The 284,902-nt window shown below is 50.9% G+C and overlaps 1 protein-coding gene and 1 long non-coding RNA gene across 19 annotated transcripts; both read left to right on the top strand.

Annotated features, from left to right (window-relative positions):
- Positions 1-5,690: 5,690 nt before the first annotated feature.
- On the top strand, positions 5,691-123,528 carry BANP (BTG3 associated nuclear protein). Of its 18 annotated transcripts, none has more exons than XM_070612473.1 (14): positions 5,691-5,810; positions 12,967-13,087; positions 33,034-33,172; positions 37,513-37,604; positions 39,522-39,721; positions 51,374-51,490; positions 53,141-53,316; positions 68,862-69,101; positions 79,055-79,222; positions 84,058-84,188; positions 85,893-85,964; positions 89,101-89,139; positions 119,788-119,931; positions 122,895-123,528. In XM_070612473.1, exons 3-14 carry the CDS (start codon positions 33,103-33,105, stop codon positions 122,964-122,966), a joined length of 1,521 nt encoding a protein of 506 aa, XP_070468574.1. In that variant the 5' UTR covers positions 5,691-5,810; positions 12,967-13,087; positions 33,034-33,102; the 3' UTR covers positions 122,967-123,528. The 18 variants fall into 18 exon arrangements, with proteins under 18 accessions (XP_070468574.1, XP_070468578.1, XP_070468584.1 ...); XM_070612477.1 differs by having other exon boundaries at positions 85,902-85,964; XM_070612483.1 differs by lacking the exon at positions 51,374-51,490.
- LOC139082260 (uncharacterized) lies at positions 107,021-112,389 on the top strand. The gene is made up of 4 exons (XR_011538076.1): positions 107,021-108,428; positions 110,508-110,797; positions 111,369-111,519; positions 111,601-112,389. It is a non-coding gene; the product is annotated as an uncharacterized lncRNA (long non-coding RNA).
- Positions 123,529-284,902: the final 161,374 nt, after the last annotated feature.

Consider the following 284,902-nt stretch of genomic DNA (forward strand, 5'->3'; position numbering starts at 1 on the left):
AAAGCAGCACTGCCTCATGCATGACTCTCCTGAGGCCTCACCACCCACTCACAGGGGACAAGACTCCAGCGCAGGAGGCTCAGGCAGCCCTCCCGAGTTCACAGGACATCACAGCCATGCTGCAGCAGTTGGGTGGGTCCCAGTTCGCATAAAACATTAAAAAAATCCATTATCTATCTATCTGTTCTATCTATCTATCTATCTGTCTGTCTGTCTATCTATCATCTATCTATCAATTTTCCAGTGTTATTGAGGTGTAATTGACAAATAAAATAATGATTTAATATACATACACATTGTGAATGAATTACCAAATCAGGTTAATTAACACCTCCACCTCACATAGTTCCCATTTTTCTTTTTTGTGGTGAGAATTGTTGAGATCTTACTAAATTTTAAGCGTGAAGTACAGTATTATTAACTATAATCACCGTGCTGTACAACAGATCTCCAGAACTTACTCCTCTTATAACTGGAAGTTTGTACCTTTGACCAACATCTCCCATTTCCCCGCCCCCCAGCCTCCGGCAGCCACCATTCTACTCTCTGGTTTTGTAAGTTCGACTTTTTTAGATTCCACACATATAAGTGAGATCATACAGTATTTGTCTTTCTGCGTCTGGCTTATTTCATTTAGGATAATGTCCTCTAGATTCACTCATGTTATCACAAATGGCAGAATTTCCTTCTTTCTTGTGGTTGAATAATATTCCATTGTACATGTATATACATATGTACAATATATATATACACACCACGTCTTCCTGAGCCATTCATCTGTTGACAGACGGTCAGGTTGTTTCCATATCTTGGCTATTGTGAATAATACTGCTGTGAACACAGGGCTGCAGACATCTCTCTGAGATACTGATTTCTCTCCTTTGGATAAATACTCAGAAGTGGGATTGCTAGATCAAATGGTGGTCCTATTTTGAATTTTTTGAGAAACCTCCCTATTGTTGTCCATAGTGGCTGCAGCAACTTACGTTCCCACCAACGGTGCACAGGATTCCCTTCTCTGTGCATCCTCCCCAACACTTCTCACCTCTTGTCTTTCTGATAACAGCCATTCTGACAGGTGGGAGGTGATAGCTCATTGTGGTTTCAATTTGCATTTCCCTGATGATTAGTGATGTTGAGCATCTTTTCATGTACCTGTATGTCTTCTTTGGAAAAATGTCTATTCGGGTCCTCAGCTCATTTTAAAATCAGGGGCTTTTTTTCTGCTATTGAGTTCTATAAGTTCTTTATATATTTTAGATATTAACTGATTATCAGATAGATGTTTGCAAATATTTTCTCCCATTCTTTAGGCTGCCTTTTCATTTTGTTGTATGAAACTTTTCAGTATGATGTAGTCCCACTTTTTGTTGGTGCTGCCTCGCTTTTGGTGTCATATCCAAAAAATCATTGCCAAGATCAATATCAAGAAGCTTTTCCCCTCTGTTTTCTTCTGGGAGTTTTATAGTTTCAGGTCTTATATTTAAGCCTTTCATCCACTTCGAGTTAAAGTTATGTACGGTGTAAGATAGGGGTCAAATTTCCTTCTTTTGTATGTGAATATTCAGCTTTCCCAACCTCATTTACTGAAGAGACTGTCCTTTCCCCATTGCATATTCTTGGTGCCCTTGTCAAAGATTAGTTGACCGAATATGCGTGGATTTATGTGTGGGCTCTCTATTCTTCTCCATTGATCTATACACCTGTTTTTATGCCAACACCGTTTTGTTTTCATTACTATAGCTTTGTAGTACAGCTTGAAATCAGGGATTTTGATGCCTCCAGCTTTGTTCTTTCTCGGGATTGCTTTGGCTATTCAGGGTCTCTTGTGATTCCATACAAATTTTAGGATCGTTTTTTCTATTTCTGTGGAAAATGACATTGGAGTTTTGATAAGGATTGCGATGAATCCGTAGATGGCTTTGAATAGTGTGAACATTTTAAGAGCATTACTTCTTCCAGTCCATGAGGATGGACTGTCTTTCCGTTTATTTGTGTCTTCTTCAGTTTCTTTCATCAATGACACAGTTTTCAGTGTACAGGTCTTTTACTTTTTTGGTCAAATTTATTCTTCAGTATTTTCTTATTTTGATGCTGTTGTGAATGGGGCTATTTTTTCCCTTCTTTTTCAGACAGTTCGTCGTTAGTGTATGGAAACAACTGATTTTGGTATGCTTGTTTTGCATCCTGCAACTTTCCTGAATCCATTTATTAGTTCTAACAGTTTTCGGGTGGAGTTTTTAGGGTTTTCCATGTACAAGATCAGGTTGTCTGAAAACAGAGACAATTTAACTTCTTTCTTTCTGATTTAGGTGCCTTTTCTTTTTCTCGACTCACTGTTCTGGCTGGGACTTCCAGTACCATGCTGAACAGAAGTGGCAAGAGTGGGCATTTTGTCTTGTTCCTGGTCTTAGAGAAAAAGCTTTTCACCTTTCTGTTGCGTGTTAACTGTGGCCTTGCCATGTATGGCCTTCATTATGTTGAGCTTTGTTCCTCCTATACCCTATTTGTTGAAGGTTTTTATCATGGAGGATGCTGAATTTTGTCAAACGCTTTTTCTGCATCTATTGAGATGACCATGTGATTTCTATCCTTCATTTTGTTAATGTGGTGTAGCACATCATGGACGGGTGTCTCCCTCCGGGTCCCCGGGTGGGCAGGACTGCTCCTGGACCACGGCTAAGAGGGGTTAGAGCCAGGTCCCAGGGCTGTTTCGGAGCCCACAGCCAGAACCAAATCCAGCAGGCCTGTTACCTCAGGCATGGGCAGGCCAGATTCCTGCCAGGTCCCTTGGCAGATGGTGCTGGCGGTAGGACCAAGGCCAAAGGGAGCTGTAGGCGAGTCCACATGTGGATGGGCCTGATTCTGGGTCTGTAGCTGAGACCAAGGTCAGGGAGTCAGCCACCTGGGTACAGGCCAACTCAAATGACCCTGTTTGGTCTTGGGCTCTGCCAGGGTTTCACAGTCTGCTACCTGGATCCCAAAGTTCCCACAAAGGGACTTCTGTCTGTGGATGGCTACCTGATTATTGTTGCTGAGGCGGGATATGATAGGGGACCTCCTATTCTGCTTTGTTGCTGACATTACTTCCTGATCCTTAAACCTCTGGATGGCCCAGAACGTGTGGCTGTGGGCTGTCTCAGCTCTGGGCAGAAACCAAGCCAGGGGAGATGGGGCTCCAGTGAGTGCTGGGGGCTGCTGCTTCTCATTTTCCCTGAATTATCCTATGAGCTCCATCTCTAGGACCCCAGTTCACCCCCAAACCTGATCTCTTCCCAGCAGGTACCAGGAACCCATTAGTGCCCCCGTGTGAAGCAGAAAGAGGTGTCCCGGGGTCGGGGAGGAAGTACAGAAGAGTTACAGAAGAGGCCCCCTTGGGTGGACCAACTACAATGGGCACTGTTCAGGGCAGTCTACACAGCCGTGGGTGGCGGCCAGCAGCTGGTGGTGCGCATGGTTCCCCATCGCAGGGAATGGGGCTTCCATTCACGGGGTTTTACACAATTACAGGCCAGACTGCATCCCACACGCCCCCCTCCCTTACTCCTCAGTATCAGATTCAGGGGCAAATCCTGCTGATTTCACCCCTTGGAATCTCTTGATTCAGTCCACTTCTCTGCATCTCAGTCTCTGCTGTGACCGCCCTAGTCCAGGCTTCCATCCTCTCCTGCCTGGACCCCTGCCACAGCCTCAAGTGGGGGACCCAAATCCTCTCAGCCCCCCTCCTGCCACCCCCAATTTATTTGCCAGCACTCCAGCCAGAGTGACTTTTGAAAATGCAACTCTGATCATATACACCCTTGCCCCAAACCTTGTAAAGGCTTTCCATTATTTGAGGATCAAGACAAAATTTGTCGCTTGGCCAGTAAAGCCCTGCATAGCCCACATCCGGTCACATCTCACAACCTTCCTCCTCAAAGTTCTGGCACTACTATAGCTGTGCGACCCTGGGTGTTTGGTTAATTTCTCTGAATTTCATGTTCTGCAAAGAATAGAGAGCACAATAAGAGGTGCCTGGCTCAAAGTGTGGTAACTCAACACATAGTAACATGATCATTTCCTGAGTCAGACCCTCGCCAAACTCTGCTTCATGGAATCTTCCCAACATCCCATGAGCTGTGAGTTGGAGCCAGTTTCCCCGCTGGGCAGGAAGGAGCAGGCAAAGCCACAACAGAAAGGGGGCTCAGACGAGGCCTGTGTGACATTTGGAAATGATATGAATGTCACTCTACGTTTATCTGCTTTCTAGTTGGATATTCACGTACTTATGTTAAGACTTCTTGCATAGTTATGTGTAGATTTGGCCATGATTGAGGCAGAGGTGGGGCTTGAAGGCACGGCTCTCTAGAATTTTCCTGTCCCCAGGGTTTTCTCTCAGGATTGTGTGGTCAGCTTCTGCAATCCTTTTCCCCACTGTGAGTGGACACTAGGTCAAGGTGTTTTGGATTCCGTACCCCACTTCTGTCTCTTTCCAGCCATGTGACCTTGCTGAACAATTTTCCCAATATCTTTGGATTGCGCATCTCTAAACAGGACAGAGCTCATTGCACTATCAGCATCTTTTCCAGCGTTGATCTGCTTCTTTGGAATTTCTTTAAGGCACTTTTCCTGCAGAAGAATTCAGTCACCGGCCTCTGCAGAACCCCAGGTGTTAATCCTGGAAGAGACCCTAACTCAACAAGGTTGCCCAAGGTCGCACAGCTGGTACTGCCCTCAATCAGGTTTTCATTGCCAGGGAAGGGAAGTAGGCAGGAGACTCTCAGAAAAGCGGTTTCTTTTCCAAATGAAAACAGCTCTCTCGTTTTGTTTGGATGATCTTTGTAAACAACTCAGAAAATAGAGGAGAGAACGTATAAAAAAGAAAAATGAAAAACAATGGTAATCCCAGCAAAGAGATAGATAAGCAGGAATAACGTTTCTGGAAATTGACTACAGTTGCGGAATTTTTTCCTACCAGTACCCACAAACGCACGTTTATGCTATATAAATACAATGTAACCACATTCATATTATGTTTATATTCACGTATAATATAGCTAATACATTACATATATACATATTATATATAACGTATTCATTACATGTAAAATGCATAAACATATAATTTATGTATATTGTTTCCACTCGCGTGCACTCGAGACTGTATATACAGACGCTGGGGAATCCTGAGCACCAGCAACATTTGGGGGAACTGAGCCGGGGCACGGGACGGACCCAGCCGCCTGGAGGATCTGAACTACAAGTCCCAGCGGCCCACGGCTCGCGCGCGCGGGGTAGGTGACCGGAGTGCGGAGAGACTACAAGTACCGGCGGGCATGGCGCAAACGCAGGGACTACAAGTCACAAGATGCACTGCTCACGGTTCGCGCAGGGCCCTCCGGGATATGTAGTCGTCTGGAGAGGGGTAGCTAACTCCTATTCATTCAGCCTCAAAGAAAATGCAAATTCTTCCAACGGTCCACCTATGCGGCTTCTCACGGGGCTGTCGAGGAGACTGAGTGCACGATGGGGTAGTAAAAACTGCGCACCGCCCAAACTGTGGCGCAGGAGAACGACGCATGCGCATGATCGGCGGTCGTCGGCGCAGGCGAGGGGCGCGCAGGAGGCTTCGAGGGGCAGGCCCCGCCCCTCGCCCCGCCCTGCCCCGCGCCCGGCGCGTCCCACCCGGGGAGCCTGCGCAGACGGGGCGGGGCGGAGGGCCGCGGGGAGGGACTCGTGGCGCCTGCGCAGAGCGGCGGCTTCTCTCGCGAGGACGGACGCCATTATCGCATCTCCCCGACAAACACCACGAGAATTCCGCAGCCCACACGGTAATTGCAGCTCCCGCAGCCGGTCGCGTCTCCACCTCCCCCTTCCCGCGGGGCGAGAGCGAGAGCGAGATCTCCCCTCCTCCCTCCTCCCTGCGCCCTCCTCCGGCCGCCGCGCCCGCCGCCCCCGCCCGGGACGCCTTGCCCGGCCCGCCGGTCGCCCGCCGCCCCCTCGGCCCCCTCAACCCCCGGCCCCGCCGTCCTCTCGGCCCTCTCCGCGCCCTCGGGCCCGGCCTCGCCCCCTCAGCCCCTCCGGACCTGCCCGCGTTCCTGCGTCCCCGCCGGCCCTCGGACCTGTCAGCCCTCCGGGCCAGCCCGGTTCCTGCCGGCCGTCCTCAGCGCCCTCGTCCCCTCAGTCTCCCGCCTCCCGGCCCCGTCTGCCGCCCGGGCTCCGCGTCTTCAGAAGAGGGTGGCGTCCCGGCTGCGAGCCCACTCCCGCAGCCGCGCGGGCGGGGCCGGCCCCCGAGTCCCGCGCAGGACGCCCGCGGCGGGGCGTGGGCCGGGGGCGCCTGGCTGCGCAGCCGGGAGACCAGGAAGGCGCGTGGGCGTCCGCGGGGCCGTGGCCCGTCAGGCCGCCGGGAGCAGCCGGAGCCCCCGCTGGCGGGCGTCCCGACTCCGTGCGGTGTCCGCGGCTGCGTCCCTGCGGAAGGGGCTGTAGTATGTGGCCCTGAGGCGTCTTCCCCCCCGGGCCGCGGAGGAGGCCGCCCGTGCCCCCGTGGGCGCGCGCCGGGCCGGGCCGGGAGGCGGGTCAGCCCCGGGTCAGAGTCCGAGCGCGGGGCGGGTCGCCTGTCGCAGGCCCCGGCGCCGCGGCCGGCTCCGAGGCGGCCTGGTGACGAGGGGCGTGGGAACGGAAGTCCGGGAGACGGGGCGAAAACGGGGTGGGCGGCGGGCCCCGGAGAGCGAGGGCGCGTGACGTCAGAACGCGGGTGGTGTCGCTGACGTCCTGCCGTGGGGACAACCCTGGGGACAGTGTGTGGTGCGCCACCGGCAGCGCCCGTCGCTGTGTCTTCAGCTGCGTTTCCCGTCCGTCCTGCAGTTGAGTGAGGGTGTGTCCCGGGAGGAGGCTTCTGTCGCCGGGGGCTCTGACTTAAGGAGCGCTGCGCTTGGGGGGCGCGTGCTCTCACGGTCCGGGGCGGCGGGGAAGTGAGCTCCGCCTGCTGGGTCCGCCATCGGCGTTGCAAAGGAGCGTCCAGCGAGGTGTCCGTGCAGCGCGAGCCGCGGTCCCCGTGCGCCTACGGTCCCTCCCCGGGGACTTTGGTCTCTGTAGTTTGCTCAGGAGGTTCTCCGTAGCCCCAAGTGAGAAGCGGCTGTCTTAGGAATCTTAGGCGTCCCTGACTTTCCGTTGGGACGGGATGGTTTAGCTCTTCCTGTCGCATCGCGCTCCCTTATCCCGACGTCACTAAGTTCGGTTAACTCGGTTGTCATCGCTGTGCGAGTGCTGCTCGCTTCGCAGCCGGGGACGTCTTTCCCTTCTTCACAGCGCTGCTTCTCTGTTGTTGGTAACGGTCTTGCGTTTACTGCCCCCATCGGCTCCCTACGTTGTTTTGCATTCTCGAGGGTGGCGTCGGGTCCCGCCGCCCCGTCCTCTCTCTCCAGGCTAGATTGATTGTCCTGATACTTTCCCTTCTTAGACGTCTGCGTTGTTCAGGACTCCATGTCTCAATCTTGGCTTTCTTCATCGTTTCAATGAGACCCTTCTGCCAAGTAGCCTTCTTCTTTTTGGGTGACTCCTTAGGGTCCTCTTTGGTTTCAGGACATTCCCAGAGTGTCAGAGGATGGGGAGGGCATTGCAAATGCTCTTTGACTCGGGGCTCATCCTTCAGCCCTGGGGAATTCTCTCGTATCATTTATTTGAGAATTTCTCCCACTTTGCTTTTACTCTTCTCCCTTTGGAGTTCCTGTTAGTTTGGCAGTGGACATCGTGGGTTGACCCCGCAAATTCCTTGTCTTGATCTTCTTCCTGTTGACCCCCTGAGTCTCTTGTCTTTATCTTCTTCCTGTGTCATTTTATTCTCATTTCTGGGAGAGGGCGTCAATTTATCTTCCAATCCTATTTTAAGATTTTTATTTCTACAATCGAAATTTTAATTTCCAAGAGCTTATTGTTTTTTTTTTTTTAGAAACACTGTTTTGTGAATACACCCATTGTCTCCTTGACTCTGAGGATACTAATAAGGATTTTCTTCAGTTCTCGTTCTCTGATTTCTGGTTTCCTCTAGTGTCACTGTTGTTTTCTTTTTGAAAATAGTGGTTTCTTGCTTTGTATAGCAGGTACTCCTCAAATATTCCTTTTTTTTTTTTTTCTGAGGAAGATTAGCCTTGAGCTAACATCCATGCCCATCTTCCCCTACTTTATATGTGGGACGCCTACCACAGCATGGCGTGCCAACCGTTGCCGTGTCCACACCCAGCATCTGAATCGGCCAGCCCTGGGTTGCCGAAGTGGAACGTGCGCACTTAACCGCTGCACCACCGGGCCAGCCCCTACTCAAGTATTGTTCATTGTTGTCTGAGGCAAGAGGAAGTGGGCAGAGAGCTCTGAGTCTGGGGCTGCTTTTGAAAATGTGTGGGTTTCCCTTCGGGTGATTGGGAGCTTTACTGTGCTGGGGCCTCAAATGCCACATTGCAGAGAGATTTTCTCTGGGCCTTTCAACCTAAGGAAGACCCTTTTGGTTGGGGGCTTCTCCACTTGGTCTAGGAAGGGCCCTCGTACAGCTCTTCTGTCCTGATGACTTCCCTGTGCAGGCTCGGCCCTCGCCCTCTGCTGAGGGTTCCTGTCTGCTCAGGCTTAGAGCCCTCCTTTGGGTGCACCCACTCCTCTGTGCTCCAGGTTGCTGTTTCCTTTGCTCTCCTTAGAGCCTCTTAGTCTGCTAGAAATTTGTGAAAGCTCTCGCCTGCTGTCTTGTTTCCTTTCTTGTGGGTTTATTATATGCTATTAAAAATCATTTTAATGGGATGAGTGGCGATCACCTGTGTGGCCTGTCGCTCACTGTGAGCAAGAATTCCGGAGCCCGTTCTCATCATTCTGCTGTCCTGCCTCCCGGTGGCCTTGGTGATGGACGCCCACCATCAGTGGGACAGACGGCCAGATCATCATCCCCTGGCCATCTCCACATTGCAATGTGGGCTGATGGCGTGCGTTCCTGCTCGAGGTTCTTCTGGCTCCACAGCCTGGAGGGGCGCCAGGCTCAGCTGGGGAAGGCCAACCATGGACGCGTGTTGTAGTGAAGATTTTGATTGCAGTACGAAGATAGCAGCTCAGAGTGCCGAAGTTTAAGGAATGCCTCTAGTTAAGCAGTGATTACTGTATTTGAAGTGTAGTCATGATGCGTTTTAGTCGACTGTTCTTTGAAGATTGTGCACAGTGAAATGGGTGAGCTGCGTTTGCCAGGGCTTTGCTGGTAAAGTGGTCCATGGACATCGTCATTGCCATCACTGGGTGTTTGAGAGAAATGCAGACTCTCAGGCTCTCAGACGTATAGAATCAGAATCTGCAGCTTTGTAAACTTTTAATTTTGTAGTAATTTTGGACTTACAGAAAAGTTGCAAAAATAGTTCGGAGAGTTTCCCTATTTCCTTCATCCACTTCCTTTAATGCTGACATCTTACATAATCAAATGTCCTTATAAAAATCAAAAAGGTAACGTTGGCACAGATCTGTTAACTAAATTACAGACCTCTTTGAACTCATCAGTTTTCCACTAACGTCATTTTTCTGTTTCAGGATCTAATCCAGGATCCCACTCTGTATTTAGTTGTGTTTCCTTAAGTCTCCTCCAATCTGTGATATTTGCATAGCCCCAAACTATCTCCCCCAAGATATTTATAAATTACAAAGGGAAAAATAGTAGCTGCTCCCTGGAAAACCCGGCCGATAGCACCTTCACGTCACCGGTAATAAGACAGATCACGTCATGAACTCTGATATGATGCGCTGAGACAAAAATGTGTCCCTGTAGTCTAATCATGAGAAAACCCAAATTCAGGGACATTCACCAAAATCCTGACCACTGTTCCCCAAAAGTGTCCAGGTCTTGAAAGACAAGGAGAGACTCAGAATTTACATTTAAAAAGATTGCCGGGTGCAGCATATGCACTTTGATACTGAAGAAATACTTCCTGTGCTAGATGGGCGCCAAGGAAATAAGAGATAAAGAACCACCAGCTTGTTTTGTGGTTGGTAAGTGGGTGTTTCAGGCACAGGTTCTGGATGAGTTTGCGTTAGTGGTTTATTGATAACACCTGTTATAGCTTATTAGTTTTCCTTATGATCTGCGTCTACACTGTATAAATCCTGAAAGCTTTAGCCGTACAGTTAGGAATATTACATGACAGTGCAAGACTAACTTTAAACGTCTATGCAGCCGTACCACTTTAGCTTTTTAACTCTGGAAACAATAAACATTTTCTCATTTTAAGGAGAAGACTTCTTGGGGAAAACACACATTAAGGGTCTCAGTGAGAATGTGTCAGGTAAATGCAAAGTCTTCCCTGGACCAGAAGTAAAGAAAGGTCATTCTTGGATTCTCTGACTTCACATATATGATGGTCACAAGAAAATCACATACCGAATTGTTCACTGGAAGTGCTCTGATCCATTCTGGAATGTTCACCTTTGGGAGGTGAGGAGATTTCGGGAATTTGAGAGCAAGTATTGAGTGGGAGCACATGCTACGCTTGTTTTCTTGTTGGTGGACAGTACCTGGAGCTTATTTAGCTCATCACAGAAGAATCGAGTCATGGATAGCAGTCACCCCTGCCTTTCAGAGTAGCGTAAAAATACTTAACCCTTAGGTTTCCATGTTGTGTGGGTTCCGAAACCAGTTAAAAATGAGCGCTTTAGCTAATCATCTCATTTTGTGCCCTCTACCTTGCCTTTCGCTCTGTCCATTTGCTGGCCTGCCTCGTCGGAAGAGAGGGTGTCTGTCCTCAGTTCTAGAGGGCAGGGAGCAGGAGGGCTGCTCAGCCCCTCATCTCATCCGCCCAGTGCAGTGGCGAGCTGTGGCGTCCTCATCGTAGTGCTCCAGAGTAAGCCTCTAAGAGGAAGCGGGATTTGGAATCCGCACCCGGAGCCTCCCATTGAACTAAAATGTGATGGAAACATTCACTTCTTAAGCCACAATTAGCATGCCCCAAGCATTGTGAAGTCACAGGAAATTGATTCCCATTTTGAGTTAACGTCTCTCTATCTTTCAGGGCTTCTCAAAGTCAAAAACTGTCCAATTTGATTAAATGTTTTGGACCATCTACCTCCATGGTGGGGTGGATGGTAAGATTCGCTTTGTCCCTGTAAGGAGCCTCACATTGGGGAGGGGGAATGGTGGTGAGTGACGGGGTTCCCCAGACAGGTAACCCACAAGGTCCCATTGTTACAGCGCATAGGCAATGGAAGAATAAAATCCACCAGGAAAGGCCAGAGAAGATGAGATGAGAGCAGGTCAATTAAATCTCTGAAAAAGCAGATGGCACAGTTGAAAGCCTGTGGAAACTGACTTCCACTTTCTTACCCTAAGTTGTTTTCTATTAGCCCTTAAAATAGTTGAGCTTAAGTAAGGCCCTGAAAGTGAAAGTGAGTCGCAGAATGGCCTGGGCAGGGATGGAGGCCTGGCGGGGTGGCGAGAATGCCGGCAGGAAACCTGGGACGTCATTGAGCCAATGAGGCGGGGCCCTCAGTGACTGTGGGTGGACCTCTGTACTGACAAACCTCTTAGTAATAAAGATTTACATTCTGTGCTTCAAAGAATTCTGTTTGTGTCTCTAGTGATTTTTCCTTTTTCCTCAAGGTGGGGAATCTTCAAATGACTTGAAGCAAAACTTAACCTTTCTGAACTAGAAATGGGTTTGGATAAAACTGGCAGTGAAAACTTGCTATGTGTGCTGCTGGCATTTCCTTGGTGTGAACTACACGTCTCCTGAATGTGGCAGGGAGCACAGGCGTGTTACTCTTACTAGACGTGACAGGGAAGGACTCAGGCTTCGGTTCCTGCTGCCACCTTGAAGTGCAGCCCTACAGTCCCTTTGGTAGGTAGATAGCCAGGACTGACCGGTCTGCTGCCACGCCATCCTGCTGTGAAGTCTCCTCGGCGCGAGCCGGGGATCGGCCTCGGGAGCAAAGTGCTGCATTTTATGCCCAGAACTCTTCCCTGCAGATGCCAAGCACTTCGCACCCCACGTGTCTTTAGACTGAATATGATGGCGAACTCTAGGTGTCCTCTTTATCAGCTAAAAGTTGCTGCCGCTGTCAGTAGGCAAACAATTTGCAATTAATTGGCCCTCTGGTTTTCAAATTAAACATTTTATGGATTTTTAAGATTTGTGGGGTTCGACTAATTTCACATTTTCTGCCAAGTGAGAGTTTAATATTTATTATGTTATTTTAAATTTGTATAATTTAAATTTGTATAATTCAAGTTTGTATAAAAACAATCATGCTATGTTAGGGAGGAGAAATGAAGCTGAGGGATGCAATAAGATGAAAGCAAACATATACTGCATGGGGCTCCCTCCACGCATAGCTGGTAATAAAAATTCAGTCTGACTTGCTTCGTGGGTTCTCCTGGGGATCGTTCAAGAGCTCGGTACGCCTGCTTTGCCTCAGTGGGATTTCTGTGGATCCACTATAATCTGAAACAGCACTCGCTCCTTACAGCTAACAGTAGAGCAAGAAGAGCCACCCAGACCTGGTGGCAACTGAAGGGTGCTGCAATAGCGCAGGCGCCTCCCGGAGGTCAAGGTTACTGTTCTTCAGTGATGGTTCCCAATTGTTTTATCCCTCAATCTCAAGGCACTTTTCAAGATTCTAACGATGCCATGAATGTCATTAAACAGTAGGGCAGAAGTCAACAAACCTTTTCTGTAAAGGGCTAGACAAATGAATATTTTTGGCTTTGGGGTCTCTGTCACAACCGCTCAGCTCTGCCCTAGGAGAGAGGAAGCTGGCATGGGCATGGCTGCGTTCCAATAAAACTTACCTGCAAAAGATGACAGCTGGCCAGATTTGGCCCTCAGGCCATAGTTTGAATCCCCAGGCTCTGGACTAAGGTTCTAATGCAAGTTGGAGAAAGAAGTCAAGGTTGGGAGTTGAGCAGCAGTAAGATCTTGGTAAGGAGCACTTCAGCTGCTGCCAAGCACTGTTCAGAGTGCTGTCCTCGTTTTACAGATCGCTCTGACCGTCTCCTCCAGCGCCCGTGGTCTTCACTGCTGACTTCGAGAGTTTGGGGCCATCTGGAGGAATCCACTGAAACATCTCAGTTATCTGGTGAAGGCACTGAGAGTTATAGGTCAGAAACTTTTAGTTTATTTTGGGACAATCTACTTGTGAAGGGAATGTCAGTGGCAGCCTATCAGAAGTATAATTAGCGTTGACAAAATCCCCTCCCAATGAGAATGCTTCTCTCCATCCTCACTGCCTTTCTTTGGAGAAAAACCCTCAACGTCTCTTTATAGGAATTGGGTTTTTTCAGTTGCAAGAGTAGTACAAAGAAGTATGGTATGGTCTCCTAGATTTCAGATGTTAATATTTTATATTTGCTGTATCCTCTCTAAAACTGTGCATGAATTTGTGTGTATATATAAGGTTTTTTTTCCCTGAACCGTTTTAAGATATGATGTTCATTTACCCTTAAATACTTAAGTGGCTATTTCCTACAAACAAGGACATTTTACATATAACAAGGACATTGTATAACCACAGTACAATTATCAAAATTAGGAATTTATCATTGATGCAGCTCTATCATCTAAACAAAAGATCTAATTCAGATTTTACTAAATATGCCAATAATGTCTTTTATTGCAAGAGAAAAAGGGGACTCCTTTATGAACTTTGATGGATATATTTTTCTGCAAGAATATTTATCCTGACCTACATAATCATAAATTAGGCACCATATTCCTTACAAACTACAAATTTAGTGAAATCAAAAGTCTGCAAATTTATGGTTGACAGAAATCACTTTGAATAACCATTTCCTTCTGCCATTCTGTTTGCGAGAGGAGTGGGAAAGACTGTTTCAGTAAAGTTCAGAGGCAAATGCCCAGCTGTTTTTAAAGTCTACCTAGATCATTAGTTGCAAGTGTAAATGCAGTGGGATTAGAATGTGCTAGAATCGTGGGTCAGAAATGAGTATGACCTGACATGGTGTCATTTGCTAGATTTCTTATAAAAAAACAAAAAAGGTTAAATGATCTAAGTTTCCTGTCTAGTATACACAATCCTGTTGGGCTATGGTAAGGGTTATTTTCCAGGGGTTTCTGCTAGACCCATTTATTTATCAAAGTAGTCTAAATATTTTGGGTTACTGAATTAAAATTTGTCCACCCTGAAAGTCATGTTGTTATTGGACTAAGATGAAAAAAACGTTTCTGAGATGAAGGTAAATGTATGAAACATATTTCTTTAGTCAAAGTAAATTGTTTTAGTGTAGCAAATAGATTTTCTTAAAATTTACAAATAAGTTCAATTTGGATTAATTTAGAGTGTAGCCAACAGCTCCTTGCCCCTACATGGCTGTCATTGTCTAAGTGTGTGCCTGGGGCTCTGGTTTCCCTGGCACACCCTGTCTTGTTCCCCCGCTGGGGTCTTGATCAGAGCTCTGCACTACATCTAGCAGCTCTTCAGACGTTTCTGTGTCAGGCTTAAAATCCTTTCCAAACAAGGCGTCTCAGAGCTTGGCTGCTAGTAGAGTTGTCTACGTTGTGTGGGCTGGTGGTGAAAGGAGAGAGTTTGGGCCAGAGACCCCAGACCACTATGTCCTGCCTGCTTGGCTTTGGGCAGACTATTCAGTGTCCCCTCAGAGTGAAGGGCAACTGTCACCCTGCCTTCCGGGGCGGAGCGGGGCGCAGATCTGAGCATGTGTGTTCACCAGCTTCTGACTTTATGCTTTTTAACTCGCTGCAGACCTTGGCCGACGAGCAACTTGCAATTCAGGAGTTCTCATCAGAATTCAGACAGGCTTCCTGGTATTCTTCAGCATTTATTGGAGGGCGTTCTAGTTTGATTAAGACGCTTGACTATTAACGTGGCTTTTAAAAAGTTAAAATATCTTTTATAGATATGCTTTCCATGGACATTTTGATTGCATGACCTCTCTGTCAGTCTTAGATCTGATCCAGTAACTTTTGCATTCCAAGTGCAGTTTCTAATCTCTTGGTTATTGTTTTCCATGACTAAGTTTTGATTACACATCGAGAACTATGATCTTGAGTAAAATGGGCCAAGACATCCTATCTAGTACCAAGACCATAAGCTTGGATCCTTGGCCTGCACAATGATGGTGGCACAGGCTGTGTCTGCCACCAGCCAGCTCACGGGGGTCAGCCAGCATCTTCAGCAAGACCTTAGCAGGCCTGCTTAGACTTCTGTTTTCTGTTCTAGCTCATTTTAACTGGTTCCCCTTGTTTATCGGCCCTGTCTCTGAGAGGTGCGCTTGCCTGACATCTCTTGTGTGGGTCAGAAACCTCTGGGATGATCCCTGCATCTGCCATCTGTCATTGTTACTTGTCTTATGACTGCTCAATTGGGAGTTAATTTTCTTTTGTTTTTATGTTGCCTGGTTAGGATTGCAAATTCCCGTAACATTTTGGCACATGCTAGTTGTTTTGTTTGGTTTCTGTGACGTTGTGAGGTGGAAAAAGGAGATTAGGACCATCCTCCTGGACTGCTGTCTACCCTCCTCCGCAAGCTTTGCAGTCCTGGGAATAAACAGGAGGGGCAGAAGGGTGATTAAAGGATTTCAGTTTCTGGAGGGAGCTGGAAGACAGATGGGTATGCAGACCCAAACTCCGGGGGAGGAAAAGAGAACAGGAGAGAACACACGGGGGTGGAGAACACGGGGGCTAGTTAACACAAAACGAGTTACGGGGGAGCGCGCTCTGCTGCCTCCCCACCCCCACTCCCTTTTCTTCACTGCTCTCTGGTCTCATATTCTCTTGATAAATATTCGTGATGCCTGTTTCAGATGAGGGGAGTGTTAGGGATATAAAATGGGGACACACCTACATCACAGGTTTGAAGATTAAATGAGATGATGCTTAATATAGTGCTTAGGAGTCAGTAAATGGTAACTATGGTAATTGTTATCATCATCAACTTTGCCTGTTCTTTTAATCTTTGTCAACCTCACGTGATGCTGATTTAAATTTGCACACAGTCAGAATTTTGTCTGTAATAAACTTACATCATAGAATCTTAGAAATTTAGAACTGGACAGAAGCTTAGAGGTGTTTAAATTAGTTCAACCTGCTAATTAAAAGCTTGGCCATGGTTGTAAAGTAAACACTTGTTGTAAGGGCAAGGCCCCCCGACAGCTGTGTGCTCCTCCTATGAGGACTCTGCCAGCACAGCGTGCGAGCCCACGCTCTGTGTGGGACCCCGCAGACCCCTCCCCGCAGCTGTCCTGGATAGCCGCTAGGTTTCGGACACCCTCTTGTTCTCTCCAGGGAAGCACCTCTTCTCTCACGCTTTTTATTGTAAATTGTGATAGATTCTGTTACTATACAGTGTTGTAACTTTGTGTATTATTTGTTTTTCAGTGATACTTTATTGAGAATTTTAAATTCTATTAAATGGTTTTAGACAATTTGCACTATTGAGTATGAATTCTTAGAATCTTAGGGCCAAGATTTCTTATTCGCACATATGTCAGTGGGAAAATGACTTGAAAAAGTTTTAATTTTACCTTCAGTATCTGAGTGTAAAATGAGCTATAGTTAGATTTAGGTATATAATCATCAAAATCAAGATAATGTCTCTTTGAAACATAGCTTTCTTCTGTAGAGGTACAAAAATGACCTCTGTCATCTAATTCCTTTTCAAGTCTCAGAACGTTTTCCGTTTGAACTGTAAAAAATAGAAGCACAAGCGCAGGGAAGGGTAGCCGAGGGCCAGGGGTGGTTTCCAAGTTTTTAATGCTTTTTTGACTTTTTCTAACGAGAAGATGATTAGAACCAAAATCTCGGCTGCTCTTGCAGCTGGAGTGAAAGCGGGGTCAGGCCAGGGACTCAACGTGCTAGTTTCAGGATTATTTGTGCTTGCAGGAGCATTGGAACCTCGAGGGCATGCCTTTATTCACTCAGCAAGCGCTCATGGACGGTCCTGTGTCCACTGGGGACCAGTGCATAGAGCAGTGGTTTTTACATTAAGGTGCAGTCGACTTTCAGCCACTGGGGGAGCTGTCACAGCCCCAGAGCAGCCGTAGCCAGTATGCAGACAGCTGGGCGTGGCTGTGTTCCAATAAAACCTTCTTTGTGGACACTGAAAGTGGAGTTTCCTAGATTTTCACGTCACAGCATATTGTTGTTCTTCTGATTTGGCTCATAGGCTGTACAAAAACAGGTCGGGGGCTGGATTTGGCCCATGGGGCCATAGTGGCCTAGAATACATTTGTCGAGCGAATGAATAAAATGAGGTCATATATAACGTGGCAGGGCAGTGCCAGGTGGAGAAAGGCTTGACACCTGAATCGAGGAGTTTAGACGTGTTGTGAGCAGAGGGGGCTTTGGAAGGTTCTGGGCTGGGCTCTGGGAGGATGAGCCCTCTTCAGCAGTATATACTCTATACACTCTGGAATTTATCTACAGGATGGGTGAGGAGCATTGGCTTCCTGCCTCAACCATGTGTGGCTTTGGGAGAGACGAAGGGGCCACCCTGCCTGCCAGATCAGTGGACTCCACTTTAGGGTGTGTCACAGAGAGATGACGCCTACCACGTCCTTGGGGCTGGAGGCAGGGACTCGGTAAGAGGCCAGTTCATAGGTGACGAGGCACCTAGCAGACCAGGTGCAGTGGGAGACAGGAGGAAGAGCAAGTGTTTCTTGGAGGAGCTGGGAGATTGGTGGTATCTCCTTGAGCAGTGTTCTTAGGGAAAAGGAATTAATAGGGACATGAGATGAGTCCAGCTTTGGAAGTGCTGGAGTGGGCTTTCTTGTCATGTGGCCATAGGGTGGTTTGAAACACTGGCCTAGAGAAAGCGTTGGTGAGAGGTCAAGGCGGCGGACAGAGACTTGGGGGGATGCACGCTGCCCTCCCATTGTGCTCTGTGTCCCGGGAGCACAGAAGGGGCCCGCACGGTGTCCGTCAGTTCTCCCTGTGGCTGGAGCAGCCCGCCTGAGGCGGAGCCGGGTGGATGAACTCTGTCTGCAAGGGAGGAGCTTTCGAAGGAGGGCAGAGGTCCTGGGTCAGCCCTGGAGGAAGGCACAGCAGGGCGGGCTGAGTGAAGAAGGCCGGTGTCCAAAGGCCCTGAGAGGTTGTTTACCGGGCTCATGTCTGGTCCCTTGGAGAAGAGGTGCAGTCTGCTGGCAAGTTTGGAAACCAGAGTTTTGGTTTGAGATTCAGAAGGGAGTGGGAAGAGACAATGTTTGTGGACGGGCTGGGGTCAAGATTCCAGAACGTGCTCTAGGAGTTTGACACAGGAGGATTGTGATGGTAGCTGGTGGGTGGCACAGTGAAATGGAGGGTTTTATTATCTTTGTTTTTCCTAAAAATTGACTGATTTTAAACCCTTTTGTTTTAGACTGATTTGAGATTTACAGATACGTGGTGGAGATTGTACAGGTTGTTCTCGTGTCCCCGCACCCAGTTTCCTCCACTGTAGACAACGTACCTCACCAGGACCAGGGCTGGTGGCTGCCAGCCTGGAGCTCTCCACGCTCTGCTCCACTGTCCGCAGGAGCAGGGCTTACTAAATCAGTGGGTCTGTGCCCCCGCCTCCTAACTTCTCTCCTAGAGAAGTTGCTAGAAGAGTACAATGGATATTGTTGACCTTAAACACATAGCCAGTTATTTCTCCAGCGAAAATGGGTTTTTTCAAGATCAACAAAGAAGTGCGTTTCAGGGTCTTCAGCCATGGTGAGCTTCAGGCAAGTTCTGAGCAGGAGGGGAGGGGAAACCTTGCCAGAGGGAGGGGGAAGTTCGGGCTTGTAAACGCAGAGTCCGTTGGAGGGATTGAGAGTGATGTGGAGTAGCTCGTCATTGGCTGAGTTGCTGTGGTCTCTTGTTGGCGGAGCTCTTGGTCGAGAAGAGGAAGTGTTTCTTCTTCCTTTTGGGCTCAGCTATTGACATGGGGTGTGAGAGCGCCCTCTTTTGGCCTCTCGACTCTATTTTAATGATGTTTCTCTTGATTAATTTTCACAGTATATAGGTGTGTGTCCTTCCTCTAAATTCATGAAGGGTTAACATTTTGCCACATTGCTTTATCCATGTTTTTATTTTATTTTTTGGGGGGAGGAAGATTGGCCCTGAGCTAATGTCTCTTGCCATTCTTCCTCCTTTTGCTCGAGGAAGAGTGTTGCTGAGCTAATATCTGTGGCAATCCTCCTCTATTTTGTGTGTGGCCCACCTCCACAGCATGGCTTGATAAGCAGTGCATAGGTCTGTGCCCAGGATCTGAACCCATGAACCTTGGCCCACCGAAGTGGAGCACATGAACTTAACCACTATGCCACTGGACTGGCCCCTTTTCTTTCTGCTTTTGAAAGTAAGTTGCAGACCTTATTTCACCACTAAATGTTTATGCACTCATGTCCGGGGAGCAAGGACATTCTTTTACATAACCACACCTAAGAAAATGAGCAGTAATCCAGAGTCGCTAAAGAGACTGTCCGTATTTAAATTTCCCCTGAAATTGTTTTATGGCTGACCACCCCGCAGACCTCACTGTAGCTGGCAGGGCGCCTCAGTCTCTGTGCATCGGGAGCAGGCCTCTGCTCGTTTGTGTTGCGCCATGGGCTTTTCAAGAGCCCCGGCCAGTAGACCTGCGCCTCTGACCCCTTGCTCCTGCCTCTGTGCCCTGTGACGGCCTTAGATCTCTGCCGGTTCTGGGCAGCCTTCCTTGAGCCGGGGCTGGGAACTGCCGCAGTCTGCATTCCCCTAGCGCCTGGTCCTCGCCCTGGCTAAGCAGCAGATCTCAAGTGGATCCCAAGTGTCACTTCTTTGACGTACGCACTACATCAGTAAGCGTGTGAAGGGCAGGGTTGTGCTCTCCTCCCTTGCGGTGCACGTTCAGCTCAGTGCCCAGTGGCAGAGAGTGTATGAATGAAGGCGGTAAGGTCACTTAGTAGTAATTGTATAGAAGAGTTTGCAGAGACTCGTTTAAGTTTCGCGGAGAGCTGTGAGGTAAGCTTAAGGTATTTATGCCTACGGTCAGTTGTACATGACTGCTCCTGCAGCTTTGCAGGTGTAGTATTTTATGTTTTCAGAATAAGTACTTTACAATGTAAGCAATTTAGTAGCTACCAGGGAAGAATTAAAATGGGTGTTATATATGTAAAAACCAAAAAGTTTCATTGCAGGATATATGCAAGCTTCTGCAGTGTATTCACATTTATCTTTGGCAGTTGGTAAATCAAGTAAAGGTTGCTTTTAATTGCATTTGTGGTTGATGTTTCATAGCAGAAGTTATCTGAAATTCACTTTAACATGCATATGGGTCTCGTGCTTTCTTTCTAGAGACATAATACCTGAAAGCAGTGGTTGACAGTGTGGCCCACAGAACCCCAGGTGTGTCCTTGAGACCTTCCAGGGGATGTGTGCGGTCAAACAGTTTTCATGATGATGGTCAGGGGTCATTTGCCTCTTCTGCATGCCGACGTCTGCACTGACCGTCAGTGGTGGGAAAGCCGCTGTTCTCTGACATGGGGGGGGCGGTGGGGTGGGCGGAGTGCACAAGGCCCCGGCTGCAGCTGTCATTGTATTCTTCACTGCCAAGCAACGAAAAAGGAGCCATTTTCACCAAGAATGTCCTGAGGAAGCAGTAAAAATCACTCATTTTATTGAATCTCAACCCTTGAGTACACGTCTAATGTCCGTGTGACAAAACAACGTGTGTGGAGAGCACTTCTGGTGGTTTCGGAGCTGGAGCGTTGCCTCCAGGACACACCCTTCTGCAGTCATTTGAGTTGCTGGCTGGACTGGATGCTTTTTCATGGAATACCGTGAAAGAATAATTGACAAACTACAATATTTCTTACTAAATGAACAAGATTAGCCTGTCACTTGAAGGAAAGCAACTAGCACTATTGCCAGGAATAAAATTTGAGCTTGCAGGTGAAATTGGAATTTCGGAAAGCTCGTGTCTGCCACCATGAGCCTGACAGCTGCATAATACTTGAAGACTTTTCTGCTGAGATCAGTGTTGATGTTAACGAATGTGATGCTTTTGATCATATATAATAAACAGCATTTGGAAGATCTGCACAACTCAGTGAAGCAGTGTATTCCAAATGACCCATGTGCGAAGTTACAAAATCACACCTGGGTGGAAGATCCAGTTGAAGCACAGGACAGGGCAGTGGGTTTTAAAGTCATAAAGTACAGAAAGTTCACCGATATGGCTTCAGATCCTGCACTGCAGCAAGCCTTTGGGGAGAAATAAACGGCGTGTGGAGTTTGGCGTTGCGTTGGAGAGGAGAGTCCGCAGGCGCCTGAAAAGGCTCTGCAGGTGCCCTTCCCCTCCCAGCCGCGCTGCCATGTGTGCCGAGCTTTCACGCGCGCCAGCCAGAGCCCCAGTCGCAGCGGACTGGAAGCCGGTGCAGATGAAGACTCCGGTTGTTTTCCATTAAGTCTGACGTTAAAGAGATTTGTGAAAATGCCAAACTATGTCCCTCTTCTTGCAAAGATTTTGCTGCTGCTGCTGTTTGGGGAACTATAGTTATCTTTCATGAAAAATGTTTTGGATGTTAATATGTAATGTGTTAATTTTTATAATTTTTAAGTGAATAAAGAAATACTCAAACATTTCGTGTTCTAACTTCAAATGTGATAACTAGTGAGAGATAGATCTGTACAGGCACACGCTCTGGGGCCTCACTGACGTTAGGATGATAAAGGGGGTCCCGAGACGCTGATCTGTGAGCCCGGGCTCTGGGTGCTGTGGGATCGGCTTCTGCCAGCCTCTTCTCTTTCCTGCACTTGTGGTCTATATTTGAGGAGGTTCATGGGTTTGAAAAGCATGACGAACAGTGGCAAATTTAATCAAACATGTTAACCATGAGGGAAAGGACCTGCCGTCAGAGGCTAGTTTGACCTTCTTTTCCTAATTTTAAACGTAAATGTGGGGGGCTGTGTTGAAGAAGAAGCAGTGTGGCCTGGGTTGTCCTGGGAATGAGTCGAAAGCACAGGAGGAAGCCCCCTCGCTTCTCCCAGTTCCCAGTTTAGTGCCTGACCAGCCATGTGCAGTCAGATTTTCTCTCTTCCTCATTTCATTCTTTGCCTGTTCCCATTTACACCTCCCATCTCACGCTGATTCAGGGGGAAAGATAAGTAAGCCAGTCTTTTCCGCATATCTCAGTTTAGTGTACCTTGGTTCCTTTGTTTACTTCAACTGGCTGTTAACTACTTATTTTATTACTACACTTAGATCCAAAAGGATTGAGTGATCTCTGGTTTCTTGGTGGTTTCCCTGTTTCTGGAGGCAGCTTTTTAACTAGGCGCTACATGGCCCCTTCCTTAAATGGGAGTGGAAATTACTGTGATTTTCCTGGGTTGTGGACTCGACATTCCTCCTCAGGTAGACCCCGAGCCTCCACCTGGAGCGGGGGCGGATGAAGGGCTGGGATGAGGAGGCGGGGCCTGCTCTAGGACCTTGGTGACAGAGTCCTTCCCATCACCCTTGTTGGGGCCTGAGGGTCTTTTCTGCGTAATTACATTCCAAGACTTGCATTTAGGATGCCTCCCTCCCCCTCCCTCCCCCTCCCTCCCTCCCTCCCTCCCTCCCTCCCTCTCCTTCCCTCTCCTTCCTTCTCTCTCTCTCTCTCTTATTTTATGGGCATTTCAAAATCTTTAAAAATTAACAAAATTAAAGATAAATGTGCAGTTCTGTGTTTCAGCTGATGAACAGCTCCTGGTGTCCGCTGCTGACAGTCGATGAGCAGCCTGCTGTATTTTCAGTTACCAACCGAATGCGTCATTCATGTGAAGTTCACAGTCATAAACTAAATATATTTGTGACTTAATTAGGGCGCAGTCCTTATTGAACTCAGAACATAGGCACAGAGAAGTTTGAAGACCTTGGTCCATGGGGTTTTTTTGGTGTGTTTTTGAGGAAGATTAGCCTTGAGCTAACATCTGCTGCCAATCCTCCTCTTTTTGCTGAGGAAGACTGGCCCTGAGCTAACATCCGTGCCCATCTTCCTCTACTTTATATGTGGGATGCCTGCCACAGCATGGCTTGCCACATGGTACCACGTCCACACCTGGGATCTGAACAGGTGAACCCTGGGCTGCTGAAGCGGAACATGTGAACTTAACTGCTGCGCCACCGGGCCGGCCTCTGGTCCATGATTTTTAAGTAGAAATGCTCACCTTCGTAGTTGTGCAGTGGTGTGTAACTCTGTAGGGGTTCTCTCACTAGATTATCACACGAGCGTTCACTGAGTGTGCCAGGCCCTGTGCCAGGCCATGAACACAATGATGGAAATTCCTGCCCTGACGGAGCTTATCTTCTAGTGGGGTGACAGGTGCTGAGCAAAGCGAGTACTTAGCATATGTAGTAAGTTAGACCGTAAGTGCTTTGCGCTGAAGCAGGAAAGGAGAGCAGGGAGGTGCATGCTGGTGTGCGTTTTGTCGGGCTGTAACCCAGCATCGTTGGGGCAGAGGCAGTGGGTGGCAGAGGGGCCGGCAGATGTCGGGGTGTTAGGGCCCTGAGCTGGGCGCCTGCCTGCTGAGCTGAGGGGGCCTCCTTGGAGGGTCGAGTGAGCAGCAGCAAGGGCCTGAGGGGCACTGGGAGAAGTGCTGGCTGGTCCGCAGCCGGCTTCAGAGCGCCAGGTAAGCCATCTTGAGTAACAGGAAGCCTTTGGAGGGATTTGAACAGAGGGACATGGCCTGACATGTTTAACATGATCCCGGTAGCTTTTTAACTAGGTATTGGGCATAATTATGGGGCAGAGGCAGTGCAAGGAGACCCATGTGGAGGCCAGGGCACGAATCCAGACGTGAGATGACGAGGCCGGAGCTCATATAATGAGAGAATTTGCCTAGGGATTGGGTGTGAGAGAGACAAGAACCCAGAGGGACTGAAGGCTTGTGGCCTGAGCAACTGCCCTTCGCCATGAATTGAGACGGAAAGTCTGGGAGGAGCAGGTTGGTTGTGGGGTGGGTTCAGTTTGGGCATGTTGAAATTGAGACCAGGCACCCAGGGGAGATGTCCAGCAGGCCATTTGCGGCGTGGATCTGGAGTCCACATGAGACGTCTGAGTCGAAGGGTGAACCTGCGCCATCAGCACGTAGAGGGTGTTTCAGTGCAATCAGGAGGAGGTCCAGCGCCGAGCCCTGGGCTTCCATGGCTGGAGATGACGCAAACCTACAAGGACGGGGCAGCGCCAGCAGAGTGAAGTCAGACCAGGGAGGAGGACGGCTGTGGAGGAGGCGGAAGTGACGCCGGGGGGGGGCGCTGAGGTGGGCAGGGTGAGCGTGGAGAGCCCCTGGACGGGGCAGTTTTGTGGGTGGAAAGCAAGAGTCTGGTTGGGCTGGGTTTAGAGAGAATGTGAGGAGAGGAAATGGAGACGGCATGGATAGGCAACTTTCTGGGGAATTGTGCTCTGAAGGGGCACCAGAGGAATGGAGATGGAGGGAGGTGGGGAAATGGCTGCAAGATATGTATTGGGAATGACCCAGGAGGCTGATGCTGAGGGACCAAGAAGGAGAGTGCTCAAGTGTGGGCCCTGGGCATGACGAGGGGCGGACAGGAGCGAGGCTGCCACAGAGGGAAGGGGAAGCCAAGTTCATGGGAACTGATGGAGAGAGAGCAAGATGGGCAGCTGAACCCCAGGGAAGAAGGGACTGGAATTTGGAAGGGGAGAAGAAAGGATGATCCAGTGGTCAGGAGGATGGAAGCGTTCAGAGCAGGGACGGACGAGCAGCGGCCACAGCCTCGGGGGCATCTGCAGGAGTGGTCATGGCTGTGGATGCACGTGCATTGTGGGCTGAGAGATGGGTTTGAGGCAGGGGTGAAGAAGGTTCCTAACATTTATCAAGATTTGAGCAGTTGGCCTTGTCTGTATACTTATTACTTTGTTTTAGAAAAAACAATTTCACAGGTGATAAATAAATAATATGTGCTTATAGAAAATTCACCAATCCAGAAGGATGAAGGAGGAAGGTCAGCTCGTGTTATCTGTCCTCTCCTTCCCTCACGGGTCACCGTCAGTATGTGTCATTCCAGACCTCTGGTGTGCATTCACACACACACACACGGGATCATACCATACTGTTCTGCAGTTTTCTCTTTATGTTCCTTTCTCTGAGTCCTGTACTCTGGAGGCCTTTCCATTTGGTTCGTGTCATTAGGCCAGGCTCATGCACATTAGTGGCTGCAGCATTTCACAGCATGGGCGGCCATCACTCACTTTACTGTCCCCCTGAGACTGAGTGCTTGGCTTGTTGACTCTGGTTGGTGGCCCTTTTCTCATGGGCACCGTGGAAGCTGCTCTCTTCACAAGCCAGCTGGGGTCCTAACAAGTCACTGCTGTTAGAGACATTATTGAATATTAATCTCAGTCCAGCTGCTTTATGATGTTAAGACTGGACTATCTCCAGGACTTCTGAGAAACGGCAAATTTAACTTGCCAAAATGGCAACCGCATGTATTGCTGTGTTCCAGTTTTCTTGGGCTTGTTGCCCTAGTTTTTTCTATTCAAACCTTCACTGTTAGCAGAATTTTAAATGACTATCCTGGCAACAGAATCATTTTGAGTAAACAACTTGGATAACGTGTGGTGTCCTCATTTGGAAGAGGTTAGGATTCACGATTTTATGGTGAGCTTGGTTGGTGTCTTTTCTTAAGCCACTTGTAGAGCTTTTAGAAACCAGGAAAAAGCTTGACTTGGGCACTTGAAAACTTTCCACTAGCCCTTTATGAGAGGTATTAGCTGGAACCTGTGGACTCAGGGCCATCATGAATGGCCTATCCTGTCACTTAGGTTTAGCCTGGCTGCATGTGACAGATTCCAAATACCTCGTTTTAAAGTGTGTGGTTGGTTATTTTTCTTTCCTATAAGGAAGTGTGAGGCAGGCAGCCCAGGGACGTGTGGCAGTTCCATTGACGTGAGGGCCCCAGGCTACTTCCTTCTGGTTCCTTGTTTTGCCATTCTTGCTCCTTCTGTCCATCCACATCCCTGGAGTCCAGCAGCAGGAGGGCAAGTAGGAGGGCCAAGCCACATGCCAGCACTCTTAACGAGCTGTCCTGGGAGCTGCCATGCACCACTTCTGTGCTCATATCTCATTGGCCAGAATTAGTCATGTGGTCACAGCATGCTGCAGGAGAGGCTCAGGGGAGAGGCTCTGGTGGCCACATGTCCCTATAAATTAGGGCTCTTACACTGAGCACCAGGGAGAGCAGGTACTGGGCTAGGCAGCCAGCAGTCCCTGGTGTTTGTGAAGCCTCTGGAACTTGGCAGAATATTGTCCATCCGTGCTTTTTTCCTGGAAAAGGGTCCATAATTTTTTTGATTTGATTCTGAAAGCAGTCTGTGACTGTAAAATGTTTTAAATCCATCAATTCAAAGATTGGTTGGCTGGTATTATCTGAGGACTACCGCCTTGAATAAGAAATTTGGTGTATGCCTTTAGTAATCTTTGCTTTTGGTTCTTAAATTGGCAAAAGAAAGATCCAGTTTATGACATAAGTAGCTTTGATCGTCAAACTGCCCACCAGTTAGTCTGTACTTAGACTGCATCTTCAGAGGACACAGGGTCAGCATGACACCTTGTTTCCTTACACCTGGTAGGCCTGACAGGCTCTCCTCACTCACTTCAGGTAGGTTCTGCCTGTTTCTGAATCCTGGAGGTTGAAGGTTGAAGAAACTCCCAGTGTTGAGCCAGGCGTGAGGGTTCAGAGACTTTTACTGTATATAACTGAGGTTGGAATTGAGACTTTCCCCCACAGTTTATGCCTAGATATTTAGTTGTATGACCATTTTTAAAAAGTGTGTTTTTCATTTTGAAAAGGTGATGAATGCACATGATAAAAAATGCAAATATTATAAAAGGATGAACAGTGAAAAATAATTTCCTTGTCACCCTTTAGGTCCCAGGCATATTTTGTGTGTATCTAGCATATTACTTTAAAAAAAAAAAGCTTGTTATACACATTCTCCTCCATTTATATTCATATAATCCCCCATCTTGGGAAGTTTTCCCTTAGATCTGCCTCATTCTTTTAAACAGTTTGGTGTTCCATTGTTTAGCTGTGCAATACTTTTTTTTTTTTAGCAACTCCCTGTTGCTGTACATTTAGGTCAGATCCATTCTTTGGCTGTGAAAAGCAGTGCCTTAGTTGTTTTGTTTTCTTTGGTATGTGGATCTTTGCACAAATGTGTGAACCTGAGTGTTAGAAGGACTCCTGACGGGATTGACAAGGTCAGGGCTGTGACCAGTAACATTTGGATAGCTTTTGCCTGATGCTTGTCAGAGTTACACAGTTTACACCCCCAGCAGAAGTGCAAGAGAGCGCCTGTTTCATCTGATACTCTTCCTGCACGGTGTCACACTTAGTGATTGTTGCCAATCTGAGAGTTGGAAAATGTTGTGTTTAAATTCGCATTTTAAAAATGACGCAAGAGGTCGACTTCTTTTCATGTTTAAAAGCCTTGTGACTTTTTTTCTGTGAATTTACTCTATTTCCTATGCTCATTTTTGATTAGATTTATTAGTCTTTTTTTTCTATTGCTGTGAAAGAAGGAAATTAGCTCATTGGTGTATGTGTAGCAAATATTGTTTTCCAGTTTGTTTGAATTTTGCCTTTAAAAGCCCCTTTTATTAAATATAATGCAAATATAGAAAATGAGTGTTTTGTTGCTTCAAGTCACCTTTAATTTATGGGGACCTTTTGATCGCCCCTCACCTACATGCAGTTTATTTGCTGATTAAATGGTATAGTTTGCAGAGTTTCCCACAGTTTGAATTTTGGTTTTGCATCGTGCGTTTCTGTGGTGTTGTCAGGCATGTTCTTCTGACCCCTGTGTTTCCTGTATGTTGATAGTATTAACTTGGGCATTTTCATTTGTCAGTTTGTTTTGGTGGCAGCAAACTGACCTCATAGGTGGTGGTGTGTTCTTCATTAAATAAGGCGGATCCTGGGATCCGTGTTTGGTTTTCTTAGTGATGTTAACAGCCACTGAAGCTCCACCACTAGATTCTTAACTCCTCAGGGACTGCGTAGTGAGGATTGTTCTTCATTTCTTTGCTGTGATACTTCCATACAGAGAAACTTTTTATTTTTCAGTGGTACAATTTGTATAGAAAGTGTCAACTTAAAAGCCAATTTGGAACCAGCCCTGATGGCCTAGTGGGTAAAGTTCAGCATGCTCTGCTTCAGCAGCCCGGGTTTGGTTCCTGGGCGCAGAACCATGCCACTTATCTGTCAGTAGCCATGCTGTGGTGGGGGCTCACATAGAGGAACTGGAAGGACTTTAAACTAGAATATACAACTATGTACTGGGGCTTTGGGGAGGGGAAAAAAAAAGAGAGGAAGATTGGCAACAGATGTTAGCTCAGGGCAAATCTTTCTCAGCAAAAAAAAAAAAAAAAAAAAAAAGGAAATTTGCCAGTTATTTTACCCTCAAAATGAGTTTATTTGGGTATAGCCCAAAGAATTGCAACTTGGAATATGCATGCTACAGCAAACCATAGGCAGATCTAAAAAACAAAGGAGGGAGCTGCTTTTATAGAGAAAAGGAGGAGTGGGGAGGGGCTGTTCTAAATGAAAGACCATTGGAGGACAGTAACAGTTCAGGGCGGCAATGGCTTCTCATTGGCTGGGCCATGGCGTTTCTCATTGGCTGAGCTGTGGCATTTCTCATTGGCTGAGCTGCGGCATTTCTCATTGGCTGAGCTGCGGCGTTTCTCATTGGCTGGGCTGTGGCCTTTCTCATTGGCTGAGCTGTTGCTGGGTGGAGTGAAGTCTTCCCTCAGTAGTTAAAGTAGTTGTGCTTCCTGTGGAAGGTGCAGGGTCCACCTCTTCCTGTTTGGTGTCATTGAGGATGTGTGATGGGGCATGAGAGCTCCCCCTACAGGCTGCCCTGACTCCAGTTTAGTTCAGATTTCTTTTATTGCGTTCCACAAAAGGCAGGATAAATGCTTGATTCTTTCATCATTACCATTTTAAAAAGATTAATGACTTAGTTCCCTAGCACCCTCCAAAGGTGACCTTTTTTTGGTATCATTTTGAACTCATGAATTTAAAAATATTTCCCTTTCAAGCCATTGACATTGTTAACCTTCTTGATGGTCAATCTTTTTCATCTTTGGCCAGGAGGAGCTTCTTCAAGTTAGCCCCCGATTCCTTTTGATATAACCCTGATATCTTTGGCAGCTTCCTTACGTCTGGCTTAACAAGATGTTCTTGGCTCATCTTGCATATTCCTTGCTTCGGGTGGAATCAGCCACTTCTCTAAGAAGCTCTGATTTCTTTTGGTGGGAGATGGTATTTCAACACCTCAGTCTGTGCTCCAGGCATGTACATGGTTATCGGATTGACCACTGTTTCTACGCCTTTTTAGTGGACAGAGATAGAGTGTATGTCTAAACATATGTTCCCAAGTTCATATTTCCAGTTCAAATCCACAGCTCAAAGGTCTACTTGACCTCTTTTATCTGACCTTTCAAGAACATCGGGAACGGTAGAACTGGGATATTCTGTAAGTCCTTATTTGCACACAGAACATTCTCAGAAGGGAGTTCCAACACTACCACTCAGTGTGACTATTGAAAATTGTTAAAATTTGTTTCGTATATGTTCTCCCAAATTTTCTCCCCATTTTTAAACAGTTGAATTGTATCTACATCATCAGAGCATATAGCCATTGCATACTACACTTTCTCCTTTATATTCTTCATTTAGTCTTATTTCTACATGTAAATATAGAATGTTCACCACTAACCAGTTTGTGTTGTCTCTTCTAGTGATTTTGGTTTTCTGAAGCATGTTTTCTAGCAGTTTCCTCAGGAAGGGTTTGTGGGAATACTATTCTCTGAGTGCTGTATGTTAATAAAAGTTTGCTGCCTTTGTACTTGAAAGTCGTTTTGTCTGGTTATAAAAGCTCACATTTTTTCCCCTGAGTATCTCAAATATGTTAAATATATTTTCTTCTGTCGTAGTTTGATGACCTAATTTTTTTCCATTATAAGTCACCTGGTCTTTTTGCCTGGCTGTCTAAAGGAATTTTTCTTTCCTTTAAATACTGTTTTTATTAGAATATGTCTTGGTATTGGTGGCTCTGCTTTTTTTTCCTCACCAGGTTTGTTTGTGATGTGTCTTTTCCATAAGTAGTTTGAAACATCCCCTCCCCTCCCCACCTTCTGGAGAGTTTTCTTGAATTAGAGTTTCAGTGTTCCCTTTTGTTGCTTGCTTTGGTTTTCGTCTTTAGAGTCTTCTATTATACGTATGTTGGATCTGCTTTGCCTGTCACTATGCTACTTTTTCTTGAACTTTTTTCTTTCATTTTTTTTTAATTCTTAAAATTTTCATTCTTTTCTCATTTTGCTTAAGGCACAGTTTGTGCATTTGCTCTTGGATTTCTTCTAGATTGATCTTCATTTCTGAAATTATTATTTTTTAAAGTTCTGATTGTTTCTGAGTTCTGTTACCTCGTTTCTGAGTTTTTCTACTGCTGGTTTATGATTGATGATATCTTACATCATTTCCTTCATGTATTTCAACTTGTTTTGAATTTCCTTTTTTGAGGAAGATTAGCCCTGAGCTAACAACTGCTGCCAATCCTCCTTTTTTTGCTGAGGAAGACTAGCCCTGAGCTAACATGTGTGCCCATCTTCCTCTGCTTTATATGTGGGACACTTACCACAACAGCATGGCTTGCCAAGCGGTGCCATGTCTGCACCCAGGATCTGAACTGGTGAACCCCCGGCTGCTGAAGCGGAGCACGCAAACTTAACCACTGTGCCACCGGGCAGCCCCTTGTTTTGAAATATCAGTATAGATTTTTCATCTCTTTTGAGGACATGTCTTTCTAGTATGCTTTCATCATCTGTAGCAATGTTATTTTGCTCCACATTCTCTTTTAAAATGTTATCTGTATGTGAGATTTCACCTCAGTATTTTCTGTTCATTTTTGTGTGGCATTAATTTTCTTGAATTTGAAGGGAAGCTTGACTTAGAATAGTTTTTCTAATTTCAGTGTTCTGAAGCTCTGTCTTCTGTTGATTTTAGGAAGTTTAAAAAAAATGTGGCAGCTTATTTTCTGAGCTCACTGGGCTCTGTCTTTCTCTCTCGCCCTTAGACTTTCATTTTCCTCTTTCTGTTTCCCTGTCCTGTACATCTTGTATTCTATCCCCCGTCATCTCTTTTCAGTGTATTTGGCCTAGAAGGGAACTTCAGATGATTAGAGAGTTCATGGGGCCCAGAATGTTCTAGGCCTTCTGGACATGACTGCAGACCCCACTGCATTTGTCTGCTCTTGGATTGTGCTCACCTGCTGTTTTCGGCTGCTCTTCCCAGATTGACCCATTGCTTCTCTCTGCTCCTGCCTCACGCATGCTTCTGCCATGACCATCTCGTGGCTGTCAGTGGTGTGTCCCCACCCACTCGGAGTTTGGACTTCCTTAGGACACCTGACCACTCAGTGTATTGTAGATGTTGACCTGGATTTGGGTTTTGCCCTCCTAGTTGTTCCATGTATCTTTACAAGGGGATTTGGGGAGATTAAAAATCTCTGTCAATGCCATCTTTCATAGTTGGATGTTTAAAGTGGTCAGTCGTAGTGCCTCTGAGGTTCTTTGTTTCCCTCCTGTTTGTCATCAGTCTCTCTTCTTTGTTAAGGACAATTGATGTTTTCTCAATTCATTCAGTTTTATGTGAAGTGGGAATAAACTGGGAAGAAAAACACCGTTGCCATTTTATTGATCATATGTTCAATTATATGTTTAAGCAAAAATGTTGTATTTACTCTAGAAAGGAGGATTTAGGACAGGAGCTTGGTTCCTCCTTCTGCAAATTGTTGTCCCTAAGAAATTCTGGAGCTGCCACCGTTTAAGCTGTAGAATTTAAATCTGGACAAAAGAGAAGAGGAACCATGTTATTTATAGGATTTAAGAACATGTGTGAAACCTGTGAATTTAATTTTGTGCCTGTTGGAACTTATCCATTAAAAGCAGCTGCCAGTAGACTCCTAGTTGAAACTAGATGATCTGAAAATTTTAATTCAACTCCCCTCTGCCCCACGGGAGTTGTGACTTGGGACAGTGAGCACTTACTGATGAAAGGAACTGTGCCACAGAGAGCTGAGCGTGTGGTTTCTGCCGTCAAGGAACATGTGGTCGGGTTGGAGAAAGACAGTTTATCCTGTAAACTTATTTTATATTTATTTATAATAATTAAAATATAAAGTATAATATGATAAAAATATTGTGGTGACATTGATTCCTCAGTTCTCCAGGGCATCCTGTTTTCACATACTGTGTCCCTATCTTTGGAATGACATGGCTTCATTTTTGTTTTGGAAGATAAGCTCTCTTTGGGCCTAATCAAAGTGTTTCAGGAGCAGGAAGAACGTCACTGACTGTTGCAGACACAGTGTTCCCCCCGGGGACAACTCAAACCAGAGGCGGCCCCTGCCCTGGCAAGTGCAGTGGTGGGCGGGACGGCAGTGCCCCTGGGGCTGTGGCAGTGGGGTGGTATTGCATGCAGGTCTGCACTGGCAGCCAAAGGAAAGCAAAGCAGAGGCGCTTAGAGGGAGGGCGGTTTGAGTGGCAGAAATGGTGTGTGCGGACAGCCTATGTGGAAGGGTGCTTTGGGTCAAATTCGGGACGTGGGGAGGTGTGTTACTGGGGGAGACCAGCAGTGTGGTGGTTTTCTCGGGTGAGGTGTGTCTAGCAGGGGCTAGCACCACCACGGCCCTGCTCCGCGGGGAGCAGGCGAAGCATAGGCTGTGCTCTGTGGGCAGCAGGGGACTGCTGGAGATGTGGCTGGGGGATGACGTGTTCACGTGTTTTAGGAAGGGGACTTAGGAGGCGGTGTGAGGGGTGCATTGATAAAGAGAGAGGCTGTCAGGTAGGGGCTAGTGGGGTGGTTAAGACAGAGGCAATGAGCAGTGTTTTTGAGCTGTTTCTCAGTTCTCAGAGAAGACTAACCTTTTGGTGGTTTGGGGCAACAAGAACCCTACATTAAAATCCACAGACGTTTGACATCCTCTTGAATACACATGGTTAGCAGTTGCCATCATCTCCCAGGTCGCAGTTATTAATCTCCCTCTCTTCTGTCTTTGGTTTTGTTTTACAGGCGATAGAAACCCGATCCTGCCTGAGTTTGGTTCTTGCTCGTTGGCTGGCCTCTCCCCTCTCCTTCTGGATGATGTCGGAACAGGATCTGGCGGATGTGGTGCAGATTGCAGTGGGAGACCTGAGTCCTGATCACCCAGGTACAGAGCTGGGGGACAGCAGGGGAACCGTGCTTCTCTCTGTTCTTTAAAAATCCAGCAGAGCTCCCAGAAGTTTTCTTTCCATTAAATAAAGCAAGAGAACAAGAGATGCATGCTCTGTGTGAGAAATGCAAGTCTTAGAGCGTGTAAACAATCTTAGACCGTGCATCCATTCCCAGGTGGGTAGCCCTCCAGCACCTGCTCCGCTCTCCGTCTTCTGATGTGTGCACAAGCACGTCCAGCCTCTGCTGCCCCCCACCCCCACCTGCACAAGGTTCCACAGCCTTCTTCCTTACACCTCCTCCTTTTCAAAATTCCCTCTCGGCCTGTGTTGTGGCCGTCTTCCCGTGTTGGTGTGTACAAACTTCATTTTTTGACAACCACGTGGTATTTCCCTTGTAGGTGTATCCCAGTGTAGCCTCTTACACTGTTTGCACTGGTGTTCTTTTAAATACCCCCCTGCCGTAAAGATCCATGCGTGTATCTTGGCAGATGTTTTTGTAGGGTAAGTTCCTAGAAGTAGAGTTGCTTTGTATGTTCAGAATTTTGATAAGACACTGACAAATCTCCCGGAAATGTCTTATTTTGTTATTCTTCCATCGACTGAATGTGAGAACAACTTTTTTTTTTTTTTGCATTAAAGTTTTGTGTGTTTTATATTGTGTGAAGTTTGATGTGATGAGTACACAGAGTTAGGTCACTGGGTGTTTTGGTTGCCCGGCTATTCTTTCTGGAATAGCAGAACTGAAATGCTGACTTTTGTTTTCCCCACAGAAAAGAGAATTTTCAGAAATCCCATAAGAAAGTATAATGATGTCTATCTTGTGTGATCTATTTGAAAAATAGAAAAAGTTCATTTGGAATTAGTTATGGTATGGAAAGAGAGTAATATAATATATAAAATATAAATAATTTGGGGGTTAAATGAGCTTTCACAAAGAAATGAAGGCGCTCCTTCAGAAATGCTATTCTTTGGTCCGTTTCCCCCTTTATTTTGCTTCTGATTGGTTTCTGAGCAGCACTCTTAACTGGCAAGATCAGTGTCAGATCACTGAACAAAGCTGGGGCATAGCGGTGTTGCCGTTTAACCAGAGTTTCTCAGTCAAAGCTGAGCAGTGTGGCTGGAGCGAGACCGTGCGGCCTTGGCCTCACGAGCCCCACACCTCAGACACCGCTGAACTTAAAGAAGCAGCAGCACTGTTGTTGGACGTAACAATTCTGAAAATATCTGTGCAGACTTTGGGAGGTGAAGGACAATTTCTTTAGACAGTACGTATTGCAATGTTATAAAAGAAAAATGTTCCAGTTACATAAATTTTAAGCATTTTTAGGACTATTAAAATTCTGACAGCTTACATCCCAAGTAAATTCTCTCTCTCTATAGATTGCAGTGCAAGGAAGGCTTAGCGAAATCATTTACAGTCTTGGTTTTGTTCCATCTCTGTTCTTTAATTAACTGGCAGCTACAATTTACTGTTTAATGCAAACCTACTGTGTGCAGGGCTCTCTGAGGCCTTCAACAGAAAGCCTGCGATCTCTGACCTAGAGGAATTTGCAGGCAGCCAGCAAATACCATAGTGCATTACACACGTTTGCACCCGGAGTGTGTTTAAGAGTGAGATTATTTTTTCCTCATCTCTAAAATATGACCTTTGTAATATTTAAAAGCATAGTTAAGCAAGTAGAAGAAATGAAAATTTCCCATAGTCCTAGCGGTAGAACAGCTTTTAAATTGTTGGCATGTACGTCCTTCTAGTTTTTTCCAATTTCCATTTAAAGCAGAAATGTTTAGATTCTTCTGACTCTGCACGTGCTCCCCGTATGGTGGCACTTATTCTACCTGTCTGCACCTCCCTAAGATGGGAGCTCTCATCAGGCCTGGCTTCCAGCTGGTTGCCATGGCTTTAAAATGAATGCTGGGTTCTTTAGTCTAAATCTAAAAGTAATGCACGCAAAATTATACAAAGCAGTGCAGCAAAGGATGAAGAAAAAAACAAACTCACAGTCCAATAGCCCTGGAAAGTCACTGCTGGAACCCTGGTGTGTGCATCTCAGTCGTCTTCACGGGCACATTTCCTTTTACACGTCTGCTTGCTGCCCTTACTTACAACCTTGAGGGACTTCACGCTGCCAAGGGGCACTGAGTCTTCTTTTCTGTAGTTACAAGAAACTAGCTGTTTGGCCCTGGGCAAGTCACTTAACCTCTCTGGACTGGTTTCTATTCAGCAAATTAGAAGGATTAGAATGATTGCCAGGTCTCTCTCTGTCCTCCCAACCCTGGTCTAAATTACCAGTTCCTAATGGAAGTAAATAGGCTTTGACTAAGCTTCTGAGAATGTGTGTTTTGCTAACCACAAACACTTGTAGGTATAGATTTTTCCTTTTTCACTTAATGAGAACTCATTCGCACGCATTGCTCTGGAAAGGCCCCTGCAGCCAGGTCCATGGTGTGTGAGGCACAGCGCTTAGGTAAGCGGGTGCTTCTTGTTCTTGTTGGCCCTTGGCTGGTTCCTGCCGGGTAGAGCTTTGGCTAATTTACCTCTAGGAGATCGGTTTCTTGCTCTTGCCTAGGACCTGTGAAAGGTTCGTGTTCGAGCCCTAGGATGATTCACTGTCTTTAAATTTGAGACCTTTGAGATGAATCATCTGGTATGTATAGGCTGAAAGGCATTGACACTCTTTTTTAATCGAGATCTTCTTGGAAGCTCAGTATATACAGCCTGTTGAAGTGGAGGTGCTTTGACTGAGCTGGTGGCAGGGACCGCAGAGACCTGTGCTTCCTGTGCTTGCCCCCAACCTTCCCTTTGCAGATGAGGAATCCAATGCCAGCAGGATGTGCTTTGCCCATATCTGTGGATAGCCTTGTGTGTAAGGGGCTGGGGGGTGGTCTGCTCTGGGGGGAGGCTGCCACTGCTGGTGTCACAGTGTGAGTGGACATGAGTTCCGGTATCCAAGTGGGGCTGGATGGAAGGTGGATGGATTTCCCTGTGTGGAGGTGGCTGGGCAGATGGAGGTTTGGGCAGGGTTGAGGGGTGGAGCCGGGACGTGGCCAGACAGCACTGTCCAGGTGAGGCTGACATCGTCTGTCCACAGCGAGCTCATCCTGCTCGGCTGTACCGTGAATGTCTTGGACAGGTGGATGGATGATGTGCCAGTGTGTGCGTGCACCATAGTTTATGCTCCGTTGGTGGCCCCTCTCCCATTAGTGCTACAGCAACACGCTTCTGTGCATGTGTACACACACAGTATCATAATATGCGTGTTCTCTGTATATACCTATATAATCTGTATTCTCGTATACTGGCACTCATTTCTGTACAATAGATTCACACGCTGCTATTACTGTTAAAAAAGTGAGTTGAAGCCATCAGCTGGGAGGGCTGGCCACGTGACAAGGCTGAGTGGAGAGGAAGGATGCAGACAGGTCTATTGATAGAGGACCCTGGCCCTCCCATAGGCGTCTGATGTTTGTGTCCACGTGTGAGCAGGTGGAAGGAGGCGAGGAGGAGCACACCAGGCAGTTAACATTGTGGCTTCGGGCCGGGAGGTGAGCAGGAGAAATCCTGTGGTGAAATGGAGAAGTACCCATGGCCCCATGTTCAGCAGGAAGTGTTGAATATAGATTCTGTCCATAGTCGCCCACATGGACATGTTGAAAGACTGTTCGAGGCACAGGGTTGGGCTGTGCAGAGATGAGGTGATTGTGGATAGTTTTGGTCTTTGGTTTTGTGGTTATCTTTAATATTGTTTCTGTAGTTAATTTTAGACGAAAGGAAGGCATCTGGGACCATCTTGTGGCAGGCCTTGAATCTGTGCCGAGTTGCTCTTCCGTGGGGAAGCCTCGAGGATCAGCTGAAGGGTGCTGATGGGGACACGTTGAGTCCAGCGGCACTGTGCGGTGGCTTCTGTGGAGCAGCCTGTTAAGTTGGAGACTGTCTGGTGACCAGCACCTAAGACAACGTAATAACCAGAGAGTGGTTTTGGTTTTGAAATGAGATAGCCAACAGGCAAGGCTTCCGGTTGGGAAGAAATCATTATTATTGATTAGGTTTCATCATGCCGAAATTCAGACAGGGTGGCGTAACAGAGCATTGAATGAGAAGCACATTAGGGATGTAATTTACCTGGTATCTCAGTTTTTCTTGAGATTAAGGAGATATCCTGTTTTCTGCCTGAGAATTTTAAGTTAAAACTGTAGAAAGGTAAAATATGAAAGAGGTTGCGCCGTTTCTCATATAACCTTAAGGTGTCAGAACTGTTTACTGTCTTGATTTTAAAACAGTTCTATAAAGCTTGTCATATTGAAGTTTAAGTCTTTTGTTTTTGCTGTTGGTTTTCAGTTGTGCTGGAGAACCATGTCGTAACAGATGAAGATGAACCAGCTTTGAAACGCCAGCGACTAGAGATCAATTGCCAGGACCCCTCTATAAAGGTAAAAATACAGCATATTTCATTATTTAAATCTTAGTTTCCTAGGGCTGCCATGACAAATTCTCAAAAACTGGGGTGCTTAAAATAACAGAAATTTATTCTGTCACAGTTCTGGAGGCCAGAAGTCTGAAATCAAGGTTGGCAGGGCTGTGTTCCCTCCGGAGGCTGCAGGGGAGGGTCCTTCCTGCCTTTTCTGCCCCTGGGGTCTCCGGACGTCCCTGGCTGTGGCCGTGCCCCTCCGTCTCTGCCTCATCTGTACGCGGCCTTCTCCCCATGGGTCTGTGTCTCTCCCCTTCCTCGTCTCTTCTAAGGACATGGTTGTTAAAGTTAGGGCCCACCCTAATCCAGGAGGATCTCATTTCGAGATCCTTGGCTTATTACATCTATAAAGACTTTTTGCAGAATGTGACTGCATTTAGAGGTTCTGGGGATTAGGACGTGGATGTATTGTTTTTTCAAGTCACCGTTCAACCCCCTACAACATGCGTAAAGCTGCTTTCTCTCCTTGAAAAGTATGAAGAATAAACATCATTTAGATTAAGATTGCTGCCACAGGAGGCGTCTTGCCCTAGACCCGTAACCTACTGTGGATGGAAGGAAAGTGACCAATTCGTGTGGCTGATATTTCCCACCAGTGACGAAGTACTTCTGCGCCTGTCGTTTAAGTCCTTAAATTTTGGTTTGTTCCCTGTGGTCTTGGAAACCTCTGAGTCAGTCCATCAGTGATGTTGGATCTTTGGATCTCCTTGGCCGGTCTGGTGTTTACAGTCACATCAGCGCGTATGAGAAGTTTAAGAAAGCCAAGCAAGTGAAAACCGAAGTAACTTTTCCTGTAATTCCTCTGTTTGTCTGGGGCATCTGTCTAGAAATATTCAGTTCCTGTTGTTAACAAGGAGGAGCAGCATGAGTAAACGGTAGGGCCCTGTCAGTGCAACAGAGGCTGGCCATCGTCCCGCCCGTGTGCTGAGGGCCCGGCCTGCTCTGAAGCTCCTCCGGGCCTCCTGCTCCCCCTGGGCTGCCCCCTCACTTCCGATGTGTCCACCTCAGGCACTTCACTCTGGTCAGTCAAGGGCACTAAAGAAGAATGGCAAATTCTTCGTGACTTTCAGCTGCCGGCTCATAAGCCAGCCTGCTGCTAAATCGAGCTTTAAGAACTCGCTCCTAACCAGCACTCTGATCCCCGGATCACCTGGTAGGACCGGCCTTTGGTGTTCGTTGGTTGCACAGTACTAGTCTTACCTGAACAACACGCTTCCATCTGTATCCTGTTGACTCTCGGCAGCAGTGGCGGCTGTGGGGAGTGAGAGCTTCCCCGTCTGGTTTGTGTATTTGATCCTCTTCTTGGGTTTGGAGTCGTGCATGTCTCTGCTCACTGGGATTCATTGGACTTAGCAGTTGGGACTCAGCAGTGACACTGGAACCGGAGGCTGCTCTGCATGTCGGCCACTAGGTGGCGGGCTTGCTGTTCACAGCAGCACGGGAACCTCGGTCCCACACGGCAACTCCAGGCAGTTGGGAATAATGTGAATGTGCAGGGCCGCTGGTTTTCAGGCCATTTTGAGGATAGGTGTCATCTATTTTCATAGTTAGGAAGATTGGTCTAGTTTTAAGTGTAAATCTACTGGTAAACAGAACAGCATCCTGAAGACTACATAAAGTTTTTGTGTGGACGTAAGGTAACTAAGAGGCTCAGCTGCACGTAGGAGTAGAGCCGGGGCTGTGGTGTTCGTTTTCAGTACAGAAAGTTGAGCTTCTTACTCAGATGTTCCTGGCCTGTAACTAAAGAGCTGCAACGTGGGGATGGTTCTGTTGGAGTAGATACAGTTGAAATGAGGAAGGAGCTGTCTGGTGTTCCTTGGAATTGTCTCCTTCCAGTCCAAGATGTCCCTTCTGAAGTGTATCTTTGTTTCCCTTTCAGTCATTCCTGTATTCCATTAACCAGACCATATGCTTGCGATTGGATAGCATTGAGGCCAAGCTGCAAGCTCTCGAGGCGACGTGTAAATCGCTGGAAGAAAAGCTGGATCTGGTCACGAACAAGCAGCACAGCCCCATCCAGGTCCCCATGGTGGCAGGCTCCCCTCTCGGCGCGACGCAGACGTGCAACAAAGTGCGATGGTAAGAACAGATGGGGCGCGGGAACGCCCTCGCCGGGCTCGCAGCTGCTGACTCAGTTGTTCTGCACGCGAGGGGCTCTGCCCCAGCGGCATCCTCACCGATGTTAGTTGGGCCAGAACCACACACACGACATTTGCCGAATGACTCAAAGTCATTCTCACATTTTCTTCTTGACATAGACCAGACTGGTGCATCTTTTCTTTGGAACTAACCCACCAAATCTTTGAAGATGTCCATTTGTTTGTTCTTTCCTTTTCTATCTGGCTAGTCTTCAGGTATTTTTCTTCATAAGCAGTGTTTGTAAATTTCACTTGAGTATATCAAACTTTCCATTCACATCTGTAGTTCTTACTGTGCCTATTTTTTAAAATCTTTAGAACCTAATCGTAGTGAGGTGTGTTGTAGTTTATGTGCCGTTTGAATTGAAACTTGATGGAGAGTTTAGTTAGATTGGAAGGATGTCTCCTAGTCCTTGCCCTGTTTATAGATGCGTCAGTCCAAGGCGCCCCTCAGATGCTGTAGCTTCTGTGAACAGCTCCCACGGGGCTCTGGGCAGCACTTTCCATCAGTCCTGTTGGTGTTTTTATCCTTTTCCACAATTGGCAACACAAAAGTCACATTGGTGGTGGTGGCACAATCTGTCTTTGTACTTGCTGAGAGCTCGCAGCATTTTCATTGAGGGCTCTGCTCTCTCTGGACCGACTGCTGCCTCCCGCCTTGTGTGTCTCGGGAGCGAGGGCGGTGGCTCGGTCGGGTCGGGGCGCATGGCAGATTCAGAGGAGTGTGAGCCACAGTGAGCCGGATGGATGGCGGCCGGCCCTCCTGCCGGCGTCTGCTGGGTTCCGCCTGCCCATGTGCTCTGGGGACAGGAGCAGCACTAGGGGCTTTGTGGACTTTTCAGGGGAATGTGGGATCGAGGAGGGGTTCCTGGTTGGTTTTGGGATGCTCCTGAACATGCCCCAAGTTCAAGGTGACCAGCTGTCCTGGTTTGTCTGGGACGCCTGTGGGTGACGGCTGCCGTGTGGCATAATTACTCTAGCCTCCTCTAACTCTCCAAAGTGTCCTGCTGTGTGTGTTTGACACCCTGCACGGCCCCAACACCTGCTCTCCAGTTGGGGGGGCACTCCAGGGCTCTCTGTCCCCAGGGGAAGATGGGATAGGCCGTGGTGTTGCTCTGAGACAGGGCCTTTCACCTGTGTCCGTACTGTGTCCTAAAGGATCACCAGGTATTTTCTCAACATCTGTGAGCAGGTCCTCTGTGCAGGCAGTGAGGCTCAGACTGGTCAGACCCAATCCCTTTTTTTTTAGAATAATTTTTTCGTAATGCCTTTTTATCCTAAAATGCAATGTTTAGAAGATATAATTTTAAAAATTAATATAATGCCTTAACTGTAATGTAGGGAGAAATAAATTATAATGCAATGTTTAGAAAATATAATTTTAAAAATTAATATAATGCCTTAACTGTAATGTAGGGAGAAATAAAAGGATAACAGTGTATAGTAAAATAGCATGTATTTTAAGGTGTGAATGGTTGAATGAAATGCGCAAGGAGGCAGGGAATAGGCCAGATGCCCAGACATCGTGTGTCGGGTCCTGGACCAGGAGGGCTGTCCCCCTAGGGACTCTGATACTGCCTGGTGATGGAATATTACAGAGTGATGAGCAGTTCTTGATGAAGTTTCAAGTTTCAAGTAAAGCAAGGTATACTTTTCTCTAGACTTGAAGAATTCCTGGAAAATTCAAGTTACATTAAAATTATCCAAGAATATTTTGTGTCTAAATGTAGAAGGGAATAAGATTTTGGGCTCAGAGAATTAGAAGCCTGCTTTTCACTCATGTGAATGTGTGGGGCATTTGAAATTTGTGCAGGAAGAGTTTTTGTTAGACAAGACAGTCTCATGCATTAAAGGATGTTGTAACCTCCTTGAGCTATACCCACTGAATCCCATTGGTAACCAAATATGTCCCACTGGATTGCAGAATGCCCCCAGTTCTCCTCCACTGAGAACTATTGCTCTGAAGGGTAAGAGAAGAGCAGGTGACACACTTCCTGCCTGTAAGTAAGAGCCGGCATATTCTGAGGATGGTCCTCCTTGGTGGTCTGTCGCTTCTCATCTGTGTCTGGAAGAGGTGACCTTCCTGAGTCGGGGGAAGTGTTGGAAATCTGTCCATTCAGGCTCCACTGTCAGTGCTTGCGCTGCTTCCATCAGGGTCGGGTGGCCGAGGACGAGTGCGGACGCAGCTGTGTTTGGACCTTGAGGATGGCTTGTTTTGGGATTCCTTCTGTGTTGGGAGCAGGGCATGTTGGGAGGTGAATAGGCTTCTGCTGTCACGAATTATCCTGGTTTGAACCTGCCGGGTGACCTCGGCCAAGTGGTAGTCGTGTTGAGTCTCAGTTTCTAATTTCCTCATCTGTAAGAAGAAGCCTCTGGCCCGGTGACTGGGCTTGCTCCCGGGCTCGTCAGCTGCAGGTTTCTCTTCCAGTTCTGGTGATGGGACTGCCCCCACACACTCACGCCGGGGGTGGGGAGAGGTGGGCACTGCCTCTGGGAGCTCGTCCTTCCTGGCTGGTGTGCATGATCCTCTGGGGTTTGAGTTGTCAGATGACGGAGCTGCTCGCTTGAATGAAGCCATTTCCAGGCTGCACGGGGCCACTGTCTCTCCGGGGCCACTGTCTCTCCGGGGCCACTGTCTCTCCGGCTGCCTTCAGTGTTCAGTGATTACCGGACTACAGGAAGACACCGTTAGCAGCTTTCCTGGTCAGGAATTCCACCATGCTTCCCTCTTCCAGGGGTGGAGTTTATCAGTTAGAGACCTGCTGTGGTTTCCTCTGTGTGTGTGTTAACGAGTGGTAAAATAAAAGTGAAGTTTTCTAAAATTCACTCAGATGTATAATCTAGTTAATCCAAATCAGTTAGGTTTTCTGGTTTTAAAGAATTGTATTGGTGAGATAAAATCAACCCATTACAGAATGCACTTATTGTATATTGGCACAAGCTTTATTAATATTGTAATAAAACCATTACTTATTAAGTTAATGTCAGTTTATAGAAGGAAAAATCATTCCTCTGTTTTCCCATAGGCGTATTTTTTTTTTTTAAAGATTGGCACCTGAGCTAACAACTGTTGCCAATCTTCTTCTTTTTTTTTTCCTTCGTTTTTCTCCCCAAGTTCCACCAGTACCTATCTGTATATTTTAGTTGTGTGTCCTTTTAGTTGTGGCATGTGGGACGCTGCCTCAACATGGCCTTATGAACAGTGCCATGTCGGCGCCCAGGATCCGAACCCTGAGCCGCCGCTGAAGCGGAGCATGTGAACTTAACCATTCGGCCGTGGGGCCGGCCCCTCCCATAGGCATATTTTAAATAGGATGTGTATTAATGATTTTTAAAGAAGAATCTAAATCTGGCATTTCTCTCACGTAAATTCTGAAATGAGAAATAAAAATTGCCAACAGTTGAAAGCTGTTAACAAGAAATTTTTTGGCCAAGTAAAGGAAAATAATTTAATCTCAGTAGATTAAGGAAAAGAATGTGGGTTTTTTTTGTTTTTTTTGGTGAGGAATATTGGCCCTGAGCTAACATCCATTGCCAATCTTGCTCTTTTTGCTTGAGGAAGATCGTCCCTGAGCTGACGCAAGGGCCAATCTTGCTCTATTTTGTATATGCGACTCCGCCACAGCATGGCTTGATGAGTGGTGTGTGGGTTCATGCCTGGGATCTGAACCTATGAACCCCAGGCTGCTGAAGCACAGCGCATGAGCTTAATCACTATGCCACCAGCTGGCCCCAATATATTTAAATTAGGAAGCTGCTAATGTGTCAAGACATCTAAGTAAATGAGAATTGTATGTCTTAAATGTGGCTAATGGAGCATAGAAGAGGGAAAATCTCCAAAGACAATTAAAAATTGGTTAGCATTCTGAGTAATAAGGTGCTTCTATCAATTATTTTGGGTCTCAGATGTTTAAAATAAAATAAGTATATAAGTCCTAGGTTATTTTATATGCAAATCATATACCTTTAAAAATAACTTAAGATTCCTTAGGCCCACTTTGGTTTGTTATGAATAATGTCATGGGAAGTCTGAGTGTAACCTCACAGGACAAGTGCAGACGCCAGAAAGGTCTTTTCAGTCCTAGTGAGGCCCTTGGATAGTGGATAGTTGAGCAGCTTTCCACTGAAATACCACTCCCCTGTCCATTTGGGGAGGCTGCACATGGCCTGGAGCCAGCCCTGGAGCTGCAAGAGGCTCCAAAATCCACTCACCTGTTGGTTATTTCTAATTAAAACTGGCCTGAACTAGACCATGCTGTCAGCTCTGAGTGTTACTTATTTATTCTCTTTAATCCCTGGAGCACAGAAGGTAGTGGACCGCTGCCAACCTCAGCTGGCATTTTGGATCCCAATTTTCAGATTCTACACCTGAATGAGATTCTCTAAATAAATTCAAAAAAAAAGAAAAGAAAGTATCATGACCAGCCCTGTGACATACTGGTTAAATTAGGCTTGCTTCTCTTTGGTGGCCCTGAGTTCAAGGGTTTGGATCACAGGCGCAGACCTACACCACTCATTGGCCATGCTGTGGTGGCAACCTACATATAAAGTGGAGGAAGATTGGCACAGATGTTAGCTCAGGGCTAATCTTCCTCAGCAAAAAAGAAGAGAAAAGAATGAAAGCCTTTCTTTTTGATGCTAAAGCTTAATCATTGTCATAAAAATGTTTGTGAGATTACTTGGATGGGATTTCATCAACAATCATGTTCTACTTGGGGAAAAGAAAAATGGACTTGAATTCTTCTAGGTAGGTGCTTTTTTCTTCCTTGCAAGTGGTGTACCATAGATTCGGATTTTGCTTAATTTTAATTCTAGTTGTAGTGACTGGAGGTTTTAGCTCTAGAGGTGTTTTCACATTGGTATTGGAAGCGGCAGATGCTGAAGCATTCTGGGCTGAGCTGCAGTCTGTATGTAGTAGGCCTTTCTTCTTTCTTTTTCTCTAAACTTTTCCTCATTTATTGACCCACAGAGAATTGACATATTTGATCAAGAAATTACTTAAATTCTCTCTAATGTGCTGGTTGCTGATTCCATTTGATTTCCCAGAAGGTCTTTGTTTTAAATGTTGATGGCTGTTTGTGGAGAGGCTGCTCTGGTGTTTCAAGTGTCTATGGCTTCTGGGGAGAGAGTGGCTCCTCCTGAGCATTTCTGTCCAGCACTGGTGCACTGGCTGTCTTGGCCAGGTGATCAGTGTTCAGAGTGTTTCCAGTTTTGGTTCACTGACCTTCTCAAAGTGTAGCGTTTCACAGGCTTTAGAATGTGACACATTGAAGATCAGGTTGTTTGAATTGTGAAGAAATGGTTTGGTCTCAGCCAGGACGGACTTGTTTAATTCTTTCCTTATCAAATTTTGAATTTTTGATGTTTCCATTTAATTGTGTACATAGGATTTCTCTTCCTGACTGGTCTACACTACCTTGCACGGCTGCACACTTTCGGTGACCTAAGTGTGATACCGTGTACATGTCAGGGCTGAGTACTAACCAAAGAAAACAGAGTTTACACATATACAACTTAGGGAATTGTTAGCATAATCTGATAATTCAGAGATACGACCTAGTAACCAATGCAGATAATAAACATATGGTCAAATGTTTTAATAGATTGTGCACGTTCTCATGATTTGGAGTACTTCTCTAGTTTTAGAATAACTCTTAGCTCTTTGGGATTGTGTTGAATCTGTAGATCAATTTGGAGAGCATTGTCATCTTAACACCTGGAGTCTGGAGAGGTACACCTCTCCACTTATGTAAGTCTTTAATTTCTCTCAGCAGTTCTTATTATAATTTTCAGTGTATAGCTCTTATACATATTTTGTTAAATTTACCTCTATTTCCTATTTTTAGATGCTATCATAAGTGATATTGTGTTTTAAATTTCGGTTTCCATTTGTTCCTTGGTAGTGTATAGAAATACAATAGATTTTTCTATGCTGACCTTTATTCTGCATCACTTCTAAATTCACTTGTTTTAGTAGCTCTTCCATAGGACTTTATAAAAGTGAATGCAGTCATATTATTTTTAAATAGAGTTATACTTCCTATCAAATTTCTATATCTTTTCTTACATTCCTGCACTGGCTAGGATCTCCATTTCAATGTGTTCTTTTTTATATTTTTACCTTATTTCTAATCTTTGAGTGAGAGCATCCAGTTTTTCACAATCAGGTATGATATTAGCTGTCGGTTTTTCATAGATGCTTTTTATTGGGTTGAAGAAGTTCCCTTCTAGTCCTTATTTCATGGGAGTTTTTATCATGACAGGCATTGAATTTCACATGCTTTTTATGTATCTACTTGAGATGATTGCATGGTTTGTCTTCTTGGTTCTGTTATTACAGTGAATTACACTGATTGATTTCAAATGCTAAACTGACATTGCATTTCCATTATAATAAACCTGACTTGATCATAGTGTATCGCCCTTTTCATATATTATTGACTGATGTGCTAGGGGCTTTGCATCTGTGCTCATGGGGCATGTTGATCTGTAGTTCTCTCTCTTGATGTGTCTTCATCTGTTCTGTTATTAGGGTAATGGTGTCCTCAAAAAGCCGTCTGGGCACTTGTCCCTCACCGTCTGTTTTTTGAAGGTGTTTCTATAGGATTAGTTTTATTTCTTCCTTAAATATGTGACAGAATTTGCCAGTGAAGCCATCTATCTGGGCCTAGTTTTAATTATGAATTCAATTTCTTTAATAAATATAGAACTTTAGTAACGTGGAACTTCTTGAGTCAGTGTTGTTTACCTTGAGTCTCAAAGGGTTTTTCCTTTTCACCTAAGCTCTGGAATTTATTAGCATAATACTTTTCATAATGTTTCGTGTATCCTTTTAAATGTCTGTTGGTCCTCTGGTCTGTGATACTCCCTCAGACATTCCTTGTTTTGTGACTTTGTAGGAGTGCTGGTCAGGTGATTATAGGCTGTCCCTCAGTTGGGATCTGTCTGATGCTTCTCTCACGGTTAGGCTGGGGCTCTGGGTTGGGCAGGGGGACCCAGGAGTGAAGCGCCCTTCTCATCGCCTCTTCCCAGGGGTGTGCGCTGTCACCGTGGCCTCTCACTGCTGTGTTGATGTGGGTCACTGGGCCAAGGGGTGTCTGCCCGGCTCTTCCACTGTGCAATGCTGTCCTCTCCCACCCCTTCCGTCCGTGCTCTTGGGAAGGATGGCACTAGGCTACCCCCCACTCTTGGGGCGGGGAGTCACGCTGCACCTGGGAGGCAGAGCATCTGCTCACGTGACTTGTTATTCTTCTGCACGGGAGATTTGTCTCTTCTTCCCCGTGTATTAGTTAGTCAGTCATTTATATCAGTATGGACTCGTGCATGCTGATTGTATGCTTTGAGTTGGAATCCAATATTACTTTATTTTGTTGCTTGAATTATTCTGTCTTTGGCCACTAGGGCTCCCTCTGTTGACTCGTGTCCTTTGACCCCTCCCCCCAAATCATTGTGGGTTTTTTCTTTGTTTTGAGCACTCCCTTACTTTCTGGCACCACAACATGCTCCAGGCTCATCGTGTTGCTCCCTGCCCCAGTCCTAGAGTCGGGCGTTTCTCCTTTTATTGGAGACCAAGATCTGGGCCCTGGTGTCTCCTGAGTGTCCAGGGTCCCGCTGCAGGGCTCAGTGCCCGTGGGTGTCATCGCCTGTCCCCCCCCCCTCCCACCGCGAGTCAGCTCTCCCATTCTCATTTGTAGTCATTTCTGTCACTCCCTGGAAAGAAGAAGGACAAACATGCATTCCTAGCCCACGTGCTCATCTTCTGATTTGGGGCTGTTGGTTTTCAGTCACAGAATGTTGACAGTGTAGAAGCATGGCCTCAGTGGGGCGGGGTGGGGTGCAGGCTCACAACCTGAGCCTCCAGAGCCTGTCTGCTCCAGAACCTTCTTTCTTAAGCAGCTTGTTTTGAAGTTTGTTGCAGTAGGTTTTCCTGTTTCTTGTGCAGTTGGTTATTTTGAGGGGGTTGGTTTTATACTATGTTTTGCTCATCTCATTAGACATTGGAAAGAAATTTTTAATGCTAATTTATTCTGATCCCTAAGAGTATTATTTTGGATCCTGGTTTTTATGACTTTCTAATCTTTAACCTGTAAGCAATAGAAATAGAGCCTTTACGACAAGTTTTAGTAAACGTTTCCTTGGAGTGCTTGGTGTGCTGATTGCTGGCGTGCGCTGCTGCGGTGAAGAGTCCCTGAGCTTGTGCCGACACGGCTGAAGCTGGCCTCCTGCTGATGCTCGGGGTGTGCGGTGGGCGTTTCTGGGCTTCCCACAGCTCTCCTCATGTGGCTCTGATGCTGGTGCCTTCCATCTGTGCTCTGCCGTCCCCTAAGGCGTCTGGGTCAGTCTGGGAAGGAAGAGACTGGAGAAGGCACTTGTTATTCTTAAGAACGCTGACCTGGGAGTGGCACCCCTCTCCCTGGATCACATCGCGTCCGTGAGCACCTGTCCCAGGGCTGTGTGTGCACAGAAGGAGACCTGGAAATGTAACCTGGCTGCCTAGTGGCTCCTGGTGGACCCCAGCCCGTGTGCCTTTCTTGGGCTTGAGGATCTCGGGGTATCTGATTTATAAACTGAGGATTGCTCCCACCCCCTCTTATTGTCTGTAGAGCAGGTGGACTGGAAGGGTAGATGGCAGTCAGCTGGCAGGAGCTGTTTGGAGTCTCCAAGATGAGGGAAAGCCTAAAACTCCTTTTAAAGGGCTCACCTGATCAGGCCAGGCCCACCTAGGATAATCTCCCTTTTGATTAGCTTAATGCCAACCAGTTAGGACCGTTAATCATATCTGTAAAACCCCTTCACCGCGGCACCCAGATTAGTGTCTGATCGGGTAGCTGGGGGCTGTAATTCAGCCTAAGCAAGACACTTAATGTTATTGTGACAGTTTTTCCATATCAACCCTGCATTCTTCTTAATGTGATGTGGACATTCCATAATTTTTGAAAAATGAAATATTCTTTTGTACAATTTGATGTTTACATAAATTACATTCGTTGAAAGAGTATAATTTCTGGCATACTGTAATATTGATATTTAAAAATACAACTGATTTATTACACTCTTAAGTGTTTTCATTGTAATCTAAATACCATCATCCATTTAGAATATCTTGTGGATAAGCTTTTGACAGTCGTTTTACGTTGTTACTTTTGCTTTTTGAACTTTCATTCTTGATTCTTTTCCCCCTCAAAATTTTATCCTATCAACCAGGCTGTCATACTCCTTTGCAGCAGAAATATGGATAGAAATGGAAGTTGAAAAACTTATTTCCTCTAAGGCCCCAAGGGTTAAAAAAATAACCTTCCAAATTGGGTTCTCGTTACAGTTGTCAGTGCACAGTTGAACTGAACAATATAAAGGCGTTACTCGTTTATAACTAACTCTTAATGATCTGGTATCGGGAGTGTATTCTTGAGATGGATGGGATTGACTTTTAGTTAATTCCTGAATCCATGGATGATTATGACATTGCTTCAAATGGGGTAGGGTTCAGTATTGGCTCCATTTCTGTTTTTAGTTTTTACAGTTTTAACTCCTGAGAAACTTTATTCCCATAAATGAGTATGTGAGAGAGGAAGGGGTTCCTCAGTTCTTCAAGTTTTGTGCCAAAAATCTTCGTGGCCTATCATCAAAATTAATTTTGATGATCTGTGAGCTGAAAACTAGGTCCTCCGTCAGTTCTTTTGAAAGCTAAGAGTTGTAAACCAGTGATTCACCAAAGAGTTTCCCTCTTGGTCGGCAGAGGCGTTTGCTTTCTCGCACCTGGGCCGGCTGCAGACTGCACCTGGGTTTGCCTCTATAGTTTGCGCATCCTGGATGGACAGTGCACCTTGGTATAATTGGATTTAGAGGTAATTTTTTTTTTAAGTGGGAAAAGGCTTTGTGGAAGGGAATAAACACGTAGACAGAGGTGTTTTCTCAAGGAGAATCATTTTTAGGAAATAGTACATTCTGCAAGGTGAGGATCTGGACGTCGATCTGCCGAGAGCTGTCCACCCCTTGGAAGCCTGGGGGTGCCTCAAGGGCTGCAGTTATTCCAGCTTGAAGCTGCTTGCCTCAGAATGTCATTTCCTTCATCTTCGTTAGTAAGGATCTTTAGGGGGAAGACGTATATTTAGTCAAACAGCTTTGTGCGATGGTGGCATGAATACATTTTAGTCTGCTTCTGGTAGGACTTCTCGAACCTTTGGTGTGCTAGCGTCCGTTGGGATTTCCAGTAGGGAGTGGTTGTCTCCTCAGCAGGATCGTCCTTTAGCTGCTCATGGGTGAGAGGGAATGGGAAGGGATGTGTGCGGGGATCCTGGGAGACACTGGTGTTGCACAGAATACGCTTTGGGAAAATACCAAACTCCTACAAACCCTTTTTGTCGGTGTTTTGATCTACGAGAAGCATGAATCGTCGAAGACTGTGTGTGCCACAGTGTAAGTCCAAGATCACCTGGGTTACTTCTGATGCCTGACCTATGGATAGGTCATCAGGATTTGGTGGGTTACTTTGGTATCACCAACGAACAAATAGAATAATTGAAAAAAATACTAACACCTTTGGGCGAAATGCACTTTATTTTAGAGAAACACCTTGTGGTCCTATGATTTATTTGAGCATGAAATGGTGCCATTTGTGCCCCGATTTTGGGAGGGGGCGTTTGACAGCCCTGTGGCTGTGGTACCGGGCTAGACTTTCCTGTGTGCTTTTGTTACATGACGTCTTCTCACATAAAAGCGATATTTTCCCCCGAGTTGTTTTTTGGAGAATGAAATCCAGGGATAGCATTCTTTTCAGGTAATATTACTGTGCCTTTCAAGTGCGCCTTCTTTTCGCACTCTTCCCTCCACAAGAAAGCACACTCGGAGATTTCCTGTGGCCGTAAGTGCCCAGGGTCGAGAGGAAAGACTGCAGATCTCAGTGAGTGGGTGCCCGAGAGGAGCTGTGGCTGCTGTGTGGTAGACATGCAGTGCTCCCTGGGGAGGTCGGTCAGGGCTCTGTTCTTGCTGTAACCATCTCCCTTCAGAGCAAACTCCCAAGGCCCTATGGTTGCAGTTCACACACTTTCCCTGCGGAGCCTGGAGGTGGCAATGTCTGTGGTTCAGCCCACTGTCCCTATGTTAGAGTCACCGTTTCTTTCCAGAGCACTGACATTTTGGAATAATATCACTAAGTATCATGATTATGAAAGCCTAGAAGTGTCCTGTATGAATTTGTTGGGATGGAATGAGTGAAAATAATCAGCTCTTTTTCCTGTAAACGTGCTCCTTCAGAAGCCTTATTAACTGCCTAACAGCAACTTGTGACTTCTCGATCTATTCTAAAGAAAGATTTAAATATTCCTGACTCAGCTTTCCCATATTACCCAGTTGTGCAAACTGAGAATACCAACAATGTGGAAAGTTACCTCCTCCATTAAGGACGTCCTCATCTCTGGTTTATTTTTGCCCATTGTAAGTTGTAGATTCCTGTAAATGTGATTTCTGCGTGGGGCCACCTCCCTCCCTTAGTGCAGGCCACTGGGAGCAACTGTTGAATTACTCTTATGTGCTCTTACAATGAACGTTGTTGTTTTAAGGTCTTCTCTCTCTTTGTGATTCTTTTGTTCCCTAGCGTCGTCCCCCAGACTACAGTAATACTCAACAGTGATCGGCAGAACACCATTGTAGCCAAGATGGACGACCCCTTGAGCAACAGGGCGCCGGATTCCCTGGAAAATATCATTAGCAAGTCAGTAGCCACAACACCAACCCCACCTTTCACTGCCACCACCACCATGATGCGTCCCCTCAACAACAAGTCCGCATTGCGAGCTGGCCCCGTCGGTCGTTTCTGTCCTCACACCAGCCGAGGGGATGGGCAGAGCCACTGTGCTCAGTGTCGGGGAGAGTGTGGGCCAAGTGTGGATGGCCAGGCCAGTGGGGGCGCAAGGTTAGGGGGGACACAGCGTGCCGGGCACATGTGTCTGGTGCTCACGTGTCTCATTGGGAAGGTGCTTTGTTTTCACGACCGTCAGTGGAGTTCTTAGATCCTCTCACTGTTCACTGCTCACGCCCATCTGTCTGTCTGTCTGCACGGCAGCATGTCCAGTCAACACATACCCTCTACGTATGCTGAGTGATGGAGGCATTTCGAGGTGATGGCTTTTTTCTCACACCTTTCTCTTCTTACACACTTGGAATGGAACCGTGGTGAAATGGGAGTGCATGAAAGGTGTTTCACCCAGCGTGGTGGCAGCAAGGTCCGCCCTCCCCCTGGCCTGCCAGCTGCCGTGAGAGCTGCCCCACCCAGGGGCGCCAGTGGAACTTTGGCTCCTCTCATGTCTTCACACAGTTCCGTTTGCCTTTCTCTCAGGCTCCTGCAGGCTGCCCCTCCTGCAGGTGTGTCCTGTTTTCTTTGTTATCATAGCCCAGGTCTCCAGGAGCCCGGCCGGGAGCTGAGGGCTGTCGTGTGGGGCGTAGGGAGGACCCATGGTGACGCCTGGCGTCTGGATGCCCGGAGGCAGAGGCTGTGTCGGAGGGGAGGAAGCGGCCGGGGCAGGTCGGCCGTCGGGTCCTGAGCTTCAGGAGCATGGTCAGCTTGGACAAGGCCGCAGAGTGCAGCTCCCTCCTCCAGCATGCCAGGATTGGAGTCCCATCTTGATGCCATCCACGGGGAACTTGTGCCTCTGTCCCCGTTCTCAGTGTGTAGCTGTCTTCAGTGTTCAGGTCTCAGTGTGAAGGGAAGTTGAAAGGGTCCCTAGCAAGCCACGTGGTGGTCTCCAGATGATCTTTTTTGAGCACTTTTTGGAGCTGGCTTGTGTCCTGTTTTCTGGGTATCTTATTGTTCCGTATCAGGGTCCCTTGTGGTGGTGAGAATATCCCCTAGGAGGTTCTCGACTGTCTTTTTAAGCCCACTGCGGTGGTTTCTGTCAGTGGGAGTAGTTGGGAGCGATAAGTGCATTTTCCATGGCTGAGTCGTTTCTGGAAGGTCTGTTGGTGTGGAGCGCATGGGTTCAGTGTAAGGCACCCTTTGTCTCACGCGATCTTTCCTGTGACGTGGCCTGAGAGGGACTGTGACCCAGACATCAGTGCTGGCAGGGCGCCTCCGTGGTCGGAAAGCAGCCTTGAGTCACAGCCAGTTGGGATTTTGCTTTTGTGATGTAAACATTGTTTCAAACATTTTAAATTTCATACAGTTTCTTTCAACCCAAGACTATTTCCTGCTATTAAATTGCTATTCATCTTGGTAGCAAGAGCTGTGTGGAGGGCTGTGACCACTGCTCCGTGCAGAGTTAGGTTCTTGGACAGTGACAGAGGGAGGAGCATGGCAGCGGCTCAGGGCTGGTCTCGGTGGGTCGTGTTGCTCTCACTACATGGCGGGTGTTTTTGTTTTGCTCAGCGCGGTTCCCGGGCGTCGGCAGAATACCATTGTGGTGAAGGTGCCGGGTCAAGAAGACAGCCACAACGAGGACGGGGAGAGCGGGTCCGAGGCCAGCGACTCCGTCTCCAACTGCGGCCAGTCGGGAAGTCAGAGCATCGGCAACAACGTCACCCTCATCACCCTGAACTCCGAAGGTGCGCTCACAAAGCCTTGCCTTTCCTCTGCCTGAGCGGCAGGGCTGCAGGCTTTTTCCCGCTTTTTAGAAAAGTAATATATGTTTAATTTATGTTTTTAAAAAGTGGTAGAATGGAAAAATGATGAAGAAAGTGAAAATAACTGGAAAATTCCACTTCCAGAGGCTACTCTAAGTCTTCTGGGCCTTTTCTGTGTTAACTTGCACGCCATGTCTGTGATTTTATAACTCGCCCCTTTCCACGGCAGAGTAGAAATCTTTCCGCGTTAATATGGATGTACATAATCGTTTCCAGTCAGTTTCACTGACTTAGTCAAGTTCTGGAGGCTTTCCAGTGATGGACACTTGTCACTTTTATAACCAGCAGTATGACGAGTAGTCAGCTCTCTGTCTTTGAGGACAGGTCTGTCCTCGTCTCTGATGAGGGCCCGACGCAGACTCTCAGAGGTGACTGCACGTGTGGGTCGTTCACACCGTGAGTCACGCCACCGCCTCCTGCGACAGATTTGGAGGGCGCTGCGTGGCCGGCAGCCTCTGCGTGAACCCCTCTCACCTGCACTGGGGTTCGGCCCCTTCCTGTCTCCTGCCCTGGGTCCGGGCGCCGGCCTGGCGTGCCCTTCACAGGATTCCTGCCGCACGGCCCCTTCGTCGTGTGAGGGGTACCCTGTGCTTCCCAACGGGACCCCCTGCAGCAGGGAGAGAAAAGAGAGCACTCAGACAGACTCCGCCTTCTGTTACCCAGCTCTAAAGCCTGTCGTGCCTCTACTAGTAAGAACTTGTGAGGTTTTTCTGCTTCTATGTCCGAGTCATTGATTTTTCCTAAAAACACGATGTAGATTTTTCTACTGAACAGATTTTCCTTTTAGAAAGACTTGTTATCATACCTGAAACAGTGAAAGCAATGTTTCTCTCAAAATTTCCTTCACCTCTAACATACATTGCTAGGATTGGGATGGTAGAGTAAGGGGAGGGAGAAGAGAATTAGGGGCAACCTTTTTTTTTAATTGAGATCTAATTTACATAGCATAAAATTAACCATTTTAAAGCATACATTTCAGTTGTTTTGGTATATTCACAAGGTTATGCAACTGTCACCACTGTCTAATTCCAGAATGTTTTCAGCACCCAGAAAAGAAACCCCATGGCAGTCACTCCCAGGCAACTGGTCGTGTGCTTTCTGCCTCTGTGGAATACCTGTTGTGGACATTTCCTATACGTGGAGTCCTTCAGTGCCATCCATGTTGTAGCATGCCTCAGTATTTCGTTCCTTTTTAAGGCTGAATAATATTCCATTGTAGAGATGGACCACATTTTGTTTATCTGTTCATCTGTTGGTGGACACTGGGTTTTTTCCACTTTTTTTTTTCTCTTTTTTTAAAAAATATTTATTTATTTTTTTGAGGAAGATTAGCCCTGAGCTAACGTCTGCTGCCAACCCTCCTTTTTTTGCTGAGGAAGACTGGCCCTGAGCTCACATCTGTGCCCATCTTCCTCTACCTTATATGTGGGATGCCTACCACAGCATGGCTTGCCAAGCGGTGCCATGTCCGCACCCAGGATCCGAACCAGTGAACCGCGGGCCTCTGAATCGGAACGTGCGCACTTAACCACTGCGCCACTGGGCCAACCCCTCCACGTTTTGACTCTTATGAATAGTGCTGCCGTGAACGTTTGTGTGTAGGTTTTTGTGTGCCTGTGAGTTTTCATTTTTCTAGGGTTGATACCTGGGAGTGGAGTTTCTGGGTCAAGGCAGCTAGTTTTTTTACACGTTAAATTTGAAGACAAAGAGGAATGCTACTGATTTCATCCTAATGGGTATTGACTGAAAATCACATTCCTAACAATTTCAGAGAAAATTAATTGTTCTTACTCTTTTTCCATGTGGATTTTGGGTAAATCCCACACAGGTCTGGCTGCCTACTTTAGGGCTAATGTTTGTTTGGTTTAAACTGTATCAGCCAAGTAATATAACATTTGATAATATTGGGAGAGTCTGGATTATCGTGCAAACAAAAATTGTCATCTTTTTAATTCATGTTTCTTAACGTGATATAATTAATGTGAAATATACTTCAGTGGGGGAAACCGCAGACTGACACCAAAATAACATACAAAAAGGAATCACATTTTGAGCTTATTAGTATTGTTAATATCTGTAAGAGGAAATGCGGATTTTTTTTGGTATCTGAGTCTAAGTTCCTTAGCTACGACATGATACACTTTCTGAAAAACATTCTTCTTTAGCAAAGACTTTGAGCAAAGTATTTTAACCACGTTTAAAAGTGATTGTTCTATCAAATATGATTTTGACATACAACATAGGTTGTTAGGATTGGGACAATTTAGGGAAATTTTTCTGATTTTAAATTTTATTTTGTTTTGAAGAAGAGGTTATGTAATTCAGGCCCATTTTATTTTACCATTTCAGTAGGAGGAAACATTTTGCAATAAATCTGTTTTGCTGACCCCGTCCTTGGGAATGTCTGCCCCAGCAGCTGCAATGTTATGAGACTGTCGGGTCGAGCTGCCTTAGTTGGCACGTGGTTGTGGAAGATGATACAGAGACGGATGGAGTCATCTTTAAGTGATTGCTGTGTATGTAAATGTTGGAAAAAGAGCTAATCCATTACTGTCTCTTGTATCAGATTTACTGTCGACCTGTCGTGGCAGCATCTGTTAAACGTCCCCGTGAGATTTACGGACGCACTGAGGATCGGATTAGCCGTTTCCCTGCCGTGTCCTCCTCCAAGACTAGAACAACTTGCTCAACTGGAGAGACTGTCAAGTCAGCTAGTTCATGTGAGAGAAGCGTTATTAATATGCAGAGTGCTGAGGGGCCGTGGGCTCATCTTCAGATTGAGTCATTCTAGTTCCTGATAAGAGTCCAGAGCTGCAAGTAGACAGATTGTTCTTATCTTCTTATAAAAATGTTTAAGTGCCTGAAGTTTTAAAGAACCACTGGCTTCAAAATGGTTATTTCTTAAGAATTCCAAATGGTTTGCATGAATTGACATGCCATTTTATATCAAATTTAGCGTCACTTTATAACACTGCAAAGGCACTGGATCATTTCATCTCAGTGTTTTAATTAGACGGTTCCATTTGTCATGGCACAAACTCCAGGTGAATTAGAAAGAAGTGCTAACTGTTGAGAGCAGTGCCAGAAAACTTATTTCTTAGTTCCTGTTCTTCTCTTCCCTTGGTAGTGTGGTCTGAGGTTGCTCCTGTCTTTGGTGAGTACTGAAAGGATGCGGGGTGTAATTGTCCAAAGATTAAGCTGGCTAATTGAGTCAGAGAAACAAATGAGCTAAAATGGGCCAAAAATGGGCTCTATTAATTAATGAAGGGATTTAGTTAGATCTTCAAAAAGAGTATAAATTCATGCTGTTTATACATTTGATAATTCTTAGAAAACTTGACTAATCCTGCGTGTAAGAGGTTGAGTACTTAATTTTAATGGAGAAGATTATGCTTCAATTATAATTGAATTATTGTCAGAAATCGGCCTCCTGGGGGTCGGCCCCGTGGCCGAGTGGTTAAGTTCACATGCTCCCCTTCAGCGGCCCAGGGTTTCGCCTGTTCGGATCCTAGGTGCGGACATGGCACCACTCATCAGGTCCTGCTGAGGCGGCGTCCCACATGCCACAACTAGAAGGACCTACAGCTAGAATATGCAACTGTGTCCTGGTGGGCTTTGTGGAGAAGAAAAAAGAAATCAGCCTCATGAATGTTCCCAAGCCCAGTCACTAAAATGACATATGGTAAATATCTGTGATGTGCTCGGTAGGGGTGGCGAAACAAAGCCTGGGAGAAGCAGCTCACTTGTGAGAGGTTGTCAGTCACAGCAGTGGGAGGCTGAGGTATGTTCCCTGGGAGGTTGAGGGTGCGGGGGCTGTAAAGTGAGATTAGTGCAAATTGCCCTGTTCACAAAACATCAGCTGTGCATTTGTAAGGAAGGAAATTGAGCCAAAAACATTTCTTGAGAATTTATTTATATAATTTATTTTACATAAACTTTTTTTGCGTAAATTCTTTATGTGTTAAACACGTTTTATTGGTGATCATAAATTAACTGCTAAGAGGAGGATGACAGACAGGTTAGTGACCAAAATAAAACCAAGTTAGTAAAGACGGACTGGCATAAGAATGTCAGCGAGTCTTGGAGCATGACAGTACGGTGGGTGCTGAGGCTGTCCCAATCAGAGAAGGGTGCTGGGAAGGGCGATGTCACTGCGGCCTCCCACGCTGTTTCAGAATGGGCAGTGTGTGACACTGGTTGGGGACACCCCACCTGCGCCCAGTGGTTCCCACTCTGTTGTACCAAGGGACTTGGGTGTCCTTGGACATTTGCTTTAGTCATGGTTGAGCTCACAGTGACATTCGAGTTAGGCAGGCAGGGGTTCGCATGGGAAGAGGCCTGTCTGGCCCCGCCCTTTGAGTCCAGGACTTGACCCCAGGGCCTGAGCCTTGGCCCTCGTCGGTGGTGTGGTGGTGCGGTCCCGTGGGATGTGCTCATAGTGGCCGGGGAAGAATCGATTGCCAGCCCCTAAGACTGTTTGTGCCTCCCCTTTTCCTTTTGTCATTATCCTGTATGTAACTCAGCCCTTTTGAATTACCAGTTTAAAAACCTGAAATTATCCATTTGTTTATAGCTTAAAGATGTCACATGACTCCCAGATAAGCTTGGGTGTGTGGGCTACAGGTACAAAGTTAACTGGCTCTAAGAGCAGAGGGGTGGGCCACCAGTTCCTGTGGGCTAGTCGGAGGGGTAAGATGTTATTGACATCCACTGGAGGTGTCACACAGGATTACAGTCACGATCAGAGTGTAAACGCCTTAATTTATAAGGGCTCAGAAGTTGGTGCCAGTTCCAAGTATCCTGTGTGATCCATGCAGGAGGATGAGCCCCCCAGGGCATGTTTCGGGTTCAGCTCATTCGGGGCTGTTCTCCGTGAGCAAGCCTCTCAGTCCCCGCCTAGCCTGCAGCCCCCTTGTCCTCACCCCCTACCCCCATGTCCGGCGCCTCTCCCATCAGTTTTAGAACCAGCAGCCCTTCTTCCTGGGTTCGTCCTTTTGCTGCAGAGGTTGTCTGGTTTAGGAGAGGGGTGTGGTGAAGGCAGTGTTTGTGCTGGAACGCGTGAAGCGTGAGTTGGGAGCAGCAAGGATGAGGGTCAGAGGAGAGGTGTGAACCCTGGGTCCTGGAGCAGCTCAAGGACAGACTGAGCACTTGGGCTTTTAAAGCTTGTCAGTGAACCTAAAGCTGGGAAAGGCGGTACAGAGATTGGCGTGAACGTGGATTTAATACTGTTTTGGAAATAACTCATAAATACCTTGTAATTCTCGTATTAATACTTGACCCGACAACGTTCCTAAAGTAGCTTCTGTGGCTGACCAGCCCCCGAAGCCTCCAAAAGCAAGACTGGACAGCGGGTCCTGCAGCTTCGGAGCCCAGTGACATTCGTGCAAATGCTTACAGCCTCCCGCTGCCTTTTTCTGATTGGTCCTTTTTGAATTCACAGGGGTATGTGGGCTTCACGATGGGTGCTGTGACGGCGGGCTAGTTTTCCATGCTGCAGGACTCTTACCGCCAACCGAGCAGGCTTAACAGCACCGCTATCATCCCACAGCTCTGGAGGGCAGAAGCATCTGCTTGGGGTCTCACAAAGCCCCAGTTAAGGTGTCACCATGCTGGGCCTTTGTCTGGGGGAGAATCCGCTTCTAGGCTCATTTAGGGTGTTGGCAGAATTTGGTTGTTGGGTTATAGGACTGACCGAGGTCTCGGTTTTCTTGTTGGCTGTTGGCCAGAGACTGCTCTCAGGGTCTTGCCCTGTGGCCCCTCCATCTCTCAGAGGAGATCTTCTCTCAGGTCAAATCTTTGTCATCCCCATCTGCCATCAGGGGAGAAAACTGCTTTTTACAGGGCTCATGTGATTAGGTCAGGCCCACCTGGAGAGTGTCCCGCACCTTAAACTCAACTGATCAGTGGCTTTAATGATATCTGTGAGATGCTTTTGCCACGTGGCATGATCACGGGGCAGAGGTCACGGGGCCCTCTTATAATTCTGCCCACCACAGGCACTGATGTGCTGGTTTTAGTTGTGGCGTGTGCTGTGCGAACCCGTCTGGTGTACTGGATTCCGAATGTGCAGGCGAGACTCTTCTAAAGCCAGTTCTTAGCCTTCCATCCCTTGACTCCTTTGGGAAACATGGAAGATGTGAAAGTTTGAGAGAGTAAATGAAATATAGTGATCTGCACCTTTTCAGACAGCACCTGTCATCTCTGGATACAAGATGTCCTGTCCCCTCAGCTCCTGCCCTGTGACGTTGACTGCTGCCCTGGGGAGGTCGTGGAGTGAGTCCGCTTGGCTCTCTCCACCCCTTCTGCTCATGGACGTGGCTGAGATCTTTTACAGGAATGTTTCAGAGAAGGGAGAGATCATAATTATGACTCTGATGAGATAATTGATAGCAAAGAAATATAAAAGCTGGAGAATTGTGCAAATAATTTAAACAGCAGCCCACCACTGCCTTCGGAAGTGCCCAAGGGTGGGAGGAGGGGCGCTAGGGTGGGATGTGAATTGTGGGGTCCAGATACCTTGAGGTTGCGATTTAGGCCTTCCTTTCCTCTGTTCAGTGGTCGTTAGCCATCAGGGCATTGGTGATGCCCAGTTACAGAGAACTCGGGCTCACGGCCATGCGTAGACTCTACTTCAGGGGTGGTTGAATAGTTTTTTTCACTTAAAAAATGTTTGAACGGGGAATGGCCCAGTGGCACAGCAGTTAAGTGCGCACGTTCTGCTTCGGCAGCCCTGGGTTCACCAGTTTGGATCCCAGGTGCGGACATGGCACCGCTTGGCAAAGCCATGCTGTGGCAGGCATCCCACATGTAAAGTAGAGGAAGATGGGCACGGATGTTAGCTCAGGGCCAGTCTTCCTCAGCAAAAAGAGGAGGATTGGCAGCAGTTAGCTCAGGGCTAATCTTCCTCACCCCCCCAAAAAAATGTTTGAACATTACTGGTAAAATCTTTGTAATAGAATTATTGATCTAAAACATCCTGCTCAAAAAAACAAAACAAAACAAAGCAAAAATAGCCCATATCAGAAAAGCATTATAAAGAAAATGGCAGAATGTACCTTTTCTATATTGAAATCTCTGTGATTTGTAGTTTGTGGAATGTCAGTTTTATGGATTTCTGAAATTCTCAAGTTCTGTTTCACATAATTATAAAATCCCTGATTTTATAGAAAGGACAACCTATTGGGAGGCCACCCGGTTTTCACAGTTGTCCTCTTGGCGTATAGCCATCACACAGTTCAGGACATCCACGCCTTTCCCTGGTCTGTTCATCTTTCTGGCCCCCTTCCCATCCCAAAATTCATTAAATATCCACAGATACATGGTTGTTGGGATGAAGATTCTTTTGAAGCATCTATATATGACATCATGGCAGTTTAGCCAGCAGATGGCTGGAGTTGACATGTTGTGACAAATGTAGCTTTATTTCTGCATAAATAGAAATAGCCCCCAGGATCCTGCAATAGCCCAACACATGATTTTTTTATGGGATAGATAATTGTAAGTAGTGCAACAATGAATTCATGCATTATACAGAGGATTCTCGGACTCTGTCTTGGGTGAAGAAGTCCATTATTTGCAGTAAGGGTTAGTCCGCGTCCGGGCTCTGGAAGCTCTCTGAGCCGTGACGAATGTCTGCAACGGTGCAGCCTGGGAGGGGTCAGGACGCTGACCTGAGACTTCCTGTCTTGTGAATTCCATGTGGATTTATTCTGCATTACCATTCATATTTGGAACTATTTCTTCCATTTTATGCAGTATGTTGCTTTTGAAATTCTTAAACAGTTTGGGCAGGGCTTTACAAAAGCCAGGTGAAAATTAACTTTTGGTATAGATGGAAAGTACAGCCTGACACCAGCTCCTGACCGTGAGTCTGTCCGCTGAAGACTCGCCTGGAGGTGGTTGAGGCTGACCTTCTTTCGGTTTGTTTGTTATCCTCTGGGTGGAGACTGAAATACATCAGTAGTTACGTGTCATGGCTACAGAGTGCTGAATATATGCAGTCTCAGTAATAGCTACCGGAAGAGCAGCTGTGACAGGCAGCTCTCAGCGAGCGCGTGGGCCATCTGGGAGCAGAGACAGCATCACCAGAACCCACAAGTGTGGCCAAGCAGCATGTTTGAGGGAAGTGGGCACTTGCTCCCTCGTCCTTTCCTCCATCAGAGCTGCTGGCACCACGGGACACCATGACTGAGATGTTTCACATGGCTGGCTGGCGGGCGGGCGGGTGGGACACCATGGGCGGAACCACGTTGTCTTTGGAAAGAGCCAAGGTGGCGAGTTAGGCTTGGTTGGAGTGAGAAGGCATTTGGGGTGGCTGGTAACCAACCTTCTAGAGTATCCAGCCTTGGCACTTTATGAGCTGATGCACAAGCTGTGTGCAGACTGGAGCCTTGCTGTGTGCTTTGGAGCTGCGATGACGCATCTGTATGGACTCAGCACAGCTGCCCGCATTTCCCAGCAGAGAGCCGCTGAGCTGCAGTAACGCGTGTGAAGTCCTGGCATAGGGTAGGTGCTGAGTAAATATTGTCTTGTTTTTGCCCCATGCCATCTGCTGTCAGACTTGGAAGAGAGGTTTGTTCAAGCCTAGGTCCCGGGCGTGGCAGGGTGACTTGGAACCCAGGCTGACTGGCCGTGTTGGGAGGAGTGCACGTCCTGATCTCAGGGAACGTGTGACTATCTGTCTGTCAACAATTGGGGAAAGGAAGCCTAGCGCCAGGTGGCTGTGTTTCTTCGTTTCAACTTGGCGGTCAGAAGAACGTGGTCATCTTTTTCATTGCAATGTATTCTCCTGTTCATTTCACTTTCTTGGCATTAAAATAGAACCTCAAAACAAATACTTGTATTCTGAACTGCTGTAATGGTAAGAAAATTCCAGTTACTGCTGAACGGTTTTCAGAAGTGCCAGTTACTTTCATTGAAGATTTAAATGATTGGAATAGAAAGCAAGTTTATTTTTCTTATAATCTAACTGGTAGTTTTTAAATAAAGCTACTAGAATCTTCCTATTTTGTCAGATACCAAAACTGACCAAGCTATTTTAGTAAAATAAATATATCCTTTCTGAATTATCAAAAGACAAATTTCTAAAATATGTGGGTAGGTGTTCCATCGTGTTTTCCATTGAAAAGACATGATTCATTGTCACTGGTGAGAAGCTGGGGTCCAGATTGGGTTCTGGCTCCCAAGTCGGTGGTAAGTTAGGGCTGAGTATTTCCAGGGAGAACAGAGCTGAGTCAGCAGGTGCAGCCAGCATGACCCCTGAGTGTCTCCGGCAGTCCTCTCTTCCTGCCAGGGAGCTTGGAGGTGCTGCCCCTCTGCCAAAAGCCCCTCAAATGGTGACAGTGGAGCCCTGGTCCTCTCTTCCCTCTGGAATGGGTCCCTGTTCCCACGGCAATGATTTTTCACTTCCGTGTTGGTCACAGTTGCTGCAGGCTGTATTTCTTAAATGTCTAGCTTAGACTTCTTGCTTGAGAGATGACCACACAACCTCGATTCGCAGGGCGTTTGAGTGACGTTAGGAATGAGTAGGTTATAAATAGGTTATAAAATGCCTTCTAAAATTTTGAGATGTTTGATTGAAATAAAGTTTCTGGATAATTTCCTATGTTACCAGAGAAATTTAAGCCATTATTTTCTGGAGTGATAAGTTAGGGAAAATAAGGAAAATTAATTTTTAGACTTTCCTTATTTACTTTTGGGAGGGGAGAGCAGTGTTCCCTGCAATAATGCCGACTGGAGGAGTTTCAGTGACCTCTCATCCTCCAGGAGATTCTGGTAGCATTTCTGGAAGTATGTCTGCTCAGCACTAAGGAAGGGCTTTCATCCATAGACAGGAGTCAGTGGGGAGCAGGGCTGTGGTGGGACACTGAAGCTGACGTCCACTGAGCCCGTCCAGGCGGCCTTGTGGGTTCTCCAGGTTCACGTTTCTTGTACCCCACGTTGTACGTGAGAAGGCGGGGCTGCACTTCTGTTCGCCTCATGCCCTTTTGATGTCATCTTCCACAACACTGTTAGCAGAGCTCGATCTATGAGTACTGAGTAATTTCTGGTTAATCGGTCTCACTGATGATGATTTTTTACATGGTAAAAACTAAGGGTTAACTTTCATTTGTAAATTCTTTTATTCGTTTAACAACATGATTCACCTTCATGAGAACTACGTTTAATAGGTGAAGTCACGTTTTCATCCTTCCTCTTGAATCGCTTTGAAAATGCCTGCCTTGACACATCTGTGTCTTGCGTCCATGTAAAATCACAGTGTTGGCCTGCTGGTGTGTTTTCTTGGTTGTTGCTGGAACCGCAGGCTCTCCAGGGGGTGACATTGGAAGAAGGATGGCCCTTTCTCTTGCATGTCACTCTTTCAGCATCAGGGAGAAAGTCCAGGATTTGGACAATGGGGGGTGCTCCTAGCACAGGCCAGCGAGGTCAGAAGCCCTCTTGCTAAGGGGGGCTCGCTAGACTGGGCCCCACCCCACTGCCTCTGTCCCCACAAGACCTCTGAGTGCAGACAGCATTGCTTCGGTGGAAGAGGATACTTCCTTGAGGTCGGGAACCAAGGAGAGGACGGGGTGTGGAGGGCAGCCCGATAGGAAGCTGGTTCCCAGGTTGGAGAAAGCAGTGAAGTTCACGGCGAGTTTACAGAGAACTCAAGCTGTCATCCTTTCTTGACTGCATGGCCATCCCGCCAGCATTCCATGCAGTCTTGGTATCACTTTGACAAGATATTGACTCACTGTTTGGAAAACAGCACTGAGCTCTGGTCTAGTGTTGACATTGCTTTAAAACTATTATGTAAACATGGGGAGCTTGCTAAGTGGACTCACATTGCTTTTTTTTCCTGAGAAAGGCCCCAGCCATATTGACAGTATTGGTGGTCAAGCTGAGAGCCCTCAGCCCCTGTCCTTGTGCTGGCCCATGTGCAGTGTCGATGGTGGCTGGGGAGGCAGGCACGGCCTCACCCTCTACCCTGATGGCTCAGGATGTTGCTGCCCCTCCCTGCAGGCTCATGTGAGATCCTCCTGATGGAACCGTGAAGTCCAGAGATGCTTGGTGTCACCAGAGACCGCTTTCAGTTTGACCGTGTTCACAGTGAAGTCAGCATCAGTGCTTGGAACTGTGGGGGGTTCAAGACCGTAGGTCCTAGTGTGAGATTTAATGCTCACGGGCTGTGGGTCCTTCTTGGACTGCTATAGCCCCAGAGTGGTCACTTGTGTCCTCTGTCATGCCCCCCGCCCCCATCCATCCATTCTCAGCCCCCTGTTCAGTTCTCCATCTGCACTGTCTGCCCTGTACTCCCTCTCTGGTCACACTGTCTCCATGCCCTTCCCAGCCCAGGCCTGTGCAAGCTGCTCCGTCTTCTGGAACCTTTACTGTGGTTCTCCCAGGGGTGGTTGTTCTTACCATGTCTGCGTGAAGTCCTCTTCTCCTGAGGCTGGCCCTGGCCTCCCTCTGGGGTGGGCAGCTCTGCCCCTCTGCTCATGACCTCTGCGAGGGCAAGGACTTGGAGCCCATGGCAGCTCGGGTTCTCATGTTCATCCGATGTTCCCCGGGAATTTCAGTTCGTTCACTCACACTTGACCTGGAGCAGTGAGGTGGCGATTCTGACCAGGTGTGTGGAAAGCCTGGCCGGTCGGTCATTTGCTGGAGAGGCAGCCGACCACCGAGCACATTGGTGTCGGCTTGTGGAGGCTGAGATCAGAATCTTGGGAATTCCAGCATTTCTAGCAAGTTCTCCAGGTGATTCTTACCTCCCTCAGCAGAGTGAGCCTCCACTCCTCAGGGACTGCTGTCTCGAGGTCCTAACCGTCTTCAAGGGGTCGAACCCACAGACTTGATCTGCCTGGAACACAGGGTGGTGTTTTGATGAGTTTGGCACCAGGGGGCTTAGTTGTGTCTGGGACGTCCCAGTGGTGGGGAGAAGCCTCCACAGCCCTGTGCCGCTCCCTTGGGTCCCTGTGTCCGCGTTGGCGGGGCCATCTGCATTCCAAGGGCTCTGGCGTGAAGATTCAGTCCGCTGAGTCCAGTAACTGTCCGTAGCTGTGTTTGGAAAGACAGACAGCCTCCTGGTCCCAGAAGACTGTCCTGCTTCAGCACCTGCTCTTGCCCCTGCTGCATGCCCTCCTTCCCCTGCCCCCTCCCCTTCCTCCTCCCTCCTCCTCTTCCCTGCCCATCCCCTCCTTTCCTCTCCTTCCTCCTTCCTCTCTGTTCCTCCCCCTCCTCTCCTTCCCCCTTCCTCAACTCCTCCCCCTCCAGCGCCCCTTCCTCCCTCTACTTGCTTCCTGGCCTGCCTGCTGCAGGCAGAGGGTAGTCCTTCCTCTCTGTTTGGTGTGACTGAGACTGATTCTGGGTTCACTGAGTGTTTCGATCCTGAGCATCAGACCCAGTGCCCAGCATGGAATTGCCCAGTAAATATGTGCAGATAAAGTAATAAATACCCAGAAGTTGGCGCCTTTTGGCATTCCAGCTATGACCTCGAGGTGGCCCCTCTAGAGGTCCCGTCACAACCCTGTTTCGGTCCCATGTCCATTTTAGTTTTGTGTATGTGGGCTCAATAGAATAGCAGCTGACTGATGTTCAGATGCGTGTGTCTGAGCACATGCTCACGGCACCACCTCTTCACTTCTAAACCGTCGATGTTTCTGAGAAACGATGCTACTTATTCATCTCTTACTCTGAGTTCGGAAAATCAAATTTGTGGGATTTGTTTTCTGTCCCTAGCTAAAGCAGGAGCCCAGCCTCAACAGCCCTGAGCAGCCCTTCCAACCACTGGTCCTCCCCAGCGGCGACGTGGTCATCTCAGTGGGGTTGCCGAGCCTCACCTAATGTTTGTGGAGATCTCGTGATTCAGGAGCTCAGCTGGGAGAGGCTGCCTGCGAAGGGGGCAGGGTGTACGAGTCGCTTCTGGCCTAGCCACTTGGCTTCCTGCTCTGCTCCAGGCCTTTGGCAAAGTGAGACAGTGCTGGCCACCCTTTGTGGGGACCTCCGCTGTGCATGGAGGCTGGAAGGTAATTACCAGGACATTTCAGAATAAAGCTCATGAGAAATCTTGAAGCAGTGGTGACCATAGCTGTGAGGTGACTCAACAGCCCACAAGCCTGGGAGTCACTCTGTAGAAAATGGGTGTTCCTCTTGATCCTGGCCACCCAGAGGGAGGTTTCACTCTCCCTGTTAACGTCCCTAGGCTCCCACCTCGGCAGATTTGTACTGGGGCTCTCGCTCGCACCTTACCTTGCTTCCACCTTAGGGTCAGAAGAGATTGTTTGGAAAGCTGCAGAGTTTCCAAGCAGAATCAATAGTTGTCTTGGTTTGTGATCATAAATGGAGTTTCCTTCTACCAAAGGTTGAAGCTTTTTTAAATTGATGTTTCTTTAACAATCACCAAGTCCTTTTACACGCATCTACGACAACCAGGGTGGCTGTTAGACAGAGAAGGAATCTGGGGTTGAGAGAAGCCAGCCCACTTGCTAAGAGTCTATCTCGGAAGCCTAGGGCTGGCCCAGGGCCTGGGCTGTACCTCCTGGCCTCCTTCTTGTATCTCAGAGGGACTTGCAGATATCACATGCCAGGTAAAGAGGTGGGAAGTCCGTCTCCCGTGCGTCTCCTCTGGATGGGAGGGAGAGCTACCTGCCTTGCTGCCCTCCTTATTCTGTCAGCATCGTGTCTGTCCCGTGATTGTCACTGAGGCCTTGCTGAAGGTGGAGAAGTGGGGTCCTTTCCACACGTGGATGTTGAGACCTGGGCTTTGGCATTTTAGACTACCCTCAAGAAAGCCGGGGTCTGGGTGTGTAGCAGTTTTCAGTTTGCAGAGGCAAAGACTGGAATTGCTTGCACAGGGAGGCCAGTGGCAAACCTGCTGCTTTCTCTCCCACCCTGCTGTCTGCTCACTCTATAGCCGTCATCCCAAAGCTTGTTCTTTGTGGGAAGTGGCCAGGAGGTGAGAGATCAGACTGGGCAGCTAGATGAGGCAGCTAGCCTAGATGTGAGGATACCTGGAAGAAAATCCGAATCTGAAGGTCACCCGGGGCGTGTGGCATCCATGTGGAACAGTGCCCATTTCCAGAAGTGTTCAAGGATATCAGGGTCTGCAGGAGTCAGAGGTCAAGTACAGGCAGAGTTTGCAGCCCCTTGGGCACTCAGGTGCCCCCCTGAGACCCACAGTGTGCTGGGCACCAGGCCCTGCTCCTCCTGTGTCCCCTCCTCCTGCAGATCCTCCCTCCCTGTGATGCCAGGCTCGGCGGTTTTCATTCTGTTATTAGTTAGTAACCTTTGAGATCCTAAAATCACAAACTGTGCGTTCCTCAGGGTTTAAGGTAAGCACGTGTGGCAAGGAAAGAGATTTGGCTACGAGAAGACGAAGGGGTCTCCATGCTCTGAGCAGGGGCTCAAGAAGGTGCTCCTGATCTGTAGACGTCCAGGTTCACCGCTGGGAGGGAAAGGAGGGAAGGGCTGGCGGGAGGGAGGGAGGCTCACCAAGTGGGACAGGGAGAGTCCTGAGTCCTTGTGGAAGGACTCAGCTGGGAGGAGAGGAGGGAGCGGGAAGGTTGGCATCCCCGGAGCCCTTTGTCCTCCGCCATGCAGAACACCAGCTTACGGCTCTTAAATCATCTTTCTCACTTAGGATGTGCTCAGCTTCCAGCCGGGCTCTTCTCAGAGCAGTTCCAAGCAGAGGCTTAAGTCCCAGAGTCCTCTAAACATGGGCTTGTGCTTGGGTTCTTGTTGTCCCAGAGGCAGGCAGCCTCCGTGTGGCTCTCCTGCTGCTGACGGCCCCCAGATTCATGGTTGGGACCTGAGGGGCGTGCTCTGCCAGCGGCCTCCTTCAAATCCCTGATGGTCGTACTCTGAGACTGCTCTCGTTTGCTGCCTTCCCGACGGGGGCAAAGCTGAACACAGACGCAATCCTTGCAAGTGTTTTTAAAGCTCTTTACTTGCTGGAGTCGTAAAGTGAGCCTGGTGTTTGAGGCTGGCACTCGTTTGATGTTGCCTATTCCAGATGCTTGGGCCTGTGTGTGGGGTCCAGGCGGCATCCTTGGCTGGCTCTGCAGGGCCTCCTGCGGCTTCCTGTTGTCAGACTCTGAGCGCTGTGGGCAGGCCGTAGTGGAGGCTGCAGATGTGCCTGCCGACGGCGCACAGCGCTCTGCGTTCTGCTGGCTCTTATGTGAGTTAACGAGGCGGGTGTAGCCCCTGTGGAAGCTGGTCCCGAAGGCAGTAGAAGGGCATTTATGTGTTACAACATGGTGCGTTCATCTTTCTGAGATGGATCCACAGAAACCCAGGCTGCTCTTTTGGGAGTGATGCCCTTGTTTCTGTTCATCAGTCGTGAGTGCCAACACTGCTCTCTTTTGTGACCGTGGAATTGTCCCAGTGCTCCTGGCCAGCACTTTGGAAGTTAGGGGACAATTTGCCAACAGCCCCCGTGGAGTGTCTTTCTTGAGTGTGTTTGAGCTGAGCCTCCCCCTTCTCTCTTTCAGAGGACTACCCCAACGGCACCTGGCTGGGGGATGAGAACAACCCCGAGATGCGGGTGCGCTGCGCCATCATTCCCTCCGACATGCTCCACATCAGCACCAACTGCCGCACGGCCGAGAAGATGGCGCTGACGCTGCTGGACTACCTCTTCCATCGGGAGGTGCAGGCTGTGTCCAACCTCTCGGGCCAGGGGAAGCACGGCAAAAAGCAGCTCGACCCCCTCACCATCTACGGGATCCGGTGTAAGTGCGGGCCTTCCTGTTCTCGCCTCCCTTAGTCTGTGGACGTAGGAAGAACCTGGCTGGAGGGTGGGCCCTGCGAGGCAGTGTTTCGGGGATGAGTCAGGACCCACACTGTCAGCTTGGAAAGGATGCTGGCGTCAGAACCAGCCGCGGAGCAAGGATAGGGATTTCTGGATTGACGTTTCCTGTAGTGAGTGTTGCTGGTGCCCTGCCTGTGGAAGGACCCTGGGGACGGTGAGCCTTTCAGCCCCTGCCTTCACTGTCCTCAGGCCACTCGAGGAGGAGAGGAGCAGGGCCGGAGCCTCCCCTATCCCCCACTGACCACAGCCTTCTCCTGGGCTTCCCAGAAGCAGGAGTGGGGTGCCACCTGCCTCCCTTCAGAGAAGGCTCTGTTTATGGGCTGACCACCCTGACCGTGGCCAGCTCTTGTATACTGACCTTACCAGCCTGCGACCTAACACAGCTGTGCAGGTATCTTCCTCTGTGAAGAGTGGTGTGTGCTCACCTCGGTGATCACTGTGTCACCTCGATGAATCTGATAGGAGCAGGCGTGCTCACATCCTCTCATAGGCATCCCTGGCCTGACTCTCACCATTGGCTTATTCACCCCATAGAGTCTGCCTGACTGCAGAAGGCATTTGACATGGCTTATAATAAAGACCTAAAGTAAATAAGCACGCGAGACATGAGACTTCTAACAAAAGGGTTAGGTAGTCGTATCCAAGAACGCAGGTTCTGGAGAGTTGCTGCAGTTGAGTGTGAAATTGAAGTCTAATTTAGCAAAATCAGTCACCCCGTATCCATGATCTCATACTGACAAGGGCTGCCGTCCCATCAGGAAGGAGCCTTGTCCTGCACACAGAACTCTGACATCGGTCCGTGAACCTTTCTGTTAGGAGTGGCGAGGAGTAGAAAGGCTGACTTTTTCAGTAGCTGTTATAAAAATGGTGGAAAGATTTCTCATCGTGCTGTTTATACTCTCCTTTGGTTAAAACTGAAGGTTTCATACTGACTGCAGATTTTCCTGACAGTTGCTGAGAGATGAACCCCGGTCTCAGCCTTACACTAAGGTGGCTTGTCATCCTGGTGTCCCTGCTTCTTGGCCCCAGGCTTTCTGCCACTCCCATCTGACCCCGAGGGTTGTCAGTCACAGACCCAAAGAATCATTTTGAGTAGCTTCCTGAGAAACTGTACGTGTAACCAGACGACATCAGCCCCTCTGGTGGGGATAAAGCAGTTCATGGATGAGTAGAGTGTCGCAGGGGTCAGCTGACTTGTCCTAAGGGCCACATGGTAGATGTGTTAGGTTTTGTGACCCATAGGGTCTCTGTTGTAACCCCTCAGCTCTGAAAGCAACCATAGACAGAATTGTAAACGAATGAGCGTGGCGGTGTTCCAATAAAAAGTTACTTTCAAAAGCAGGCAGCAGGCCGCCAACCATCTGCTAACCCTTGCTTTAGAGCATGATGCCGACCGGGACCCTCCTGGTGCAGAGTGCAGGCGTGGCACGTAACATGCATGCAACCTTAGGTCACGTGGGTCTGCTGGGTGACAGAGTACCATGTGATGGTGTGTGACAGTATGACCCACAGTGCAAAGCACTGTTGGGATGTGAAGATGAACAAGAAGGGGTCCCCTCCCACCCAGTGTGGTCACATTGCTGTAAACAGCCGCACCCCCCAAGAGTGTTACAGGGAGCCTGACCGTGCTGCAGGGTTGGAGGAGTAGAGAGGCTCCGTGAGCTGAGCGGCCTGAATTGGGCCTGGGGCTGGGTGGGGATCATGGCCTCTGGGTGGTGGGCCACTATTCCCATAGAGGGTGACGGGGCTACTGGGATGTGAAGGTGGAGGGTGGTTGCTTCTGATTTGGAGAGATCCCTTGGAATATCAGTCCAAGGAGTATGGGCTTCCTGGGTATGGGCTCTGACACACAGGTGGTTAGGCAGAGCCCTGGAGAATGTTCCAGAGAGGTGGGGGCGGGGAAGCTGGGCAGGGTGCTACTCAGAACAGCAGCACACGGTGATGGGGCCCACACACTCTTGCCCAGGGGGTCCTCGGGGCGTGGGGAAGACGCTGCATCCACAGTCAGGCAAGTGCTGTTTGCCTTACTGGAGTGGGGCTGCCAAGCTTTCCCTCACTCTGGAAACACTCCTGCCTTCCCAGGGTGTCACGAGGTGGGAGATGAGTCTTGCGGGCCTCTGCCGCTTACTAGGGGCTTAGCAAGAGCTGCCCCCTTGCACCTGGCCCTGCACATTCCGGGGTATGTCCCCAGGGCAGTCAAGGTTATTGGCTGTGCTCACCAGCCACAGGCCCCATGTGCACCCGCTGCCAACTGGGCCTGCCTCCCTGGGGTTCTGGGCCACGCCCCCTGGAAGGTAGCATCCTGCTGGTGCTGCAGCTCTGCTAGAAGTCTCTCCAGTCGTGAGCTCCCGTGGGGTGGAGGCGTGCCCATGTCCGCACCCACGGCACCTGGTACTGCCAAGATGTGCTGTGAGCGCCGCTTTTGAAACAGCTCTGGGGAGAGTCTTGGGCAGGGCGGACCTTCAGGGAGGCTGTGGAAAAGGATGGTGTCTTCACGGGGTGTGTTGAAGACTGTTGGGGTACGGCCCAGGGTTGTGGCAGAGGAAGCAGAGTGGAGTGGACACATTCCAGGGATTCTGGAAACATGAGCAAGCCTTGGCTTAACAGAAACTCAGAGGGTCACCCTTATCGCTGGGTGCTGTGAAAGATTTTTTTTTTGTATAGAGGATGACTGATTTACCATCATAAACTTTTGACTTAGAAGCAGAATAGTTCTGTTTTACATTGAAGCCAAGTGGCCTGTGAGTGTTTTGGCGGGAAACCGGGCTGGCCTGCGTGTGTTCTTGTGGGGGTCTCAGTGGGGGCAGCCCGTGCCTGGGAAAAGGGTGGTGGGGTGTCTGGGGGCTGGCAGAGAGCTGTGCAGACAGCTGCTTTGTGTAAGCAGCCAGTGTTGCTCTGTATGTTTAGTTTACAATTTCTTTTTCAGGCAGGGAAGCCTGTGAGTGTCCTTAAAATAGAGGAATTCCTGACCCAGAGTATATACATTTGCTACTTTTGTTATATGCAGTTTACAAAGAATGCAGAAGTGTCTTTAATAAAAAAAATCACTGAAAACGTTGAGATAGAGCGTTCCTGTGGAGTCCTCCGGGAGAAGCGGGGCCTGCCCTTACCATGCTGTTCTTTCCTGTCCCTTGTTAGCGCACGATAAAGCCACTGTTGAGAGAGCAGACCAAAGCCTGGTAGAAGAGACATCAGGGGTGTCCCAACCCATACCCTGGAACGAAGCTAGGCGTCTAGCTTTCGGCATGCACACCCGGTCCCCGGAGGCCACCTCTGTCTGCAGTTTCACAGCAGGAACAGTGAGCTGGGTGCTGGGCCTGGGTAGACTGCAGGTCTGGCGAGAGTCGCGCTGTGGGTGACTCTAAGCAGCTTTAGTATGGACAGACTGAGCAGAGGCCGTCAGTTGAGTTTACAGTCCAAGGCGGACACAGCATCCCTAAGAACCACGGCTCTGTCATGCAAGTTCAGAGTAAGTGGATGGTCCATGTCTTCATTTGAGAGCCGGGAGGGGACTGCCCTGGGACCCACATGCCTGGCCTGTTGGTGCGAGGGACGAGATGAGTTGAGAGGAGAACAGAGGGAGCACCCAGTGTGGTTGCACACAGTTGTCTGCCCATCTCACTTCTTTAGGTCGCGGCTCTTCTGAGAGCCTGGCCTTATTCTGAGTACTTGTAGCTCAGCGCCCCTTTAGTGGCTGGCGGATGTGTGCGCCAGCAGCAGTGTCTTATGGGGGAGGGGGTGCAGACAGACGGAGTTTGAGTCAAGACTTAGGAACATTAACCACATGGCTGTGGGCTAGTCCTTGTGCCTCAGCTCCTTCATCCTCACCTGGAGAGAAACCTTGCACTGCTGTCTGGGGTGACAAGGCAGGGCCCACTCTGCCTCCACACTTATTAGGTCCTTCTGATTTCGCCTCCTACAAACTCCTGAGAGAGGTTGTCCACGGGAGCCCTTGCTTCTCCCCACAGCTCCCACTCCAGTCTGACTCCTGGCGGAGCCGTGTGCAGGGTGAGGTCCTGCAGGCTGAACACTGCCTTCTCAGTGTGAGCACTCAGGTGGAATTTTGAAATGTTACAAGTCCTTGTTGACCTTGTCTCCCTTCGGCCCAGCGTAATTCGTATTGCTGGTTGTTGCTCAAAAACCAGAACAGAACAAATGAGCGAACAGATCAAACTACCAAGCCCTGAGCTTCAACAGCAGCAAGTGTGACATCGGCCACTTTGTCATGACCGCCTTGGTCCCTGCTGTTTCCGCGGACTCTGGGTGACACCGACAACTTCCGTGGTTGGAAACCTGCTGCTGCCACAGTCAGCCGAGTCCAGCTTACTGTGGAGAAGATTTTCATTTAAATTTCTCTTTTCCATTTGTCAGTAGAAATATTTTTCTCCCTTTCTTTTTCTGGGGAAGAAAACTCAGCATTTTGAGACATATAGTATGCAGTGTTTCTGAGAGCCGCCTTTCCTAGCGAGGGATGAGAGAGCAGTAGTACATGAAATAGGCCACGAAGAAAACGTTAGCTTTCCGGGATGGCACCTTCTTTAGGGCTCCCAAGGGTTGCTGGGCCTCTAAAAAACTTGAATATAAACCATATAGTTTGTACGCTGTATGCAGAAGTGGCACATTGTTGTAACTTTAAAAGATTTGGAACATGTTCCTCAGGGATGTGACCTAAAAATGTAAGCCATTGGGTTTTCTCCCCTGGATTTGAGAGTGCGGCCTCAGCTTTTCACTAGTGGATCATGTCAGGCTCTGCTTAGACTCCACAGTGGAGTGAGACGCCAGTCTGTATGCGTGGCTAGAAATGAAATGAAGCTCACATCAGAACTGACAACTCCAGATCTTCGAAGACGTCTCTAAAGAGTGCTGACATGGATAAGAGATCCCCATGAGACTCCATAGCAATTTGGGGAAATCTTGTTAATTGGCAGACATTAAAGAGTCATGCATTCACAGAGATTGTGGTCGGTTGTTTTCAGATCCGCCATGCTAAGAGAAGACAGTGTTTCATGATGGAACGTGGTGGATAACACAGAAGCTGCGTTCACACTCAAGTGCTCAGATGCACTTCCCTAGTGGGGATGCGTGTTGCAGGGTGTGTGAGGGTCCTGTGGCTGCTGTAACAAAGTACCGCAAACTGTAGGGGCTTAAAACCGCAGCTCTGGAGGCTACAAGTCTGAAATCAAAGTGTTGGTGGGGCCACACTCCCTCTGAAGGGTCTGGATGAACCTTTCTTTGCCTCTTCCAGCTTCCCATGATGGCCAGCAGTTTGCCGCCTTCCTGGGTTTGTGGCAGCATAACTCTAATCTCTGTTTACATCGTCACACGGCCATCTTCTCTGTGTCTCCATTGTCACACGGCCATCTTCTCTGTGTCTCCATTGTCACACGGCCATCTTCTCTGTGTCTCCATTGTCACACGGCCATCTTCTCTGTGTCTCCATTGTCACACGGCCATCTCTGTGTCTCCATTGTCACACGGCCATCTTCTCCGTGTCTCCATTGTCACACAGCCGTCTTCTCCCTGTCTCCATCATCACAGAGCCATTTTCTCTCTGTGTCTCCATCATCACACGGCCGTCTTCTCCCTGTATCTCCATCATCACACAGCCGTTTTCTCTCTGTGTCTCCATCATCACACGGCCGTCTTCTCCCTGTATCTCCATCATCACACAGCCGTTTTCTCTCTGTGTCTCCATCATCACACGGCCGTCTTCTCCCTGTATCTCCATCATCACACAGCCGTTTTCTCTCTGTGTCTCCATCATCACACGGCCGTCTTCTCCCTGCGTCTGCATCATCACGTGGCCATCTTCTCCCTGTGTGTTTCTCCGTGTCTCTTCTCTCCTTATAAGGATACTAATCATACTGGATTTAGAACCCACTGTATTCCAGTATGACCTCATCTTGACTTAATTAATCACATCTGCAAAGACGCTATTTCCAAGAGAGGTCACATTCTGAAGTCCTGGGAAGGACGTGATTTTGGGGGACACTTCAGCATAGTCTGGGTTCTCTAGAGCTTTGATAATAAGTGCTTTGTCTTACACAGCTTCCCTGGGGGCCTAATACGGGTCTTTGGTTATGCTGAGGCACCAATTTGTCTGGAGAACTGGAGGGAAGGTTGGTCTGTGTGGACTGGGGGTGAGAAGGAGCCTGTGAGAAGTGGACAACAGTTGGGGGCCCTTGCTCCCAGGTCACCTGGACACTGGGCCTTGGAGAGCCCTGACAGTGGTCATTGGCTCTTCTTACAGAGTGAGGAGCTCGTTACGCCATTGTGCTTCTCACCAGTCACTGGGGAGAAGGGCCAGCCTGGGTCTGAGGCTGGGACATACTGGACACATGTGGTGCATGGAGTGTGAGTGAGGTGCTGGCCCCACCTGAGTGAGAGCACACAGCTCATCCCCCTCGCTTGGAGGGCTCTGGAGGTCTGTTGTTTGCCGAGGCCAGTGGCTTTCAAGTAGGACTGTCGTGTTAAGACAGGAGTTGCTGGTGCTCAGTTCTCTGCGTTTCTTCCCCTCCACTTGAGAGCACATCAGCAGTGAGAGTGTTTTCATTCCTCGGTGACTGCTACGGCCCATGGCACCCACCGAGCATGCGATTAGGAGCTCTGTTGGTTTTATTTTGTCTGTCCTTTCCCACAGTGCTGCTCAGCCCCTCTGTGGGCTCGTTATTTGAGAGTCGGGAATCTGGTTTTATGATTTGAACCACCCCTGTTCATGATGGGCATTCTGGAAAGTGGGAAGGCAGCTCCCAGGGACGGGACTCTCTTCAGATCTTTGGGGGGGCCAGACAGCTTGCCAGGAAAGCAGACGGGGGCAGGTCCCCCTGGGCCGTCTCTCCGGGAGTGGCCGAGGGGGCTTTCCTGCTGAACGGCTCTCTCCTGAAGACGCTGAGGGGGCTGAGCAGCTGCCTTACCTTCCAGAAGAGATGCATTCCCAGCTCCCTGGGGACCCTGAGGCTGGGCAGTGCACCGGAAACGGCCTCAGAGTTGCTGTGTCTCCTGCGCAAGGCGGGCAGGGTGACCGCCAGGCTGTGGGGTGGCCCAGGAGCAGAGGCATGTGGCCTGAGATCCTTGCGCATCTTCCGTGGCCTTGAGTGTCCCTGGTGGGGTTCTCGGGTGCTCTCGCGGGGAGGGGCGGAGTGACCGCGGCATTTCTTCTCTGCTTGGGTGGGCGCTGGGAGGCCTGAATTTTAAGGCTGGTTCTCACTCCTAACTGATCATTCGACTGGGAACTGAAGTGAGGGTAATGACATTCTTTATCATAACATTTTCTTATGAGCATCAAAGAACTTAAGAGATAAAGCCCTTCAACAAGGGTGACATACCAGTTCAATTCAAAGTAATCTTTTTATCACTCATTATAAGATTTTCCCTCCACCATTCATTAAGCTGAGGTTGCTCGCTGCTGTCAGAAAAGATGAAGACCACTTTTGGAAAAGCCAGAGGAGGCCGCAGCTTCAGGCGCCACGGAGCAGTCGGGGCTGCTCAGAGCCGGGTGGCTGCTCCTGCACGGGGGTCTGCCCTCTGCCTCCCACCCAGCCGGCTGCGGGAGGCATCGCGCTGCAGGTTCGTGAGCTGGCTTTCCTTGGCAGCCGTCAGGTGGCGTTTGCCATCCAGTCGGAGTCTTGAGCTGCTGTTGGAAGGAATTATATGTAATAGGATGTCTTAGGAGAATTTAAAAGTGGATAATATATAACCAAATGAATGTGTATTTTTTCTTCAGCGACTGTAAGCCAGATTTTGAATGGGCAAATTGGTTTTTACAAAGTTGAACTTAAATTTTAATGTTTTCGTTCATTTCTTATATGTATACACCCATGTGTGTCTTGTGTATATTCTTTTCTCTTACTTGCAAGTTCTTAAGATTTTTTATAATCTCATTAATCTCTAGAAGCATTCGGAATGTTTTTCCCTTGAGGGTGAAGATATGAGGAGAACAGGAGGATGGTTTTCAGATGTTTCTCTTTACTGAAGCTGCCTGATGGGTGCTTTGATACGGTGTGCGATTGCCATGCCTCTTCTTTCTTGGAGACCACAGTGGCTGGGCTCCTCTGCAGCTACACTCAACAGCTGAGCTCTCCTATAACCACGTAACTGTAGTTAATAGTTGGGTTCTCCTGTAATTAGTCAGTGATTGAGTTCTCTTCTCGCTAAAGTTGGTGACTAGCGTAGAAACTTTTGAGGCCACCCCGTGCACCTAAAGCCAAATGCAGGAAATATCGATTGAGTAATGATTCTGTGATTATTTTAGAGGTGACCTGAAAATCAGAAAGCAAAGAGTTGCTCCTTCATTTGTGTTTCCTCTTATGCATGAGTGTTAGAGCACTGACACTATTGTAGGTTATTGTTCTTTCTGATACTATAAATCCTACTTCTCTTTTTTATCCAGATCACAGAAATTTTGATTGTCATTATATTTAGAATCAAAGATGTCTTAAGTATGTGCTTATAGAAAAAGTCAAGTGTCTTTCCAAGACAAAAGGAACTTTTGGTACTTAATATAGTTCTTGAGAAAGCCGGCACTTCCTTTGTTTGGATTATTTCTAGTATTTTGGTCTCGATGGGAGCGGATTTTAGGGATTGGGCATCAATTTAATTCTCAGTAGATGGTCCAAACTTCATGCTCTTAGTAGTCAAAACAGGAAGTTTTTCAGCTTAATCTTTTTATTATTAAATTTTTGAATTTCATCCATTTATTTTCCTGTTAATCAGTGAGGTTTCACGAGCCAGCTAGAGAGGAGGTCATCCTGTTTTAGAGCATTTCTCATGGTTCCCACGTTTGAGACCCTCACTTTCTGTTGATTCAGCACAAAGAAGAGGTGATGGAGTCTAGGGAGAGGTGGGCGGGGTCTCCACCTGCCACCTGCTCCTCAGGGGCCTCCCTGATCCCTGGTTTCCGCGCGGTTGGTGAGGGGATCTCTGGGTGCCATGCAGGCTCGCTGAGAGCGCCACCTGTAATCTGAGAGGTTAACAAATGTGGGTGCTAGTGAGACGCTCTGTTGAGCGCGGGAGGAACTCCTGGGGGACTGTGAGCTGCACGCGCCCTCGGTGGCCGGGCCCTTGATGGCCATTCAGCTGGGTGTGTGGGGCTCTAGCAGGTAAAGATAATCTCTGCTCTTAGGAGGTTTTCATTCTGATCGAGGAGGCAGGTGACAGGAAAGTTACATGAGCCAGCTTCAGACTCAAGTAGCAGCAAGGAACGTCCTGAGATGAATTGTAATCACCGTCAGTTAACCAACATTGCAGCATCAACTGCGGGCCCACGTGCTCCTGGGTTCTTGGCATACATGGGTGAACAAAACAAAGATGCCTATGTTTGTGAAGGAAACAAAGAATAAACACAATAAACACACAAATTCTCTGAAATGTTAGAGAACCAAGCTGGGGGTGGAGGTGGGAGGGACTCTGGCCTGGTTCAGGGCTGGATTACTGAGGTTGCATTTGAGCCAGAACTTGAAAGTGAAGGAGACAGCTGGGCAGGTGGAGGGAACAGAAGGAATCCTGAGCTGGCATTTGGAAAGGCAGTCCTGATAAAATGGCCGGGATCCTCGATCTTATCCTTCATGTTCAGGACATTAAATGCCATCTGTGAAATCAGAGTGGAGAGAAGGGTGTGAGTGTGGAGCATCTGGGCGGCTTGTATGAACCCTCAGCACCTACCTCGTTGCCGTACTTGCATATGGTGTGAGTGGATGAGGGCAGTCATTTCAAAGTTAAATAAATGAGAGGAATTTATAACATACAACAGGCGTGCCTGTAGGGGGAGGTCCTGGCCCCAGTAACGTTTTTGTGTTCAGGTTGTTCCCAGACAGCCAGGACCCAAGGAGAAGGCCTTCGTCTCATGGTGCTTTTATTTGGGGTGTGTTCTTTCAGGTCACCTGTTCTATAAATTCGGAATCACAGAATCTGACTGGTATCGGATCAAACAGAGCATCGACTCCAAGTGTCGGACAGCCTGGCGCCGAAAACAGCGAGGCCAGAGCCTGGCCGTCAAGAGCTTCTCCAGGAGAACACCGTCCTCGTCCTCGTACAGCACTTCAGGTACGCGTGTCCTCGTCCTCGTCCAGCACTTTGGGTACGGGTGTCCTCATCCTCGTACAGCGCTTCTGGTATGGGTGTCCTCATCCTCGTACAGCACTTCTGGTATGGGTGTCCTCATCCTCATACAGAGCTTGAGGTATGTGTGTCCTTGTCCTCATGCAGCACTTGAGGTACATGTGTCCTCGTCCTTGTACAGCGCTTGAGGTGCACTTGGTAGAAGAGCCATGGAGCAGCTTGCACTGTAGGCCTCGGGGGAATGGTCCAGGGCGAGGCTGGCTCACCCAGCGGGACCTACAACTGTGCTCAGAGTCCAATGACTGATTCTGTGCACACTCATGCCGTATAAGTTATTTAGGGAGTGCTGCTTATGTGATAGGCGGGGAACCTCAGCCAGACCCGTTGGAGGCTCTCCGTGAAGTTTCTGCTCGGAGGGTGTCAGACCAGGGCCTCTGCTGCTGATGCCGCCTGGGTCCGAAGCAGCAGCAGGAGTTCGATCAGGACCCTGTCGGCGCTGCGTGGAGCAGCTGCATCGCTTCCTCCCTCTGCCTGGCAGTTTAGCTTACTGCTGGCTTATTATTAACATTTGCGTGGTGACTACATACGAAGGGAAGGGGTGGGTACTAAACTCTCTTTACGCCTCTTTTGAGTTCAGGAGCTCAGTTAGACTTATCTGCAAGACAGTGGAAACAAATTCCCTTAGACTTTCCTTTCAGGCTTTGTTGGAGGGCTTGTTTTTCCCCAGAAAAATGTTCACTAGGAATGGCAGTACGACTTTAGTATTGCCTTTCACCCAAGACATCTCAAAATATTTTAACAAAAACATTTTTCTTTTCTCTTTAACTCCCATAGTGGCTGCCTTGGCAGCGGCTCTCAGAACCTGAGCCTTGACTGGGGTCGGGGTCAGGATTCAGGGGCAGTGGTGGGCAGGGTTGGCTGGAACTCTTGCTCTGGAAACACCACAGTGACAAAGCAGGTCACTTGGAGTCCTCTCAGAGTTTTATTCTGTCTGAACCCGACCTCAGGAAGTGCTTTTCCTCTGGTGGTTTTGGTAGTTACTGGACACCTCGCCTTAACTTGCTGGTGGTTCCTGCAGCGGAGGGGGCCGGCTCCTGTGGGCCACACAGGTTGTGGCCCCAAACAGTGCTTTTGTGAGTGGCCTGTACTGAAGCCTCCCCATGAGTAATCCAGGCCTTTCTCTTAACATTAGGAATTCTGTCTTGAGCACTTAGAGAGGGAGCAGTTGTGGGGGATGCTGAAGCAGTGCTCCCTGAAGAGCTAGACTGGCTCTGTGGGCCTCGGAGGGTGGGCGTGGGGAGTGTAGGTTCCAGGAGGTAGGTTGCAGCCCAGCTGGGGTTTCGCCTCTTCACTCTGGGGCCCACGTGGCTCAGCGCAGAGCTGGACACACAGCAGCTCTCAGAGCACGTCCTGAGTGAACGAGGAGGAGTGCTGAGATGCTAGAGCTCTCTCCGTGTGAGGATTGCTCTGGCCCTGGGCATCCGGCTCTGGAGGTGCCCGAGGCGGAGTGGAGCAGTACTTCTCCTGGCTGACTGCCTCTGTTACATTAGATCCTGACAGAGTAGAGTACCTCCGTGCAGTGGCCTGAGGCTCCACACTTCTCGCAGGTCCCTGAGGGATGCCTCAAGCTGGTCTGCCAGGAGCCGGGGTGTTAAGTCTGCTAAGCCATGGTTGGGTTGCTGGGCCGGCTGACCTTGAGTCTGCTCCTGACCTTGCGATTGGAGACTCAGGCTGTCTTTACCTTCCACGCAGGGTTTGACGTGTTATGTGGCTGGTGATTTTATAATTTGTTTTTATACTTATTTACTTATTATTGTTTGTTTCTCTTCCACGTGTTAGTGTTTCTTTCAACTGAATGACAGTAATCCAGTTTAACGGTAGCTCGTTTCTTCAGTTACTCTGTTTGTAAATATGTCAGTATTTCTGCTGAGATGCTGTGTTTTTGCATGATTCTTGGGTGCCACTAGCCTCTTTGGATGGTGAACAGCCACCGTGTGAGCCTGTCTTCAGGGCCTGTGTCCCCAGGCAGGCTCAGCGTGTGGGAGCATGAGCTCGGTGTCTTAGGATGGGCCTTTTGGAGTGGACTCTGTCTGAGAAATCCCGTCAGCTGGCTGGTTCCCGGTGGCTTTGAAGAACCACAGACTCAGGCAGCGCCTTGCCTCTCTGGGTGACAGGCGGCTGTCTCAGGGGCACAGGGCCTTGGGCCCAGGCGGCAGGGCTGGCCTTGTATTCCTGTTGAGTCAGCTGTCTTCCCACTCTCGGGAGATGGATATTGTACCACACGAGGCCATTGCTGCCTTGACCCCGGTCTCTGTGCCCAGTGTCTGGAGTGGGAGCGAGTTCAAGGTGGGGTTCTTAAACAGAGGGAGATTAGCATAATTATGGTCCCTTGGCCTTTAGGTGTTTATTTGTCTAGGGAGAACTAAGGATAAGTTTCTGAGCTGTTGTATGCAGCCTCAGGCTCCCGCTAATAAAGCGCAGCAGGGGCGAGCCCGCCTTCCTGGAGTCTGCTAGAAGCCCGAGGCTTCCCAGCCCCAGGGCGGCTCCCTCACAAGCTGGAATAGAATGCGCTTTGAGAGAAACAGAACGTGTTCTTCTTTTGTCAGACTTTTTTTTTAAAGTACATTGCTTTGTAAGTTTCTGTTGGTTTATTTGTTCTCTATTTTAATATACTGCATACTTGGCTAAAATTAGATAAAGCAAAGTAGGTGGTTAGTTAAAGGGACTTCTGGCATTTTTGTCAATTCCTTTTGTATAGTCTTGGCCTAACAAAGCAAATCTGATATTTAAGACTATTCTGGTGAGAGAAATAATTCAGTAAAATGTAATTAAGCCAGGATTCCATAAATTTGGAGTTGGTGGTAATTCCAGCTAGAGTTGTCTTGTTGATCGAATTATCAGCAGACAAAAAAGGAACTTCCAAGTAAACGCTATAAATGCGATTCTGAGCCAAGGCTGGTCTATTTCAAGCTGAATTGGTATAGCCAATTTGAACACAAACCATAAAATCATTAGCTTCAAGAGATTTTTAAAAAATAAGTTTGGTAAAACATTTGTGTTGCACTCTCCTATCTGGCAACACTGTGTAAACTTTTATATGTGCTTGAGTTTGAGATGATGCATTTTATTGTTTCAAGTAGGAGTCAGCGTTTTCCCCTGCAGGTCTGCTGGTGCATGGAAGGCCTTACTGGGCGTCTCTTTAGTACCCAGTGTCTTACAGCTGCAAAGAACCCACCCTTGACAGTCCACTGCCCGCAGCTCTGTGTGTGCAGCTGTCTTTCCTCTGGACGCAGAGAAGAGCCAGGCCAGGGGAGCGGGGAGAGGGGCCTTCAAGGGGCCTGCCCTTCACTTCACTCTCTTCCAGGGGCGGTGCAATCTGGAACCTTCTCCGTGCTCTCCCTTGGCCTTACGTCAATGTGAGCACTCTTGTCTGCAGTCACTTGCTATGGCTCTTGGATCATTCTTGATCACAAGCAAGTAACCAATGCAGTTTTTTGCACTGGACTTTGATATTGGCATAAATCATAAAACATAGACTTACATTGTCTTCTTGTGTAAGTTATAGGGGGCTGTTGATTAAATGGTAAATTCAGTAATTTGAATCTTAGGTTTGGGAACTGTGTACATCATACCCACAAATCGTATCTTCTGTGGTTTTTTTAAAACCTGGAGTCTGTCACTCCTCTTGGCTATATCTTTGAAACATTTGAGAACGAGAAAAATCAGCTGATTTTTATTAACATTGGAACAGAAATTATTTGGGAATCCACTTAGTTATATGGTTCTGATTAACTAGTGAAGTGGACTTTAAATGTTTGGTCACATACCCTCTTAAAGAGGTTTGAAAAGTGTGTTCTTCCTTGCATATTTTCAAGTTGACATTTTAAAATGTTGACACCTAAAATGTTCCATTATGCTTTTAAATAATTGAAAAGGATGTAATGTCTGGCATATTGCAAGTATTAACATTTTAATATTATATTACTTTTTGAAATGTGTTGTAGAATCTTATTTACCATGTCAGTTTGATGCCTATCATTAAGCTATTAAAAAATACATTGAAAAATTTTTCTTCATAATCAGACGTTTTACATCTTTCTTTTTTTCCTTCCTTTCATCTTAACATTCCACTTCTCTCATGGAATTTCATCCTAATGTATAAGTTTTGGTGTTTTAAAGATTTTTATTGATCAATCCATTATAACTCTGCAACAAAAATATGTGTGTGTGTGTGTGTGTGTGTGTATGTAAAATTAAAATCTTTTCTGAGCCCTTAATATTCTAAGTGTTTAAAAAAATTCTTCTGATTGAGATATCATTACATTAAAATTAATACATCAAAACAAGCATATCTCATTTTGGATTAAACATAGAAAGTAAAATTTTATTAGAAGTATATCTTTAAATGAGTGGGTGGAGCTTTTTTTCCCCAGTTAGTTTAATTATTCATGGACAAATATTACTTATTTCTGGTCTAAAACAGATTAGTCTCAAGTTTATTTCTACTTTTCCTTCTCGTTGATACATCCAGAGGGACTTCATTTAAGTTGATGAGGAATCATCCGTGTCTATGAATAATCAGGTCTGTAGACTCCTTCTGTCTGCAGATCAGAAATATCGGTTATTGAACACTTGTTACTAATGATTTCTACAAAAGGCCCTGGCTCCTCCTTGGGACGCGTTGACTGGAGTCTAGGAATGCAGAATTTCCTTTCCTCCTCTGTGAGAATTTGGGTTGGGGCAGAGGAGGAAGCTCAGAGGTGTGCCTGCATGGCTTGTCTGCTGGCTGATTGCTAAGGACCATCTACCTTTCCCCGCAGAGACCATGATGAGCACGCCGCCACCTGCCACGGAGCTGCAGCAGCCCCCGCAGCAGGCCCTGCACTACGCCCTGGCCAACGCCCAGCAGGTCCAGATCCACCAGATCGGAGAGGACGGCCAGGTCCAAGTAGTATGTACCGTTCTCGCTAGTCTGCCTCTGTGGACAGAGAGGGGAGGGTGTGGCCCAGGGAGCGGGGAGCCCACCACCAGCTCTCCCGGTGTTTCTGGATCACATTGATCGCTTGGGTCAAGGTAAAAGTGCCCTTTTAAATTAGAAGATGTGAGTGGTACAAGCTCTTACGTTTCACAGATGAGGGCAGTCACCAAACGAACATGTCATTGTCACTGGCCCCTCGTGGCTTCATATGTGTACTATACCAGGTGGCCACTGTCGGCTCTCAGGGTCAGGCCATTAAGCTGTCCCTACTTCTGTCCGTCCTCCCAGAAGGCATCAAAGATGTAGCATAGATATTTTCTCAGTTCAGAAGCTTGGGCACCTTTTTGCTGTGGGAAGAAGACAGTGTTTCCTTCGGGAGTCAGTGGAGAAAGCTGGTGGCCTTAGCTGTAGCACAGCACTTCCTTTGGACTGTCTGACAATCACTAAGCTCGTGTGGGTACTCGGCTCAGTGGGGGCCCGTCACAGCCTGCCTCCCCTTCCTCACATGATGCCGGCCCAGGGAAGTTCCCCCAGACTCCCCGAGGGGCCTGTGGCCCAGGAGAGCAGGAGGGCGGGAGTTTGCCAGCGTGCCCTGGGATCCTGTTGATGGCTGAGTCACACCCAGCCTCTTGTTCATGCCTGCATCGCCAGGGCTTCTGCTGGAACCTGACTCCTGTCTCAGGGCGGCCTCCATTTGATGTTACACTCAGCACTCTGCCTGGAAAGGGTGGGCTTGCAGAAAGTGCTGACGAGTACTTTTAATAGGGTTTTTCTTCTTCTTCCAAAGGAGATGAGGCAGTTATAAATAGTGAATTCTTTGTGTGACAGTCACAAAGGCAGTTACTCTTATCTTATGAGTAACAAAGTTCTTTGAAAGAATTCCAGAATAGATAACTTTGCTAGAGGGTTTACACAGACACAGTAAAATGAAAGCATTGAAAATTCTACAGTAGTTTATTTTAAGACCCATGTTGATTAAGGTAGAATTTTAAATAAGATAGTGGGTATTTGTTTCCTCTAGCTAAGTTAAGATTTTAGGAATTATTTGTTTGCCTGTATCTACAAACAGAAATGCACTCTAGTTGGGTTCTTTGATTTTTTGGAACCACGTTTATTAGTGTTTCCTGCAGCTGTTTAAATAGTCATGTAAGTGTTTCTTTGGTTTAAGAAAATTTGCCTGACCTGTTTTCAGTGTAGACACATGTGCACATCACCCCCACACACCTCAGCGGAGCCTTCCCGCAGCCCAGATCGCAGAGACTGCCTGACAGTCCCCAAGCTTTCTTGTCCCTCTGAGTTGATAGTATGATTTTTAAAAAAGCTGTCATTGTAATTTTCTGGAAAATTTCTGTTTCTGTTCTTTTCTATGTGTCCTTCAAATTTTTAAATTTGCTTGTTTAGTAACATTCAAAGATTTAACAGATTTTTCCTAGGCTGCATTGCTCCTTTAAAAATGACTGCAGAATATTCTGTATGTGTTATTTACTAAAAGTTTAACTTCCAAGAGGCTATTTAATAAGCCTGTGCCATGCACATATTACATTGCCTGATTCAGGAGTTAGTTGTCTTCTCTTGAATTGTGAGCAGATAATCAAGAACAAAGTTTCAGAAAGTGTTTCCTGTTTCGTCTTGTTTTCATTTTCTTCTGATGCTTCTTGGTGTCTTCTCTTGCTGCGGATCCCACAGGGTCACCTCCACATCGCCCAGGTGCCTCAAGGGGAGCAGGTGCAGATCACGCAGGACAGTGAGGTGAGTTGTGGCCGCCAGCACTGCCCAGGCCCGCCCCCTCTGTGCCAGCGGGCTCCTTCAACTCTGATCTTTGTCAAATGAGGTGAACAGCTGGGAGTCCCCAGATGACACCGACATCCAGCAGTGGCCACTCGACTCCTGTTCCCTCTGGCACAAACCCCAGGCCCTGCCTCCTCTCCACGCCTTCTTGCCTTTGCTGCACTGCTGGTTCATCTGCAACCCCACGTGGTTGTCTTTGTGAACACTTGCTGTGTTGAGTTTTTACTCCTGGCTGGAACTGCCTCTAAACACCATTCTCTCCTTGCCCACCCCACTTGCCGTCTGAGATGCAGACCTGAGCTCCTGCCCGGGAGCATCCCAGTGTGCTAGAGTAGGAAGAGCGTGAGGTGGGGCCCTGCCCCTGCGGCTGTCACCTCCACATTCTCCTCGGCTCTGTCCTTGCACTGTGGGACCAGTGCCGTGTTGCGGGGTGGTTGGGATCTGGTGAGGCCGCACAGGTGAGTCCTGTGAGCTTTCAGTGCGGCTTCCAAGGCCCTCCACATACCTGTATTTCTAGGATGCCTCAGCTGCCTTAGGTTCATGAGATCCAGGCTGCTTATGACTGGTGTCGGTGCTTTGACATTCCACTTTTCTTTCATTTTAATCCGTGATAAGGACAGAATGTGAGAGCCCTTCCAGTGCTCAAGGGCTGCTGCATATGCGTATCGGGGTTTGGTGTGTGAAGGTCATGTTGACCCTGTGAGCTGGCTGATCATGGCGCTGATGATCTACGAGCCCATTGGGCAACACCTTCTCTTTCCAGCCTCCTATACAGGGCGTGGGTGGTCGGTGGCCATCTGTTACAGGGACGCTGTTGGCCGTTTCCTACAGCACAGGACAGTGTCAGTGTCAGATTCAGTGCCCTTGCCTTCCTTGGACCTCGTCCCGTGGCTGCAGAGCAGTGCACATGCTCCACTAGCTGGGCGTGGTGTGGAACGGCGTGCCCCCTGCAGCATGGGCCGGGAGCTGAAGCAGGCCCCAAAGATGGTCCCAGCCTCGTGCCTGACCTGCACTGTGGTGTGTGTTACACGGCTCTCAGGTTTCCCACAGACTGAGTTCAAAAGCTGACACAGAGCCAGCAGCAACTGTGAAAGTCCTGGATTGTCGAAGACCTTTCAGGAGACTTCTCTTGAGGGAGGTGTTTGACTTGCTTAGTGGTGCCTGATGGCTTTCCAGAGCTACTTTGTGACCGTTTATCCTCAGGTTCTAGTGGTGACCCAGGCTACCTTCCTTAAGTGAATAGGACACTAACCTCCCTCTGACTTTTCACTTCTCAGAACCCAGGGCCGAGGTGGAGGCAGCAGTAGGTACAGCGGTAGGTGCGCCCACCAAGCCGTGTATGAGATGCTTGCTGGGCCTCCGGTCTGAGCCGATGACTGTGCTAGGTGTGGCTGCTGTAGTGAGAGCTTGAGTCCGGGCTCCTGACAGCAAGGGAAGAGATGAGCAGAGGTTCTGGGGCGAGAACGAGGATACATGGCTAAATGAATTCCTGTGGATGGAAAGATAAATGCTGGTCAAATGAGGGGATTGGTTCATTCCTAGGAATAATCAGTTCCCTAATCGGCGTGTGGCCAGATGACTGAATGGGAGAAGGCACGTAGGTGTGGCTGGGGCGTCAGGTAGATGAAGGAGAGTGCAGAAGGTCCTGGAAGGCCTGACCATCAAAGTTAAGGAGCGGGGCTTCACTCTGCATAAAGCAGGGCCTGCGTGTCTGTGAGCCGGACGGTGACGGGGAGAGGAATCTGTTAGCTCAGTGTAGGGTGGGGTGCAACCGGGAGATGCGGCAGTGGTGCCGTAGGCCCGCAGGCTAACTGAAGGCGTTCCGTCGAGGGGCAGGAGGCTTCCTTTGTAAAGGGACAGACAAGTGGAGGCCACACCAGCAATTTAGAGGCATCAGCCAAGACCCCTGCCACTCTGGAAGCACGCGCTCTCCATCAGGGTCCCTTTGCTGGCAGCCCTCTGAAAGGAAGGAGGTTGATGTCATAGGAAAAGAGAAAATCAACATACATTTGCTTCTATGTTGTTTTTGCTAAAAAATCCTTAGAATGCTTCTTGAAATTCCATTTTTTATTATCAATTTTGCCCATTTTTTTTAGTTTACATAACTGAATCCCTCTTGTCTGTATTAATCCAGTATTTTTTGTTTCCATTAGGAATTGAATGCCATGAATTAGAAGAAATTGTGGATATTACTAAAGATTACTTTGCAACAAGTTAACGATGTGCAATTAGTCTTCTTATCACAATAAAACCTTACCTTGTTCATTTAAAAATTAATTATTTTGTCAAAATGAAGAGATCTGAAAAGAAACATTTATCAGAGCCTACTGGACTTAAAAACAATTATTATTATTTTTTAAACGAATGAAAATGAGTTTCCAACTGGTGAGATCCCATAGGCCTGTGGTCTGGTTACTTGCATTGAGTCCTGTCGGTTTCCTGGCCGTGCTAATGCGACGTCATATATGAGGTGGCCCAGCGGGGAGGCTGGCGATGGGGACGTGGCACTCTCCACACTACTTTTGATTCTTCTTGAGAGTCTGAAGTTGTTTTGAAATAAAAGATTAGAAAAAAATGACATTTTCATTTGGGGTCAGGACCAGGGGCAATGGATTTTTTGAGTTGGTTTGTTTTGTTTGCTTGTTTGTTTTTATAAGAAAAAATGGGGGCTGGCCAGGTGGCGCAGCGGTTAAGTGCGCACGTTCTGCTTCCGCAGCCCGGGGTTCACTAGTTTGGATCCTGGGTGTGGACACAGCACCGCTTGACAAGCCATGCTGTGGTAGGTGTCCCACATATAAAGTAGAAGAAGATGGGCACGGATGTTAGCTCAGGGCCAGTCTTCCTCAGCAAAAAGAGGAGGATTGGCAGTAGTTAGCTCAGGGCTAATCTTCCTCAAAAAAAGAAAAGAAAAAAATGGTACCTGTAAACACAGCTTAAATATTTGTTTTGGGGTTTTTATTGCCACAAAGGATTGAGCTTTTGTAGAATTGGTTTTGCTGGTTCTTCACAAATGGCATGGGGAAGTGCCTACCTCTGTCTAATTATGTCTTGAAGTCATGTTTGTCCTTGACCTCTCATTTTTTCATCCCTTTTGCAGGGCAATCTACAGATACACCACGTGGGACAGGATGGGCAGGTAAGTGCTCACCTGCTCTCGCTTCCTGCCTGCTTCTGTGGTGGATCGCCAGACATTGCACTGCTGTGGGGAGGGGGCGAGCAGCGGAGGGCGCCTCCCCCTCAACCCCGGGGAAAAACTGGCTTTCACTCCTGGTGGCCACAGATGCCATGAAAGACGTGGACATGTGGAGGGTGGGGCCCTGGGCTACATCTGCTGCTTTGGGGGTTTCGTGTAGCTCTTTGCCTTACAGATGAAACTCTGTTCATCACTGTTTTCTGTGAATTTAAATGAATGTTGTCGATGACTGTGTTTGTACGGTAGCTATATATTAGAATATTCTTTTGTTCATGTGTGAACTCCAATCACCGCCTTTTTTCTGATCTCCGATAAAAAGTAACTAAGCACCCCTGATGTGAACTGTCTTTACAAAGTGAAGTGTCCCAGCTGTGAGGGGTTCCAGAGAGTGATTTGCTTTCTAATATATTTGAGGATTTACATTTTTGTGTCCTTTCGAAGAGTTTGTATTAAAGACATATTTATGACATCTGAATAATTATGAAAGAGAGTCTGGAGGATGTTCCTTTTTTATAAAACATAACTTACGTACTGTAAACATAGAGCTCATTTACTATCATGATAATAATACTTGTTGTTATTAAAACCAAGTGCGTACTCCCCTCTGGAACACCCGTGGACATTCCTGTCGTCTTCCATGAGGGTCTGACGTCTGCTATGAAGGGGACGTGGAGAATGTGCATTCCTGGACTCGGAAATGAAGGGACGGCCCCACCCCTTGGGTTTTCTCTTGGATCCTCAGAGCACCTTGGGAGAAGTGTGACAGACCTTAAAGCATTTGCTTAAATTGGAGTTTCCTAGTTTGAAAGTTTCTTGAACATACACATGAGGTTTTAATCAGAGTCTTGAAGCATTGTTAATATACAAATATAACATAGCTGCCTTGGAAAATAGCCAAAAAGCCCAAGAAATGCAAAATTAAAGCAAACCCACAGTTGTTTCTTGTGAGCTGGGGCTGTCTTGGTGACAAGGCTGTGGGCCAGGCCCGGGAGCCGTCGGCTCTCAGCCGGTTTCCTCGGCGTGTTTCTCTTGCTCAGGGCAGATGTCCTGTCTAGGGCGGGAGAGGGCAGGGTCGTCATCAGTAATTCTCATCAGCAGTAGTAGCTTTCTCTTTGTTTTTGACGATTTAGTGATTCCTATTTATACTGGAAGTGAAATTTTATTCTAATTAAAATGTTGCTAAACTTTAATTCATGAGAAAAGTAGGTGTGTTGCCTTTGATTTTCCCTTTCTGTCTGTCTCTATTTCTGAGCAAAATTCCACTGGGGATTTTTGAAATAGAGTCAGGTTTTTAGATTACGTTAGTATTACGTTACTGTGCACGATTACAGACGACACCATCCCAGATAGATCATGACGGCAGAGAGTCCAGCTTTTGTGGGCAGGTACGGCAGGCACACGAGCTCCTGCCCAGTTCCCAACTCAGGAGGGACTCCCAGAGTTTACGTTGGAAGAGCTACCTTCCGAAAATTCTCCGAGTGCTTTCTGTGCTGCCCCTTCCTTCACCCTCACCCCACGCTGCCACCTTGCTTAAGTTCACCAGCGCACCTCGTCAGCCCGTCCCACCCGGCTGCCGATGCTTGATGTTTGTTCTTTTGCTCCCTCATCCAAGGCCCCACTAACTCCTCTTAGCAGCCTCTCCACAAAATAATAAAACTACTGTACGACCACTCTCTATGTTGTTACATAGATGATAACTTGTTAATCATCTGATTGTTTTTCTCTGTAAAGTCTCGTCCTGCCTTCCCACCTCCTCCTGGTTCCGTTGTCAGTCACCTCTGCAGGGCCTCCAGCCGGAGACAGAACTTAGTAAAGGCAGCACTGACACTGACAGTGGTTGGAGGAGTTTAATATCTGCAACTTTTTCTTTTCTAGAGGAAACTGCTTTCTGATTTAAAAACAGTCTGTGTTCATATGAAGCTGCCTTTTTCTAGTAAATCTGTTTAGCTAATCCTTTCTGGTGTTATTTTATCATTTGGCTACTTCTTGTTCCTATTAAGTTACCTGCTTGTAACAGTTTTGTTTTCTAAATATATTTGCGAAGGAGAGTGTTTCCCAAGACACAAACACCCCACTCCACTCGATGTCACTGATAGGGCTGACAGGGAACTCAGCTGTGCTGGGGGCAGGAACGCCTGTTATTCCATCTCCTGCCCTCTCCCCTCACCTCTTTCTCTCCCCCCTTCCCTTTCCGTCCCCACCTCGTCTCTCTGTCGTGCCCACAAGGGGACAGCGCTCAGGAATCTCAGGCTCTTTCTCCATCAGCCAGACGTGGCTTCTCCCAGGTCCCCATGTGATGGGAGCCCTTTGCCAGTCCTGGTATGAACGTTGGTGTTTGATTTACTAAAAGCTGACAACACAGGGCTCGCTCCAGTTTTATGGGGGAAAGGTGTTGAATGGCTGCCTCAACTCTGGGGAACAGAAAATCCTCCCGCATTCTAGAAACCCACAAAGAAATTTACGTAGTATTGTTCTTTTTGAGTTCATAGATCCACTGACCCTCTCATCTGCTTAATAGTAGATTCTTATCCAATAGGATTAACCATCATTTAAGAATCATTATGCAGCAACACTCCGAATCCTTACAGAGCAGCCAACAGTCATGCAGGGGCTGATGACCAAGCCCCTTGCCCTCATCTTCCACCTGCTTCCTGCTGCTGGGGGCCATGGAGCCCCTTCCCACCCGTCCTGTGTTAGGCCATGTTTGTCACCGGATTTCTCCTATTGTTCTTGCTTGTATTGAGTGACTGTTTTCTGCGTCAGCGCCCAGTTTCTGAGAAGGTACCTCTCCTCTTTGTTACCTGGGCAGGAAAGCGGAGGAAGCGCGTCTGTGCTCGCTCACTGCCGCTGCTGGTGGTGGGCTTTGTCAGGCTGAGCCCGCGGGAACTTCCTTTCTGGGAGTGAGATCTGAAGTCTTTATGACATTTACATAATCCTGGAACATTGTTCTGCCAGTGGACCATACTTTTTGAGTCATATTTCCTTCAAATTAAATATCACGAGATTCTTGTCCCATCCCATGCGGGAGCCGTGTGGGTTCTACCTTGCAGGGGCGTGGCCCCTGGCCGGTCTGTGGTGGGGTCAAATGAGTGTGTGTGAACATGTCTGGTGCTTTATAGACACAGGGGCTTAGGGCAGCAGCGTCCAGTGCTTTCAAACCGTGGGAAAGGGCATCAGGAAGGAGAGCCCACTTGCAGAGCAGTGGAGAACTGGAGGGTTAGTTGCAGCCACGTTTCGAGGCGTGGTCGTGGCAGTGAGCAGGCTTGAGGCAGCGCTGGGCTGTGTGATGCGTTCAGATGTTTCGTGTTCTCTTTCCCCCATCTTCAGCCGTGCGCATCTTCTTTTAGTGATCATTCCTCATCCTTCGTCTAATCTGCTGTTTTGAGGGGAAGCCTGATGGCTAAATTTCTTAAAAGTTGAAGTTACAATACAGACACTAATTCTGGTCAAGGGCTCTATGTGAGGGCATCTCCTGGGAGTGAGGTTCTTGGTCCCCAGGCCTGGTCCTTCAGCTGTTCATGTGCATTTGTGGCTTTGTTCCAAATGGTTCTTGTTGTTGGAAGTCACATTATTAAACTGATTCAAACTGCTGATTTCTGATGTCCCCAGTCTGACCGTAGGTACTATTGGAGTGTAAGGCAATTTCTTTCACTACTGTGTGCTACTGTCTCCTTTGTTACTCAATGAGTATTTTAAAATTAATCATTTACTCTCATGTGAATGAAGAGCAAATAAGCATATAGGGGACAATATAAACTTGGAAAGGTTTAACGGTGTTATTGCCTGTGTGGTAATTTAGGGAATGGTGGAATCTGTTTGAATAGGGGATAGGGTTGCGTAGTAAGTCGGATCTTGATCAGGGAAATTCGGAGAAGACTCTGAAGCTCAAGAGAAGTAATCCAGCGTGATAGCCACTCACAGAGTCAAAGGTGGACGTTTAGACAAACCATCTATAAATGTGCCAGCTTCATAAAATAATTTCTTGAGATGTAAGGGATTTCACTCTTCTGAGTTAGTGTTAGGTATAATAGAATTTTTAATTTGGTATGGATTTTTGGAAGACTCTGAAAAATGAAAACAAAAAGCCTCAAATATTAAGAGCCATGGGGTTGCAATGTGCAGTGAGGTAGATGAGATGATTTTTGGATGCATTTTAAATGAAAAATGATGGCCTTTCTTACGAATTCATGGGAACTTTAACATGGGGTGATATGGCTTTTAGGAAAATGGACCAGTTGGCCTCTTCAGGGAAGGCAGTAGACCAGTTAGCTGCTTCAGGGCAGGCAGGTACACCAGTTGACCGCTTCAGGGAGGCCCGCTTGGTGCATTCGCTCTGCCAACCAACTGGACCTCAACTGTGTGAGTCATCCTGCCCCTTGGGCTCTTTCTCACCCACTGTAAGGCTGTGAGTGGTGGGGCGCCCTGGCCCCTGAGCAGTGCTGCCTGACCCTGGACAGCTCCCACAAAGAGGAGGATTTGCATTGTGTAACAGCTGCCGGCCTGCCTATGGAACAGCAACTTTGTGCTATGTGTGGCTGCACGGCATCATGTCCACAGTAAGGAAACAGTTTCACGTTAGGACTCTAGAACCCCTTTTTCACTCACGTACGCACATGCAATTGGAACAGATTCACAAAACAATATTTAGCCTTACTGCATGCTAGTTGCTTTAATACTTTTCATTCCAATGTCTGTTTTGCTTTTCCATTTATTTTCTTTTTATCTCTTTTGAATACTGGTTGTGACGCATTAAGTTGATTTCATGACCCACAGTTTGAAAAGTATTAGAATAGATGACCGGTAATGTCTCTTTCTTTTCTTAAGAGCCTGTAGTTCTAAGCTGTTGTAATTAAGTAATTTTTTAAACGTTTACAACTATGTGGAGTTTATACTCTAAATATTAATACATTTTCCATCTCATTTTGATAAGTCAAAAGATAATTGGAAAGATAAATCAATAGTGTAGAAAGCTTTTTTAAAAGTCACATTCAAGCTTAAGAAAAATCATTATAAACACCTTAATCAAAAACTCTTTTTTAGTATACTCCTCAGAGCTTTTCTTCTAGATCAGGAAAATTGGGATACTCTTGTTACTTGAGTATTGAAATGAAATCTCTCTGAGAACCCCGGAGTTGGCCTGTGCGTTCCCTCATTGTTTGTACCTGATTCTGGGCTGCCGTTTGTTGATGCTGTGGCTGCTGGTGTGGCCTAAGGTAACTGTGCCTGCGGAAGGCCGTAACTCCGCATTTCTACTGAGCTTCTGGGCGGCTGTGTTTGCTTGTGTCTTGACATCGTCCTTGCGGGAAGGCCTAGGGAGAGGAGGCGTCCTGTCCTGGGACCTCAGTGCAGCTGGTCTGTGCTGGGAAGTCCTGCTGGGAGCAGCCCCGGGGCGTTGAGCCAGCCTCTGCCCACAGCGGGGAGAGCCTCTCTCCACGGCGTCCTGCAGCTCACAGTGGCTCTAACATACCCAAGTCTCCCACTTTCTCTCTGCCAGAGACAGTTGAGGGTGATAGGTGCCCCACCCCCAGGTAGACCCTGTGATGCTGGGCACTCACACTCAGGGTGAAGGGGTGAGAGTGACTGAGGGGGAGTATGGGGGTTAGCGGTGAAGCACCCATTCAGGCTCTTACCCCGCTGGGTGCTGCTGCCCATTGCTGCCCCATGCGCGCTCATAGTGCTGCCTCCTAAGATCCTCATTTTGGCCGCAGAACAGGACCCGGCTTTTTGGTGGAATATTGTTTGGAAGAGAACCGGCTGGGTGGGATCTGAATCTCGGTGCTGCCACTCCACTGGGGCGTCGTCTTGGAGAGGTGACTTCTCTTCTTTCTGCTTGGGTTTCCTCATCACTATAATGGGAACAGCAGGCACTTGCTTCAGGAAGCTGTCATGCCTTCAGCAGGAGCAGAAGTTCGCGCAGTCTCGGCCTGGAGTCTGGTCAGCGCTCAGTCGACGCTCATGGTCTCTGGGAGAGCGCACAGTCGCCTGAACCCACTGATGTGGGTCCTTGGAAGCTGACCTCACAGGCATGGCACTGAGTGAGGCAGAGCGTCTGAGAAAGAAGTTTTTACTCTGCACACTTGAAAAAAGTAATATCTGTCTGTTCTTGAGTGATGTCCTTGTACTGCAGCCCTTAGAAATTCTTGATGTAGAGTCTGGCAGGGAACATCCCTTTCATTTTATCATGTGTGTGTGTCTGTGATTTTTAGAGACATTATTTAGAAAGCTATATATTTAAAGCATTAATTAGTTAGGAAATATTCCCTTTCTTGTTAAAATTATTGCCATGAACGAACCTTTGAAAGAAAGCAGATCATCTGAGCCTAACATGGTAAAGCAATTTAAATCAGAAATTTAGCTTTTTAAAATGAATTCAAATTATTTGTTAAAGAAATGCCAAATGTAATATAAACATGCTTTAGTAATCTTCAGGAACTATTAACACATGGAATCTTGGATGGTACGAGGCATTACGTTTGTGTGATTGTATTGTTGGCAATCCAGTGCTGCCAAGGGTTCGGACTTGGTGGGCGTGTCCAGAACACGGGGCACTGGGGAGGAGGAAGGCTGAGCGCTGTTCTGGTTACTTGGAGAAAACTCCCAGTCACATTTCTTACAAAATGTTCGTTAAGTAAAGTGAAAGTCTCGGTCAAGGCCACCTTTTCATACATCTCAGTGAGTCTTGTTCCCTTCCCTGAACCAGGGAGTCTGCCAGGCACACATGGAACAATCCTCAGAGCCTGCACATTGGTCACAAAGGCCAGGCTTCAGTTAGGACTAACTTTGGCAACACGTGTTTTCTTGGCCTCGCCCTTATTATATATAGAGAATACTTGTAACGTTATGTGGACATGTTAACCTTGGCAAGACACTTTAACAAACTTTTAAATGAATAATGCAGGATTAACATTTTGCCCAGTTTCATGCATTAATTAGGAATGATGCAGTTAAAAATATGCTTTTGGAGCAACTCTTAAATTCTAATAAATTGTACCTGGTGTTCCTGTGACACAGTGCCCGTCCTTCCACTGGAACTTTTTCTGGCGTAGCCCATAAATTCTAGACTTATGTCACTTAACTATTTGCGTTCACCATCCAGGAGTCTCCCTATGTCCAGCGCTGTGCTGGCCTGGCGGCTCTGCTCCTCGTGACACTGGGTGTCCTTTGAGGGGATGTGAGGGTGTGCTGGCTCTGGCTTCAAGCAAAAAAGATGCTTTTCTTAAAGAGGAGGGGAAGATTCGCTGTCTACGGCAAGTGCCTTTCCTGTGAGCACATGTCCTAGGAAGCAGACAGGCCTGCGGCGTGGGCTCACGGTGGTGTTTTGCTTCCTGACTCGGCCTGGAGGGCAGGAGCCCCAGGGAGCTTGTGGACACAGACAGCGTTACTTCAAAGTCAAACTCTTCCCTGGGAAAACGGAGTAATTGGACCAAGAGGATCTCTGAACCCCTTTCAACTTTTAAGATTTGAATCTGAGCCTCAAAAGTGGGGCCTGCTTCAAACAACCCCACAAAGTACAATGATCAGTATTCAATCTTGGACTCCACTGATCTTAGCTCAGCAGGCGAACTCAAGAAGGTGCTGGGTCAGCCTGGTGCTCCGGGACCCAGCAGTCTGCCAGAAGAGCTTTCTCAGGTGAGGAGTGGGGAATGGGCAGGATCCCCCTCAGAGGAGGGGTGTGGACGACACCCAGAGCCTAGGGTTGTTCACAGTCCTGCTCTACATTCGCCCACTCACCTGTGGGACAGGTAAGCCCACTCTGCACAGCAAAGTGTGTGTGGTGTGGAGGCTGGTCAGATGAAGTGAAGTGCGTGTCTCTGTTCCCTTAGCGCTGTCGGAGCTCAGAGATGAGCCCCCGCAGGTGTGGGTCAGAGCTGGCCCTGGGGAGTCCCTTTCACTGTTCAGTCCCCACTCTCCCTGCACATGTGCTGGGCAGCAGGCCTTCAGGGTGTGGGCGCTTTCTGGTCCCACCTGCTAAATGGGAACCGTGACGGTGCGTTCCAGCCCATCTCGAACTTCCACCTTGTCCCCACATGTCACTGCAACACTCACAGTGGTCTTATATCCACAGAGGGTTTTTGTTCAGTTGAAAGCCTTTGAGGCACCAACGACCTGGGCCTGTGGTGCCTTGTGCACTCACTCATGGCTGGGTGGTGTTCTGTGCACTGTGCAGTAATACACTAAAACACTGGGTGTGAACTACACATTCTCTTTGCAAGGCTGGGACTATGTACTATAGTTAAACAATGTAAAGATATTATCTAAATTTGATCCCAATTAGTAGTGTCCCCAGGAGCTGGCAGAAGCAAACGCTGGGACTTAAGGGGGTAACCCTTAGAAAGGAGAGGGAAGCTGATGGGGAGGCTTCAAAGCACAGGTGCACAGGCCCCCGGGCAAGCGCGTGTGGGACCAGAGCTCACTCCAGCCTCTCCGAAATCACGTGCAGCTCAAACAGTGGGCTGCAAAGTTGTTATAACAGTTTTTCAATTTTAACGATGAATTTTGGATAAAAATGTTGCCGAGTCTTTATGGGGAATATTGGGCCTCCGCATTTAGATAGCGAGAGACGCAGGCTTTGGTTTTGATTAATTTGATGTGACTGAAGACTTGGCCAACTCAAAATAATTTTCCAGATTTATCTAATCAGTTGGAGAAGCAGCTAAATTTTCAGACTCAGTTGAGAAGATTGCAATGCTGTTACAGAATTAAACATGGGAGGATAGACATTGTGCAAGAGGTTAAATTTGAGCAGTGGAGGAGGGAAGTGGCCAAAAAGAAAGGATGTTTATTCTGAAAGTATTCTGTGTCAAACTGGCATCTGTAAAACAAACTGTGACGTGGACGTGTAAGATATCAGAGTTGACGTCCTCGCGGCAGGTCGGGGAGATGGATTGTGAAGCCCCGTGGCGTGCCCTACTCTGCCGCAGGCTTTCCATGGGGTCAACACAGGAGACAGCCTGGCTGTGGCACACAGTGGAGGCAAGAGGGCTCCGCCACCACACGCTGGCGACAGGAGGCTCTGGCCACATGACTTCTTATCAAAACCAGACATTTCCTGTAACTACTGAAGTGTGCCAGACACAAACGCTTCATTTTTCCCTCCTACTTCTCTAAAGATAATTGTTTTCTTGGGAGTTTAGATATCATAAGGCATAGGAAATGTGTTGTTTTAATTAAAGCATAATGTAATTGTCCTCAGATGAAGAACACTCTCAGGAGAGAACGGGGCTTGGTTTTCAGTCCTTGGCCACCTGAGCATTTCAGTCAGGTTAACAAGGATGTGAACCCTTGTCTTTTGGGTTCATTTGGGTATTTCAGGTGAGACTCAAGTGGGATAAATGCAGTTAAATCTAGATGAGGCCCTTTGCACTCGGTATCCGTGCCACTTTGAGACAGCTATTCCTTGACGATGGCTTTGAGCGTTGCGAGTTGCCAGTGAAACCGAGTAAGTGGTCTGTCTCCATTTAGTCATGTAAGTGGGCATGGAGATTGAACAAGAAGTCACCATGTCTGTAAACATCACAGACATCGATTGCCTTTGGCTTTGCCCTAGAGGAGTCTAGTTCTAAATCTGCCTGAATTAGAACTAATCGTGAATGAGTCGTGATTCAGTGTAAAAGTACAAGCAACCAGAAATCGATAGATGTGTATAAGTAACTATTGGGGTGTTTGTGTATTTGGGGTTTTTTTTTTGTTTTTTGTTTTTTTGCTGGGGAAGACTCACCCTGAGCTAACATCCATTGCCTATCTTCCCCTTTTTCTTTCTATGAGCCGGCACCACACCATGGCCAGTGACAGACAAATGCTGTGGTTCTGCACCTGGGAACTGACCCCAGGCCTCCAAAGAGGAACATGCCGAACTTTAATCACTAGGTTGTCGGGGCTAGGTTGTCGGGGCTGACCCTATTTGTTGTATTTTAAACTACTTGATAGTAAGTCACAGACACCATAAGATTTTATCATGGAACTTGTGACCACAAGGACACTTCCCTACATAGCCACTTTAATTGTCACTCTTGTTTCAGTTACCTCTTGCTGTATAACAAACCAACCCAAAACAGGGCTGAAGATGATGACCATTTATTGTCTTTCGTAACTCTAGGTTTATTGGGCTTGGTGGATGGTTGTCCTGCTCTGAGTGGCATCACTGGGGTCATCTGGAGGCTCAGTGGGCTCGCTCCCAGGGCTGGAGCTGTGCTGGCCCACGACTGGGACCTCAGCTGGGCAGTTCACCTGAGCCCCCCTTCTCCTCTGTGCAGACTCCCTGCGTGGCTGGGGGCCTTACAGCATGGTGGCAGGGTTCCAAGAGGGGATGCCACCAGCATTTGAGAAGCTGAGGCTGCAGACTTTGCAAACCCCCGTGGGGACCCTGCTGTCCTTGCAGTGTGGAATGTCCATGCCATAATCTTGAGTGGGGAAGGATGAGGTGTGAGGTTGCCTGCAAGGAGGGATACGGCATCTCCCAGCATCCATTCTGTGCCCAACGTGGCTCGACTTTGAGCTCCTTAAAGGCAGAGCCTGTGCCACAGAGAGGGAGAGGGCCCTGCCCGAGCACACAGTAGGCATGCAGGAAGCGTGGGTTGCAGGGGGTCTGGTGGTTCTAAGGCAAGGCTCTGCTGCCGCTGAGAGTTCCGGCGTTTCCACATGGACATTTATCACATGAATGGTGCACTGCAACCCTGTTGAGGCCGATGGGTTGGAGCTGAGTCCGTCAGCGCCAGCGTCATGAGCTCAGGTGGACAGCAGCCTGCTTGTGTGGCATAAAATCCCCATGGGGAAGCTTTACGTGGTTTGTTAACTGTGTGCTTTGTTGGGGCAGCTTGACCGATGATAAAAGTTGGATGCATTTTTGTAATTATATATTGTTAAATAATCAGCAAACTGTTAAGACAGTCTTAAACTTTTCTGCATTTAAAAAATTTAGATTTTTAGGGGCTGGCCCCGTGGCCGAGTGGTTAAGTTCGCGCGCTCCGCTGCAGGCGGCTCAGTGTTTCGTTGGTTCGAATCCTGGGCGCGGACATGACACTGCTCATCAAACCACGCTGAGGCAGCGTCCCACATACCACAACTAGAAGGACCCACAACGGAGAATATACAACTATGTACCGGGGGGACTTTGGGGAGAAAAAGGAAAAAATAAAATCTTTAAAAAAAAAAAAAATTTAGATTTTTAAAATCTAGATTTATACAATTTTTGAGAGATCTTTTGCGCTCTGTCCGTTCATCTCGTTTCTTTGGGGAATTTAAGAAAACAAAGGAAAGACCTAAACATTGATTCATGTGACTAAGAAATAATGCTCCAAAAGCACTCTGTTTCTGGATAATTGGCAGCTGCTCCTGGCTGACCTCAGATTCCTCTTGGAGCGCTGTGTCTGCGGCTCCTCTCTGCTGACTGGGCTCTTCAAACACCCAAGGACGGGCACCCGTTCCTGAGAGGGTGCTGGTGCGTGGTTGTTTTAGTTAGCACTACACTGTTGCTGAAGATTGGAGTGCAACCAGGAGGAGTAAGCCAGGGTCACGTTAACCTCAAATGTAGGGTATCGAGGTTCCCCATCGTATACAGATACCGTTAGAAAGCTGAACTATGCCCTGCCTTCCAAAGCACTGTGGGGAGCCAGCCTTCTGCCTGCAGTGACTCAGGCGTCCCCTCTGGAGCCAGACATCTGCTTTCGCCTATGTCATGACCTCTCTCGTAGTATTTCTGTTGAGGAAGTGAAATAAATTCAAGGGCTAGGTGAGTGTTATTCCCCTTTTACACATGGGGACAGTGGACAGCAGCTTTTCCAGGATTGCGCAGGGAAGTAAAGTCAGGGAGGGATCTAGAACCCAACTCTCCTGCCTCCTGAAGCCCCAGACTGGCTCAGTTCTCTAGAAGGCCGTTGTCACTGCTGCTCTGTTACTGTCTGCACAGCGTGGAAATCGATCCAGTCGATTCAGACTTGGTAAGAGTTGAACACTCACTTTGTACCAAACTCCGTTGCTAGGCAATATCGTATCTATTGAAACATTCAAATCTGGGTTGCTTATTTCTCTGTGTTTGGGAGATTTTTAGCCACATGGGAAATCTTTAAAGACGTGAGCTTTAGTCATGCTGCTTAGCTCATGAATCATGAAACGGTTTAGTGCTGTTTCAACTAGATGAACATTTGACACTCATGGTTTTTTTTTCTTTTACAGTTGTAGCTAATGTTATCTAAGATGTGTATGCAAAAAGTTTATATATGTCTCTGGGCTACACAGTGTCAGATCACTTGAAAACCAGGGCGATTTTGCATTCTGGTAAGCTCATCTCTGTAATAATGAATATGCCACACATACACACAATACATACGTATTAAACAGTTAACAGCACAGTGATAAATCCAGGTTGTTGTGTGTTGTTAGATGACTTTACCAACATCCAGCTAACAACAGCTTTGCATTCTTAAACTTTTAAACCTCTCTCGACTTCTTTGGCATTTGTGTCCCTCCTTATGCTTTGCTTAAAAGTAAATTTCAGTAGCTTTCAGAATTTTTTCCATAAAATGAGGCCTTCTAAACCAAGCTTGGAAAAAGATTAGAAGAGAGATGGGAAGTATCCAACATTTTTTGTGTAGGACTATTTTGGAGTGGATGAGAAGAAGGTGTGTGTGTATGTGTGTGTGTATAGGGTGTGTGTAGGGTGTATGTGGGGTGGGTAGGGGGGTGTGTGTTTACAAGCTGTGTGTATAGGGTGTGTATGGGTGGGGGGTAGGTGTATATGTATAAGGCGGGTGGGGATGGGCAGATGTAGGATGTGTGTGAAGGGTGTGTCTGGGTGGGTGTGTAGGGTATGTGGGGGTGGGTGTATAGGATGGGTGGGTGGTGGTGTGTGTAGGATATATCTGGGTGGGTGTTGTTGGAGGGTGTCTATGGTGCATGTGTAGGGAGTGTGTGTATATGTGTATAGGGTGAGTGGGGGGTTTGGGGGTGGAGGATGAATATGAAGGGTGTATCTGGGTGGGTGTGTAGGGTATTATGGGGGTGTGAGCGTGGGTGTGTGTATGTGGGTGTGGGTTGCTTCTATCTGTTGCAATAAAACAGTCTCTTCTATTTCTGGGAGGCTTCAGTCCGCTTTTAATGGTTTGTCACACCAGGAGAACACTCTCAACCTCACAGATGGCATACACTGTGTCGCTTCACTTCTAATAAAAATTTTCCCTTCAAGAAAACATGTGCCTGCATTGCATGCCAAAACACAAACAGAAATCTTGGAGAACCGAGGTAGCTCAGGGAATTAATCCCTTATGGAAAAGCCTTCCCTACCAGAAATGGTGGAAAGTAGAATTTAAGCCATGGCGGTCAGAGTGGAGTGAGTTTTGTGTTGACTAGTTCCAAAACACATCCTAGAAAAATCGCAAAAACCACTGTGCATCTCCTGCCTCCTGGTCCAGGCAGCCCGGCCCGAACAGGACAAGGGGCTGCCGTATCTCCTGCTGCTGGCGCCACTCCTTCAGGAGTTCCTCTGGTCCCCAGCAGAGGCTTGTCATATGGAGCAAAATGGACTGATGCAAGTGGATACTGAACACGCAAGAACTGGCCGTGCTGTGGCCTCTTGGTCTCTTGTGAGCAGCAAGGGGGTAATTCCAGGCTTGGGCAATGGTAGCCGGTTAGTAACACTAGCGTGTGACCTTAGGCCTGTGGTTGCACCCCTGTCCTTGTAATGGGCAAGGCTGTTTCAGGTCAGGCAAGGCGAGGAAAAAGCTGGACGACAGTCTGGATTGGGAAGGATATTATAATGTTTTTTAGAGAGAAGTTGGATGAAATGATTGCTTAATGTACATTTTCAGTATTTGAGGTAGTTGAAATGATGTCTTTGAAGGGGCGCATACTGGTTGAGAATGAAGTCGCCTTATAATAAAACCCCAAAGATACTTCTGATTATTTGGACACAGTGTGTGCTGGTCACTGTGCCCACGGCCCGCCCTGAGCCACATCGAAGTCTCGTGACTCCAGTCAGTCAAGGGAGGGGTGGCAGGCCTTGAAATTCAAGAACCATTTTTGATCCATTTCATCATTTTCAAATATGTGTTCAAAAGGTTAAATTAAATAGTTTTAATCCTATTAGATCCAAATTTTATTCATTTCTGTTCCTCACAGTACCAAGTGTAGTATCAAATTATCAATATTTAATGATTGCTTTTCGATGAATGAATAACAGTAGTAATTATTCCAAGTTAGCACTTAGTTAATTGTAAAATACACAGTTAATTGAAAACATTTTGAAACACTCATCCATTTTTAAGCCTTTCAAAAATGTAGCATATAGTCATTGATAATTTTAATCATGAGTATTAACCTGGAAATGTATAGAAGAGTACTTATTTAAAACTTACAGTTCAGTAAGCTGGAAAATTGTGACTTCTGAGTAATTCCAAATTTCTTTTGAGTGGGATCCAAGCTGTAGAAGTTTCTCTGCGTGAGGAAGGTGTGGTGATTGCTTTGGGCTTTTCTGTCGTGATCTGTTAAGTGTGTCTGTGTTTCTCGCTAGCAGGCCTGCCGCGTCGTGGGTAGGACGAGCAGCCGGAGTCCCCGGCGGGTGCTGGGCCAGTGTACCTGTCGATGTGGGGGACTTGGCCCAGAGCAGCTAAGGAACATGTAAAGGATTCCTTAGACCCAAGAATTCTGTTCCAGAAGCTGTCAGAGCAGCTGCTGATTGTTGAAAGGAAACCAAGCCACCACTGCTGCACCAGGAGCTGAATCTCTGCGTTTCTGACCTGAGGAGAGGAACGAGGGGTGGGAGGGGAGACTGGGGGATCAGGAATGCCCCCTGAACACTTGTCACGAGCTCCAGATGTTTCACTTCTTTATAGTCAAAGAGGTTGCGGATGGAAGACACCCGTGAGGACCTTTCCTTCCTTTTCTGACCAAGCCCGGCTTTTCCCTCGTGCAGACTCTGGGAGCTCTGACAGGTGCATGTGGTGTGAAACCGAAGCTGGTTCTCCTTCCCCGTAACTGGTCTTGTTTTGACGCTGGTGGTTACGCTCCAGGGGAGTCAGGGCCTGGAGGGCTGCTGTAGTTTGCACTGAGTGTGTCCCTGCGCTGCTGGTCTCCAGGGTCTGGAGATTCAGGAGCACATTGTCATTGTCATTGTGGGGTGTTGAGCAGGGAAGGAGGGGGGCCATCAAAGAAACTGCCCGCTGGACAGTCCAGTGGCAAGAGACATGAGCAGCGGGGCCTACGGTGTGAGCGCCGAGTGCTGACGGTGTCGGAACTGATGGGTAAGAAGACACGAGTGAGCCGAGTAGTCTCGCTGAGCCCTTGAACCAGGAAGGACAGAATTACTGCAGAAGGAAAAAACGTTTCAGGCACAGTATAATTTCCCCCTTTTTACTCGGTTTGAAAGTGAACAGCTGAGTGACTGTTAAATTCATTGTGTGTTTATGAGGAAAACTTCATCTAGCAATCCCAGGTCCGGTCTGATCAGGACCTGGTTAAAATGTGAAAGCTCTGCTTTAACCGTGTGTTCAAATGACTAAAAGAGAACCCAGTTTTGTTTAACTCGCTCGCTGACCTTTGGGAAACTGAAGGATGAGAAGCTGGTCCCTCTCCTCCTCCCCGGGAGCCTGTGATTCGTGGGAGTGGCCACGCCGACAGGCTTCCACAGGTCAGGCGAACAGCACCGTACCAGGCTGTGTCTACATGCCCCTACAGTAATGAAGCTCCGTTCCGAACCCCATAAGGATGTGTGTTTAGAAACTTGCACTATCCATAGCAGAACCAGTGCAAATGCTAATATTATGACTTTTTACACAATACCGGAGCATAGGTCCATTTCTGACCAAGTAACATATCAAAGAGTCAGGGGAGTCTCCGCCTTATTCTGAGCAGCTGGAAAGGTTCCGCATTTCCTCCCACACAGCTAGTAAGGTGAGAATTTGCAAATATTTGGTAAAATCCAGCACCGTCTTTCTTTACATTTCCTCTAACAATTTGCAGTCCAAAAATGAAATATTTGTGACATGCCACTGGGTTTGGATTGGAGAGGAAGCGTACCACCTGAGACGATTGTGTGTGTGTGTGTGTGTGTGTGTGTGTGTGTGTGTGTAAGAGAAGGAGGGACAGGGAGAAATGAAGAGCTGTTCTGTGCTTTATGTGCATTCAGGGTAGAGATATAATCTAGAAATTATTTTCATGTGTGGACAAATACAGTCACTTATTTTTAAATTCAGGCTATTGTTTCACATTGACTCCCAAAGTAAAACAAACAAAGCTTGTAATGTGACCCTAGACTGGTTTTTATTCTGCCTCTTCACCTGTCCGTGGGAGCTGTTGTGTTTGCTGTCAGCAGCTCTTCCCACCTCATGTCCCTGTGTCATCGATGTATGCATAGCACTCGATGCTCTGCAGTTGATATTGGGGATGTCCCGTAAAAGTAACCGCTGTGCCTGCCATTGACAGTTGGCCCAAGCCCTGAGGATGGCGTTACAGGTGGCAAAAGATGAAAGTCAATGTACAGAGATGATTTTTTGAAATGAAACCTTTGGAATACCAATGGTGTGACACGGCCACCAATCCAGTGACAGGTGCCGCTGTCCGTTAATGGGTGCATCACCCCCTACCAGGAGTGGGGCGGGTGGTGACAAAGCAGTGAGCCGTGAACCCTCTTAGGCCACATGCCCAGGCACGGGCCATCAGCCAGCGGCCTCTGGGGGATCCTCAGCATCCAGTCGTCTTGGCTAGGTTCTGAGAGGACAAGAAAACAACCAGGTAACCCGGGCCCAGATAACGGCAGGTTTGCAGAAGGAGGAGGGAAAAGTGTGGATCCTTAAAAGTAGGTATTCACGGGGCCGGCCCGGTGGTGCAGTGGTTGACTTCACATGCTCCACTTTGGCGGCCTGGGGTTCGCGGGTTCCCATCCTGGGTGCCGACCTCCACACTGCTCATCAGGCCCAGCTGAGGCGGCATCCCACATGCAAAAAAGAGGAAGACTGGCACAGATGTTAGCTCAGGGACAATCTTCCTCTCACACACACACACACACACACACACACACACAAAAGTGGGTCTTCACCATGTCACCTGTTGTGAATCCTTTTGAGAGGATTATCTTCCGTTTGGGGTGACACTCTCGTAGCACCTGAGTTGAGTTCCCAAAAGACCCTCCAGAGCTGAGAACATACCAGGGTAAGTGCTTCCTGATCAGCAGGTGCTCCACCAAGAGACAAGTCGGCCAAAGAGAACCTGGGGTGAGGAGAAGCTGGAGCTGTGTTTTCCTCGCGACAGAGGCTCAAGTGGAGGGATTTAGCGTAAATAATTTTCCTTGTTATTTTAAAGGGAAATTATTTTTCAAGTCAAATGAGGTTTTTGAGGTTTCTTAGTTATGTGATTTGCTGTGTCATCATTCTTTCACTTTTTTCCTAACACATCTCAGTCCCACCCTGGTGACTGGCTCTGGCCTTGTAGTAGGACAGGAGTCGGCACAGCTGCATTCAAAGCGTCTTCTGTTTGGCTTTATTTTCACTGGCCCGTGATCCTGGGCACAGAAGTTAGCCTCTGAGGCTCCGTTTCCTCCCTGGCAACGTGGAGCTAATGATAACAAACAAGATGACATCTGTGCCGAGGGCTGGTGCTGCAGCGGAGGCCCCAGGACGTCCAGCCAGTCCTGCGGTCCCGCCCACCGTCCAGGGCTTGGGGTCCTTATCTGCTCACATTTAGACTGGATGATGATCCCCAGGGGCTCTTCTGACAACTAAAATAGTGTATGTGTGATCCTGACACAGCCATGGGTAGCAGCCAGGACACCCTCCAGAAAGGACACACTCCGTGTGTGGTGGAGCAGGACATCCCTGGTTATCAGCCGCTCTTTCATATGAAACCTTGCTCTCTTGGCTTGGTCCTTGCTCACCAGCTTCCCGTGGGTTTGCCCAGTGGCGGTACGGGGGAAAGGAGACCTGAGCTCCGGGTCGTCACCCTGCTGACCCACCCTGGTCTCCTCCCGGCTGTGCCTGCCCCCCTCCCCAACTCCCTGCCCCGGGGCCACAGCTTGAACCTGTATCTTGGACTTCCTATCTGCAGAACGCTTGTTTCTGAGAGAGCACCCCCTTCATGAGGAAATTCCCCCTACCCTCCCGCTCTAGATGGGAGCATCCCGAGTTACTTGTGGTGGTTTCTGGTTTTCAGAGCACGAGTGACAGCGTGAACACAGGCCCACGCTGTGCAGTACAGAAGCGTGGAAGGAAGCGTGTTGTAAAGCATAGTGTGAAATTGCTCCTCCCCTGCTGCCCACGCTCCTCCCCAGAGGTAGTCCACCGTTGGCTCAATGTGAAGCGTTGCTTTTGGGGTGTTTTTTCACTTAGAGAAAGTTTAAAGAGATTCTTTACACCTGAAGTTAAACGTTTGCCCCCTTTCTGATCCCCTTTCTGACCTCAGAGTTAGGGACCTCAAGTGCGCCATGCAGCGAAGACAGGCAGCGGTCACATTCAATCCAAGCTTCTCCTCGTCAGCACAAGTGTGTTTGAGAACGGCACACTGTCCTCAACAGCATAACACTAGTGCTCCCACTGAGGGGCGTGAGGAGAGGCCAGGACGCCGGTCTGGGTTCTGCAACGTCGTTCACAGCCAGGAGTCTTCCAGAGACTGGGGCACGTTAGACAGGCCACTGCCCTCGCCTGTCTTTCATTTTCTTCTTTCTGAACTCTAGCCATTAGCAGCGTAGTGTGAAGGGGCCGAGGCGAATGCTTGGTGAATTCTCCAGATTTAAAGTTCTCCCAAAGAAACACTTCGTGGTGTCGGGAGTCCAGGGCCTCGCCAGAGGGACTCTCCTAAGTTGAACTTGAAATGTATATAAACTAGGTCTTTGAGAACCATTGAGGCTAACACTGTGTGTCCAAGAACGTCCCTTCCATTTAAAAGTCCTTGAAAATTAACCCCAGTGGATTAAAACCCAAGTGGATCAAACCCAAGGCAGATACATCAGAGATTGTTCACAGCAGTCTGTCCTTCCACCCACCTGCCAGCTTGCCCAGAGTGCCTTGGCTGCTCTCTCCCCAAGCGGGTCTTTTGCTAATTAGAGAGTTCTTGAAACTTTATCTCCTAAGGATGTTTTCCCCACCTCACTAGGAGGAAGATGATGATGTCTGTCTACTGTCACCTTCTGTCTGAGTTTGTGCAGCTATAACAGAATGCGACACACTGGGTGGCTCCAACAACAGACGTTTGTTCCTCCCAGTTCTGGAGCTGAAGGTCTGAGATCAGGGTGCCGGCACAGTTGGCTTCTGGTGAGGACTCTGTTCCTGTTGTGTCCTCACGTGGCCTTCCTTGGTGTGAGCGCGCAAAGATCCTGTGTCTCCCCCTCCTCTTAGAAGAGCACTGATCCCATCCCGCGGGCCCCACCCTCACGACCTCATCTAGCGCTGATCACCTCCCAGAGGCCCCACTTCCTAATACCATCACATTGGGCATTAGAGATTCAGTATAGGAATTGCGGGGAACACATGCTTTCAGTCCACAGCCCCCTGTCTCTTCCTGGAGAGGGTTTGGGATGTTGGGATTAAGCTCTGCTGTGGATGCAGAAAGGGGATTTGGGCCTGAAAGTATTTGTGGCCTCTTGGTGCCCAGAGATCTTTTTGACCACACAGTAGTCTCACTGTGTCTTACCTCAACACGGAATTTTCTGAGACGTGGCCTCAGATAGTCAGGCTCCTGGGGAGGCACAGCCCCAGGTGGAGTTGGATCCCAGTTGCTGTTCACACGGTGGATCTGGTGGGGACTGAGCGCTCACGAGAGCTGCCCCTGCCCTGCGCTGATTTGGGCGGTAGACCCGCCATCAGCATATGGGAGGGGTGCCCCTTCTTCTGCAGGTTAATTTGAAGTTGGTCCAGAGGTAGCCTGTGCTTCGTAATAGAAGCTGGAATTTGGCTTTTTAGGGGCCAGCACTCGTTTCTTCTTAATTTTGACAGTTTTCTTGTGATGGTCTTTAAGCAACGTGAGCAGCTTAAGATTCGTGCTTGTGTCCAGCTGCTCTTGGCTGCAACCGGCCCTGCCGTGTCCTTAACTGCATGCCTTGCCTGGGGCATCCCTTGTGCACTGGCTGTGCTGGGGCCTGTGGCACCGGCCCAACGCAGACTGCCCCCACACCTGACTGTCAGGGTATCCGGGAGCACGAGGCCCTGCAGTTTGGGGGAGACTGTTGGTTGCCCCTTTGAAAGGGCAGGGGAGCAAGCTACGCGTTGAGCTCACCTGGAGGGACCTGCGTGTGAGGAGCTGTGAAAGATTAGGAGACAGGAGGAGCCCTCAGCATGTTCTCAGGAAGCAGAAGGCCTGAGGCTTTGTCAACTAAAGAGAGTTGACCAGGTGGCCTTGGGCATGGGGTTACTGCGTTCCAGCTGAGGGTCTGAAAGTGGGGAGACTGTTCCTGGGCTATCACTCCAAAGCCAGTGACCTCTGCTGGTGGCTTCCAACAACAGAAATGTGTTCTGTCACAGTTCTGGAGGCCAGAAGTCCAAAATCGTGATCAGTAGGCTATACTCCCTCCAGAAGCTCTAGGGGACGGATCCTTCCTTATCTCCTCCAGCTCCTGGTGGCTCCAGACGGCCCTGGGCTTGTGGCCGCATCAGTCCGGTCTCTGCCTCTGGTCACATAGTGTTCTCCTTCCTGTTCCTGTATCCAAATGTCTCTCTTCTTAGAAGGACACTTGTCATTGGATTACGGCCTATCCTACTCCAGTGTGACCTCATTTTAACTTAATTGCATCCTCCAAGACCCTATTTCCAAAGACGGTCACATTCATAGGCACTGGAGGTTAGGATATGGATATAATTTTCGGGAGGACACAGTTGGACTCACAGTACCCCTACCCCCTCATCAGGGGGATATTGGCTGACCACCCCACCTCAGACCCCCCTGCCTCAGGTGTGATAAACCCAAATTCTGTACCACGAAATAAGTCGTTTGTGAGGCAAAGTGAGTCTGGTGAAGTTCTGGGTGCTGTGGGCCTTCCTTGTGGGAGACACCTGTGTCCTCTGCCTCTCACGTCCCTCTGGCCTCTTCCCATCACTCCGGGGTGCACACGGGCTCCGTCCTTTCTCCGCTGCACATGGAAGGAGGTGCGCTAGGAGGCAGTTTTTCGTGTCCCTCCTTGAATGCACTGAGGTCATGATGCGTTCTGAGGTTAGGCTGTGGGGATGGAGTGGCCTCTAGGACCACCTCCTCAAAAGGGAAGAAGTGCTGTCCTCGCCAGAGAGGGCCCCTGTGGTGAAGATGGAAATAAGTTGTCACCATGCAGATTTTATCTACTTCGTGTGTAATAGTCTTACTTGGCATAGAAATCGAGTTCTGAACTTTTCTTTTGGAGACAGCAAGCACTGTGGCCTGTCAGAGTAGAGGAATGAGGCCGTGCTGATCGAGGCCACGCCCAGCACGAGGACCGTGCAGACGTCCTGTGAGTGGCATCTCACGGTCAGTCATCTGTCTGCATCAACAGCGAGGCCGTGTGTTTTCACGACGTGATGAGCTGTTCCCTTTGTGACGGGGCTTCAGGTGCTGCTTCTGTGCTTCCCCTGCTGTCAGGAGGCGCCTCTCTCCATCGTCCCCCATGAGGCCTGGCGCCTCTTATCACTCTTGTCACTCACGCCAGCTGGGTGAATAGGTGAGGATTTGCAGACTGGTTCCCCCTCTTTGTAAAAATCACTTTTTTCCATCCCAATTAGGAGGGGATACTGGTTTACATTCTCATCTCCCAGTAAAGCACAGACACATATAAGGTGGTCTGAATGCTTCCTGCTGTCTGGGACTCAGTAGGAAAGTTGCATTGCCTCTCTTTAGAAGTTCTTTCTTTTGCCCCATCACAGTGATGCAACAGTAATTTTTGTTGTTCCGTGCAGTGAGTTTTCCAAATTAAAAAAAGAAACGATGAGAGCCCTGAGAGCCCTCTCCTGGGACAGTGAGAGGAGCAGCCCTGACCGCTGCTTGTGCTCCTCTGTTTTCATGGTCAGTCTGGACAGCAGCTGGCAGCGTTCCTTCTGTGGCCGGGCATTTCTGCTTGTTGCAGTGGTGAAGTGTGATGGCTGGTGGGCCGGGCTCCCTGGTGCCCCCTCTCCCTTCCCCAAGTGTGTCTGAATGTCCCTGTAGTGATCTGATATATCACTTACACTCGTAATTAAAATAAACCTTGTATTTTCTTCCTGCTCTGTCTCACCCACCCCGCCCGCCCCTTCTAGAAGCCAGAGGCCTGGAGTCCACAGGAAAAAGAGGAGGGCCTTGGATTTGACTTTGGCTGAGTTATTAAACCTACCCCCGCCCCAATCAACTGGAAGGTTTTAAGACACATGGTTAAGATTTGCTCCCAGGAATGCTGCCCTATCTGGAATGGTGAGGAACGAATACCAAGTATCTCCAGACTTCCGGTTTTGCTTTATTATATTTTTTAGGTTTTGTTTTCTTTCTCCCCAGATTGTGTTTGAGGTTCGTGCTCTGATGCTGGAAGGAGCCACAGAGCATACAGCAGAAACTGCTTTTCATTGCTGCTCACCACCCGGCATCTTTCTGTGAACAGGATCTGGGCGTTAGTCCCCGGGGCATCTTCCCTGCATCTGAAAGCTGCAAACCTGGCTCAGGACTGTTAGCCCGTTAGCTTGCTAGCGCCACCATGCTGGCCGTAGGATGCTTGTGTGAAACCTTGCATCAGTTGGCTCGCATCCGAAGGCCTGTGAGAGGCCCCTCCACTGGGTCTTGCTCTGCGGGCTGAGGGATGATGCCAGAGGAGCGGCGTGTGCATTCGCCTGTGGTTTTCTTGCCGTCTGTGCTCTTTTCTGACTGTCCACTCATGGGCGACTTGGTTTATGAAAGCACTCAAGGTGGACTCCAAGGGGACACATTAGTGTTCCTGTCCGTGGGTTTAAAGGCTTAAGAATGATAATATTTTTGGCATTTGCTGTATAATGTATGAAAAAAGGTTTCGGGCTGGTAGGTCTCCTGGCCAGTGGTGGTTTGGGGGCGTCCCTGGGACAGGCATCTTTCTCTCAACGCCTCGTTTTCTATCATGAGGAAGCTGCCCTTTGAATTAGCATCTAGATTTGAGAAAGTCAGCCTGGTTGATTGTGCTCCCTTAACAAGTAGGATTCAAAAGTAAATGACAAAAACCAGGAAATGACCTTGGGTTTTCCAAGAGGCCTTTGGATTGGTGGTCCATCCTTGTTCCTGGCCACACACTTAATTAAACTGTGTTGAAAATGGATCTTTTAAGTGCATGAGGGGTTTTTTGGTTTGTTTTTTAGGGATTTTTTTTTTCCATCTAGATGGATACTTGGTTGGATTCAGAATTTTATATCTAAATATTACTGAAAAGTCCTTGGGCTTCTTGCATTTATTTTAGGTTTTGCACCAGTTTTGCATTATCTCAGTTGGGTACTAAATAGCTTCAGAATTGGCAGTATATAGAGGAAAACCAGATGTGTGTGCTCCAAAAAAAGTGCATTTAGATCCAGGATTCCCTTAGTAGGCTGCTTCGGATTCATACCCAATGCCTTTTTTCTTTTCTTTGAAAATAATTCACTCTACTTAAAAATGTCTGAGGGGAAACCCTCTGAAAGAAGCCTGGAAAGGCGTGCGTGCCTGCACCCCGTCCCTGAGTGTCTTCCACATGCATCGACGTGCTGCTCTTGGGGAGTCCCACTCCGAGGTCAGCCGCAGGCGAGCTGGAGCTGGAAGCCTGGAGGTGCTGCTTCTGGCTACTGGCCTGGGAGCTCACTGCATTCCAGTTAGCTCTTTCTAGATTCCAAAGTCTGTTTGGAAAAGGCTGCAAACAAAAGGAGCGGGAAGAACAAAGGAGGGTGAAAGCTCCATTCTAGGGAGACGAGTGGGTAGTTGTCCAGGTGAGCTGTGCCCTCGCTGTCCTGCAGGGGATCGGGCCCTGGGCAGACCAGCTGGGCCCCCGTCCTCCTAACAGAGTGAGACTCGACCGGCACATTTGCATTGGCTTTCTCTTTGGGAGCCACAGTGATCATGTGAAAATGGCACATGACCTCATTTGTGCTACCCTACGTTTAAGATTTGCCATAAGTGCGTTTTACTCATCGCCAATTTAAAATCCAGTCCAAGCCAACGCATTCCATCTCAGCCTGCTGTGTGTTTCAAGAGGCCGCGGAGTGCCTTGAGCAGCGTGGCTGAGAAGTGGGCACATCACAGTCTTTTGTGTAATTGACTGTTGGAGGACTTTGTTTTTATTTTTACTCATTTCACTGTATTAGCCTCTTAAAACACGACCTGCCCTCAAGGTGATGTGATCCTGAAAGAGACGAGGTGTATTTCGACCCAGAATGTCCCCCAGGGTTGGCCAGGCTGCAGAGCCTTCCCTGAGGCGCTGTGTGTGGGTGCCTGCCCCTCCTCACCTCCTAGCCCCTCTCTCTGTGCCTCGCTCTGTGCCCTGGCTCCTGCCCGCCCTGTGCCGGTCACTGACGCCTTCCTACCCCCGACCATGTTGGCCTGAAAGAGGGGTCCCTTTGGGTCTTCTTGTGTGTCATCCTGCTAGTTAACGTGATTCATTCTTGATTATGAAAACAGCACAAGGTGAAAAAATCAACTACCGCGCAAAGCCCGTGGTGAGTGAGTTTCCCTCCCAGCCTGGACCCTCACCCCACCCCCCGGGGGTGCCCACCAGTAATTTCTGATATGTCCTCTCTGCACAAGCTCACATAGGTCCTTTAAAACGCAAATTGGGGCATCTCTAGCCACAAATTTACCACCTTCTCTTAATAAATATGTCTTGATTGGCTGAGAAATCAGTGATTTATAACTTGGCCATCCTCCTGCTGATCCTTTTAGAATATCATAAACTCCTCCTTCATTTATCAGTTGCTTCAGATGGGCGAGATCCAATGCTCCCTGAGTCCTCCTTTGGGGGGGTTCCTGCTGGGCACCCTGGCGCTGCCGGCTGGGGAGCAAGGGAAGCAATTGGAGAGCACACCTTTGGGACTCCTTCTTGCTGCGTCTATCTCTCTCTTCACAGTTGTCATCTGGTTTTGAGAAGATTCATTCTTTAACAAAATGTTAATCTCACTTTAGAAGAGTTTTTCCAAGTTTGGAGGACTACCTGAAAAGCGTCTGGAATTGCTTTGTCTGAAGAGTCGGCTCCTTGGGCTCTGGAGTCGGGCATGGGAGCTGCTGTCACTGGGAGCAGATGGGGGCCACCCCACACGGCCCCTTGGGGGCCCCACTCGTGGGGGCTGTGCCCCCCCAGCAAGGCTTTGCCTTGGGCCTGTGTCCAGAACGTCCTCCCTGGGCAAGCTGTTGGCCCATCTGTATACCCACTGGTCAGCCAGGATGGGCACCTGGCGAGGGTGCCCACCGCAGGGCCTGGGTGATGCTCCCACCTGAGTGCAGAGGTTGAGAAGGGGCATGTGGACCGGGGACCCCCCCGAGGGGTGGGCGTGGCCGGGGAGTGATGCCTGCGAGCAGGGCCAGCCAGCTGCCCAGGTCTCCGGTGGTGCCGTCCCGAGGCTGTGGGAGGTCCCTGGTGGGTGAAGCAGGCCTGGGGCCGGCCAAGAGCCGAGTCTCCATGCCAGCCTCTCCCGGTGGAGCTTCCTCGGCGCCGGCCAGGCTCCTGCCTCTGCCCCTGCCTTCACTTGGTTCTGGCGGGGGTGGTGGGGTGAGGGCATTTTCTCATATGAAAAGCTGGACCTTCCTTCCCGCTCGAGTTAAAGCCATGCTTTCCTTAGAGAAGCTTGTCTCCCAGCAGCTGCACTAGCTGTCCCCGTCTGGAGAACACGGACCCCTTTCGCAGCACGGTGTCTCCTGGGCGGATGGACCCCATCTGGGCATCCTCACTTGGAGGTCACCGTGAGCGGGATTTCTCTGCAGGCTCTGGAGTGCCGGGAGGGGAGGGCGAGGAATGCAGTGGGCTGGAGGGTCTTTCCCTCCGTCCTGTGCGGTCACCTGTTCAGCTCATTTCTGAAGCGCGTATCAGAACCATCTGAAGATGTGGAAACCTTTCTGAGGCCTGGCGTTCTGAATGAATTCCAAGTTAGGAGCATTTTCCTAATTTTGTTTTCATTTACCAGCCAGGTTAGTAATGTGTCCGCCTTCATTATTGTAACGCTGCACATTTAGATTCTGAGGTTTCTGACATTATACTTCTTAAGATTTAATCAACTGTAGATCATATGAAAAGCTGCTTTGTTGGCACTGCCGACAGGAAAAAAATCACTCTTATGATAGCATAAAATGCCTTCCATTTGTAGGGGGTACTGGCTCATCACCAAAAGTAGAGTACAGGCAGAACCTTCTGGAAATAAACTCCATGATTTCGTAAGTTAAATTAAAAAATAGATGATTTGACCTAAATTCACTAAAGGGATCTTATAAAATGTGCAATGATTACAAAACTGTGACCACATTATAATACCTAAAATTTTAGCTTAGTTTATCAAAACATGCGTGGATGTTTTTTTTAATTTCAGACCAGGATCAAGTAAACCAGCCCTGAGGGGCAAGTGACAGTGGAAGTCACAGGAGGCCTGAGGGACTCGGGACAGAGTAGAAGTCAGGGCGGCCCCGAGGGACTAGGGGCTGTAAGTCACAAGCCGGCTAGTTCCGTGTGGCACTGAGCCCACATCTCCTCTCTTGACACCCTCCTCCCCCTGGTCTCCTCTTTGCCTTCTCTGGGCCTGCGCGTTCCCTCTCCCTAAGATGCGCTCTGCCTTCCCTCTGTCTCCTTCCCTGCCCTCGCCAGCCCCACCTTCCTGTAGAGTTTACCCGAGTCTCCTCAGCTAAGAAACCAGACCCTGTTCAGTTCTCGTGTGCTCATGCTGAGAACACAGTCCCCGGTTCTTCATAGTTCTGTGTTTGTTCTGCAGCGTAGGCCCGTTGGGGTCTCATTCCTACCCCCGCAGTGTCTTGCACACAGTAGGTCCTTAATAGAGACCTGACTTTGGTGTTCTGGAGAGGAGGGGTTCACGTGATAGGCTGCCATCCGGGACGAAATTGTTCAGGGTGCTGCAGGGAGCAGCGGGCCCTGGGTGGGGAGCAGGACCAGCTTGGCCTGAGCGTGTTGGGTGACATGTAGTCAGAGCAGCCCGATGGCCTTCCAGAGCATGCAGATCCGCAGATGCTGGAGAGCATTTTGTGAAGGCCAGTCGCTTGTTGGCATTTGATCTTAAGAGAGAATTTAATTTAAGATGATTTAGATGGCTCGCTTAAAATTTGAAGAAAAAGCAAATATCCATTTCATTAGTTCAGACTTACCAGGAAGTTGCATTCGCTTTCATCAGATGCTGCCTATAATCTTGCACTTTAAGGAGTCTGTAGTTGGCTCAGTGTAGCGACATCTCTGTGTTTGTAACCGTTTTGTAATCTGTTGCGCTTGATCTTTCAGTGGTGCTTTGAAGTTTACAGAGCGCATGAGTGAACCTTCTCAAAGAGTTGTCTAGGGCTGGCTGGCGTAGAAAAGTGGCATTTGGGTTCAGAGACTACGACTGCCTGCCTGCTCATGGCCCCTCTTGAAGATGTAGGTTTGTCTTGTCACAGGGAATCCTAGTGGTGTAAAGTTCCTTTACACGTGTCAGCTGGCTCAGCCTTGCTGAGAGGGGCAAGGAAGGAGTGTGTCGCACTGGGGCCGTGGAGTGGGTGCCCAGCCCCTTGAGAGTGAGGCGAGGCGGCATCGGGTCTTGAGGACCAGTGGTGGGACGGAGCGGGTGCTCAGCGCAGGCCTGGCTCCTGCGGCTCCCTCCTCCCCCCTTGGCATTTCTCCACGCTTGCTTCCACTCACACCTCAGGTGATGTTGTGTTTTTGCCGCAAAGTTAGGTGTTCATAACATACCGTTTATTTTCTTGCTTACCAAGATGGCAGAACTCTCAAGAACTCTCACCCTCCTTAATCTTTTCTTCTCAACGCTTTTCATTTGAGTCTCTAAAGCTTTTCCCCTAGAATTGCCTGGCTGAGGACCAGCCACACGAGCCCCGTTAGACAGCGGAGAGCCTGTGTAAGAGCACACGCAGACATTTCCACTTTCCTCTGTGTCATGACCAAGTCCCTGTCTGACTGGCCCATCGAGACGCCCGCCTGCCTTCTCCCTTGTGTCTCAGTCTCAGTCTCTCCTCATCAACATCGGCTTCCTTCCCCTTTGACCGTCTGTCGCCTGGGTGTTTGTGGAGTGGAGGGCATGTCACCACACTTGCTAACGAGGCTAGGGAGACCTCCTGCAACTTGTGCTTCCTTACAAAACGACACCTTCCAAGCCATGAGGGAGACCCGTGAGGAGAGGACCCTCAGCTTTGAGCGCTACGGAAAGGCCCCCAAGCTCTGCTGCCCTGCGGCTGCTCCCAGGCTGGGCCAGCCCCGGCTCTGCTGAGGCCCTGCCGGCTGCTGCCCAGGGCTGCTTGTCCCCCAGCGGGCCTCGTCAGGGGATGGCTGCCCCCCTGGGGATAGGGAAGCAAAGCTCCGGCACCAGACAGGACCATGTGCTATTTTCTTAACACGGAAGGTCTGGTGGAGAAGTGCTGAGGAAAAGAAATGAAGAACAGAGGAGACTTCAGTTTTCTCCAGTTTTTTTAAACCTTTCCAAAACTCATTAGTGCAAATGGTTTATAATGGAAAAGAACAGTGTGTTAATAAAGAGCCAACGTGGCTGGGTTAGCCCTTTGGGGAGCTAGAAGCTCTGCGCTCAGAAGGAGGCAGCCGAGGAAACAGCAAGAGCCGCTGTGTGCGTGTCCTGTGGCTGCTGTGACAGGTGACCACACACCTAGTGGCTTAAATGACGCACATTGACTAACAGCCTGGAGGTCAGAAGCCCTCGTGGGTCTCACTGGACCACACTTAAGATGTGGCAGGGCTGGAGAACCCAGGGGAGAATCTGTTTCCTTGCCTCTTCTCCAGCTTCCGGAGGCACGTGCATTCCTTGGCTCATGGCCCCTCCTCTGGTTTCCAAGCCAGGAATGCCTGGTCGGTCAGCCCTGCCTCATGTTGCATCTCTCTGCCCCTCTGTAGGCGGGAAAGATTCTCTGCTTTTAAAGATGCCCATTGACGTTGGGCCCACCTGATACTCCAGGACCCTACCCCCATCTCGAGAGCATTAACTTTATCCCATCTGCAGAGTGTCCTTGCCTGGGTCAGGGCACATACCCACCAGGTCTGAGGAGTAGGGCACACATGTCTCAGGGGGCATTATTCTTCCTGGCATAGCTGGCTGGTGTCAGAATGGGGAACTGTGTTTGCAAATGGTTTCTGAAGGCTCAAAAGGAAAAATAGTTCAGAACTTTCTGCCGTCTCTTATTCTAAAAATGGAACTTACCTGTTTTTTCCACTGATGGATTCATTGTTAAAGAAATAGAACTCTTGCTCATCAAAAACTAGGATGCTGTTTTAAAACCATGGACTGTATTTTTATACGGACTCCTGGTGGTCTGTGCCCAATCCCACCTTTCCCGGGGTGGGCAGTCCCTCCTCTCTCCGAGTATCCGCACCTTCCTCCTCAGCTCTCACAACTGCGCCAGGACGCAGCGGGCTGACCCTGAAGTGTGATCCTTGTTGCCCTGCTGTGAACAGTCCACAGGTGACCCCAGAAGGTGGTCCCATGGGCATCTAATTTGAGAGGGTGAGACGTAACCCCAAATGAAAACCCCCACAGCTCATGGCAACTCACTCTCCTGAATGTGAAGCCTCAGAGGCACCCCCACCCCCGGATCCTGGCCTGCGGGGGCATCAAGGTGCCAGCCCACCTGCCTGGCTGTTGGAGCCCCAGGTGGGCTGGGTGGGAGGTGGGCCTGGACATGGGGGTGCTCATGAGTGATGGAGTCACCCAGAGCCCATCTCTGGGGACCTGGTCTGTCCCCCTCCTCCAAGGGCAGAGACCCTTGCGTTTGTGACTTGTCTCCTCGGGGGGTGTGAGACCTCCCCCAGGCGCTCGGTCTCAACCCCGGGAGTTCTCCAGCCTTCCTTCACCGTGTCTGCCCTCTCCTAACCCACCTCTCCTCACCCGGAGTTCATCACTCCATCTGGAGTGCTGGGTTTGGTAACTTACACACACGTTTCTGCGTTGTTTCTTAAACTTGACTGTCAACTCTTGGGGGCTTCATCATCTCCCCCAATTCTCAAGTACTTCGGGGGCTCCCCAAAAGAACCGATGAATGTGTCTTACTACAAGTCGAGGACATGCTGCCGTCTCCCTGTCCCCGTCCTGGCTGCCCTCTGGGTCTCCCCTCCCCATGAACCTAAAGCAACAGTGATTTCCAGAAGGTCCCTCCCTGTCCAGACCCCGCCGTCGCTCCATCCCAGGGCTCTCAGGTGCAGCCTCCGCTGTGTCCCTCTGCTTACTCTTTGGAAACTCAAACTGGTTGGTTTTTCTTTTTCCTGTAAAGCTTAAAAACTCATCTTTCTGTCGAATATGTGGATGTTTGAGAGAAGTAACTTGCAGATGGAGCAGAACAACTTGACCATGCCGTACATGTTGACAGCCATGTACACACCACACACACATACACTCACCAATCAGACGTTACTCCAAACTGATTCACGAGACAGGCAGACCCCACGGTGTGGAGTCCTGTCCTGGGCCATCCTCCCTGCTTCGTGGCGTCATGGTAGAGCGGCACTTGCCTCTGCCTGCACCGTGTCTGTGCTGACAGTGGCTTGCTTTGTCTCTCCAGGTACTGCAGGGGGCCCAACTGATAGCCGTGGCCTCTTCTGACCCAGCCGCTGCAGGGGTGGACGGCTCACCTCTCCAGGGCAGTGACATCCAGGTCCAGTACGTCCAGCTGGCGCCGGTGACTGACCACACCACTGCAGCTCAGGTGGGTCCCCCTTCTGGAAGTGGACCTGTCCTTGGACAGGTCCCAGGGCTTCAGCGGGTGTGAACACAGCTTGGGTTTTTCTACTGACATTCTCCCACTAGGAAGGTAAACTGTCATTGAAAGATGCATGATTTGGACTTGGACACCCATTTGGGATTATAATTTTTAAGAATGCCTGAAAACGTGAAGGTGGGAAGTTAGATCCTGGCTCACTTGCGAATCTTAAACCAATTCTTGAGATATTCTGTCTTGTGCAATGTTTATCTGTAAATTCAGAGACAAAAATGCAAATGTTTATCTGTAAATTCAGAGGCAAAAATTAAGCTCTGCCCTGTGTCCTATACTGAGCCCGTTCCTGGGGGCTGCAGAGCGAAGGCGTCCCAGTTCACCTGAGACCTCGCTGCTCCTCTGAGTGGGGTGGGCCCAGCCCAGGGGTCAGTGCTCCTGCAGGCCACAGGCTTTGGTTTGTAAGCCCAGCCCTCAGCCTCGACCCTTTTCCCAGGGGCAGGTTTATAGGGTCCTTGCGTCTGAGCAGCTCCTCGTTTGTGGTAGAAACGCAGGATGGCCCGGACAGCTGGGTGCTTGCACTTGGTCCTCTGGGCACCGTTTGGCCTGGTTTCCAGCTTCCTTCAGTGCGTTTCTAGCTGGCAGCCCAATGGCCTTCTCGGGAACTCCACATACGTAAGGCCCGATTTCCCCTCTGTTCGTTGCGTGCTGACTCAGCATGTCGATTGACTGTGAGCACCGACTGGCCTCCCCACCACAGCCTCTGGTTTCTGGTTTTGCTGGACCACGGCTGCCCTCCTGTGCTGCCCATTGTCAGTGCTGCTCCAGGAGCACTGGAGAACCCGGGTTCAAACGCCGTTTGGACACCTTCCTGAGTGTCAGACGAGAGGGCCACTGCTTGTGTTTGAGGTGTTCACACAGCCACCCCGCGGTAAGTGCGCTTGGTCAGTTGAGCACCGTGGCCTCTCTCTTCAGAGTCCCCTGGGTCTGGGGGAACCGGGCCTGGCCCCCCACCCCTGTGCTGGCACGGAGAGCCGGCCAGAAGCCTGGCGCTTGGTCCCCTTTAGGGGACAGCGTGATCCAGTTCATCTGGTTGGTTGATTGCGTCTAGAACGACCAGTCCTGAAGTCAGGGCATATTCCTGTTTTTTGGAGAAAAACCATAGGATTGGTCCTGAGAGGGGAGAGGGTCAGTGAGAACAAAGCACGAGGCTGCTGGTGCCACAAATGATTTAGAGGTGCTGGCTCCAGGCCTGGTCAGCACCACAGTGTGTGTCCTGGAGGCCCAGCTTCCTTCTGTCCCTTCTTGGGCCCCACTGGGCCTCGTGTAGGCGGGGCCATGCCCACAGAAGGAAGGGGCTTCCGGACGGTCTCTTTCTCAGCACGAAGGGCCCCTCATTCTTGTGGGATTTCCTTGCCTAGTGTGCTGGTCAGAACGGGGTCACACATCTAAACTCGTTCCTGGAGAAGACTGATCAGCTGACGAGAATGTCCCACCAGGTGTCTCTCAGGCTGAAGGAGGGGCCTGGCTTCTGAGGGGATGGGCTGCTCCTAAAACGAGGGCAGAGAGCTGGCGGGGGACGTGGTGCCTGCTCCCTGGAGCAGCCAGTCGGGAGGGCCGCGAGCGCCAGGGCGTGAGTGCTGTCCTGGCACCACTTGCGTGGCAGATGCCTGAGTGCTGAGGACCGTGGGGTGCCTGGGGCTGTGGGGTGTCCTAGGTTCCCTCGAACGTCTGCAGCTGAAGCCACTTTTCTGCAGGCTGCCCTGCTGTCTCTTGCCTGAGACACAGATCTGGCCGGTACATTTTGAGGACAGGGGAGAAGGGCAGGGATCCCTGATCAGAGAGGAGCTCCTGGAGTCCTGGGCTCAGCTCCTTATCCCTTGGCCCACCATCCCCGGGTGCCCGAATCCAAAGCTGCCTCTTCCAGTTTTTCAAAGGGAGGGGCTCTCAGTACCTGGAGAGGCGCCCTCTGCACAGCCTGTAACCCACCCCCCGGAGCCTCCCTCCCTCCCTCCGCCTGCAGCCACCAGCACACCCTAACCCACTGTCCCTTGTCCGGAAACTTGTGGGGACCTCCCCACCATCTGGGTCACAGGTTAATCCTTTCTTGTTACTGCCACCCGGCCACTCTCGTGGGCCCTGTGGACAGCAGGACGATGCCTGTGCTCGTCCTTGATCTGCACGGAGCCCCTGCTCTCAGGAGACTCTGCTGACTGCCCTTAGACGTGTGGATTCGGAAGTGTAGCCTGAGACCGTAGTGAGAGCGTAGCGCCGGCCCCTCACCCAGGACCCTGCACCCCAGGCTCCATGGCTTCTCTGCCTCTTCCTTCACCTTTGACCCATGGCTTTGGGGAGCCTAAAAACCCCAAATAATCTCCATTTGGGGGCTGGGTGGTTGACTTATTCCAAGATTGTATTTTTTCCTTTAACTTAAAACTGCACATATGCTTTTAAACTCCTCTTAATATTCTCAACTCATTGATTAGAACTCATGTCTTTAAGGGGAGAAAGAGAGCTGCCCCTCAAACGCTTTTTTGGAACACTGGGATGGTTTGTATAAGAAGGCCAAAGGGCGACTGACAGTCTAGGGAAATACGTCAGGTGAAGGACGGGTCGCCACTTGCAGGGTCTTCCCCAGTGGGAAGCTGAGGGTGGGAGTGGGAAGTGAGCCCCACAGGCTGGGGGAGCCGTGGAGCGTGTGTGTGGAGGGTCGGGAGGGGGCTGGCCACAGAAGCCCCACAAGGAGGGCCCACAGCCCCAGATTTGTCAGAGCTGCTGCGAGCAGCTGGAGTCCTGGGAGAGCCGTCTCCCACAGCAGAGGGGAGCCCAGGACCCCCGGCCCGTCTAGCTCTGGGTGTGTTCACTCACACAGCCATGGTGTTTATGACTGGTGAGTGGCCCGGACTCGCATTGGTGGGCACTGTTGTCGAAAAGCCCCCCTCTCTCCCCTTCCGCAGACGGCCGAGACCCTGCAGCCCACCCTGCAGCCCGAGATGCAACTCGAACACGGAGCGATTCAGATCCAGTGATGCAGGCCGGGCCGCCCGACTGCGACAGGACCCGAGCCGGGGCCGCCCCGCGCTCAGCACCGGCTCCCGCCAACCGCCCTGTTCTACGTGCCCCGGTCCCACGGCTTCTCACGGGAGGTGACTGCACGTGTTCTGTCAAAGTGCGTCCGAGAGCCTCGTCCACGGGGGAAGTGCCCCAGTAAATAAAAGATGGTAACAACCACCCCCTCTGCCAGAAGACCCCCTTTCTTTTGAGTCATACTGTTGGTGTCAGAGAAAGATTGGGGAAGCACAGTGTGGATTGTATTCAGTTCACGCGGAGAATCAAGAACTACAATATTTTTCTCTGTTCAAACAGCTTTTTTTAATTTGCTATGGTGTTTATAACAAAAAAGAAAATTGAAAAAAAAGTGGAGTAGCAGAAGCCTTTTGCTGTGTGCTCTGTCAGTGTAATGAAAATAGGTATTTGCAAAGACAACTAATGATTTTGATGGAAATATTGCTTACCTACTTTTCTAGGGGGAAATGCTCTCAACACTGTAATTATGCATTTCTAATGAAATAAAATGTATTTATGACCACAGCAGCTTTAATGTTACTTCCTCTTAAGGGGTGGTTCACCCCAGGCTGGCCTCATTCTTGGTAGGTGCTCAGGGCTCACCCCATGGGCCTTTCTAGCTGGGCTGACAGTACTTGTGGGTGGTCCTTTCAAAGGAAGGGGTGTGCCGTTTCTGTCGGTCCCATGCAACAGGACCTGGAATGTCTACTCCCCCGATACAGAGCACTGCCCGGTGGCGCACCCCTCTCAGACACAGTCACCCCTCGAGTCAGGGGGAGCCTGCTGCAGTGCACACTGTGCTGTCGAATGACACAGGCCTCTTCCAGCTCCGGAAAGTTAAGGCTCTGGGGTCCTTAGAGAAAGTCGTGTCCAAAGGAGCCTTATCATCTAAAATTTACAAGAAGAAAGGCAGAGGAAACGGTTCCAAACAGAAGCCCCAGAGGTGGTTTACATTACATGTGACCAGCAGTGTCTGGCCTGTTTCGATCACACCGTTTTGGCAGTTACGTTAGCAGGGTTTGTGAAATTCCACCACAAAATTGTACTCACTGACATAGACCGTGACTTCTCATTGCTTTTTCTGGAAAGCGTTCGAAGTTGCCATCCCAAACATCCTGCCTCTTCTCCTTCCCCACGTTGGGGCTTCCTGGGCTGGGTCATTTACACCAGGGCATGCTCAGGGGTGAAGGCGGGCGGGGGGAGGAGCTCCCTGCAGCAGGGCGGCTTTTCTATATGCCATGCCTGTCTGTCCTCCAAGGATGGGCACCGCGAGATGAGGGGCCTCCCTAGACAGTCGTCCAGGAGAGCCGCTCTCCAGGGATGGAACTGGGAAGGACAGCCGTGAAGCTGGCAGGAGAGGGTGTGGTGAACACGTGTCTGGAGTCCCAGAAGGACAGAGGGGAGAGGACAGACGAAAGATGACATTTAAAAGATTCAGGAAGCAGAACACGTCCCAAATAGAAATAAAAATAAATTCCTGCCTGGACACACGCGGAACACTAAAGACAAAGATAATTCTGAAAGCAGCCAGGGGAAGGACAGCCCACCTCCACTCGCATGAAGGAACCGTGGCAGACTGCTCAACAGCCGCTGAAAGTCGGAAGCATCCGGTGGCACCAAGAAGGCACTGAGAGAAAAAAATTCTCAGTACAGAGTTGAGTCTTCAGTAAAACTGTTGTTCAGGAATGACAAACACCCTCTGACCTAGCAGTTCCACTCCCAGGTGTCCACCCGCGAGAATTGAAACCATGTAGCACATAAACGTGTACACACATGTTCAGAGCAGCGTCATCCTCAATAGCCAAGAAGTGGAAACACCAAAGATGCATCAGTGAATGATGGACACATAAAATGTGGTCCATCCATACCATGGACTATTATTTAGCCATAAAAAGAGAAGCACTGACACAGCCTACAACGTGGGTGAACCTTGAAGACATTCTGCTGCGTGAAAGAAGCCGAACACAATAGGCCACATGTTGTGTGATCCTATTTATGTGAGACGTCCAGAATAGGCAAACCATAGAGACTCGAGCAGGTTAGCGGTTGCCAGGGCTGGGGGTGGGGGAAGCGGGGAGTGACTGCTAATACATGTGGGTTTCTTTTTGAGGTGATGAAATTGTTCTGGAATTAGTGGTGATATTGGCATAACTAAATTCACTGAAAGTGATTGAATTGCACACTTAAAAGGGTGAACTTTTTGGCATATAAATTACATCAAAGTTATGAAAAATAAAGAATCGGGTGACATTTAAAAATCCATTTATAAAGAGAAATGAAGGCGTTCCCTGCAGGTGATCCCTCCTATGAAGGAAATTGTAAGGAATTTTCTTCAAGAGCAGGAATACGGCTCCAGGAGGAGGTTCTAAGAGCAAGAAGGAGCGGTGAACAAATCGAACAGTAAACACCCAGATGTGTCTAAGTGCTCTGCACAAAAGGGTCTCACAATGAAATTTTCAAAAACAATAAAATATTGGGAAATATTAAGTTGGGATGAGCAGGAAAGGAGCTAAATTGTTTCAAATCCCCCTTTTATTGCCCTGGAGAAAAAGGATCAAGATACTATACAATTTTAAGATGTCAACTTCAATATCTATGACAAACGTTTAAGAAACAGTATATAAAAAATGAGTAAGATGTGGAACATTTGAACAACGTGATTACCTAATGGACGTGTAGAACGCTGCTTCCGGCAGTCCTGGAGCACACGTTCTTCCCACGTGCTCGTTGGAACTTTTTCAAAGTCGGCCGCATGCCAGACCACGAAGAAGATCTAATGGAAAGGCATCAAAATGGATCAAAGTGGATCAACATGGAAAGGCATTTTAATTCAATTTAACTTTAATCAAAACTTGTGGAATACTTCAAAGGTTGTGCTTAGAGAAAAATCTGTACTTCTTTCTGATATATTCCCAGAAGTGGGATTGCTGAACCAAATGGTAGTTCTATTTTTAACTTTCTGAGGAAGCTCCATACTGTTTTCCGTAGTGGCTGCACCAGTTCCTGCCAACAGTGCACGAGGCTTCCCTTTTCCCTTTTCTCCACTTCCTCGCCAACACTTATCTCTTGTCATCGTCGTCTTGTCTTTTTTTTATGAGGCCCTGAGCTAACGTCTGTTGCCAATCTTCCTCTTTTTACTTGAGGGAGATTGTCACTAAACTAACATATGTGCCGATCTTCCTCTGTTTTGTGTGGGGTGCCACCACAGTGTGGCTTGATGCACGGTGCTAGGTCCATGCCCAGGATCTGAACCTGCAAACCCCAGGCCACCAAAGTGGAACACTTGAACTTAATCACTACGCTACTGGGCCGGCCCCTCTTGTCTTGATGAAAGCCGTTCTAACAGGTGTGAGGTGATAGCTCCTTGGGGTTTTGATTTGCATCTCTGTGCTGATTAGTTATGTTGAGCGTCTCTTCATGTGCCTTTTGGCCAGTTGTTTATCTTCTTTGGGAAAATGTCCACTCAGTTCCTCTGCCCAGTTTTTAATTGAGTTGTTTATTTTTTTGCTCTAGAGTCGTATGAGTTATTTTGGATATTAACCACTTATCAGATGGCTGGCTTACAAATATTTTCTCCCACTCTGTAGGTTGCCTTTTTATTTTGGTGGTTTCCTTTGCTGTGTAGAGCTTTGTAGTTAGATGTAGTCCCACTTGTTTATTTTTGCTTTTGTCGCTTATGCTTTGGGTGTCATATCCAAAAAGTCATCACCAAGACCAATATCAAGGAGCTTTTTCTCTATGTTTTCTTCTAGGAATTTTATGGTTTCAGGTCTCACATTTAAGTCTTTAAGCCATTTTGAGGTAATTTTTGTGAGTCGTGTAAGACAGGATCCAGTTTCATTCTTTTGCCTGTGACTGTCCAGTTTTTCCAGCACCATATGTTGAAGAGACTGTCCTTTCCCCATGAATACTCTTGATTCCCTTGTCAAATATTAATTGCCCATAGATGTCTGGGTTTATTTCTGGGCTCTTAATTTCATTGTTTTATGTAGTGTATATAAATTGTCTTACGTAGGTATATAAATTACATCAAAGTTATTAAAAATAAAGAATTGGGTGGTATTTAAAAATCTACTTATAAACAAAAATGAAGGTGTTACCTGTCGATTGATCTCTCCTATAAAGGAAATTGTGAGGGATTTTCTTCAAGAGCAGGACTGTGGATCCAGGTGCAGCCTCTGTTTTTATGCCTGTGCCATACTGTTTTGACTCCTATGGCTTTGTAGTATAGGTTGAAGTCAGGAATTGTGATGTCTCCATCTTTGTTCTTCCTTCTGAAGATTGCTTTGGCTGTTCAGGGTCTTTTGTGGTTGCATGAAGAATGTTAGGATTGTTTTTTCTGTTTCTGTGAAGAATGTCATTGGAACTTTGATAAGGATTGCATCGACTCTACAGATGGCTCTGGGTAGTGTGGGCATTTTAACAATATTAATTCTTTTGACCTATGAACATGAGATATCGCCCTTTGTTTATGTCTTCTTTAATTTCTTTCATCAATATTTTATGATTTTCAGTATACAAATCTTTCACCTCGTTGGTTAAATTTATTCCTAAGTGTTTTGTTGTTTTTGATGCTATTGGAAACGAGATTGTTTTATTTCTTTTTCAGATAGTTCGTTGTTAGTGTACAGAAACACAACTGATTTTTGTATGTTAGTTTTGCATCCTGCAACATTACTGAATTTATTTATTAATACTGAGTTTTTTGGTGGAGTCTTTAGGATTTTTTATATATAAGATCATCTCCAAACAGACAATTTAACTTCTTCCTTTCTGATTTAGGTGCCTTTTCTTTTTCTTGCCTGATTGCTCTGGCTGGGACTTCCAGTACTGTGTTGAACAGGAGTGGTGAGAGTGGGTACCCTTGTCTTGTTCCTGATCTCAGAGGAAAAGCTTTCAACCTTTCTCTGTTGGGTATAATGTTAGCTGTGAGCTTGTCATATATGGCCTTTATTATGTTGAAGTATGTTCCTTCTATACTCTTATTTGTTGAGAGTTTTTATTATGAGAGGATGTATTTTGTAAAATGCTTTTCTGCGTCTATTCAGATGATCGTATGATTTTTATCTTTCATTCTATTAATATGGTGTCTCATGTTTATTAAGTTGTGTGTGTTGAACCGTCTTGCACCCCAAGGATAAATCCCACTTGATCATGGTGTGTGGTCCTTTAATGGGCTGTTGAATTCGCTTGCTAGTATTTTATTGACAATTTTTGCATCTGTATTCACTGAGGATATCGGTCTGTGGTTTTCTTGCAGTGTCCTCATCTGGCTTTGGTATGAGGGCAATGCTGACTTTGTAGAATGAGTCTGGGAGTGCTCCCTCCTCTTCAGTTTTTTTGGAGAGTTTGAAAAGGATTTGCATTAATTCTTTTTTAAATGATTAGTGTAATTCACCAGTGAAGCCATCTGGTCCTGGGCTTCTCTGTGTTGGTAGGTTTTGGATTACTGTTTAATCTCCTTACTTGGTAGTGGCCCCTTCACATTTCTATTTCTTCCTGATTCGGTCTTGGTAGGTTGTATGTTTCTGGGAATTTATTTGTTTATTTCTTCTAGGTTATCTAGTTTGTTGGTGTATAATTGTTCATAGTCATCTCTTATGACTCTTTGTGTTTCTGTAATATCAGTTACAATGTCTCCTCTTTCATTTCTGATTTTATTTGTTTGATTCATCTCTTTTTTTCTTAGTCAATCTAGCTAAAGCTTTGTCAATTTTGTTGATCTTTTCAAAAAACCAGCACTGTGAGCTGTATGTACATTTACAACTGTTATATCTTCTTGATGAATTCACCCTTTTGTAATTATATGATTACCTTCTCTCTCATTGAGGTTTTTGGCTTCAAGTCTATTTTTAATGTATTTTGCTACCTCTGCTGTCTTTTGTTTTCCGTTTACATGGAATATCTTTTCCATTCCTTCAATTTAAGCCTATGTAGGTCCTTAAAGCTGAAGAGTGAGTCTCTTTTTAGACAGCATGCAGTGGAGTTGTTTTTTCATCCATTCAGCTACTGCATGCCTTTTGATTGGAGAATTTAATCCATTTACATTTAAAGTAATTATTGATAGCAATTCACTTACTAATGCCATGTTATTAACTGTTTTGGGCTGTTTTATTGTTCCTTTCTTCCTCACTTGCTGTCTTCCTTTGTGAATTGATGATTTTCCACAGTGCTATGCTTTGATTCCCTTTTCTTTGTCTTTGTGAATCTTCTGTAGGTTTTTGCTTTGCGGTTACCATGAAGATTACATAAAACATCTTGTGGATTTAAAGTCTTTTTAAAACTGATAACCACTTTGATTGCATGCAAAAACTGTACACTTTTACTCCCCTGCCCCCAATTTGATGCCACAGGTTTACATCTTTTTACATTGTGTTCCATTAAGAAATTATTGTAGCTGTAGTTATTTTTACTACTTTTGTTCTTTAACCTTTATACTAGAGTTAGGTGATTAACATACCACCACATTATAGTATTAGAGTTTTCTTTATTTGATTGTATTCTTATTTTACCAGAGTGTTCTGTATTTTCCTTTTTTTTCACGTTACTAATTAGCTTCAAGCTTAAAGACCTCCTTTAGCGTTTCTTGTAAGACAGGTCTCGTGCTGATGATCTCCCTCACCTTTTGTTTGCTTGGGAAAGTCTTTATCTTGTCTTCATTTCTGAAGGACAACTTTGCTGGGTATTTTGTTGGTGGGTTTTTTCTTCCATCACTTTGAATATATGATCCCCCTCTCTCCTGGCCTGCATAGTTTGTGCTGAGAAACATGCTGATAGCCTTTTATGGGTTCCCTTATATGTGAGGAAATTTTTTTCTCCCCCTGTTTTAAAACACTCTATTTGTCTTTGATTGTAGACAGTTTTGTTGTAATGTATCCTGGAGAAGATTGTTTTGGGTTGAAATTTTAGGGGGATATATGAGCTTCATGAACTTGGATGTCTAAATCTCTCCCCGTATTTGGGACATTCTCAGCCATTATTTGTTAAATAAACTGTCTGCCCCATTCTCCCTCTTTTCTCCTTCTGGGACTCCACTAATGTGTAGATTGTTTCTATTAATAGTATCCCATAGTTCATGCAAGTTTTCTTCACTCTTTATCATTCTTTTCTCTTCTTGCTCTTCTGACTACATGATTTCAAATGACCTGTCTTCTAGCTCACTAGCTCTTTCTTCTTCCTGCTCAAGTCTTTTGTTGAAGCTCTCTATGAATTAACTCTAGGATTTCTGGGGTTTTTAAAAGCATTTTCTCTTTCTTTGGTGAACTTCTCATGTGTTGACGTATTGTTTTCCTATTTGTGTTTAGTTGTCTATCTGCTTCTTCTTATAGTTCACTGAATTTCTTTAAAAGGATTATTTGGCATTCTTTCCCGACATTTTGTAGATCTCCATTTCCTTAGGGTCAGTCATTGGAGTTTTATTAGTTTCCTTTTGTGGTGTCATGTTTCCTTGATTATTTGTAATCCTTGTTGCCTCGTGTTGGTGTCTGCATGTTTGAAGGAGCGGGCACCTCTTCTGGACTTTACAGACTGGCTTTAGCAGGCAAAATTCTGGACCAGTCAGCCATCCAGGAACCTGGGCCGAGGCCCTGGCAGGCGTGCCTGCTGCCTGGGCTCACTGGCACAGGCCTGCACCTGCGGGCCTTGCTGAGTCTGTGGTAAAGCTGGGCGCTCACTGCACTCTCTTTGCCCTATGGGCAGGGTGTCTCTATGCTGGGCAGCCTAGGCCTGGGGAAGGGAACAAGGGGTCGTGTGAAACTGTCTGTTCTACCCTCTTCACTGCATCTTATTTCTATGCTCCATCACGTGCTGTAATCCCTCATCTGGAATCCTTAGCCCTTGTGAAGCATTTTCATGTGTGGATCATTGTTCAGATTGATGTTTCTCAGAGGAGACGGGCACTGGAAACTCCTGGAGTGGCATCTCACTGACATCACTCTTCATAGCTCCTATCTTTATGAAATCTTACCTACAACTTAAAATCTTGTCACAAAGAAAACTCCAAGCTCAGGTCACACTTCACTCTTAAGTCTTCTCAAATGTTTAAGAAAGAACAGCACTCTGTTGTGAACTCTTCCACAGAACGAAAAAAGAGGCTCATATCCTGTGTTGTTTTATGAGGCAGCATAACCTTGACACCAAAACCTGACAGATGTTTCAAAGAAAAGAAAGAGAGAGAAGGAGAGGGAGAAAGTTAGTTATGGGCCAGTGTTTCTCTTGAATATCCTAAACGATCCTAAGCGAAGAGTGAACAAGCTGGATTCAATGATATTAAATGAGAATATTTTATGGCCAACTTGGGTTGGGTTCAGGAATGCAAGTTTTCCATAATATTAAAAAATCAATATAATTCACCACGTTAACAAAGAAATAAACCATATCATTTCATTTACACAATGCACCACTCATTCGTGATTAAGAAAGTTTTTTGGCAAGCTAGAAATAGACAGGAACTTTCTGAATCTGACCAAACAAGAAATCTGTGACAAACCTCCTACTTAATTGTGAAGTATCAAAAGCTGTGTCCTCGAGGTGGGGTTGAGAGAAGGATGGCCCCCCAGCACCACTTCTGTTCAGCACTGCACTGCAGAACCTACTCAGAAAAGGAGATTGAAAGGTATAAGGCTTAGAAAGCCAGAAACAAAACTGTCATTATTCGCAGATGATGCAGTTATATATGGAAAAAATCCACAGGGAAACTATTAAAATCAGTGAGTGGATTTAGCAAGGTCGCTGGTCATATGCTCAACATACAAGAATCCGTTCTATTTCTAAATACCAGAAACAAACAAAAATGATCACTTACAAATGCTGTTTATTATAGTCTTTCAGATACTTCAACTATGTAGAAATAAATATAGCAAAAGATACTTGAAACAGCAGGCTGTGAAATATTATTGAAGGAAAGTGAAGAAAACCTAAAAATTGAAGTATATGGCCTGTTTGTGGATTGAAAGCCTCAATACTGCAAAAATGTCACTTCTTCCCTAAATGGTGGATTAAGTGTGATCCCAATTGAAATCCCAGTAGAGATTTTTGTGGAAATTGACAAGCTTATTCTAGAACGTATTTGAAAATGCAGAGGGCCAAGAACAGGGAAGACAGTCTGGAAGGACCACTTTGGAGTCCCAAGGGCTGCCCGAAAGCAAGGCAGTGTGACGTTAGAGTGAGAATGGACAGAGGGCCTGGCGCAGAATACAGAGCTGGAAAGAGACACTACAGTTCAGCGAGGAAGGACGCTGCCGTCCATACGTGTCTCTGGGTCAATTAGGTGTACATAAAGGAAACAATTATTAATCCCATCTCACATCTTATACAAAATCAGTTATGGAGCGAAATGCAAAAGGGAGGTAACGAAGGAGATCTCTGCGTGACCTTGGAGTTAGCAAAGTTTTCTTAAACTGGATACAGTAGCACTGAGTGTAAAGGAGAAGACTGACAGATTGGAGTTTGTGCAAATTGAGAACTTCGTTCATCAAAAGACAACATTAGAAGAGGACAGTCAGGCCATGGAGTGGGGTAGATATCTGCTGTCGTTTTAGCCAATCAGCAACTTATATCTGGGGTCTATGAGTTAATAAGGTGTTTTATTACCTGTAAGGTAATGCAAACAACTCCATGCTTAAATGGACCACGCTCTGGGGTGCCACCAGGAGCCTACGAAAGAGGGAAAGGGGATGGAAGAGGAAAGCCACCCTGGTCATATTCAGAAACAAGGGTTATAACTGTGATTTATTCATTGCTGCTGAATTATCTAATGATTAATGAACTTTTGTCCCCTTTTCCCTGCACCCAAACAAAAGACAAAAGTCATGAACTTGTGAACAGACATGTAATCAGAGATCTCCAAGTGGTCAGTAAACATCTGAAAAAGTGATCACCTTCACTGGGCAAATCAAAACCAGCATGAGATGCCCCGAGAATCGCTAAGATTTAAAAGACTAACGATACTGAGGGATGTGAGCTACTGGGAAATACAACCACTGTGGAAACTGGTGAGTCACCTTCTGCTGGCCTGAGCACACGCACGCCAATGGCCCAGCAGTCCCTCCAGGGTCTTCCCGACAGAATGCAGGCATGTGTGCTTCAGAAGACGTCAGCCAGGATGCCCCAGCAGCCCATTGCTGAGCCCCAAAGAGAAATCCTCAGATACCCATCACCAGCAAAATGGGTACCTCCTTGCAGCCAGCTCATTCCTCGGGATACTAAACAGACATGGAAGTGAACGGATTGCCACTCTTGCAGCCACACACACTGATGAGTCGCACACGCAGAATAATGGAAAGAAAGGACATACTGCATGTGGTCCCATTTATGCCCATTTCAACACAGGCAGAGTCATGGCTGTTGTTAGAAACCTTCTGGGGAGGAAGAGGTGGTAGTGATGAGGGGAGCCTCGTGGTGGCGTATTTCTCAAACCGGGTGCACTCACTTTGTGAGAAGGGGTGCTGTGACTGCGTGCTTTTCTCTGTCATTCTTCAAGTAAATTTTTTTTGTTGCTTTTTGGTTTTTTAAAAATAAAACACACATACAGGGGCTGGCCTGGTTGCCTAGTAGGTAAGTTTGCACACTCTGCTTCAGTGGCCCAGGGTTTGCCAGTTTGGATCCCGGGTGCAGACCTACACACTGCTCATTAAGCCGTGCTGTGTCAGCATCCCACATACAAAGTAGAGGAAGATTGGCACAGATGTTAGCTCAGGGCCAGTCTCTTCCTCACCAATCAATCAATTAATCAATCAATCACATAAAGGACAAAAGTCTGCCACCCACAGACATGCACTAAAGGAGGTTTTAAAGACTGTTCTTTTGGCAAAAGGAAAGTGATCCCAGATAGAAGATCTGAAATTCAGGAAGAGAAGAAGAACAGAAAGTGGTACATATGTGAGTAGTCTAAAAAACTGACTGTATAAAGAAAATAATACCTTACGAGGCTTAAAAAGAAAAGTAGAATTAGCATAAGGCAAAGGGAGTGTTTGGGAAGACAGTAGGAAACTAATAAATTGGGATTTGGGTCCATTAAGTTGTAATTCCTTATCCATTAAAAAACTAGAAATAACTTCCCAACTGATGGGGGGAAAGTTGCGATTAGAAAAGTACCCAGTCAATCCAAAGAAGGCAAGAATGGAGGGGAGCCAGCCTGGGGCCTCTGTGTAGATTGCAGACTGCTCTCCTGCTAGGGCAGCAGAGTTGCTAGCTGAAATTGCAGAATGTGCTTAAAGTCTCCAGGAAGCTCACAAGAGGACGGGGTCACTAGTCAAGGGTCCAAGAGAGGCAGGAGTGCGAGAGATGGGTGGGCTGTTGGGGTCATATTTCCTCTGGGACGGCTTCTGATCCAGCAAGTGGCAGCTGAATGGCTACACTGTGCTTTTGCCACCTCTGCAGTGTGCAGCATGAAGAGGGCCCCAGGGGCCCCCTCACTTGGGTTGGGATCCTGAAATGCTGCATCCTGGGCCTCGGAGGGAAGGGGGGGGGACTAACGATCAGCTTCATGTTGTCTCTGACACTGACATCCGGCTGCTGTGATCTTGCATTGCTAGCATCCTCAGCTGCCTGGCAGAAGCAAATGTTGATGCTTGTGGGAGGAAGATAATATCAAATTCTGTCCACAAGCAATTTTGCACATATACTATCCTGCACACAATCAGAAATAATTAGGCAAATGAGAAAACAAAACCTACAGAAGCAGCAGATGATGAAGCAGACCCATTTTGGCACCAGATGTTGGAGTTATCCCACAAACTTTAAAATATAATCTGCTTACAATGTTTAGAGAGAAAAAAAAAATGTTGAGAATTTACACAGTGAACTGGAAATGTTTTTAAAGTACCAAATGGTAATTCTATGACTCCAGTAGGATAATCAAAATTAAGAATTCCATATATAGGTATAGTAGCAGATTAGACATGGCTGACGAGAGAATTAGTGAACCGGAACATAGAGTGGAAGAAAATATCCAAAGTGAAGAATGTGCTACCAAACACTCAAAGAAGAAATTATTCTTTTATAAACTCTTCCAGAAAATAGAGACAGAATACTTCCCAATTCATTTTATGAGGCTAGCATATCTTTGGCATAAAAATGCTAAAAAGATCAGTAGAGAGAATTACAGAACAATGTTACTCAGACATAGATAAAAAGTTCTAAGCAAAATATTAATAAGTGAGATCCAGCAATGTACAGACAGAATATTGTTCATGAACTGACTTGCTGGTACAGAGAAACAAAATTGGGTTTGAGATTTTATTTTGTATCCAGTAACCTTGCTGAGCTCCCTTGCTAATTATGCTAATTCACAAGGATCAGTACGATAAATCCTTTAGGTTTTCATCATGCCCACGTGTGTGTAGCTGCTGAGTGCAGCCTGGTTTCACCTTAGAGTGTCGTCCAGTGTGACCCAACTCTAACAGAAGAAAGGAGAAAAGGTCATATGATCATCTCAACAGAAGCAGGAGCAGCTCTTGATAAACTTCAGCATTCATTCAAAATGTTAAAGAAAAAGAAAAAGGCAGTTAGCATTCTAGAAATAAAAGGGAACTTCCTTAACTTGATCAAGGGTTTCCACAAAAATTGGACAGCCAACAGCACACTCACCTCAACTCAGGACACGGAGGGGGTGCTGTCCTCACCACCCGGGTTCAGCATCATGCTGGATCTTCAGAGCAGCAGAGGAGGAGAAAACAAACGAGGCATCCGTGATGGAAAGGGAGAGGCAAACTCCTTATTTGCAAAGGATGTCATTGTGTTCTAGAAAATTCCAAATAGTTTCCAAAGATGAATTCTCGGAACTATTAGGAGAGCTCAGCAAGGTTTTGGGGATCCAACTCAATATACAAAATGTTACCTCGTTTCTATATACTGGCAGCAATCACTTGAAATGTTAAAATGTCACCATTAAAGTCGCCTTGAAATATATAAAATATCAGCAAATGAATCCAATTAAAGAGGCATACGGTGTTTACGGGGGAAAAATCATGAAACTTTACTGAAAGCTGGTAGAGAAGATCTCATAAAGGGAGACTGTCCCGGCCCGTGGGTGACAAAGCACATGTTGTCCTGGCTCTTGTCTCCTGTTTGTTTGTCCCGCTTCCTCACATCCTGACCCCAGGACTCCCTCACCCTGTTCAGGAGCCATAACCCACTGACCGCCGCCCATCACGCCCTCTCCTCCCTCCTGGCCCAGCTTGAACTCCAGGGCCTCCCTTCCTGCTCCTCAGCTTGCCCAAACCCCACACTTAGGGGTTTGCACCTGCACCTGCATCGATTAGCTGGGAGAAAGGCCCCCTCGAGCTGGTTGTGTGCTCATTGTGAGACCCCTCACTTCCCGGTGGACCCTTCATTCTGCCTGGCCATCCCTTCTCCCTGCCCCTTGCCTTGAGCCTGTTACACGCCCCACCCTCACTCTGCTGGTGCCGCTTCCTTATTTCGTCATTAGAGCAGTCAGAAAAGAAGTTCCTCCGGCCTCACCACCACGTCGCCTCACCCGCCTGCCTCGCTGCCACAGACTCTGCCTCCCCTCACCCCACCCCCATTCCCGTGAGTGGGCCACCGTGCACCCTCATAAAGCCAGCCCTCACTGTTCAGCGCAGGAGCCCTGCCCACCTGGCCCCCTCAGCAGGCAGCTGCACATGGACAGGCCACGGGAAGATGAGTGAGGGTGAGCTCTCTGGGCGCTTGGCCACAAATGGCAATGGAAAGCAGGACCACTCAGCAGATGGAAACAGAGGAAGGCGTGGATGTCCGGGGTCTAGCATGGGCAGGGGTGGGAGGGACAGGCCTGCAGGGGGTGTGGGCAGGCTTCCCCTCCATCTCTGGCCCTGGGATCAGGCCAGACCTTCACTGCCTCTGGCACCCATGGCAGTTAGAGAGACAATCGATCACCGGGCCTGGTTTCCCCCAGTGACTGAGAATCCAACAGCTACGACACAATGGTCACGACTCAGCCTCCAACGCAAATGAACAGAGGCCAATGTTACCCAACAGGGAAAATGATGAGTTTAGGGAAGGCTGCAGGTTTCTCCACGGTGGGAAGGAGCCCGTCCTGGTCTCACGCTTCAGCACAGCAGTAAACCTGAGGGCCATGAGCCTGCGTGAGGAGCAGCCTCTCTGCAGCTGGCCCTCCAGACCCTGGAGCTGAGTCCGAGGTCTGAGAGATGCTCATGGCGCACACGCCCTTCACCATCTGTCCCTGGATGGTCTCTGTGGCCCCACCCAGGCCCCAGGGCATGGCTTCCTGCAGGCCTTGATGTAGGAGGCGGGGCAGGAGCTGGCGGAGGGCAAGGAATAGGTCAGGGCGCCTTTCCCTGGTCCCAGCAACGAAGGCCTCCCCCTCAGCCTCTGCCCTTGCTGGTCTCAGGCCATCCACACTCCGTGACTTAAGGGACGGACATGTGACCTGACTGAAGGCCTGAACCCTGAGCTGCTCACGTGTCTCCGTGTGCCTGGCACCTCCCAGGGATCCCAGCACAGACCTGCTGCTCTGCCCAAAGCAACTGGGCTTTCCCCGAGATCCACACCCAGCGGCACAGCCCAGGGGGTCACCGCCAAGCGCGCTGCAGAGCAGAGCTGGAACCTGCGCCTGTTCAGCCATCGCATGGGGCGCGGGGCTCTGTGCTGAAGTCGCCTCTGCCGCCGTTCATCGAGCCTCAGAGCTGCGAATCGTGCCAAGTGCTTCCTGTGCATCCTCGCACAGAATCCTGACGTGACCTCGTGAGACAAATGCGTGTCAGAATCACTCCCAGTTTAACCAGGGGAGCGGGGAAACAGGCCCAGAGAGGTGAGGCTGCTTGTGTGAAAGCACACAGCACCTGGCCTCCAAACCCAGGCCTGGCCTCTCCTCGCCCTGCACCCCGTCAGCACCTTCCCCAGTGCCAGTGTTCAGCTCTTCTGGTCTCCCAAGGGGTTTGCCTGTGGTCTGGACTCAACATGTCCCAGAGGGCACGTGGCTGGGAGGAAAACTGCTTACATCATCAACCATGAAAGCGTTTTCCCTCCCTCTCTCTCTGTCTCTCTCTGTTTCTCTCTCTCTGTCTCTCTGTCTCCCTAGCTCTGTCTCTCTCTGTCTCTCTATCTCTCTCTCTGTCTCTCTATCTCTCTCTCTGTCTCTCTCTTTGTCTGTCTCTGTTTCTGTCTCTATCCTGTCTCTGTCTCTCTTTCTCTCTGTCTCTGTCTCTCTATCTCTCTGTCTCTCTCTGTCTCTGTTTCTGTGTCTCTCTGTGTCTCTCTGTCTCTATCTCTGTCTCTGTCTCTCTCTCTCTCTCTCTCTGTCTCTGTCTCTTTCTCTGTCTATCTCTCTCTGTTTCTGTCTCTCTCTATCCTGTCTCTCTCTATCTCTGTCTCTCTCTCTCTGTCTCTCTCATACCTTCTGGTTGCAACACGAACGAATGATCCCAGATCTTCTGAGGTGGCTGCTCGGCCTGGGCTGGGTGGGCTCAGAGCTCAGACGCCCTCCCCAACGTGTGAGCCTCCTCCTTGCCCCAACCAAGTCTCATTTTCAGGAGGATTGTCCCACCGCACCCTCGTGGCCCAGCCATTTGAAGCCACAGGGCAGTGAGCCTGGCCCAGCTTCTGTGTCCCAGACTGCAGGAGGCATGTGTGGCAATGGGCTCCGGGTCCAAACAGGAGCTGAGGGACCTGTCTCGCTGCGTCCAGAGGTGGCTCATTCGGGAGGCGGTTTCCTGCTCTTGGCCCTGGCAGGAGGGGTCAGCCCCACAGCCACTGCCTATCTTGAGCAGAGTCCCCAGCTCCCTGATGCAGGCCCGGGGCTGGTGGGTCAGATTAGAGGTTTGTTGGTGTCCCCCAGCCAGGGTTGCGTGTGAGCCAGGGCTGTGTGAGAGGCCCAGGGACTGTCCCGAGCAGAGTTGGGGGTGCGGGGCCAGCAACTGGTTTAGAGGAAGGAGATGACACACTGCAATGCCAGAGGACAGGCCAGGGTCTGCGAGGGCCCCAGTGGACGGGCTTCCTCTCAGTCCCTGTCCTCTTCTGTGGAACTCAGACCTGGATCAGGCTTCTGGTTCACACTCTGGCGGCGCCAAAGACCCCCTTACTACGCCGCTTGCTTTCTAAGATGGCGCCAGATCACACTGAGCCTGCACTCCACCCTGCCCGCCTCACTGCTGTCCTCTCTGCAAACCCAAGTGCCTGGGCCCTTGCGGGGGGTGGCCGCTGGTGGGCCTCCAGAAGGATGAGACACGCCCAGAACAAACCTGGAGTCCAAGGCCTGCCCTGCTCAGGCCTGGCTCCTCCTCCTCCTTGAGATCTACCTGGAGAAGAAAGTGAGGCAGAGGGCGAAGACTCACAGGGCACCAGGCTGCGGGTGCGAGGGCATCGAGGGTGGGCTGCCACCAGGTCATTGATGTTGTTGCTATTATTATCACTGCTGTTGCTGCTGTTACCACTGGCTTTGTTCCCTGAGGACCCAGATACCCATGCGGATGTCGAGATAGCTGCTCTCTCGTCAGGAGGAAGGGTGAGAGGTGAGGGTCGGAGTGGTTGCAGTGCCCAGAGGGGGCCGAGGAAGGAGAGGAGGTGCAGAGAGCTGCACCCACTGGCAGCTGGCTTGTCTGCACAGCAGACAGCGGTCTGGGGTTCCCGGAAGACACAGCCAGTCAGGGTCCACCCTGGAACCAGGCTGGAAACCCAGGTGGGCAGAGCTGGGATTTCAAACCCGCTGGGGAAGGCTGGCTGCAGATGGCCCTGCTGCCCGACTGGACCTCTGCTGACACAGGGAGGTGTGCATAGGGGCCCTGCCCGCCCCAAAGGGCTGCAGCCCTTCCGAGGCCCTGGGAGGGGCCCTGGCCGTGTGCTCCCGTGGCTGTGAGCTTCCATAAAGTTTGCAGAGTGAGGCGTCTTCTTTCTGTTTATTTACTTTTCTGCTGAGGAAAACTGTAGATGAGAGAACATCTGTTGCCAATCCTCCTCTATTCTGTACGTGGGATGCCTCCTCATGGCTTAACAAGCCGTGCGTAGGTCTGCACCCGGGATCTGAACCCGCGAACCCCGGGCCACCGAAGTGGAACGTGAGAATTTAACCATTGCGCCACTGGCCCGCCCCATGGTGTCTTCTTAAGTGCATTTGGCTATGGCCGCCGCACAGCCCCACACCCTCCCCTCCTGGCACTGCAGTGGCTCCTGCATGTCTGGGGCCTGGCCGAGGGGCAGCGAGCGGGAATGCAGAGCACTTGGGTTTGGTGGGGTGTGTTGGTGGGTTTGCTGTCTCTTCTAGTAGGATTAAGCCTCTGCTCACTGTTGTGGGTGTAGGAACGGTGCCCAGGGAGATCCGACCGCCCACGTGGCTAGTGCACCCGGCAACGATACGGTGACGCCAGCACAGGAACTAAGCATTCACTGTTGTGAAAAGTCTGGTGTCCCTGAATTTGTATTGCTTTTCTTGAAAAAGACCCCCCAAAATTGTGTAAGCTGTAGGCCCCACAAAACCTGGATTTGTCCTCCAGCTAGCCATCAACTCCCTGATCTCTCAGACAGAAAGGTCTCGGGGGCCGGTGGCTGAAGGACCCAGAGGGAGGGGCCACAGACGCTGGACTGGGATGTGCACAGCAGGTCTGGTTTTCAGCTCATTTCTGTGTGTCGTCCTTGGACCCTTCTGGTCACTGACCCTCCAAATAAGCCGTTTATGCCTCGCCGGAACCCTGGGCTGCTCTGAAACCTGGAGCTGGGGGCTGCTGGACAAACCGGCCTCTGTCTCGGGCAGGCCCCTGCTTCCCTCTCAGCCCCACCTGTCCTGGGAAAAGGACCCAGAGGCCCCCTGGACCCTTCTGCCCAGCACCTGCCTGCCTACGGGGGCTGGTCCAGCTTAAACATCACCTTCAGGTCACTCTGTGTCCTGGGAGGACCATGTCCCCCCCAGCCCTGCTCGGGCCAGCCAGGCTGCTGGAGGAGGTAAGCCACGGGCTCCAGCCCCCTCACCGCCCTGGCCGCTGGCACTGCTCCCTGCAAGGACCTCCGGGTGTGACCACACAGGGGCCCCTGGCCCCCAGCCAGGCCGAGTGGGCGTGGGTCAAGGCCTCTCTGTGGAGTCCCAGGCTCTCTCCGCCCACCCCCGGGGGCGCGGCATACCTAAGAGAGGACCTCATACTGGCCAGCCAGCCTGGGAGGCCATGGGCAGCTCCAGGGATCCCCTGAGCCCAGACTCGCTTATCACAGCAAGGCAGCTCCATCCTCCACGCTTCCTCCAGCCCTCGCCGAGTGTGCGCTTGGGGATTCTCAAGCATGATCTCAGCGCCGTGGGCGTGCAGACTCCAGGCCTGCGGGCTGCTGGCTACAAGGGGGCCTGTGTTTGGTCTCTGCCAGAGTTTATCACAAACCCTGCAGATGGATCTCTTGTGTCCCTAGTAAACTTGGCTTTATTCTCTCCGGCGGGGCCAGGCCCCCAGAGGCCCAGGGGACTGTGGAATGCCTGCCCCAGCCACCCTCCTCCCCAGCTCAGCAGCGGAGCTGGTGGAGTCATTTCGCCCATAAGCCACAGGGGCCACAGGCTTGCCGGCTAACAGATGGACAAGGGCGGGTCATAGGAGGACCCCCTGGTTCTTGACCAGGGTGATTCTGACCCCCCGGGACATCGTCAATGTCTGAAGACATTTTTGGTAGTCACAGTGGGGAGGAGGCTGCTACTGGCGTCCAGTGGGTGGAGGTAGGACCCAGGTCCTGTAGGTGCGGGAGTTACAGTGGGGACAAAGGAAGCGAGGGGGAGAAAAGAAAGCACCAAAGGCCTCCCATTTCCCCAGCAAGGCCAGGTGCCCCTCAGCGCACAGGCTGGCTTCCCACCCACCTGGCAGCCCTTCCTTTCCTTGGCCAGAGCTTGGGGTGACAGTGGAGTATGTAAGGGCAGAGGGAAGAAGCACCATGAAGAGACACCCTGGCCCGTGGGTGCGCTCACCTGGACGTCTGCATGCGGCATCCACTGGAGGAGTGGGCAGTGGGTGGACCAGGTTGGGGACCTCCTGTGGATGCTCAGGGTGCAAGGGACACGCCTGTCCCTTGGGACCTTGCTCAGACACGCGACCCCCGGGGGCCCTCCTCACTGCTCCCCTGGGACTCCCTTGCAGTCCCTCTAGCCAGGGCCCTCCTCTGGCGTGAGGCACCTGGCAGCATGCAGTGTTCGGTCGGGAGGGCTCAGCTCAGACTAGGAGAGGCAGGCAGAGAGAGGAGGGGAGCTGGGAATGTGGACGGATCAGCCTCCGCACCCAGGGATAACACCGACTCTGGGGGACAGCAGCTCCATGCAAAGGGGGTTGGGGGCAGGGCGCCCTGCAGACAGCGGCTGCCAGCCACGCAGGAAATGCAGCCTCCGGGCAGCTGGCCATGACCCGCAAGGCCCAGCACCTGAGTGTGTGGCTCCTGCAAACACGACCTTCCACCCCAAGCCCCAGTGTGCTGTCAGAATGGGAAAGCAGCACAGTCTGTCCAAGCCCCGTCCCCATCAGACCGGAGAGCAGAGGGTCTGTCTATCCTGTGTCCTGCTCTGCACCAGGTTGTCACACCCCCTGCATCTCCTTTAGTTCATGCAGTTTCCTCGTCTGTGTGTGACCCTCGTGGGCTTGGCACCCGGCTGTTTCGTAGGATGTCTGATGCCTCCTGGAGATGAGAGTCTGGTTGGGCAGGCATGGCAGGAAGTAAGGCTGTGCCTCTTGGTGCGACCCATCCAGGGAGGGGGGTAAAATTTCAATTCATCCCATTACCGTCCATGTGAGGCTTTTCCATTTCATACAGCGGTGTCTGCCAGGCCCTCCCCACAAAGTTACTCTCTCCTTCTTCGTTATAAACAAGTATTCTCTAGGAAGGTACTTTAAAGCTACGTGCTCACCCCCACTTCCTCAAACTGCCACTTATTTGTCTATTTATTTTTCTGAGTATGAACTCGTGACTTACAATTTTTCTCAACAGGGCGTCCTCTGTTACTCTCAGTGCCCTGTCAAGCTGGTTCCCAAGTCTGCTGACGGCCCCTGGGCTCCTGGGTGGCTTCCTGGCCATCCACCGTGGCAAGAGATTCCAGAGTATCTGCTATTTCCACTGCCCAGACTGGAATTGGCCATCTCTCCCAAGAGTCCTGGTCACTTTTAGTGGAAGACGATATTTAGTAGCCAAGGTCTGGGTGCTGGGGATGCTGAGACCCTTGCTTCGTGGTGTCACAGCTCCCAGCCCCCTCAGTGGGCAGAACTGGGAAGTGTATGTATGTGTGTGTGTGTACAGATAAGTGTGTGTGTGTGCGGGTGAGCCCACACTCACAAATATACACTTGCACAAATGCCCTCATTCCTTTATGTCCATGTTTATCTGCCGATGAGTTGCCTGGGTCAGCCAGTCCCCGGGTTCCTTCCGTTGTCAAGCGGTCCACATTTTCAGTTCATCGATGCACAGAATGCCTCACTCGCTCCACACCAGGCTTCTGTGGCCCCAAGGAAGCATCTCCCTTGAGCCTGTAATTTGATGGATGGAGCAGCCAGGACTCCCCAGGGAACCTGGCAGAACTCAAAATGGAATTGTCACTGAGGTTCTCTGAGCAGGTTTCGGAAGGACCTATGGACCCCTGCTCTGTTCTTTGTAAGAGTAAGAAGTTGAAAAGCCCCTTGTGCCCAACAAGGAGAGAATGATTCTGTAAACTGTGGCTTGGCCTCTGCCGTGGAATTCTTGTCTCCCCAGTGAGGGCCAGGGGCAGAGGGCGACAGAGGGCATTCTCCAGGCTGGAGCCCATGGCGGTGAGAGCAGAGAGTGTTCCGGTGAAACAGCTTGGACTTGGCTCCGGGGCGTCACGGGGAGGAGAGAGCACTCCGACCCACATCCACGGGGGCCTGGGGCTTCCTGTTTCCTGGGGTCATGATGGAGCCCCGCAACCCTCCAGCCCAGAAGACACCGCCGTGCCCTCACTTGTGGGCTTTCTGCTCGTGGACTTGCCGCCGAGCGAGGAAAAGGGTGGAGAGAAGCAAGTCCAGCTCTGACCGTCCAGTAAGCCGGTTCACGGGCCCTTTCTCCCCTCTGCTGCCGGAGGTGCAGCCTGCCTCCTCCACGTAGGCGTGGTTAGTAAGAAGGAAAGTCATGCCTGCCAGTGGCCCATTTCCTTTGTCCCACCCCTCAGGGCTGAGCCTGTCCCCAGCTTGCTGCCACCATTTGCTCATCTGACTCCTGGTGCTCTGGCCTGTAGGCTCCCCCGACTCATTTCTCCCAGGTTTGGCTGCAGGATGGCCTGGCTAGAGCCAAAAGCAGCAAAGGAAAGGCTTCCAAGAGGGTCAGACAGAGGTAGAGTGTGAAATCCCAGAGCTCAGGACCCTCCGAGGCTTTCTCCCCACCCCACGGGGCTGGCCGTCCCGGGGCTGGCCTGGGAGGAGCCTGGCATTCTCTGAAGCAGAGGAGGGGCGGGGACCCCCACCCCAAACAACTTGCCTTGAAGGCCAGGTGCCCTCCCCCGCAGGAGCAAGGGAACGTGGGAAGGGATGTCGGCAGGGGAACCGTCGTGCTTGGGATTCGGGAAGCAGGTTCTGACTGTGGGGCAAGGGCGCTCAGACAGGCCGTCAGCCTCCACTCCAACCTCAAAGGATGAAGCGGCTTCTCCCGACCTCCCTGCACGCCCAGCTCAGCCCCTCGTGTTCCGACCTCTCTTCCCACCAGGCTCCTTAGTCAGCCTGAACGTCATGGTCCCTAGTACTCCTGGGTGCGGTGTGCCGTAGTTAACTTGCCACATTGACTGGTGTTTCTCTTTTTGTCCAAAAATCCTCTCTCAAGTGTCAAAAGGACATTGTTATTCTGTAGTGGTGATGGTAAACTAAAAACCAGTGAAATGAATCATACGTGAATTATATCGCCATAAAGCTATAATTTTTTAAAGGGCCTGATCATTCGATTACATTCAATCAATTAACGATAACAGGGTAACTCTTTGGCACTTTCCTATTCTTTCTGTTACTCCTTTGGTCATCCAAGAAAGGGATGTAGAGGGGAGGGGAGGAGGCACCATCATCATCTCCATTTTGCTGATGAGGAAGTCATGTGAAGGCCACAGCCCCAGACGGGAAGTGGTCGGGCTCAGCCTTCGGTCCGTAGATTTTGACTCTGGCTGTTTCTGTACATTCACGTCAGCTGACCTGTCATGATTTCATGCTGATCAGCATTCCTGTCGAATTCGGTCATTTTCAGATTGATTCGTCTGATTCCCTTGATTCTTCCTTTGCATTTTCTCTGAACTCTCTTCGTTTTGACCTCTCTCTAGAGCAGCGCTGTGGCAGTCAGCTTCCAAGAGGACCCCCCTGATCAATGCCTCTTGGTATTCATCGCCTTCTCGTGTTGAATCAGGGCTGGCGGAGCTGCCAGAGTTGACTTCTGACGCTAAGCAATACCAGGCCCTGCAGCTTCTGCTTTGGCCTCTTGGATCGCTCATTCTGGGGGAAGCCAGCCACCGTGCTGTGACACTCACATAGCCCTGTGGAGAGGGCCACTTGGAGAGACAGTAAGGTCTCTGACCAACAGTACAAGTTGCCGGCCTCGTCATGGAGCCCACTTGGAGGTGATTCTCCCGCCCCAGCCAAGCCTTCAGATGAGACCACAGGCCCAGCCAGCACAAGACCACAACCACACGAGAGACCCCAAGCAAGAATGCCCAGTCAAGCCCTTTCCAGAGAAAAGGGGGTCCTGATTATCTGGCTCAGTGATGCTGTCGCCTGCAGTAACATGGAAAGTAGAACCTGTGCCTGATGCACTGAAGGATCGAGCCGGCAAGACTTGTAAGGAGAGTGTTGAAGGCAGCTTCTTCTAGCTACTCATAACAAAACAAGAGAGGGACGGGATCAGCTGAAGGAAGGACTATTAAATATAAAGGAGACACTTTCTGTGTTTGAAAATATTTTTTTCTCACTCCCAGACCCTCATGGTGGCAAACAGTGCTAAAAATAAGAAATAGGAGGCATGTGAATCATTTCAGGATACAGGACAGACTATAGGGCCAGCCTCCAAGATGGCTGCAATGGTCCCCACCTCACCATCTTCACACGCTTGTGCACTCCCCTCCCACACTGAACCAGGGCTGGTCCTGCATGATCAACATTGTACAGTGGAAGTGACAGCATGTGAGTTCTCATTGAGGCTAGATTATAAAAGGATTGCAGCTCCCACCTGGGGCTATTGGACCACTCACTCTTGGAGGAGACAGCCATGCTGTGAGGCCACTCAAGCAGGCGTGTGGAAAGGCGCCGAGGCCTCCAGTCAACACTCAACCTCAGCTTGCTGGCATGTGGGGAGCCACCTGCAAGTGATCCTCCCACCCCAGTCCAGCCTTCGGATGAGACTGCAGCCCCAGCTGACAGAAGATACAACTGTATGACAGACCCCAAGTGAAAAGCGCCCAGCCAAGCCCTTCCCAAAGTTGGCCAACGGAGAGTGTGGGAGATTATAGGTGAGTTTGCTGTTCTAAACCACCAATTTGGGGTGATTTTTTGCACAGCAATAGATGACAGAAACAAGCACCCAGACCTGCACAGAATATAGAAGTGGGAATGACCCTATTTTTGGACCAGGGACAGACAAAATCACTTATTTTTCCTCCCCAACACACTTCTTTTTTTTATTATTATTATTGAGTTCATAATAGTTTACATCAACGTGAGATTTCAGTTGTACCTTATTTCTTGTCTGTCACCACATAACTGCTCCTCTTCACCTCCTGTGCCCACCCCCCACCCCCTTTCCCTGGTAACCATTGAACTGTTTTCTTTGTCCATGTGTTTGTTTATATTCTGCATAGGAGTGAAATCATCTGGTGTTTGTCTTTCTTGGCCTGGCTTATTTTCCTTAGCATAATTCCCTCCAGGTCCACCCATGTTGTTGCAAATAGGATGAATTTGTCTTTTTTATGGCTGAGTAGTATTCCATTGTATATATACACCACATCTTCTTTATCCATTCATCAGTTGATGGGCACTTGGGTTGCTTCCATGTCTTGCTATTGCCAACACAATCCTTAATGATCCTGGAGTAATTGTGCTCCAACTAGAGTCAGTTACCTGCTTTGAGGTCTCGACTTCGACTAGCAATGGAGTGTCATCCACTCTGGCCTGCAGGGCCCTGAGGAGGGCTTTCTCACAGCTTTGGTCCTTCAAACAGTCCAGGCCACCTGTCACCCTCACTTGATGACAACAGCCTAGCAATTTCACTGCTCAGGGGCCAGCATTTGGTCCCCAACTCCCCCCAAAGTTGAGCATGCTGTTAGCAGGGGGCACGCTCTGTGTCTGCTCCATGCAGGAAAATGCTCCATCCGAAATGCCTAAATCAGAGTTCTTACGGGGAAACCGTAGGCGCTCAACCTTGGCTGTGCGTTGGAAGCAGCTCAGGGGGCTTGAAGCCCGTGGTGCCCGCCCAGCCCCGAGACTCTCCAGTCGTCTGGAGGCACGGGGAGGTTCCAGACCTGCCCGGGGGTTCTAATGTGCAGCCACGGTTGAAACCACTGGCTTAAGTCTACCAGATTTATGCTTATAAAGTTTTTTTCAGCCTTGTTTACAAAATAGAGCTCTTGGTTAAAAATTAGACTCCAACCAGCACAGGCAGCCCACAATCTTAGGAAACTGTTTTTCTGGAAACGGTGGTCTAACCTGAAATGGTTTCTGTTTAATCGCTTTTTGCCGCAGGAAGAAGTGCTCCGGGCGGCCGGGAGGGCGGGATGCCCAGCCTGGCTGTTTGAATGGGAATGGCGCAGCTAACCGATTATGTAAATGCCCACGCAGGCTCCCCCTGCCTCGCGGAGCTTCCCAGCTGGACAAAACTCAATTACGAAGGGAAGCACCATAGAGAAATCCACGTTTAATAACTCGCGAGGCTCCTCCAGACAATAGGGGCTCAGAACTCAGAGAAAGCTTCCGTCTCGTATCGGTCAGCATTCTGCCAGAGAGTCAGAGCCAGCAGGAGATTTTACGTGCATAAAGATTTATTGTAAGGAATTGGCTCACACGACCTGGGGGCTGGCAAGCCGAGGCCTATGGGGCAGGCTGGAAACTCAGCCAGGAGCGGACGCGGCCGTCCCGAGGCGGAATTTCTCCTTCCTCAAGGAAACCTCAGTTTTTCTCTAAAAGTCTTTGAGCCGAGTGGATGAGCCCACCCACGTTATGGAGGGAAATTGCGTCTGCCCAAAGTCAGCTGACGGCAGAGGTTAACTGTGTCCCCCACGTCCCTCCACAGCGACTCCCAGGTGGGGTTGGACGGAGCGACAGGGGCCGACAGCCCAGCCAAGCCTGCACAGAAAGCTGACCATCCCAGGTCCCACGCGGCCTGGGCTCCTCGAGGGAAGGGCCCTCCTGCCCCGTCCTCAGAGGCCCTTCCCGGGCCACCCCCCCAACCCCCCACCCCAAATAGCCACTCTGTTGGAACTCTCTGCCCGGCCACACGGCTCGGGCACTTCCAACGTCCACGTCCTGTCGATTTGTCTGCTTTCACTGCAGTGAGCCCCCGCGAAGAGGGAGCCCGCCTCCCGCTCACAGCGGGGTCCCCAGTGCTCAGGTGGCGCTGGCGCACAGCAAGCATTCAGAAGTGGATGGAGTAGATCTTTGTGTTCACGAACGGCACCTTGCACGCTGTGACTGCACCCCAGATGCTAACTGGGATCTTCAGGTGACGCTCAGGATGACTGTGACATGAATTCTGAGGCCACCACACCCAAAGGCAACACCCAGACAAACCTTGAAAGGGAAGCACCAGAGGAAATTCGGCATCTTTGCCTTCAGCCCCCACAGGGGAGGATTTCTCCCCTCTCAGGTTGGGAAGGGCTCTAGGGTAAGATGGTTCAAGTCCCAGCCCTGCTACCTGTTAGCTGGGCCACTTGGGCAAGTCCCTTAACCTCTCTGAGCCTCACTGTCCTATCCGTGAGTTGGGCACGGTAGCCCCGGCCCCCGGGTTGCTGGGAGGGGTGAACGTGATAAGGGGCTGGTCCCTGCAGGCAGTGGCGCCAGGTGAGGGCAGAGGGTGGCTGCCTGGGAAGCGGGAGGTGGCCGTGGGGGCCGGCAGAGAAGAGCTGACACAGAAGAGTGGACACAGCTAGACGTTTCAAAGGAGGAACCCACCACCGAAAATGAGGGAGAAGCCAGGGTTGGCTTTTTTATTTTACAAATGTCTGTTCTCTGATTATAAAAGCAATCCATGCTCATTGTAAGAAACTTCAAAAATACAGAGAAGTAGAAAGAAGAAGGGAAAGAGCTCCTACAATTCTGTGTCCAGACGCCCCCAGGGTTACGGCTTGGGGGGACTTTAGCCGATTGCTTCTTTTGTCCCCCACCACCCAAGATGCAGGAGGTGACGTCTGAGATGTCGATGAAGGTGAATTAAAAGTTCTAATCGTTTTATTTAGTGCACTGCTCTTCCATCTCCGAGATCTTGTCTCCTCCAGATAGAGTTACTGAGATCCAAACACGCTTTTAGATATAAACCCCGCTGAGCCCGAAGCCCCTCAGCGTCCCCCCTGAGCTGCATCCTGACCCATTTCATGATGTCTCCTCACTCACCATCCCCTGATTCTGGGCATTTAGTTCCCAGGCAAATTAGTGTCTTTGTAAAACGCTTCCCGGATCTTGGACCTCCTCTGTCAAGGAGACCCCGTGGCACGACCGCGGTGAAGGTCACAGCATTTTCAAGGCTGCAGGCGCCAGTCAGCACACTGCTGTAGTCACACGTGTGAGCCTGGGCTGGCTGTTCATGCCCGGACCTCCGGGGTTTCCCCGGGAGCCAGGGGTCAGGACCAGGGATGATGGACTCTCCTTATTTCCAGTAAAAGCGCTTCCGAGAGTGTTACAGGTATTAAAGGTCATTTATCCTGAATGTCATCCCACAAGAGGGGTACAGGGGTACTATTATCATCCAAATTTTGCTAATGTGTACACTGAAGCTCAGAGAGGTGAAGCAATTTGCTTTACGTGGCACAGCTGGTGAGTGGTGGAGTCAGACTTGAACCCAGGCAGCTGGCTCCAGGGTCTGGGACTGACCCCCCCCCCATGCCGCTGTCTCTGGGGCTACGGGGTCTGGGTGCTGACAGGGTCTTGCCTTTCCCCCACATGGGGCCGAGGGAGGCCCGCTGAAGGAGATCCCAGAGACGCGCCTCTGTGGGCTGGAGCTCTCGGGACATCAGCTGAGCTCTGGAATCAGGAATCAAACCAAGATTGGGGACATGTCTTTTCACTCCCCCAATCTAATGGCTGCCAAGGCTCCTTCTTGAAGGCGTAGGACGCCCCAGATCCAAGGGCCCTTTGGGAGGGTCCTGTGACCCTCGTGTGACCAGGGAACATTCTAATGACAACCTCGTGTGGTCAGACGGGAGTAAGGACATAAGCACAGGAGCATGCGTGTGTGCGTGCTTCAGCCCATGTGTGCGAGCATGTGCGAGCATGTGCGAGCCTGTGTGCATGCTTCAGAGCACGTGTGTGAGTGTGTGAAACTGTGTGCATGCTTCAGCACACGTGTGTGAGCATATGCAAGCATGTGTGAGCCTGTGTGTGCTTCAGCACATGTGTGTAAGCATGTGTGAGCGTGTGTGAGCGTGTGTGAGCCTGTGTGCATGCTTCAGTGCACATGTGTGAGTGTGTGCAGGTGTGTGAGCCTGTGTGTGTGCTTCAGTGCACATGTGTGAGCATGTGTGAGTGTGTGCGAGTGTATGTGCTTCAGCACGTTTGTGTGAGCATGTCTGTGTGCAAGCATGTATGAGCCTGTGTGAGTGCTTCAGTGCAAGTGTGTGAACATGCACGAGCATGTGTGAGCCTGTGTGTGTGCTTCAGTGCACGTGTGTGAGCCTGTGCTAGCGTGTATGAACATGTGTGAGCCTGTGTGTGCTTCAGTGCACATGTGTGAGCATGCGAGCGTGTGTGAGCCTGTATGTGCTTCAGCACATGTGTGTGTATATGTGTGAACATGTGTGAGCCTGTGTGTGTGCTTCAGTGCACGTGTGTAAGTGTGTGAGCCTGTGTGTGCTTCAGTGCATGTGTGTGAGTATGTGAGCATGAGTGAGCCTGTGTGCGTGCTTCAGCGCACGTGTGTGAGCATATGTGAGCCTGTGTGCATACTTCAGTGAACATGTGTGAACATATGTAAGCATGTATGAGCATGTGTGAGCCTATGTGTGCTTCAGTGCACGTGTGTGAGTGTGAGCATATGTGAGCCTGTGTGCATACTTCAGTGAACATTTGTGAACATGTGTAAGCATGTATGAGCATGTGTGAGCCTGTGTGTGTGCTTCAGCACACGTGTGTGAGCGTGCTGGAGCCTCATGGGGCGGGGAGTTCTCCTACAGGGCCACTGTCCCTGAGAGGGTCACCACCATCACTTCTTCCTGTATCTACTGTGGAATCCCGTCTGGCACACAGTAGGAGCTCAGTCTCTACTTACGGGGTAAATTATGGCCATGTTCAACTCTCATGACGCAGTTTTCCTGGTAGCTCATGAGAGCCAAGGATGCCTTGTTAAGAGGACAGAATGGCCAACTCAGGGGCCATGGAGTGTGTGCTGGCTCAGATCTTTGGTGACCATCGCCTCCACTGGCACGTAAATAGCTTTCCCCCGAGTTTATTGGTGGGTGGGTGCTGTTTACATCTTGCAGATGAGGGCGCTGGGCTCTGGGAGGAACGTGACTGGCTGAAGGGACTGACGGGGACTCCGCAGAGAATCAGGAGTGGGCTGGAATCCACCCAGCTGTGCTTCTCCCCGGATCCCCCCACCCTGCCTGAGCCTGGGCTGGGGTCTGAGCCACTAAACTCTGCAAAGGAAGCCCCCAGCAACGAGCCCAACAAAAGCAGCCCGCCTACAGGTCTGGGAACCCCCAGGAGGATGTCTCCTGACTTCCCTACCAGCAGGTGCGCCCCTCTGCTACCTGGGGAAGAGCAGCCCAGAGGGTTAAGGAGACCAACACAGCCTTGCAAAGAAGCATCTTCCCCACAGGCTCCAGTTTACTAAGGAGAGAGTGGGAGGGAAGCCGGATGGAGACGGAGAGCTGGTCCCCTGCCTCCGAGCGCAGCTGCTCTGCGTCCCCGAACGCATGAGAGTGGTTGTATTCGGATCCCTACTAACCAGGCAAAAGCAGGGTTAAGTGTGTGCGAAGGGAGAGGGAGTCCCTGCTGCCTGGAACTTGAAACTTGAAGCGGAGAGCCGCCAGTCCGAGGAGAGGCAGAGGCAGCGCCCGCGGCTCCCACAGGCACCTGGGCCCGCGAAGTCAGGAGGACACGCAATAGCTGTCCCGCCACACGCCACACGGCAGGACACGCGGCAGACACCCACCGCTGCCTCCAGGGTAAGTGCTGGCTCCTGCATCGCGCTGTCGGGGAGCGGCTCCGGGCGCTGGCCGCCGGGGACGTCGGAAACAGTCTTTCATTAGGAGTCTGGATGAGATGCTGTTAGGGCAATCTGTGTTTTATTATTCTTATTAACGCATCCAGACTTGCAACCTAGGCATGGAAACAAATGCAGTCTGGAAACTTCTTTAAGGCAAAACAAAGCGTTCTGTTTTCCCATTGAAAATTCAACACCCTGGACCAAATGCAGGAGCTCGAGAAGCAGGCTCAGTGGGAACAGACACCCGTCTGCAGTCTTGCTGTGACACAGTCAGGGGCTTCCTCCTTCTAACGGTTTCTATGAGATGCCCTCATTGTCTTTTCCTTTCTGTAACACGTCCCAGGTGACAGGCTTCTCACTCAGCACCTGAGTTCCGAGGTGCCATGAACAAACCCGATTCGCTATACTTTTTGCTAAATATGCGTCTCATTGCGACTCTTCCGACAGAGGATGGAGGCAGGGCTGGGCGCCCCCAACCAGCCAGGAGCAAAACTAGGGATCGACTGCTTGCATCTGTACACAGTCTGTCTTAAGTACGCGCTACCTATAACAAGCCGTTGTTACGGTGTTTGTGAGTACACTCTCTTCACAACAGCTTCCTTTGAGCGAGTTTCAAAGCCGGTCCCCTCCTGCTACTCTTTGATATGTCTGTTTCCCATTATAAAGTCGGGCGATGAGCGAAAGTGACAGTCGCGGTTCCGCGTATGAACTTCCTGGAAACCCAGTGCAGGGTCCCTCATAACGTGCCAGCTCAACCCGAGGCCCTCGCCTGCGTGGGGATTTGCTGTTGGTGCTTCTGGGCTTGGTCTGCGTAGCTGTGAAGGATGGTGGCCCCGCATTGTTAAGGGAATTCTTGGGGGGACTTGAGTGACAAAACGGGAAGGAAAGTGGATGAGGTCCGCCAAAGGCCGGTTTCGGAAGCTACGTGTCTCCCCAAGTGTCATTACGCTTCATGCAAAAATCTGGCCTGGTGTAAACGCCTGGTGTGCTGCTGCCACGTGTGGGCGATTCCGCACGCCTGCCCGCGGCCTGAGCTGTAAGGGGAGAGGGCGGGGGTGCTTTTGGTCGTTGAAAACATTGGCAGCATTTCCCAATGTGGACGGTGTGGAAATGTGGGGCTTCCTGACTGTCCCTGGGCTTCGGTCTGCTCTGTCCCTGCTGGTGGCCAGGCTTCCAGATTGGGAAATGCCAGCTATCGATCGTCCACACAGTCTTCCCGGCACCGGACTCCGAGGAGAGGGTCCTTCCAGACCCGGAGCTCGGCCTAAGCTGAAAGGACAGCAGTGAGTTGCTGGGCGGGTGGAGGCCAAGCACCGGGCCACTCGCGGTTCACGTGTCAGCTGCCACGGGGAGCAAGGGTATTCATTCCTGTGTCCGTCCACTGGGATCCTGTCCCCTCGGTTTTGTGTCCCATGGTGTGCACCTCGTGGCCTTGACCCCCAAAAGGGGAAAAACTGCCAGGCTCCAGGGTGAATGCACCTTTTCATGGTTTTGATTATTCTTGAAATGGTGTCTAATTTGCAAGTGTGCGAAGGTTCCCGGAAATAGGAAGGGCCCTCCTTCCCCTCTTCAGACCTGGGTAGACATCCTGCTGGTACGTTTTACTCTAAAAGTCTGTAGTTCTTCAACCCTGGGCTCAGAGCAGCCTCAGGTGCTAAAACTGTCCTCATTGCAGTTGCCCCCACCCCACACCCCTCCCTTCCTTAGGTCCTTAGTGGCCACAGACTGAGGCCATGATGGCTGGAAGGGGGTGCTGTTCCCCTCTGTTCCTCGCTCCAAGCAGCCTGAGCTCTTCCCTGAAAACATCCTCTTGGTGGGCTGCTGGCTGGGCGCTCCCCACCCCGAGTCTGGGGCACTGCCCACCACACAACGCCGGCACTGGAAGGTCTGGTTTCCCTTCTTCTGCAGGGAGCGTGTCTCCCCTCATGGAGCTGCAGACCCCCACTGTCGGGTGGGTGAGGGGTGGGAACAGCCCTCAGGAGGGTCAGGGGTCGGGGAGCGCGGGCGGCTCCGGCCACCATCACGCTGTTGGCTGCCCTTAGCTCAGCATCTGAGAATTCTATTCCCAGGAGCCCAATTTCGTGGTATCTCCTGGTGCCATGTGCTCTCTGCCCTGGTTTTCAATCCTCTCGAGAGCCCCTGCAGCCCCCACGGTGAGTTGTCTTAAGCCACTTTATGGGCACAGAAATCGGGCCCCAGAGTAGGTAAGACACTTGCCAAAGCCACCTGGCCCGGAAGCTCTGAGCCCACCGGCATCCCGGCCGTCCGGTCGAGAGGTCATCTGCATCCCAGATGCAATCTTTTAAAAGAACAACAGGTTTATTGAGCTAGAACTCACGTACCGGACAGGCCACTCATTTAAAGAGCACAGTCTTGTGGTTTCTATCGTGTTCACAGAGCTGCCCAATTTTAGAACACTGTCATCACCCCCACAACATCCGCATTGCCATCAGCAGTCACCCCTGCCCCCCAGCCCCTGGCAGCCCCTAATCCACCTTCTGTCTCTGTGGAGTTGCCTGTTCTGGGCATTTCCTGTGAACGGAATCAGACCCTGTTCTCTTCGCGTCCAGCCTCTCTCCCTGGGCATCACGTCCTCGAGGTGCATCCGCGCATCTCCAGACGGGATGGGAGCCTTTCACGTTGGAGCCTACAAAGGCTTAATGACTCCGGAAACTTGGGCTTTACTAGCTGTGGCTTCGTCCAGCGGGCCAGCTCCACCCTCCTCGTGGGGATCCCATTTCCGGCCCTGCTCTCTGTGTCACAAGAAAACGCCTCTCCAGCCTCCCCCTCCCCCACCAGATAAACACGGAAGTCTGCAGACCCGGCGCCTTCAATTAGTGCCTAACCTGCTTTCCACTAGCAACACATGCGTTCCGGCCTTTTGCCTCCTAGAGAGGACACCGCTTGATCTTAGAGGCATTTGGCCACTGAAAGTATAAAAGCCCTCTGTAACACACACAGCACTTTCAGGGGATCCTGGGGGACGTTTTCAAAATAGTGTCTGAGGCGCATATTTGAAAGCAAGCATAGTGATCTCAGTGTATGAAGATTAGTGACTAGGTGTCATTTCAGATGGATAAAGCTTCAAGGGCCTGCAGCGCTGTGTTGTGAAGGATTCCAAGGCCCTCGCTGGGATGTCTGTGATTGATTAATGATGTCTGCCGTGGACTGGGGAAGGGGGTGACAGTGAGCGTGCTGTAGGGTGGCATCTGGTGCAAATTTAGTTAGAAGGGAGAAGTCGCTCCCGGAAGTCAGGGCCAGGGCACACTCAGAAGGCAAGCACCCACACCAGCTCGTGTGTGTGTGTGTGTGTGTGTGTTTGTGTGTGGACAGGAGGACACGTCCTCAGCCCCAGCCGTGCACTGACCAGGCCAAGTTCAGGCAGGCAGAATCTGGGCGCGGACCCAGCGGCTGGTTTCAGGGAGTCCACGAGGAAGTCATCTCCCAAGTCAGCCACCTCTGAGTAATCGAGGATTTAAAAACCAGAATCCATTGCCTTGCCACATCTGGCAACCTTTGGGCCAGCACATGCGTTTCCTTCTTGGACAATGGGTCCCCACGGAGGGAGACAGTGTGGATGGGCGCCAGCCCACGGCCGGCTCCAGCCTCCCACCGCATGCCCCACACCTCTGAAGTCAGCGCATTGCAGAGGAGTTACGAGCCAGCCTCCTCCCCCTGCGTTGGCCGCCCCACGCCTCCCCTGCTCATAGTTAACGTGCAGTCCTTGGCAGATGGGGCTCCTGGAGGAATTTTCCTCCATCCGTGCATCGAGTACCGTGAACTCCCACAGATGAGACGGGTTGCCTGACGGGGAAGAACCATACGTACTATCTCAGGGGAGTAGGGTTGTCCGGACTCATGCTGCCAGAGTTCTAGAACTTTCCCTCAGTGTCACCTTATTTATCTCCTTTATTTGTTTGCAACCTCCTGCCTAATTCATTTCTTTGGAGAGGTCAGATTTTCCCCTTCAAAACCAGTCCAGATAGGAATTGTGACCAGCGAGGGGAGTAGCCAGGCTCTCCATATCTGGGTTGACCAGAGGTTTCTCGTCACGGACATTGTCCTGGGATATCGTCCGCCATCTCTGGCCTTGATGGGTGTTTCCTCATCTGCTCTGCAACATGTGGGAGGATGGGCTGGGCTGGCCCCAGGCTTCTCCTCGTCCTGGTGACGGGCAGGCGTTTAACCTGAGCGGGCTGGGGGTGGGGCTAGTCTTAGGCCTATGAGGATGGGTTTACGACCTTCCTGTCTTAAGACAAGGTGACTGGGGTAAGCTGAAAATCGGCCCCCAAAGATGTCCCAGTCTTAACCCCCAGAGCCTGCAAACATGACCTAACATGGCAAAAGGACGCTGCAGATGTGACTAAGTTAATAATTTGAGATGGGGAGAGGCTTCTGGAAGCTCCAGGTGCACTGGATATAATCAGAGGGTCCTTATAAGAGGCAGGTGGGGGAGATTTGGCAGAGCCAGAACAGAAGGAGGCCCATGACCACAGAGGCAGAGATCAGAGTGACGTGGCCATGAGCCAAGGATGGCTGGCAGCCACCAGAAGCTGGAAGGGGCGGGCGAGGAGCAGACACTCCCCTAGAGCCTTTGGAGGGAATCCCAATCGCAAACCCACGGGCGTCTCATCTCGTGATCCTTAATCACGTCTGCAAAGACCCTTTCTCCAAATAAGGTCACAGGCACTGGTTCTGGGGACGAGGACACTGACACATCTTTTTGGGGGCCGCCGTTCAGCCCACTCCAGACCCCAAGCTCAGAGCGGGGGAGGGGAGGCAGAGTGAGATGCAGGAAGTCACAGGGAACAGAGACTGCGTAGTGCACGGCCCTCCACGAGGAGGCCCCCCACTGTCAAGACAGGATGAGGGGCGGGGACAAGGACCAGTAGGAGAGACGTTTACTTGGCCCAGAGACAGAAAGTGGAGTGAGAGGTCAGACAGGGACGGCCGCTCCCCTCTGCCTGGGGCCGGGGGTGTGGGGTGTCGTACAGCCCGTCCTGGGGGGCACCTCCCATCAAAGGGCCACCAGATCTTGGGTGCTCTTTCGTCTGCTCTGGGCGTCTTGGGAAAGCTGATTCTCCAGGCCTGAGGCGGGCACCCAGTTTTATTCTGGGCTGTGGTCTGCTTTTCCGCTGGTCCTGAGCTTATGCACTATTTCCTGCTCAATGTGGTTGAGGGGCAAAAGCAGGTCGTGCGGACACAGAATGACCCAGGGGTCTGTCCTAGTGCTGCTGTGTGGCCTTGGAAGAGGGTCTGCGGCCCCGAGCCTTGCCTTCCTCCTCTATAAAATGGGGGCAGTGGGAGCATCTACATGACACTGCATAGCAGTGTTCCCCACATCAGCGCCCTCATCATTGTCAATAATGCAAACCCTGCACTCAAGAGCTCACAGACACGTCCACACTGTCCTCCTGTCTGCCTCGCCCGGCCCTGCTGCGAGGAGGGCCCCTTGCTCGGAAAAGCCCGTGGGGCAGCAGCTTGGAGGCCGGTGCCATCCTGGTCCTTGGGTCTGCGGTGGTGCTGACTCTCCGTCATTCTACGTGAGCTTATGGAAACGGCCACCGACAGGCGGGATGGAAGCCACAGCAGCGACGGGAGAGGAAGCTTCCAGGTTCTCGCTTCGCACATCCTTCTGCTGGCGTGGCCGCTGAGGGAGCACCTGGAGACGCTGGGAGTGAGTTCAACGATGACGCCAGAGGCCTGCTGGCCAAGGGAGGAGGCAGTGCTCTCAGCGGGACGACGCAGTCACAGGGACCCATGGTGACGGGGAGTCCTCAGGGCAAGGAGGCTTCGGGGCCACGTTGCTGGTGTCGGGATGTCCTGGGGTCTTCTCCCTCTTCTGTCAACCTGGAGAACACTCAGCTCAAGTGTCCTGTCTTCCGGGAACACGTCCCCGAGAGCAGGTTGTCATAGATGCTGTCGTGTACTATGCAGACGGCCCTCTAGGACCGGGGGACGCGTTCTCTCAGGGAGGGAGGCCCCCACATGCCCCGGTGACCCTTGCCTCCTGAGGCCATGCTCTTGTGTGACGTCCTGCCACAGGGAGAGGCACTGAGGCCCCCTCCAACAGCCATGTGAGGGCCCCTTTCGAAGTGGGTCCTCCAGCCCCAGTGCACCTCCGTGACCACAGCAATGACATCTTGATGGCAGCCTCGTGAGAGACCTGTGCCAGAACCTCCCAGCCAAGCCGCGCCCACATTCCTGACCCACAGAAACTGTGAGATAACCAGTGATGGTTGTCATTTTAAGACACAAAATTTGGAGTGATTTGTTTCGCAGAAACAGAGCTAATATGACCAGGGGAGGGAGGAGGTCGGGGCTGAGGCCCCTTTGGAAACTGCTGTGATACCCATGGCTCTGCCTCCTCCGGGGGCAGCCTGCGAGAAACCACTGGTCCCTGATGGGTATAAAGGCCCGGCCTCCTTGCCTCCGTTCGGGATGGCCATGATGTGTCCCAGCTCCAGAGCCCTGGATGGGGAGACTAGCGGAGGCCTCTGGTCCACCCAAACCCCAGCTCCCCCACGCTCTGCCAGGGCCTGCCTCCCTCGCTCGCTGCTAGACATTGCTCCTGAGAGCCCCCTCTAAGGACCCTTTGCACTCACGTCTCTGCCTCTGCGCCTGTGTGCTGGGGATCCGGCCCTGGCAGCTTCTGATGTCACATTGACCAGGCCGTACTGGGTACTGGGTGTTTGTGTCCACATTCCTGTCCCCTCTCCCCCAAGGACGGGGGATTCATCAGCTCATCCACGTTTACCCCGGACACACAGAGGATTCTAACAAATGTTTGTTAAGTAGAAGTGAACAGGTGACACAAGAGGGGGCGATTCAAGAAAACCTTCCTGCTGTCAAACAGCATGTGGCAGCAGTGTCTGGTGGCCGCAGAATAATGAAGATGCCCTGAACACGGCAGCTGTCTCCAAAAGAACTCTTCTCATGTTACTTCCAACTTGAAGACTCACTCCTTGGCTCCTGTAGGTCTTCTGGCCCCATAGGGAGAAAACAAGGCCTTGGGGACAAACTCTAGGACACACCAGTTTCAGAGCATCTGCCCACCTGGGCGAGGATGTCCTGGTGTGGGCTTGTGGCCACAGAAGGGGTGGCCCGAGAGCAGCCCGCAGGAGCTGGGAGGAGAAGTCGGCCCTGGCCACTTGGGTGAGGGGTGGCGGTTAAGTGTGTGGGCCCTGGAGGCGGTCCTGGCTTAGAATCCTCCCTCTGCTGATTATTGGTAGCCTGGCCTTGGACAATGGCTCAGCCGAGCTTCGAGAAGGAGGTGTCCTCCTGTGCCGAGAGGAGACTGAGGTCCCTCCTGCCCTGTCAGGCTGGAATGAGAATTGCCGGCTGTCCACGCGTGGTGTGCGAGCGTCGCGGGGCTGCTGGGGCGGATCAGCACACACCTGGCGAGTTGCAACAGGTTTCTCCTCCTGTATTTCCAGAGGCCAGAAGCCCGCAGTCCGTTTCACTGGGCCAAATTGGCGTGGGTGGGGCCGCGCTCCCTCTGGATAAGCCCGCCTGCTCATCCAGCTCCTGGGGCCTCGGGCATCCCTGGGCTGGTGGCCACTTTCTCCAGCCTGCTCCTCAGTGGTCTCTTTGCCTCCTTCTCTTGTATCTGTGCCAAATCTCCCTCCCGTCTCCCTCTTCTACAGACACCGTGATTGCAGTTGGGCTCCATGTGGATAACCAGGACAGGCCCCTAGCCCAAGATCCTTAACTCTGTCACACCCGAAAGTCCCTTCTCCCGTATAAGGTCACATTCACAGGGGCCCGGGTGAGGCTGTTAGCCGCCCACACAGATGGTGTTGTGGTCGTTTCCCTGAGAAGAGCCTGGCTGGAGCTCTGGGGGCCAATGGGCCTGGCTGTCCCTGGCACCAAAGGTGAGCGTGCGGAACCAGCTGACCTTCCAGCCCCTTTACTTAACAAGGTGACAATCCTCTAGTACATAAGGCAGGGGTCTCCGGGCCAGCAACAGCATGCACACACACGTGCGCACACACACATGCCTGCACACACACACAAGCACTGGTGGGATCTGAGCGCGCCCCGTGGAGTGCACCCATCCCCTGGTTTGGCTGCTGCAAGGATGGCGCGTTCCGCGGAGGTGTGAGATGTTAGCCCGGGGCATTCAGGCGCAGGGACGGGTGTCTGGGACCTCCTGTGCGCTTCTTTTCAATTTCCTGTGAATTTATCACTATTTCAAACTTAAAAGTTTAACAAAAGGGGAAAACTACAGAAAAAGCACCATGAGTCCTTATTTTGTCGCTTTCATCCTTTCTAACTTGGAGAAGTGACTGAGCTCTCTAGAGTCAGCGTCTGAGTCACTGGGAGGCTCCGGGGGCACCGGCTTCTGAGTCCAGGCTCCAAGTTTCTCCCCAGACGGGTGATGGGGGGTGCTTCCCCGGGAGACCTGACCCGGCCCTGCCTGGGACTCAGTCTCTGAGCCTGGTCTGGATGAGTGACCTCGGCAGCTTTCAGTGGGGACTATGGGGGAGCATTGCCAGGGTGTGAGGCCTGCGTGCTAACGGTAGTGGGTGTTCCCATCAGTGGTGCTACTCAGCGTCCATTCAACAGGTATTCACTGATCGCCTATCGTGTACCAGACACAGAAGGGAGAGTGAAGCACAGAGAGGTAAAGCAGCTTGCCCCAGGTCACACAGCTGGTGAGTGGCTGAGCGAGGCTTTGAACCAAGGCCCTCTGGTTCTGGAAGCCACGCGCTTGACCACTCCCCAAGCTGCCACCCACTGCCTCCCACCCCTGGAATTCCTTCCTCAGGGAGGAGGCATCTGGGTCCCCTCAGGTCAGCCAGCTCTAGAAGGTGTTTGTAGCCCCAGGAGGGAAGCGTCGCAGGGCGGTGGAGCTGAGGGTGAGGCACGTCCGAGGCCCCGGGGCTCAGCTGTGAAGTCCTGGGTGGGCGCAGCCTGTGGGTTCTGACCTGGCATGAGCTCTCCTCTGCCCGGCCCCCAGGCATAGCCGAGGGAAGGCTGGGCTCCGGGGCGATGGAGGTGAGGGAGCTGAGAGCTGTGTTGGCCTGAGAACACGGCTTTGCCTTCATGGGGTCCTTCGCAGCCAGAGAAACTCTGCTGGCCCTCGAGAAGCCCTCTGTGCCCAGAGCCCAACCACTTTCCCGTGGCCTCCACGTGTGCATCCTACAGCATATCTGCCAGACGGGAAGGCCACTGAGAGAAGGGGAAAGTGGGGCTTCTGGGGTCTGGAAATCTGCTTAGAGGCCTGGCTTTGAGACTTCTTACTGTGTGCCCTCTGGTAAGCCCCTTGACCTCTCTGGGCCTCAGCCAACTCACAGGCTCTGACAGGCTGGGTGATGGGGGTCCAGGGGTAGCCTCGGCCCCGCTTTTGCTCACTGCAGCCTGATCAGGACGGGAGTTCTGTTACCACTTGGGCTAAGAGCCCTCTCTCCTCTCTGAGAAGCAATGGGGCTTCTGGAATGGCATCGTCTTGTTACCACTGGGCACCTCCTGCCAGCATCTTGACTGCGAGAGGACAGGCCAGGATGCGAGGAAGAAAGAACTCAGTGAGCCATGTTCAGAGCTGGCTCTCCCCATGTCTGCCCCTCTGCACTGCCACGTGTTTATTGGGGGAACCACAGACGCATGCCCTGGACCACCGTCTGGAAGGGTGGACGAGGAGATGGGTGGATACCCTGAGCAGAGGCTGCCCAGGGGGACGAGCAGGGTGTGTGGCAGCAGCTGCAGCACTGAAAGTGTTCTCATTCCCCATCACGGGGTTGGACCCCTGGCCACGTGCAGTCACGCTGCGGTGGTCCCCGCTCGGATCAGAGGTTCCTAACCCTCGTGGTGGCAGGGACCCGTCTGGCAGTCTCTCTGGAGGAACCTAGGGACCCCCTCGGGATAAAGATTTCTAAATGTGTAAAACAAAAACCATATTCTGGACATACGAAGGAGCCCAGCGCTATTGCGGTTCAGATATCCAATAAGACCAATCAGAGCCAGGGCTTCTGCGGGGATGGGGAGGCAGCTCTGCCCACCGCGATGTCGCGGCGAGAGCAGACGAGACTCGAGATGTCGGCTACGACTGCACGGGGACAGGGCCCGTGGTGCTGCTGATTCTCCTGCACTTGGCTCCACGTCTATACTTGATGGAAACACTCCCTTTCAGCTAAATTAGGGCAGGGAGCATAGGATGTAGTTGTTCCCATCCGAGTCCAGGGACTCCTTTTGTGGAACCTTGTGTCTGACGCCGCCGGTGGACCCAAGCAAGCACCTCCGGGTAGAACGCTGTTCCAGAAACACCAGGGACCGCACCTCAAAAGTACAGATCGCTGGGCTCCCCCAGGTGTTTGGATCCAGACTCTGTCGGCAGAGCCCGGGGATCTGCATTTGAAGCCCCGCCCTGGGTGAGCTTGTGCCCGCTGGTTGGGGTTGGGTAGCATCGCAAGGACGCAGGGAGCGTTCTAGTAATCAGAGTCATCCGGTATTTCAGCTGCCGGCCAGGAGCCATCACAGAAGGAGCCAGAGTTCCCCAAGGCCACTGACAAACAGGGACGAGAGGTTTTTCTTGCTTTCTTCTTAAGCGCTCACATCTGGAGAAATATTTTTCTCTCTGCCTGGCTGCTTAGTTACCCACCTGCATCTCTATATGGAAAAGTTGCCTGAGAGCTTGCAAACGTGGTGTGTTTTTTCTAAATTTCTTCAAGGGCTGCTCACAGCACGGCCCTGAGCAGTGAAGGCCTCTGGGCCGGGGCCTCCTGTCAGCCACACGGAGACGGGCAACAGCCAGGAGGCTCGCGGGTCCACCCGCTGATGGGGAGGTGCCTGCCTCGGGGCCGATGATGGATTTAGGAGCAGACGCTGGCGGCTTGGTTGATTTCCTGCTTAATCTCCATGTAAGCCGAACTTCATCTTCCTCATCTGAAGAATGAGGGTGAAATGAAATACAGGTGTCGGGCCATCATCGATGCACGAGACAGGCTCACTGTCCTCTTCTTCTCACGTGGACTGATCTGGGCTCAGATCCCCTCTCTGCCATTGACCAGCAGTGCAACCCTGGTGGCAAAGGATCGTGTTTAAAAGAAGATAAAATTCTGACTCAAATCGATACAAAATGCACATGCACCTGAGACTTGATTTACTCCTGAACTAATGAGGGAACCAGGAAGACGTTGCCGGGACGTTGCTGGCATTTCAAAGGTTTCAGAGAGCCACACACAGGCAGGAAGGAATGGTGGAACGAATTCACAGACGCACAGCCGGCGTAGCCACAGCAGCCCTCTGCCCAGACGGAGGCATTTGCACGTCTGTGCACAGGAACGGCTTGCACCATCACCACTCTTCTGTCATTTAGAGTTGTGCACCAGCTCCCAGATGATAAAAGGCAGGGTGCTCACAGGATGCTCGGGCCTCCCTGCTTACTACCCGTTTCAGTCCTTTGCAAGTTTCCTGACACCTGTCGCCCTATTGAGAGGTGAGAGTGCTTCTCCAGTCCCCGAAAGGAAGGTGGGGGCAGCAGGCTGGGTGGAGGCGCGTCTGTGCAAGGTTTGTACGAGCCTGGGGGACAACGGGGACGGCCGCCCCACTGTGGTTGCACGGGCAGCTCGCTGGGAGCCTGGTCTGACTGTTCACCCCATCTCTCTGTGTTTCTCCCTGCCCTGCCCTCCGTCTCACTCTCCTCCTTCAGAGCTGAGACTTCCTGACAGAGACGTTAAGCACATTGCAGCTGGTGGGTCTGTTCTGCGGGGAACAACACGGCATTTTCCCCGGCACCAATGCCCCTTTCAAGGCAGCTGCTCAAAGCAACCACATTCTCGGCAGAGTCCCTCACCCCACGCCCAGGGATTCGCCCACCTGTTGCTGGTCCAGGGACCCTCGACTTGGATGCGATTTTCACGGAGTGTGGGGTCAAGGAGATGGAGACACAGGTGCTGGAAACTGTCCCCTGCCTGCAGGTCTGGAAGTCAGTCAACAAACATGCAGTTCCCATGGTATCTCTCTCAATGCTTCTTTGCTCTCCCGGGAAGTGGGGAACGGTTTGGAAAGGAGGCTTTGTCCCCCTCCCAGACCCTGGTGTGTTCACGGGGAAGATGTCAGTGTGAGCGCAAGTTAGGGAAGGTGGTTCGCCTGTGAGTGAAGAAAGACGCGCATCTGGATCTTCCTCTGAGTACCGCTTGGGAGGCGACGGGATGGTTGGGTCAGACCAGGGGTTGCAAATGCGCGAAAGGGCCTGGAGAGCCGGGCGCTGGTCTGCCTGCTCTGATCGAATCGCTCGCGCAGTTTGGGAAACACTCTCTCCCGGGACGACCACGCGGTGAGAGGTTTGGGCTGGGAGGCCCCTTGCAGACGTGGGCCTGGCTCTGCGCTGGAAGCCGAGACGCCCTGAGTCTGCACTGCACGGGGCCTGGAGAAAGGCTCTGGCACAGAGGCAGGGTCCACGGTGGGTGGACGCGTCCCCGGACCGCAGGGAGTCACTTGCCACATCTGCTCTCCAGTTCCCCCTGTCCCCAGATTGCTTTTGAGGATGGGAACGACCTTCGGAGGGAGCCGGAGTGGCCCCGGGGCCCAGCCCTTCTTTCGTGGAGCCTCTGACCGCCGACTCTCCCAGGGCTCAGGAAGCGGGTCGCAGCCCTCCCTCCTCCTTCGTGCACGTTACAGAAACGGCAGATGATAAATTCATCTGTGCCTCTGGGCTTCATTTTCATTTCATGTGGTGACATCATCGGGCCCTTTGGGACGGCATTGTTAGCTCCAGGGCTGGGAAAGGATGCAGAGGTGGCTCTCCCCGAGAACCCCAGTCAGCTGGGGGACGTGATTGGATGCTGTGGTCACCTGGAAACTCATTAGTGGCAGGCAGCAGGGGCTGGAGGCTGGGCGTCCCCCAGCTGCTGGCTGCTGCAACCATGGCCTGCACCCCCGAGCTGGTGGCCAGTGAAGGAGAGAGGCCCCCGGGGAAGGCGCCGCCCTGGGCTGTGGAGCGCCCAGCTGGGCGCATGGGGCTCGGCGTCCCAACCTGCGAGAAAGCCGTGAGTGAGTGCAGCTCCCAGGGTGGACCTCACGGAGTGAGGAGAAGTGCTTCCCAGGCTACTTCTCCGAGTTGGCTCCTGGCAGGCAGACGGCGCGAACGCTGGCCGGAAAATGCAGAAGAAACCAACGTGGAGGACAGATGCTCATCGGCAGAGTGTGCTGGGTTCTGGAGGAGAGGGGCCTCGCCAAGCGCCGTTGGCGAGCCGGGCGTAAGCGCTAACTCAGTGCCCGGCTGCAGCCAGGTGACCCACACTGTCTGGGGGCCTGTTTGTGAGGGGCATACGATCGATGGTTCCAGCAGGGCACTGCTCACCAGGAACGCAGTTTGTTTATCTATATTTTCAACCTTTTGATATAAAACCCAAGAAGTTGTGTGGTTGAGAAAACCGCAAAATAAATCTGATGAGCCGAGTGTCTCCGAGGCGGGAATTTGGTGCGGTCCTCTTTGGGCCTCAGCCACGGAGTTTGTTTTTCGAGGTTCTGGAGAAGCCGTGTCACAAGCGGTGCAATGTTTCTCCCTTCTCTCTTCCTTGATGACGGAATGCCTGCCACGCACCACGCGTGGGTCTTTACTCCGACCCCGATCCGTGTCAGAGTGCTCCCAGAGCTTAACGGATTTTACGCAGATTTTTTTTTTTTAAAGACAGGCTCAGGGAGTTCAAGAGATTTGTCCAAAGTCAGACAAAAATTAGAAACTAAGCTGACGTGGCCAAAGCCATATCACGGGCTGAGAATTTCAAACCGATTGATTACGGCCATTGGATGGGCTAATGTGCTTAACGGTCAGAAAGGCATTATTAGCAGAGAAATGAAACTGTCCTTGAAAGGAATTCAACTTTGGCCGCACGGCTCTTGAAGTCTGGCTGTAAGACCACGGTGCTGGCTTGCGTGTTTACATCTGGCCCTCGGCCTGCGTGAGAGTGAGTAGGTGAAATTCCACAAATAGTTATGCATATCTATATTTTCTTCCAATGACCTAAGAATAATAAATCATTTTGTCTGTTGTTCAGTAACCTTTAAGTTTTTGCCTTCCTAATCCCTAATTGGCAAAACCCTTGCAAAACCAAATTACATAGTTCTGATGTAACTATGTAAATATTAACATGCTAGGCCCCTGCTTTGGTCAAATTTACTCTATAATTCAGGCTTTATTTTGTCAAAATGTGCCTCTTCTTTCTTATTCCGTGGGCCACTGGAGTAGAGAGTCATTCAAATGTGTAAAGAGGAGGTGTGGCTCCCGCATCCCCATCAAGCCCATTGCCCTCCCTCTGTCAAACTGCACAGCAGAGACAGCGTACCAATGCCTACACGAACGTTGCATCACCGTCCAACAGTTATCAACGTTTTGCAATTTTCTTTTGTCAACTCCACTCCTCCTCCGGGCCCACCCCACCCCTGCCGTCTGGGTATTTAAAGCAAATCCCAGCCTGGGCTGACAGTGGGTGGACGCGCCTTGGCTTCTCCATTCAGTGTCAGGCCCTCCTGGCTTTTTACCTGGAGCTCTGGCCTTGTGGTGGTCGCACCTGGATCCCGGGTTTGCGCAACAGTGACTGTCTGAGTCTGTCACTCCGCCTGTGTTTCTTAGCTGTGGTTCTTTCTAGAGAAGGACTTTCCTAGTTCATGAAGGATCCGTTTGGTTCTAGTAGTTGGTGAGTAAGGTGGGGGTGGGGGAAGCCAAGCATTTGTCCTGATGATCCAGTGGCCTCTGAAGAGCCAAACACGCTTGCTAGAATGATCATGAATCAGGGGTTTGTACACATATTTGTGTGTTGTAATCTACGGCCGTCAAGTTTTCGATACTCACGTTGCTCCATCATTGGCCAGGGGAAACCCTTCAGGATGCTGCTGTGTCCTTTAAAATTCTGATTTCTTACTTTTATTTCTTCACGTTAAATACTTTTAATCATTTCAATTTTACATGTTGATGAGTTTGGACAAATTTATACACACCTGTAACCAACACCACAATTTTGATAAATCCTTTTCATCGGCCAGTCTATCACCACCTTACCTGCTTTCCCTCACATAGATTAGATTTGTCTTTTCTGGAATTTCATGTAAATGGAATCACACAGTGTGTACTTTTTGGTGCCTGGCTTCTCTCCCTCTGCCTGACATTGTTGTGGTCTATCCAAGCAGCTTGTTTCTCAGAGGTTTGCTCCTTTGTGGCGTTAGTAGCATTCCATTGATTGGATGTGCGACAATTTGGTTATATGTTCCCTGCTGACGGGCATTTGGGTTATTTCCAGGTTTGAGCTGCTATGAGTAAAGCTACTATGGACATTCATGTACAAGTCTTTGTGTGGACGTGTGTTTTCCTTTGCTTGGGTACATACCTAGGCGTGGAGGGCCTTACGACAAGTATAGGCTTCACTTTATGAGCAACTGACAAACTGTTTTCCAACGTGGCTGCTCCGTTGTGTGTTCCAACCAGCAACATGCAAGAGTTCCGGGTGTCAGGGCTGGGACCTGGGCGAGGCAAGGTAGGCACCTTGGGCACCGAATTTAAGGAGGTGCCCACTCTCAGGGTCCCCCATGGCCCAGCCTGCGTGACCCTCAGAGAGGGCTCTCCTTAGATGCTCACCCTCGATGCCTTGCTTGACTCACCCTAACCCCAGCACTGCCAGCTCCCCTGCGCTCTGGCCAGTGCGTGGTATTGTCACTTGTTGTAAACATGTTTTAGGCGTGCAGTGGTGTCATATTATGGTTTTAGTTTTCATTTTCCTAGTGACGAATCATTTTGAGCATCTTTTCATCTGCCTATTTGCAATCTTTGATAAAATATCTACTTACATCTTTTACTCCTTTTGTATTGGGGTATTATATTCCTATTAACAAGTTTTGAGAGTTTTTAAATGTGGTCCAGACACAAGTCCTTTATGAGACGTGTTTTGTGGCGTTCTCTCCCAGCCTGCGTCTTGCCTTCTCACTTTCTTAACACTGTCCTTTGAAGAACAGAAGTTCCTGGTGTTCAATCTACCCTTTTTTTATGGCTCACGCTTCTTTGTGTCCTCTCCAAGAACTATTTGTCTACTCCAAGGTCAGGAATAATTTGCTTATGTTTTCTTCCAGAAGTTTTATAAATTCTGCTTTTACGTTTAGATCTGTGACCCATTGCCAGGTCATTTTCGCATATGGTCTGAAGGAAGGGCTGAGATTCACACTCTTCTTCATTTGGAAAGGCGGTTGTGTCAACACTGTTGGTGACACTGTTTGTTCCTCCACAGAATCACTTTGGTAACTTGTGGAAAATTGATTAGCCATTTATGTGGGCCTGTTTTGGACTCTCTTCCCCTGCTCTACACGTCTGTCTTTACGGTAATACCACGCTGTCTTGATGTTTGCAGCTTTATAGGACGTCTTACGTGGTATGTCTTCTAAATTTGTTCTTCTTTCTCAAAACTGTCTTGGCTATTACAGATCCTTTATGTTTCCATATAAACTTTAGAATTGGCCTGTCAATTTCTGCACAAACAGCCTGCTCGTCCCTCACTGGGACCAAGTTGAATCCATCAAGCAGTTACCACCCTGCCTGTCCCCATCTGTGAACACGGTTTACGTCTTCTTTCATCTAACTCTCCTACAATTTCTATCAGCAATATTTTATAGTTGTCATTGCCAAGTCTGGCACATGATTTTGTTAAATTTATCCCTAAGCATTTTATGACTCAATTATGAATGATATTTAAATTTTTTTTTTCAATTTCCAATCGCTTGTGTTTATACAGAGAAATCAACTGATTTTGGATATTGGTCTTTATCCCCAGACCCTTCTTAGTTCTGGTCCTAGCAGCTTTTGTCTTTTCAATTCCCCGGGATTATCTAGGTGTGCATTCACGTTGTGAATACAAGCTTCCCTTCCTCCTTTCCAGTCTGCATGCCTTTTGTCTGTTTCTGTCCTTCTGCGCCGGCCCGGACCTCCAGCACAGGGTTAAATAGGAGTGAGGAGAGTGGATGTCTTTGCCTTGTATCTCCTCTTAGGGCAAAAGTTCAGTAGTTCATCATTAAGGATAATGTGAGCTCTAGAGTTTACAAGTTGCCAATTGAAGAAGTTTTCTTCCATCCAAAAATTTGCTTGGAGTTTTTATCATAATTAGATACTGAGTTTTGTCAAAGTTGTTTACAGCATCTTTTTTTTTTCTTTTTTGTGAGGAAGATTGGCCCTGAGCTAACATCTCTTGCCAATCTTCAATCTTTTTTCTTGAGGAAGATTGTTGCTCAGCTAACATCTGTGCCAATCTTTTTCTGTTTTATGTGGGATGCTGCCACAGTGTGACTTGATGAGCAGTGCTGGGTCTGCGCCCAGGATCCGAACCTGCAAACCCCAGGCCACCAAAGCAGAATGCGCGAACTTAACCACTACACCAGTGGGCCGGCCCCTTGTTCACAGCATCTTTTGAGAGGATTTTATTGTTTCTCCTTTTTTCTGTTTGGTGAATTACATTGATTTATTTTCAAATGTTAAACCAACCTTGCATTCCTGGGACATACCCTACTTGGCAATAATGTGCTATCATCCTCATATGTTGCCAGAATTGATTCACTCCTATTTCATTAAGGAATTTTGTACGCTCATGAGGAGTTTCAGTCTGTTGTTTTCTTGTAATGTCTTCATCTGGTTTTGGCATCAGTAATAGACCTCATGACATGAATAAGAAAACCTTCCTTTCTCCTTTATTTTCTGAATGAGTTTGTCTAAGTTCAATATGAGTTTTTCCCTCAAATGTCTGGTAGACTTCAGTGATGACTCCATCTGGACCTCAGGATCTGGCTAGAATTGAATGGCATCACCTCATTTCCGTTGTTTTTATTTTTATGGATACTTTCTATTTAGTCACTTGCTCTGATGTTTTCATTTGCAGTAGAATGTCGTTTGATTTCAATGCATGTATTTGAGCTTACAGATAAATCTGTTTAAAGCAAGATAAGAAGTGAACAACAGTATAGGGGTATTCAGACATGGCAAAAGTTGTGCCTTGAGATGGAAAGGCTAAAGCGTGAACAACACCATCCACGCTGGGCGGGAGCAGGAGGGGCCCCAGGGTGCCCTGTCCCCATCTTCCCACGTTGCTGTGAGAGTTGAGAGTAGACGCATTCATGCTGTTGGGGGAGTGGGGCTCCTTTCTCTTGGCTTCTATGTTTGAGACAAAGAAGATTAGATTTGATGGCAGGTGGAACTGTGTTGAGGAGGGAAACTTTGTTACTTGGAGCAACACTTATTCACCCCAAAATTACCAGAGGACGTTCTACCTCCTGACCTCAGGATAGAGGGGTCTTAAAGTGCCATCCCAACACTGAAGATCAGAGTTGATTCCCAGATGCCTCCCCAGAAACACAGTCCAGAACATGCAAGCATGAAACGCATCTGCGTAAATTGCGATTTCACGCCATGCCGCAATTAGTGTAAGACGTGTATGTTCTGGAAAGGAGGGGCTGGTGCCTTTTCACACACTCGAATCTGCACGTGGGAATAAAATCATTACCACCCACGCCCCGGGAGGGGCAGATGACAGAGCTGTGGGATGACCCTCATGGTGATCTGGGGTCCCTGGCTGGTGCAGCCCTCCCCAAAGATGGCATTTCTTTGAAGTTTTACATTTAATTCCACCATAGAGCTGTAACAACATGTGAAAATAATGTTTAAAATAACTGACCCGCTGAATTTTTTTTTTTTACTGTTCTCACCCTCCAACCCTCAAGTAAAATTCATGCTTCCGGAACAGGCACCACTGTCTTTCATGACGCGCTCACTCCACTTCACAAGTGCCGGCCTGGAACATTCTGGAAGTTCTCTCCACCCGTAGGAACCTGAACTTCTAAGCCAAGGAGTAGGTGCCCCCTTTGTGGGTGTGAAACCCTCAGCCCAGACATGAGAACATTTCTCTGTGAGTCAGGGATTTCTGCTTCCACCTGTCGAGCTCTCCCTCTGCCCGTGAACGTGAATATTTCCTCGGCAGCTGGAGAGCATTGTGCAAACCCCTCTAGGGTGTGGGTTCTCAAGGCTGCCCGGGACAGTTGGGATCCCTGCCAGAGCCTTTCAAAGGCCTCTGCTGCCCCCTTCCTGTGAATCTGTCCTGATGCCGCTTCTCGGACAGCTACGCACGCTGCTCACCTGGGCTGCGAGGACATGTCTCACAGGCGGGGGGGGGGTTGGGGAGGAGCGGCGGGGGCCAGAGGCAAAGGCGGAGGGGAGGCGGCTCTGCTCTCAGCAGCATCACCGCCCATTTCGGAAAAGCACGTGCTTCCTTCAGGGTAACCAGATCAAGAACTGAGCGAATCCTCTGACGTCCTGGAAGCCTGCACCACGAGGTGAGTGAGTGAAATACACACTGTGCTTCCAAAACTGGTGCTGTGCTGATAAATATGGTATCAATGGTTAAGAATAAGTAAAACGAGTTAGTAAAAACAATTTGTAATACAGGGAGAGAGTATAAAATCCCCTGAACAATCAAAAAGGGCTCGACTCATTCCCTCAGGTGGGAGAGCTCGCAGGTCAGAGAGCAGCGTTCACACCCAGCTCTGCCGCTCACTCTGCAAACCGCAGGGGTCGACCCTCTCAGAGACTTAGACCCCTCGTCTTACGGTGGGGTGACCCTCAGGGCGTGTTAGAACCTCAGGGAGCGTGTCAGATAGGCTCCTGCTGGCTGCTCCTGCTCTTGCTCTTCCGTTGAGCCGTGGGTGGAGCGTGTGAGCACAGGAGGCAGAATTCGTGGTCCTCTCCCTCTGTGCTTTGCACGATGTTCCTTGTTACGAGCGCTACATTGTATCCTGTTAAGTTAGACAAACGGTGTTTCTCCTCCTAGAGTCTTGCTCTGGTTTGATGGCCGGTGCTTAGAATTCAGTAGGTGATAAATTCTTGTTCAACTTAACCAGCTGTTGAAGTGATTCTGGGGGAATCCTTAAGTTCTCTGGTCTTTGGTTTGAAAAAGTTGCTACTCTGGGCCTGAGCCTTTCTTACTTGAAATAAAAACCCTGTCATGTGGCAGGAAGAAATTCTGTTATTTTCTCTTTAGCGAAAAACGCTTCCATGTCTGAATTTAAAAGACCATTATCACCACGTGGGGTAAGGGTCTTACTCTGGAATTCACTGCAGTCCCGTCCTGGCCTGTCGGTCGTAGATCATCCAAATGCCAAACACGCAGACCGCAGCCGCATTCACCCCGATGAGGGCCAAGGGCTCTGAAGAGGGAGCCGGGCCTGCTTGCCCCAGCCCCAAAGGAAGGGGCCAACGGGCTATTTGGGGTCTTCAAGGAGGACGAGCGAGGCACTGGGGGCTGTGCATGGACAAGGCGTTCTCTGGGAAACCTCACGTCACACATAATGTGGACGCTTGTGCTGTAGCGTGATGACTACATTCCTAAAATTCACCGCACCGTGCAATAGCGTGCGATGAAAAGCCACAGGGCTGTGGAAAAATGGGGTTGGGGGCACAACCCTCAAAATCATTAACAGTGACATCACAAAAAGGTGGGAACCTAATGAAAACGGCAGCCCAGGGTCACGTGTTAAATGGTTAAACACAAAACCAGCACAGTGAAAGCTGATAAGGGCGGAGTCGCAGGGACGTGGGCCTGGGAGGGAGCGCGGGGCCGCTGTGAGGGGGGAGGGCTGGCCGGGGTCAGAGGGTGAGTGGTGGCCGTGGGCGTGCCTCTCACACTCGGGGGTGCTGGGCGCTGCAGGCTTTGAGGTGTGTGCATTCCGAGTGCCCCTTCATGGTGCCGGTGTCTACACTCACCAGGGATGCTCGGGGACCAAGTTGCACACAGGCAGACACGGACCACACCATCCCTAACCCATCAGTTGATGGGTGTTTTCATTATGAGCTTGTGGTGGCCATGGCGGGCGTGTCTGAGCTCCCCTGCTGAGTTGCTTGGAAAAGTAAAGAGTTAACGCTCATGATCATACCCCATCGGATACACTGAAAAATGACGGCGTTTCTCAGCCAGAGACTGAACAAATGAAAAGTGAAACAAGCCTGTGACCCCATCCAGACCAGATGAGCTCCTGCTGGTGCCTTGAGGCTCTCCCTTCCCAGGGCGGGGGGTGTTTCTTCCCTGACCACCCCCTCCCCAGGGGTCTTCTAACTCAAGCAAGGATGGAAATATGGTTTCACGGTTCCTCAATTCCAAAAACACGTCAAATGCCCCTCCGGTCCACTCGAGTGTTCTGTGGACCGTGGAAAACACAAGCCGGTGAGGCGGGCGGAGCTGCGTGGAGGTGCAGATGTGTTTGGGGGGGGCGTGGGAAAGCAGACAAGGCGCGTCTTGGTGGATGCTCCCTCCAGGCTCGGCCATTGCCCCATCCGTGCTGATGGGCAGGAGCGTGTGTGCTCCTCTTAAACACCTGTAGGCGGGATCCCCCTCCACGACCTTCTGGTGGGTGGGCCCCTTCTGGGGGGTGGGCCTCTCCTGGCGGGTGGCTTGGGGCCCCCAGCTGCCCACGTGCAAAGTGCCCACCAGGCAGGATCCTGCCTGCTGCCTTCAGGGGGAGCTGAGGACAATGGCGCTGGCTGTGGGCCCGCGGCGGCCCCGTGCGCTGTGGGAGGACACTCCCGACCTCTCCATCTGCTTTGCATCGTGGCTGGAGCTCTGAGCCTTCATGATCACCCTCGGCCACATGTTTTGGAAATTACCCTCCGCAGCCCAGCCTTGCGATGACTTCAGCTAGCTCACGCTCCCTGGTGGGGATGGCACAGGACCACAGCCCGCCGCCCGCTCTAGCTCAGAACTGGGAGGGTGCTCAGGGCCCAGGGCCCTCTGTCCTCCCCTGCCCTGACCTCTGGCTTCCCCGGCCACAGCCAGCTGTCCAGCTTCTGCCCCTTCAGCCATTCATTTACTGGGCACTTGGCCGACTGGGTGCATGTGGCACTGAGTCAGAAGACCCAGTTGGCTCACTGCGTCCATCCCTCCATCCCCGGGCAGCTTGAGTGCCTGGCGCTGCCGTTCCCAGCTGTGTTTCCTCGTGTGAAGCAGAATTCAAAGCGACACTCAGGTGATTTGCAAATGTTACTATTACATTTAAGGTCTCCAGGTGTATGTCCAGGCTTCCCAAATGGATTCGAGATCCTCAAAAGCTGGTCTAGGGGTTTACAGTGGCGACTGCTAGTGCATGACCTAGAGGGTCAGCTGGGGTCCAGCCCTGACTCTGCCATGCACTGGGTTGTAACCGGCCACAGCATTCAGCTGGGACGGCAGCATGATGTCGGGAAAGCCTCTGAGCCGGGGGCGTCCTGGACGTGGGAACGCCATTGCTGGGCAGACCTGACTCTCAGGCTCCTCCCTGTGGGTGGTTGACCAGCTCCTGCTGGGCAGCAGTTTGTGGAGCTCCAAGCCAGCGACACGTGTGCACTGGCCTCGCCCAGAGCCCAGCCCAGGAAGTCCTGCCACTGTGGTGGCAGAGTAAGTGCCCCCCAAAGATGTCCACATCCCGAGCCCCAGAACCTGTGGATACATGACCTCACAGGGCAACAGGGGCTTTGCGGGTGTGATTAAGTTAAGGATCCTGAGGTGGAGAGAGGACCCTGGATTATCCAGGGGGCGCAGTCATCACAATGTCCTTACAAGAGGGAGACAGGCGGTGGGGGAGGAGATGTGATCCCGGGAGGAGGGATGAGAGTCAGAGAGAGCCTGGAAGATGCTACACTGCAAAGATGGAGGAGGGGCCGTGAGCCGAGGACTGCAGTGCCACTGGAAGCTGGAAAAGGCGAGAAAAGAGATTCTCCCCTGGAGCGTCCGGAAGGAAGCAGCCCTGACCACCCCAGGCTGCAGCCCCGTGAGAGTCTTGCTGGACCTCAGACCCCCAGCCCCACAGCGAGTCACTGTGCTGCTTCAAGCCACTGAGCCTGTGCTCGTCTGTCACAGCAGGAAACCCGGACACCTCCCTCCCGTTCCTCTTTCTCTTCTTTGACTGTAAATATGAGCCACAGAGCAGAGTTGACTTTCTCGCAGCTCCGTCCTGTGCTCAGAGAGCATCGGCTGAGACACACGACCCGCAGGTTTGCTCCGGCCCACTGACGCTTCGCAGCATGTCGAGCGATGCCGTGTTTCTGTAACTGGTGTTAGTCTTATTTCCAATACCACCTAAGATGCGGCTGTCCGGCCGCAAACTCATGAGAGCTCGCACCACCCCCGGCCTGCCGGGGTCAGCTCCGGATACTGCACGCTCCCTCGCTCCAGCTCTGCTGCCTTTTATCAAAGTATTTTTGGAGCTGCTTAAAGCGTCCATATCTCATTCCTTTGAATCTTCTTGGCGGTGGCGCCCTTTGATCCTGCCAAGGTGGATTTGAATTTCAGGACAAAATGGAAATGTCTGGAATGGAAACTCGCTGAGTGTCCTTGACAGGCCAGCATCCAGTCTGTAAGCCTGGGGTTCTCTGGGAAAGTGAGAGTCAGAAGCCCGCCTGGCACCCCGAGGGAAGGAGCATTATGGGGGTGAAGACCTGTCAACAGGTCAGCAGATACCCAGTGAGCCCCCGGAGCAGACAGGGGTCCGCGTGGCTGTGGGTACGGTGGGCACTCTGGGGAGAGACTCAGGGAGGCCCCTCGGTGGGTTCCAGCAGAGGGTCACCAGCATGTTTAGGGCGATGGTGGCGTCACGGGAAGGCCGCCCTCACTGCGTGTCTTCGTTCTTTCAGCAAACGTTGGTGGAGGCTCGACCGACCCACGTGCCAGGAACCTTCTGGGTTAGGGACACAGAGCGAGGAAGAAAGAGATCTGCTTGGACGCAGCAGCATTTATTCGATAAATCCCTCACTGATGAGTGTAGGTAATTCGAGTTTTTTCTCCTACAAACCACATTGCAATGAGCGTCTTGGTTTAGCCACCTTTGTGTAAATGTCCCATTAATTCCTTAGGGTAAATTCCTGGAAGTGGGATCACAGAATCAGGGGTAAACCCCTTTAAAATGTGGACAGATGCCCAAGGAACCCCTCAAAGCCTGCACCTGCACTGGCTTCCATTTGCCAGCCTGGCGTGTCCCCTGACCCCAGATGCGGGTCCTGCAGCCCACGTGACTGTGTCTCCTTCAGGACACCTCCCCTTCCCGTGCCTGCGGCTGGTTGTTAGTCAAGACCCACAGGTGCTTGCATTTCTTGGGTGCTTCACGGATGTTGCCGTGACCAGGAGCTGACACAGAGGGCTCTGACAGCCTGGGAGAAGGGCGCTCCCCTCAGTGTCAGAGATGGACTGCTGCTGGCTGGGGACCCATGGGCTTTCCTTAGGGCAGGGCTGTGGAAGACCTCTCAGCTCCCCTGTGGTGTCCTTGTCTCTCTCCTCCTTTATCTCATAGAGGCTCTTTATCCTGAGTCCACATCTGCTGAAAAATTTCCTCTGGCACAGGCCATGCGTCGTCCCCTTTGTTCTTGCTCCATGTTTGGGATTCCAGCTCACTCAGATGTCATCTGCTGAGAAGAATTTGAGGCTGGGCTGACGGTTGTCAATGACACCACTGGAGAGAGTTCACTCCAGGTGGGGTGGAGCTGGAAGCGGGCCACCAGCCCAACCTGAAGCCCGGTGTCGGACAGGAGTGACCACGTGCCTCCCTGCACAGCATGGGGCATCCACGTTGCTGGGAGCCAGGATCCATGTGCGGGTCCACTTATTCCTGATTATTCCATCGTTTAGCAAACACTGGCTGGGTGCTGGGACCTCCTGAGCAAAAGGACCCAGATCTGGCTTCAAGGCTCTTGCTGTTTCATAGGGGAAGAACATGACGTCTTATTACACGTGGTTGCTGAATAATGGCCCCTAAGATGTCTGCATCCTAACCCCGGGATCGTGAAAGTGCAATTGGGCAGGAGTGCAGAGGTGCAAGGAGATGCCAGTCATTGCACTAAATAGGGCATCCCTGCCGCCCAGGGGAGCCAGAGAGCAGAGAGTGGCATCTATTCTTCTCTTGCTGCCTGGCCCTGCCCCTCCGCCTCCTCCACTCCACATCCAGCCTCATTCTGTGGGCACAACCACCCTTCTCGCCTCTTGAATTTTTGTTTCACAAAACTCAAATCTGCAATAAAACCAAGGCATTCTCAAGGCATGACATGGAGCAGTCATCTCTGGCTTGGCCATGAGCCTGGGTCTAGGCAGGGGTCCATTCCTGGCTTCTTGGGTCCCCAGGCAGGCACTGCACGGGGACCGGCCGGAAGACGGGTTGGGAGCCAACGTGGGGTGGGGGCCCAGTTTCTCCCAGGTCAGTGTGACTTCCTTCCCTCCAGCCGTCTCTCCGGGTTCTGGGAAGAGCTGGTTTTTCACCAGCTTGGATGGAAACTGCATGGACTGGGGGTTGTGCTGAATGCCTTCTGGAAGGGCCATCAGCCAGTGGGTTACAGGCCTGTGGAAGGCTTTGTTTGCAGAAAAACAATTAACCAGAAGTCTGCTTGAGGATGGAGAATGTAAGGAATGCCCTCAGATCTCTCGGGAGGGCCTGCGCCTGCCCCGTCCTCCTACCCCCCGCCTACAGGCTCGGCAGGTGGGCAGGCTCTCACGGAGGGCACAGAGACCGCCCTGGACACCTGTCAGCTTTGCGGCCTCTTGGGCAAGTGGCTGTTGTCTCCAAGTCTCGATTTCTTCACCTGCAGAGAGGGCAGCGACGCCTGGTCCCAGGCCAGGATGCAGAGGGCTCACTGTGGTTGCAGCTTCCGAGGGTCCGTCCACACCCCTCGCGTGAGGCAGAAAAACTGGTTTCCCATCCACGTTGACAGACCCACTTTCTAATTTACTTCCTCTGGTGGAAGCAGAATGCAGATTCCAGAAAAAATCGGAGATGCTCTTCTTACCAGTTTTATTATGCAGTTTTCTCAACCACACAACTTCTTGGGTTTTATATCAAAAGGTTGAAAATAGAGATAAACAAACTCGTTCCTGGTGAGCAGTGCCCCTCACAAACAGGCCCCCAGACAGTGTGGGCACTGCCCGCTCGAGGCCAGTGCACAGGTGCTAATTCCTCACAGGGGTGTGGACCCCGTGAGCAGCCAGCTGCCCATTTACTCCGGAGATCTGTTCCCGCCCATTGTAAACAGATGCCCTGGGTGGCTGCCCTGCCAGCCCCCCCTTCATCGGCTCTGTTCCCGGAGTTGGGAGGATGAAGTGGTATTAACGTATCAAATGCCAAGGACAGAGCCTGACACTTGGTGCTGGCTTAGATTTTTATTGTGGCGTCAAGATAACTGGATCTGAGTGATGAGGTGCAGAAAGCTTGGTCCTGAGTCTGGCCCTTGGGAGAGGAGGACGGAAAGATGAAATCTGTCTTCTGAGCTAAGAGACCTCAGCATCCTTGGACAGACTTGTGTGTTTATAACTAAGCATGCCCACAACTACATGTGCCCACAACTACGTGTGCCTACAACCACATGTGCCTACAACTATGTGTGCCAACAACTACATGTGCCCACAATTACATGTGCCTACAACTATGTGTGCCTACAACCATGGGTGCCTACAGTCACGGGTGCCCACAACTACGCGTGCCCACAACTACGTGTGCCTACAACTACGTGTGCCCACAACTACGTGTGCCTACAACTACGTGTGCCTACAACCATGGGAGCCCACAACTACGGATGTTGTAAGGGGCGGCAGGATGGAGTCCTCCCATGAAGCTCAGAGCTCCAAGAAGCTGCAAGACGATAAAAAATTGATTCAAACCCTTTGCCTGTGGACCTGAGAAGTGATGACGAAACTTTCTTTCTGCCCAGGGGTTTGAGGAGAGGCAGGAAGTTTGCTACGAAGAGTAAACTCAGACCTTTACGGTATGTGGGTCTGCTGACTGCGTTTACACTGTCTGCATGGCGCCGATTCAGGAAGACAAGAATTCACATAAAACCGAGGCCAGAACCCAGGGAGCTGGTAAACGCAAATCCATTTTCTCAACCTGGAATACCTGGGACCCTCCCAGAAAATAATAACTCCCACCCAAGAGGAGCACACAGTGACCCACAGTAAGAGGTGGACCTCCATGAGGAGTAATTAACCAACACAGAATCGCCCTCTGTCAACCAGAAATAGCAGGACAATACAAAACAAATACATTGATTTAAAATCATGAAATATAAAGAAGGAATCATGACAAAAGACCAGAACAGGAGAAATGGCTTTGAATTGGCAGAACTTATTTAAACGAAAAACATAGTTATTAAAATAAAAAAGCTCATTGAATGAGTTACACTGACGCTCTAACAAAGCTGATGAGAAAAGGAGCCAACTGGAAGACGGATCTGAGGAATTTACCCACAAAACAGAAGAGAGAAACAGGCACATGGAGAAAAGGACAGAACCATTTAGAGGAGGGAAGGTGGGATGGCAAAGTCCGGCGGCCACTACTGGGATTACAGATGAATAGGAGGGATATGAGAGGCAGTGTTAAAGACGGTGGGGAAAGGCGGGGCCTTGGCCTCCTAGTTATCAGAATAAACTCTAAGGCAGCGCTGATTCAGAAGCGTGGGTTTAAGGAAAGGGGCAGAGTTCAGCATGCGGCCCTTTAGATGGGAATGTCATTTAGGAAATTGGTAACGCTTCAGAGCAAAGGATCATTCTAAAGTATTGTTAGTACAATTGATCTACCTTTTGGAAAAAAATACGGTTAGAGCCCTGCCTCACATACAAAATGAATTCCACATGGATTAAAGGGCTAAATGTCAAAACAAAACGTAGAGGTATTAGAAGAAAAATAAAACATTTCATAATTAGGGTGTAAGAAAAGACTTTCTGCCCTAAGTTCTAAACCCATAAAGGACAAGATGGACACATTCAATGATGTAAAAAGTTAAAACTGTTGTGTAACAAAAGACGTTGAAACTGAGGTTAAAAGATGGAGTAGAAGCAATGACTTGCAACGTGTGGAGAAGGCAGCGTGGGCGACAGAATAACGGCCCCAAAGACGCCACGGCCCGATCCCCGGGCCCTGTGGACGGCTTACCTCGCCTGGCAAAGGGACTTTGCAGGTGTGATTAAAGCAAAGATCCCGAGCTGGGAATTGATTCTGCGTGGTCGGGTGGACTCAGTGTCACTGCAGGGCTCTTCTAAGAGGCAGGCAGGAAGGTCAGAGTCAGAGAAGATGTGGAAGCAGAGGTCAGCCTGATGCGGGGCCACGAGCCAGAGTTCAGGCCCCTCTAGAGGCTGCAGAGGCAGGAGATGGTTTCTCCCCGGAGGCTCGGGAAGGACCCAGCCCCACAACACCTGACTTAGCCCAGTGAGGCCCCTGTCGGACTCCCGCCCTCCAGACTGTAAGAGAATCAGCTCCAGCTGTTTAAGCCCGTAAGTCTGTGTCAGTTTGTTTCAGCAGCAACAGGAAGCTTATGCAGACAGACACATATAGTCAGATCAAATCTGATGCGTGGATATCTGACCTATATGTTTGGACTACATCTTCTAGAGATGATATGAAAATAATCCATAACGGGCCAAGGACCTGAATAGACAATTTCCAGAAGAAGAAATAGAAATAGTGTCTGAGGCAGAGGGCAGGACAGAAAGTAAGAAGAAAGGAGCTGTCTCAGGCCGGAGACCCGGGGCAGGGAGGGGCCGGCTGTGGGGGGATGACTTCCATCGGGACATTCTGGCCCAGCCCTGCCCTGCTTTGCCATGGGCCCAGGGCCTGCCCCTCCCGTCCCTAGCCGCGATCGTCTCTGTCCTGGTGGGTGAGTCAGCAGCCCAGCCTCCCACCGGGGGCTGTCCTGGGACTGAAGGGGAAGAGGCTGGGAAAGCACTTTGAAAATGCCTGAAATGCTGTATGAGCGATTCTTGTTCAGGGCGAGTCTCTCAACCCCGTGCTGGGTCTGAGGAATGGTGATAATGTCTCCCGCCTCCTGAGCGCTTGCCACGTTCTGGGCGCAGTTCTGGGTGCTCGTGGGTCTAGAAAGCACGTGGCCAACATCTGTTTTACAGAGTGGGAAACTGAGGCTCGGCAACTGGCCCAGGTGCCCTGCTGAGGACCGCAGAGCTAGGCTGGCCCAGGACCACCTGCCCCTCCTGCACGCCTTGCTGTGTTACCAGGCGTTCCCCCACTGTCGCACGCACCCCAGGCACCCTCAGAGGATTCCCAACGGCAGAGCCCAGCTCCAGCACGTGCCGGGAGAATGCTTGGGGACAGCCAAACTCCATCCCTAAGAGGCACGAGGGAATACAAACCATGAGACCATGACTGACTGTTGGTGGCAGTGCCCCCAGGTAGCCCTACATTCACGGTGCAGGTAGACTGTGCCAGGTCCTGCCGTCCTCAGTGCGCTCCCTCCCCACGGATGAAGATGCATCCCCGGACCATTTCTCTCTAAACCAGCCTCACCAGGTCGCCTTATGACTGAGCACAGCATCCACCATCTCCGGGTGGGTTCAAATCTTTTCCACTTGAGGCTGTGTGGCCTCGGGCAAGTGTCACCAGGCCCGGCCTCTACCTCTGTTGATAAGGTGGAGTGACCCTAATACCAGCCCTGTGGGGCCATCTGGAGGCTTGATCCCCCACCCACAGTGTCGATGCCCGCGCCGTGTGTGGCAGCGGCTGGGACGTTAGCGCCAACCCCACCAGCTGGGCTCGGGATTAGTTCTTCAAACAGGGAGCCGCCTGCCCCGAATGCTGTGAAGTCCTGTTCCTTTCCAGAGTAGGCTGACGGTCCCCAAGCTGGAGCACGCACTGGATGCAGCCGCGGCCAGTCTCCCGAGCGCGCGGCGTGACCTCAGTGGGGAGAACACTCCTGTAATCGTCTCCAGGCCTGGGGCGGCCTTTGATCAGGAAGATCTCTGTTTATTCTATGATGTAAATATGGAAGAAATCCATTTGTTCCAAAGTGGATGCAAATAAATCCCAGCGGATATACCGCCTGCCAAGCTGCCAAGATCCGGGAGGGGAGCAAACGCCAAGCTGGCCTGGGAATGTGAGCCCTCGCCTGCACCCAGTCCGCTGGGCGTCACTCACACTGATCGCCCGGTGTCAGCCCTGGGCTGTGATACCTGGGCTGGCTCGTGGTTCCGGGCCCTCTGTGTGCACCATTTGGAGTCAGTGACACAGTTTGTCCTTAGCCAGAGCAAGGACCTGCTGCTATTTCTGTGTGTGTGTTAGCTGCCTTATGCTTCCCAAGGCCTCTGATATCGTCTGGTCCTGGGCCTCCCGTCCTCCCATCCTCCCTTCTTTCCATCACAAACGTGTACCAAGAGCCAGCCAGGCGCCAGGCACCAGAGAAACAGCAAAGTGTGAGAAGCAGAACCCATCAATCTGGGGAGACAGATGCTCCAAACGGCGATCACACCCAGGAGAGTGAGATGGCAGAGATGCAGTGGGCCAGACAGGAGCAGAGGGCGCCTGGTCCAGCCCATGGATCGTGGAGCAGCAGAGGGGAGTGGATGGGGTCGGGGCACAGGAGAAGAGACAGGAAGTGGGAGCAGTTCAGCACAAAGAGCAGGGGGGAGCTAAGGGTGGGGGCAGGGCCAAAACTGGGGATGCCCTTGAAGGCTTTAATGGAAAGAAGCCCAGACTTTGTCTGTTGGGCTTAGAGGAGTCTGCTGTCAGTCATTTACACTTTAGTATAAATTTAAGCTGGGGTGTTGCTTTCTGTAGGCTGATTTTCATTTTACATTTGGTTTCTGATTGTGGAGTGAAAGCTCAGTGCTCCTTGGAATGATTCCAAACACCTCAGATCAGGAGGGAGTGGTATTTGGAAGTAGGAGAGGGGCGAATGATCAATGGTCTGGAGATACTATGGATGATCTGGGCCACAGGGCTCAGATTGAACATCTGGGCTGGGGCACCTTCTGGGTGGGGAGCCTGAGCACCTGGGTGCACAACCCAGCTGCTCTCTCGGGTGGTCCATGATGGGGTCTCACCCTGGAAGCTGCAGCTGTGTCTGTCTGTTGACTGGGTTGTGTCTAACTTCAGTGACAATGCAGTGTGGCCACGAGGTGCATAGGAATAAAAGATTACTGAATACTGGCTCAGTGTCAGCCTAGCTCTCTGGTGTCCTGCTGGGAGGCTGTTAGGAGATAAAGGGTCCCGAGTGGTTGACACCAGCTGCCGTGGCTCTGATGAGGGATGCAGTCCACCTTGTCCGTCCATCTCCCTCGACCATTTATACATTACGTTTAAGGTTCCTTCTTGCTATTCAAGGCCCATTTCCCTCACTCAGTTGTCAACGGCAGATGTGATAACAGATGTGGCACCCTCTGCGTTTGGAATGTTCTAGGCTAACTTTTGCCTTTGATCCCAAAGACTGTCTCAGACACGCGTTGTCCGAGTCCTCTCCATGATCACGCGTGTGGCCCGGCAGAATCCGCCTGTGCAGAGGGGAAGCCAGAGCTCATCCTGTTCCTCAGCATGAAATGACACGAGAAGTCCAGCGTCCTGGACTTTGCAGCACTTTCCATATTATTTTCTGGAAGTTTCCCTAAATTTCCAACTAGAGTCTCTCACCTCAGGCATCAGTTAAATGTCATCCTTGCCTTTTTAAAGATTAAAAAGAAATGTTTTAAAACCTTAAGTGACCTGAAGTCAGGGAGGAGTGATGAGCCACGCTGTGGGGAACAGTGACTTTATGGTCCGTCGAACCCATCAGGACTGAGAGGGCAACCACCTGGGACAGTTGCGGACACGAACACGGACCCCCCAGCAGCACCGCGGTGGTCCTGGCGCTCTCTGCTCCCCCTGCCGCCCCTTCCTCCGCGCTCCTGGGAGGCAGACCCCAGACGCCCTCCCAAAATAACGCGTTGCAATCCTGCCTCCTCGTGCAGTCCCAGCTCTGAGCTCTTCGGGCGCCACGCTCGGCAGCTCTGCCCTGGGGACTGGCCATCCTCATGGGTTTGCTGCTGTCTGCGTGGAGGCAGCTGGGGGAGGCCAGGGCAGGGGTCTCGTGCTGCTCCGTCTCATCTTCTCAGTGGTCCCCGAGGGGCCCTACAAAGACAGTGCACCAAAGGGCGGGCGTCCAGCCTGCGCCTCTGTGCCCGCTCCCTTCAGGGCCAGGAACAGCCATGCAGGAAGAGGCTGGGGAGCCGAGGCCAGGCTGGCACCCCACGTGGCCCAGAGGCTGGGGGCTGCTGTGTGGGTCTCCTGAAGGGGCCTTCAGAGCGGGACCACAGCCCTGCCTTTGGGACACAGCCGAGATGCTGGGATTGCCCAGCCGGCCTCGCAGATCCGTGCTGGGAGATGGGACCATCCTGTGTCCTCTGGGCTGGAGCGGGAGCAGCGTCCACAGTGCTTCCCTGCTCACTGCGCTGGGCTGAGTGACTGGGCTGCCATCCTGACGGGCGGGCAGGTGCTGCTGCTACCCTGCTGCCCCTGGCCTGCTCTCATTCATCACACGTGGCCCCTAAGGTCACAGTCCATTTCTCACCTGTGTGTGTGTGTGTGTGCACGCACATGTGCACCCTGTGCACCATGTGCAGCAGTGGGGTGGGCCTTCCCCTGGAAATCTGGCCTTGACTCCTCCCTGAGTGACATGACGCTAGGACGAGGCTCGGGCAGCCTGTGCCACCTACCTCTGGCGCCCACGCGACTTCGGGAGGCGGGAGGAGCTGTCCACTCCCCCGGGTCAGGCCTCGGCTCTGGGCCCAGGAGCTCTCAGCTCCCTGGGGAGGGCATCTCCCTTCGCACTGTCAGTCCGTGAGGGTGACTTCCTTACCCCTCCCCAGCCTCCTGGACAGGACAGGGGTGGCCTGCGGCCCCACGACGCCTGTGTGTGTGAGACGCCTGGGGGCCTGCCCTGGCCGCTTCTCAGGGATCAGAGCCCTGAGGGGCAGCGATGGAGCGGGGTATTGTCGGGGCCGCCAGGATGGAAGGGCCGGTCAGGGGCTGGAGGGGCCTGAGGGACGAACAGGCAGTGAACAGTGGAGGGGGCTCTGGCCACGGTTCAGCGGGCAGCCAGGCTCTGTGTCCTTAGGGACGTCCCACGGTCACAGCAGCCCTCCACAGGCATCAGGAGTGGTCAGAAGAACACCGGCCCCAGAGGGGTCACATCCTGCTCCCAGGAACCTGTGAGGCTGGGACCTCACACGGCCAGAGGCATATGCGCCCAGGGGGCAGGAAGCACAGAGGGAACGGCCGCCCATTTACTTCACTCTTTACCTACAATGGGGTCTCCTTCAGAGGTCTCTTGGGGGCCCCCTGAATGCCAGCTCCGCCCCCAGCACCTTGTCCACACTCTTCCCAGCCCTCACAAGGGGACCCCAAGACTCAGGGACGAAGTTCTGGTTTGGCCAGAAGAGCAGGTTGGGGGGCCCAGCTGAGGTGATGACATGTGCCCGAATCACAGCTCTTCAGAGCTTCAAAGGACCCTGTGTCGTGTCCCCTAGTCTTTCAAGTCATTGATGGTTCTGATGCAAGTGTTTCTTTCCAGAAACACTGCTGCTAATCCAGGCTTTGGAAGCGCCACTTCCTCTGGGACCCCACTGACCCCTGAGTCTGGCCCCGGTAATCCTGGGGCGAGTGGGCAGGAGTTACAGGGTCACCTGTGCCCTGTGGCATGAGGCTGGGGTCTGCTGGGGGAGGGGGCTGCTGTAGGTGCTTGGCGCCAGCTCCAGTCTCATCAGGCTGCTGCTTCTGTCAGGCATGGAGGGGGCCCCTCGAATGGCCCCCAGGAGGACTCCGTAGGGGAGGACCCTGTGGGGGAGGACCCTGTGAGGGCGCGCTGGCTGTGGGAGAGCGCCTGATGCGTAGCAGGTGCTTGGGGAGGCTCTGGTCGCGGTGGGGAGGGCGGGGAGGCTCACGGCCTGGCCGCTGTCACGCTTGTCCCTGAGAGTGAGGTCGAGCCCTCCAGATTGCTGTGCTTGCTCGGTTTATTAGACTGAATTCTCCGCCTTCCCCGGCCGGGTCAGGAGAGGCACGATGTGGTTCTTCTGTCATGTTTTGGCGGAAGAAACTGAGCTCACGTCAAGGCAGTCTTCTCCAAGGTCACACGAGGTCTCCCAATACCACCCCGGGAGCTCTGCTCCTGTCGCCAGCAGGCGGGGCCTGGAAGCTTGCCCTGCAGGGCGGCCACCGCCCTCTCAACTGTTCCTGGAAAGAGACGCGAGGCCGCATGCCACACCCTTCCTGGGGGCTCTCCGGTCCTTGCCTCGGCCGGTTCATTCTGCCGGGCATCCAACGGGGCGTGCGGTCTCACTGGGTCGGTTTTTATAGAAAAGACCTCAGCTGTCCCCTCGTCCCCTTATCTTGGGGCTGGGGTCTCTGTCCCTTGGCAGTTGCCATTTGTCCATACCTGGCTCGCCCCCACCTGTGACTGCAGCATCTGAGCGGAGACGAGCAGTCAGCAACCTTGCTCCTTGGCATTGTGGCCCTGGGCTCCCAGCCTCTGCAGGGTGCGGTCAGCTGGAGAGAGATTCAGTAAAAAGTGGGTGTGTCTGGGACTCAGCTAAAAGAACGTCTTTCCCAAAGTAGCAAGAGGACTGGCCTTCAGATGGTCTCACCTCTGAACATCTCCCCTCCCCAGCTCCCCAGCTTCCCAGGACACAGATAATTCTGGGCATTGGGCCTCAGCTCCCCTGTCCAGTCTTAGCACTGACACGTGGTGGGCACATTTTTTTCTCTCTTTAGGTCCCAGATTTCTGCTTGGAAAATGAGAGGCAGACCTGGTCCTTAAAGTTTTACACCCAGAGAGCTCCTACATATCCTTCAAAGCCCTGCTCACATGCCCCTCCTTGCAGGGTGCGGACAGATTGCTGTCCTCTGGGGCTTTGTTGTGCCCCTAACATAGAACCTGCCATGCGTCACATACCTCTGTGTCTGTTTCTTCTCTTGGGCAGGTAGGCATATGTCCCCCTGGCACATCTGTGAGTTCAAAAACCGCTTATCAACTGAGCAAAAGAGGAGAGTGCTAACTCTCTCAAAGCTGGTGGTCTTGTTGGGGGCCCTTGTCAAGGGGCCTGTTTGACGTGCGCTCCCCCTCTCCTCTGTGTGCGGAATGTCGCCTGGGAAGTCCTCCTTCTGGAGGGGAACCCGGGCCGCGTGACGGCGTCTCGGCCTCCTGAGGGGCTCTTTCCCACCCAGGTCCCAGTGGCCCAGACGTGCCTCCTGCACCTCCCCTTCCTCCGAGTCGCTTGTCCTCTGGTTTTAGTTCTGGCCTCATCGCCCACCCGTCTGCCGGGCTGGACCCGAGGGCTTGCTGCTACTAACTAGAACTTGGATTTCTGGGTTGTTCACTCGTCAAGGGAGAGAAGGAGAATGTCCCCAGTGACCTACCCACTCGGCCGGTGTCCCTGAGGGCTGGCGGTCCACCTCGAGTTTCCCTGTGTGCAACTGACCCCTCTGGACTATCTGCCCGAGTTTCCTCCCGCTGCGGGCAGGACGCCCGACGAGACTGACTCCCGGGGCAGGGGGAAAATGCACATTTCCCCGCAGGGTAGCAAACTCCCCACAGAGGAGCAGCGATTGTGGCCACCGTGGATGCCCCAGAGCAGCAAGCGGGCCTGGCGGGCGTTGTGACTTGCTGGGACCCGCTAGTGGGGCTTCAGCTTCGTGCCAGCTGGACGGGTGGCCTCGCTGTCAAGTAAGAGGCTGGGTTTTATTGGTCTCTCCTGAAAATCTCGGTGCTTCTGTAAATTCTCACAACTAGTGACAGGGTGGGGGGAGGTCACCTCTAGATTAACACCTTTTAAAAAAGGTTCTTAGAGTATGGAGATCTGGGGACCTGCAATATTACAGAATGTGCTTATGTAAATCAACTTGGGGGGACTCTCTTCTCTGGGGTTCTATCAGAGGTGGGTTTTGGTCTGTGAATCAGTATTTTGAAGGGTAATTCCTAGCATCCAGGTCAAGTCAGCCCCAGCCTCCGTGGGTCTCTGCGTCCCTGTGGGCATGAGAGCCGTGAGGGGCTTGTTGAAACCCCTCTACCCCAGGATCGACTCCGAGTTGGGAGCAGTGCCCGGGAACGTGCTGCATAAATCTGCTGGACGTGGTCTACTGACCCACAGCGGAAACCCTGCCCACATCGCTGACGGGGCCACGTGGGCAGGATTCACTGAGCCATGGGGTCCCGTGCAGGCTCTGGGGGCTTCCAGTTCTGAATAAGCAGTCAGTACCTAGCAGAGGCGGGGACCCAGGGCGCAGGAGGAAGGACTCCGGGCTCTCGGCTCATTCATTTATTTGCCCTAATTGTGGTGAAGTTCACAGAACATGAAATTTACCGTCTTTCCCATGTTTAAGTGTCCAGTTCAATGGCATTAAGTGTGTTCACTCTGTTGTGCGACCATCCCCACCTCCACCCACAGAACTTTTCTACCTTCCCTAAGTGAAACTCCGTCCCCATTGAACACTGACTCCCCTCCTGCTCCCCAGCCCCTGGCGCCGCCATCCTGCTTTCTGTCCCTGTGAACCTGACTCCTCCAGGGCCCTCATATAAGTGGGATCACGCAGTGTTTGTCTTTTTGTGAGGGGCTTATCTCACTGAGCACAATGTCCTCAAGGTTCATCCATGTTGTAGCAGGTGAAAGAATTTCCTTCCTTTTTTGAGGTTGAATAATATTCCATTGTGTATCAAGCACATTTGGTTTGTCAGTTTCTCCATCGATGGACAGTTGAGTTGTTTCCCCCTCTCAGCTGTGGTGAACAATGCCACTATGAACACGGGTGTGCAAATGCCTCTTCTAGACCTGCTTTAATTCTTTGGGGTATAAACCGAGACGTAGAATTGCTGGGTCAGGTGGTAATTCTACTTTAATTTTTTGAGGGAGCTGTTTTCTTGGTTTGTTGACATTTGGCACGCTCTGCGACGTTGTGGAAAACCTGTCAGAGGAGTATGTCCAGGTCTCACTTCTAACTTGCCCCACTCCCTCCTGCCCCCCAGCCCCAGAGGAGGTGTTTCCACGAGGGTTTTATTGCTGGGGAGCTCAGGCGCCGTGAACCATGCCTCGGGCTCTGCTGGTCTGCTCTCGGAGCCCCGTGCCCTTGCTCAGCCCCTCGATAAACGCCTGCCAGGGTGGACGCTCCCACACCCGGTCACGCCCCCGCCTGTGGATTTGGGTCCAGTGTGGGGAAAACCAGCACACGGAGACATGGACTCACAGCTACGAGCTGTCACAGGTGCGGTGGGGACAAAGGGAGGACGGAGGTTGTTGCTGGGGGCGGGGCGTTAACTGTGAGAAAGCGACATTTAAACAATACCGTGTGGTTGGCCCAATGGCAGAAGTGCTGCGGGATTCTGGAGGGGGCGTGGAGGCTGCTCCACAGAGTCGTCTCTCCCAGCTGCGAGGTGGCGCAGCGGGGAAACTGAGGGCAGGGGCAGGGGGTCTGGCCTCCTCAGGCCCCGGGAGGCGACCACAGCCATGGGGTGTAGAATGTGGTCCTGACACTTAAGGGGGGAAAGTGTTTAAAAAGTACTTACGACTCGCTGCAGACAGCAAAGATACGGTGTTTCGTCCTTGAACCAGTGTCCTTCACAGTGACTGCGGGCGAGACCGCCAGGATCCCGGGGAGCAGCTCAGCCAGCCGGTCCCCGTGAGACGCTGCCGTGAGAGCTGTGCTCCCCGGACGTGGCATGCTGGTGACACAGGCACCCCGGGACCACCTGTGGCTGACACTGAATGTCAAGCTGAGTGAGGACACGTCACCCAGGCCTGGACTGTCAGCTTTTTCTTTTTTTCAAATAAGATAAGAAGAGAACTCATGGGGCAAAAAAGTCAAGTAATTGTCACGATGTTCATAAAGTGATGAATATTTGTCTGGACATTTCTTTTCATCCAACAACAAAAACAGAGAAGGAAAGAAAGAGACACCTATTTCGTCCAAAGTAACTTGAACCAGTTATTTGACACCAAGAAACACTCCCACCCCCAGATCATTAATAATTCTGGGAACTGGTGCGGGAACCTTGGGCAGCCTGGAACGTCCATGGGGTCACCCAGCCTCCTTGATTCAGTTACTTAAAATACGGAAACCGGACCAGGCTGGGAGTTTGAAAGTGGGCGGTGTGTCCCCGATGGAACCATGAGGCAAACCCACTGCCTTTAACCAATTTCACTTTGTGAAATTTCACTTTGTGGTGACCCAAATCTGTAAGAGGGCGTTGCCCATCGGGGACGGTCATGGAGAAGTCCCTAGAGACACAGACCTGTGGATGAGACCTCTCTCCAGGTGACACGTGTCAACACTGCCTCTGCTGAAGTCATTTGTCATAATTCCATCCATCACACCACTGCTTCTAGTGTCTTCCGTGTGGGTCACGGGCCCCGACTTTTAGCATTGTGATCATTCTTTGATGAACAACTGACACGTACCCTGTGCGCCCGCTGGAGCTCTGGTCCACGTTCTCCACCTCGGCTGCTGTTCGAGACGAGCCCTCTTTCCGGCCACTGCTGCAGTGGTGACGTCAGTTCACGGGAAATCCGGCCCCGTGCTGGGTAGGAAGCATCAGATAGTATGTCAAACACCTCCCTCTGGGCGTCGTGAGTTCATCACCATGACAGCAAGAAGTGGCTTCAAGTGACAAGTCGGGGAGCCCGGGAAGCTCAGGGTCGTTTCTTGATTAACGAGCACTTTCATCAAGGATGTTTCCAAGGAGGAGCCCACTGTCCTGTGCCGCCCATTCATTTCCCAGCACCCTCGCACCGTGGAAGATTAAACAATTCAAATTCCTGCTGCCGGCTCTCGGGGGCGGGAGGAGCCGAGCCCAGCGGAGGGCTACGTTTAGAGAAAACCAGGGCTGAGGGCTGAGCTGGGGGCGGAGGAGGCCGGCGTCTTAGACTGTTGATGGAAAAACAATTCTGAGAACTGCTGCAAAAGGAAGGTTTCATTTTAACATGTGTTGAAAAAAATGACCATTTGGCTAAAACTCTGCAGCAGGCCCCGCTTTGCTCTGGAGCTAATAATATAGGGCCCTGCGAGCCGGGCTTCGTGGTGGAAAAGTAGCGGCCGCCCGTGTGCAGACGGTGGGCGGCGCATCCAGTCTCCCTGAGGGGTGTGCGACGTTCCTGGGAGGTGTTTCCTCACGTGGGGACACCGGAGCGCAGCTGCTCTTCGCTCCCAGGCACCGGCCGGAACTGGCCTGGGTGGCTGCGGCTTTTGGCTGCCCAGGGGCCCGGGGGCCCTGCACTGGTGTCTGCCTGGCTGGCTAAATGTCCCCGAGGAATGTGCCCGGCCGCTCTTCCCCTGGCCTGAGCTGGTGCCGCCCCGACGGAGCCCCGGGAGCAGGGCCGCCCTCTGACATACTTTATCCTGGCCTGATCCAGGCTAATCGGAAAAAACATTCACCTCTACCTGGGCCTCTGGATGAATTTTTGTTTTTTTCTTAAGTGCAAGAATTACTTAGTCATTAGTAAATCCCTTCCCTCCCAGGAAAACAACTTCATTTCCAGAAAAGCTGTCGCTTTCTGGGAATTCTAAGATTCTAAGGACCCCGGTGTAGCGGGTCTTTAAGCCGGGCCGTTACTGTGGCCATTCCTCACACGGTTCTTCACAAACGGCTGTCTCATGAGTTGCCAGAATTACACCATTTGGGTTTTCACTGATGGTTTTGGACCTGGGGCAAGTTTCCGTCAAGGGGATCTGCTCCAAAGGCTGTTTCCTCCTCTTGCTGGCTGCGAAGGCGTCCCGGCCCCGAGCGTGCCCCCAGCCTCGCCAACCTGGGCTGGTATCTGCGGCTGTATTAACATCCCTCCCGGGTTGGGGGCAGTGGGAAGGGGGTCCCTCCCCGCCAGAGGGTACTTCATTCTGGAGCTCCTGCTGCCCTGGGCAGATCTTCGAGGGTGCGGGTGTGGGTGGAGAGGATGCCGGCGTGCAGGCGGGACAGGGCGGCCCATTTCTGACAGAGTATAGTTCCTGGACGCCTTGAGCCCAGGGCGAGGGGCCAGAGCGGAGGTGCGCCTAGCGTGGCCCAGCACGGCGTTCTCCAGGTGGAGTCCTTCACCGTCGTGTGGGATGCCGGGGCTCCACACTGTGCGTCCTTGGCCAAAACCTCTCCCCAATCCCCTCTGGATGTGAATCAGGAGGTCGGTCTAGGTTGTTCCATGCCGTCTCTTGCGACGCTAACATCTCGGAGTCAGTGAGGCTCCCTGGTGTTTTGGAAGGAAAAAAACACAGGGAAGTGAGGTGGAATTTGCTGGTTGCCCTGAAGATTCTCCTCTGAGTGGGTGGAAGGACGTGCCCTCCCGTCGTGGGGGAGCCCAAGCCTGTGTCTGCTTGTGGGTGCGTGAGTGAGTGTGCGTGGGCGTGGAGGGCGATGGTGCCAGCCTCAGGCTCCCCAGATCAAAGACTTAGGGACACGTTGTCTTAGCTCGGGCTGCGACGACAGAATGCCACAGACTGCAGGGCCTAATGATAGACATTTATTTCCCACGGTTCTGGAGGCTGGAAGTCCGAGATCAAGGTGTTCGCAGGGTCACTTTCTCCAGATGCCTCTCTCGTTGGCTTGCAGACGGCCCCTCCCTGTGTGTCTTCAGGTGGTCTTCCCGTTGTGTACATGGAGGGAGAGTCCTGGTGTCTCCTCCTCTCCTTGTAAGGACACCAGTCCCTCTGGATTAGGGCCCCACCCCTATGACCTCCTTTAACCTGAATTACCTCCTGAAAGGCCCCATCTCCAAATGCAGTCGTGTTGTGGGTTTAGGGCTTCAACCCACGAACTCGAGGGGAACGTGATTCAGTCCCTCACACGCGTGAATTTGCATTTTCAGTCTCTCTGGTCCTCTCGTTTGTCTCCATCAGCACAGGGCTTTCTGCTTTCCCAAGTATCTTTACAAAACGCCGTCATCTCTCCACCTGTTCTCCAGCCTGCACGCTGGGGCAAACTGAAACTGGGTGTCTTTCCCATTGCTCTAAGGAGACCAATGGCAAGGACTAAAATTCTCTAATCCACACGTCTGACAACTTGAGGACCTCAGAAGGCCTTCCTAAGGGACGTAAAATGTGTTGACAATATTTATTGTTTTGGGGCTGGCCCGGTGGTGCAGCAGTTAAGTGGGAACATTCCACTTAGGCGGCCAGGGGTTCACTGGTTCAGATCCTGGGTGTGGACATGGTACCGCTTGGCAAAAAGCCATGCTGTGGTAGGCGTCCCACATATAAAGTAGAGGAAGATGGGCACGGATATTAGCTCAGGGCCAGTCTTCCTCAGCAAAAAGAGGAGGATTGGCAGCAGTTAGCTCAGGGCTAATCTTCCTCAAGAAAAAAAAATAAATAAATAAATAAATAAATAAATAAATATTGTTTTGACTAGGTCGTGCGTGAGATAGAAATTTCGGGAAATCCTGTCTCTCTCTTTTTAAAGCCCCTCGCTTCCCTGTCCTGTCTCCTTCCTCCAGCTCCTGTGTCTGCTCCCAGAGATCATCCCCACCTGTAAACACGTGGGCACTTGGTTTCTATTTTTCTCCAAGTGGGTTGGACTTCGCACTGCTCCCACCTGCTGTTTTCATTTGGCTCATCCTGAGTCATTCCACCCCCGTAAGTGTAGCCACTTCGTTCCTTTGAATGGCTGCGTTGTATTCCACAGGGAGGGTGAGCCATGCTGGACTTACCTGCTCCTGTTGGGATCATAGACGCTCTTTCTGAGATTTCACTATTTCAGACAATGCTGTGCCTACATCTTTGCACCACACACATGCAGGGGTGCTAATGCTGTGTCCAAGTGCCTTTTAGATGTTGGTGTGTGAATTTAAATATCCAGTTGCTTGGCTGTCTACACCTCAGCAGATACTGTGTATTAACATTCCTTCCTATCTTAATCTGATGGGCACACGGGGCCCCTCCTGGTTTTAGTTTGCTTGGTGGCAGTTCTGATGTCAGGAGAAGATGAAGTCCTCCGAGGTGGGAAGGCTGCCCATTTCAGCGAAGGGCACAATATATTTTCCGCCATGGACGTGCCTGTAGCCACAACTCCCAACCCTCCTGGGCTCGGTTCATTTCCCAGAAGGTGGGTCTGCCCCTGTTGGAGCAGAGCGCTGGCCGTGCAGGCTGAACTGGGTGCCCTGAGTGAAAAGGGAGGCCCTCCGGGCACCTCCTCTGTGCCGTGCGTCCAGCCGCCAGAAGGGGGCCCGGCAGCGGGGCGCAGGGAATGCCCGTGACCAGCTCCGAGGAAGGCAGAACAGGCAAAGTGTGTGCATTTGCTGTGAGTTCTCCTTTTCCAGGTCCGCTCACAGGGGAAGAGGGGGACTGAAGGGAGAGCCGCCCGGGGTGAGCATGGCTCTGCACTGAGCGGGAGAAGGGCTCATCCTTCACAGGGTGCCGCGGAGGTGATGGAGCACCGGGGGTGTGTGGAGGGCAGGCTCTCAGCGCTGGGATGGAGCAGAGTGAAGTGGCTGCCTGCGTGGGGATGGAAGAGGCCACCAGGGGCCGTAATTTCTGATCTTGCGGTTCCAGAAGTGGAGGTCAGACACAAAATGCAGGAGAAGCAGCTGCCTGTTCTTCAGGCAGAAGCTGTTAACACGTTAACGCTCTAGGTTTGTTCTTCCACTTTCCTTATTCATTCATTTGAACCACAAACGTTGACGGAGCCTACTATGTATCAGCAATGGAAGACAGAGAGATTCTTCCTTGGGAACATCTACCAGTGCGACTGCCCCCTCCTCACTGTTTTTCAAGGAAGAGAGTGGAATCTACTCGAAGAAACAGTCTTATTCATTTCTGTATTTTCAATGATTGTTCAATGCCCGACACACAGTAGGACCTCAGAAGCCATCTGCATTGGAGCCTCCATCAGGCACACGTTTAGCTAACTCTCTGGCTGAGAACGTGCCCTGTGTTGTAGGACGTGGCTCCATTTATTTTCATCCTCTCAATGAACACCAGCCCCTTCATGTGTAATGGGATATGGAACCTTGATGGGGACAGAATGGAGTGGGTTGTGCTGCTGAGCAGTAACAGTGGAATTCGCATCGCTGTTCTCCACCGCTGCCGTTGTCTCTTCTTGGGGTGGCCAGTCCTCTTCAAAGGAGAGCGGCTTGAGCATCTGTGCATCGGCATGTAGACTTTCCTCTACATCCGCCCTCACCTGGCCCTGTGGGTCTCCACCGTCAGTGTGCAAGACCTAACGTCAGGGTGTACACACTCAACTGCGTCTGGTCTACAAAGGACAACAGAAAGGATTTTCAAGGGACGCTCTGACTACATCCACCTGTGACTTGCCTTGTTGACTTTAGAATCTCATGTGTAAGATGTGACTCCAGGGTATTGGATCAAAGGAGGAAGAATACAACACCATCCCTTTCTTACCCTCAGGGATCTTTCACTTCCAATGTGGGGTGAATTAAATCCATCTAAACACCTGGCTACAGCACATGACTGAGCATTTGTGTGTGCATGAGAAGGTGGGACTGGGCGGGACAGGGGCACAGAGGGAGGAGCTCCTGAATTGAGCCTTGACAGGAAACCAGGAGGAACTGACCAGATCAAAAAGGGGATGGGAGAGTGGCAGTAATAAAATGGTTCTAATGTTGTAGTAATACTAACAGCTCTTGTTTATTGTATATTCATTATCCACCACACATGCATTCTCTTCTTTAATCCACACGACAACCCTATGAGATAGGAACCTTTATCCAGTTTTATAGATGAGGAAACTGAGGTCCAGAGAGCTGAAATAAATTGTTTAAGACAGCTGGTAAATGTCAGGACTCAAACCTAGGCAGCTCCAGAGCTCAAGACTTTAACCAGTATTCCAGAGTCAAGGATGGACTAAGCTGTGAGGATTGGAAAGGGAACTACGATGATGGTAGAGCTGATTTTGAAAACACATTATTTGAAGGATCCTGACAAGTAGAAGTGATAACTTTTCTTTTAGAAAGGGAATTTGTCTAGCAGAATGAACTAACTTTTTAGTAGCAACCCAGAACAGTCTATCAGCAATAATTATCAGCGTTTCTGACTAACTGAGAGTGGACTTGCAGGTTGCCTCCCCCTGTGTAGTGACAGTGGGGGATGGACAAAGACAAAAACATCCTTCCAAGAAAGTAATTTATTTGGGGGAAAAGTTTCATTCTCCCATTGACAAAAGTTATCATCTTTGTCTTTTAACTTAAGCATTTAGTCTGTTTACATTTAATGTGATGCCTCATATATTTGGGATTTCAGCTAACATTCCCATCTGTCTAAGTTACTGTGTGCTTTCTGTTTATCCTGATTATTCTGCGTTGCTTTTTCTCTCCTTTCTTGCCTTTATAAAATGATTATTTTTTATTATTTTACATCCTGTATATTAGCTTGAAATTTATAAATAATTAATTGTTCTTTTAGGTTACCACAGAAATTAAAATATTCTTCTATGACTTGTCAAACTCTAATAAAAATTAGTATTTCTAAAAAAGACAGACAACCCAATTTTTTATATAAGCAAAAGGTTTAAATAGGCAGCTCATAAAAATAATCTCCAGGTGGCCAATGAGCATATGAGAAGGTCATTAATCAGTGGAAATGCAAACATACACCACAATGAGTACCAATATACTTTCACCAGAATAGCTAAAACAATTATTATTTTCATCTGGAAAATTCCTTTTGTGTTATCTTCCAGTTTACTTATTCTTTCTTCAGTTAGGTCTGACCTATTAAGTTCTAAATTCCGGTTATTATATTTCTCAGCTCCAGGATTTCCCTCTGGCTCCTAATTATAGTTTCCACTGTGCTGAATTTCCCAATCTTGTCTTTTATTTCCTTGAATATTTTAAGGGATTATTAAAAGTCCTTATTCTGATAACCCCATTTCTGTCTTCTGTGGCTCTATTTCTATTGTCTGTTGTTTCTCTTCTTTTTGATCATGTTGTTCCGTCTCCTCATATCTGTGTTATTTTTGATTATTTGCTGGGTATTGTACATGAAAACTTGTAGAGACGACTTGAGGCCTAGGACATATCATCTTCCTCCACAGAGGATTTATGTAAGCTCAGGCAGCTGGGGGGTTAGGAATGCCATTGTCACTAAAACCTAATCATAGACTGAGTTGCTTTGAAGCTTGGCTTCAGTCTCTGCAAGAGATGGTCCATTTCCAGTTTTCCTTTACTCCTAGAATGCAGTCCTTCAGAGCCCCGATGTAAAGCCTTTGGTATTTGCTAAATCCCCTCCTAGTCAGTGTCCCTTACACTTTGAGTCTGTTGAATTTTCTGTTCCATTTCTCAGCCTCTCAGTTGCCTCTGTGGGATTGGCTGCCTCCACCCTCATCAGCAGCTGCCTGGGATGGAGAGGAGAGTCCAAGTCAACCTCACCTCTCTGGGTGTCCCTTCTCCCACAAATCTCAGCCTTATAATTCCTCACTGCTGCCAGCTCACCTTCAAACCTTTTTAATTTTATTATTATTATTATTATTTTGCATTTTGTCCAGCTTTTCTCATGAGTGGCCAGTCCAAAGGATCTACTTCACTGTGACTAGAGGAGCTGTAGGACAGCATCTTGACCCAGGGGAGCTACTGACTCAGAGGTCTATTCCAAGACGTCTGTGTAGGTGGCTAGCATCCGTGAGCTACAGTGATTCCTCAGGAGCTTAAAGACGGAAAAATCAGATTCTCAGGGGTCTTCGCCCCTGTTCTTAAAAAATGCTTGTTCCTGCTTAACAATGCAACAAGGGGGCAGGTGTGGGAGGGAGATGATCTTGTTGGAGTTTGGATGGCCCCATCGGGGGCCCCAAGAGGGTGTCTCCTGTAGGAGGTGGGAAGCTGACTCAATGACTTTTAAAGTCCCTTCCAACGCCATGCCTCCAAGTTGGTTGCCTGTGGCTGTAATCCCCTGCAGCTCACCTGTAGCATCCTGTCTCTGGAGCTCCTGGGCCATGCTGATGACCTGCTTCCGCTGACCACAGGACTGTGGCAGCAGCTGCCTCTTACTCCCAAAGTGAGGAGGCCAGCCTCATCTGCTCTCCTGAACCAGGCGTCTCCCACTCACACGGGAGGGACCAAGCAGCTGCCCTCAGGCCCTGGGAGAGCAATGAAAATCCAGCAGCCAGAGCCAAAGCGATTATTCAGATATTTTAGACCCTGAACCCTCCCTTTGCTTCTGTTAAAGAACACTTTGGGAGAAGCTGGTGTATAGCTGTGCGATGCTTCACTGTCCTGAGTGCCTGTGTTTTCCCATCTGGTCCTCGTAGCATCTGTGGCCCGTATTATCATCACCCCATTCAGTGACAGGAGACCGAGGCTCACAGAGAAGGACTGACCTGCAGTTTTCTCAGTTTGCCAGAGCTCGTTAGACTCGTTATCATGTGAGCTCCCCGGGGGCTGGCAGGTATTTGGTCTGTTCTGTCCATCTCCGTGCCCCTGTGACAGTGTGTGCTGTATCATAGCTCGCTGACTGACTGAATGAATGAATAAGTGGCCCAGTTGGAACTTGAAATCAGCTCTCCTTGTTCCAAAATGTGCGCTTACTTCTTGCTACCGTGGTGACTTACACCACTCACACGGCACGGCTGGCGAGTCCTCCCGAGGCTGTTTTGTGAGGATGGGAAGGATGTAGTTAGTGCCTCAGTGTGGACACGAATCCCCCGCGGATCTGGTTAAAGTGCAGATTCTGAGCCACAGGTCTGGGGTGGGCCCAAGACTCTGCATTGCTAACAAGCTCCCAGGTGGCACCGATGCTGCTGGTGCATGGGCCGCACTTTGAATAGCGTGGGGACGGGTTACTGGGGATGAGGGGATCCAGAGTTAGGGAGATGGAAGTCCAGAGGTGACAGAGCAGACGGTGGAGAGCTTTGGCCTGCAGGGCCTGAGTTCAAGTCCTGCCTGGGCCCTTCGTGTGGGCCGTGGCCCGTCGGCTCCTGTCTGAACCTCCGTTGTTTGTAACACAGCTTTACTGAGACCCGATTCTCGCACTGTGCACTTGACCTGTTCAAAGTGTAAACTCAGTAGTTTCTAGTATGTTCACAGGGTTGTGCAGCCATCACCACAGGCAATTTTAGAACTTTTTCATCACCCCAAGAGGAAGCTCCATACCCATTAGCAGTCACTCTTCATTTCTCCCTCCCCAGCCCCTGCAACCATGAATCTACTTTCTGTCTCCATAGGTTTGCCTGTTTTGGACATTTCCTGTAAATGGAATCACACAGTATGTGGCCTTTTGCATCTGGTGCCATTCACTTGGCACGACGTTGTCGAGGTTCCTCTTTGTGGTAGCCTGACTGTGCTTCATTCCTTGTTGTGGCTGAGTCATACTTCATTGTGTGGACAGACTGCATTGCATTTGTCCACTAATTTGGTGAACATTTCAGTTGCTGTCATTTTTTGGCTGTTGTGAATAATGCTGCTACACACCGTTGTGCATAGGTTTTGTGTGGACTCAGTTCATTCTCCTTGGGTACACGCCCAGGAGTGGAACGCTGGCTCATGTGGGAACTCGAGGTTTAACCTTTGAGGAGCCATCAGAGACAGCCGCTGCACCGTCTCACGTTCCCACAGCAATGGACACGGGTTCAGTCCTTCCACGTCCTCCCCGGCGCTCCTTCTTTTCCGTCTGTTTGAGTAGAGCCGTTGTAATGGGCGCGAGGTAGACTCCTGCTGCGTTTCCCTGAAGGCTGACACGGCGAGCGTCTTCTTTCGTGTGCTCAGTGCCCGTTTGCCGATCTTACTCGACCTCGTTTGATGGAGTTGTAGGCGTTCTCTGCATATTCTACATACGGGTCCCTCATCAGGTACATGATTTGCAAATATTCTCTCCCATTCTGTGTCTCTTCACTTTCGTGATGATGTCCTTTGCAGCAGAAGAATTGTAAATTTTAAGTACAATTTACCTATTTTTACTTTCTTGCTGTGCTTTTGGTGTCACATTTAACAAATCATTGCCTCGTCCAAGATCATGAAGATTTGCACTTTTGCTTTCTTCTGAGACTCACAGTTTTCATTTTTTTTAAGAGATTGGCACCTGAACTAACAGCTGTTGTCAATCTTTTTTTTTTCTTCCTTCTTCTTCTTCTCCCCAAAGCCCCCCAGCACCTAGTTGTATATTCTACTTGCAGGTCCTTCTGGCTGTGCTGTGTGGGACACCTCCCCAGCATGGCCTGATGAGCAGTGCCATGTCTGTGCCCAGGATCCAAACTGGTGAAATCCTGGGCCGCTGAAGTGGAGCGTGCAAACTTAACCACTCGGCCCTGGGGTGGCCCCCGAAACTCACTGTGTTAGCTCTGACGTTTAGGGCTTTACATCTTTTTGAGTAAGTTTTTGTACCTGCTGTCTTGTAGGGGCCCAACCTCGTTCTTTTGCATGTGGGGGTCCAGTTGGCAGCACCATTTGTTGAGAAGACTGTCCTTGCCCCATTGAAGGGTCGTGGCACCTTGCTGAAAATCAGTTGACCCTACGTGTGCGGGGTTACAGCATCAGACTTTTATCTTTAACTCAGAACGAAAATTAATGCCTACATCAGCTTGCTGTTATGAGGGTTTTGTGAAATAATGCACATGAGGAGCTTCCAGAGCACGGCCCGGCACCAACCAGGCCCTCAGGGCACCGGGCGGTGACGTGGGTGAGGACAGTGGCCGTGGCTGCAGGCAGCCGGCAGCGGGCCCTTCACTCCTGGAAGAGGCCGCACTGCTGCAGGGCCGAGGCTGGGCGGCCGGGGGGAGCTCAGGCTCGGGGTACCGCTCCTCTCCTCCCAGCGTGTCTCGTTGCTGTGCCAACACGACCTGGCTGCACCACCCAACCTGGCCAGCAGGGATGGAAAGAATTACTCCGTCTTTTCGTGAAGATGGACGATGATCTCAGGTGAGGGGTAGGGATTTGGAACAAAACGTCCTTGGTAACAAAGGCTCAGAGAAAACATGGCCCAAAACTGTGGTTTCCAGGGAGGCCGCCTCGCCCCAGATCCTCTCGCTGGGCCCCCGTTGCCCGCGGAGCAGCTGCAGGAGGCATTTCTTCCCCCTGCAGGGCTGGCTCATCCTCGAGGCTTCTCGAATCTCTGGGAAGTGCTAGGGCATCTGGACAGCCAGCACCAGGGGGTGTCATTCCCATGCCAGCGTGGGCCCAGGACCACCCTCGCATCACTCTGCTGGGGGCTGGAGGCTGAAGCAAAGACCTCCACCCCCATGAGCTTTCCCAGCAGTCTTCGGAAGGCCTGGTGTTGAGATAGTCTTCCTACCAGAATGTTCTGTGCTGCCGGATTCAATGGAGTGCCTCCAAACTTGGGTGGGGGAGCCCAAGTCCTCTCAGATCCACCTCCTGGGCATGAGTAGTGACCCATCATTTCACACGGGGACGTCATGCCTCCCATCTCAGGGAATACTGGGGTTCTGAGCTCCTTCTCAGACTCCAGGAATCCTGTTTGCCCCAAATTCCGCTTCCTGTGCAAAATCACGTGCGACATGTCTGGTGTCCTGTGGAGAGCCATGCTCCCATCTCAGTGGGCCGACCCAGCCCTTTCCCCTCCCCCTCTGCCGTTTCTGTCTGGAGCAGGTGCTGTTCCCTCCAGGTGGGCAGGGCCCATCCCCCAGGGTCCCCCCTCCATCAGCCCCCTCCCGAGGCCCTCAGACCCGGCTTGCTCTCGGTGACCGCACTGTGCAGGCCTTCTCAGGGTCCAGACATGCCGCAGCGGGTGGGCGCGGTGCAAAAATTGGCTGAGGTCCGATGCGGGGTGAATGAAGAAATGCCCGACTCCCCCTGGGCAGCCCTCCTCGACCAGAACCCCGGCAGTACTGGCGATGGCACAGCTGTCTGGCCCTTCCAGAGTGCCACCCCCGTGGCCCCATGTCAGGGTGACCTGTCCCCAGCCCTGCCACAGCCCCTGGGCAGTACCTCTTGGTTTTCTGTCATCATTAAGTGATTGCACATCTCCCTGAGCGTGAGGACTGGTCATCCTGGTCACTGCTGAGTGGGGATTCCTGGAGCCTTGCTGAGTGACAGCTGGTCAGTGTGGGGCCCAGCCCCTGGACCTGGCTCCCCCACTCCCTCTGATCCCTCCCTCCCTCTGCTAGGGGCTTTCCTAGCACCTCCCTCACCTGCTGAGAGAGGCACCTGGCTCCTGCTGCCTCCAGGATAGGACACGAGACCTTCTGCCACCTCTCCACCAGCCTAACTCCATCCCAGGGAGCCCATCCTGCCCTCACGGACACTGGGTCTGGCCCCGCTCCTCTGCAGGAGCGCTGCCTCCCCCTGCCCTGCCCCTGTCAGGACGAGGGCTCTGGACTTCACCGCCTGGCCTGGTCCTCAGCCTGCCCTGGACACCTCAGCTGGAGCTGAGGGGAAGGACACTGTGCAGAGGCAGCAAGGGCTGCCTGCTTTCCAGGGTGACACTGGGCTGGGCACTTACCCTCTCTGGCCTCGGTGTCCTCAAGGGTGCAGGCATGGTTGCCATGCACCGTGCAGACTGGTGAAGAGGGAAAGGGCCCGGGTGGGCCAGTCACCATCATCATCATCCCGGCATGTGGAAGGGGCGTGGGCCGCCTGCCCCACTGTTCTCGAGCTCCTGGAGGACAGGCCGCGTGCATTGTGAGAGTCCTTGCAAGAGGAAGGGCTGAGTGCTGATGACGGAACCGCGGGCCAGGCAGCGGGGGGCTGAGGAGAGCACGGCTCCTCCGCGTGTGGCTCTTGCGTCCAGCTCAGCTTTTCGAAGGGAAAACAGCCGTTGAGACAGCTTCTCTGACTTCTCATTTCCTTCGGGACAGAGCTGCAGTTCATCAAAACCTGTAAATATTTATTTTAGCATTCTTCCTATAATTTAAAATTATTTGCCATATTCTAGGGAGTGTTTCATGTTTCCTGTTGTGCAAGAGCTTTCTTGTCTTCGCAGACGTGTGGCCAGCAGTCTCTGTACCTTGTCATGAATGGCAGGGGCCAGGCTGTCGTCCCCCAAAGCCAGGGCTCCCCTTTGCACCAGGAGCTCCGAGGGCCGTGGCTGGACAGCATGGGCTCAAGGGTGAATCCCACAGAGAAGGGTGACCCCTCTCAGCCCAGCTGCCCGCTTGTCTGAGGGTGGAGGCAGGAGTGGGCTTGTAGGGTTCTGGTCCCACCACGGCCTGGGTGACTGTGGGTAACTTGCTCTCCCTGTTTGTGACTCAGTTTCCTTAAGTGTGGATGACTTCATGTGTCTGGCATCCCAGCACCTTGAATCCCGTTGAAAGTGACCCAGGTGCCCGTTCTTTCCAGGACCGTGGCTGTGACCCGGAGGGAGACTCAGCAGCATTTACTAGTCGTCTCTAATGCTAACTACTCTCCCCAGGCCCAGAGACTGGTGGGCAGGAGAATCCACCTAGAATTTAAGGATTTTAAAAATGAATTTGCCTTTGGGGCATGGAGCCTGTGCCCTGCCAGCCTCTGGTTTCCGGACACTGTGTCATTGCCCACCAGTGGCCCAAGGACACCTGGACCCGCCCCCACTCCCCCCCAACCCCAAACCTGGCCACCAGCCAGCGGGGCAGAGGCAAACACTTTCCTTGACTCGGTTTAAAAGTTCAGCGTTGACGGTACAATGATTTACTTTTGCAGTGATAACACAAATTCAAATTTTGGTGGAGCTTCAACGGGCGGTCCAGGCTTTCTGTGCCGCCTGCCATCCAGGGGCTGCAGCATGTAGAGCCTTATGTAAATGAAACCAAGTGGCCCACAATGGTACTGAACTGTTTTTAAATGAGTCCTTTAAATTTTTATTGCATTTTATTCAAATTCCACTGGAAACTTAACATTTTTCAATGAGTATTGTGCCAGAAAAGTTCAGGAACTGAAGCACAACCACCACAAAGAGAGCTTGCTCACGGAGGGATGCCGAGATGTTTTCCTGCAAAGGCGAGGTAGGAGCAGAGGACCTCAGACGTGAGGCTCGGGGCTGGGGCTGCGTGCGCAGTGCTGTCATCCCACTTGGGAATGTTCCGGGCTCGGGGAAGAATCTTCTGATGAAGCCCACATTTTTAAATTGGATATATTTATTTTCTGCACCCAAATGGAATGTAGTTGAGACCGCCGGAGATTTTTGAAGTATTTAAATTTGGTGAAGTATTCGAAAGAATCATAAATAACGACAATTGGTTTGATGAGTCTCAGCTTGTGAAGTATTTGTTGACGAGAAGTTCTCTGACCAGAGACAGACAGCACCTGTCCAGCCATCCAGGCTGAAGGAGCCGCACATTTCCACATGTGAAAGTTAGAACTGAGAAAACTCTCCACGGAGCCGAGTTAGTGGAGCTCGCAGGTCCGTCAGCACCCAGGAAGAGCACTTTCTCAACAAAATATGACACTTTACGGACAGCGTCAGTCAAAGGTGTCAACCGTTTTGAATGTATCAGTCACGAAGTACAACACTGAAGAAGACCGGGGAAAATTTGTGAGAAAATAAAATGAAAAAATAGTGGAAAAAGACATTCTTCAAAAAAAAAAAAAAATACCAGCGACACAGTGTTAGAGCCAGATAGGCTTGAGAAATGAAATAAAGTTTGTGAATATGTACCAAGAATAATTATTCCACTCGTTTTTGTAAATGTCCAGATAATCCATACAAAGAATTTTTTAAAGTTTTGCCTTAATATACAGAGATATAGACTTGTAACAATTTATTTTTGATAATAGAGTTTAAAAAGAAGTATTTTATAGGTCCACCAATAAAGAAAGTAAAAATATCAGATAACAAATAGATATTTCAAAAAAGGTATATATTTTTAAAATTATTTTTAGCACCCCCCCCCCTTTTCTCTCACCAGTGTCTTGGTTTGCTCAATAAGTTATATTGTCACCCTGACAATATTGCATAACATCCAATTTGCGGCATAATTATTTTGTTCCCTTTTGTTTTCTTTGCTCCTTAAGGATACAAATGGCATCTGACTTGTTTCTGTATTTATTATTTACTTAATCCAGCTATCCAACAAATGCTTAGTGTTGACTCTATGCCAGATGTTGTAACTTTGTACACCCAGCATGTAGCAAGGGTATAGTAATGTAAGGCTCTTTAAAGTTGGATTGATGGGTGGATGTTGGATGGGTGGATGGATGGATGGATGGATGGATGCTGGATGGGTGGAGGGGTAGGTGGATGGGTGGGTGGAAGGAGGGATGGATGATGGACGGGCAGATGGATGGTGGATGGATGGATGGATGATAGATGGATGGGTGAATGGATGGATGGATGGGTGGCTGGGTAGATGGATGGATGGATGGGGGGTGAATGGATGGATGGATGGGTGCATGGGTGGGTGGGTGGATGGATGGATGGATGGATGGGTGGGTGGATAGATGGATGGATGGATGCATGTGTGGAGGGATGGGTGAGTGGAGGGATGGGTGAGTGGAGGGATGGGTGGGTGGAGGGATGGGTGAGTGGATGGATGGTGGATGAATGGATGGATGACAGATGGATGGATGGATGGATATATGGGGGGCTGGGTAGATGGATGGATGGACGAGGATTGGATTAAATTAGCCATTATTAAGGGCATCACTGATACTTTGGAGGTGAATTTTCTTCCTGTCTGAGTCTGAAGCATGTTCTCCTGGTTCATTACAACACAATGTCCTTATAGGCTAGATCATTTCACACTGTTTCATGGCTCTGTGAGGCCCTGGTGGTCAGGAAAAGTGGGTGAGAAACCAGGACTGGGTCAATATAAACCTCCCAAACCCTGTTGGGAAACAGTCAATATCTGTTTATGTTTGTAAGTAAAATTTCCATGCAGTGAAATGCACAAACCTTAGGTGTACCATCCACTGAGTTTTGACAAAAACAAACACCCGTGAAGCCTCCTCATAAAGACATGGAACTTTCCCATCACCTCAGAAAGTGCCCCTTCCCAATCCTTCCTTCCCCACCCCTTGAGGGAAGCACTGTCCTGATTGTTTTCATCACAGATTAGTGTTTCCTGTTCTAGAACTTCATATAAATCAGTCGGCATTTTTAACAACCAGTCTATACTGCCACTTGGTTCCAGGGTTTTTCAAGGGCTGGCTTTGGGGGACTGACACATGTTTGCTTTCTCTGTGTATCAGCCAGGGTTCTCCAGAGAAACAGAACCAATAGGATATCTATCTATCTATCTGTCTATCTGTCTGTCTGTCTGTCTGTCTATCTATCTATCTAATCTATCCATCCATCCATCCAACCATCCATCCATGTATCTATCTATCTATATATCTGTCTATCTATCTATCTACCTACCTATGTATCTATCCACCCATCCAGCCAGGCAGCCAGCCATCCGTCCATCCTTCCATATCTATCTATCATCTATCTAATCTATCTAGCTGTCTGTTTATCTAGCTACCTATCTGCAGAGAGACAGAGAGATCTATTTTTGTTTTAAGGATTGTGGGGCTGGCAAGTCCGAAATGTGTAGGGCAGGTCAACAGGCTGGAGGCTCTGGCAGGACATGTTACAGTCACGAGGCAGAATTTTTTCTTCTTTGGGAAACCTCAGTTTTTGCTCATAAGAACTTCAACTGGTTGGATGAGGCCCTCCCACCTTATGGAGAGCAACCTCCCTTCCTCAAAGCCAGCTGCCTGTAGATGCCAACCCCACCACCCCACACCTTCTCAGGAACGTCGACGCTGACGTTTGACCCAACAGCTGGGCACCGTCGCCTCCCCAAGGGGACCTAGACTTAACCCTCACACTATATGACGCCTGAGTTGAGACCGCCTGCCTGACCCTGTTGAGAAGGTGGGAAGGCGGTTTCCACTTCCAGCAGGAGGGAGGCCCGGAGACCTAACTGGAAGGGAAGAGGCACGGCGCTGGAGGAGAGTCCCGTGGTCACGGCAGGGGGCCGCGCTGGCAGGAGCCACAGCTGGGCGGCCGCGGCGGAGCCTCCTTCCCACAGCCCCGCTCCAAGAGCAGCTGTTGTGTAAGAACAGGGACGCGCTGTGCCGCTCGCCGCGATGACTCGCTCCTCCCAATAGATGATCTGATTATGTTTTAATGACAATAATATTTGCTTCGAGGAAGGATGAATCCAGCCGTGGTTTTATGTCCGCCAGATGTCTTAAACTATTTCCCCCTCCCACCGTTGGGAATCTGGCAAAACCTGTAGCACAGCTTGGCCCCACGGAGCCCTCTCCACGGGCCCCACCTCTCCCACCACCCCCTCTGGTCGTCAAGCGCACGGGCGTTTCCAGGGAAATGTAAGCCATGAGTAGCTGATTCATTTACATGTTGCTCATCAAGATACAGTCTGTAAGAGCTAATTGGCGCCCGCTCAGCCTTTCAAATCCCTTTTCATGAGCCTGTGACCGACCCTGCTGTTTCAGCCAAGTGTTAGAAGAACCTCAACTTCAAAAGACTGATTTTTGGTCCGAAACTCAGAAGCTCTGCTGTGGGAGTGGGCACCGAACTTGGCCAAACATTTTCTGCTGATTTTAGGCTGAGCAAAGCCAGCCAGTTGGGAAAGACTAGACTCCAGGCTAAGTTAGTAACTGTTTTTTCCCCCTTATATTTCTCAGGCCGACAGCAAGCTCTGAGCAGGGAATTGGGGACCCCACCGTGATAAGTGGGGCTCAGGGTCACTTGCTCCTCTGTTGGCGGGGATGGCTCTGTGTCTGGCTGTGCTGTCTCACACGGAGTCTTTCTTGGTAGGTGAGTTTCTTTTGCCAAAGAATGGGGTGTAGAGAAGTTGTTTTGTCTGTTTCTTTTCTCCGGAACTTGGTTTGTCCATCCATTCACTGTCTTCTTCAATAGCTTTTACTGAACACCTCTTGTGTGACCAGCACTGTAAGATAGGCTGGTCACCAGGGACGAGCAGAGACATTGTACGTATCCCTCTAGAGCAGACGGACTCATGCAGGAGACAGACGACCAACAGGTAAACAGCTAAACACAAATCTGACTGCAATTTGTGATGAAGGGAAAGATGGTGAATGACAGGACAGAGGCTCCTCTGGCAGGTGATGGGGAGACTAGGCCTGAAGCTTGAGAAGGAAGGCTGTGGGGAGGGGCAAAAGGAAGAGCATTTGGATGGAGGAACAGAGTGCCTGGGCTCCCTGAGTCTCGGAGGCCTGGGCGTGCTCGAGGACTGGGAAGAAGTGGAAGGAGTGGCTGTTGTGTGGGGGGGTCGACTGGGAGGAGGATGAAGAGGACGGCCAGGCCAGGTGGTGCACATCTCGTAGGCCCCGGAGAGGAGCTTGCGTTTTATCTGAAGGGTAATGAGAAGATGTTGAGATGCGTTAAATAACAAAAATTCGACTAAGTAAATTTTAAAGATCTAATTGACGTTATTGAATGATTCATGAATCAGGCAGCATCTCTTCTAGCAAGGAGACAGGAGCTCCAGAGAGCTACAGAAAGGGAAAGGTTTTTAAAGGTAGAAAGGAGGTGGGACAAGGAAGACTTAAACAAAAAGAAAAGGATGGTTTCGGGCAAAGTCACCTTCCTTTGAGGGACAATAGCTCTATTAGGAAGATTAGCTCCTTGGTGCCCAGCAGGAAGTTCCAGACTGGCTGGTTAAGTCTGCCCTCCTGTGAGCTGTAACTGCAGTTAGCTAAGTCTTGGCTTGCTGACCTGGGGCTTAGCACAAGTGACTCCACTTTGGGCCTGTCGTCTCTTTTTTAACAACGTCTGCAGCAGGAGCCGGACTTGGTCCAATTTTTTTGGTGTGAAAGTCAGGTTTATGGGGATAAAATTGACATCAGTAAAATTCACCCTTTCCATCGCACTGTTCCGTGACTTTTGACAAATGCATACAGTTGTGTAAGCATCACAAGATACAGAACGGTTCCATCACCCCCAAAATTCCCTTGTGCCTTTTGTAGTCAACCCTTTCCCACCCACCAGCCCCTGGCAGCCCCCATCTGATTTCTGTCACTGTAGATTGGTTTTGCCTTTTCCAGAACATCATCAAAATGGAATGGTCCAGGAAGTAGCCCTCTGATCCGTCTTCTTTCACTTGTCACCATGTACCTGACTGTCAGGGTGATGCGGGTGTCAATAGTTCGCTCCTCTTTACTGCCGAGTGGTATTCTGCGATGCAGCACTCCGCCGTTGGTTGACCCGTTCATCCGCTGGAGAACATTTGGACAGACTCCAGCTCTTGGCAGTCGTGCAGAGCTGCCATGAGCCCCTGCGCTCAGGCTGTGGTTCTTCCCCTCTCTCCCCAGCCCCCAGCCAGTGCTCCATGAGTGTTTGTAGGGACTCCTGGCTTGTAGAGTAAGAGTATATGTAACATTATAAGAAAATGCCGGAACATTTTCCAAAGTGGCTGCACCTGAGGCATTCCCACCTGTGACACCCGAGAGTTCCAGTGGCCGCACAGCCTCTGACCCTGGGTCTTGTCAGCGTCTCTGATTTGGCCATCCAGGCGAGTGTGCAGGGGCACCTCCCTGGGGTTTTGATTTGTGTTCTCCTCATGACTGATATGTTGAGCATCTTTCCATGGGCTTGCATTGTTGTTTTTGAAAAGTGTTTATTGCAGGTGGTGGAGGGAGCACCTGGAGTCCTGGGCTTAGCTCAGCTGCTAACTTGCTGTGTGACCTTGGGCGAGTCCCTTCTCCTCTTTCTGCCTCATACTCTGCAGCTGTGATTGGGGGTAATAGTGCTTCATGGGCTGTGGTGAGGATGGAGGCCAGGGTAAGTGTGGGACGGTGCTTCACAGTTACACGTTTGCTATATGGGCATTGCTGGGATTCCTAAGAAGCCACACGAGAGTCTCGCCATCTCTCTCCCACACTTCATTTCTGCTGGTGGACTTAGCAAATTTCCTCCTTCCTCGCTCGCCTCTCCACTGTGATACCGTGAAATCAATAACAAAGACGACGGTGATTAATCCATCTGTGGAACTTTACAGGGAACGGGCCGTCTCACGTAGATGTCTCTTTTCTTTTCTGAGGGGTGGGAAGGAAAGCTGGTACATGGTGACCCATTCTTTCTGGAAAACCCTTTACTGTCACCATCCTCCAGGTCCGAGCCTCCGCCACTCGCCCTGTCCCACTCCTCCCGCAAGCTCTCCTGAGAAACCCTTAGTAATCCCGTTTCCACTTTCTCGGTCCAGGAACCTTGGAATCCTCCTGCCCCCCTCCCCGCACGCCCACACCCAGTCATTCAGCAGGACCTGTGGTGCCATTTTTAAGATAGATCCAAAATCTTGTCATCGCCTCCATCACTTTGACCCCAGTCCAGGTCCTCTCCGCTCTCGCCTGGACTACTGCCATGGCTTGCTAAGGGGTCTCCCTGATCCCCCCAGCCCCGCAGTCTGTTCTCCAAAGAGCGGCCAGATCCAGTGTCCCCTCTCGGACCCCTGTCCCCACCCGTCCCAACACAGAACGAGTAGGCCCCAAATGTCCTTCGTGCCCAAAGTGAGCACCCTTCTTGGGAGGAAGGACTGACAGGTGGTGGGAGTGGCTCTCCTGGTCCTTGCAACCCTCGGGTTGGGGACCTCCTGCCTGGTGGACTCCAGGTCTGCTCCAGAGTCCAGAGGAGTGCTAGTGACACCCACCCCCCGCCAGTTCCCAGCTTGTGATGTTTCACAATAAAGCTTTGTTCAAGGAAAGGAAATTAAGAACTATCCATTAGGTGGTCCCTGCAGGCGAATCACACCCACCTGATTGGGAAGGCGACGGCCGTCGTGGGATGAGAAACTCAATCCCTTCTCATGTTTTCCCTGCCTCTTTTTTTTTTCAATGTAATTTCCCCCTCAAAGGAATCTGCATACATGGCACTGGAGTCCAACAGGACGCACCCTGCACTGAAGAGCACGCTCCCCGCCCGTCTTCCCACCGCAACTCCCGTGTCCCAGGGGGCGCCACTCTTACCTCTTTTAGCAGTTTCTTTGGATTATGTTTCGCTAAATATAAGTATTTTGCTTATATTGCCAATTGTTACTTTTTTACATTTTTACACATTCTGTCCTTCTTACCCAACTCTCCACCCTAAACAATTGCATTCCTGCAGCTTCCTCCCAGTGCTCCTGATACAGCCCCACGGTGGCCCTGGTGAGTCCTCACGGGCTGTGTAAGTGGTATACACGCCATGCTGCATGATGTGTTGTGATGACATTTCTCCTCTGGTACAACTTTTGATTTTCTCTGGGAGCAAGAAGCGCTTTCTTTCTTCTTGCTTCGTTTCCTACGTGCGTTTCCTTGTTTTTCTCCACGCCGTTTGGCCCACTCTGAGACCCCCCCCTCCAGGGGTAAGCCCAGCCGACAGTTTTTCAGGTCCATTGTTTTGGGCAGGGGAGGGTACTTCCCTTCGTGGTGTTCTGCCCATGACCCTGGCGGCCCTCTCTGTGCATCCCTTGACACTTCTTTCTGCGGCTCTCCTTGCACTTCCTGCCTCTCTCTCCTGGTCGGAAGCCCTGTTTCTGGATCTCACATCTTGCCTCTTCTTGGTGCTCTCCTTCCCTTCATAGCTTCTTGGGAAACTGTGTGGTGGGTAAGTTTTCAGAGCTTGTGTGTCCGAAGAGGTTCCTATTCTGCTCTTAACAATTGATAACTTGTCTGACAGCTTGTCTGACTACAGAATTCTGGGTTAAAAACAATTTCCCTCTGAATTGTGAGGGCACTTCTCACCACGTCCTAGCATCCGGGATTGCTGCTGAGAGACTAATGCTGTGAGGTTCCAGATCCTTTGGGACTTGTTCTGTCACTCTGGGGACAGAGGACACCTCTTGACCCCAGTTTTTGGAACCTCACGGTGATGGCTGCAGCCTGTGCGTCTTCTGAGGAAGAGTCTGGGAACTCAGCCATATCTTGCACTTGAAAAGTCACGCCCCTCAGTTCTGGGAAGTTTTCTTTTGTTATTTCTTTAATGATTTTTTTGCCTCCATTTTGTGTGTTCTGTCACTTCTGTTGGTCATGTCTTGGGTCTTTTGGGTTGATCCTTTCATTTTCATATCTTTTCTCCCCCATTTTCAATCTCTCAATGTCTTTCCTTCTCTCTAGTTCAATTTTTGGGAAATTTCCTCTCTCCCTACTTTTCCATGATATGTTGATTTTGTTTTTCTAATGGATTTTAAGTTTCAAAAATTTCTTCTTGTTATTTGAATGTTTCTTTCTTTCTCATGGTGTTCCACTCTCCATCCTCATCCTTTCTTTCCTGGAGGTTATCAACTGCTTTTTTGGAAGCTCTCTTCTATTCCTGCATTTTCTGTTTCCTGTAGGTTCCTTTTCCTTTCTTTTCTCTCATGTTTTGGGTTTGATCTCTGTCTTTTTTGCTATGCCTTCACTCAGTGTGTGGTGGTCCCTGGCTGACCACCATCCTTAGATGGGCATGAGAAGGCCGGACCATTGGATATGTGACTATAGCAGGGCTCGTCATGGGCTTCTTGAGAAGGTGAGGACCCAGAAGCCAGCTGTTTCACTGGAGAATTCACAAATGCCAGTATCTGTGGTCATTGCTCCTGAGATAAGCTTTTCTGGAGGGGGGTCTTCCAATTTCCAGCTGAGGGTGAGGGGAGATGTAAGCCTGGCTGCAGGCCCCAGCAATGAGTGAGAGAAAGGGGTGCAGGTCTCGGGGTGTGGCAGGTGGCCTTCGATAATGGCTGACTGATTGATCGATAGAGGCCACTAACGTTGACCACACCTTGTGCCTTGGATCCTCCAATTCAGAATCAAGAACAAACCGCTCGCTTATGCCAGGGTGAAGGATGGTCTTGGGGCTTGGGGGGTCAGGAAAGGGGACTTAGGGGTCCATCTATGCTCTTGTTTTGCATCTTAGCCAACACCCCCACCTTTGGGGAGATTCCTGGGTCTTTACTGCCTGAGCTACTCACAGCTTCTCTGTTGGAATCACACGCTTTCCAGTGGGCCTCCGTCCGCAGGCTCTGGAGTTTCAGGTCCCTCAGCTCTGCTCTCAGTTTCTGTAAACTTCCCCAGCTCTCTCTCCACTTGTGTTTCCTCCTTCCTCTGGTGATGTCACCTTTAGTGCTGTCACTCCTGATGCGTTTGTGCCCTCCATTCTCTTGCTGTCATTTTGGTTTTGTCAAGGGGCAGAGAAAAATGGCCCACTTTCAATCAGCCAAATCTAACTAGAAGCTGTAGAGTCTTTAAAAAATTCTTCAATTGTATCTAAGAGGAAGCTCCAGTTAGATATTGTTATGACTTTAATACCCCTTGAAAAGTTTCTTGTCTTTCTTTTTAATGAAGAAAGAGACAGCCACAGGAAAGCAGGTGCATCTAGCTAGAATTTAATAAACTGTATATTGTTTCATCCTATTTTATTTTTGTGAGTTCCCCAACTCTTAAACAAATGATACTGATTTTCCATAGGTGGTAGTGACACAAATTTCTTTCTAATAAAAATTTAGATATTTAAGAAGTCAGTTGTTTTTAAAGACACATGTGGGGCCAGCCCTGTGGCCGAGTGATTAAGTTTGCGTGCTCTGCTTCAGTGGCCCAGGGTTTCACCAGTTCAGATCCTGGGCATGGACATGATACCACTCATCAGGCCATGCTGAGGTGGTGTCCCACATAGCACAACCAGAAGTACCTACAGCTAGAATATGCAACTATGTACTGGGAGGGCTTTGGGGAGAAGAAGAAGAAAAAAAGAGAAGATTGGCTCAGATATGAGTCCAGGGCCAATTAAAAAAAAAAATAAAGACACATGTTAGGTGAATAAGAAGGTAATTATTATGGAGCGTGGGCAATGTCATGATGGTGGTACATGAATGCTCGGTGTTTGGGGAAGCCTGAAGTAGAGGGAATGCCTTGACCTGTTCTGTGCAGACCTGGGTTCCAACCCGGCTCCTCCTCTCATGGGGGTGGGCCCACCTGGCACCTGTTACAGGATCGCTTTGAGAATTCAATACGATATTGATATGAGTGCTTACCTGGGGGAACTAGAGGTGTGTGGAGTGTGTTTTGGAGACTGCTGCCCTAGGAGCTTAGTGATGGGTACCTGTCCCTGACTGCGCCACCACAGACCCACCCTACCCCAGTGCGTCCAACAGCTCCTGATGCAGGAGACCGGCCTTTAATTCTGCAGGACCACATGCACGAAAGGCATGCTCACGATGTCTGCTTCAAATACACAGACTTAATAATAATGATGCTCCTAACTCCTATTGCCAGGCTGTATCTCCATCATCTCTAATCAATATTGTTCTCAGATGTCAGCCTATGGAAAATGTTCATAGTCTGTGCTTAAATAAAGAACTTGCAGAAAGTTTGTAAATTGGCCTAAGACCAACAGCTGTCCTCCCTGGGGGAGAAATGTCTTTTATCCTGAGACTGTGTAGTTTTTATTATTTGATGGAATGATAATGATGATAGAGGGCAATGGATTTTTAGGGTTTTATTTGAAATGTGGAAATAAAAACTATCCACCCTACATTACACCAAAAAACTCTTCTGAAAATTTTACTAAATTTTGGACATCTGCTTCTGGCTGGGATGGAATAACAGGAATGAGATTCACCCTCCTGCTGTAAATATCCAGAAAACTGGATGAAATGTACAAAACATGGTTTTCACATGTTGGACGACAGACAGTGTAATGAGGGAAAAGAACAAGGGTCCCCAGACCGCACAGCTCACTGCAGACACGGGTGAAGTAGAGGTGGTGGTCTCTCTGAGTGAAGGAGGTAGACACTGGAGCACAGGGAGTCAGCAAGAATCGGAGGGCAGAGGACCGGAGAGGAAAGAGCTGCCAGTGACAGCTCCAGAGATCTGCAGAGAGGCCCCAGGGCTGTGGCTGAGCACTGATCTGCACACGTGTGTGAAGACACAATGAAGGCTTGGGAGAGAGCTGCCTGAAGGAGCTCCTCGGAGCTCATGCAGGGCTGGGAAGGTTTACGTTCCACCAGTCAGAGTAGACAGACTCATAACACCGGGTGTTGAGTAGAATCCTCAGAAGAGTATTTTCTGAATAATGGTGGTAAATTAGCTTTAGCCTAAGTCTGTTTTAGACCCACCCTATCAATACTTAGAAGAAGCCTTGGAAGGATCCACTTGATTCCAAATAACTGCACACAGAATACAGTCCGGCGCTGTTTTCAGGAGCACTACAAGAGCCAGGAGGCAACAATGAACACTCATGATGTGTAGCATTCAATCAAAAATAACCATGCATGCAAAAAAGCAGAAAATGAAGACCCATAATCGAGGGGGTGGACCCATCAATAGAAAGATACCCAGGGGTCAGCCCAGTGGCACAGCGGTTAAGTTCGCGTGTTCTGCTTCTCAGCGGCCCTGGGTTCACCGGTTCGGATCCCGGGTGCAGACATGGCACTGCTTGGCAAAAGCCATGCTGTGGTAGGCGTCCCACGTATAAACTAGAGGAAGATGGGCACGGATGTTAGCTCAGGGCCAGCCTTCCTCAGCAAAAAGAGGAGGATTGGCAGTAGTTAGCTCAGGGCTAATCGTCCTCAAAAAAAAAAAAAGATACCAAGACGTGACAAGGATGATGGAATTCACAGACAAGGATGTTAAAACAGCTATTAAAAATATGCTCCATATGTCCAAGAAGGAGGAGGAATACATAATGATGGGAAGAAGAGAAATTAAAGATATGAAAAAGTCACAAATAGAACTTTAAGAGATGAAAATTTAACATCCGAAATGAAAAATTTCTGGATGGGTTTCACAGCAGAGTAAACTCTGGAGAAGAAAAGATCAGCAAGTTTGAAGCTACAGAAACTATTCCAACCAGAGCAGAGAGAGAAAAGTCTAAAACAAAATCAGAGAGCCTGGCGATCTGTGGGACAACATCTAGTCATCTGGCCTCTGTGAGACTGGAGTGCAAGAAAGAGGAGAGAAAGAAGCAGGGACAAAAAAGTGTTTTGAAGAAATAACAGCCCAAAGTTTTCTGAATTTGATGGAAACTGTAAACCCACAGATCCAAGGAGCTAAGTAAACCCCATGTAGAATAAACATAAGAAAGCCACATCAAGGCACTTTATAAACAAATTGCTGAAAAACCGTGATAAAGAGACATCTTAGAAGCAGCCAGATAAAAATGACACATTATGGACAGACAAACAAAACTCTGAGGGACAGCAGACCTCTTGCCAGAAACCATGCAAGCCAGAGAACGATGGGGGAGCATCTTGAAAGCGCTGAAGGGGCAACCTGTCAACAACGACTTTATCACCCAGGGAAAATACAGTTCAAAACTGGAGATAAAATGAGGACTATTTCAGACAACAAAAACAGATAGAATCCATTGTCAGCAAATCTGCTCTACAAGAAATGATAGAGGGGGTTCTTCCAGCACAAGACAACTGATTCCAGATGGAATTTTAGATCTACACAAAGCAGTGAAGAGTGCCAGAAATAGTAGTTATATAGGTAAGTATAAAAGATGTGTTTCTCATTTTTGTATCTCCTGAAATAACTCATTGTTTAAAGGAAAGTAAGAACAATGTATTCTGGGGTTTATAGCATACGTGTAAGTGGAATCTAGGACAATAATAGGAAGAAGGACGTCGGAGGACAGGGGACTATGCTGTTGAGCGACTCTTACACCTTATGTGAAGTGGAATAACATTTGAAGGTGGATGTGATAAGTTAAAGATGTGTGTCATAACCTCTGGAACATCCAGTAAAAATAAAAAATTAATGTATCTTTAATAATAGTGGGTATAAAAGAAAATCATTAAAATAAAACCTTCATTAATTAAAAGAAGGCATGACAATAGGATAAAGGACCCAGAGTAGATACAGGGCTGGTATAGGGCTTATGTCATCAGCGCTGATAGAAACCTGATGACAAGGAGAGAGATTTAAGCCCAAGCATATCAACAATTCCGTGAATTGTAAACAGTCTAACACTCAAAATTAAGACAGAGATTACAAAGTAGGTAAAGAAGCAAGACTCAGTAGATGCTGCCTGGAGAAGTGCGATTTAAACACAAAGGCACAAACAGGTTAGCATGAGTGGATGGAAAACGAGAAACCACCCTGGCACTAACCGGTAGGAAGCTGGAGGGGCTGGATGGACCAGACAAAGTCAATTAGTATCAAGGAATATTTCCAGGGATGAAGAAGATGACTCCTCAAGATAAAGGGCTCAGTTCATCAAAAGACACCAATGCTAACCATGTATATCCCTAATAACAGCTTCAAAATATATGGAGCCAAAGCTGATAGACCGGGAAGAAGAAAGAGAGAAACCACAATTGTAGCTGGAGGCTTCAATACCCCATGTCAGTCAGGGCCCAGCCAGAGGGGCAGAAGCAGGGGGAGGGGAGTGTGCAGCAAGAAATCAGAAATGGGCTCATGCCATCGGAGGGCTGGGAAAGCAGGTCTGACAATGCTGACGGCTGACGTGGGTGCAGCATGGCCAATGCTGTTGCTCCTGGAGAGGATTTCTTCCCTCCCTGGGGACACCTCAGCCCAGCGTTTAAGCTCCTCTGACTGATTATGTCAGGCCCACCCAGATTGTCTCCCTTACTTAAAGTCAACTGGTTAGGAACTTCCTCTTCACAGCAGCACCTCAGGTGTGTTTGACTGGCTAACCGGGGACGGGAGCCCAGCGAAGCAGACACATCAGAAAGCCATCACAGCCCTCTCCCAACAACTGACAGAACCAGTAGGCAGAAAGTCAGCAACTGGAGAAACGTCATCAGTTGGCATTGACAGAACATCCCACCCAACGACAGCGGAACGCACGGAACATTCATCCAGATGGACTGTATTCTGCATCATAACGTAGATCCTAATAAATTTAAGACAATTGAAACCATGCAAAGTACATATGACCACGAGGGGATTAATTTCAAAGAGGTCAGGAGACTTCTCCAAGACCCGGCGGCTGGTAAATGGTGGAGCCACGATTTGAACACAAGCCTTTCTTGCCTTTGAAAGCCGCGCCCCTTCCTGCTACCACAGGCTGCCTACCCAGCTCCTGGAGAGCCAGTGGTCTGCCCCCGGTGGACGGGAGCTGTCTGGCACCCTCACCAACTGTGTCGTATACAATGTTTGAGGTTGCTGGTGACCCTGTGTTATCAGCACCAGGCTGCACAAACGCGTGTGAACTTCAGCCTCCCATCCACCGTTATGAAAGGTCCCCAGCACTCCGCCCTTGGGGTGCTTCTGTCTTCGGAGACGCCAGCGCAAACTGCCTTTGCCGGCATTTCTCTCTGGAGGACCGGCAGATGCAGGCAAGAGAACATGTTGAATTGGACCCAGCCCGCCAAGGGAGCTGGCTCGGGAGCTTGTGTCCTGTCAACCAAAGTCCAGAGGCGTCAGAGAAGGAGGTTTGCTCTGCAACACCAAGAGCCCAGCCAGGACTGGCCAGCACCCTCCAGACACTCCCAGAATCCTCTCCAACAGAACATGGGACACTGGAGGCTGCAGCGCCTGAGCCAGCTTCACATACCGCCCCCTCTCCCACGAATAATAGAGCAGATCCTGTTGCAAAATCTTGACCTTGGAGCTAAAACAATAGCTGAGGGAAGATTAAGGTGGGGGGAAGTTTTTATTGTTATCACTGCATCCTTGGCTCTTGCTGGGCTTCTGAGCTGCCTGTGGTAGGGAGTTCTGGGGACTACCAGTCCAAACACAATCCAATCGTCCATCAAAACTCACAAATGTCCAGTGCGCCGTCTTTCTTACTGATCTGCTTTTCTAGTAAGTTTGGGTGAAAAGCAGCCTTGAAACAAAGAGACAATTAAATCCAAACAGATGTCACATGAGACACGTATGTGAACTGCAGATGAGGACGCGAGGGGCTCTCAGGCCCGGCCCTAGAGCTTTGGCAGGACAGGGTGTAGCTCGCTCGCATGTGGCACATGGCAAGGAAGCTCTGATTTCGGGACCGTGCGAGATTTTCCAAGAAGCAGAAATCGCACAGCAAAGGAGAGGCTCCCATGGACTTCTCTGGTGATTGACAGGTGATAATGTTTTATTGGAGCAGAAATATTTCCGGACTAATTTATTCCTTCAGTCCTCTGGATAAGAAAGGGGAGCACTGGGAACAGGACAAGAAAATAGAAGTGGGTAAGGGCTACGTTGAACTGGTTTGCCAAACTACACATGCCCTGTGCCCAACATCCATAACTAAAATGAAATGCTGAATTCATCACAACAATTAAATACTATTTATTGAGGGATGGAGGGGTCCAACTTTTTGTAACTTGTGGAATTTCCTCTCTCCCTCCTATTTTCCTCTCCCCTCTCCCGGGTCCTCACTCCCACTGGCAAACGAACTTGTTTTTCTTGCCACGTGAGTCCGTCGGAATCAGAACACCAGTTATGTTGGAAGCAGCGTGTTCTACAGTTACTCGGAAAGAGAAAAAGGCGTCAGTTCTCCCCACGGGCACTCAGCATCCTGAACATCGCCCCAGGGATGTGCCGCCGACCCCTGCTCTCAGCTCCTCCCGCCAAGGTCAGTCACAGACCAGACTTGGCCAGGCTCTTTAACGCAACAAGGTAAACTCACTCACCGGATTCTTTCCGAGTGTAAGCTGCTACCTGGCGTGGTTCTTACGAGGGTGATGTTGACTCTTGCAACCCATAGCTTCGGAAAACTCCTCCGTCTGTAACTTGGGCAACAGGTGAATTTGATGGTGTATTCGCTCTCGTAAGAGTTTTGTGACTTTTCAGTCATTATTCCACTGACCAAACCACTGAGACCACCCCACCGCCCACTCCCTCTGCGTGGGATGCAGAATTGGAGGTGGGAGGGGAGAACCCGCCGGAGACGTGTGTGGGAGGAAATTCGGAACTGAGGAGGGGGGACTTGGGGAGGCGCGGGCTGGGGAATAGATGGGGAAGGTTTGGGGGCTCTGGGAGGTGGGCTGTGAGATTTGCAGGGACAGAGAGGGAGGACGCTGCGGGTTATGAACGGGGTGCCTTCAGTGCTCGAAGCACTGGGGTGGCTGGGCACCGTGCCCTGCAGGGACCTGCTCTGAGGCCCTGCCGTGGGAGGGGAGCATCGTTGCCACTTCTTGCCCTCAGGAGGACACAGCAGTTTGGCACCAAAGGGCAGAATGTGAGATGAACTTTGTCCTCGTTCTGCCTGTTTTCAGTGTACCCAGGAGTCTGTTTTTAAAGGAAGTGTTTAAACTTGCTATGTTGGAAAAGCAAAACAAGTAATATTTTGTAAAACAAATATTCATTGACTAATGTATTTTGTGTAGACTTAGGTTTTCCCACGTGCGAGGTTTGTTTAGGAGGAGACACACTGCCCAGAGGATGAGGAGAATAAAGGTGCGTTCATTCATTAAAAGTCATAACTTGGGGGACGCTTAGGTTCTGTGCATTCCACTTCGGTGGCCTGGGGTTCTTGGCTTCGGATCCCAGGCGCAGACCTACACCACTCGTCAGCCATGCTGTGGAGGTGACCGACATATAAAGTAAAGGAAGACTGGCACAGATGTTAGCTCAGGACTAATGTTCCTCAGCAAAATAAAACAAAACAAAACAAAACCCAAAGTAACAATTGGGTTGGAATGGCAGTCTCACCTCGGCCGGAGGATGCTGACCCTCTCCTTGAGAGTGGAGTTGCAACCCACCTCTCTCCTCCTAATGTGGACATACCATCATTTGGGTCAGGTTGATAACCTGTGTCTGTAAGGCTGTTTGCAGCAGGGATTCTCACAGGGGGTCCCTGGATTGGCAGCCTCAGCATCACCTGGGAAATTACTAAAAGTGCCAGTTCCCAGGCCCCACTCCAGACCTGCTGAATCAGGAGCCCTGGAGATGGGCCTGGCATCTGCCTTTTAATAAGCATTCTGAGTAATTCTAAACAGCTTGAGAACCTCTGGTCCATAGAACTGTGCACTTTATTTATTTTATTTATTTTTGGAAGATTGGCCCTGAGCTAACATCTGTTGCCAATCTTCCTCTTTTTCCTTTTATTTTTTTCTCCCCAAAGCCCTAGTACACAGTGTATATCTTAGTTGTAAGTCCTTCTAGTTCTATGTGGGGTGCCACCACAGCATGGCCTGATCAGCTCTGTGTAGGTCTGCAAACTCGTGACCCCTGGGCCGCCAAAGTGGAGCACACAAACTTAACCACTACACCACTGGGCTGGCCCCAGAACTGTGCACTTTAAATGTGTGAATTTTATGCAGGTGAATTACGTCTCAATAGAGATATCAGAAACGTGAACAAGGAGATAGACTTTCTGAGAAAAATGATAACAATGTATTGTGAGTTTATAACGTGGAGAAGAAAGTGTACAATGACAACAGCACAGAGGATGGGAGCGAGGAAATGGAAGTACCTGTTTTGAAGTTATTACTTAGATGGGAAGTGCTAGAATATTCTTTGAAGACAGACTTTAGTAAGTTAAAGTGGTGTACTTTAAGCCCTATTGAAACCACTAAAAATTTAAAAAGTTGTAACACTTAAGGCAGTAGTAGAAATAAAATGGAATCATAAACAATACTCAATCCAGTATAAGAAGGGAAATAGTACAAAGTTTTAAAAAGAACAGATTTAGACAGATGAAAATAAATACCAAGATGAGAGATTTAAATTCAATTTCCCAATGAAAAGATGGAGATTATAAGATCAGGTAAGAAAATGAGACCCAACTATATTATGTTGCCCAAAAAAACCCATTTTAAACATAAAAACATACAGGAAATGAAAGTAAAAGGACAGGAAAATTTATACCATGAAAATACTCATTGAAGAAAGCTGGGGTAGAGATGTTAACGTCACATACGGTAGACAGCAGAGCAGGGAATGTTGCCAGAGAGGAAGAGGGACATTTATGACAATAAAAGTGTCATTCTTCAGAAGACATGACAATTTTGAATGTGGTTGCATCCACACATGAAACAAAAAGTGAAATGAAAATAGAAAATCCACAAACATAGTTGGGAACTTCACTACTCTTCCCTGTGAGTCATGGGACAAGTGGATAGTCAGTAAGGGGGTAGAAATCCTAATCACAATATCATCCAAGTGGATCTAATGGACATTTATTGGACAATCCTCCTCATATTAGCAGAATACACATTTTTTACACATGCATATGGAATGTTCACCAAGGTAGACCACATTCGGGGCCACAAAACAAGTCTCAACAAATTCGAAAGAAGTGAAATATGTTATACATTATCTGGCCACAACAGAATTAAAGTAGAAATCACTAACACACACACACATATATATATATATATATATATATATATATATATATATATATATATAAAATCTTCAAATATTGGAAGTTAAACAATATACTTTTAAATAACTCACGGGTTAAAAAATGAAAAGATGAATTAGAAAAAAATTTAACTGAACAAAAAAGAAAACATGACATATGACAATTTGTAGGATGCTGGTAAGGCCGTTTTTAGAGGGAAAATTATAGCACTAAATGTATATATTGGAAAAGAAGAAGGTTCTCAAATCAGTTATCTAAGCTTCCACCCCCAAGAGCCTCAGAAAGGAAGAGCACTCCAAATTCAAAGTAAGCAAAAGAAAGGGAACTATAAGAGCAGAAGGCAGTGAACTGGAAAGCAGAAACACAATTTTGAAAACCAACAAAACCAAAAGCTGGTTCTTTGAATAGAATGTCAAATTAATAAGCCTGCAGCCAGACAGATCAAGGAAAACAGAGAGGAGGTCACAAATCACCAACATCCAAAATGAGAGAGGGACACCACTACAGATCCTACAGACCTAAAGTGGAATAATAAGGACTATAATAAGCGAATATCAACCTTTATGACAATAAATTTAATAATATGGATGTAATGAGCAAATTCTTGAATGGCTCACACTGTGAAAGCTCACCAAGGAATTAGGTGTTCAATGAAAAGAAGATCCCATTATTGCAGCCCACTTTGTCTGAGTGGGGGAAATGGGAAATGTGTCCCTCAGGTGGAGGTGACCCTGTGAGCATGGACAAGAGGAGGTGCCCCAGGCAGAGGGGGAGCCCCACCAGAGGCAGGAGGCAAGAAGGTGGGCACACGTGGGAGTGTCTGCCGGGTGGAGTGTGTGTGGGACACATGCTGGGCACGGGCCGGAGGCCCAAGCTCTGGTTACGGGGTGGGGACTGCCAGAAGCTCTAGGAGTCAGGGCAGAGCTGAAGTTCATGCCTGTCGTGCTACAGCCAAGGTTTTCTCTGAGTCTCATTCACTTTCCTCTTCATCAAGCGATGTGATTGTGCTCAGACACAGCCCCAAGATCTCTCCTGGGAGAGGCAATGCACAGAATCTCAACAGCTCTAAGAATAGGCCGGTCTCCGTGAGCCAAAACTCTGTCGTCCGCCCCTCTTCTGAATTTGTCACAGACCACAGGCAGGAACAGCAGGTCTCCATGCCTGTGAAATCTGCCTGAAAGTGACAGTAAGCAACTACTGAGTGAGGGGAGATGGTGTCCCCAGGCTCTGAGCCTCTGGGAGCTACAACCGCTGCTGGGATAGTTGGAGGCACCAGCAGTGGGAGGGGAGGCATGGCTTTGCAGGAGCAGCTGAGGAGTAGAGGCACATATCCTGGCACAGATCCCTCTCTCGCTCCTTCCTGCCCCCACTTCTCCAGTGGGTCAGGGCAGTGAGGCCACCCGCCGCTCCCTGTCCCCGTCCTGTGACACGTCTCTCAGGGCTCAAAGCTTTTTCAGTCTGTCTTTGGTATCCATTTCACAAGGTACCGTCAGGATAATGATGCCCAGGCTGCACCCTCCAAGAGATGCTGGCCCCAACTTCTCCGACTTCTGCCAGGAGCCCCGGTTCTTTCTCCATGCTCTCGGCCTAAGGACACCCCGCCCTCTCAGTCCTGCTCGTCCCCAGTGTTCTGCTCCTCCCCGCGAGGTTGGAGGGAGGTGCTGAACTCACAGGGGGCCAGACTTGTGGGACTTCCATTCAAGGCTTTGTGGCACGGGGCGGCGGGGGGGGGGGGGGAGGGCGGGGGGGGGGGGGTTGGCTGCATTTGGGAAGACAGCCAGACGGGTGAGGACTTACCTGACGGACTTTGCCCCTTCAAGCTCACCCGTTATTAAGCAAACTTGTTTTCCCAAAGATGCCAACCCACCTGTCCCTTCCTCCGGCTAAGCTCTTGGGCAAACCAGGTGATGTGATGGAAACAGAACTTGACCTTGTACCATTGTGTCAGATGCAGCAGTAAGCGCGAGGTTTAGTGAAAACTGGGGCTGAGGGAAAAGAAATGGTTAACAAACCGAGGCAGGCTACGCTCGCTCATCGGCTGACGAGATGACGGATCTATGGGAGAGCTGATTCGAGCAGCCGTTGTCTGAATAGAGCTCTAACTATTTTGAGGCGTGGCAGGATGAGAGAGGCTCCCAGTCAGCATCTATTGGCCCCAGCCCTGTGTAGATATCCAGGGAGACCTGCAGGCCAGGTGGCGGAACTTTCTCCCCGTGAGAGGGAGGGCCACACATGGCTTGGATCCATCCCGCAGTCCTTAACAGGGCTCCCTTGTAAGAAAGACTGCTCCTTATCTTCTGTACCCCTGGCCGTTCCGGGTGCCTCTGCGGTCTGCTGTGCCCCCATCTGGCAGTGGGGGGTGAAGGGCACCAGATCTCCCAGTGACAGAGGAAGAGCCATGCCACAGCCTGCCTGCCGCTGGAAAACCCTCTGGAAAGTGGGAGGATCAGCTGTTTACCGGATTCTTTCTGCCATCCCCTCGAAGATGCGCCAGCGAGAATGCTATTTTAGCAAGAGACTGGAAAGAAAAAGGCACTTTTTCTTGGCTGCGTGGGCTCCGTTTCCTCTGCCTTTGGCATTGGGTCTGTTTTCTCTCTCGCTACCGAGCAGTGGTGCCCGCTGCAGCGGGTGTGGGCGGCGTCTTCGCATCTCAGGTTGTGGTCACCTCTGGGTCGGCACTAAAGTGCCAAGGCTCACACAAACCTAACAAACAGCCATGAGGAAAGAACTCCACGGCTACAGGGATGGCGTTCGTGAGCTGTTGCTTCATGAGCGTGCTGGAAAGTGCTGGAGACACTGGAGCCCTCGGTGACGTTGTTCCCATAGCCTTGTCGTTAAGCAGGTGCTGCTGATGGATTTATTCGGGGCACACGCCCTCTCACTGGCCTGCGGCAGGGCCTGCGCCGAGATGCACAAGTACACACACACACACACACACACACACACACCCGCATGTGCTCAAGCACACACACGTGGACACACATGCACAGGCTCACACACACAAACGTACACACACGCACATGCTCACACACACTCTCTCTTACATAAACTTCCATGTACACCTTGCTCACACATTCACACACACGCACACTCACAGGTGTTGTCCTGGGGAGAGTGAAACAATACAAATATCTTAAACCCTTAATTTATAAATTGCTCCACCAACATTAGCTGTTGTGGTTCCTTATTATTATTATTATCAACATCATCATCATCATCATTATTAAAGGATATCGGATTCCAGGGGCACCAGAAGCGGAAGTGGTGCCCCAGAAGCATGTGGGCTGCTGGGTGACCTTCCGTCTAGGAGGACAATCCTGACCCTGGGTCTCAACCTTCCCGGCAGGACACTGGACTTGTCTAGGGTCTAGATCAGGTCATGCTGATGGGTATCCAAACTTGGCCTTTCCCCCTTTCGTTACAATCAGCCAGTTCTGGGAGACCCTGCGCTGGGCCCGGGGCCTCTGGAAACCAGCGCTGCTCTCCCCCCGCCAGCCGGGGGCCGTCATGCGCGGAGGATCGGCTGGCCCGCCGCAGGCTCCCGCTCTGGGCTGTGTTTGGGGGAAGGTGAGCCAGATTTATATCACATGCTGGAGAGCTGTTTTTGGCGATGGCTTCTCACGAAGCATTCAGCTGCGGGCTTGCCTTTTCTCCCAGAGAGGACCAGCTGGGGTGAAGAGTCAGAAGACAGCTCAAAAAATCTGGGCCAGCTGCAGTCCCCCCGAAACGTGGCTGGGGTCCCACTTCTTCTAACGGAGGATTGCTCAGTCCAAGTGGCACAGCTGCCGCGGTTAGAGTGTGCCCGCCAGGGCTCAGGGAGCTGCGGCTCAAGCTCCTTTGTGTTGGAAAAATGTATGCAAAGTCAAATAAACACAGCGCTCGCTGGGAGGGCTGGGCTGGCTCGGTGTCCAGGTTCTGGTGGGGCTGGGGGATGCGCTTGGCCAAAGGGCTGGAGGAAGCAGCCGTGACTGATGGGGGTGAACTCCAGAGGAGCTCTGGGTAAGAGAGACCTCAGGGTCACTGGACTTCGGACCTTCAGCAGGACTCCCCAGGGCGGGGATGGCTTCCCAGCGTGTGATGGCAGGATTCATCGTGAAAGAAGATGCTACTGACCCAGCAGATGAGACAGGGTGGGAGGTCCTGGGGGAGGCGGAGTGTGGCAGGTGCCCTCCACCACCAGGAGGCACGGGTGGGAGTCTGGCCTGCAGGTCAGGTCCAACTGAGGTCTCTGCTTGAGGTGGCTGGGGGTCCAGCTCTCCTGGCTGGTGAGCCCCGAGCAAATGCAGTGGGGTGTGGCTGCCCCGTGGCCTCGTCCTTACACGGCGTTGTCCAGGAGAGGCCCCCTCGAGTCTTACCAGGGTCCCCAGAAGCCCAGCACCCTTCGTGGCCGCACCTCTGGTGAACCGATCCTGCCCAGACTCAGTTTCATGTTCCACCTGAGAAGGCATATGTTCTCTTATTTAGCACATTCTCCCCGATGAAGATGCAGATTGCAAGGAAAGCAGGAGGGAAAATCTCCTCGTCTCTAAATGCCACATTTCACAGTCTCTCCATGATTAGCACAACGCCAGATGACGCCAATTAGAGCCGGAGAGGAGAACCTGGCGCACGCGGCTGGGCGGAGCTTTCTGTGGAAATGGATTACAAACCACAGACCGACAACGGCCCCCCGGAGTTTATTTAGTTTTTTTTTTTTCGTTCGACTTGAAGAAATCTCTGTAAATTGAATCTCAGAAATGCTGAGAGATTCCCAAATGTGGTTTATAGAAACAGTTTGAAGTAGTCCAACTTAATTCCAGAGTGCCTGCATTTTTTTTTACGTCTGTGAAATCAAAACCAGACAGAAGGATTCATTAGAATGCGGTGCCCGATGCTAGTTTTTCCCATGGCTAATGCAATCGGTCTCGACTCCTCCAGTTTCTCTGTATGTTTATCTTGCAGTGTCTGGAGTCTCCTTGGTCCCTTCTCCTCCTGAACCGTGGCCTGTCCCTTTTCTCCCCAGCAGGGTCTCGGGGAAGGGCCTGGGCAGACAGGCAGGGAGGACCGGGGTGGCCGCTGGAGTGACGGTGCCTCTCGGCCGGGCTCTGTCTCTCTCACACAGCCTCTGGCTCCTGTGCTCCCCTTTTCTCCTTCCGTGACCTCATTTCCACTTGGGGACTCTGGTCTGGGCTGAAGCTGATTCACACTCACCTCTTCCAAGCAAACCATGGGCGTTCGCACCCCCACCTTTGCCTGTGCTGTGCCCCCGCCCTGAGTGCCTTCCCTGTTGGCCTGGAGAACTCCTATTCATCCTCCAGTGCCCGCTTCCTCTTTCACCTCTTCTGTGACACCTCACCCCAAACCCCAACAGTTACTCCCTCTGCTGAGCTCCCACGTCACCCTGTGCACCCCATTATCATAGCATCTGTCACATCGTGGGTGACCGTCTGTCGTCTGTTTCGTGTAGGCCTGGGATGTGGTAGTTGTCGCCCCGAGTGCCTGGCCTGCTGTGCTGGGAAGGGTCCTGAGGTTGAGTGTGGCTCACAGGACAGTGCATTCCTGTTTGATGATGTCCTCGTGTGCAAGGAAGGAAGAAGAGGCAACTCCTGGACAGATAGCTCCCAAACACGGTCTCGACCCCGCTGCGCTCACCCTGGCGGGAGCGTGAAAACCCAAGGGCAGGCTTGCTGAGCACTGATTCCCAGGCCCCTCCCAGAGCTTCTGAGTCAGGATGTCTTGGGGAGGACCCCAGAATGTTCGTTTCATCAAACTGCTGGGGGGTGTCCGCGCGGCTGGCCCCCAGGCAGGGGGGTGCTGGCGCTTGTCCCGGGCTGGCAGCCTCAGCATCCCCCAGGCCCCGTCAGAGTCACAGACCCTCACCCGCACAGACCGGCTGCACGACAGCCTACGTCCTGAAAGACCCTCAGGGGCTCCTATGTGGATCGGAGTTTGAGAAGTCTCAGTTCAGACCTCAGCTCCGTGGGGCAGGGTCATGTGTCACTCATCCTGTGTCCTGTGTCACTAGCAGCCAGTGCCATGTGGGGCACCTCGCAAGTGCTTGTCGAGTGAATGCTGGTGAGCCAAGTGTTGCCTCATTTTCCCGTTTGAAAAGGAGGACCCGTCCCCCGCAAGCCTTTGTGTGACCAGGGGAAGATGCCCTGCTGGAAACCCCAGGAGGGCATTGCTTAAACAGCAGCCCTGACATTTTAGAGTTTCTGGAGGTTCAAGGAAATGTTGCTTCAGCAAACGCGGAAATAAAACAGGGCCGCGCCGATTCAGTGTTCCCGCTATTGGACCTTCAGGAGGCGTGACACTGCTGAGAACAACGAAAATCTGACTGCCCTTCTCACAATCACACCAGGCAGGAGAGCTCGAGGCACAGACATGGTCAGGGCCCGGACGCCTGCGCCCCAGCAGTGGACTGCACAGAGGCTCATCCACGCAACTCGCACTTGTCAGGCCCCCACTTATGCGGGGGCGGCGCGGGGCCCTGGGGAAGTGCCCTCAGAGGAGGAGTCGTTCCCTTGCTGGTTGTCACTGTGGGAAAGCTGCAGACATGTTAACTGACCAGGAGGGAGGCAGATTCCAGAGAACTTTCCAGAGGCTCAAACGCGATGTCCAACTTCCACCCACACCCCAGTGCTGCCTCGACTCCCCTCTGTCTTGTTTCCTCCTCGATGCTTCGTGCTGTGTGCGAAACAGGCACCATACCCGGGGCTCTGGGCTGTGACTTGGTGGGCAGGTCTGAATCCACGTAAACTGCTAATCTGGATCCATCGGGTCAGAATATTCCGCTTTTTCTGGCAGGTATTTTTTTCTTGGTCTGAAATGTTTTGATTATCTTGGACTCACAAGAGTGGGGAAGCCCTCTGAAGGCTAATTTCAGGTCCAATGCTGGCAATTTTTAGAGGAGAAAGGAGGAACCTGTGGGCACCTGCCTGGGTAGCGGCCGAACCAGGACCGTGCCCTGCCTTTCCCTCCATGGTCCCGGCGCACTGGGCACCGCGACAGGCGCTTGGCACAACTCAGCCTTGTAATTCACACAGCCAGAGAGACGACATGTTTGTGAGATTAACAGAGGCTCATGTTAGTGGAGGAGGGAGGGTGGGTAGCAGAGACTGAGCTGGAGAAGGAAACTGGGATGAGGTCCCACACAGCCGATAGTGCACGTTGGCGAATAGTCATTCTAAGGGCAATAGGGAGTCATCAAAGACTCTAGGCTGTGAGCAGTCCAAGCAAAACCATGTACAGGAAGCATCCCTGTGGGGTTTGGTGGGGCTGAGACGGAGGCTGGGGTGATGCTGGTGCAGAATCCGGGAGAGGGGTGGCATCAGCTTGCACTAGGGAGGTATGTGTACATTGTGTAAATGGGATTGTTGCAAATTGTTACAAAGCCATACTTTCCCACTGACTTACATGGAATATTAGTTTCCTCTTGCCTTAGTAACAAAGTACCATGAACTTGGTGGCTTTGAGCCACAGAAATCTATCTTCTCACAGCTCTGGAGGCCAGAAATCCAGGTGTCGCAGGGCCGCAGAGGCTCCAGGAGAGGGTCTTTCCTGCCTCTTCTGGCTCCTGGGGGCCCAGGTGTCCCTTGGCTGTGGCCACATCACTCCAGCCTCTGCCTCCCTAGTCACATGGCCTCGTCCGCTTCCGGGTGTGTCACATCTCCCTCTGCCTCCCTCTTCTAAGGACTCTTGTGATGGCATTTAGGGCCCACCCTGACATCCAGGAAGATCTCGCCTCATGAGCTGAGCCCTCCTTACCCACAGGCAGTGTCCTTGCCGTGTCGGGTAGCATTACACATTGCCGAGACTGGGACCTGATATCTCTGGGGCCATTTCAGCCCCACACGTGGCCAAAGTTTTCCCTCCATGTGTTGGCTAACTGTCAGTTGGAAGTGGCTTCCGTGACCTCACCAGGACCCGCCGTTGGGAAGCCCGTCTGTGTCCATGACCTCTGATCCTCTCAGCAACCAGGGACAGGGCAGGCAGCTTTACTCCTGCCTGGACAGAGGAGGGACAGGCTCAGAGAGGGTTAGTGACTTGGCCCAGGTTGCCCAGCCAGGGAGGCACCAACAGATGCAAGCCGTGTGCTCTGGTGCATGGATTGGAGGGAGAGGACCCGGGGCAATTCTTGGAGGCAGGACACAGGGTGGCTGTGCCATCTGGGGAGCAAAGCCCTCGTGATGGGCAAGCGAGGGGAGGATTTTACCCCTCGGACCCTTTGGCTGCAAGAGAGAGGAACGAAGCCCGGACAGCCTTGAGCACGAATGGAAACGCTGACCCGGTGGCTGGCTCCAGAGCTCAGAGGGTGTGCCGATGGGCATGTTTCCAGCTCTAGGCTCTGCTTCCTTCTCAGGAGGGCCCGGCCCTCCTGGCAGCAGGATGGCCTCTGGAAGGTTCTGGTCCATGCCCCCATGAGGCCCAAGCTCCTTTCTTCAGAGCCCCCGGCCACGTTGCAGGACCTCATCTCGTGGGCCTGCCTTGGGTCCCCGCCCTCTGGACCAGCCCCTGAGACCAGGCGAAGGATGCTCTGGTGGGCTGGATCACGTGGCCATTCTTGGAGCTGGTCAGCCCTGCCCAGATCACATGACCTAAGGAGGGACGGGGTGGGGAGGACAGCCGAGGTGCATCACCAGGAGTCGGGCCTGGATGCCGGGCAGAGCCGGGCCTGTCCTGCCAGCCCGCGCATCTCAGAGGGGAGGGCGAGCGCTGTGCTCTTGCAAGTCTCTCTGCCCCCGGGATGTTTTGGTGGCAGAGCCTGTTCTAGAACTTGCTTTCCAACCACACCAAAGGATGACTCTCCCGGCCCAGCCCGGGGCAGAGTCAGCTTGAGGCCGAGTGCAGGGTGCATGCGAACGAGGGGATGAGGCTGGCTTCCATTTAGCATTCCTTCCCGATCAAGCGCGGGACAGGAGCACATTTGCAAACAGCCACAAACATTTAAGACTCCAGCGACCACATCAAATGTGCCCCGGGAAAAAAAAATGCAAAGTTTCATGTGAATGCAATTACACATGTCTGCAGTTAGCTTGGTTTTCTCACACCAGTGACGTTCTGAACTTTATAGGAAAAAGGCTCAGCTGTTTGCGTTCTCATCACAGCTCCGTACGGGAAGCCGGGAAGCCGTTGTGAGACCGCAAATCGTGCTAAGGGCAGGAGGGAAGTGGATGCTTGCTTACCTGCCAGTCGCTGTGCTGAGCATCCTACGAACATCTCACTCAATCCTCAACAACCTGGGGAGGGGGATGTGGTTATCCCTGTGCACAGGAGAGGAAACTGAGGCTCAGAGAGGGTCAGTGACCTATCCAAGGATGCCCAGCAGCGGGGGGAACACGTGCTGTGCACTTCATATCTCTTTTTAATTGAAACATTTTCCTTTCTGTGTCCTCATGGGCTGCTGGATTAGAATGCCGTCTCTCTGTCGACAGTCTCTCAGATGCCCTCCCTTTCCAGGAGGGGAGCTGAGAGCAGGACATGAGGGCCTCCGGATTCCCTCCGAGGCTGAGGAGGCTGTTTGGGAAGAGGGTACTGTGGGCCTCAGCACCAGTGCTGGGTTTAAGGAGCTCTCCGAGGTGAGCGTGGCTGAATACCTTGCAGTGTCTCCCAGAGTCTTTGAGGGTAAGAGGGGGGGCGCTGTCTATGGGAGAAAAGCTGGGTCCACAGTCACAGCTGCATGGAAAGCGGGGAGGGTCGGCCCCCTCCCCTCCTCACCTGCAGTTCCTGCCCACCTGGGGTTGGGTGCTGTGATCCCGTTTCATAGAACGACGGAAGGGAACCAGGGGGTTCCCCGCAATCCTGCACGGTGGGTGCCATGGTCTCCAGTTCCCAACCCGTGACCCCAATTCAGGTCGCACAGCTAGAAAGGCAGGGCGAGGACTCAGTCCAGGTCTTCCGACACTAGAGCCCTCGCTCTCGCTGACGTCCTGGGGCTGCTTCGTGTTGCCTGTCCACAAAGGGCTATGCTGTGGTCCGTGGTGTGCCAGCCTTCCTGCCTGCCTGTGTTTTCTTACCAGAGGTTTCATTTTCTTCCCGTAACGAGCGCCCGGAACAGCTGGGCTAGGGCTGCAGCGGCTCTGCAGGCCCCAGACGGTGATGGACACGACAGTCCAGGCTGGCTCTCCACTCCCACAGTTCCTCTGAGCCCCACAGCCCTGTGAGGTCATTATCCTCGTTCTGCAGGCGACACCCCTGAGACCTAGAAGACACAGACTCAAAGCTCAATGTCTCCCCCAGGGTGGCACCTCCCCCACAGCTGCGTGAGGTCCTGGAGGCCATGGGGGATCCATGTTCTAAGCTATGTGCTCTCTGGGCCCCGGCTTCCTGGCAGGGTCACGTGCCCATTCTAGAAGTCAGAGCAGACCTGTGAGATGGTGTGTGTGGGCCGCCCCTCAGGTCACTGTTGGAGGGGACAGGTTATCACTGAGAGTAGATACGGCCACAGGGCATGTTCTCTCCCTCCTCCTCCACCCTCCCCTCCCTCTCTCCTGCCCCTCCTCCCTGGCCCTCCCCTCCCCCTTCTCCCTGTTCCTCCAACTCCTCCCCTCCCTGCCTCTCCCCTCCACTCCTCTGCCAGGAGAACGGCTGGCGCCCTCCTTGCCTTGGGTGGGGGGCGCCCTGGCAGGTGGCCCTCTTGCTTGTGAAATCAATTAGTTTGGCATGGGCGCTGCTTTTGTTGTCCAACTCATCCTTCATTGTGTCAGGGACTGCAGGCCAAGCACAGCACAACATATTGCTGGTACTGTCCTGCCAAGTGTGAGAGCCATCACGGATGGCCAAGTGGGGTGGGCCCAGGAGGACGCTGAGGCCGGGGAGGCAGTGTGGGGACCGCCTGCTTGTTGAGGGGCGTGCAGTCTGCAGTGGTCAGGGCCTCCGTCTCAGGATGTGGAGACGAGCTTCTGAGGGAGAGCTGTGTCTGCTGTCGTGGGGAGGACATTGCAGGTGGACGGGGAGCAAAGAGTAAATCTCCTGGCCACTGGGGACCTAAGGAGGCATCTGCTTTTGCTCTGGGTGCTTTTCTCCCCTTGACTGCAAGTGCCTGACTGAGGGCTCCTGTCCTGATCATCCTGAGGGCTCCTGTCCTGATCATCCTGAGGGCTCCTGTCCTGATCATCCTGAGGGCTCCTGTCCTGATCATCCTGAGGGCTCCTGTCCTGATCATCCTGAGGGCTCCTGTCCTGACAATCCTGAGGGCTCCTGTCCTGATCATCCTGAGGGCTCCTGTCCTAATCTCCCTGAGGGCTCCTCTCCTTATCTGGATGAGGCTTCTGATGCCCTTGGGCCCATAGAGCAGTGTTTGGGGGTGCTTGAGGAAGAGCTTAAAGGTTACAAACTGGAAGAAAGAGATGTGCTAGTTGCATGGATGGAAAGTCAGTGTCTGAACTGCCCTCTAAATAAATCCTTGCTATTTTTAGAGAATATCTGTTCAAAGGCACCACATTACCAGCAGGACTTGGGCGTCCACCAGCCTCAGTCCATCCTGAGAACTGCAGGTGTTGAGGCCTTGAGGGGTGTCCCACCAGGGCGTGGACACTTGGCTGTCAGGGGGCCGAGGCCAAAGAAGAGGGCAGGGCTGGGTGAACCATCAGAAAGGGTCTTGAATGCTCCACCAACATCTCCAACAGCCAAAACCCAGGGCTCAGCTGCACGTTGCTCAGACCACAAGGGTAGCTGTCTCTCACGGAGCTGGATGGAGGTGGGCAGTGCTGGGGTCGGCCCACAGCTCCCAGCAGCACCGAGGACCCAGCTTTCCCGCATCTCCGCCCCATCATCCTCAGCATGCTGGCCTTGACCCTGGCTGTTCCCACAGCACCATCCTGCATCTCCAGGCACCAGATGCACCTGTGCGTGGGTGTTCCTCGCGTGTCTTTGAGAGTAAGGGTGGCCTTTCCCAGCTGACTTCCTCAGGCCCCAGTGGCCAGGCTGTGGTCCAGTGCTTAAGCCCTAGCTGCAGAGGGACTGAGGAAGCCCAGATGAGGATGGGGACAAGCTCGGCCAGGTGGGAATGAATGGGAATAGGGTGTGCTCAGGCTGTTGGATGGGCAGCCCAGGGTGTTGACCACAGCACAGTGGCCTAAGCTGATGATCTGTGGGACCTGAGGCTGAGGGCGTCACTCCAGCTCAGCATGGGTGATGGATGTGGGAGCAAGTCTGGGGACAGGGGCCGGCGGGTGCTTGTGGCCATACCGTCAGAAGAAGGTGGTGGCCTGGGCAAGAAGGTGAGAGAGAGCCGGGCAGTGTAGAACCTGATGCACAGAGCACTGGTTTGGAGGGAAGGAAGCAGGGGATGGCACTTCCAAGTTCCTCATTTGGGCAGCTACGCCACATGTGGGCCAGGAGCTGAGTTGGGGGCGGGAAGCAGGACAACGGGGAAGCGAGACTGACGAGGAAGAAGCAGGCGCGCGGTCTCGGCCACCCTCACACAGCCTCGCGAGGCAGGAGCCGTTGTTATCTCAGTCCTCAAAAAGGTTAAATGATTTCTCGAAGTCACCAGGACCCAGGCTTCAGAGCGCGTGCCCATAAATAGCAGTACCACTGGCTCGCTTTTGAGAGGCCTGCAGGCCTCCAGGTCAAGATGGCCAGCAGCTGATTGGACACAGGAGGTAGGAGAGTGGTGGCTGCTGGGGACAGAGGCTGGTGATGGATGGAGCCACAGGAGGGATGTGATGGCCCAGGGAGACGGAAGTGAATTGAATTGTGCCAATAACAGCTTTCCCATCGCTGGGAGGCTGAGGTGAGGGAGGAGGGTAGCGGAAAAGCCAGCGAGGACTTTGGTGACTGCGCAGGAGCTGGGATCTTCTGCAACTCAGATGACATTTGGGGGAATTTTAAGATATTCCCTCCCCTGGGAATTGTGACATGGTTTGTCTCCCCTCCTCCGCCATCTGGGAGCTTTTGTTATTAGAAGGAATCAAGCTGTACCAGATAACACAGGCCCAGCACGGAAACCCAGTGTTCGTGTCCCGACGGGGCGCTGCAGGCAGATGTGGCCTCTCTGGGACCTCACTGGGTCGCGGTTCTTTCTGATGACAGGGGGAGGGAGCCAGGCCAAGAGAGCTGCTCGGTGTGGGAGGAGCGGGCGTTCTGGCGTCTCTGGTGGGCCTGCCCCGGCAGCAGTCCAGGAGATGGCTCTTGTCTCCTCTCAGAGCCAGGGCTCGGGCCAGTGCCAGCATGTTCTTTCTGATATTCGGGCACCCAGGCAGCATTTTAAGCACCTGTTGGGTATGGTGCATGAAGCAGGTGGCATTTTAGGGGAAAGGAGTGGGCCAGCGCCGTCGAAGGACTTACCGAGGAGATGTCACTCGAGCGGCTTCAGGGGTGACAGTTCCAGCATCAGACACTTTTCTCCCGGAGGAGCTTTGACTCAAAGAAATGAACTGTCCCAAATCCCAGCTCATTTGGTGGGGGTGATGAGCGCCCCAGACGGCAGGGAGAGAGAGTGGGGCTGGAGGTGGGACAAAGAGATGGGGGTGGCAGACGCCTGGCTCATTCAATGTAGATCTGGGTTTGGACACCTCACTTTATTTTTTACCAAAAAAGGAGAAAATACTGAAGAACACCCACACGGGGAGTCTGAAGATAATTTGATGGAACCACAAGGCACGTCACGCCCTGCACACTGAGGGATGGGCCGATCTGGGAGGGTGGCCCTGGCCTGGGGGGGGACCCTGAGGCCACTAAAGTGAGACGGAGCACTCCATGGGTTTCCAGCATCGAAGCCGCGTCACCCGCGGGCCGGTCATCCTGGCTGGTCAGTCTTGGCGTGCGGCCATCCAGATCCTTGTCCGTTTTCTCCATCCACCTCCCCAACACATCCTTTCTTCCACCCCAGGTGTTAGCCTCCTAAAACTTTGCTTTTCGTTAATACTTCCTCCAAAAAGCAAGCAAAGAAGGAGTGTGGTCAGCAGAATAACACCCCAAAGATGTGTGCATGCTGACCGCAAACCTGTGAACATGTCACCTGGTCGAGGTGGCAAGGGCTCTGTGGCTGTAATTTAGTTAGGGCCCGTAGGTGGGAGATGATCCTGGATTGCCGGACGGGCACAAGGTCATCACAAGGTCCTCAGAAGGGAGCAGAGGGGGTCAGGGTGAGGGAGCGGTGGGAAGACTGAACCATGAGACGGAGGGCCGAGTTCCGTGGCCCCTCTGGAAGCTGGAAAAGGCGCTGACACACCGCCCTGGAGCCTCCAGCAGGAGTGCAGCCCTGCCCACACCTCAACTTCAGGATTCTGGCCTCAGACTGGGAGAAAATCAATCTGTGTTGTTTTAAGCCATTAGGTCTGTGGTCCTCTATTATGGCAGCCACGGGAAACTCGTCCGAGGGGTGAGAGGACACCGCACTGGCTGCTCCCTGTGACAGAGTGGAAGGGGGTGTTCAAGGGTTGGTAGGACTGGAACGGGAGATTCAAGGCTTCAGGGGTTGTTTGTGCAGGTGCTTCTGCCCGGGGCTCCGGCCGTGTGGACACATGCAGTTGGTCTCCCCGCCTTCCTGCCTGTACAGACGCAGCTTCCTGCGGGAGGGCAGGGGCGCCGGGGGTCCTGCTGGGCCGGGCTGAGGCTCCCTGGCGGCTGACAGACCACACAGCACCCTGCAGTCGGAGGGGCCTGAGTTTGGGGTCTGAAAATCTGGATTTGAGTCCATCAGGTGCCTCAACAGTGTGACCTCATCTGACCCCTGGCAAACGGGAGCAGTAATGACGTGGTCACCCCCAGGCTGTGAGAAGATTAATTGACAAGATGCATCTGAAAGTACTTTGGACACATTTTAAATATATTTATTTTTCTTCATTCGGTCACAGAAGAGGAAAGAAAGGGCAGAGGGAGATAGATACACAACAGCGGCACTGTTGTGGGAAGGCGGCACTGAGAAGAGCAAAGTGTACTGGGGTAAAGTCGGAATCCACCAGCACCCCCCTGGGAACCGATCGATAGAATTCATTCGTTCATCCATTCGTTCATTCATTCATTCATTCAGTCCACAAACACCAAGACACAGTAATAGACCCTGTGGAGAAGTTAAAGAGGAATAATAAACGCTTCCTGCTTTCACCAAATGTAGGCAAATAGGAATGACGTTATGCTCGGTGGATGACGGTGACAGTGGTGGGGAGTCACTGTCACTGTGTGAGGTTCTTCTGGTGGGGATGGGGCCCATGGGCTGCTGTTAGGGCCGCCTGCCATGGAGCGAATGTCTGTAAACCCTCGAAATTCATGTGTTGAAACCCTAACCCCCAAAGTGACGGTATTTGGAGGCAGGGCCTTGGGAGGTGGGGGGCTGCGGTCCTGAGGGTGGGAGCTTGCGGTGGGATTGGTGCCCGTGTGAGGAGAGGCCGAGCTCCCTCTCTCTGCCATGAAGACACGGAGAGCAGGCGGCCCCCAAAAACCAGGAGGAGGGCCCATACCCGCACTCTGGCCCCCTCAACTGGCTTCTATGTCATGAGGGCCAGGGAGTTGAGACTCAGTAAAATGGCCTAGAGACAGTTGTGACCCCAAATCCCATGGGACAGAATCCAACCCCTGGGGCTCCCCATCTTCTTCCCCTTCTTACAGTTCATTGTCTCCCCCCAAAAGGTGGCCCAGCCCCCGGATTCTGTCTCCATTTCCTGGGAGAGTCACTGAGGAACTGCCTGGTCCACACTTCTCGCCAGGACCTAGCTCGAGCCAGAGAAAAGAACCGGAGGCTCTAGGAGCCCTGGGACTGACATCGCTCCCCCGACCCATCCCATGCAGGGCGCGCTCACCCAAAGCCTTCGCCAGGCGCCGCGGCGGAGTTGTCTGTTTGGGCTGCGGTGACAAAATACCGTTGACCGGGGGGCTTAAACAGTAGAAACGTGTTGCTCATAGTTCCGGAGACTGGGAGTCTGAGATCAGCGTGCTGGCAGAGTCAGTGTCTGCCGTGGGCCCTCCTCCTGCTGTGCAGATGTCAGCCTTCTTGCTGGGTCCTTGCATGGCACCCAGAGAGGTTATTGCTGGTGTCTCTTCTATAAGGGCACTAATCCCATCATGAGGGGCCACCCTCACGACCTAATCACCTCCCCAAACCCCACCTACAAATACCATCACAGTGGGGGTTAGGGCTGCAACATACGAATTTGGGGGGACACAAACATTCAGTTCATTGCAGGTGGTGGTGATGATGGTGGCAATGGTGGCGGTGATGATGACAACACGATGGTGATAATGATAGTGGTGGTGACAATGGTGGATGATGGTGATGATGACAATAATGATGGTGCTGGTGGTGATGGTGATGATGATGGTGACGATGGTCGATGATGGTGATGATGATGGTGGTGCTGATGGTGATATCAATGATGAAGGCCAATGCCTGTTGAGTGTCGGCTTTGTTCCAGCCACTCTTGCAAGTTCTCGACCTTGACTGGCTGGTTGCTTCCCATCACGAACCTGCCAGTTTGAGCTTACTGATTACCCTCCTCTTCCAGATGAGTAAGTCGAGGCCTGGAGATGAAGTAATTTGCCCAGCTCACACGGCCAGCAGGTGGCACCGGGGTGGCCAGTGCCCGAGCTCCCTCTTAACCACCTCAGCGCCCTGTGAGGTCACTCCAGCACTGAGCAGGGAAGGAGTTGTGGTTTTTAGAGGAGAGAAGGGGAGGTGACCTGGGACACCACTCAGGTTTGTCCCAAGGCTGGGCAGAGGTCGGTTTCTCTGCTCACACTAGGAAGTGGGATGACAGAAGAAATGACCTTCATTAACTTGTGTCCTCTGGGGGACAAGACCCTCACAGCTCCCAGGCCTGGTGGCTTTGGGCCCCAGGTGCTGAGCCGGCATCTGGAAGCGGTTAGCGCCCGCTGGAGAGAGCGCCATCGCCACGTCGGCTCTTCCTGTCCTCCGTGTGTTTGCGGGCAGCCTGGGCTTCACGCGCCTCCTCTCCTCCTCCCCACCCCGCTGAGATTCTCTCTGGGGCAGATTTATGCCGTTCTTTATTTTCCAGTCCAGTGGTTTGTCGACATTTCAGTTGACTTTCATAAATTCACCTTTCCCGTGCCAGGACAGCGCCAGCCCAAAGGGGACGTCAGCTGTCGTCTGTCCTTAAAAAGCAATAAGGGGACAAGAGAGGGCCAGTTTCGTGATTTACAGGAAGTCAAGTCCACTGCGTGGGTTGGGTCACACAGGAGGCCATGGACCGTGGACATTCACAGAAGGTTCCGGTGGGAAGCTCTCCCAGGGGATAATTCTCTGTAACTTCAGCCCCATGGGGAGCCGATTTGGGTGAGAAAGCAGAGGTTTCAAGGCATGGCTGTCTTGTTGCAAACGACCGAGTCTCAGAATACGGCGGGGCTGCGCTGTGACCATGGGCGGGTCTCACCGATGAAGAGCCTGTGCACAGGCCAGGCTTTCAGAGGAGCCTAGATGTTTGTTGTGTACACAAGCTATGTCTCCCAGCCTTAAAGAAGTGCAAAGAAGCCAAGAGAGGGCGGCAGGTCCGGCCGGTCTGGTCCTGTGTAACGTGCAGCGTTTGGGCCAGGCTGCGACTACTACAGATCGCTGGTTTTGGGGCCATGGTGATGGTCTTGTAAAAATTCGTGACTCGGTTCACATTGACAGTTTGATCTGAGGCTGTTGATGTGTGAGGACTTTCTGGGAAAGGAGAGCCCCTCTGAGAGGCTGGTTGGGGGAGGGTTTAGAGGCTGTGGCCGTCTGCCCCCTCTTGTCCAGGAAGGGCCTGGTATGTAGGTGGTGACAGTCCTCACCAAATGGATGAATCCTGCAAACAATGGCGTGTGGAATCCATTTAAAGAAAGGCAGAAGTGAGCAGCTGCACTGAGAGCTTGGGGTGTCGCAGAGGCGCAAACGAGAAAGGAGCCAGGAACATCAAGAGAGGGCCCCTGATTCTTTTATTGGTCTCTGTGCCCTGACCTATCTAAGCAGAAATCTCGTCCGGAGTGATTTATATTCTGTGAAACTGGCCGAGGACTTCCTCTGTGGGTTTGGGAAGATGGGATAGAGCGCCAAAGAGAGCACTGAGGATGATTTGATGGCCAGACAACCAGTCCCTTGACGACCGACTCGAGAGACTAGAACGGTCCTGCCCAGAGCAGGCGGCGTCCATGGGCCTCTCCCCATCTCGGGCCGCACGAGCAGGGCTCTGCTTTCACTTGACATCCGTGCTCTGACCCCCCTACCCCCACCCCGCCCAGCTGCATTTGGAACCTCTGAGCCTCCAAGGCCAGCCCTGCCCTTCCAGTTTGTGGGGAAACTGAGGCCCAGAGAGGGGTGTGGCTCGTCCTTGAGTGACAGCGACGATGTGAAGTTGTGCTCCGAAGCTCAGGGCTCTGATCTCAGCCTTGAGTTGTCTGGTCGGCACCCAGCCTCATCAGCGTCGGCTCAGAGGGGCTGGCCCGGGGTGGGATCTGCTGCCTGTGGGCAGCCCGCACGGTGGGAGGAGGGCACCAAGGGAGGCTGCCTGGATCAGGTAAGAGGCTCTCCCTGAATGGGACGGGGCTTATGATTCCTATGAGGTGAGGGCCCAGCCTGGCTGAGCTCTCCCTGGCCCACCAGTGCCAGGACTGGGGAGGCTGGGGGTCCGCCAAGCATGGGCTCGACTCACGAGGCCCCGAGCAGTAGGAGGAGGAGGATGTGGTGGAACTGAGAGTTAACCACTGAGAGGAGCTGGGAAGATGCCACGGGGAAGGGGTGACGTTTAGCAGCCATCTGCCGTGGACCAGGGCCACGGGGGTGTCTCGCCCTTGCTCTCCTCCTGGTCCTCATGATGGCCTTGGTACCAAGATGTCACCTGCTTGTTGTCGACAGGAAAGTGAGGCTCAGAGAGAGCAGCCAGTGGCCTGAGGCCACGCAGTAGGAAGAGCAGGTGCAGGACTTGTGTGTGGTTCCGTCCCACCGCCTGAGGCCTCCCAAGAGTCCACGCGGCCTCCGGGCCGAGCTTCCTCCTGCCCGCTCTTTGAGGGCGATCAGCACAGCCTGTGCCTCTAGCGAGGCGTCTTGGAACGGACAACTTGCTCTTGAAAAGCCAGTTCCCTCTCGTCTGGGTCGTGCCCGGGTTGGGTTCTCAGAGCAGGAACGTCTTGTTCAGCCGGTCATAATTTGTCCGTTGGTTCCTGCCACTGGCCGTCTTCGGAACCCGTGGCTGCCGCCCATCTCTCTATGATTTACTGGTCTTGGCCTACCGAGTCACCGAGGCTGTTGCATCTAGGGGACTGGCTGCTCCCTCTCTTGAGGCCTTTGGAGGAACCGTCCTTGTGGGGAGAGCTGCGCTCCTGGCCCACGCAGCGGGGCAGAAGTGTGAGGACGCATGTGTGGGAGACGGGAGGAGAAGGCAGCCCAGACCGCAGCTCTGCCCCCGGGGCTCGTGCCTCCCGGTACAGAGGCGGGGAAGGAGCTCTCTGGCCACGGGGATGGAAACTGGCAGGGACAGCCTCCTCACACTGGGCCACCCACCTATCTAGCTCCTTCATCTTTCTCCTCTCAGTGCCGATACACAGCAGGGACACAGTCAGCGTGTGATACGCACGGTTAAATGCACAGAGGGAAGTGACATCTTTCCCAAAGGCGTGGGGATCGAAGTCTGGGGATGAGGAGACCAGGTTTGTGTTTCAGAGAAAACCCTTTCCCGTGGTGTTAGTTACCCACTGCTGCATAACAAATACCCCCAAACACAGCTGCTGAACACGGTCCACGTTTACCACCTCACACAATCTCCGTGGGCCAGGAACCTGAGAGTGGCTGAGTGGGGTGGCGCTGGCTTCACCATCTCTCCGTCAAAATGTCAGCTCGGGCTGCGGTCCGCTGGAGCCTGCTGTGGGCTCCTCCACACCCGTGCCTGGAGAACTCGTGCTGGCCGCTGGCAGGAGGCCTCAGTCACCCACCACGTGGCTGTCCCCCGAGCAAGCCATCCAGGAGGGCAAGGTGGAGCCTGCAGTGTCTTTGACCTCGTCTTGTACCTCACACAGTCAGTCCACAACCTTCCGTCCATTAACAGTGAGTCAGGAAGCCTAGCCCACATTCAAGGGGAGGGGAATGAGACTCCACTTTTTTTTTTTTTTTAAAGATTTTATTTTTTTCCTTTTTCTCCCCAAAGCCCGCCGGTACATAGCTGTATATTCTTTGTTGTGGGTCCTTCTAGTTGTGGCATGTGAGATGCTGCCTCAGCATGGTTTGATGAGCAGTGCCATGTCCGCGCCCAGGATTTGAACCAACAAAAGACTGGGCCGCCTGCAGCGGAGTGCACGAACTTAACCACTCAGCCACGGGGCCAGCCCAGGCTCTACTTTTTGGAGGGAGGACTGTCAAAAAGTTGGGGACATATTTTAAAACCATAATGCCCATCGAAACTAGATAAGCTGATTTATTGATTCATTCAAAAATTACTTAATGAGCCCCTGCTGTGTCCTGAGTTCTGGGGATGGAACAGACATCAGAGGCCATTGTGGAAACGACAGTGAGCGGGTGAGCTGGACAATAAATGCATGGACTCCTCAGCACGTGCCCCAAAGAAAAAGCCACTTAAAGGTTTAGAACTGAGGCTGAGAATCCTATTTGAGATGGAGAGGGCGGGGGAGTCTCTCTGGTGGGTGACATTGGAGCAGAAGCCTGAAGGAGGTGACCGAGCCCCTTGGACCTCTAACTTACATCTTCAAAGGCTCGCTCTGGCTGCCGGCAGAGGAGGCTGGGGACGGGGCTCCAGGGCAGAAGGAGTGAGAGCAGCTTGGGGCTACTGCACTGGTCCAGACCGCAGCCTTCAGGAGAACTCTGCTGTGGCCGAAATGATCCACATCTGCACTAATACGATCGTCACTAGCTATGTGTGGCTGTCGGTCACTTGAAACGTGCTTCATGAAACCAAGGAACTAAATTTTAAATTTTATTTAATCCTAAGAACTTTGAATTTAAATAGCCACCTGTGGCTAGCAGTGACCGTGGTGGACAGTGCGGGTCCAGACGGCGGTGGCTTGGGGACAGGAGGGCGTGATGGAGGAGGTAGGAAGTGGCTGGAGCCTGTGTGTATTCTGCCAGTGGGCTGACGGGTTTCTTGATGGATTGGTGACGAGCAGAACGGGTTGTTGATCACCTGGGCGTCGGGACTGTGAAATCTGGGTTTGAGTTCCGGCTTGGGTGATCTGTGGTTCTGTGGGCCGAAATCCCGAGACCTCGTCAAGTCCACTAGAACTAGGCGTAATCATTGTCCGGCTTCTCGAGGGTGTCGAGAAGCACCAGTGCGACAGTGACGAGCCCATGTGGCTCAGGTTCAGCACATATTCGCTCCGGCAGCCCAGCAAGCGGCCAGGGTACGAGCCCCCATGTTCAACGGCACCGGCGCTCGTCCTGGTTGGAAGGACCATTGCTGCCTCCTGGTGTTCTCTTGGTGACCTGTGTTGGCCAAGGCTCTGACAGGGCTCCCCTTAGTGCATTTTGGGGCACACAAGGATTTGCAGTGGGCCATGGCCTGATGCCTCAACCCTCTGCCTCCCTCAAAATACCTCCCGGGACTCCCTCTCCAATTTCCCGGGGCAGGGACCGCAGACGGCGCGTGGAGGGCTTTGCTGGTTCCCTGAGGGGCTGCAGGTGTTTTCCAAGGACAGCCTGTCAGGTGCTGTGCACCTGCTGGTCCTACAGACAGGGGGCCCGCAGGCCACAGCGAGGGCCCGGGGCCAAGTCCCCCATCGCATGCACCTGTGGGTTCATGGTTTAGGGAGTCTCCTCTCCCAGGTCACCTCCCAGCCCCAGGGGCATGGTGGCACCAGGGCACCTCCCAGGGCGCTGGCCCGGCCCACCTGGGAAGCTCTGTGTCTGTGAGCTTGTCTCCAAGGCTTCCCCTGGCCTCCTGGCATCTGACAGCCCCGGGACAATAGGACCACGTGAGAGCGAACAGTGGAGCTTGCCAGAGAAAGATGAGAACTTTCAGTTATGAAAAGGGCGTTTTCAGAGGAAAACTCCAGCCGACCCCGGGCCAGGGTCTGATGGACGAGAGTGGAATCCGCCGGCCCCATGATGCCCTCGTCTTTGTGGCGGGAGGGGCCAGTGGGAAAGCATTCCCCGCGAGGCTCGGCCTCCGAGGATGCTGAGAGTATGCGGATCTGAGAGGCCGTCTCCAGTTTCTGCGCCAACTATTGCTGAAGAGAGGCGCCCTGCGCCACCCTCTCCTTGGACATTCTTTGGTGAACATCCCATCACTTTTTCTCAGGAGCCAGCCGGCCCGGACCACCCACGGATTTTCTCAGCAAAGCTGCATCGAATTTCAAGGCTTCTGCTTTCCACAAACAGCCCTGGTTTAAGGTGCCTGGGAAGCGACGGTGACCCCAAGCAAGGTGCCCGAGGAGGGACGGAGCATGCCCACGGGGCCTTAGTAAACCTCCGATTATCCTGTTTGTCCTACGTTACCTCACTCGACTCCTGAGACACTCAGCGGCCGGGGACGGGGAATGGTGAGGAGCGGAGTGGCCACCTGGGGTCCATGGAGGTGGGGAGGCCGAGGTGGGTCCACGTGCTTGTACTTGACCGCCCAAAGCGAGCTCTCTGAGTCCTCCTCTTTCTTTGGTGGAGAAACCAAAAGGCTGAGACTCTGGGGGTTCCCAGTGGGCTTCTCCAGTGGGCTGAGTCCAAGATGGCACACCACAAGGTTTCTCATGCCTGCCTCCAGTCACCAACACATTTCACTGAGGCCTCTAGGTCCCATCCCCAGGTAGTGGGGACAGTCAAGCAGGCGAGGGAAGGTGTTACCACCTCCATGAGGACACTCAGTGAGGGAGCAATAATGGGGAGTGTGCAGGCAGCAATGGCACCACCAAACCCTGGCGGGCTTCCCAGAAGAGGTAGCATCTGGGAAGCGGTTAGACTAAGCAGGAGCCAGCAGTTGAAGCAGGAGGCAGAGACAGAGCCGGCACAGGCCCAGTTCTTAAAGGCAGCCCAAGAGGAGGGACACACTTGGGTCCAGGAACTGCCTCCTGTGCGTGGCTGGAAGCCTTCCCTCAGAGACTGGCAGAGCTGAGAAATCATCGCCCAGCAAACACATTCCAGACAGCGGACCGAGGAACTGCAGACGGGACGAGACCGGCACTCTGTCACCCAGCGCTGAAGGCCAGTGCAAGAAGAGAGTACGTCCCACAGCCCCGGGGCCGCTCTGCTGCCCTAGCTGAGCCAAAGCAGAAAGACCAACTGACAGCTCACCGTGCCTAGACAGACAGTCCACGACATGAGGACAGTGTTTTCCAGAGGCTGGTAACTGCTCTGCTCTGATCTGCACTGCTGCTTTCTGTCTGCATGGCCCCTGGCTGGATGTCACAGCCACATAGGTGAGGACAACCTGGACAAGTGACCAGCAGCTGTTTCCTCTGTATGGTCTCACTGATAAAGCCACCAGAAGAGGAAAGACATCAGAGGTGACTTTGTACAAGAATTCTAAGCAAGAAGACGTGTTTCCAGGTCTGAGGGCCATCGGGGACTCTCCACTGCTGTGACAACGGTGGCTCCTGTCACTCTTCTGCAAATGCCCTCACTCACGCTCCTTGTGTTCCTGAAGCCATGCCCGGCTGCTCCAGCTGCAGGAGAGGGGACAGGTGCCTCTGGCCTTGGGGACCTCCGACCCGCCTGCATGGGTCCCCTGTGTGTGTAGTGACGTGGCCGGGCTGTCCGAGCTCACAACTTTCTTTGCAAGCACACTGTTACTTGGGCAGGGACAGGGGCACTTCCGTGCCACAGGGAAAGATGAGGTCCACTGTGTCCCATGGATCCCCCGACTCCAGAAGCCATCATTGTCACCACTAAGCAGCACACTTCTCCCTTGTGACCTAGAACCAGCCACTGGCCCATTCTGTGCCTCAGTTTACCCATTTGGACCAGGGGTTGGCAAACCATTTTCTGTAAAGGGCCAGATGGTAAATGTGTTCTTGTGCTTATTCTTTGCTTTGCATTATACATATATATATATGTATACACACAAAACCCTTTAAAAACAAAGGTTTGAAAACCAATCTTGGTTTACGGACAGCACATACATAGGCCATGGGCTACAGTTTGCAACCCCTGGAGTAGGCAGTTGGGGCAGGAACTGTACCTGCCTCAGAGGGTCCCACAGAGGTGCCTGGAGCGGTGCTTGGCTCCTGGCTGGCTCGTCGAGGGTCAGCTCTTGTTGCCATTTGCATTAGTCCCACATTATACTGATAAAAACCTGAGGCTTAGAAAGGATACGAATTTCCCAGAAGTGCCAGCTGTTGGTCGAGGGGACTCCCTCTGAGCCCATCCCGCTGCCCTGTCATCTGTGCTCTTGACTGCACATGGCAGCCTGCCCGCAGACTCTCTCCCCCGCCCCCACTCGCGTTTAGGCTGGGGCATCTCCTCCTCATCCTTTCTCCTTCCAGGAGGAGGCCACTCTGCCAGTGGCTCCTGCACTGCCCCTCCCAGGGACATTGGCATCCCACTGGCCCCAGCAGGATGATGCTTAGCACAGAGGGTGGCATCCCAGGTGGTTTCCCAGCCGTGGCCGGGTCCCTGAGACCTCACAACCGATGCTGCGTGCTGGCTGTTGCGTTATTCAGTTATGAGAGTGAACATAATCACGTTCCACACACCCCTCAAGTTACGGCTACACGGGAAGGTGTGGGCTGTGCCCACAGCCCGAGTCTCACTGGAGGAAAGGAGCTGAGAGGGGCCCCCAGCCTGCCCAGGCCGCGGGAGGGAGTGTGGCCCCAAGTTTGGGGATCAGGGTGCTTTGTGCGAGGCCCGGGCGGTCCAGCTGCACATGTTAGCATGGGGGCTCCTCGGGGTGGGCCATGTTGCCTGTCCTGGGAGCCTGGCCGACAGCTGGCATGTTCCTGCAGTCAGCCGACTGTGCCCGGGAGCTGGATGCCAGCGGCTCTAGTCGCGTGGAGGCTGCATCCCAGGACAAGTCTGGTGCCGATGACGTGTCATCTTCCACTTCGTCACCCTCGTCCCCAACGGAACCGACACCGCACAGGCGTTTGCTCTGGCAGGACAGCGCCTCTAACCCAGGTTCATCTTCCCTCAGAACTTGAGGCTTCGGGCGCAGGATGGGCTGCACGGAACTTTGGAAAATGTGGCGGAGTCCACACTTCCAGTGCGGGCCTGAGGCACCTGCATCACTCCTGACCCCTCTTCTCACTCCACCCCCCCCAACACACCTCCCCGAGCATCAAGCTGGGCTAGCGCCCGGGGGCGCGGAGGGGAACAAGGGCAGTGGCAAGGCTTCTGAAGGGCTCTGGGGTGCGGTCCGGCAGCCCAGGTGAGAGAACGGCCCTCCAGGGTGGGCTTCCAGCATGAGAGGGTCTGCACCTATGAGCCCCTTAGAGTCCAGCACACTGCGGTAAGTGTCCCCTTTACCATAACACCATCAGGGGGACGAGGTTTGTGCTGCGAGTCCAGTCGAGAGGGAGAAGTGGCGCGAGGGAGAGCTGGGTAGGGAACAGCGTGTCCTCAGGGGCTCAAGCAGAGGGTGCGCAGCTCCCGGGGAGGCAGGAGTCCCAGCCCCACAGGCTGCAGCCTTGGACGTCGCTGAGACCAGGACCGGGAGGAAGGGGGTCCTCAGGACCACAGCCTTGGGTCACTATCCCACCTCCATGCCAGGACCCTCCCCATCCATCAGTGTGCCTGCTGTTCAGGGGCTGCCTTAGCGTCTCGCCCACATCGTCTCTCCCGTCCCTACAGCAGCCCCACTGACAAGTCCTTGTGCCAGTGTCCTGGGGCCACCATAACAAATGACCGCAACCAGGGGCTTTTAAAACAACAGAAGTTTATCCTTTCACAGTTCTAGAGGCCAGAAGTCCGGAATCCAGGTGTCAGAAGGGCCGTGCTCCCTCTGGAGGCTCCAGGGGAGGTCCCTCCTGCCTCTTCCAGCTCCTGGGGGCTCCAGGTGTTCCTTAGCTTGTGGCCGCATCCCTCCATCTCTGCTCCATCTTTTCATGGCCTCTCCTCTCTGTCTCTGTGTACCTCTCCATCTCCAGGGCTCCCTCTTCTTATAAAGGCACCAGTCATTGGGTTTGGGCCCGCCCTAATGACCTCATCATGACTTAATCACATCCACAGAGACCCTATTTTCAAATAAGGCCACATTCACAGGTACTGGGCGTTAGAACTTCAACATACATGGTGGAGGGGCATGATTCAACCCATAACAAGGATGAATTTTGAAATGAGAAGAATCTTTTTAGGAAGTGCATCATAAATCCCACAGAGTGGCTAGAAGTGACTGGAGCTCTGGGAACCAGAGCAGAGTGGACTCGTGTGCACCTGCACCGGGTGTGGCTCCGCAAAGCCCCAGCCAGTCGGTTTCATCCGCTTCCTCCAGGCCGCTTGCTTGGCGATGCTGGGCCTGCCTCTTCCTCATCGTGGAAAACTGTCCAGAGGTAGTGGGTGGAGAAGAGAGACAAGATGTTCAGCTTCAAGCTTCTGTAGGATTTTCTCTAACAGACAAGAGGAAGAGATACTGATAAACACGGTTGAAAACCACGTTGGTGAGAACACAGGAGCGCCTTTTAACGAAGAAATCGGGCACAGGGTGCAGACAGACGGAGGGTGGTCGAGCCCTTTCGGGAGGTTACAGCCGTCTCTGCTACCGTCCTGCTGATTTAACTCGGCCTTCTGGAAGCTACGGATCGGAGGGTGGGGCGCCGGTTGTATTTTTCCTGGAGAATTTTGCAGCTTTTCCCTGTCCCTCCGGAGACCTGGATCCAGCCCGACATGGAAAATGGAGTAGCTTGCTATGGAGTTAAGTTGGAGTTCCAACTTGGGTGCTGGCAGCCCGGCTCCAAGCGTCTAGGAAGTTGGCGAGCGGGGAGCTGAGGCGTCCAGTAGAAACCTCGGCGTGTGCCAGTTCTCCTTTCTAATGTGAAAAGCAGTGGCACACAGTCAAAGGCATCATTGAGGGAGCAGAGACCTGCCGTATATCACTGGAACGTTCCACCTTTCTTTCCTGAGCCGTCCTTGCTGAAAGTCTGCAGCCCTCCCAGCACCCCAGTTTCACCCCAGACGTTACTGGAACCTCTTTGCCACAAGAATCTATGGGAGCTGATCATTTTAAGAAAATAAATGGTGAATGAGGAAAATAGTATCTGAAGACAGAACCTCAAACCGCAGTGCAGACATTTCCCGATAGAAAGTCAGCTTCTTATGACCCCCTGCTTATCTTCCTGTTTTCTGGAAGAGATGCTGGCCACCCCCCAGGGACGGGACTGCGGAGGGAGGTGGTAGGAGCACCGGACAGCCAGGCTCAGGAGTCCACTTCCAGGTGGAGTTCCCTACTGGGGCTGCGTCTAGAGAGGGCCCTGTCTGTCAGGATTCTGGTCCTGTACTCAACCGTCATCAAAAGCCTCACATTGACCTCACAGTCTTTTCCTTAGCGTCCAGTTTAATGGGCTGAGCGCCAACGTGGCAGTCCTGAAGGTGGGAGAGAAGATCTTGGAATTATGCTAGAATTCTCCACAAAGTTTGCACAAGCAAAGAAAACCCCCAGAGCTGGCCCCGCAGACAACACAGGAGAGCCCCAAGCACAGACGAGGGATGTCTCCCATCGCAGAGCCTACTGTCGTGGTAACGAGTATTAGGGACGAAAAGAGGAAAGTAGGGGAGAAGAGTGACGTGTCTCAGGACGTGCGCAGGCCAGAAAAAATGATGGATTTAACACGGCTCTGGAAAGAAGTCCTGAAAACCAAGGAAAGTCAGCTGGGAGGCCACGTCTCGGGAATGTTCCAAGGAGGAACGGAGGACTGGGGGGCCGTGGAGGGTCCTGGACGGAGGGAGGGCCTGGCCCCATGATGAGGGTCCCCTTAGACTGAGGGACGGTGCGGCAGGTTAGGGCAGGGGCCACTGCCTCGCCCCACAGGTTTCAGGATCTTTAAGGAGCCCCCTGGCAGCACAGAGCACCACACACAATTCCAGAGGAGACAGGGCTCGCTCTCCCCAGTGCTGCGGCATCCGCAGCATCCGTGACCGGCTCTGGTCCTTGCTGTGTTTTGAACATGCAAGCTCAGCTAGGGGAGGAAAAGTCAGCACCTGCTGGACAGAAGGCCACCGCTGTCCTTGCCCCGGCCCCGGAGGGAGGTAGGGGTGCCGAACCTCTGCTGCTCCGAGGAAGGGGCACCTTCAGATTATCCTGAGCCCAGCTGAGCAGACGCATGACCCAGAGAAAGCAGGACAGGTGGCAGGGAGGGGGCCCCCCAGGGCTTTTCATTTGTTTAATTTATTTTCACCCCCAAATAGTTTGGGTGTGTTTCCTAAGAACAAGAGTGGTCTGTCCCACAAGCACCGTTTGGCTTTTGAAATTGGGAAATAAGCATTAATCCGCTCCTGTCATCAGGCCTAGAGATCTCATTCAGATTCTGCGTATTGTCCCGACAAGGTCGTAGCCAGGGTCCAGCCCAGAGGCCCATGTTGCATGAATTTGTCGTGACTCCTTCGTCTCCTTTAACCTCGGTCTGCCTCTGTCCTCACACCTAGAGGGTGCAAGCCGGCTGTCTGCTGTGATGCCCTCAGGTGCCTCCTGGAGCTGAGAGTCCAGCTGGGCGTCCGCGGGGGGAGCTGCATGGAACAGAGGCTGCACTCCTCGGTGCGTCCCCGCCAGAGGCACGTGAGGCCAGTGGGCCCCTCGCTGTGATAACTGACCCCCAGGTTTCTCCCTGGAAAGTGGCTGGTTGTATGAGGTTCCTGCGGCTGCTGTAACCGAGCGCACAGACTAGTGGGGCTTAAAACGATGAAAACTTACTCTCTCACATTCTGGAAGCCAGAAGTAGAACATCCGGTCAGGGTGTGGGCAGGGCCGTGCTCCCTCCGGGGGCTCCAGGGGAGGGTCCTTCCTGCCTCTTCTGCTCCTGAGGGCTCCAGGCGTCCCTGGGCCCTGGCCGCACCCCTCCATCTGTCTCTGCGGTCAGATGGCCTCTCCTCTTCTGTCTGGAGTCTTCCTCTTCTGCCTTCCTGTAAGGGTGCAGGTGACTGCAGGTAGGGCCCACCTGGGGAACCCAGGTCCCCTCTTCGTCTCAAGATCGTTAACTTAATCTCATCTGCCAAGACCTTTTTCCCACAGAAGGTCACAGCCACAGCTTCCAGACATTAGGGTGTGGACATGTCTTCGGGGTCCATTATTTATCCTACCACAGTGATTAATCAGTATTGTATGAGATGCTTTGGGAATATATAGATGTCTTGTACTTCATCAAATGTCATGGTTACTAAATTATGCTTTTCCAATTCTACCATTTCTGCTCCGCGGACAGCGAGCATCTGCTCTGGGGCAGAGGGTTCCTTTGTCCCCCATTTATTTATGTTTTCATTTATATATTTCGAATAGTATGGCCTCATGGACTTTTCTTTTATTTAATGAGTTCTAATCCATTGCTATCATTATGTGTTTCGATGCCCAAATTGTCCCAGATCTGGCCAGTGGGACACCTTCCAACTGATTTCCGTGTCCTTCTGACAGGTCCCCATCATTCTTTGAGCACTTCCTTACTTTCTGGCCAAAAGAAAAGAAAGCTATTCCAGCTTATCTTGTGCTCTCTCTGCCACAGCCCTGCAGTCTGGTATTTTTTCCAAGAAGCCTCCTTCTACTGACGAACGCGCTCCCAAAACCACAATCCGGGGTGAGGAGTGCTTGTGGCACTGGCACGCCACGGCTTCGAGGAGTCCTGAGTGAATGGAGGAAGGAAATATGGGGGACAGGGGGAAGGAAGAGAAAAGACAACACACATCTCTGTGCCTAATCTTGGTGCACACACATATGGATGCGACCACGAGTTCACGCCGACACCTCCAGCTCCCACCCCAAACCCCCGGGGGTTCATTCTTGCTTTCTCGCATCCACACTTCTAACCCCCACCTCCACCAGGGAGAAACCCGGCTGCCATTAACCTCGGTATATTACGTATTTGCTCAATCCTAGAGTAAACAGAAAGTAGTTTCAGAAGTGCTGACCCATACCACGGTGGAAAACAAATCTGTGAACCAGAGTTTAGTATCTCTGACATTTCTTTTTGTCTTTAATCAAACACTGTTCGGAATGTACTTGGGGGAGTATTTCCCTCCCCAGGGGTATTCCTTTGAAATGCAGTTGGTTCTTTTGTTTCTATCTGTAATCCGGTGAGCGTCACCTCCCCCATCTTTTTCTTTCCGAGTATGTAAAATAGTAACATGGGTCCCACAAAACTCCACACGAGTATATTCAGAGAACTGTCACGCTTTAGTCCATGTCTTCCACCTCAATGTCATTTGCTTTCTGCAGAGAAACAGTCTCATTGGTTTCTGGTTTACTCTTCCTGTGTTCTTTTTGCAAAAATAAGCATATATTTTTTTTTCTTATTTTCCCTTCCTTTTACCCAGAAGATGGTATACTACAGGTAGCCTTTGCATGTTTTTTCACTTAACAACATGTCCTGGAAATTCCTCCGTATGAGTCCTTTTCCACAGCTGCATAGTACTTCATGGTGTGGCTGTGCCCCAGTTCATTTACCCTGTCCTGTCTAGGGGCACTTAGGTTGCTGCCCACAGTTTGCAGTTACAAACAATGTTGCAATGAATAATCTTGTGCACGTGGACTTTCCCTATGTTGGGGGCGTATCTAGCAGTGAGGTTACTGCGACAGAGGTGACAGAGGTGAGTACACACGTAGTGTACAGGATGGCACTGACCCTGCCACCGACCCTGCCTCCATGAGGGTCACACCAATCTGTATTCCTGCCAGCAGAGTATGAAAGCGCCGTTTCCCCAAAGCCTTGCCAACACGATGTGTTGCCAACAATGCTTTTAAATTGTTGCCATCTGAAGTGAGGCATCACATCACAGGGCAGTTGTGACGTGCATTCCTGTTGTGAATGATGTCGAACAACTTTTCATATGTCTAAAGGCCATTTTTACATATTTTTGGTGAATTATCTCTTCATGTCTCTGCTTACTTTTCTATTGGTCTTTGGTCTTTCCCTCCCTCAATTTTCAATAGTTCTCTTTATATTAGGGATGTTATCTCCATATTTTTTATATATATTATATATATTTTTCCCAATTTGTCATTTGCCTTTGGAATTTCATTACAGTGGGGTTTTTTTAACTGTAGAGAAGTTGTTCTCCTTTTCGTTATTTTTGTTGTTCTCTTGGCTGATACATTTTTTCAGAGCAGCTTAAGGTTCACAGCAGAACTGAGGGAGAGGTACCAAGATTTCCCCTCTACCACCTGCCCCCACACACGCACAGCCCCCCCCATCGTCAACATCACTCGCCAGATGCTACTTTTGTTACCACGGATGAACCTACCTTGACACATCACCGTCACCCAAAGTCCATAGTGGACGTTAGGGTTCCTCCTGGTGGCGTTCCTTCTATGGGTTTGGACAAAGGTGTGATGACGTGTATTCACCATTACAGTATCAACAGATTGTTTTCACGGCCCTAAAATTCCTGTGTGCTCTGCCTGCCATTCTTGCCCCCCAGCCCTGGCAACCACTCATTCTCTTACTGTCTCCATAGTTTTGGCTTTTCTAGGATGTTCTATAGTTGGAATCACACAGTGTGTAGACTTTTCAGATAGGCTTCTTTCACTTAGTGATATGTATTTAAGATTCCTCCGTGTCTTTTCATGGCTTGACAGCTCATTTCTTTTTAGCACTGAATAATATTCCGTTGTTTGGATGTACACAGTTTATTTATCCACCCACCTACTGAAGGGCATTGTGATGGCTTCCCCAAGTTTTGGCGATTATCAGTAAAACTGCTGTAAACATCTGTGTGCAGGTATTTCTGTTGCACATCAGTTTTCAATGTCTTTGGGTAAATACCAAGGAGCACAGTTGCCGGATTATATGGTAAGAATAGGTTTACTTTTGTAAGAAACTGCCAAACTGTCTTCCACAAGCAGCTGTACCATTTTGTACTCCCTCCAGCAACGGAGAGCGCCTATGCTCCACATCCTCGCCAGCATTTGGTGTTGTCGGTGTTCTAGATTGGGGCCATTCCAGTAGGTGTGTAGTGGTGTCTTACTATTGTTTTGATTTGTATTTTCCTGATGACATATGATGTGGAGCATCTTTTCATACGCTTACTTACCATCTGTGTACCTTCTTTGATGAGGTGTCTGTTAAAGTCTTTGGTCCATTTTTAAATCCAGTTGTTTGTTTTCTTATTGTTGAGGTTTGTATATTTTGAATAACAATCCTTTATCAGACGTGTCTTTTACAGATGTTTTCTCCCAGTCTGAGCTTGTCTTCTCATTCTGTCGGCGTTATCTTTCACAGGGCAGAAGTTTTTAATTTTGATGAAGTCCAGCTTATCATTATTTCTTTCATGCATTGTGTCTTTGCTGTTGGATCTAAAAGATCATCTAGGTTTTCTCCTGTGTCATCTTCTAGTTTTATAGTTTTGTATTTGACATTTAGGTCGATGGTCCATTTGGAGTTAATTTTGGGGAAGGGTGTGCAGTCTGTGTCTACGTTCGCTGTTTTCCATGTGGATGTCCAGTCGCTCCAGCACCGTTTGTTGAGGAGACTGTCTGTGCTCCATTGTGTCGCCTTTGCTCCTCTGTCGAAGATCAGTTGACTGTGTTTATGGGATCTGCTTCTGGGCTCTCTGTTCTGTTCCGTTATCTATTTGTTTATTCTCTTGCCAGCACCATACTGTCTTGAACTTTGTTCTTCTTAATATTGTGTTGGCCATTCTGGATCTCTTGCCTCTCCATATAAACTTTAGAATCATCATGTTGAAATCCATAAAATAAGTTGCTGGGGTTTTGATTGGGATTGCATTGAATCTGTGGATCAAGTTGGGCAGAACTGACCTCTTGACAGCACTGAGTCTTCTATCCATGAACATGGAATGTTCTTCCATTTATTTAGATCCTCTTTGATTTTGTTCATCGGTTTTGTAGTTTCGCTCATATAGATCTTGTACACGTTTTCTTAGATTTATACCTAAGTATTTAATTTTGGGGCTGCTTGTGTAAATGGTGTTGCATTTTAACTTCAAATTCCACCTGTTCGTTGTTGTTATGTAGGAAAGTGATTGACTCTTACGTATTAACCTTGTATCCTGCAACCTGCTGTAATCGCTTATTGATTCTAGGAGCTTTTTGGTCAATTCTTTTGGATTTTCTAAATAGATTATTATGTCATCTGTGAACACAGTTTTATGTCTTCCTTCCAAATCTGTATACCTTTTATTTCCTTTTCTTGTCTTATCGGATTAACTAGAACTTCCAGTACGACGTTGAAAAGGGGTGGCGAGAGGCAACATCCTTGCCTTGTTCCTGATCTTAGTGGGAAAGCTGCAAGTTTCTCACCACTGAGTAGGATGTTAGCTGTAGACTCTATTGGCAGTCTTTATGAAGTTGAGAAAGTTCCTCTCTATTCCTAGTTTACTGAGAGTTTTTACCATGAACAGGTGTTGGATTTTGTCAAATTCTTCTTCTGCATCTACTGATATGATCATGTATTTTTTTCTTTTTTGGCCTATTGATGTGATGGATTATATTAATTGATTTTCAAATGTTGAACCAGCCTTGCATACCTGTGATAAATCCCACGTGGTCATGGTGTATAATTCTTTTAATACGATATTGGACTCAGTTTGCTAATATTTTGTCAGCAGGTTTTTGTATCCATGTTCGTGAGAGACTTATCTTCTTGTAATGTCTTTGTCTGGTTTGGTATTAGAGCGATGCTGGCCTCATAGAATTAGTTAGGAAGTATTCTCTGTTTCTACCACTGAAAGAGATTGTGAGGATTGGTATAATTTCTTCCTTAAATGTTTGGTGGAATTCACCAGCGAACCCATCTGAGCCGCGTGCTGTTTTAGAAGGTTATTAATTACTGATTCAATTTCTTTAATAGATATAAGCCTATTAATATCATCTGTTTCTTCTTGTGTGAGTTTTGGCACTTGTGTCTTTCAAGGAATTGGTCCATTTCATCTAGGTTATCAAATTTGTGGGCATAGTTCATAGTATTCCTTTATTATGCTTTCACTTTCCGTTGGATCTGTGTGACTCATTTCTGATATTAGGAATTTGCGTCCTCTCCTTTTTTTCTTGGTTCCTTTGGCTAGAGGCCTATGGATTTCGTTGATCTTTTCAAAGAACCAGCTTTTGGTTTGCTGATTTCCTCTATTAACTCCCTGTTTTCAATTTCATTGATTTCTACTCTAATTCTTATTATTTCTTTCTTCTGCTTACTTTGGATTTTATTTGCGCTTCTTTTTCTAGTTTCCTAAGGTGGAATTATAGATTATTGATTTTAGATCTTTCTTCTTCTCTAGTATATGCCTTCAATTGTGTAAACCTTCCTCTAAGCAGTTCTTTTGCTACGTCCAACAAATTTTGATAAGTTGTGTTTTCGTTTTCATTTAGTTCAAAATATTTTTAAATTTCTTTTGAGATTTCTTCTTTGACCCATATGTTATTTAGAAGTGTGTTGTTTAATCTCCACATATTTGGGGATTTCCAAGTTATATTTCTGTTATTGATTTCTAGTTTAATTCCATTGTGGTCTGTATTTTAAATTTTTTAAATATTCAAAATGTGACTAATGTAATATAACACTGTATAGCTTTTGGATTCTGTAATGTCCCCCTGATGTGTATTGATTTTTTTATGTGTCTGTTCTATCAGGCAATTTGCTTAGCTGAACAGACGCACGCATGCATCAGACAGGGATTTAGGCACAGTTTATATGCAGAATTTTGGTTTCTCTTCCTCTGTATTTATCTTTCCCTGGATTTCCCGCTTCCCTCCAGCTCTCTGATCTCTACAAATGCTGTCCTTTGCATTTTCGACCCAGTAGGTCTGTGTGTCTTCTATCAGAATGTCAGCATGGGTGTGGTCTTGCCCTAAGACAAGAACACCATAAAAATGGAAATTTATCCAGCGTCATTCCCTCCTCCGTGTGCAGACACATTCCATTTTCTGTCTGTTTTTGGATGCTCGCCACTTCCCTCAGGGATGGCTTTCTCTTTTGTCTGATGTTTACGTTATCTGTGGGGGAGCGTGTCTCTCAGGGGTTAATCTCCATCGCTGTGCATGGAATTTCAGTCATCTGGCTTCATATGCTGCTAGTCTCATTTACTCTTTTATTTAGCCTTTTCAAGGTACTTGATATTTCTGTCTGGAGGACCTGAGGATCTTTCCTACATCTTTGAGGATTTTTTCCTGATCTTTAGTGTCTAATAGTTTCGCTGAGATATGGCTCAGCGTCGCTGTTCCATGTGAATTTCCCCAGGTCCCTAGTGGGTTCAGGCTGTGGGGGCCGCTCTTCCATTTCCGAAGGTCCTGCTGCCTCCTTGTCTTTCTTTCCAGGGATTCCAAGTACACGCAGCTGGTCTCCTCACCTTCTTCTAGTGCAAACTCTTTTTCTCTGGCACTTTTTGCTTTATGATTTTATCTCATTTTTATTCCCTCAGTTGATTTTCTGCTCTTCTTCAATGACATTATTTTTTCATTCAAATTTGTTCTCGTTTGGGTACCTTTTAATTTAGTCTTCATTTGTGATGTGATTTTGGTCTTTTTCTTCTATTTCTTTCTGGAGTTCGATCAATGTTTACTTCATTTCTTCTTGGATTTGTGTGTGTCCATTTCTGTTCTTAGTTTTTGGATTTACACCTCAAGGTGATTTTCACACACTCAAATGCTTGCTTGAAAATATTTAATTTAGTTTTGTGTGTCATGTTCCTGTTTCCTTCTGCTTCATTTTGATGGGGGGGGGGCATAATTTTCAATCACCTGAAATGCTTTGATTCTCATATCCTGTTTGCTTTTTATAACAGCTTTTGACAGATGAAGAATGCTTACGTACCCGCATTTTACAGACAGGGTTGGCAAGCTGGGGTGCCTTACAAGATTTGAGTTCATGAGTGCTCTTCTGTCAGGAGAGCAAAGAGCTTTTGAGGTGAGTGTGGAGAAAGGCTCATAGACTCTTCGTGTTTTCACGTTCCGTGAGATCCTAAATTTCTCTCCTGATTTCTGCTCATCGCCAGGCCGTCTCCAAAGGGCGCCCTGCCCTTCTCCTCAGAACTTGCCTTTCTGAGCCCCCCTCCTCCAACCCCATGTGCACATCTAAGAGCCTTTCTCGTCATCTGTGCTTGGATTTGCCGGGACCCTTTTTCTGGTATTTTCACATTTATGATGGACCTTCTCTTTCTGGCATGCTCTTAGCTCAGTCTCTGCTTCTATTTTCCAAGCAGCTTTTCCACACTCTTGCTGCTCCCACCCAGCTTTCTGCAGTGGGAGCTCAAAAAAAAATAGCTCTGCTTAAAATTAGTGTTTATTTTTCTACCTTCAGGTAATTTTAAATTTTTAGTATTCTTTGTCACGTAGACATGTTGAGGGCGTGGAATTTGTGTGGTTTGACTCTTGTCACTCTGCATGATGTTTACAGGATGTTAGAAAGATTCAGATTGAAGTGACCACTATCGTCATGGCTGCTGGGAAGTCCCAGCCCCTGCCCCACATCCTTTTACTAGGGAACCGTTCGTACCTTGAAATGAGTAACCCCAGGGAAGTGTTGAGGTTACTTTTGAATGAAAAGAGCAAAGAGTTTGGGCGCAGGAATTGAGTACAAGGGAGCGTGTGTCCACTCAGAACTAGCCCGCTCCATAAAGAGGCTGTGTTCCCTCCAAAAGGGTTCATTGATCGCCTGTTGACAGGAGCGTGCTGGGGTGTTCTCTGTGACCGCCCCGTCTGCAGCCGGCTGCAGTGAGGACTTCAGATGAAGAGGATGCTCCCCGTGAAGGCTGCAGCCATGTTTTCCTTAGAATTTTAGAAGTTAAAGTTTCCAAATGAGAGGAGCCAGACCACTCTCCGTGTCCTGAACGAGTGTGTTAGCGCCCCTACGGTGGTTGCACATTTCTCTACCTCTCTGTTTAGTTCTGTTGGCGTCAGTCCTAGGATTCCAGTATTTTTCTGGTGGGTTAACCATTTTATCATAAGGAAATGTCCCTCGGTGTCCTGGTCCTGCTCCTGCTCTAAAGCTTCATTGGTGCAATATTAGGGTAGCTACACTAGCTTTCTCTAGCTCTCCCCAGTACTCTACTGTTTGCAAGATTTTTCGTTCTGTATTTTTATTTTTCCTTATAATCAAAGAATGTCTATTGTAATCAACACATAGATGGGTTTTGGTGTTTATATTTTACCTCATCTCTAACAAACTTGGTCATTAAGTTGGAGGACTATTTGCATTTAGTGAATTACGGAAATATTTAGATTTATAGCCACCATAATGTTCTTTCTATTGGACTCATCTCTTTTATATTCCCCTTTCTCTCATGCCTTGCCTGTTTTTGGATCAATAAAATTTTTTCGTTATTCCATTATTTCCCTCTATTAACTTTTACTAGTCTTTCAGTGGTTCTCCTAGAGACTGCAACAGGCCCGTGTATGGATTACAATCTGATACGATCATTACCTTTGCCACTCCCTGACCATGCTAGAAACAGAATAACTTAACTCTCTAAACACTCTCTTTTTGTACTTTTATGGTCATGCGTTTTAACTCTGCGTAGACTTTGCACCCCACAATGCACTCCAGTCCTTGCTTTGTGCAGCCAACGTCTGGGAAATATTCATGCCTATTTATTCATATATTTACTCTTTCTGTCGCTTTCTATTCCTTCCTGCAATTCCATGTTTTTCTCTGGGGTTATTTGCCTTTTGTCTGAAGAACTCTCTTTAGAATTTCCTTTGGAGCGTGTTTTCTGGCGACAAGTGTCTCAGTCTTTACTTCCCTGAACGTGCCTTTGTTCCACCCGCGTTTTGGAGGGATAATTTGAGTGGGGATGGCGCTCAGGCTGGCGGATGCCGTCTCCGCCCCGCACAGGTGTGGACCCGTTGCCTCGCACGCATGCATCATCCAGTGCCTTCCATCACTCCTGCTGAGAAGCTGGCTGTCAGACTCACTGCTGTCCCTCTGAAGGGGATGTCTTTTCTCGGTGGCGCTTAAGATTTGTCTTCGCTTCAGGCAGTCTTCATATGAGGCGCTGACGCGTGGCTTTCTCCGTAGTCATCCTGCTTCTGACTCTGTGGGTTTGGGGGTTGGGTTCTTCCATTACCTTTTCAAATATTGCTCCTCTGTCCCCCTTTCCCTCCTCTCTGAGACTCGAGTTACAGCACGTGAACTTCCAACCATGACTCACTCTCCCCAACATTTTTTTTCTATATTTTGCCTTAGTCTTTTCTTTTTCTTCAGTTTAGCTGTGTTCTACTCACTGTCTTCCGGGTTACCCATCTGTCTTCTGCTTTGTCTCATCCATGTTCTTGCTGTTCAGATATTGTATTTTTTCTTCAATTCCCAGATGCTCTCTGGTGAATTTCTCCATCTTTCCCTCTGTTTTCTTGGACTTAGTCAGCATGGTGATTTTTAAAGTCTTTGCCCTCTAACTCTGATATCCGGATCACTTCTGGGTCTGTTTCTAAGATCTGTGTTTTTTCTTGGTTTTGGTCATGTGGTCCGTCTCTTGTCTTGACAAGTAATTTTTGGTGGAGTCTGAACACTGTGGACAAAGCACCCTGCCGAGGCTCCGCTGGCGCTCCTTGCTCCGAGCGGGTCTACCCTTCCCTCCACGGGATGCTGTCCATCCAGCAGGGACTCCGCTGAGTCTGGGGGTTTGCAGGCCTGGCTCAGTCTCCCTCTAGCTGGCCTCTGTGCCTTTAGGGTTTTCAGTTCAGAGCCCGATGTGCTCTTTGGGGCCCTTCCCTTTGGTGGGTCCTGGCGTCTAAACTGTGCCATGACTCTGCTTCTCCATGACTTTCCGTATATCCCATTTCCACAAAACCCAGAACTCACCACATGACCTGAGGGGAAAACTGGCCAGGCCCTTCAGACCCCCTGGTCTCCACCCGGAGCTCCACTGATTCTCTGTCCCCCAGCAGTGGCCTCTGGTACAACGCCACGGGGATTCTCAGCCTCCCACTAGTGCCTACAATCAGGAGATGCCCCCAGAAAAAGAAGGAGCTACTGGAGTTAGCTCAACTCCCTAAGGGGAAACGGTCCTTCCCTCCTCAGAGTCCTCCTGCCATTCACATTACCTCAGCTGCTCCTGACACCTTCCAACAGACATTTCTGTGTCCTGTAGAATTTCCCGGTTGTTCTCAGCAAGAGCGTGGCCTTGTGCTGACCCTCAGTCCCACTTGGAGCCCACTTTGGGATTCTGAAGCAGGCGGCTCTCTGGGCTCCCTCTGAAGTATGCATCCTTCAGCAGGACCAGGAGCAGACCTGCCCCACGGGCCAGATGTCACCCCATGGTGCTGCAGAACCCGGAGCGGTGCTTCGAACAGGAGAACCATGAGGTCCCAGCTTTGCCAACACGGCCTGGGAATCCCGTGTTGGGGAGCGAGCATAGTGAAGGCCAGACTTCCCCCGTATGGGAGCGATGCCAGCCTCTTCCTCATCCCACTGAAGTGCGTTGAGGCAAATGGCAGCCAGGCGGAAGAACTTAAGGAGGAAACCCATGCGGGCACTCTGGAGAACTGGGTGTTCCCATTCAGCTCACGGAGCCCCTGGAGCTCACTGATTCATGTGATTCATCTCATTTAATCCTTGTAAGAGCCACGAAGTACTTAGCACTATGATCCCATTTCATGGACGGGGAAGATGAGGTGGGGGCCACACTGCTGCCCCGGTCACCTTTCTTTAAGCAGCAGGGCCAGCATTGGATCCCCGGTCTGTGGGTTCCAGGGCCTGAGTTCTGACCCCTGCATGGCATAGCCCTTGGTGGGCCATGGCTACGAGCACCCTTGAAGAGCCCTGGGAATCTTTCCTGGCCTGCCTCCCGACTCTGCTTTTGCCTGCTTTCCATCTCTAAAGCTTGCTCAGATCTGGCTCCTGCTTGCTACTTGCTCCCTTGAGCCCGAAACACTGACTCCCACACACTTTGCCCAGGGTTCCTTGCTTGTCCACCCGGTCACCAACTAGCCCTGCCTGCACCCAGCCTGTGCCAGGCACTGGTCCCTGTGTGGCCTGGGAGGGGAGGTGACAGCATCCATTTGGGATGTCATTCAAGTCAGTACCTCTTGCTGAGTGCGAGTGCCTGCTCGGTGCTGTGGATCGGGCACCCGGGACCTCCAGCCACAGTGACACTGGCCTAGAGCCATTTTGTACATTATTGATAAAGCGGGACCACAGGAGAGAACTGAGGGCTTGGGGCTGGTGCAGGCCAGGCTTGGCTCAGCCCCAGGATGCCGTCTCTTTCTGGCCTTGGTTTTCTCATCCTGGAAGCTATAAAACCAGCTTCCCACGGCGGCAAGGGCTCCAGCGAGATGACATAAGAGGAAATGCTTTGTCACTCATAAACACTCTCCGTGGACTGTTATCACATGCTGGCTGCTGGCTCTCCTCTCCAGGCCAGCAAAGGCCTCACTGATCACATGAGTATTCTTCCCTGATGAGGTTGTGGGGCCAGGGTACAGGGTGCTGCAAAGGAGCTGCACCATGGCTGTCTCTGGAGGGAAGGGAGGCCCTCTGAACGGTCCCTCAGACTGTGCAGCAGCAAGGACTTGCCCGGCTCTCTGCCCCAGCTGGGAGCCACGGTCCAGCCTGCCGCATCTCAGCACGTGCCGCCTGAGAGCCCAGGTGTTTGTCTCCTATGGCTGACCACAAACTGGGGGCTAAAAACCCAGAAGTTTAGCCGCCCACAGCTCTGGAGGCCAGGAGTCTGAAGTCCAGGTGTGGGCAGGGCCGGTTCCTCGTGGGACCCCGAGGGAGGACCCTTCCTGCCTGCCCTGCAGCTTCTAGGGTATCGAGGCATTTACTGGCGTCTGGGTGTGTCCCCCCATCTCTGCTTCCATTGTCCCAGGGCTTCTCAGTGTGAGCTTTCCCCTTCCTTCCCTTAGAAGAACAGTGAATTTAGGGCCCCCCAATCCAGGCCAATCCCATCTCAGTAACACATCTGCGAAGACCCTTGTTCCAAGTAAGGTCACAGTCACAGGTTCTGGGGCACAGACACATCATTTGGGGGTTCAACATTCAACCCACTAGATCATGCTTTCATATTTTTTTGACTGAGATCCACCGCAGGGAATGCACTTTTCATCTTGACTCTAAAACGCGCACACGCACACACACACGCACACACCCCTCCGTGGTTGAAATTCAACTTCCCACAATACTCGTCCTTGTTTTGTGTGATGCACGGTGACACTTCCTGTTCTGTTTCTTCTTCCGTACTGGCTGCAAACTCACGGGATTGCCTCCTGGGCCCGCCCATGACCCACAGCCTGTATCAGAGGCTCCTCTTGGAAGGGCCGGGTCCTCCACGCGGCATCCGACATGGGACATTTCAGTGCACACCCGGCTACTCATATTGACTCGTGAAGGAGGCTCAAAACCAATTGCATAAACCTCACCCACGCAGGTGACAACCTTCAGTGTGAAGACGCTCACGGCCGCAGTGTTTATAAGAGGGACGGACCGGAGACGACCTGGGCGTCCACTAGCGGGGGAGGCAGAGTATACTGGGGATGTTTGCCTCGGAATGCCATGCAGCCCCTAAGACCATGGTTAGAAATGGGTCACAAACATGGAGGAAAGCTCCCAACACACTGTCGAGTGGAGAACTCTGAAGAAGGACGTGTACCCGGGGACGATGCTGCGGCCCAGGTGCCCGGAGCGGCGCCTGGTGCACGGGAAACATTCACTACGCGTTTGCTGAGTGAATAAGTGAACAGTACACGGGGGAGACTGAAGGAAGCACACGCAGAGCCCCTGCGAGCGGATCTCCTTTCTGGTCACTTCTAATCCTCCATTTCCTCTGTCTGCAGCACTGGTCTCACTCTGTACAGTTCCGTCTTTCTCTGTCCCTCTCGGCCGTGTGTTTCCTCCCCTGAACACAGGCTGCATGAGTGTGCAAATCTCATCTGTCTTCTTGTGACCCAACCTGGAGCTCCACACTGGGCCCAAAGAATCTTTGTTGAATGAATGTCTGACGGACGGACGGATGCCGGTTTGGACGTTTTTACTGTTTTCCCGACCATTTGTAATGCAGATCATTTTGTTTCAAATGGAAAGAGTGATGTTTATTTTTCTACATTTGAAACACGATAAAATAAAACTAAAGAAGCTGCTATTTCCCCACACAGGTGTCTGAAGGGAGCCAAGCTCCTTCTGGAGAACAAGAGACCCGTCCACAGGACCCTGAGGCTGGAAGGAAGAGCTCCCTCGACACGCAGCCACATGGAGAAGTGATGGCCCCACGATGCACCTCCGCGCGCCCAGGCCAGGCTGTCCTTTCCTGACCCCGAGATCGCCGTGCCAAGGGCCGGTATTAGCAAGCCACACGGATTGTGTCAGGACGCGGGGGCCATGTGACGCCTCAGCGGTGAGTTGCTTGTTCTGTTACCGTTGCCGCCAGCACAGGCGCCGTGTGGGTCAGTCTCAGGGATGCACTGCTCGCTGGATGGAGGCAGCGTCCTTTCCGTTCATGTCTCCCCAGCGAACCCCAGGGCCCCCGCCGTGATGAGACGGCACGTCTGCGCACCCCGTCCGTAGCCTGTCCGTGGCCTGTCCGTGGCCTGTCCATGGCTCTTCTCGTGCACGCATTCCTTTAGTCCTGATCTCATCCTAGGGAGAAAACGGCAGCTCTGTTTCAGTGATGATGAGGAGACAGGCTCAGAGAGGTTGAGGGAATTGACGAGGCCACACAGCAAGAGGGTGGCTGAGCTGGGACCAGGAAGCAGGGCTTTGCAGTCAGCTCCCTGGCGGGGCCCTACTCGCTGGGCAGGCCTGTGCGGGGACACAGGCAGAGGGGCCATGTCATTGCTTCCTTCCTCCCAGCCTCATGCCTGCAACCTCCTCTTTCATACGCTCCCCTCTCCTCCCATCTTGGACTCGGGTGGGGAGGGGAGCCCCGAGGTGCTGGGCATACCAAGGCTGGGGTGTAATGGGGTGATGAGGTCAGCTGGGTCATGGCAGGTGTGTCCCTTGCCCAGGCCTCACTAGCAGAGATGGGGACATCCTTCCTGCCCCCCCAGAAGAGGGCCTCCCCAGGCCAGACAGAGAGGGAGGATGGTGCCCCGTGGGGCGTCCACTCGCTCATCCACCCAGGAGCTTGCGTGGGGTCCAGGCAGGGTGCCAGGCGCTACCCCCGAGCTGAGAGACTGGTCAAGCCAGTCGTCACAGACACGGCAGGAGCGGGCAGGCTTCCCATGGGCTGCACGCAGAGGAGGGGGCACCACTTGCCCGACAGGGGCCGAGTGCGGGCCTGGCTGGGGGTTCCAGGGAGGGAGGTCCCCGCGCTGCCAGCCCACCAGAGACAGGCCCTGGAGCGACCCGTCAGTCAGGGACACCGTGTCCGCAGGCCTTTCCGAGGGCGTGTCTGGTTACAGCGGCAGGACTCGGCGTGCGGCCGTGCCACGGAGTGGAAAAAAGAGAGCATCTCAGAAAAAATGTGCAGCGTTATATGGAAAAATCCTAATGATAGGCCGTGGGGAGGAGGGCGGAGAAGAGCATCTACGTGAGTGTGTGTGTGAGTGTGCGTGAGTGTGTGTGTGTGAGCGAGCATGTGAGAGCATCTACGTGAGTGTGTGTGTGAGTGTGTGTGAGTGTGTGTGCATGAGCGAGCATGTGAGAGTGTGGGGGTGAACTTGGTGGCTCTGTGTATGTCTGAGAAGGTGTGTGTGTGGCTCTGTGTGTGTATGTGTGACTATGTGTATGGGCGTGTGCACACGTGCACACCCTGGGCTCACAGCCCTCCTCTCCTTTTCCATGACATCTCTGTGTCACCGGCTGTGGCCCTGGTCCCTTCCGGGAGCTGAGAGGGGACAGGCGCAGGTCTGCTCTGCAGGAGAGGCTGCCTCAGCCTCCCCCTGCTGGCCACGGTCGCCCGGGGGTGGGATCGAGGCCCCACCCCTGCCTTCTGGGCCGCGAGGGATGTGAAGCATGGCCAGCCGCCCCCCTCGGTGCTCCCTGTGCTCGTCCCCATCTGTCCCCTCCCCCTGGGCCCTCGGGGCGCCCACACAGGAGGCCTGACTCTGAGCTTTTGCCTGCCGGCGGGCTCCTCAGCCCTGCCCAGACCTCCTCGAGTCTCCTCACCTGGTTTCCCAACCACCTTTGACGGCCCCTCCCAGCACCTCCCCGACGCCTGCTGAGGCTGCTCTGGTGGGATGCCCGCAGCAGCTCTACTCGGTTTCCCCAAGGTTTACCCCGACACCCGTTCCTCCCCTTGTCCTGACATCTGTACGGTGGATGGCACTTCAAGGGAGGGTTTGGATAAACAGCCCTTCATGGGAGAAGGGCGTCTGTGGCAGGGCTGGGTTGGGGACGGGAGTAGATTCCCGGGGCCCCGGGCGTCTGCTTGGCACAGGGACTGTGGGGCGACGTCCGCTTTTGGGGAGGCGCGGAGGGAACGGGGCGCAGAAGGGCGGGGTGCTTTCCCGAAAGGCCGGCAGGGCTGTGGACCGCCGGGCGCCCTGCGCACACCGTAGGGTCTCTCGGCACCTGGTGATGGGGCGGCCCCCTTCTTCATGGGGCTGGTGTCCATTGTCACCCATGAGACCACAACCAGAGGATTTCCTCTATGTGTGTGCGTGCATGTGTGTGTGTGCAGGTTCTAAGCACCGTCCCCCTCACTGAAGTCCTGACTCTTTTTGAACAGCTGTTGCGGGTTGAACAGTGTCCCCCAAAGGACAGATTCGGTCCTGACCCCCGTACCTACGAGTGTGACCTTGTTTGGAAATAGGGTCTTTGCAGATGTTCATGTTTAGATGAGGTCATTAGGGTGAGTCCTTTAAGAAGAGCAGAAGGGACACTCAGAGGAGCCCGTGTGACGATGACAAGGCCGATGTTGGGGTATTGTGTCTACCAGCCAAGGGTCGCCAGGAGCCACCAGAAGCTGGGCGACTCCAGGAGCCGTTTCTCTCTCAGAGCCTCGGGAAAGAAGCAGCCCAGCCGCCACATCTTGACTTCAGCCTCCGGCCTCCGGACTGTGGGAGAACAGGCTTCTGTTGTCAAGGCCGCCCACTCTGTGGGCCTGTGTAACGGCGGCCCCAGGACTCTCCTAGGACCGTCCTTTTGGAAAAGCCGATGCCCCAGCTGGAGACAGTGTTAACTACCCCGGGGGCCCTAGGTGCCTGCACCCTCCAAGGCCGGGGAGCTCGCACGCTGGCCCGCCGCCATCCTTTCACATTCTTGCTTCTCACCCCTGCTCCCTTCACCTTAGAGTTCAGAAGTGCAGATTTCAAAGCAAAGGACATTTGGAAAATAATCACCCCACAGGGATGCGAGTGGAATTCCAGTCCTCCACACGAAACTGGGAGAGGAGCGCTCTTGCAGGCCAGACGTGCCAGGCTCCCTCCTCCCTGGAGGCCCAGCTTTGCAATCACTGCTCAGACGGTGCAGCAAGAACTTCTCGTGGGTGTTTCTGAAACCCACTCAGCAACCTTGAGGATCCGTACAGGCAGGAACCAGGCCTTGTTGACCCCGGGGCCTGGGACTGTGCCCGAAACACAGCTGAGTTACTGACACGCGTGTGGAAGAGAGGAGGGGGGAGGGAGGATGGGGAGGCAGGAGGGGGAGGGGGGAGGCGGGAGATCTGCTCAGGCGCTCGGAGCTGAGCCTGGCCTCTGGGCTCCCCCAGTTCCTCGCTGTCTTCCCCGCACCTGGCCCAGGTGGCCGACACAGGCCCAGTACCCACTCGAGTTCCTGCCCTGACCCCATAATGGCATATACGGGACCCAACCCCTCACTCACCAGATGTCCACAGTGGTGAGAGCGGGTTAGTGTCCTGGGGCTGCCCTACCCAAGGGCCATTGACTGGGGGCTTAAAACCCCAGAGATGTCTTCTCTCAAAATTCTAGAGGCAGAAGTCCGACACCAAGGCGTCGGCAGGGCTGGCTCCTTCCAGGTCTCGGAGCAAGTGTCCTTCCTGCCCCTTCAGCTCTGGTGGCCGTGCAAGCTGTCTGGGACCTCGGGCTGTGTGTTCTTGGGCCTCCCCTTCCTCTTCTGGAAATGGGGATCCCAGCACCCATGTTGTAGGGTCACTGCAGGGTTGCCTGCGCAGGCCGGGGCTTGGTGGCGGTTCGATTCTTCCCTCCTGTGAGCTGGTTCAACTGGTGGCATACTTTGGAGGCTGACCCTGAACTTTCTAAGGCTGCCACTTCTGTTGTTTGTAACACATTCTCATTTTAAGAAATCTGGAAAACACAGACAAGTAGATGAAAGAGTAAATACACCCAAAGACAACGATTATTCACGTTTCAGTGTATTTAATTTCCATCTTTCTTTTTTTCCTGTGAATTGTTTTGATGGTTGAGGTTGACCCAGAGAACAATTTTTACACAGCCCTCGGGAGACTCGGCTGGGTCGATGTCCTGAGTGGCTTTATTTTTAGTGAAGATGCACATGTTTGCGGGTCCTGGTGCGGGAGATGCAGCCGAGCCCGTCTAGGGACTGACAGGCATGAGGGTGGTGTGGAGCTCGCCATCCCAGCACTGGCCTCCTGGTCGGGGGAGCGCTGGGCCACAGCCTGCACCCGGCCGGCCGTGTCTCTGAGGAGTGCAGTCTTTGAGATTCAAATGTAAACAATTTATTTTGCATCTCACTAAAATGAGTTGACCAAAAGGAAAATAAAAACAGCAAAACCAGGACAAAGAGATAAAATCCATGTAAATATTTTCACCGATTTCCCAATATTTTCCTCAAGAGGAGCTGCCTGAGAGACTCTGCGGGGGCCTTGACTGAGTGGGGTTTGCACCAAGACCCCCGCCCGGCCCCCAGTGATAACTGGCTTCTGGAGCGGACGGGCTGTCGGCTGGACATGATTCGCAGGGATGTGGGGGAAGGAGGCAGGAGGGGTTTGAGGCCTTGTGTCTCTGTCTCTGTGATGACTGTGAGGCGAGGTGAGGCCACGTCCACAGCATCCAGTGAGGGGGCATCGACGCCCACATCAACCCAACAGATGAGTCAGATGATGATGCCCCTCTGCGGGGCCCCAAGCATGTGGAGGAGCCCCCAGGAGGTGGGCCGATTCCACTTGTAGCCTCTCGGAGCAACAGGGGTCCTTCCTGCATGAGCTATGTGCTGTGGGGGGGCCAGTGCCAGGTGCAGGGCTGGTGGGGGACTCCACGTCAAGGCTGGGCTCCGTGTGACGCAGAGTTGTGTGCCTGAGACAATGTGTGTGGTGTGTGTGAGCGTATGTGGAGCAAATGTGTGTGAGTGTGCGTGGTGTATGTGCCCATGTGCTGGTATTGTGAGTGTGTGTGCTGTGTGCTGTGTGCACGTGTGGTGTGTGTGCATGTGTGGAGTGTATGAGGCAGGACTTCAGCCTCTCCTCCCCCAGCCTCGCCAACACACTGCTTCCTGCAATGGTGGCATCTCTGTGCGTCTCTTCCTGCTGCTCTGCAGTGCCCAAGGGGTCCCGTGATGGGCCAAGGGCACACTCCTCTCAGACGTGCATCCCCGTGGGTCCTGGGCAGCACCAGAAGAGCGGTTGGCCTTCCCAGGGGCACGCTGTGCTGTGGAGAGCTCCGGACTGTGTTGTTGGCCCTGACAGCCATCCTTCCTCGGGTCCTGTCCTGGCTCTGCCCTCCTTCTGCAACGGCCCCAGGTCTTGTGTCTCCAAGTTCGGATGCCTCTCAGTTTCGCTGACGACAGAATTGAAATTTTGGTTTCCAGTCCCACTTCCTGTTGTTCCCTGAGATTTCGGGGAGGAGAGGACAGCAGAACCGTCTTCACACTTCCAGGTGAAACGTGGAAGTGGTCGGGCAGGGCCCGTCCGAAGGCACCGGCGGCTGTTTGCAGAGAAAGCACCCCAGGGGCTTGTGTCGGCTCGTGAGAGTGCGCTGCCGGGCGGCTGGTTCAGGCACGGGTGGCAGAGTTGCCCACCTGGTGTGTTCATGAGCGAGGTCCACGTGGTCTCCCTTGGGAGTCCTCGACGGTTTGTCATGCAGAGCCACTTCTCCGGGCTCTGAGCACGTCACATCCTAGTGCCCAAGCCCTTGTACGTCGGTAACAGCCAGGAGCAGGGGCTGGACGAGGCTGTGGTCCAGCAGCGGAGCCGACCTTGCAGCCTCCTCCCAGCTGAGCGACTTCCTTCCTTCCTTCCTCCATCCTTCCTCCTGTCCTGCTGCCCAGCTTCCTCAGCTGCCCACATCCCGCCCCTTCCAGCCGTCCGAGGAGGAGGCTTCCAGCCTGGGGGCACCGGGTCGGCACCGCTAGAACCATCCGCCCATGAACACCGCCACAGGACCCAGGGGGCAGCAGAGCCCGGGCTGCAGCCTCGGTGACCATCTTGCTCTGCCCGCCGCAGCAGACGCAGGGGTCCTTCCGATGTTTCACACTTGTAGCCAGATTTCTGCTTCTATTTTCATGACGAGCGTTGGGAGAAAACCCCTCACATTCTCCCCGGGCGCCTCTGCCAAGGTCAGCGGTCTGTTAACTCCCTTCTCCGCCCAGTCTGCGTCTAGAGTATGAGGCGATGGGTCCAAGTCCTTCGGGAGCCTGGAGCCCCTGATCTCTCCTTCATCTGGGTCGTGGGATCTACTCAGAATTCCTTTCACAAACTCAGTCACGGCCACCTTGGAGGGGCCCGCACTGTGCTGGGAGACACTGAATGCCTTGTTCTGGAGGTTTCCGAGGGAGGGCAGGGGTGCACACAGGCATCTGAATGCATGGCAGCCTCCCCAGTGACAGGTGACTTGAGAAAGTTCAGTTTGATTTAAAAAGCTCCACCTTTCTGAGGGGGGAACTCGGAGCCCAGAGCGTCAGCTTCACTTGGCCACCTGCTCCCCGGGGGAAGGCGGGCCTGCGGGCGGCTCTGGCCTGGATGTGCTGAGATGCTCAGGAGACAGCACAGCTCTCAGGGGAACCATTGGCTCCTCGGTGTTGCGGAGTGTTCCCACGGGGAGGGGCGATGGCACCTGGTGTGCGCGTTGCCTGGCGAGGGTTCACACTGTGGTGCGCGCCCTCTGCCCTCATACCCCGTTCTCTGGCTGCCGGGCACTGCGCACCCGTTGCGACGCTGAGCCTCGGTTTGGAGATTTGGCCTGTCTGTAAGTGGGTTTTCCACATGTGGTTTCTGCAGGGACTTTTGCTGTTTAAGTGCTTTTTTGAAATATGAAATTATCTTTTTCCTATCCGGGTGAGCTCACTGGCTCTGGTGGGGGCTGGTTCCTCTGGGGGGCCGTGCACTTCTGAACCCAGAGGATGATGGCCGTGGCACCAAGAGGCTGTGGGTCTCTGGGATGCCCACCCACGTGGTCAGTGACTGTGGGAAGCTCTGACCTTCTGAGACCACTGGGAGTTTGATAAAGGCCCTGGGGAGGGTTAGCTTTCGGATGCTGATGGTCTCCGCCTCCCTCTCAAGTGAGCCAAAGGATTTAAGAACCATCAATTTTAAATATTAAACACGGGCTGGGGTTAACATCCCACAAATCCAGCCTCCACAAGAGCTGAGGAGCAGTGTGACTCTGGCGGGGGGCCCCCTGGGCCACAGGGCACAGCCCGGGGTCATCCACCGGGGACCACGACCGCCTTGGTCAGCCTGCAGGGGCTGGGCGTCCTCTGCTGGGTTTAACAGCCTCTAAAGGGCACGTCCATTTGGGAGGTTGGACAGCGCACCCCTGCACAGATGGCCGTTATGGGTTCACGGCGGCTGTGTCTTCTGAGGGAGCGCGGCCCTCCCCTGACCGGACCGTGGAGCCACATCATCGCTGCTGTTTATTTCTCTGAGTCCTGAGGCCTCCCAAACCCCGCAGGGCTGTGCACAGAGCCTCGTTCCCATCAGATAAGGGCCGGGACGGTCTGGACGGGGCGCAGACTCATCCCAGTCTGACTCACAGGAAGGTATGAAAACAGGAACCCGGTCCGAAGTCAGGATGCTTTCCTGGGCCCAGGGAGGATGTGAGGGATTTACAGCCGATACTGTGGAGCCTGCACCACGGCCTCGCCTCTGCCCTTCCCCGCTCCTCACTCTGCAACTCTGTCCGCCTGAGAAAATACCTGCCACGAGCCCAGGACTCTGGGAAAGGAAGGCAGCACCAGCCAAGGCTCAGGTCCTGAAGGGCTCAGGCCTCTGGACACTGGGAGCGGCGGTGCAGTCACACGGGCCCACGCAGGAGGCCCGCGCTGTAGCCATGCTCTGCTGCACCATCTTGCAATTTTTGGTGCTTGTTGGCCAGGGGCCCCACGTGTTCATCCTGCAGCACAGATGATGTGGCTGGCCCCACCTCATGGTGTTGGCATCCTGGGAGCCCTCCGCAGTTCCTCACTGTCTCTACACACCCTCCTGCCGGATGGAATTTGGGGTATGAGCCCCCATTTCTTTCCTTTTAGTAGCTCATTTCTTTGGGCTCATCTCCCGTCAAGACCGGCTTCAGAGCAGGCCTGGTTTCCCCAGTTCCTTGCTGGGGGTTGTCACCCCCACCCCGACAGCACACACTGGAGCCTGGGACGGGAAGCCCCACGGACACTGGCTGCTCAGCCTTGCTCCCGGAAGCCTTACCCAATCCCGGCCCTGAGTTGGAGTCCTCACATCTCCTGGTTCTTCCGAGGGTCGGACCTCTTTACCGCAGGCCCAACTGCAGAGCATGGTTTGAAACCGCCCTGTGGGCCTCCAACACTATCTATCCTTCAACTATTTCAGGGGGTTTTTTCAACAGAGGGAGAGGGACCTCCGAGGGATGCTTCATCCCTGTCCTTGATTTCTGCCACCCAAGTGAGCATCCTGAAGGTCAACGTCCCCAGTAAACTCGGCATCTGTGAAGAGAAAGACACAAACCATTGTTTCCCATTAGGACTTACAAAATTAATGGACTATGGCTCAAATCACCATCCCTCTAATTTTTTTCCTTAACAGACTTTATTTTTTAAAGCGGTTTTAGGTCTCCAGAAAGTGGAGCAGATAATACAGAGAGTTACCATATACTCTCTCTCCTGCCCCTTCACTGCCCTCCCTACTCCATTTCCCCTGTTATTAACGTCTTGCATTGGTGTGGTGTGTTTGTTACAACTGATGACCCAATATTGATAGATTACTATTAACCAAAGTTCATAGTTGACATCAGGGGTCACTGATGGTGGTGTACATTCTATGGGTTTGGACAGATGTATAATGACATGTGTGCACCATCATAGTATCCTACAGAGTAGTGTCACTGCCCTAAAAATCCTCTGTGCTCCACCCGTTCATCGCTCACCCCCAACCCAGAGCAACCATTGATCTTTTCCTGTCTGCATAGTTTTGCCTTTCCCGGAATATCATAGAGCAGGAATCACACAGCATGCAGCCTTTCAGATTGGCTTCTTTCACGGGGGGATATGCATTTAAGATTCCTTCAGGTCTTTTCATGGTTTTACAGCTCATTTCTTTTTAATGCAAATAATATTCCATTGTCTGGATGGACCAGAGTTTGTTTATCCGCTCACCTACTGAAGGGCACCTCAGTTGCTTCCAGGTTTTGGCAACTATGAATAAATCCGTCCCTCTAATTTTCACCTTTTTGCTTCTCTGTGGCCCACACCAGACCCAGAGCTCCTGGGGGCGGGATCTCTGTGCATTCGTGTCCCTTGCCCAGCAGCACCTGCGGGGAGTGAGCGACATGGCGGCTGCTCCGTCAGATCTGTGCATTCGTGTCCCTTGCCCAGCAGCACCTGCGGGGAGTGAGCGACATGGCGGCTGCTCCGTCAGAGGGGAATTATAGAGAGGGCAGATTCTGACATGAGGACAGAGAGAGGAATGGACCCCATGTCCTCGTGTGGGGATGGAGAGCCACACAAGTGACATCCATGGGGGGAGGAAGGAAGAGGGAGTCCAAAGGGGAGGACAGACCCTAAATGGATGCTGGTGGGTCCTCGCCCGTCTCTGGTAGCTGCGAAGCCTCCCTCGACTCAGTGTCTCCCTTCCGTTCTCTTGGGGCTGGAGGCTGGGGTTACAAACCTCCACTGAATTTAAACTCTTTGTGATGCACCTGTCAGAGAAACATCAGGACCGAAGGGCAACAGAGTGAAGCTGATATTTTCCTCTGGGTCCACTTAAGACCATTTAGATCCCAATCCTCTCTAGGAATTTAGGAGCAGAGCCAGGGGCCCCGGGGCAGCCTTCACTGTTTCTAACCCACCAGAGCCTCCAGAAGCCCATGGTCCTTTTTTGAGAAAAGCAAAATGCTCTGCTTTTTAGCCGAATCACTGAGTAAGGAACTAGTGGCTGCAAGTTCCTATTGGTTGGTCTTCCACAGACCCGGGCGCTGCTCTCTTCCTCGGCCGTTGCCCTCTGCTCCTTGGCAGGAGACAGGTCCAGCCTCGTTTGGTGAGTCTTCTCCCCTTTCTGACCTTCATTGATTCGAGGTCATGTGATGGATGAGTGACAGGTTTCATCTTGCAGGTTGGCTGGGATTGATTGGTAATACCTGCCTAGAGTGCTGTGTGCGTGCTCTGTGGTGGATTAGACATGTCTGCCCTGGTGCAGGAGTGGGGAATGGGGTCATGATCAAGACTGCCATGCAGTTCCCCAGGCACTCAGGACTTTTTCTACAAGTCCTCTTGATTTCTCTTTATTTTACAACCCAGAACTGTGAGTTGGTTGAGGAGGCCAGGGAAAAATTGAAAAGTGGTTAGGTTGATTTCATTTTATCCTCTTACATGGTTAAAAAACAGATGATGAAGATGCTTTACATTTTTGATGTCAACTTGTGAAAAAGGTGTCCAGGGGGCTACAGGATCCTTTCATCTACTGCTTTGCCTTTCGGTCAGGCCCGGAATGTGCTGACGTGATGCTTGGGAACTTCTGCGTGATCTCAATGGCCCCTGGCAGGCTCAGAGCCCTCCCACCCTTACGTCATTTCAGGCTTGTGGTGGCCCACTGGTACCAGGAGCCCTGGTACCGAGTAGGCGGGGCAGCCGGACCGGCCGGGTGGAGGCCCTGTTCTCGAGCGCCGTCTCTGCCCCGCCCCTCTGAGCCATCTGCTCCCTGTGTAGAGCACAGCTGAAAACCTGTGCACTGCCCACCCAGAGCCTGGTGATGTCGGCTGCCCGTGACGGTTTGAGGGTGATTTTCATCACCCGGTCTGCCCCGCCTGTCCTAATCAGCTGAGGGAGGCGTCGCGGGAAATCCACTCCCAGTCATTGCTGCTCCTGACCTTTAGAAGTGCCTCTCTCAAGGAATGCTAGGACAGAGTCAAGTTGTTCCTGTAATAATTGTGTGATGATGAGGGAGAGGGAGGGACGGAGAGACAAGGGGTGGGGGCAGCTGGCAGCTGGCCGATGCAGGGTGGGGGTGCTGGGTTTTCCTACGCATGTCAGCCGATGGGGACATGCTGACCACTCGGCCTCAGCATCCCTTACACACCCACTGCGTGCCAGGACTGACGGGGAGGATAGTGATGAATGCGGTGTGGACTTGGGATCCATGGGGATGTAGACGCATGGACCAAAAGTGCAGAGAAGCATCGCTGGAGCAGGACAGCCGGGCACATGAACCTGGGGCAGCACAGAGGGTCCCTGCAGACTCCCCAGCCTTGAGGAGCCCACGGCGAACCCCTCCTGAAGGACACGGCTCACGGACGTTTTGGATACGGGACATCATCCAGCTGTCATCCGCAGCCGTCAGCTCCCTCTGGCTGGTCTGGAGGCTTGGAGAGAGAGGGCACTTGTGATGTGGAAGCCCCCAACTTCCTTGACCCGGCCCCCTCCCCTGTCTGCACCAGGACCCTCCATACGTCTGTGGCACAGCTGCCGACCCCTTCTCAGTGTCGTGGGAGCGAGAGCTGCACTAGCCACCTTCAGCCCCGGTCCACTCCGGGGGCTGGTGCCAGCCCTTTCCTCCGGCAGGCCCTGCAAAAGTTGCCCACAGCATGTCTACTCACACACACATCTGCTCATGCACATGTCTGCACACGCACACATCTGTACATGTCTCTCACACATGTCGGTTCATGCACTCGTCTGCTCACACACATATGTACACGTCTCAAATGCATGTCTCCTCATGTACACTTCTGCACACGTCTCACATATGCATGTCTGCTCATGCACATGTCTCATGCACATCTGCTGACACATGTCTGCATGTCTCACACACATCTGCTCACACTTTTGCACACATCTCACACCCGCATGTCTCTTCATGCGTGTCTGCAGATGTCTCACACACACTTGTCTGCTCACACACACATCTGCACGTCTCACACACGAGTCTGCTCACACGCATGTCTGCACACGTCTCATAGAAGTACTTCTCCTAGTGCACGTGTCATACAGGGATTCACAGGACATCTGCTCACAGGCACATCTGCTCACACATGTGCCACACATGCTCATCTGCTCACACGCACACCTGTGCACCACATGTCAGCTCACACACTCAACTGGTGACCCCCTCTGCAGGGCCATGGCACAGCTGACGGCACTCTCATCGCTTCCTGAGAAGTTTATTTATTCAGCACTTGGGAGGCTCTGGGGAGAGGGCCCGGACGTTGTGTGTCCTCCGCCCGTGGCTGACTCTGTTGTTAGGGGTTGAACTCGGTGCCCAGGTGAGGGCTGGGGCCACGGCCTGAGAGGTAATTGTGCCCCTCGTGATGGTCGTTTCTCTCCATTGTGCACACGGCAGACTCAGGTCCGTGGCGGGTATGTGCCGAGCTCCTTGGGCAGGGGGAGGTGTCCCCAGATCACCAGATGTCCTTCTGATCTCAAGGCTGACCTCTCACCGCATCCTGCCACGACACTGCACCAGCTCTCCACTCGGCAAAGCAGGAGCTGGGGAGAAAAAGGCTGTCCCTGCAGTGGAGACGAGGTGACAAGGAGCACGTGCTGAGGCACCTAAGAGACTGAACAGGGGCTGAGTCCCCCTCCTGCCCCTCGGGAGGCAGGCCGGGTGAGGGACTGGGTCCTGGGGGCAGGCTGTGCCCCGTCCTCACTTAGGAAGGTTGAGAGGTCTCTGCAAGCGTTCAGAGCAGAGGCACCCGGACGCCGCTGGGAGGACGAGGCTGGGAGGAGAGGACGAGGGTGACCTCATGTTCTAGCAATGCCCAGAAGTGGAGGAGCTGTTTCCCGTCATCGCTGTTGACGAGATAGGAGGAAGTGAGCTTAAGCTGCATCCCGCCTGGGGATCCGGGGAAGTAACTGAAGACCATGTGCAAGGAAACCTCATTCCTGGGGCTCCACACCTTCGATGGAGCCGGCCTGGGCCTCCTGAAGCAAAGGTGGACTTGGAGCCCTGGAGGGCCTGTCCCCCAGTGTCCCCAGAGAGCATGCAGATGCGAGAGCTGTCCCAAGGGTCTGCTTTCAGGAGTGGCCACCAGGAGCCAGGCCCTCTGCAACCCAGCTCTGGGCGGTCGGTCGAGAGTGGAGAGCCTGGACTAGCCAGCTGGGGCACGGGAGGCTCCATGGCCACGCCTTCCTAGGGCTCTGCCCTAAGGTGCCCCCTCCACAGTGAAGGGGTTTGCCTGAAGGCCCTCAGTGACATTCCACAAGCATCCCCATGTTTCCCCACAAGCCCATGACCGCCTGCACCTGGCAGGCCAGAGCGGGGGGATTTCAGAGTCTTCCTCTCCTTCTCTCAGCACACACCCCGCACGCAGGAGGCTGTGGGAATGTGGCTTTGACTCTGCAGCAGTGGGACTCGAACCTGAGTCCCCTCGTCTCCTCTGTTGCAGCCCAGACCAGAGAGAAGAGAGGAGGCAGGTCTGCTCCCAGCTCCCTGACCACGGGCTGATGCACGGACATGGGGTGTAAGCACGCTCCAAAGCCGGGCCCTCCTTTCTCTCTTTGGTCGGGACCTCCTTTGGCACCCAGATGCGTTTGGAAGGCACTGACTGTTTGCCCCAAAAAGGCTCCACAAGCCTTGGCAGTGTCTGGAGGCATTTTGCGTTGTCATAACTTGGTGGGGGGATGGGAGGAGTTCTACTGGCATCCAGTGGGTTGAGGCCAGGGATGCTGCTCATCATCCTATGATGGCCAGGCCAACCTCACCACACAGAAGGCCCCGCCATGGCCCTTTATTAGTTTCCTGTGGCTGCCATAGCAAATTAACACAAACTGGGAGGCTTAAAAACCAGAATTGATTCTCTCACAGTTTTGGAGGTAGCATCTGAAATCCACGTGTCGCAGGGCCAGGCTCCCTCGGAAGCTCTAGGGGGATCCTTCCTGCTTCTTCAAGCTTTGGGGGCTCCAGGCATCCCTGGGCTGTGACCGCATCCCTCCGTCTCCGCCTCTGCTGTCACACGGCCTCTGACCAGATTTCCCTCCTCTTATAAGGACCGCAGTCATTGGACTTAGGGCCCCTGTAATTTAGGATGACCTCATCTTAATCACATCTGCAAAGACCCTATTTCCAAATAAGGCACATTCACAGGTTCTGGGGTTAGGACTTGAGCAGGTCTTTTTGGGGGACACAATTTAACCCATCCCAGGCCCCAAATGTGACAGCACTGAGGTGGAGAAGCCCTCCCCCATGAAGAACCTCAGTCCCCGTCTGGCCGGCAGTGGACGGCCCATCTGTGCGTCCTGAGAGCCTGGCCACAGCCCCCGTCCCCTTGGTCCACAGACCCACATCACTGACCTGTCAGGCCTCTGGCACAGGACCGCCACCGAAGCTCAGACCTGGCATGGAACCTAAGCCCCTTTGGCATCCTCACTCTGACTTTCCGCGAGGAGGGATAGACGGAGAGGACGGGTGTGTGCCGTTGTGCATTCTCTGTTGTGGCCTGTGATAGCGGTCAGGGGCGTCTTGGTGGAGAAGGCAGTGGGTGGCAGTGAAGAAGGTCCTTCAGTTCTCTTCCCAGAACTTCTGGCTCTGTCTGGGGGTGACTTCCCTCACAAGGCAGCTGAGAGGAGCAGGGGCCGCGGCAGAAGGCCACACGTGAAATGGAGACTTCATGAGAAGCCAATCTGTGTGCGTCCACCTGTTCATTCCGGCCCTGCACCATGCCCCTTCTGAGTGCAAGGGGACAACCAGGAAAGCCAGGGAGTGTGAGTCCCCCCAGAACACGAGGCAGATGGCACAGGCTCCTTCTCACCCGCATTCTCCGTGTGGGATTCCGCTGGGCTCGCTTGCCCACCTAGGCCTCTCTGCTCCCTCATGCCTCCCACCTAGGGCTGCTGAGCAGTAGAGATACCTGCCCCCCAGCATCTCCCCAGAGCTGGAGCACAAGGAGATGGGGCTGTCAGCCTCGCCCAGCCGTGGGGATTTACTGCTCAGTCATGGGTGTGGTAAGGGGGCAGGGAAGGCTCCTCTCCTGGGCACAGAGAGGGCAAGGATGCTGTATAAGTCAGCTCAGGTGGCTGTAACAAAGCGCCACAGGCCAGGGCCTTAAACCGCAGGGTCTTGGAGGCTGGAAGTCCAAGACCAAGGTGTCAGCACGTTGGTTTCTCCGGGGGCCTCCCTCCTTGGCCGGCAGATGGCCGTCCTCTCCCTGTGTCCTCACGTGGTCGTCCCTCTGTGCGTGTCTGTCCTGATCTCCTCTTCTTGTAAAGACACCAGGCCTAGTGGATCAGGACCCACCCTGATGACCTCATTCTAACTTAATCACGTCTTCAAAGACCTTATCTCCAGCAACGGCCGCATTCTGAGGTCCTGGAGATTAGGCCTTCAACATATGCATTTTGAGGGGAACACGATTCAGCCCATAACAGACGGGTAAGAAGTTCTGGCGTGGCCTCCACCACCTCTCCCAGGCCAGGGTCCTCGACGACTTGGTGAGAGTCAGCCCTCGCCAGCAGGGTCAGCCCAGTTCCCCCAGTGAGGATGCCAGCCATTGCCTGAAAGCAGGAGGAGCCTCCGACGCGGGGTTTGGCAGCCCGTCTCTGAAAACCCAGGGTGTTTACACATTCCTGTAATGAAGGAAAAAACCCAAGCAGCAAAAAACCAGAGCAATTATTCACTCTTGCTTTCTTAAGCTGCAGAAGGAGCTGGTTGGGAAATCATGAGTCAAGAGAAATCCTTCACGGAATGAGCGAAAACAAGAGGAACAAAAGCCGCTTGACTCATTCACTGAACCCCCACCCCCCCGGGAGCCGCTGACTGGGGCTGGGAGCGTTTCCCATCCTCACTGCCCCCCAGCTCGAGGCCCTACCCTGGCCCTGGCTGTCTGCATTCCCCTGCACCCGCTGTCCAGATGCTTAAGTCACTGCTTATAATGGCACAAGATGTCAGGAGGTGGCCTCAGAGGCTGGAAAAACAGTGGTGTGTCCTCGGCCGGCAGCTGACTCACTGGCTCCACAGAGAAGCTCCAAGCCAGGCCACTCACCGGAGGTGGTCCTGTCGGTACCGTGGACACCAGTGCTGGGCAGGTCTGTTCACAGCCTGCAAACACTCATTTGTGTGCCTGTCCATTCATTCATGCCTGTCCAGCAGAGCAGTCCTCTGCCCACGCAGACAGAATCCAGGCCCTGTCTGCAAGTGGCTACTGACCTCAGTTAGGATGCAAGGCATACACAATCCCTTCTGGAAGTTTTCCTCAGTCCCTCCAGGCAGAGAGGGTGCCCATCTCTTGTTTTCACACTTGGCACTTGTGCCCTGCTCCGCTACTGATGGACCACCCAAAGACTGTGCTTCTCGAGGAGAGAGACACATCTCATCTAACCTGTGTTCCTGGGTGAGCATAGGCAATGGAGCATCTCATTCAACCTTTACTCTTGGTGCAGGTGTGGAGAGTATCACAGAGTAGCTGCTTCATATGTGTTTTTTGGATGGATGGGTGGGTAGATGAATGGATGGATGGATGGATGGATGGATGGATGGATGGGTGGATGGATGGATGGATGGATGGGTGGGTGGATGGGTGGATGGATGGATGGACGGATGGAAGGATGGATGAATGGGTGGATGGATAGATGGATGGATGAATGGGTGGATGGATGGATGGACAGATAGATGGATGGGTGGATGGATGGATGGATGGATGGGTGGATTGATGGATGGATGAATGGATGGATGGATGGATGGGTGGGAGGATGGAAGGATGGATGGATGGATGGATGGATGGATGGATGGATGGATGGGTGGGAGGATGGAAGGATGGATGGATGGATGGATGGATGGATGGATGGATGGATGGGTGGATGGATGGATGGGTGGATGGATGGATGGATGGATGGATGGATGGGTGGATGGAAGGATGGATGAATGGGTGGTTGGAAGGATGGATGAATGGGCGGATGGATGGATGGATGGATGCATGGTTGGGTAAATGGATGGAGGGATGGATGTTTGGGGGGATGGGTGGATGAAAGCAGTCACCTAACTGTGACACCAGGCCATCTTATGTGCCCAGTGGTGTGGATTAAAAAGTCCATAATCTTTGAAAGCAGAAAAACTGACCATCCCCAGAAGACCTGGAATTTACTGCCAATGACAAGAAGAGATCCCCTACCAACACATCATTGCTGAAGGGAAGATCATGAACCAATCCAAGGACTTTCCAGAAGACTAGACTTTGCCTCAGTCCCAGGCGTTTGGTCTCTGTGTGATATTGTTGGTTTCACTGAGAGTCCCACTGCTACCAGGGAAGAAAGGGAGAGTAGCATGTTTTGAGGGGCCTGCCACCCACCCTGACGAGCATGTCCCTCTGGGATCTGCAGAGGCACAGTCGTGGGTGCACGGTGAGGCTCACTGCAGCATGAGCTGCTCAGGGCAGACACAAGTAGGAATTTCAGGATGTGAGGATGAGTCAGTAGGGGGGAAGACCGTGACCAGTCTCTGCAGGCTGTGGAAGCAGGACTGTTTCTCATGGTCCAGAAGAGAAGGGGAGAAGATGTGTCAGCTCCTTGCCTTTCCCACCCTGGACCAAGTCCTCCCACGGCTCCCTGCTGTCATCTCCTCTGTGGGTCCTGGAGATGTATCCTGAGGCTGGGAGGTCGGCTGCCTGGGAAAAATCAAAGGCTGACAGGCCATGGTCGCCTCCAAGAGTTCCCAGATGAGTCACCCATGACAGTCACCTTCCTCATCCTCCACAAGCCCAAATAAGTCAGCTCCGAAGAGGGCAATTCTAGTCCCCAAGTGTCCCTCCCCCATGAGTCAAGCCTCCTGGCCTATTTTTAGGCCATTTGTCCAGATCGTTGCGGCAGGCTGGGCTTGTTTACCCTGGATGGGAGCTGCTCTGGGAACTCTGTCCAACCGCCGACTCTGAAACAAAGAGCAGCAAGGCAAGATGACTGCCGTGTGCTCTGGTGACAATGGCAGCCTGGTCAGACCGCTGGAGCTGAGGCTGGAGCCACCACGTGACACCGGGACATCCTCCAGCCTGGCCGCGGCCAGAGTGATTGCTCTGGCTCACCCAATGACAGCAGTTAGGAAGTGTCCAGTTGGGCACTGTGCCAAGATCAGTGACATGGAAGGGTCAGCCAGAGCTCCCGGAGTGTCCACCCATGGCCGTTAGCCCTGGCCCTGTGGCCCCCAAGGGCTCTATCCCTTTTTTCTCCCCATCCTGCGATGGACTGAAAGCAATCCGAGGGTAGGAGCTCTGCCTTGTTCACGTTTATTACCCCAGTTTCCCCCAGAAAAGGGTGGATAAGTCTGTCTTTCACTCATTCATCAATTTAACATGGTTATGGAGCTGCCGTGCTAGGTCCAGGTCCCATCCTCAGGGAATTTACACCTGGAGACAGGCGCAGGAGGGATGAGCACCGTGGTGAGGGGAGTATGAGGGCTGGGAGAGGCAGGCTGCTGGGAGGAGGGGCGTCAAAGGCGAGCAGGCAGCAACTGGGCGGAGCAGGATGGGAGGAGATGTTCTGGCACATGGTTCCCACACTGGAACATGCATCTGAATCTGCCAGAGGGTTTGTTAAACACAGATGGCCACGCCTCACCCCTGGGCTCCTGAATGACAGGTCGGGGTGAAGCCAAGAACTCACACTTCTAATGAGTATCCAGGGATGCTGATGCTGCTGGTCCGGGGACCCCATTTGAGAAGCACTGTTTAAGGAAAGAGAGCAGCCTGTTCAAAGGATCGAGGTGACAGTGTGATGAATGAATGAATGAATGAATGAATGAATGTGCTGGAGTTGCCTTTCTCGCATTGGACTTGGGTCTACGTGGATGAATCTTCTCTCTCATATCCAATGGCCAAGGTGTGTTTATTGGGCTGGAGGCTGATGACCGTGTTAATCACACAGTTGGAAGGTCAGCTTTGACTGGGTCTCCTGACCCCATAGCGAAGGCCTGGGAGAAGCTGCCCTGGGCAATAGAGAGGGTGAGCCAGCGCATCTGTGACCCCCAGAGAGGATGGCCGTGTGGGTGACCCGCAAGCATGCAGCACCCTCTCCCTGTGTCCCCCTCAGCCTGACTCCAGCCCCTGTTCATCAACCCCTCCGTCCCTGTGCCCCTGACTTTCTTCACCACCGGTTCACGGTCTGTTGTTCCCAGCCGTCCAGTGGAAACACTGTTGCTCCAGCTTCCCGAGAGCAGGGCGCCATGTTGCTTCCCAAACACATCAGTGGCCCCTCGCCCAAGACAAACCGATGAAGAGGGGGAGGCTCTGGGGAAGCCAATGGTTACGGTCCCCCACCCCGAGTGAGTCAATTCAGAGTAATCCACGTGCTCCAGGCAACAGATTGTTGCTGCTATTGAAATTCTTAAATTATTCCTATTGTAGTCATTGAAACAGTTTCCCCACATGTGTTCCACAAGTTCCTAATGGAACTGTTCAACAAAAATGGAAATAAAATGCATTTCCGATGATAAAATCTGCATTGGCGTAAAATAAATGTTCATTTGGAAAACCGAAGGCAGAAGAATGTACCAGAAGTTTTTTTCAGTGGCTGTGTTAGGGGCACTACCCACTTGTCTCCTCGGAATGACAGAGCTGCCATCTTGACCGTGGGCCATTCTCGGCATCAGGAGCCGTCACAAAGCTGGGAAGGGCATCTAGGCAGAGCCCAGGGCTGAGGAAGCCCCCACACCCCACCAAGCTTCCCCACCTGCTGGAAGCGTCAGCTCAGAGTTGCTGCCCCTGGAGCCGTTGTTTCCTCCAAGTTCACTTGACTGTGAAGGTCCCCAGAGCCAAAGGGGTGCCTGTCATGGGGGAGGAGCATCTCGTCTCTCTGGATGCCGCCGCATCTGGATGGCCCTCAGAGATGACGGAGATTTGTTGAGCGCTTGCTATATGCCAGGCGCTGGGTGTGCACTGCAGACACATTGCTGCCTGGGTCTGCCCTGCACCTGCCGGTGAGTGCAGAGACCTGAGAACCACACTGACGGCTGACAGTGGCAATTACTCTGAGGTCCATGGAATTTAAACAGGACCTCACTCAGGTTGTCAGTGTAAAGGGTCTCAATATTGAAGCTGAGACCTAGAGGGGGAGCAGGACGGGTGAAAAGTGGGGAGGAAGCAGAGAGGCAGCTCCCAGCACACTGGCGCACTGGAGGGGAGCGCGAGTTTGGAGCTGGTGGAGAGGCCACCTGGGCCCGGGTGCAGGGGAGACTGGGCAGTTCCTTAGGACGCTTTCCTCCTCCGGGGGAAGTAAGAGAAAGCTGAGACTCAGCTGCCTGACCCAGGAGGATGCTTCCGGCAGGCTCAGCTCATGCAGCCACAAGGACCCCAGTCTGCACACCCTTCTGCTCACCTCCTGGGCTGCCAGCACGGAGGTCAGGCTGCCCTTGTTGATCCAAGTTTGCCATGGCAGGTGCAGACCCAGAGCCCGCCCGCTCCCTCAGGGAGGAAGCATATCTCCCATACCCCCAGCAGATTCCTTCACCTGCCACTGGCCAAAATCGTGCGGCATCCATACCAAACTGGTTACTGGCCAGGGCGCTGAGGTTGACATGCTTGGATTATCTGTGGGGGAAGGGGTGACACTCAAACTACTTCAGGGCGCTGCTAGAGAAGAAGTGTGGGTGGCCGGGGGCTGGGTAGCCTGCATGAGGGCCAGAGGGAAGGGTGAGGGTTTATCCCGGGAGCAGGGAGTCCACGAGAAGGTTCTAATTAAGTCAGTGGCAAAGCCATGTTCACTGTGCGTCGCTCTCTCGTGCTGCTGAGTAGGAGCGGAGGGTAGGGAGACTGGG

Source organism: Equus przewalskii, chromosome 3, assembly GCF_037783145.1.
Source record: "Equus przewalskii isolate Varuska chromosome 3, EquPr2, whole genome shotgun sequence".
NCBI classification, from domain to species: domain Eukaryota; kingdom Metazoa; phylum Chordata; class Mammalia; order Perissodactyla; family Equidae; genus Equus; species Equus przewalskii.

What these genes read in the sequence shown, in the direction of transcription:
- BANP (XM_070612473.1), top strand. Translation starts at nt 33,103, where the DNA reads ATGATGTCGGAACAGGATCTGGCGGATGTGGTGCAGATTGCAGTGGGA. An exon ending in CCTGAGTCCTGATCACCCAG is followed by an intron (nt 33,173 to 37,512) that starts GTACAGAGCTGG and finishes GTTGGTTTTCAG; the next exon opens with TTGTGCTGGAGAACCATGTC. An exon ending in ACGTGCAACAAAGTGCGATG is followed by an intron (nt 39,722 to 51,373) that starts GTAAGAACAGAT and finishes TTTGTTCCCTAG; the next exon opens with CGTCGTCCCCCAGACTACAG.